Source organism: Triticum urartu, chromosome 1A (assembly GCF_056163025.1).
Source record: "Triticum urartu cultivar PI428250 chromosome 1A, HENAU_Tu73, whole genome shotgun sequence".
Classification (NCBI taxonomy): domain Eukaryota; kingdom Viridiplantae; phylum Streptophyta; class Magnoliopsida; order Poales; family Poaceae; genus Triticum; species Triticum urartu.
This window is the reverse complement of record NC_141873.1, coordinates 219251912-219540269: the sequence shown is the minus strand read 5'-3', so window position 1 is coordinate 219540269 and position 288358 is coordinate 219251912. Positions and strand designations below refer to the sequence as shown.

The 288358-nt window shown below is 44.3% G+C and overlaps 1 protein-coding gene and 1 pseudogene across 1 annotated transcript in view; both read right to left on the bottom strand.

Moving 5' to 3' along the window:
* LOC147990647 (uncharacterized) overlaps window positions 1-12123 on the bottom strand; it is a 15659-nt gene extending 3536 nt beyond the window's left edge. The window contains exons 1-4 of the mRNA XM_087538334.1: window positions 11851-12123; window positions 1452-2034; window positions 1197-1289; window positions 333-761 (exon numbers count right to left, since the gene is read on the bottom strand). Of these exons, the coding sequence (XP_087394460.1) occupies window positions 333-761; window positions 1197-1289; window positions 1452-2034; window positions 11851-12123 (1378 nt within the window). The remainder of the gene's footprint in view (window positions 1-332; window positions 762-1196; window positions 1290-1451; window positions 2035-11850) is intronic.
* Window positions 12124-53733: 41610 nt separating this feature from the next.
* Window positions 53734-231658, bottom strand: LOC147990646 (uncharacterized; annotated as a pseudogene).
* Between the last annotated feature and the right edge of the window lie 56700 nt (window positions 231659-288358).

The following is a 288358-nucleotide window of genomic DNA, read 5'->3' as shown; positions in this document are numbered from 1 at the left end:
ACATCTCCAAAAGTGGCTAAGAAATTTAGTATCACGATCTGAAACAATAGTATTTGGCACACCATGTAAGCGAATAATTTCACGAAAGAACAAATCAGCAACATTAACAGCATCATCACTTTTATGACATGGTATAAAGTGTGCCATTTTCGAGAACCTATCCACGACAACAAATATGCTATCCCTCCCCTTCTTTGTTCGAGGTAAACCTAAAACAAAGTCCATAGATATATCCTCCCAAGGAACACTAGGTACAGGCAAAGGCATATATAAACCATGAGGATTGAGTCGTGACTTAGCTCTTTGACAGGTAGTGCAGCGAGCAACAAAACGCTCAACATCCCGTCTCATCTTTGGCCAAAAGAAATGTGTAGCAAGTATATCCTCCGTCTTCTTGACGCCAAAGTGTCCCATTAATCCTCCTCCATGCGCCTCCTGCAATAACAAAAGACGAACGGAGCTAGCTGGAATGCATAGCTTGTTAGCACGAAACACAAATCCATCGTTAAGAACGAACTTGTTCCAAGTTCTCCCTTCCTTACAATTCTGCAATACATCTTTAAATTCAGCATCATTAACATATTGATCCTTGATGGTCTCCAAACCAAATATTTTAAAGTCAAGTTGTGAAAGCATAGTATAACGACGAGACAAGGCATCAGCAATAACATTTTCTTTACCCTTCTTGTGTTTAATGACATAAGGGAAAGTCTCAATGAATTCAACCCATTTAGCATGTCTACGGTTCAGTTTTGCTTGACTTTTAATGTGTTTCAAAGATTCATGATCAGAATGTATAACAAATTCCTTGGGCCATAAATAATGTTGCCATGTTTCTAAGGTCCGAACAAGAGCATATAATTCTTTATCATAAGTAGAATAGTTCAGACTAGGCCCACTCAATTTTTCAGAAAAGTATGCAACAGGTTTTCCATCTTGTAATAACACACCTCCTAATCCAATTCCACTAGCATCACATTCAAGCTCAAAAGTCTTATTGAAATTAGGAAGTTGGAGTAAAGGAGCATGTGTTAACTTATCTTTCAATACCGTGAAGGCTTCTTCCTGTGCGGTACCCCAAACAAAAGGTACATCCTTCTTTGTAAGCTCGTTGAGAGGTGCAGCAATGGTGCTGAAATCTCTCACAAAACGCCTATAGAAACCAGCGAGGCCAAGGAAACTCCTCACTTGTGTGACCGTTTTGGGCTGCGGCCAACTCTCAATAGCTTCAATCTTGGCTTTATCAACTTCAATTCCCTGTGGAGTAACAACATAGCCAAGAAAAGATACTCGGTCGGTGCAAAAGGTGCACTTTCCGAGGTTACCAAACAAACGTGCATCACGTAGAGCAATAAAAACAGCACGTAAATGTTCCAAATGGTCCTCCAAAGATTTGCTATAAATCAATATGTCATCAAAGTAAACTACCACAAATCGTCCAATGAAGGCACGTAAAACTTCGTTCATTAACCTCATGAAAGTACTAGGTGCATTAGTTAACCCAAAAGGCATGACTAACCACTCATATAATCCAAACTTAGTTTTAAATGCTGTTTTCCATTCATCTCCCAATTTCATACGAATTTGATGGTAACCACTACGCAAATCAACTTTGGAGAATATTGTAGAGCCACTCAATTCATCAAGCATATCATCTAGCCTAGGAATAGGATGACGATAACGAATAGTAATATTATTAATGCCTCTACAATCAACGCACATACGCGACGTACCATCCTTTTTCGGCACTAAAATGATAGGAACAGCACAAGGACTAAGGGATTCGCGTATATAACCTTTGTCGAGCAGTTCTTGTACTTGACGCATAATCTCCTTCGTCTCCTCTGGATTGGTACGGTATGGTGCACGGTTGGGTAATGATGCACCGGGAATTAAGTCAATTTGATGCTCAATCCCGCGAATAGGTGGTAATCCCGGTGGCACGTCTTGTGGAAAGACGTCGGCGAACTCCTGCAAAATGTTAGTGACAGCAGGAGGCAAAGAGGAAGGCGCGTCCTCGAATGAAAATAATGCCTCTTTGCACACAAAAGCATAGCAAACAGATTTGCTAAAATCTAGATCATCAATATCGGATTTGGTGGCAAGTAAACATGCACTTTTCAATTTAATTTCAGAAGCAACACTAGATTGTTTATTATTATTAGGCTGCATTTGTTGCTCAAACTCTTTTGCCACAATCTGATTTTCACTCTTAGTTTTCTCCTGTTTTGCTTTATTAGCTCTATTAATATCATCTTTCAAAATGGAATCAGGAGTCATAGGAAGCAAAGTAATATTTTTATCCTTATGAACAAGAGTATACTGATTGTTTCTACCATGGTGAATAGAATTTTTATCAAATTGCCATGGTCTACCAAGTAATAAGGAACATGCTTGCATAGGTACCACATCACAATCAACATAATCAGCATATGTAGAGATACTAAAATGCACACGAACAGTACGTGTTACCTTAACCTTGCCGCTGTTGTTGAACCATTGGATGTAGTAAGGATGTGGATGTGGTCTTGTGGTGAGAGATAGCTTCTCCACCATCTCGATGCTAGCCAAGTTGTTGCAACTCCCTCCATCTATGATCACACGAACAGAACGTTCCTTCACAACTCCCTTTGTATGGAACAAATTATGCCTCTGATTTTGCTCAGCTTGTGTAACCTGCACACTCAAAACACGTTGAGCAACTAAACATTCATACCTGTCAGCATCTTCAGGAGCCATGTATTGCGTCTCATGATCAGAATCGTCTCCACCGTGTTCGTCACGTGTAATAAGAGCCAAAGTCTCCTCATCATAGTCACTAGCGGACTCATACCCACCATCCTCAGTAACGATCATCACACGCTTAGATGGGCATTCTCTCGCATAATGACCTCCACCCTTGCAACGTCGACAAATAATATCATGTGTCTGCCCTGTTGATGCCATGGATGAAGAAGAGCTCTTTGCAGGCCCAGAAGGTGTGCTCTTGGCAGATAGTGGTGATTGTGCCTGCTTTATTGTATCACGGTTGGAGGTGGCAGCCGACGGAGGCGCCGGTGAAGCAGAACGTGTGGAAGTAGATGATGCACGTGGTGTCCATGAAGAAGGTCGACCTGCAGAAAAGTTAGTCCACGCCAATGCCTGTCGATCCTGCACTTCACGTTCAGCTTTACAAGCAAGATGGAATAAACGAGTGATATTAGTATACTCCTTATACTCTAGAATCGTCTGAATCTCTCTATTTAATCCACCCATAAAACGTGCAAGCATAGCTTCATTCTCCTCAACAATACCACATCTAATCATGCCAGTTTGTAATTCCTGATAATATTCTTCTACAGAATTTTTTCCCTGTCTTAAGCGCTGCAATTTTTGAAGTAATTCACGTTGATAATATGGTGGAACCCAACGAGTACGCATAGCAGTCTTCAAAGCAGCCCAAGTAGCAGGAATGGGATATAATCTACAATGCTCAGACCACCAAACACATGCAAAACTAGTGAATGCACAAACAGCAGCAGGAACACGTCTCTCCTCGGGATATTGTAAACATGTAAATCGTTGTTCAGTTTCTAACTCCCAAGTAAGATATATATCAGGAACATATCTACCCTCAAATGGTGGAATATTCAATTTTAGTTTAGGGAGATGGTCATGATCTCGTACCTGAGGGTGAGCCCTACCATTGCCATTATTTGCATGTGGACGACCTGATGGTTGCTGTGCTGGTGGTGGCACGTAGTTCTGATTTTGATCAACCTCATCCTCGTAATCGCCAGCAAAATCACCCTCCTCCGCATCAGCAGCAGGAGCCACAGAAGTAGCAACAGCAGCACCAACAGTTTGGCCAGGTGCAAGAGGGAGACGGCTCGCTCGGCGGAGGGCTGTTTCACGATGTGTAGGTAGTCGTCGTTGTTGTTGTTGTAGAGGTGCGTTAGGTGCAGCCGGTGGTGGTGGTGGAAGACGCGCGAGCAATTCATTAAACCTGTCATCGAGCTTTGTTTCGAACGTCTTCTCCATGTCATCTATCTTCTCCATGGCCTCTTCAAATCTGTTTAGCACATCCTGCACCTGTCCATTCATCATTTGCTGAAATTTATCATGCAACTCCTGATTCGTCATGTTCTCCCAGTCAGTCTCGTCGGCTTGTGATCCTGCCATGGTTAGCAACAATAGAAAACACACAAGAATATGATCCTACAGAATACTAACAAGAGGTGGTGGTGGCGGGTGTCACAAATCCGTCAAGCAAATCTCAAATTCTTACCAGTTCTTACCCAGCAGCAGGCGGTGATCGGCAACCGTTGTAGTCAAAACTCTCAAAAGCTTGGATAGAGCGATTGCCAGGGAGAGTCAAACGCACGACGTAGAGGTATGTGGAGCTGGGAAGGCTTATAGTATGGTAGCAAAAAGGGTCAGCAATAATCAATTCAGAGATGCAAAGTTGAATAAACGCTCAACGACGGTACTGTGCTGGTCCTAGGCTAGACCGTGCTAGAGACGCGAGCCTAGAACACTAACAAAATCACGGCGCTGCACGTAAATAAGGGAAAAGCACACTCTGGAACCTTTTTTTTTCGCTTTTTTTTTGCGCTCCTTTTTTTTTTGTGCTCCTCTTTTTTTTTTTTTTTTTTGGCGAAAAATTACTATAACGGCGAGTGTCTCAAAACTCTTCCCTCGTCAAACTGATAGTATGGGCACGAAAAAAAAATTTTCCACTTTTTTTTTTCGGAAATCAGGGCAGCGACGACGAAAAAGTGCGACAAAAAATCACTATGATGGCACGTGGCTCAAAAGACTCAGAAAAGCCTAAAAATAGGATAGGGAAAAAAAAATTTTGCCCGAGAAAATTTTGGCCTAAAAACTGCCCGGGGGTCTCCAGACTCTTTTTTTTTTTCCTAGACCTACGCAGGCAAGGAAACACGAATCGGAATTGAGATTGACCTCAAGAACAAACCTAATATGAGAAGAACTCGGATTGGTGGTGGATATATGGTTGTGGTATATGGCAGCGGTGGTGGTATATGGTAGCGGTGGTGGTATATGAATACGGATTGGTGGTGGTATATGGATATGGATTCAAAGCGGTGGCGGATAAGCAAAAGTGGTAGATGGGCGATGATGATGGTGCGGCGGCGGCGTGACAACTTATGACCAGAACTCGAAACTCTAAAAGACTAGACTCTAAGACCAGCAACTTGACACGACGATGCAACCGCAAATTCAACAAAGCAAAAACCCTAAAAAGATTATGCAAAGGCTCAGATTGGTTCGGATATGATGAACTAACCCTAATTTTTGTGTGGCTTTTTCGTGGACTGTAGGTATGAAGAAACAGACTCGATCTAATCTACGAAAAACTGTAAAATCTCACCGAGCAACCTGGAAATCTGATACCACTTGATAGAGGCAAAGGTGTCCCGATGTTTCGATGAGATGGTGGCTATCGTTTTCTGTGGGAGTCGACCTTGACGATCCGACTACGAACGTGCGAGACGTCGCGCCTTAGCAATCGCTAAACCAACTTCCGAGGGGTTATTGACCACGCCGGAGCACGATCAACCTGACCACGAGGGCCTGTTTCCTGCGAGCAAACGAAGAACAAGCAAGAAGCTGAGATTGCAATCTGGATATTGCGAATATAAGATGAAAGCTTTATTGATCAAGGTGGGGTTCTGTGACGTCTTGGTCTGGTCGTTGGACACAAACGAAGTACGCGAAGTTGCAGCTATGGCGAACTTTTAATCTAAACAAAACCCAAGTCTAAACGACGCCCTAAGGGCTGTATATATGGAGGAAGAGAGGGGAATTTCGTGGCCCTTGAGGGTGGGGTCCGAAACCAACCCTAACTCTTGTTTCCCCACACATACGGACTCTAAAAATAGCCTATACTTAAGTATTTCGAAATTACATGGGCCTGGCCCATTAATAAGGTGACGCAGCACCTAGAATAGCCTATGGACGAATATTATGAAGTGGCATCTTGTATATTTCGTCCAAGGCTTCATGCACTCCTTATGGCGGCTTCAAAGTCCTGAAATCATCACTTGTAACTCCGTTCTTGATCCCCTTGCGCATGCCATCAACTCCATTCGTGTTCTTGCTCCAATGTTCATCCTTCTCCAAGCTAGGACCTTCATTTGTAAGCAAAACAAATGTATCCAATTTAGGCAGCATCATAATCTCATGAACATTAGAATCATTACCAAGAAACGAAAGTACCTGGTAATTTAATTGGCGTGCGCGAGCTCTAGTAATTGGTCCAGTATATGTAACAGTAGGGGCTGTGGGTGTAACAATGGTATTGATGTCCTCATCACGAGCTCGACTAGCTCCTCCACAAGCTTGCCAAGAACATAAAGTTCATCAAGAGCATGAAGACAATGGAAATCCTCCACACCAAGAGCAACACGAGCTTGACAATCATCAACAACATGGACGTCATCATCCCTGACCCCAACACAATGAAGAGCAACGCTACGGCAAGCTCAAGTTCACCATGCCCAAGTTCAACGGAAGCAACGATCCCAAAGAGTAACTTTCATGGGCATTGAAGGTCGACAAAATCTCCCGTTTGCACAACTTTGAAGAAGAGAAGAAGATCGCAATGGCATCCCTTGAGTTCCAAGACTATGTCCTCATTTGCTGGGAACAAGTTATCAAGCGCCGAGAGGCAAGAGGTGAACCGCCCATCACTACTTGGGCACAAAATGAAGGATGTCATGAGAGCACGCTTTGTGCCTACCTACTACAACCGCGACCTCTTCAAGAAACTCCAACTACTCAAGTAAGGAACCAAGAGCGTTGAAGAGTACTATAAGGAGATGGAGATAGCCATGATAAGACCAACGTCACAAAAGATGATGAGCAAACTATGGCACGTTTCTTGAATGGACTCAACCATCCTATCAAGAAGATCGCTGACTTCCAAACATACTCGAACCTCATCGAGCTAGTGCATCAAGCTACCAAAGCGGAACGTCAAGTGCAAGACGATTACAAGTATGCCAAGTTCTCATCCAACTCATACGGCTTCTCCAACACCCAAGCTTCAACGACTCCAACACCGTCTACCAAGCCTTCTACAAGGAACGTCGACAAGTCGAGTTCCAAGAAAGCTTCGTCAACTCCAAGTCATCCTTCTACTACAAGCAACTTCAAGCCGAGAGCTTCATCATCATCTACCCCAACCGACAAGACTGTCAAGACGAGTTCATTCAAATGCTTCACATGCGGAGGCCGAGGCCACAAGACCTATGAGTGCACCAACAAGCGGACCATGATCCTCAACGACGATAGCACTTACGACTCAATGAGTGAAGGAGAAATGGACGCCATCGAGCAAGTCGCCATGCACCGGCAAGTGAATGATGAAGAGGAACAAGTCTTTTGCGATGAAGATTCAAGTCCCGCTCTTGTTGTCTCCAAGGTCTTGACTCTCCAACATCACCAAGAAGAAGACCAAAGATGCCACATATTCCACACCAAGGCCGGCATCAATGGACGCTCAGTCAAGGTCATCATTGATGCAGGGAGTTTTCATAACCTCGCAAGTGAAGAACTTTGCTCCAAGCTCCAATTGCCCAAGACGAAGCACCCACATCCATACAAAGTGCAATGACTTAGCGACTCCGGCACTATCCAAGTCGAACATCGAGTACAAGTCTCCTTCAAAATTGGCGCCTACGAAGACACCTTAGAGTGTGACATCGTTCTAATGACAGTTTGCCACCTTCTCCTTGGACGCCCATGGCAATTTGATAGAGGAGTCATCCACAACGGTCGAACGAACCAGTACATCTTCAAGATGAAGGGCAAGGAGTACGTACTTCGTCCCATGTCTCCAAGCCAAGTTGTCGCCGACTAGCAAGCCACCCATTGTGGAGATCATAGTGAGAGAGCGAGCCACCAAAAAGAGAGTGAGCGCCACAAGCCCAAATCGAGCACCTCCACGATGAGCGAAAAGAAGAACTTAGTCCTATTTGCCACCAAAAGTGAGATAAGAGGAGTGTGTGAGAACCCATCTAGTGTCCTACACTACGTACTTTTGTGCAAGGACAATGAACCACAAGCAACACTTCTCACACTCTTCCTCTAGTGTTGTCTTCTCTTTTGCAGGAATTTCATGATGTTTTCCCCGACGAGCTACCTCCAGGGCTACCTCCACTACGCGGCATCGAGCACCGCATCGACCTCATCCCCGGAGCACCGCTTACGAACAAAGCTCCCTACCATGTCAACCCCGAAGAAACCAAAGAAATACAAAGGCAAGTAAAGCATCTCATAGACCACGGACATGTGCATGAAAGTTTGAGCCCTTGTGCCGTCTCGGTCATTCTTGTGCCAAAACGAGACGGTAGCTTTCGCATGTGCTCCGATTGTAGACCTATCAATGCTATCACCGTTCGTTATAGGTATCCCATTCCACGCCTTGATGATATGCTTGATGAACTTAGCGGTGCCACTATCTTTTCAAAAATTGATTTTAGGAGTGGTTACTATCAAATCCGCATACAAGAGGGTGATGAATGGAAAACCACTTTTAAAACCAAGTTTGGCTTGTATGAGTGGTTAGTCATGCCTATGTGTCTATCGGAAGCAACGGGTACTTTTATGCGTCGTATGAATCATATTTTTCGCCCTTACATTGGTGTGTTTGTTGTGGTCTACTTCGATGATATCCTTGATTTTAGCAAGTCTCTCAAAGAGCATGTCACCCATGTCCGGACCGTTTTGTGAACTCTTCAAAAAGAGCATCTCTATGCTAATATGGAGAAATGCCTTTTTGGCATTGACAAGCTCGTTTTCTTGGGTTTTGTTGTTTCCTCTAAGGGTGTTCATGTTAATGAGTCCAAGATCAATGCTATCAAGACTTGGCCAAAACCAACCAACTTGCTTCAAGTGCGTAGTTTTCTTGGCCTTGCGGGTTTCTATCGTCGCTTTGTGAAAGATTTTAGCACCATTGCTTCGCATTTGCATGCTTTGAGCAAGAAGAATGCGCCTTTTGTTTGGGGACCATCCCAAGATACCGCTTTCAATGAGCTTAAGAATTTGCGTACTCATGCTCCCGTGCTTGCTTTACCCAACTTCGACAAACCCTTTGAGATTCATTGTGATGCTAGTGGTAATGGCATAGGAGGTGTGTTAACGTAAGAGAAGCGCCCCATAGCTTACTTTAGTGAGAAACTCTCCGGAGCGTAACTCAATTACCCCATATATGACAAAGAGCTATATGCTTTAGTCCGTGTTTTGCATGAATGGGAACACTATCTTCGCCCTCATGAGTTTATCATTCATACCGATCATGAAACGCTCAAGTATCTTAAGGGCCAAACCAAGTTGAACAAGCGTCATGCTATATGGAGTGAATTTATTGAGTCCTTTCCTTATGTCATCAAGTACATCAAAGGTAAGGAAAACATTGTGGCGGATGCCCTTTCCCGCATATGCATGCTTGTTACTCAACTTGAATTGGATGTCATTGGCTTTGAGCACATAAAAGACTTGTATGAGCATGATCCCACTTTTGCTACTATTTATGCCAAATGTTTGACGCATACATCTTGGGAACACTATTACAACAAAGATGGATATCTTATGAGAGCTAACAGCTTTGCATCCCCGAGTCTTCTCTTCGTTTGTTGCTTTTGCAGGAATCTCATGAAGGGGGCTTAATGGGACATTTTGGACGCGACAATACATTTGCCACACTCTCCAAGAACTATTTTTGGACCAAGATGTTTCGTGACGTCAACCGCTTCACCAACCGATGCTCTACATGTCGCAAAGCTAAGTCTAAAGCTCAATCCCATGGCCTTTACATGCCTCTACCAATTCCATACCAACCATGGGAGGATATTAGCATGGATTTTGTACTTGGATTGCCTAGGACTCGCAATGGAAAGGATTCCGTATTTATCGTTGTGGACCGTTTCTCCAAGATGGCACATTTCATTTCTTGCAACAAGATAGACGATGCTTCACATATTGCAAACCTCTTTTGTAGGGAAATATTACGTCTACACAGAGTGCCAAAGACGATCGTCTCGGACCGTGACGTCAAGTTCCTAAACTACTTTTGGAAGACCCTATGCGCCAAGCTCGGAATCAAGATACTCTTCTCCACGGCTTACCATCCTCAAACCGACGGCCAAACGGAGGTGACCAACCGCAAACTCTCCGCTCTACTTTGAGTACTCATCAAGAAGAACATCAAGGAGTGGGAGGAGTGTCTACCTTTGCCGAGTTCGCCTACAACCGTGCAAGACACTCAACAACCGGCAAGTCCCCCTTCGAGGTCGTCTACAGATTCAACCCTTTGTCCCCATTGGACATTCTCCCTCTACCACTCCAAGGGCGCATCAATTTGGGCGCAAGTGCACGTGTGACTCATCTCAAGAAGGTGCATGAAGATACAAGACATACTATCGAGCGCCAAGTACAACGACTTGCGACCAAGCTCAACATCAACAAGCACACCATGGTCTTCAACATTGGTGATCTCGTGTGGCTACACCTTCGCAAGGACCGCTTTCCCCAAGAACGCAAGTCCAAACTTCGACCACGAGCGGACGAACCCTTCAAGGTGCTTGCATGCTACAACGACAATTCTTACAAGATCGACCTCCCCCGCGACAAGTACAATGTGAGCGACATCTTCAACGTCAAAGATCTCTCGCCCTACCATGGTGATGAGGATTTAGATCCGAGGTCGGATCTTCCCCAAGGGAGGGGAGATGATGCGGAGTATCCCACGATCATCCCCATGGACGCACCTACACCTCGAACAACACCACTTGGACCAATGACAAGGGCCCGAGCCAAGGCTATCAAAGATAAGGTGAACTCACTCCTCTCCGAACTTCCACTTTCTAGGCATGAGACATGGCTACTACCTAAGTCCGAGACGTTGTGCATGATTAGGTATCAAAAGGATCCTCCCGAAGATGCACGTGAAGATGTACAAGCCCCCAAGTTCACGGATGAAGAAAACCAACGGAAGGAGTCAAGGACACCTCCCAGGTCCCGGACATCCGGCCATGACCCGGACGTCCGGCCCCTGGACCTTCACCCACCACAGCTGCTCAGCCGCCAGGACACTACAGGCCCCGGACATCCGGCCTCGCCAGCCCGGACATCGGGCCCTCCCCAAGCCCCTGGAAATCCGGTTGCCAGCCCGGATATCCGGACACCGCCAAACTCGAGAGCAACGTGGCCAGCTTCACCAGCCCGGACATCCGGCCTCCACAGCCCGGACATCCGGCCCGACGCCCGGACGTCCGGCCTCCCCTGTCTACGCACAGTGTAAGGGCCGAGGCCCGTGTAACCCTTCTCCCCCCTAGACTATATATACTCCACCTCGTCCTACTTTCTAGGGTTAGCAAAGGATTAGCTCATATTTTGTGTGAGAGATTTGCTCATCCACTTGGATACCTTCTCCTCGGAGATTCGAGCCTCCACCAAAGAAGATCCCCCAAGCGGATTCAACACCCCTTTTAGGGAAGAACTCAAGACCTCCTCACGGAGAAGACCGGCTACCCTCATATCATCCTTAATTGTCCATGGATCGTGTATCTTTCCTTATGTACTCGAGGATCTAGCACATGTGTGACTTATTCGTGTTGGTTTAGTGTTCCTCTTGTGTTTTCCCCCTCTTCCCCCTCGTGTTCCTCGTGTTCTTCGCGGGATCCACTCCTTTCGTGAAAGATCGGCCGATTAGGGTTCCACCCTGCATCATAGAGGGCTTCCGGAACAAATGAGTCCTCACGAATGCCAAGAGCCCCTACCTCAGCTGGTGCTGCCAACAGGGAGGCCAGTGCCTCACGATTGGTGGACTAGTGAGAAGCTCACCGACCTGCGGGCGGAGCAGGTGCTGGGGAGGATGGCAGCTGACCTGAAGCCGGACGACCCGAAGGTGGGGAAGCTAACGGGGGCCATGACCATCAAGGAGTTCCTGTCGCAGCGCCTGGCCCCGCTCCAGGCACGCTCGCGCCCCTTGTGGAGGCTCACAGAAGAAGGAGGGGTGACCTCCGCCTGCGCCCTGACGCCTTGTCCGACGAGGAGCTGGACAAGGTCCTCCACCTCCTGGTTGCGAAGGATCATGGGTATCTGCCTGACACCCATCTTCGACTGTACCGGCGCCCGGATGGGTCGAAGATCGTTGCCGCCATGCCCGTCATCAACGAGCGCGGGCTCGTGCCGCTGGTGTCTACTGGGCTCCGATAGTGGCGGCCTCGGTGATGGTGTCCTCTGGTGAATCCGTAGAGGAGGAGAGGGCTGACTCGGAGGCGACCCGGGAGGGAGCTGGGGAGACCTCTCCTCTCCATGTGGCGAACCTCCTCTGCATCCTTCCTGATGACGATGAGGCCAGCGAGCACCCGGTGATGGAGTCGCCGATCTCTGCTGGGGTCACCACAAGATCTAGCGGGACCCCCCCCCCCCGAAGAAGCTGATGACCGGGGTCCTAAAGAAGGGTAGATTAGCACTGATCCCCGAGGCGACGCTGCTGTTCTGTCGTCAGCCGGCGCTGATGTGGGTCCGGCTGCCGCGCCCTTGCCAGCCCCTGGGGCTCGCGCGCCTGTGCCCCAGGCCGCGAAACCTGCGGGCTTGGTGCTCCAGAAGAGGCCGAGGGCGTATGCCGCCTTAGATCAGTAAGCGCTTCATCCTAATCTTTCGTCCTTGTCCTTGCTGCAGTTTCTTGATGTCTTCCTTGCACTGACAAGCCAGCGTCGGCTACGAAGAAGAAGGCGGTGACCGCAACCCCTGAGGCCCCGTAGCCAGCTGCTACCGCGCCTGCTCTAGCGAAAGGGACGATGGTGGCTCCCGAGCCTCAGCATCCGGGTCGTTCTTGCAAGATTCAAAGGCCCGACCTCAAGATAAGACGACCTCCATGGCCAAGCCAGCACCGGAGGCGCTTGCTCCTAGCTTGCTTGCTGAGGCTCCAAAGGCTCAGCAGCCCCCTGCCTCCTCTGTTGCCACCGACCTGCATGCCCTGGGGCCGATGCTGCCTCCTCCTCTTCCTATCACGCTACTGGGCCGTGATCCTTCTGCCTCGCCTGATGCTCTGGAGGAGGCTTTTTCCGTGCTGACCCAATTTCGAGACGATCTTCAGGGCGCCGACCATCGCTTGGCGTTAGGGCGCCTGGAGCTGATCTCGGGGTGGTTGCGGTCTGACGTGTCCGTGAGGGCGGCGTGGGGCTAGGCCATGGTAGCTTTTGAGGAGGGCAAGCAAGCTGTCGACCTGCCCGCAGCCGCCCGCGAGGTGGCATTAAAGGATGCCGAGGACGCCAAGGAGCGCTGTCGGGCAGCGGAAGCCGAGCTGGAGACCCTCCGCAATGAACGTGCTGCCGAAGCTCGTCAGCATGAAGCACGGGAGGAGAGGCTGAAGGCTCGAGAAGACACGGTCGCCGGCCGTGACACAGAACTGGAGTAGCTGGCACGGGCACAGGCCGTGGAGCACCGCCGCCTGGAGGAGCTGGAGAAGAAGGTGGAGGCGGAGAAGGCCTAGTTGGAGGCCAAGGCGAAGGTTCATGTTGAAGATCATGTGGCCTTCAAATCTCTTGAGCTGAGGTCCCGCGAGGCTCTGCGGGAGCTCTACAAGAAGGGCATGGAGAAGCTGTTGGTGACTGATGATGATGGGCCCGCCCAGCTACTCCCTCAGCTCGTCATGGCACTCGAGGGCATCGTCAACGAGATCAGCCCCATGGTGGAGGGCGAAGCCCACGCGCACTCCTCATCAACCCTGACGCGCGTCTTCAGACACCTTCATCTTTGTGACCCCGGTGTCGACCTTGACGCCCTGCTCGAGCCCGTGGACAAGGAGCGATGCGAGGCTGCTGCCGAAGCCGTGAAGGATCGGGTGGGGGTCCTGTTGGAGAGATTCCTCGCCGTCGACCCCACGCCTCCAGCTGACAGTGCCGCCGACCTTGCGACCATGGCCAAAGTCACAGGCGACGGCGATGCTACGGACGGGGAGGCGCTCCCTGATGACAGCACCCAAGGCTGAAGAGGAGACTTGTCAGTGGACGGTGGTGCTCCTTCCCGTTTTTACTTTCCTGCAAACTTTCTTGGATGTGCAACATGCCTCATGGAGGCGTCAAAACTTGTGTTTGGTATTGGAAGAACAATATGTCTTGTAATAATTTGTTAGGATTCCGCAATCTCCTTCCCGTTTGCTTGATGTTCTACATCGGCAGGGCCCGGCCCTGATGCAGAGCATCCTATGGACATCACCATGTCAAGAGTTCATTCGGCAAGTGACACGTGTGACATCTACTTCACATACATAAAGGTGAATCCTCTCCTTTACACGTGCTCACTTGACCCCTTCGAGGATGGTATTCTACTTGACCCTCCATCGTGCATGCATAGGTATTGTCGGAGCTTCATGGATGACGAGGAGGAGTGCAATCGCCAAGTATCACCTACACCATCTGCGAGGGAAGCGTGGAAGAGAAGGAAGAAGAAGCCTGGACAAGCTTCGGAACTTCCGGCCACCGGAACCTCCGGCCATCCCGGAGCTTCCGGCCTTGCTGCACCAAAGCCGTCTGAGAGTGTGCCAACTCTCTAGATAGCCCGGACCCTGCCCGGACCTTCGCCCGGAACCTCCGGCACCCGGACCTTCCGGCCGTCCCCGGAACTTCCGGCCCTGCCTGCGCGCAGACACTCGGGCGAAGCCTGTGTACCCTTTCGTCCCTCACTTACCCCTTCGTTGACCTAGACTATATATACTCCTCCACCTCCTCCTTTCTAGGGTTAGCGTTGGTTTAGCTCATTTGAGAGATAGAGCTACACTCATCCATATCGGATCTCCTTCGTGCGAGAGACTGCAACCACTTCGGAGAAGATCCCTTGGGATTGAGGCCCCTTTCTTCTAACCTTGTATCGTCCTTAGTTGTCCGTGGATCGTGTATCTAGCGCATGTGTACTCGTGGATCTAGCGCATGTGTGATCATTCTTGTTGGTTTGAGTGTTCTCTTGTGTTCCCCTCGTGTTTTTCCCCTCGTTTCCCTCCTCGCGTTCTTCGCGTTCTTCGCGGGCTCTGCTCCTTTCATGAAAGATCGGGCGATTAGGGTTCTACCCTACATCATCCTGGTATCTAGAGCCACGTTGATCACGATTTCGGAGCCTCCCCTCTTCGTTTTCTAGCCTAATTTTGGTGTGTTCTTCCCCAATTTTGAAAATCCCCACCAAAAATAGCCCCAATTTTTTTTGTGATTTGTTGGTTTGACGATGTTTTGTTAATTTTGATCCATGGATTTGTTGTGTCTCAAGTGGATCTAGCATTCCCCATCTTTTCCCCCATTTCTATCCACAAAATCTTCCCAATTTTGACCTTGGAAATCGAGTTTTTCCGCCCCCATTCTCAGATCTGGAATTTAGGGTTCGTCCCAGAAGAAATTTCATGACCCCGGGAACTTCCGAACTCCCCCGGAACTTTCGTCCTTACCCCAGAACTTCCAGGCTAAACAGAGAGTTTACCCAAAATCCCCCGGCTTCCCCAAGACTTTTTCCGCGACCCCGGAACTTCCCGCCACCCCCCGGAACTTCCGGCCCTAGGCCCGGAACTTCTGGCCTAACCCGAAACATTACACAGAATTTTAGCATCAGCCTTCTTCACCGTTTTCATCACAACTTTTTGCTCTGAACTCCGATTTGAGTGTTCTTTGGCTCGTTTTGAAGCTATCGATGTGCCCGAGAACCTCACCTTGGGTTAACCACCTTTTGACACCATCAAATTTTGTGAATTTTGGCATCTTTGCCTAGGGCTTCCACCACATCATCCGCTACACCACCACCGACTTCCGCAACCTAACCAATTTTGTTCCCCATAGCATTAGCGGTTGTTTGAGTTGTGACTTGAGTCTCCTAAGGTGTTTCAGCTACTTAGGGACGGTTGCTTCCTCATCAACCACCACCACCACTTCCACATAGGCTTACCCACCATACAGTTCCGCCACCCCAAGTTAACCCAATTTTTTTTGTGTTGTGAGTTGTGTCTCCTAAGGTGTTTCGGCTACTTAGGGACCGTGCTTCCAACTCTGACACTGTGTAAAGTACACCACCTTAACCTCCATTTCCGCATTGCGTACTCCACAACCCATCATTGGCATTCCGCAATTCCATTGAGCTTCCACAAAAACACCACCATATCCCGCTACCACCATTTGACATTTGAGATTTTGAGTTCACGGTTTTTCCGTTTCCTAAGGTGTTTCGGCTACTTAGGGACGAGTATCCATCATCTTGGTATCTCCATCAATATCACCGCCATTCATCATCACCGCGGACGGTAACCTCCATATCAAATTGGTATCATGGTATCCCTCCATTGTATATTCCCTTGCCATTGCATTGATAACCCCTTGCCATTTTGCGTCACTTGCCTATCGAGACTAGCCATTTGAGTATTGCCGGCAACGTTACTTGTGCACATTAGTGATCATCGAGCTACACCTCCCATTGCATACATACCATACAATAGGTATCATCTTGTTATCATATCATCTCATGTGCCTCAAGTTTGTTCCCGCATATACACAATAGCTATCTTGGTTTGTGCATTGTGCAAAAGTGGCCATACAAAAAAAGAGAATAAAGCTTTTAAGGAAAGAAAAAGAGTGAACAAAGAGCTTGTAAGCAAGTGCCATAGCATCATACCACATTGTCATATAAGATCATCTTGGATCACCTTGTGAGAAACACCGGGAACCATACATGTATAGCATACTTGGGATAGAAAGTCGATACATTTTGCATATCCTAGGTTGTGCACAAGTGTCGTATTCGCCTATAGAGCAATCGTGCTAGCGTCTCTCTTGAGTTGTGCAACACGAGAGTTTTTCGTGGATTCCACATTTTGTGCTCGTGCTTGGTTGCATGACCCCATTTATCTATCCGTGTGTGTGCGTTTCCGTGTGCCATTCATTGCTATTGGTCTACTTCTTACACTTGCGAATTTGTGAATCTCTTTCAGCATTATTGACTCTTGCTAACATTTTGCATTAAATTTTTATGCCACTATCCTCACCGAGCTCCACCATAAGCCTTATTTGTGTAGGTGTGAGAAACCGACAAGAATTGGTACCAATTGTGCTATTTCCTTGTCCACATTGGAGTGATCATTGATCCACTTTCAAGTTCGGTCAAGGTACATTTGGTATTTGTTCTTCTCTTTCTACCACTCACATTTTTCTCTTGGGGTGATGGATAGGCAAGGCATTTCATCTTCGGTCTACAACAACAACGACGAGTTCGATGCCACGAACAACTCCACCGACGCCAAGATGCAAGCTCAAATGGAGGAGATCAAGGCGCTCAAATGGAGGAGATCAAGGCCATCATCAAGTCCTACAAGCGATCTTCCTCATCTTCGAGAAGACGCTCAAGAGCACATGTCTCCGAGCTACCATCTCCGGAAAAATCAAATCGGCATCGACACCATCACCAACATGGACGTGAAGGTCAAGTGCTCAACACCAACAACCGCTGAACGACTTCACCATCTCCGTTGGCATCTTTACCTACAGACATACGGCATCTTTGCCCACAAGCACCTCAAGAGAAGCTCCCCAAGCTCAAGTCCGCGACTTCCACGAGCTACTACGACCTCGACATCGACCACGCGATTCCTTTCTATGGGACTCAAGAACCCGAGGAGTATCTCGAGTGGGAGCGTTTGATGGACGACTAACTCAAGCTACATCAAATTCCTCCCGAAGATCAAGTGAAGTGCGCCACAAGGAACTTCCATGACTACGCGTCCACATGGTGGCTTCACGCACCTTCGGAGACCTACGACATGAGTTGCCCCAAGATGAAGAGAGCTTTGCGGCGAGAGTTTGTGCCTCCAACCTACACGGAACAACTTCTACGCCAATTGGAGAACACCACCCAAGGATCCAAGTCCATCGACACGTACTTCAAGGAGATGAAGATTGCCTTGCGACGAGCCGGCATGGACGACCCCATTTCGATGAAGTTCCACTTCATGATGGGATTGCACAACGACATCTCCAAGACGATCTTCCTCAAGAACTACAAGTCCCTCGACGGCAACTACATTGGTGCTCTCAAGGCGGAACAAGAACTCATGAAGGCCAAAGCTTCTCCACCCCAAGCTCACTTCGCGACGACCAAGCTCCATGAGAACGAGCATGAGGCTAGTACCATCATGATGTCCAAGCCTGACGAGCTCCAAGACGATGCTCCCAAGTTCAACTTCACCGCCATCCCTCTTTGCGGCATTGACGATGCCGAGTCTACTTCGACTCTTTTTCAAGATGGTGCGGCGACGACTACGACTACGGACACCATCAAGGACCAAGCTTTGGAGGCGAGCGACATGGTGACGAGCAAGGATGATGCTTCCATCTTAGGAGGCGAGAATGATGATGTGCCATCTTCGGCTTTCATCCACGGCGACAGCGATGAGATGGTTGAGCATGGGATTCTCCCTTCGACCACGGCGACGTATGATGACTTGAGTGACTTGTGCCACCATATTGAGAGTGAGAGCGACTTCACCACTAGCCCCATATATGATGTGTTCCCACAATTCCCATGTGAGGAGAGCCACAACCCCCACCACTTGAGTGAGATGAGTGACTCCACCATATGTGAGTTTAAGTGCACCTACTTTGAGGGAGTGAGTGAACCACCACATAGAGAGAGTGAGATAGTTGATAGGTCATGTGAGGCCACTTTCAACACTAACGACTTGACCTCTACCTCTATTGTGTCTTCTCATTTGGTGCTAGGTCCCATCTATGATGACACACCGATTCGCGATGACTTCGTCCTCCCTTTGGACAAGACGATGGCAATGGTGGAATATGATGCACCCCCCACATGGTTCCATCAAGATAAAGATGACCACCATTTGGTCTTTCCCACCTCACCTACACCACATGAGTTGAATGAACAAGGTAACATAGGTGAAGCTGATGCTCTAGTCCCACTAGTGGACATTCATGACATTAATTGCTTGCATGATGTTGATCCCCCTATTGACATGCTTCATGCTAGTATGATTTCCCCCTGCGATGATTTACCCATTTATGATGAGTATGATGATTGCCATGTGGAGTCTTTTAGTTGTGATGCCATGTTACATAGGATTTCTTGTGCTAATTCTCTCGGTCACATCATGTTTGCCAATCCGCTTCACTTGTCATATGCTATGCATGAGATCAATCATATGTCATATTTGCAATCACTTCATAGTGACTATGCATATGCTATTAAAATGAACCCAATTTGCACATATGGCATAGACGACAAGCCTATGGTTATTGGCATTTGTTTCTCTTGTGATGATATTGACATGCTACCTTTGCATCATTTATCTCATATGCCATGCCATAACCACCTAGCTTCGGATATGCATTGTTTTGGATATTGTCCATTTTCTCCATATGATGTTTCCATTATGGCTCATGAGGAGACCCCCATAGTTTCCTCATACATGTTTGGAGATTTTGATCACTCCCATCCATTGCATGATCCCAATACTTCTGTGCACAATATGCTTCCCATGAATAAACATGCTATTGATGTGCCATATACTTGTATGCTCAATTTGCATCCCCATCATGTTATACACAATAACTATTCTTTCATGATGGATGACATGTTCTTATACCATGCATCAAATTTCTTTGAGCGATACTTATCTTGTGCTAACTTCCACGTGCAAATACACATCATGATGGATGATGTGTACATTTACCACGCGCACCATTTCTTTGGTTTGTGTCTCTTTTGTGTAGGTACCCATGAATACTTGTCAACCTCGCAATCCCATGAGTTGACAAAACGAGCTCTAGAGAGCAATGATGACTTGGGATCCCATGGATTATCCTTCCCACCGCTTTCTTCGCGCAAAGACTTCGCGCATTTATTCTACATGTCCCTCACATGGTTATGGATTATTGTTCATTACATATTCTATGCCCATCTTGCCATGTTCACTTTGCATGATATACTCATTCCTATGCTTTTGCCATGCATTTGTGACCCATGCTTTGCATTAGACTTGACGATTGATTCTAATACTTCTATGTGTATTTGCAAGCTTGGTGGAAATATCACTTGTTATTGCCATATTTGCTTTGTGCCCCATGCCTATGATTATACTATGATCTTGCTTTGTGTTCGTGCTTGCGATATGTCATGTGCATTGCCTATGCCTATTATTTGCTCACATGACATGATTGCCATGATTTCCTCTAGTATGTTGCATCTTCGTACTACTAGCTTGCACGACTTGTTTCCTATGATTGCCTGCCTTGTTGCATCACCGATGACTCATACTTGCTCACTTCATGTGGTTGATGACAACCATCTACATGCTTATCACATGATTATTATTGCTTCTTGTCATATATCTCCATATATTGCCTCTCTCATGCTAGATGATTTGCCATGTACTGAGTGCAACTATGCCTTTAGTCTTGCTAATGAGATTCCCCCATAGCATTCTCGCATATATTTGGAGATTTGGACATATTTTTTGTGAAGCATGCTTGTCTTACCTCTGATAGAGGCAAAGGTGTCCCGATGTTTCGATGAGATGGTGGCTATCGTTTTCTGTGGGAGTCAACCTTGACGGTCCGACTACGAACGTGCGAGACGTCGCGCCTTAGCAATCGCTAAACCAACTTCCGAGGGGTTATTGACCACGCCGGAGCACGATCAACCTGACCACGAGGGCCTGTTTCCTGCGAGCAAACGAAGAACAAGCAAGAAACTGAGATTGCAATCTGGATATTGCGAATATAAGATGAAAGCTTTATTGATCAAGGTGGGGTTCTGTGACATCTTGGTCTGGTCGTTGGACACAAATGAAGTACGCAAAGTTGCAGCTATGGCGAACTTTTAATCTAAACAAAACCCAAAGTCTAAACGACGCCCTAAGGGCTGTATATATGGAGGAAGAGAGGGGAATTTCGTGGCCCTTGAGGGTGGGGTCCGAAACCAACCCTAACTCTTGTTTCCCCACACATACGGACTCTAAAAATAGCCTATACTTAAGTATTTCGAAATTACATGGGCCTGGCCCATTAATAAGGTGACGCAGCACCTAGAATAGCCTATGGACGAATATTATGAAGTGGCATCTTGTATATTTCGTCCATGGCTTCATGCACTCCTTATGGCGGCTTCAAAGTCCTGAAATCATCACTTGTAACTCCGTTCTTGATCCCCTTGCGCATGCCATCAACTTCATGCGTGTTCTTGCTCCAATGTTCATCCTTCTCCAAGCTAGGCCCTTCATTTGAAAGCAAAACAAATGTATCCAATTTAGGCAGCATCATAATCTCATGAACATTAGAATCATTACCAAGAAACGAAAGTACCTGGTAATTTAATTGGCGTGCGCGAGCTCTAGTAATTGGTCCAGTATATGTAACAGTAGGGGCTGTGGGTGTAACAATGGTATTGATGTCCTCATCATCGTCCCCTTCTTGAAATGAAGTCGTCCTCGACGGAAGCTCATCTTCCTCACCCAAATAAGGCTTCAAATCTGCAATATTAAAAGTGGGACTAACCCCAAAATCTGCAGGTAGCTCAAGTTTATATGCATTATCATTTATTTTCTCTAAAACCTTAAAAGGACCATCAGCACGTGGCATTAGCTTTGATTTGCGCAGATTAGGAAATCTATCTTTACGCAAATGTAGCAAACAAGATCTCCAGGTGCAAACACAACATGTTTTCTACCCTTATCTCCAGCAAGTTTATATTTAGCATTCATACGCTCAATGTTTTCCTTAGTTAACTCATGCATTTTTAAAATCAATTCAGAACGTTCTTTAGCATCAAAATTAACCTTCTCCGAAGATGGAAGAGGCAACAAATCAATAGGTGCACGAGGTAGGAAACCATACACAATTTCAAAAGGGCACATCTTAGTAGTAGAATGCAATGAACGATTATAAGCAAATTCAATATGAGGCAATTCTTCCCACATTTTCTTGTTATGCTTCAAAACAGCCCTAAGCATAGTAGACAATGTTCTATTGACTACTTCAGTTTGTCCATCAGTTTGGGGGTGACAAGTAGTACTAAAAAGCAGCTTAGTCCCCAACTTAGCCCATAAACATCTCCAAAAGTGGCTAAGAAATTTAGTATCACGATCTGAAACAATAGTATTTGGCACACCATGTAAGCGAATAATTTCACGAAAGAACAAATCAGCAACATTAACAGCATCATCGCTTTCATGACATGGTATAAAGTGTGCCATTTTCGAGAACCTATCCACGACAACAAATATGCTATCCCTCCCCTTCTTTGTTCTAGGTAAACCTAAAACAAAGTCCATAGATATATCCTCCCAAGGAACACTAGGTACAGGCAAAGGCATATATAAACCATGAGGATTGAGTCGTGACTTAGCTCTTTGACATGTAGTGCAGCGAGCAACAAAACGCTCAACATCCCGTCTCATCTTTGGCCAAAAGAAATGTGTAGCAAGTATATCCTCCGTCTTCTTGACGCCAAAGTGTCCCATTAATCCTCCTCCATGCGCCTCCTGCAACAACAAAAGACGAACGGAGCTAGCTGGAATGCATAGCTTGTTAGCACGACACACAAATCCATCGTTAAGAACGAACTTGTTCCAAGTTCTCCCTTCCTTATAATTATGCAACACATCTTTAAATTCAGCATCATTAACATATTGATCCTTGATGGTCTCCAACCCAAATATTTTAAAGTCAAGTTGTGAAAGCATAGTATAACGACGAGACAAGGCATCAGCAATAACATTTTCTTTACCCTTCTTGTGTTTAATCACATAAGGGAAAGTCTCAATGAATTCAACCCATTTAGCATGTCGACGGTTCAGTTTTGCTTGACTTTTAATGTGTTTCAAAGATTCATGATCAGAATGTATAACAAATTCCTTGGGCCATAAATAATGTTGCCATGTTTCTAAGGTCCGAACAAGAGCATATAATTCTTTATCATAAGTAGAATAGTTCAGACTAGGCCCACTCAATTTTTCAGAAAAGTATGCAACAGGTTTTCCATCTTGTAATAACACACCTCCTAATCCAATTCCACTAGCATCACATTCAAGCTCAAAAGTCTTATTGAAATTAGGAAGTTGGAGTAAAGGAGCATGTGTCAACTTATCTTTCAATACAGTGAAGGCTTCTTCCTGTGCGGTACCCCAAACAAAAGGTACATCCTTCTTTGTAAGCTCGTTGAGAGGTGCAGCAATGGTGCTGAAATCTCTCACAAAACGCCTATAGAAACCCGCGAGGCCAAGGAAACTCCTCACTTGTGTGACCGTTTTGGGCTGCGGCCAACTCTCAATAGCTTCAATCTTGGCTTTATCAACTTCAATTCCCTGTGGAGTAACAACATAGCCAAGAAAAGATACTCGGTCGGTGCAAAAGGTGCACTTTCCAAGGTTACCAAACAAACGTGCATCACGTAGAGCAATAAAAACAGCATGTAAATGTTCCAAATGTTCCTCCAAAGATTTGCTATAAATCAATATGTCATCAAAGTAAACTACCACAAATCGTCCAATGAAAGCACGTAAAACTTCGTTCATTAACCTTATGAAAGTACTAGGTGCATTAGTTAACCCAAAAGGCATGACTAACCACTCATATAATCCAAACTTTGTTTTAAATGGTGTTTTCCATTCATCTCCCAATTTCATACGAATTTGATGGTAACCACTACGCAAATCAACTTTGGAGAATATTGTAGAGCCACTCAATTCATCAAGCATATCATCTAGCCTAGGAATAGGATGACGATAACGAATAGTAATATTATTAATGCCTCTACAATCAACGCACATACGCGACGTACCATCCTTTTTCGGCACTAAAATGATAGGAACAGCACAAGGACTAAGGGATTCGCGTATATAACCTTTGTCGAGCAGTTCTTGTACTTGACGCATAATCTCCTTCGTCTCCTCTGGATTGGTACGGTATGGTGCCCGGTTGGGTAATGATGCACCGGGAATTAAGTCAATTTGATGCTCAATCCCGCGAATAGGTGGTAATCCCGGTGGCACATCTTGTGGAAAGACGTCGGCGAACTCCTGCAAAATGTTAGTGACAGCAGGAGGCAAAGAGGAAGGCACGTCCTCGAATGAAAATAATGCCTCTTTGCACACAAAAGCATAGCAAACAGATTTGCTAAAATCTAGATCATCAATATCAGATTTGGTGGCAAGTAAACATGCACTTTTCAATTTAATTTCAGAAGCAACACTAGATTGTTTATTATTATTAGGCTGCATTTGTTGCTCAAATTCTTTTGCCACAATCTGATTTTCACTCTTAGTTTTCTCCTGTTTTGCTTTATTAGCTCTATTAATATCATCTTTCAAAATGGAATCAGGAGTCATAGGAAGCAAAGTAATATTTTTATCCTTATGAACAAGAGTATACTGATTGTTTCTACCATGGTGAATAGAATTTTTATCAAATTGCCATGGTCTACCAAGTAATAAGGAACATGCTTGCATCGGTACCACATCACAATCAACATAATCAGCATATGTAGAGATACTAAAATGCACACGAACAGTACGTGTTACCTTAACCTTGCCGCTGTTGTTGAACCATTGGATGTAGTAAGGATGTGGATGTGGTCTTGTGGTGAGGGATAGCTTCTCCACCATCTCGATGCTAGCCAAGTTGTTGCAACTCCCTCCATCTATGATCACGCGAACAGAACGTTCCTTCACAACTCCCTTTGTATGGAACAAATTATGCCTCTGATTTTGCTCAGCTTGTGTAACCTGCACACTCAAAACACGTTGAGCAACTAAACATTCATACCTGTCAGCATCTTCAGGAGCCATGTATTGCGTCTCATGATCAGAATCGTCTCCACCGTGTTCGTCACGTGTAATAAGAGCCAAAGTCTCCTCATCATAGTCACTAGCGGACTCATACCCACCATCCTCAGTAACAATCATCACACGCTTAGATGGGCATTCTCTCGCATAATGACCTCATCCGCGCCAATGCCTGTCGATCCTGCACTTCACGTTCAGCTTTACAAGCAAGATGGAATAAACGAGTGATATTAGTATACTCCTTATACTCTAGAATCGTCTGAATCTCTCTATTTAATCCACCCATAAAACGTGCAAGCATAGCTTCATTCTCCTCAACAATACCACATCTAATCATGCCAGTTTGTAATTCCTGATAATATTCTTCTACAGAATTTTTTCCCTGTCTTAAGCGCTGCAATTTTTGAAGTAATTCACGTTGATAATATGGTGGAACCCAACGAGTACGCATAGCAGTCTTCAAAGCAGCCCAAGTAGCAGGAATGGGATATAATCTACAATGCTCAGACCACCAAACACATGCAAAACTAGTGAATGCACAAACAGCAGCAGGAACACGTCTCTCCTCGGGATATTGTAAACATGTAAATCGTTGTTCAGTTTCTAACTCCCAAGTAAGATATATATCAGGAACATATCTACCCTCAAATGGTGGAATATTCAATTTTAGTTTAGGGAGATGGTCATGATCTCGTACCTGAGGGTGAGCCCTACCATTGCCATTATTTGCATGTGGACGACCTGATGGTTGCTGTGCTGGTGGTGGCACGTAGTTCTGATTTTGATCAACCTCATCCTCGTAATCGCCAGCAAAATCACCCTCCTCCGCATCAGCAGCAGGAGCCACAGAAGTAGCAACAGCAGCACCAACAGTTTGGCCAGGTGCAAGAGGGAGACGGCTCGCTCGGCGGAGGGCTGTTTCACGATGTGTAGGTAGTCGTCGTTGTTGTTGTTGTAGAGGTGCGTTAGGTGCAGCCGGTGGTGGTGGTGGAAGACGCGCGAGCAATTCATTAAACCTGTCATCGAGCTTTGTTTCGAACGTCTTCTCCATGTCATCTATCTTCTCCATGGCCTCTTCAAATCTGTTTAGCACATCCTGCACCTGTCCATTCATCATTTGCTGAAATTTATCATGCAACTCCTGATTCGTCATGTTCTCCCAGTCAGTCTCGTCGGCTTGTGATCCTGCCATGGTTAGCAACAATAGAAAACACACAAGAATATGATCCTACAGAATACTAACAAGAGGTGGTGGTGGCGGGTGTCACAAATCCGTCAAGCAAATCTCAAATTCTTACCAGTTCTTACCCAGCAGCAGGCGGTGATCGGCAACCGTTGTAGTCAAAACTCTCAAAAGCTTGGATAGAGCGATTGCCAGGGAGAGTCAAACGCACGACGTAGAGGTATGTGGAGCTGGGAAGGCTTATAGTATGGTAGCAAAAAGGGTCAGCAATAATCAATTCAGAGATGCAAAGTTGAATAAACGCTCAACGACGGTACTGTGCTGGTCCTAGGCTAGACCGTGCTAGAGACGCGAGCCTAGAACACTAACAAAATCACGGCGCTGCACGTAAATAAGGGAAAAGCACACTCTGGAACTTTTTTTTCGCTTTTTTTTTGCGCTCCTCTTTTTTTTGCGAAAAATTACTATAATGGCGAGTGTCTCAAAACTCTTCCCTCGTCAAACTGATAGGATGGGCACGAAAAAAAAAATTCACTTTTTTTTTGGAAATCAGGGCAGCGACGACGAAGAAGTGCGACAAAAAATCACTATGATGGCACGTGGCTCAAAAGACTCAGAAAAGCCTAAAAATAGGATAGGGAAAAAATATTTTTGCCCGTGAAAATTTTGGCCTAAAAACTGCCCGGGGGTCTTCAGACTCTTTTTTCGAGACCTACGCAGGCAAGGAAACACGAATCGGAATTTAGATTGATCTCAAGAACAAACCTAATATGAGAAGAACTCGGATTGGTGGTGGATATATGGTTGTGGTATATGGCAGCGGTGGTGGTATATGGTAGCGGTGGTGGTATATGGATAGAGATTGATGGAGGTATATGGATACGGATTGGTAGTGGTATATGGATAAGGATTCAGAGCGGTGGCGGATAAGCAAAAGTGGTAGATGGGCGATGATGATGGTGCGGCAGCGGCGTGACAACTTATGACCAGAACTCGAAACTCTAAAAGACTAGACTCTGAGACCAGCAACTTGACACGACGATGCAACCGCAAATTCAACAAAGCAAAAACCCTAAAAAAGATTATGCAAAGGCTCAGATTGGTTCGGATATGATGAACTAACCCTAATTTTTTTTTTGTGGCTTTTTCGTGGACTGTAGGTATGAAGAACAGACTCGATCTAATCTACAAAAAACTGTAAAATCTCACCGAGCAACCTGGAAATCTGATACCACTTGATAGAGGCAAAGGTGTCCCGATGTTTCGATGAGATGGTGGCTATCGTTTTCTGTGGGAGTCGACCTTGACGATCCGACTACGAACGTGCGAGACGTCGCGCCTTAGCAATCGCTAAACCAACTTCCGAGGGGTTATTGACCACGCCGGAGCACGATCAACCTGACCACGAGGGCCTGTTTCCTGCGAGCAAACGAAGAACAAGCAAGAAACTGAGATTGCAATCTGGATATTGCGAATATAAGATGAAAGCTTTATTGATCAAGGTGGGGTTCTGTGACGTCTTGGTCTGGTCGTTGGACACAAACAAAGTACGCGAAGTTGCAGCTATGGCGAACTTTTAATCTAAACAAAACCCAAAGTCTAAACGACGCCCTAAGGGCTGTATATATGGAGGAAGAGAGGGGAATTTCGTGGCCCTTGAGGGTGGGGTCCGAAACCAACCCTAACTCTTGTTTCCCCACACATACGGACTCTAAAAATAGCCTATACTTAAGTATTTCGAAATTACATGGGCCTGGCCCATTAATAAGGTGACGCAGCACCTAGAATAGCCTATGGACGAATATTATGAAGTGGCATCTTGTATATTTCGTCCATGGCTTCATGCACTCCTTATGGCGGCTTCAAAGTCCTGAAATCATCACTTGTAACTCCGTTCTTGATCCCCTTGCGCATGCCATCAACTTCATGCGTGTTCTTGCTCCAATGTTCATCCTTCTCCAAGCTAGGCCCTTCATTTGAAAGCAAAACAAATGTATCCAATTTAGGCAGCATCATAATCTCATGAACATTAGAATCATTACCAAGAAACGAAAGTACCTGGTAATTTAATTGGCGTGCGCGAGCTCTAGTAATTGGTCCAGTATATGTAACAGTAGGGGCTGTGGGTGTAACAATGGTATTGATGTCCTCATCAACCTCTTTGCACCATATACCTAGTGCCATGAATATTGCCATTGTTGCATCATATTATTCACGCACTTGTGCTTCTAATGGTTATGTGCAAGAGAAGAGAACCATCATGATGGGTGATGTGTTTATCTACCATGTGCATACGTTCTTTGTTTTGTTATGTGCATGTGTGGGATACTTGGACCTTGTGTCAACTTCCACGTCACATGAGTTGACAGTCTGAGCTCTTGAGAGCGAACCACCTCCTACCATGACAATTCTACATCACACTTGCTTGTACTTCGGCATTGTGAAGGACGCACAAGGACATGCTTTCAAGGTGATATCCTTCTCTTTTGAGAACCCCCAAACCATGAGACTTGGACCACTTGATCGCACACTTGTTAGAGATCTTCCTTCGACTTGTCATTTTCACCATTCCATGCATCATGATATATATGCCTTGTGTGTTGCATCCAATTCTTGGATTACTTGCTCCTATCACATGTTTGGTTGCAACAATGCTGTTTCTTCACATATGTCATGTCCCAATGATAGCTACATGCTTGCCTTGATTGCCTCACACATGATGAACAATTGCTCTTTCCATTGTGTTGAGTGCCACACGATGTTCACTACACACCATGCACATTATGCTTGGATTGTCTTGCACTTGACCCATGTGTTTAGACACTTCATTTTATTTCGTGTTGTGAATGATTCATATGCCTACCATAGACCTTTCATTGAGCAATTTGTGAATGCTTGCTATGAACTTGAGGTAGATGCTTCTTCTCTTGTTACACATATTTGCATCACTACCTCACATTTAAATGCTTATTTCCATGATGTCCTTCTTTGTGCTCAATTTATGTGCTTACATGCCATGTCACAATCCTTTGTCACACCATAGGCTATGCTTGATGACAACACTTGTTGGGTGAATCACCTCTTGAATGCTTGGTTTTGCACTAACGCTAACCGCTTGTTTTTCCAAGTGTTTGTTCTCCTTGCTCCTTTTGAAGGAATCACGAGACGGTGCGACATTGGAGAGTGCCCATTTCAAGCTACAAGATGACGAGAACTTGGTGATCGACCACTACTACACGGCGACGCCATCTCTTTCCCATGGTGATTTGGATTTCGATCCGAGGTCGGGTCTTTCCCAAGGGGGAGGGGATGATGCGGAGCATCCTATGGACATCATCATGTGATGAGGACATCAATACCATTGTTACACCCACAGCCCCTACTGTTACATATACTGGACCAATTACTAGAGCTCGCGCACGCCAATTAAATTACCAGGTACTTTCGTTTCTTGGTAATGATTCTAATGTTCATGAGATTATGATGCTGCCTAAATTGGATACATTTGTTTTGCTTTCAAATGAAGGGCCTAGCTTGGAGAAGGATGAACATTCGAGCAAGAACACGCATGGAGTTGATGGCATGCGCAAGGGGATCAAGAACGGAGTTACAAGTGATGATTTCAGGACTTTGAAGCCGCCATAAGGAGTGCATGAAGCCTTGGACGAAATATACAAGATGCCACTTCATAATATTCGTCCATAGGCTATTCTAGGTGCTGCGTCACCTTATTAATGGGCCAGGCCCATGTAATTTCGAAATACTTAAGTATAGGCTATTTTTAGAGTCCGTATGTGTGGGGAAACAAGAGTTAGGGTTGGTTTCGGACCCCACCCTCAAGGGCCACGAAATTCCCCCCTCTTCCTCCATATATACAGCCCTTAGGGCATCGTTTAGACTTTGGGTTTTTTTTAGATTAAAAGTTCGCCATAGCTGCAACTTCGCGTACTTCGTTTGTGTCCAACGACCAGACCAAGACGTCACAGAACCCCACCTTGATCAATAAAGCTTTCATCTTATATTTGCAATATCCCGATTGCAATCTCAGTTCCTTGCTTGTTCTTCATTTGTTCGCAGGAAACAGGCCCTCGTGGTCAGGTTGATCGTGCTCCGGCGTGGTCAATAACCCTCGGAAGTTGGTTTAGCGATTGCTAAGGCGCGACGTCTCGCACGTTCGTAGTCGGATCATCAAGGTCGACTCCCACAGAAAACGATAGCCACCATCTCATCGAAACATCGGGACACCTTAGCCTCTATCAAGTGGTATCAGATTTCCAGGTTGCTCGGTGAGATTTTACAGTTTTTCGTAGATTAGATCGAGTCTGTTCTTCATACCTACAGTCCATGAAAAAGCCACAAAAAAAATTAGGGTTAGTTCATCATATCCGAACCAATCTGAGCCTTTGCATAATCTTTTTAGGGTTTTTGCGTTGTTGAATTTGCGGTTGCATCGTCGTGTCAAGTTGCTGGTCTTAGAGTCTAGTCTTTTAGAGTTTCGAGTTCTGGTCATAAGTTGTCACGCCGCCGCCGCACCATCATCGTCGCCCATCTAACACTTTTGCTTATCCGCCACCGCTCTGAATCCATATCCATATACCACCACCAATCCGTATCCATATACCACCACCAATCTCTATCCATATACCACCACAGCTACCATATACCACCACCGCTGCCATATACCACAACCATATATCCACCACCAATCCGAGTTCTTCTCATATTAGGTTTGTTCTTGAGATCAATCTAAATTCCGATTCGTGTTTCCTTGCCTGCGTAGGTCTCGGAAAAAAAAGAGTATGGAGACCCCCGGGCAGTTTTTAGGCCAAAATTTTCACGGGCAAATTTTTTTCCCTATCCTATTTTTAGGCTTTTCTGAGTCTTTTGAGCCACGTGCCATCATAGTGATTTTTCGTCGCACTTTTTCATCGTCGCTGCCCTAATTTCCGAAAAAGTGAAAAAAAAATTTCGTGCCCATCCTATCAGTTTGACGAGGGAAGAGTTTTGAGACACTCGCCATTATAGTGATTTTTTGCAAAAAAAAAGAGCACAAAAAAAGGAGCGCAAAAAAAGAGCGAAAAAAAGAGCGAAAAAAAAGAGAGTTCCAGAGTGTGCTTTTCCCTTATTTACGTGCAGCGCCGTGATTTTGTTAGTGTTCTAGGCTCACATCTCTAGCACGGTCTAGCCTAGGACCAGCACAGTACCGTCATTGAGTGTTTATTCAACTTTGCATCTCTGAATTGATTATTGCTGACCCTTTTTGCTACCATACTATAAGCCTTCCCAGCTCCACATACATCTACGCCGTGCGTTTGACTCTCCTGGCAATCGCTCTATCCAAGCTTTTGAGAGTTTTGACTACAACGGTTGCCGATCACCGCCTGCTGCTGGGTACGAACTGGTAAGAATTTGAGATTTGCTTGACGGATTTGTGACACCCGCCACCACCACCACTTGTTAGTAGTCTGTAGGATCATATTCTTGTGTGTTTCTATTGTTGCTAACCATGGCAGGATCACAAGCCGACGAGACTGACTGGGAGAACTTGACGAACAAGGAGCTTCATGATACGTTTCAGCAAACGATGAGTGGACAGGTGCGAGATGTGATAAACAGATTTGAAGAGGCCATGGAGAAGATAGATGGCATGGAGAAGACGTTTGAAACAAAGCTCGATAACAAGTTTGCTGAATTGCTTTCGCATTTTCCACCACCACCACCGGCTGCTCCTGCCGCACCTCTGCAACAACAGCAACAACACCGACTACCTCCACGTCGGGAAACAGCCCTCCGCCGAGCGAGCCGTGTCCCTCTTCAGTCGGGCCAAACTGCTGGTGATGCTGTTGATACTTCTGTGGCTCCTACTGCTGATGTGGAGGAGGATGATTATGTGGGTGATGAGGACATCAATACCATTGTTACACCCACAGCCCCTACTGTTACATATACCGGACCAATTACTAGAGCTCGCGCACGCCAATTAAATTACCAGGTACTTTCGTTTCTTGGTAATGATTCTAATGTTCATGAGATTATGATGCTGCCTAAATTGGATACATTTGTTTTGCTTTCAAATGAAGGGCCTAGCTTGGAGAAGGATGAACATTGGAGCAAGAACACGCATGAAGTTGATGGCATGCGCAAGGGGATCAAGAACGGAGTTACAAGTGATGATTTCAGGACTTTGAAGCCGCCATAAGGAGTGCATGAAGCCATGGACGAAATATACAAGATGCCACTTCATAATATTCGTCTATAGGCTATTCTAGGTGCTTCGTCACCTTATTAATGGGCCAGGCCCATGTAATTTCGAAATACTTAAGTATAGGCTATTTTTAGAGTCCGTATTTGTGGGGAAACCAGAGTTAGGGTTGGTTTCGGACCCCACCCTCAAGGGCCACGAAATTCCCCTCTCTTCCTCCATATATACAGCCCTTAGGGCGTCGTTTAGACTTTGGGGGTTTTGTTTAGATTAAAAGTTCGCCATAGCTGCAACTTCGCGTACTTCGTTTGTGTCCAACGACCAGACCAAGACGTCACAGAACCCCACCTTGATCAATAAAGCTTTCATCTTATATTTGCAATATCCAGATTGCAATCTCAGTTTCTTGCTTGTTCTTCGTTTGCTCGCAGGAAACAGGCCCTCGTGGTCAGGTTGATCGTGCTCCGGCGTGGTCAATAACCCCTCGGAAGTTGGTTTAGCGATTGCTAAGGCGCGACGTCTCGCACGTTCGTAGTCGGATCGTCAAGGTCGACTCCCACAGAAAACGATAGCCACCATCTCATCGAAACATCGGGACACCTTTGCCTCTATCAAGTGGTATCAGATTTCCAGGTTGCTCGGTGAGATTTTACAGTTTTTCGTAGATTAGATCGAGTCTGTTCTTCATACCTACAGTCCACGAAAAAGCCACACACAAAAAAAAATTAGGGTTAGTTCATCATATCCGAACCAATCTGAGCCTTTGCATAATCTTTTTAGGGTTTTTGCTTTGTTGAATTTGCGGTTGCATCGTCGTGTCAAGTTGCTGGTCTTAGAGTCTAGTCTTTTAGAGTTTCGAGTTCTGATCACAAGTTGTCACGCCGCCGCCGCACCATCATCATCGCCCATCTACCACTTTTGCTTATCCGCCACCGCTCTTAATCCTTATCCATATACCACCACCAATCCGTATCCATATACCACCATCAATCTCTATCCATATACCACCACCGCTACCATATACCACCACCGCTGCCATATACCACCACCATATATCCACCACCAATCCGAGTTCTTCTCATATTAGGTTTGTTTTTGAGATCAATCTCAATTCCGATTCGTGTTTCCTTGCCTGCGTAGATCTCGAAAAAAAAAAGAGTCTGGAGACCCCCGGGCAGTTTTTAGGCCAAAATTTTCACGGGCAAAATTTTTTTTTCCCTATCCTATTTTTAGGCTTTTCTGAGTCTTTTGAGCCACGTGCCATCATAGTGATTTTTTGTCGCACTTTTTCGTCGTCGCTGCCCTGATTTCCAAAAAAAAAAGTGAAAAAAAAAATTTCGTGCCCATCCTATTAGTTTGACGAGGGAAGAGTTTTGAGACACTCGCCATTATAGTAATTTTTCGCAAAAAAAAAGAGGAGCGCAAAAAAAAAGAGAAGCGCAAAAAAAAAAGAGGAGCGCAAAAAAAAAAAGAGGAGCGCAAAAAAAAAGAGGAGCGCAAAAAAAAAACAAAAAAGCGAAAAAAAAAGTTCCAGAGTGTGTTTTTCCCTTATTTACGTGCAGCGCCATGATTTTGTTAGTGTTCTAGGCTGGCGTCTCTAGCACGGTCTAGCCTAGGACCAGCACAGTACCGTCGTTGAGCGTTTATTCAACTTTGCATCTCTGAATTGATTATTGCTGACCCTTTTTGCTACCATACTATAAGCCTTCCCAGCTCCACATACCTCTACGTCGTGCGTTTGACTCTCCCTGGCAATCGCTCTATCCAAGCTTTTGAGAGTTTTGACTACAACGGTTGCCGATCACCGCCTACTGCTGGGTAAGAACTGGTAAGAATTTGAGATTTGCTTGACGGATTTGTGACACCCGCCACCACCACCTCTTGTTAGTATTCTGTAGGATCATATTCTTGTGTGTTTTCTATTGTTGCTAACCATGGCAGGATCACAAGCCGACGAGACTGACTGGGAGAACATGACGAATCAGGAGTTGCATGATAAATTTCAGCAAATGATGAATGGACAGGTGCAGGATGTGCTAAACAGATTTGAAGAGGCCATGGAGAAGATAGATGACATGGAGAAGACGTTCGAAACAAAGCTCGATGACAGGTTTAATGAATTGCTCGCGCGTCTTCCACCACCACCACCGGCTGCACCTAACGCACCTCTACAACAACAACAACGACGACTACCTACACATCGTGAAACAGCCCTCCGCCGAGCGAGCCGTCTCCCTCTTGCACCTGGCCAAACTGTTGGTGCTGCTGTTGCTACTTCTGTGGCTCCTGCTGCTGATGCGGAGGAGGATGATTTTGCTGGCGATTACGAGGATGAGGTTGATCAAAATCAGAACTACGTGCCACCACCAGCACAGCAACCATCAGGTCGTCCACATGCAAATATTGGCAATGCTAGGGCACACCCTCAGGTACGAGATCATGACCATCTCCCTAAACTAAAATTGAATATTCCACCATTTGAGGGTAGATATGTTCCTGATATATATCTTACTTGGGAGTTAGAAACTGAACAACGATTTACATGTTTACAATATCCCGAGGAGAGACGTGTTCCTGCTGCTGTTTGTGCATTCACTAGTTTTGCATGTGTTTGGTGGTCTGAGCATTGTAGATTATATCCCATTCCTGCTACTTGGGCTGCTTTGAAAACTGCTATGCGTACTCGTTGGGTTCCACCATATTATCAACGTGAATTACTTCAAAAATTGCAGCGCTTAAGACAGGGAAAAAATTCTGTAGAAGAATATTATCAGGAATTACAAACTGGCATGATTAGATGTGGTATTGTTGAGGAGAATGAAGCTATGCTTGCACGTTTTATGGGTGGATTAAATAGAGAGATTCAGACGATTCTAGAGTATAAGGAGTATACTAATATCACTCGTTTATTCCATCTTGCTTGTAAAGCTGAACGTGAAGTGCAGGATCGACAGGCATTGGCGCGGACTAATTTTTCTGCAGGTCGACCTTCTTCATGGACACCACGTGCATCATCTACTTCCACACGTTCTGCTTCACCGGCGCCTCCGTCGGCTGCCACCTCCAACCGTGATACAATAAAGCAGGCACAATCACCACTATCTGCCAAGAGCACACCTTCTGGGCCTGCAAAGAGCTCTTCTTCATCCATGGCATCAACAGGGCAAACACATGATATTATTTGTCGACGTTGCAAGGGTGGAGGTCATTATGCGAGAGAATGCCCATCTAAGCGTGTGATGATTGTTACTGAGGATGGTGGGTATGAGTCCGCTAGTGACTATGATGAGGAGACTTTGGCTCTTATTACACGTGACGAACACGGTGGAGACGATTCTGATCATGAGACGCAATACATGGCTCCTGAAGATGCTGACAGGTATGAATGTTTAGTTGCTCAACGTGTTTTGAGTGTGCAGGTTACACAAGCTGAGCAAAATCAGAGGCATAATTTGTTCCATACAAAGGGAGTTGTGAAGGAACGTTCTGTTCGCGTGATCATAGATGGAGGGAGTTGCAACAACTTGGCTAGCATCGAGATGGTGGACAAGCTATCTCTCACCACAAGACCACATCCACATCCTTACTACATCCAATGGTTCAACAACAGCGGCAAGGTTAAGGTAACACGTACTGTTCGTGTGCATTTTAGTATCTCTACATATGCTGATTATGTTGATTGTGATGTGGTACCGATGCAAGCATGTTCCTTATTACTTGGTAGACCATGGCAATTTGATAAAAATTCTATTCACCATGGTAGAAACAATCAGTATACTCTTGTTCATAAGGATAAAAATATTACTTTGCTTCCTATGACTCCTGATTCCATTTTGAAAGATGATATTAATAGAGCTAATAAAGCAAAACAGGAGAAAACTAAGAGTGAAAATCAGATTGTGGCAAAAGAATTTGAGCAACAAATGCAGCCTAATAATAAACAATCTAGTGTTGCTTCTGAAATTAAATTGAAAAGTGCATGTTTACTTGCCACCAAATCTGATATTGATGATCTAGATTTTAGCAAATCTGTTTGCTATGCTTTTGTGTGCAAAGAGGCATTATTTTCATTCGAGGACGTGCCTTCCTCTTTGCCTCCTGCTGTCACTAACATTTTGCAGGAGTTTGCCGACGTCTTTCCACAAGACGTGCCACCGGGATTACCACCTATTCGCGGGATTGAGCATCAAATTGACTTAATTCCCGGTGCATCATTACCCACCCGGGCACCATACCGTACCAATCCAGAGGAGACGAAGGAGATTATGCGTCAAGTACAAGAACTGCTCGACAAAGGTTATATACGCGAATCCCTTAGTCCTTGTGCTGTTCCTATCATTTTAGTGCCGAAAAAGGATGGTACGTCGCGTATGTGCGTTGATTGTAGAGGCATTAATAATATTACTATTCGTTATCGTCATCCTATTCCTAGGCTAGATGATATGCTTGATGAATTGAGTGGCTCTACAATATTCTCCAAAGTTGATTTGCGTAGTGGTTACCATCAAATTCGTATGAAATTGGGAGATGAATGGAAAACAGCATTTAAAACTAAGTTTGGATTATATGAGTGGTTAGTCATGCCTTTTGGGTTAACTAATGCACCTAGTACTTTCATGAGGTTAATGAACGAAGTTTTACGTGCTTTCATTGGACGATTTGTGGTAGTTTACTTTGATGACATATTGATTTATAGCAAATCTTTGGAGGAACATTTGGAACATTTACGTGCTGTTTTTATTGCTCTACGTGATGCATGTTTGTTTGGTAACCTTGGAAAGTGCACCTTTTGCACCGACCGAGTATCTTTTCTTGGCTATGTTGTTACTCCACAGGGAATTGAAGTTGATAAAGCCAAGATTGAAGCTATTGAGAGTTGGCCGCAGCCCAAAACGGTCACACAAGTGAGGAGTTTCCTTGGCCTCGCTGGTTTCTATAGGCGTTTTGTGAGAGATTTCAGCACCATTGCTGCACCTCTCAACGAGCTTACAAAGAAGGATGTACCTTTTGTTTGGGGTACCGCACAGGAAGAAGCCTTCACGGTATTGAAAGATAAGTTGACACATGCTCCTTTACTCCAACTTCCTAATTTCAATAAGACTTTTGAGCTTGAATGTGATGCTAGTGGAATTGGATTAGGAGGTGTGTTATTACAAGATGGAAAACCTGTTGCATACTTTTCTGAAAAATTGAGTGGGCCTAGTCTGAACTATTCTACTTATGATAAAGAATTATATGCTCTTGTTCGGACCTTAGAAACATGGCAACATTATTTATGGCCCAAGGAATTTGTTATACATTCTGATCATGAATCTTTGAAACACATTAAAAGTCAAGCAAAACTGAACCGTCGACATGCTAAATGGGTTGAATTCATTGAGACTTTCCCTTATGTGATTAAACACAAGAAGGGTAAAGAAAATGTTATTGCTGATGCCTTGTCTCGTCGTTATACTATGCTTTCACAACTTGACTTTAAAATATTTGGTTTGGAGACCATCAAGGATCAATATGTTAATGATGCTGAATTTAAAGATGTATTGCAGAATTGTAAGGAAGGGAGAACTTGGAACAAGTTCATTCTTAACGATGGATTTGTGTTTCGTGCTAACAAGCTATGCATTCCAGCTAGCTCCGTTCGTCTTTTGTTGTTGCAGGAGGCGCATGGAGGAGGATTAATGGGACACTTTGGCGTCAAGAAGACGGAGGATATACTTGCTACACATTTCTTTTGGCCAAAGATGAGACGGGATGTTGAGCGTTTCGTTGCTCGCTGCACTACATGTCAAAGAGCTAAGTCACGACTCAATCCTCATGGTTTATATATGCCTTTGCCTGTACCTAGTGTTCCTTGGGAGGATATATCTATGGACTTTGTTTTAGGTTTACCTCGAACAAAGAAGGGGAGGGATAGCATATTTGTTGTCGTGGATAGGTTCTCGAAAATGGCACACTTTATACCATGTCATAAAAGCGATGATGCTGTTAATGTTGCTGATTTGTTCTTTCGTGAAATTATTCGCTTACATGGTGTGCCAAATACTATTGTTTCAGATCGTGATACTAAATTTCTTAGCCACTTTTGGAGATGTTTATGGGCTAAGTTGGGGACTAAGCTGCTTTTTAGTACTACTTGTCACCCCCAAATTGATGGACAAACTGAAGTAGTCAATAGAACATTGTCTACTATGCTTAGGGCTGTTTTGAAGAATAACAAGAAAATGTGGGAAGAATGCTTGCCTCATATTGAATTTGCTTATAATCGTTCATTGCATTCTACTACTAAGATGTGCCCTTTTGAAATTGTGTATGGTTTCCTACCTCGTGCACCTATTGATTTGTTGCCTCTTCCATCTTCGGAGAAGGTTAATTTTGATGCTAAAGAACGTTCTGAATTGATTTTAAAAATGCATGAGTTAACTAAGGAAAACATTGAGCGTATGAATGCTAAATATAAACTTGCTGGAGATAAGGGTAGAAAACATGTTGTGTTTGCACCTGGAGATCTTGTTTAGTTACATTTGCGTAAAGATAGATTTCCTAATCTGCGCAAATCAAAGCTAATGCCACGTGCTGATGGTCCTTTTAAGGTTTTAGAGAAAATAAATGATAATGCATATAAACTTGAGCTACCTGCAGATTTTGGGGTTAGTCCCACTTTTAATATTGCAGATTTGAAGCCTTATTTGGGTGAGGAAGATGAGCTTCCGTCGAGGACGACTTCATTTCAAGAAGGGGAGGATGATGAGGACATCAATACCATTGTTACACCCACAGCCCCTACTGTTACATATACCGGACCAATTACTAGAGCTCACGCACGCCAATTAAATTACCAGGTACTTTCGTTTCTTGGTAATGATTCTAATGTTCATGAGATTATGATGCTGCCTAAATTGGATACATTTGTTTTTCTTTCAAATGAAGGGCCTAGCTTGGAGAAGGATGAACATTGGAGCAAGAACACGCATGAAGTTGATGGCATGCGCAAGGGGATCAAGAACGGAGTTACAAGTGATGATTTCAGGACTTTGAAGCCGCCATAAGGAGTGCATGAAGCCATGGACGAAATATACAAGATGCCACTTCATAATATTCGTCCATAGGCTATTCTAGGTGCTGCGTCACCTTATTAATGGGCCAGGCCCATGTAATTTCGAAATACTTAAGTATAGGCTATTTTTAGAGTCCGTATGTGTGGGGAAACCAGAGTTAGGGTTGGTTTCGGACCCCACCCTCAAGGGCCACGAAATTCCCCTCTCTTCCTCCATATATACAGCCCTTAGGGCGTCGTTTAGACTTTGGGGGTTTTGTTTAGATTAAAAGTTCGCCATAGCTGCAACTTCGCGTACTTCGTTTGTGTCCAACGACCAGACCAAGACGTCACAGAACCCCACCTTGATCAATAAAGCTTTCATCTTATATTCGCAATATCCAGATTGCAATCTCAGTTTCTTGCTTGTTCTTCGTTTGCTCGCAGGAAACAGGCCCTCGTGGTCAGGTTGATCGTGCTCCGGCGTGGTCAATAACCCCTCGGAAGTTGGTTTAGCGATTGCTAAGGCGCGACGTCTCGCACGTTCGTAGTCGGATCGTCAAGGTCGACTCCCACAGAAAACGATAGCCACCATCTCATCGAAACATCGGGACACCTTTGCCTCTATCAGTGGGAGATTATGAGGATGAGGTTGATCAAAATCAGAACTACGTGCCACCACCAGCACAGCAACCACCAGGTCGTCCGCATGCAAATAATGGCAATGGTAGGGCTCACCCTCAGGTACGAGATCATGACCATCTCCCTAAACTAAAATTGAATATTCCACCATTTGAGGGTAGATATGTTCCTGATATATATCTTACTTGGGAGTTAGAAACTGAACAACGATTTACATGTTTACAATATCCCGAGGAGAGACATGTTCCTGCTGCTGTTTGTGCTTTCACTAGTTTTGCATGTGTTTGGTGGTCTGAGCATTGTAGATTATATCCTCTTCCGGCTACTTGGGCTGCTTTGAAAACTGCTATGCGTACTCGTTGGGTTCCACCATATTATCAGCGTGAATTACTTCAAAAATTGCAGTGCTTAAGACAGGGAAAAAATTCTGTAGAAGAATATTATCAGGAATTACAAACTGGCATGATTAGTTGTGGTATTGTTGAGGAGAATGAAGCTATGCTTGCACGTTTTATGGGTGGATTAAATAGAGAGATTCAGACGATTCTAGAGTATAAGGAGTATACTAATATCACTCGTTTATTCCATCTTGCTTGTAAAGCTGAACGTGAAGTGCAGGATCGACAGGCATTGGCGCGGACTAACTTTTCTGCAGGTCGACCTTCATCATGGACACCACGTGCATCATCTACTTCCACACGTTCTGCTACACCAGCGCCTCGTCGGCTGCCACCTCCAACCGTGATACAATAAAGCAGGCACAGTCACCCCTATCTGCCAAGAGCACACCTTCTGGGCCTGCAAAGAGCTCTTCTTCATCCATGGCATCAACAGGGCAAACACATGATATTATTTGTCGACGTTGCAAGGGTGGAGGTCATTATGCGAGAGAATGCCCATCTAAGCGTGTGATGATTGTTACTGAGGATGGTGGGTATGAGTCCGCTAGTGACTATGATGAGGAGACTTTGGCTCTTATTACACGTGACGAACACGGTGGAGACGATTCTGATCATGAGACGCAATACATGGCTCCTGAAGATGTTGACAGGTATGAATGTTTAGTTTCTCAACGTGTTTTGAGTGTGCAGGTTACACAAGCTGAGCAAAATCAGAGGCATAATTTGTTCCATACAAAGGGAGTTGTGAAGGAACGTTCTGTTCGCGTGATCATAGATGGAGGAAGCTGCAATAACTTGGCTAGCATGGAGATGGTGGAGAAGCTATCTCTCACCACAAGACCACATCCACATCCTTACTACATCCAATGGTTCAACAACAGCGGCAAGATTAAGGTAACGCGTACTGTTCGTGTGCATTTTAGTATCTGTACATATGCTGATTATGTTGATTGTGATGTGGTACCTATGCAAGCATGTTCCTTATTACTTGGTAGACCATGGCAATTTGATAAAAATTCTGTACACCATGGTAGAAACAATCAGTATACTCTTGTTCATAACGATAAAAATATTACTTTGCTTCCTATGACTCCTGATTCCATTTTGAAAGATGATATTAATAGAGCTAATAAAGCAAAACAGGAGACAAATAAGAGTGAAAATCAGATTGTGGCAAAAGACTTTGAGCACCAAATGAAGCCTAATAATAAACCATCTACTGTTGTTTCTGAAATTAAACTGAAAAGTGCATGTTTACTTGCCACCAAATCTGATATTGATGGCCCTGAGCTCTTGACAATTGTTGGTGTTGTGGCTGTGCACGTTGTGGAAGGCGCAAAATGGGCGGCTGGCCTTGGATGACTCGGGATGGTCACAGCCGCGCTTCATCTCCGGCTCCGCCGTGAGCACAGCAGCCCCCTTGCGCTTCATGTCATTGGTCTTGGCCTTCTTGTCTTCTGGGTTGGCTGCTGGAAGCTCTAGGAGGGAGAGGCGTCCTTCCTCAGCCCTTGCGCACTAGGTCGCCATGTTGAACATCTCCAGAGTTGTGCACATGTCTTCATGATGCGGAGCATCTCACGTTCATCCCCATGTACACTCCAACTACTCTCCAAGCCCCAAGAGGGGAAATGACGAGACCTCGAACATACGCCATTGGACACAAGGTGAACTCGCTCCTCTCCGAACTTTCACTTTCTACATGTGAGACATGGCTACTACCTCCAACGTGTGTGCTATGTATGATTAGGTACTTAGAGGAAAGCCACGGAGCCACCACATCCAACGGACGAGCTAGCGAGGACGCCAAGTACAAGGACCAAGAGAAGAAGCTGCCAGAAATCTATAGCCATCGGACGACCGGTCTGGACCGGACATCCGATGCCTAGAGTCTTCACCAGCCAGCCCAAGTCCCAGCCAGCGAGACCTATAGCAGTCGGACGTCCGACATCCTCCAGCGCCCGGACGACCGGCCCCGTCCGGAAATCCGACGATGGCTTTCTCGATCCAAAACGCCGGACGTCCGACAAGTACCGGACGACCGGACCCTCGCGAGTCACCGGACGTCCAGTACCTGTCGGACGTCCGGCGCCTGTCTATTCACAGTGTATCGGGCCGAGCCCATGTATCCCTTCGCCCTCACTTACCCATTCGTGGCCCTAGACTATATATACTCCTCTACCTCCACCATTTGAGGGTTCGCATTGGTTTAGCTCATTTTAGAGATAGAGCATTGCTCATCCACATCGGATCTACTCCATGAGAGAGACCGCGGCCTCTACGGAGAAGATCCCTTTGGATTCAAGACCTCCTTTTGGAGAAGAACATCAAGACCTCCTCACGGAGATGACCGGCTACCTTTGTATCGTCCGTTGTTGACCTTGCATCGTGTATCTTCCTTTGTGTTCATGGATCTAGTGCATGTGTGATCATTCTTGTTGGTTTGAGTGTTCTCTTGTGTTCCCCTCGTGATTTTCCCCTCGTTTCCCTCCTCGTGTTCTTCGTGTTCATCGCGGGATCCGCTCCTTTCGTGAAAGGTCAACCCATAGGGTTCCTACCCTACATCATCTTGGTATCATGAGCAACGTTGATCATGATTTCGGAGCCTCCGCTTGTTGTTTTCTAGCTTAATTTTGTTGTGTTCTTCCCCAATTTCGAAAATCCCCACCAAAAATAGCCCCAATTTTTTTGTGATTTATTGGTTTCACGAAGTTTTAATGGATTTGATCCATAGATTTGCTTGGTTTCAAGTGGATCTAGCATCTCCCCAAGTTTCCCCATCTTTCATCCACGAAATCCCCTCTATTTTGACCCCAAAATCCCCAAATTCCGCCCAAAAACGCGTCCCGAAACTCGCATCTCGCGTTGACCCCGACCCCCGGATGACCGGCCCTTTACGGACGTCCGGAGCCCCTGGAACGACCGGACGACCAGAACCCCTAACCCGAGCCGAATTTATGGATTTCTGAGCCTGCCCGGACGTCCGGCTCCCGGACATCCGACCTTGTCCGGACGTCTGTAACCTGTAAAAACTGATTTCGCTCAAATTTTGTTTCGGCCATAACTAATTCATCCGAACTTCGATTTTGATGTTCTTTAGCCCGTTTTGAAGTCCTTGACATCCCCCTTCCCACAAAAATACCACCAACATCTTTTGACACCATCAAAGTTTGGAAACTTTGGCATCTTTTCCTAGGGCTTCCACCACATCATGCGCTACACCACCACCGACTTCCGCAACCTAACCAATTTTGTTCCCCTTCGCATTACTGGTTGTTTGAGTTGTGATTTGAGTCTTCTAAGGTGTTTTGTCTACTTAGGGACGGTTGCTTCCTCATCAACCACCACCACCACTTCCGCATAGGCTTACCCACCATATATTTCCACCACACCGACTTAACCCAATTTTTTTTATGTTGTGAGTTGTGTCTCCTAAGGTGTTTCGGCTACTTAAGGACCGTGCTTCCAACTCCGACACCGTGTATAGTCCACCATCTTACCCTCCATTTCTGCATTGCGTACTCCACAAGCCATCATTGCATTTCCGCAATCCCATTGAGCTTCCACCACCACCACCGCATTCCGCTACCACCACTTAACATTTGAGATTTTGAGTTTGTGGTTTTTCCATTTCCTAAGGTGTTTCGGCTACTTACGGACGAGTCTCCATCATCTTGGTATCTCCATCAAGATCACCGCCACTCATCATCGCCAAGGACGGTAACCTCCATATCATCTTGGTATTGTGGTATCCCTCCATTGTATATTCCCATGCCATTGCATTGTTAACCCCTAGCCCATTTTGCGTCACTTGCCTATCAAGACTAGCCATTTGAGTATTGCCGGCAATGTTACTTGTGCACATTAGTGATCATCGAGCTACACCTTCCATTGCATGCATACCATATCATATTTGTATCATATCATCTCGTGTGCCACAAGTTTGTTCCCGTATATACCCAATTGCTATCTTGGTTTGTGCATTTCACATTGTGGCCATATACAAAAAAAGAATAAAGTTGTTAATCAAAAGAGAGTGAACAAAGAGCTCGTAAGCAATAGCCATAGCATCATACCACATTGCATATAAGATCATCTTGGATCACCTTGTGAGAAACACCGGGAACCATACATACATAGCATACTTGGGATAGAAAGTTATCCATTTTGCATCTTATAGGTTGTGCACAAGTGTTGTATCCGCCTATTGAGCAATCGTGCTAGCGTCTCTCTTGAGTTGTGCAACACGAGCGTTTTCCGTGGATTCCACATTTTGTGCTCATCGTTGGTTGCACGACCCCATTTATCTATCCGTGTGTGTGTTTCTGTGTGCCACATATTGCTATTGGTCTACTTGTTTCACTTGCGAATTTGTGAATCTCTTTCAACATTATTGACTCTTGCTAACATTTTGCATCACATTTTTGTGCCACTATCCTCACCAAGCTCCACCATAAGTGATAGAGGCGAGGGTCCCGATCTTTCGATGAGATGATAACTATCGATTTGGTGGAGACGACTTTGACGATCCGACTACAAACGTGCACGACGTTGCGCCTTAGCAACCGCTAAACCAATCTCCTGAGGTTACTGACGATGCTGGAAGCACGGTCAGCCTGACCACGAAGGTCTATTCCTGCAAACAATCGAAGAACGAGCAAGAATATGATAAAGCAATCTGAATATAGCAAATATATATGAAGTATTGATAATGGTGGGGATCCGTAAGCGGTCTTGGTCTGGTCGTTGGACACAAACGAAGTACACGAAGTTGCAATGGCTAACTTTTAACTAAACAAATCCCAAGGAAAAAGCTACTAGATGGATCTACTTATATAGGAGCAAGGGGTGGCGGCCAAGGAGGTGGGAGGACGTCCCAAGGCAGCCTAAAACTAACCCTAGGTCGTACAAGGCTCATGGGCCCAAGTGGAGGTGATGCAACACCTTTGGGCTTGTAGTTTGACTCGGATTCTGCTGCAACGTCAGATTGTTTCTTCCGTAACTCAACGCTCCGGACGAATTTGAAGGTGAATCCAATTGGGTTGGAAAGAGCACGAAATCTAGTTTCCAACAAAAAAAGAATCACCCAATTCGGAGTCCGTATGAAAAAGTTGTTGGCGTTTTGAGTCAGGTATGTCTGTGCAGTCCGAATCTGAATCCAGAACGTGAAAGACTTGGACTCTATCTTCTCTTGGCCTAAAAGTGACGTGAGAGGACTTTTTGAACACAACATGAACTTCTCCTTTTCCCTTATCTTCATATGTGGATTATACAAATGTCCCATACACCTGCAATTAGACAAAACACAAAAGTGTGTGAAGTATTTTTGTTCCGGATAACATAAATAGATTATTGAATAGTTTGCATTAGAAATCACCTGACAAATATGCATGTATGCAATATTTTTGGTCGTATCCAAGGTACTCATGTCCTCATCAATAAGCCTTATTTGTGTAGGTGTGAGAAACCAACAAGAATTGGTACCAATTATGCTATTTCCTTGTCTACATTGGAGTGATCATTGATCCACTTTCAACTTCGGTCAAGGTACATTTGGTATTCGTTCTTCTCTTTCTACCACTCACATTTTTCTCTTGGAGTGATGGATAGGCAAGGCATTTCATCTCCGGTCTTCCACAACAACGACGGCGTGAACAACTACATCACCAAAGCGTCAGTCTTCGATCTTCAACGACAAATGCAAGGCGCACAATCAAGATTGCGCGAGCGCATCGAGAACCTCTCCATCGACATTCGTCACTCTAAAGCAAGGAAAAGGGACTACATCGACAACAAGCTTTCCGCGCACAAGGAGGAGCAAGATGCAAGGATAGAGGAGATTCAGACCTTGTTGATCAACCGTTCTTCCCCTTCATCATCCTCAAGGCGGTGACGTTCAAGTCACAAGTCTTTGGAGCGCAAAAATGATGCAAGCGCAAGTCGTCCACGTCCACATCTCCATGGCGACCACTGTCACGTTCGTGATCCACCTCGTCATGAAGGACAAGTCACCTCCAAGCAACATGTGCACGACGACGATGAACGACATCTACTATGAGCTCAAGTGCGACAACGACACCGTCATCATGAATATGCTCTCCAAGCGCAAATGCACAAGTCCCAACAAGCACTACTTCACGCCAAGCTTCAAGATCAAAAGAGAAGACCGCGAGAGAAGCACCACAAAGACGGCGCTACAGCTACTACCACCGCCACTTTGGAATCTTCGCCAAGTGCCATCAAGGCATCTTCGCCTTTGAACGTACGGCATCTTCGCCTACTTCCCATGAGTTCGCCTACATCGACATCATCAAGTACAAGGCGACCACCTACGAGCGAGGGCGACACTTCCATCTTCGGAAGCCCCTCAAGGAAGATGGCCGAGCATGGGAAATTCCCTTCAGTCAAGGAGACAAGCTATGTTGTGCCACATCATATGGGCCTCCAACAACAAGATGTTGACTAGAAGGTCGAGCAAGGGCCATCCCCTTCGACCACGGTGACGAGCAGGAACCCCTTCAACAACATGAAGACGGCGCCCATATTGGACTCACAATCTGAGTCAAGCTACGAGACCGCACATGAGACCTTATCTTTGGTCTTAGAGGAGAGTGATGATGTGCCATCTTCGGCCTTCATCCATGGCTACGACTATGACATCATTGAGCATGGAGACATTTGCACCTACATCTCTCCGACCACCATATATGACATTGAGTGCATTTCCTATGAGAGGATGAGTGTGACCACCACTAGCCCCATACATGAGAGCATGCCACACATCCTATGTGAGGTTGAGAGCCATTTGAGTGACTCCACCAACCATAGGAGTGAGAGCATCCAAGAGGGAGTGAGTGAGCCACAACACTTAGTGAGTGAGGTAGTTGACACGGCACGCGAGGCCACTATGATTTCTAACGATTTAACCTCTGCTCCGAGTGTGTTTTCTTCTTTGGTGCTAGGTCTCCTACATGACGACATGCCTACCCTCGACGAGTCCATACCTCCAATGGAGACAACAATGGCCATGGTGGAAGAAGACGCACCCCCCACATGGTTCCATCAAGACGAAGATGTCCACCCCTTGGTCTTCCACACCTCACCTACAACACATGAGCGATGCTCCAACGGTAACATAGGTGACGGTACTTCCCTTTTCCCACTAGTGGACTATCTCACCAATGATTGCTTGCATGATGTTGATCCACCTATTCCCATGCTTCATGCTAGTGCGACTTCTTCATGTCATGACTTACCTATTTGTGATGAATATGATGATGAGCATGTTGATTTGCCTAGTTGTGATGCTATGCTCCATAGGATATCATGTGAAAATTCTATTGGTCACATCATGTTTGATAATCCTTTAAACTTGTCATATGCTATGAGTGAGATCTCCCATATCGCATCATTTCAATCTCAACATAGTAGCTATGCATGCCCCATTCAAATAAATCTCATTTGCACTTATGGCATAGATGACGAGATGATGGTCATTGACTTTTGTTTTTCATGTGATGATATTGCCATGCTTCCTTTACATGATTTGCGCAATTCATCTACTATGCCATGCCATGATCACATAGAACCAAATATGCATTGTTTTGGATGTTGTCAATATTCTCCATGTGATGTTTCCACTAATGCTCATGAGGAGACCCCCATAGTTTCCTCATACATATTAGGAGATTTTGATGCATTCCGTACATTGCATGGTTCTCATAATTGCTTGCACCGTATGCATTCCATGAATAACAATGCTCTACATATTTCTTGTGATGCATTACACAATTTGAGTCTCCATTATGCTATACATAACAACAAACCTATCATGATGGATGACATGTTTCTATATCACGCATCTCATTTATTCGAGCATTGGATATTTTGTGCTAACCAACACTTGCACGTGCGCATCATGATGGATGATGTGTACATCTACCATGCACACACAATTTTCCCTTTGTCTTTGTTTTGTGTAGGTACTCACGTATACTCGCCAACCTCTCAATCCCACGAGTTGATGAAACGAGATCTTGAGAGCAAAGATGACTTGGGATCCCATGAACTATCCTTCCCACCGCTCTCTTCACGCAACGACTACGCGCATCTCTCTCACTTGGCTCTCACCCGGCTATGGGCTATATACCGCTTGTCACTTCATGCTCATTTTCCCGTGTTCACTTTGCATGCTATGCTGCCTTTGCCATGCAATTGTGACCCTTGCTTGCATCTACCCATTATTCACCATTATGCTACTCCTATGTGTATTTGCATGCTCGGTGGAGATCCTTGTTGCTTTTGCCATGTTTATCATGTGCCCCGTGCTATTGATGCTATTTTGCACATATCCTCCTTTCATGCTTGTGCTATGTCATGTGAATTATTCATGCACACTATTTGCACCCATGACATGCTTGCTATGTTTCCCTCTAGTATGTTGCATCTTCGCACTACTAGCTCACACCACTTGATTGCTATGATTGCTTGCTTTGTCGCATCACCCATATTCCATTATTACTTGCTTTCTTGGGCTGATGATGCATATGTTCATGCCTCTCACATGATATATTTTGTTCATTGTCGCTTGCCTCCAATTGTTGCATCTATGCTTATTGATCATGGAGACTTGGACACCTTACTTGTGATGCATGCTTGCTTGATTACGCCTATTATATTTGGTTGTTCTCGCATCATATACCTCCATACTATGAAATGCTCCCTTGTCCTTTCTTATGATGAGCATGATGCATACACTTGTTGGGTATTTTACCACACGAATGATAGGTTTTGCATCTCCGCTAACCTCATTTGTTTTTCCGAGTGTTTGTCATGTTCTTTCATTTTGAAGGATTCACATGGAGATACCGTCATGAGACAATTTGGTCATGTGAAGGCATACACGATGTGCAACACCAACATTTGCGAGAATCTCCTAAAGGTGAACTCCTTCCCTTTGGGCCATCCTCAATTACGCATATTGGATGGGTCACTCTTTCATTGTTGTTTCCTTCTTGTTGTCTACATGATACATCTCATGAATGGAGGAGCGACATGGGAGATTGGCTCTATGGACCTTCACATTGAGGAGCACTCAGACTTATTGGATGCACCTTCGAACCGCCACTCATGCCACGACATCGAGCATTGGTACACCAACACCTCCATATTTGTTGATTGTGCTGACACATGTCATGCTCGATGGACATCTCACACACATGACGAATTTGCATCTTATGCATGGATTGACTCATATTATGATTGCCTTGTTGCATCTTGTATTCCCATGTCATCCATGATATATGAGCTTGTGCATTTCCTTAGCAAATTTGTTGTGATCTTTCTTGATGGCATATTCATACATCATGATCTTATTGCCTACCATCAATTGCATGATCACATCACATTGAGCATCCATTACCATATTCATGCTATTGATAAACCGTCTCACTATGACATCATTTTGCACCGTGGTTGCATTGATCATATTCTTGCTTTTGCTCCCATGAATGTTGTGCATATATTTCCATATCTTTTGGATAAGCTTCATGCACCTTGTCATGATCAATATTGTCGCACGGACACATGTTTACTTGATGGACACTTTGTGTGCGCTAACCATTGTATTTCCAAGTGTACTTCGTGTTTGCTCATTTTGCATGTACCACATACCGGAGACAACTTGGAGTACTTGGATTGCGCCATGCCTTCAACTCCGTCCAACTACAAGTTCGTCCACGATAACCGTTTCCATGATGATGAGGATCACGATCTGAGGTCGTATCTTCCCCAGGGGGGAGATGATGCACAGCATCTCACGTTCATCCCCATGTACACTCCGACTACTCTCCAAGCCCCAAGAGGACATATGACGAGACCTCGAACATACGCCATTGGACACAGGTGAACTCGCTCCTCTCCGAACTTTCACTTTCTACATGTGAGACATGGCTACTACCTCCAACGTGTGTGCTATGCATGATCGGGTACTTAGAGGAAAGCCACGGAGCCACCACATCCAACGGACGAGCTAGCGAGGACGCCAAGTACAAGGACCAAGAGAAGAAGCTGCCAGAAATCTACAGCCACCGGACGACCGGTCTGGACCGGACGTCCGACGCCTGGAGTCTTCACCAGCCAGCCCAAGTCCCAGCAAGCGAGACCTACAGCAGTCGGACGACCGACACTGACCGGACGTCCGACATCCTCCAGCGCCCGGACGACCGGCCCCGTCCGGAAATCCGACGATGGCTTTCCCGAGCCAAAACGCCGGACGTCCGACAAGTACCGGACAACCGCACCCTTGCGAGCCACTGGACGTCCGGTACCCGTCGGACGTTCGATGCCTGTCTGTGCACAGTCTATCGGGTCGAGCCCATGTATCCCTTCGCCCTCACTTACCCATCCGTGGCCCTAGACTATATATACTCCTCCACCTCCACCATTTGAGGGTTCGCATTGGTTTAGCTCATTTTAGAGATAGAGCATTGCTCATCCACATCGGATCTACTCCACGAGAGAGACCGCGGCCTCTACGGAGAAGATCCTTTGGATTCAAGACCTCCTTTTGGAGAAGAACATCAAGACCTCCTCACGGAGGAGATCGGCTACCTTTGTATCGTCCGTTGTTGACCTTGGATCGTGTATCTTCCTTTGTGTTCATGGATCTAGCGCATGTGTGATCATTCTTGTTGGTTCGAGTGTTCTCTTGTGTTCCCCTCATGATTTTCCCCTCGTTTCCCTCCTCATGTTCTTCGTGTTCATCACGGGATCCGCTCCTTTCTTGAAAGATCGGCCCATAGGGTTCCTACCCTACATCACTTCGTGTATGGCGAGCTCATACCTCATCTTGACATCGTGGACGCCATTAGAGAACACCGAGATGATGGCCTCGTCCGTCACCTTGGGAATCTTGAGGCGAACGCTATTGAAACGTTGGATGTTCTTCTGTAGGGTCTGTTGGAAATATGCCCTAGAGGCAATAATAAAAGCATTATTATTATATTTCCTTGTTCATGATAATTGTCTTTATTCATGCTATAATTGTGTTATCCGGAAATCGTAATACATGTGTGAATAACAGACACCAACATGTCCCTAGTAAGCCTCTAGTTGACTAGCTCGTTGATCAACAGATAGTCATGGTTTCCTGACTATGGACATTGGATGTCATTGATAACGAGATCACATCATTAGGAGAATGATGTGATGGACAAGACCCAATCCTAAACATAGCATGAGATCGTATAGTTCGTTTGCTAGAGTTTTTCCAATGTCAAGTATTTTTTCCTTAGACCATGAGATCGTGTAACTCCCGGATACCGTAAGAATGCTTTGGGTATACCAAACGTCACAACGTAACTGGGTGACTATAAAGGTAGACTACGGGTATCTCTGAAAGTGTCTGTTGGGTTGACATGGATCAAGACTGGGATTTGTCACTCCGTATGACGGAGAGGTATCGCTGGGCCCACTCGGTAATGCATCATCATAATGAGCTCAAAGTGACCAAGTGGGTGGTCACGAGATCATGCATTACGGTACGAGTAAAGTGACTTGCCGGTAACGAGATTGAATGAGGTATTGGGATACCGACGATCGAATCTCGGGCAAGTAACATATCGATTGACAAAGGGAATTGCATACGGGGTTGATTGAATCCTCGACATCGTGGTTCATCCGATGAGATCATCGTGGAGCATGTGGGAGCCAACATGGGTATCCAGATCCCGCTGTTGGTTATTGACCGGAGAGTCGTCTCGGTCATGTCTGCTTGTCTCCCGAACCCGTAGGGTCTACACACTTAAGGTTCGGTGACGCTAGGGTTGTGAAGATATGTATATGCAGTAACCCGAATGTTGTTCGGAGTCCCGGATGAGATCCCGGACGTCACGAGGAGTTCCGGAATGGTCCGGAGGTAAAGAATTATATATAGGAAGTGCTGTTTCGGCCATCGGGACAAGTTTCGGGGTCGCCGGTATTGTACTGGGACCACCGGAAGGGTCCCGGGGGTCCACCGGGTGGGGCCACCTATCCCGGAGGGCCCCATGGGCTGAAGTGGGAGGGAACCCAGCCCATAGTGGGCTGGGGCGCCAACCCCCCTAGGGCCCATGCGGCTAGGGTTGAGGGGAAACCCTAAAGGGGGCGCCCCCTTGCTTGGGGGGCAAGCCCCCCACCCTAGGCCGCCGCCCCCCCTAGTAGATTCCATCTACTAGGGCCGGCGCCCCCCTAGCACCCCTATATATAGTGGGGGAGAGGAGGGACTTCACACCCAGCCCCTGGCGCCTCCCTCTCTCCCCGTTACGTCTCTCCCTCATAGTATAGGCGAAGCCCTGCTACTGTGACGCCCTGCATCCACCGCCACGCCGTCGTGCTGCTGGATCTTCGTCAACCTCTCCTTTCCCCTTGCTGGATCAAGAAGGAGGAGACTTCTCCCGTCTCGTACGTGTGTTGAACACGGAGGTGCCGTCCGTTCGGCGCTTGGTCATCAGTGATTTGGATCATGTCGTGTTCGACTACATCATCACCGTTCTTTGAACGCTTCCATGCGCGATCTACAAAGGTATGTAGATGCATCCGATGACTCGTTGCTAGATGAACTCCTAGATGGATCTTGGTGTAACGAGTAGGAAAATTTTTGTTTTCTGCAACGTTCCCCAATAGGGTCTCCCCTGGCTGCTGCTTGATGTGCTGCAGGTCACCAGCGGCAGGTGGGCGGTCGCTAGTGCCTTGGAAGTTGGCGACGAAGTGCTCGCGCATCTCGCCCTAGGAGTAGATCGATCCCGCAGGCTGGTTCAGGAGCCACGAGCGCGCGCCGTCCTGGAGAGTATGGGGAACCAGTTCTCCATGACCTTCTCGTCGCCATTGGCTTCCTTGATGCTCAGCTCGTAGAGCTGCAAGAACTCAGCAGGGGCGGGGGTGCCGTCGTAGCGCGGAGGCAGGTCGGGCTTGAACTTACCAGGCCAGACGATGCTGTGCAGCTCGGGGGTGAAGGTGCGGCAACCCGCCGTGGAGGCGGATCCCGGTCTTGGTACCCAAGCGTCACCGCCGCAGGCGGCGCGCGATCCTGACGTGGTGGTGCAGGGAGCGCAGGAGCGTCTTCTTGCGGCCGAGAGATCTCTTGGCAGCTTCTCTCTTTGTTCGCGAGCGCCCTGCGCAGTGGGGCACGCCATGGGGTCGCGTGTCTTGGGGCAAGGGCGGCGTCTTGATGTGGAGGTGGTGGAGGCGCTCCATGGGCTACATCGCCCGCGGCTGGAGGTGGGCAAGGCAGCGAGAGAGACGGTGCGGGAGGGCCCCTAGCGGCGCTGACGAGCTCAGCGATCCGGTCCAGCCAGTGTTCGTAGAGGTCATCGACCGGGCGGTAATGCAGGAGCTCGCGTGCCATGAGCAGCGCATCCGTGGGTGCGCAACAAGCGTGGGACGATGATCCGGCCGGAGTCAGCGATGGGGTGGCGGTGCATCCTCCCGCCGCACAGAGGGGTGCAGCGATGAAGCCTGCTTCTCGTTTCCCGCCAGGCCTGTGGCGGCGTTGGCAGCGGGTGATGGAGAACGGCATGGTGGTCCACCAACGAGCGCCGTCTGAGCGACGCGGGCGGCAAGGGCGGCCCGGCGCTTGGCACGGGCTCGGCGAGCATCGGCCATGGATGCGGCGGAGCAGTGGTTCGTCGATCGTCGGAAGAAAGGCTTCAGCGCACCCCTACCTGGCGCGCCAAATGTCAGATTGCTAGTTCCGGCTAACCCTTGAGGTTCGAACTCTAGGGTGCGCACGAAGAACACTCTCTCCCTAGCTCGCTCGCTCAACGATCTCATGGCCTAGCTCGACGAACCCTAGGAACAAGAGACACAAGGGTTTATACTGGTTCGGGCCACCTTGCGGTGTAGTACCCGACTCCAGTGTGGTGTTGGTGGACTGCCTCACGGGCTAAGGATGAACTAGTACAATGGGTGAACAGCCTCAAGAGAAGAGGTGTTCTTTAGCTTGGCTCGTTGGTGGATGTCAGAATGGAATGGATCCGATCCAAGATGAGTCGATCCCTCCCTACGGTGGTGGCTAGTCCTATTTATAGAGGCCCTAGTCCTCTTCCCAAATGTTAGGAGGGAAGGGATCCCACAATGGCCAAGTTTGAAGGGAGACAACTAGTACAAGCTGCCCTGACAAAAGGTGGTCTTCGCCTGCCAAAGGCTCTGGTGGTGACGCTGTTGTAGGCTCCGTGGTGACCTCCGTCCTGCCGTCCTGCTGGTCTTGGTCTTGTTGCACCGATATGGAAACCTTTGCCTGATGCCTCGGGACTCCTCGCCTGCGCCTGCCTCTTTAGCACGAAAGAGGAAACTGGTACACTGTGCCTGCTAGCGCCCGCTTGGCCTTGGTCGTCATGGCTCACGTCACATGAACCTCGCGAGGTGCCCCTTGCATAGAGATCTCCGCTCCTCGGGAACCAGCCTAGTGAGGCTGCTCCCGGGGAGGTCTTGGTGTCATCCGCCTCGCGAGGCTTGGCCCCTCACGAGGGTCTTGACTGGTTGTTGCTGAAGATGGGCCATACCAGGCCGTTGGTGGAGCAACGCACAGGCCCGCAGGCAGGCATGTCTGGGCAACCCCGGTCCCAGAACGCCGACACGAGCCCCGTCATCAACCAACATCTTTGTGACTTTGAGGTTGCGAATTGTTAGAGAGACCAACAATGGCAGACATCCTACCGCAGTGGTACGGTCAGGATGGTCCTCTTCACCAAAGATGATGGGCATGCATGACCACTGATACATCTCCAACATATCTATAATTTTTGATTGTTCCATGCTATTATATTATCTGTTTTGGATGTTAATGGGCTTTATTTTACACTTTTATATTATTTTTGGGACTAACCTATTAACCCAACGCCCAGTGCAAATTGATGTTTTTTGCCTATTTCAGTGTTTCGCAGAAAAGGAATATCAAACGGAGTCCAAACGGAATGAAACCTTCGGGAGCGTGATTTTTGGAACAAACGTGATCCATAGGACTTGGAGTGGACGTCAAGAAACATACGAGGAGTCCACGAGGCAGGGGGCGCGCCTACCCCCACTACAAAAAAATACACTTCCGTGATGATACATGTTTGTCATAGTAGGTCACGTTTTCTGTCATGCATGTACATCCATGACAAATTGATGACAGAATCAAGATAGTCATACCTGTGCTGTCATAGAAATGTTCCATGAGATTACCAAAATTATCATCACGGAAGTGTCCACTTCCATGACGATAAATCGCGCGTCACAGAAGTGCTTTCATCAAGGGTGACCGACACGTGGCATCCACCGTAACAGAACGCCGTTAAGCTATTGGGTCCAGTTTTGGATCCGATAACCCGTTAACAGCCCCGACCAATGGGGATTTTCCACGTGTAAAATCATCATTGGCTGGAGGAAACACGTGTCGGCTCACCGTTGGGACAGATGTCATCCACTCATTGGACCCAAAGCGCCTATAATACGTCAACACATGGCACAGCCCAATAGAGGCCCATTCCTATGAAAAGGTCGGCCCGTTTGACTTGGTCAAAAGGTGGCAGGCTGGCCCATGGCAAGCCTATTAACGGCTTGTTCGCGTATAGCCCATTTCCAGCCCACTAACCCGGGGCCCATTTACGACCTATCCGAATTAGGCCCAGTAGCGTCATCTGGGCCATCCAATATAATTCCAGCCCATTTTAACTTCCGGCCCATGACGTCTTTTGGCCCATATGAGGCCCTTAGTAACCCTCGGCCCATTAACGACCCGTGGTAAAACTGGCCCGTAATGAACAGTGTATCACTTTATACCCATTAACGGCCCATTATTCCGTTGGGCTATTTCCAGCCCATGTTATCTTTCGGCCTTCTCGGGCCCCATTTATTCTTGGGCTCATTTCCAGCATTCGTTTACTTTCGTCCCGTTACTATCATTTTCTGCTTGTGGGCCAAATACCACCGTGGTTACAGTCGGCCCGTTTGTGGCCCGTTAATATGTTGGGCCATTTTTCATAGTGTCATCAAATACGGCCTATTAACGACGGCCCGTTATGGTCGCCCCATGAACGGACGATTTCAACTCTAGCTCATTTACAACCATAATGTGGTCTGTTATCGGCCCATGTTTGGCCAACCGATCATACGGCCCGTAGAAGGCCCATTGTGTCTATGCTTCGTAGAAGGCCCATTGTTTCTACGGCCTGTAGGAGGCCCATGTTAACTATAGTAAATATGTAGCCCATTTTTAATGTGGCCTAGTTTTAAAAAATAGGTTATTGCGACCACTAGCAAACCGTGGAAAAAAATTGCACTGACTACAAGAAAACAAATAAACAAGACAATGGAAATAAATAAGCAAGCAACTTACGCTAGGCTATCATGGATATTACATATATTACATCCACTGGGCATCAAAGTTCGCCACAAGTGAAAATATAGGGAACAAAGCAGCATATAAATTCTGCAGCAAAACAAGTCCAGAACTGAAACCACTTCAGAAGAGCACAAGAAACAATATCCTGGGTACCCATAATGCTGGCAAGATGCTTAGCAAGCTTATTAACTTTCTCTTGTTTGGCGCTTAAATCTTCCAGCACTTGTTGTTCCACCAGAAAGTATGCATCTGAATTCTGCAGGGACTTTCTCAGTCCTTCGGCTTCCTGTCGCATAACATCTGATCGATGTCTTTCAATTTGAAGTTGAGACTCAAGAAGTCGAACTGATTCAGGCAGCGAGTTTGAAGAGCTGGTGCCAGCAGTAGTAGCCAGTAACTCGAACACTACATCAAGACAGGACTTTGGGGTTGTCTCAGTGTCTTCAATATAGTTTTTATCAGCTTTCTTGAAGAACAATAGGGATGTCTCACTATCTTGAACCTGATCTGCATTACTTCCTTTACCATTGCATAACAGGGTACTCTTCTCCAATATTTTATCCGCGTTCTAAAGGAGAAACAAACAAACACATCACAGGTTTACAATGTAGTATATGAAACTCATTTTGGTAAACCAGTTCAGTAGTAAGGTGGACAGGATAACAGCATGAAACAAACATATATCTATGTAGTATGGTCACTGTATGGTCTATATCATTGTAGTTTATGTTGCCAAATCAAGATAGATACAGTTCGAATCATATCTATTTAAGACAAAGCAATATAGACAGAATATAAGTGTGGGAAACTACACAGCAATAACAACACTTGTAATGTGCATGGCATGAGAACATAACTGTTTATTCAATTGAAACTGAAATCAACATAGAGCAAGCTACAACAACAAACACATTAAAGAAACAGGTTTAAAACATACCTGTTGCGCCATTGGAGTTTCAATTGCATCCTTCAAATTTAAAATTAGTTGGTATGAGTACATACAGTGATGCAAGAGCAAAGTAGTATGAACCATAGCTACGGAACCTGACCTGAGAACAATTCTTATTCTGCTTTAAGCATTGACTTGGGGTTCGGAGTGGTGGTCCTCGTGCTTTGGGCACTGCAGTTGCCTTACTAACTGCTCATGTTTGGGTGCTCTGTGGTGGAGACGGTGCTGTGTCAACAGGAACTGGGTTACTATCTGCTGGGGTTGGGGTTAGAAGCGGTGTAGCTGGTTCTCTGTCCAACTGGGTAGGGGTACAATCTGCGTGAGTCTAGGTTATGTGTGGTGGGGCTGGTTCTTGGGCAAGTACAACCGTGGTTCTATCTCCATCAACAGGTAGCACGATCTTTTCTGAAGATCGTGTTTTTACTCCCACAGATAGTGCCATCACCCCCTCCAATTGAAATGGCTGATAAACAAGAAAAGTAATTGAATGTACAGATATTGTAAGATAGACAGGTGCATTGGATAGTAGGGAAGAAAATAGGGCATGAAATAATTCACATTTATGTTGTCTAACCAAATAGAATAGCAGGACATAATTTCAAATATATGATGGCTAATTAAAAAGGATAGCATGACACAATTTCGCATCTATGATGGCTAACTAAACAGGATAGAATGACATACTTCAAAATATGATGATTATGTAAACATGATGACATGATATAACTATACGATGTGTCTATTAAAGTGGTTGGCATGCCATAAATCACAAACATGCCATCGATGGAAACATGATGGCATGATATAATTCACGGATAGAATGACATAATTCAAAATATGATGACTATGTGAACAGGATGAGATGATATAACTATATTATGTCTTTAGAAAATGGTTTGGCATGCCATAATTCAAATACATGCTGTCTATGTAAACATCATGGCATGATATAATTCAAATATATGATTTATATACTAAGGAAGTGAGCAGAGGGCAATCGCATATATGATGTGTCAACTAAGGAGATGGCATTCAATATCATGTATATGATGTAAAAACTAAGCATTGCAATACAACATATGCATGATATGAGTAATATAACCCTGCCAAGTTTGAGCATACACCTCAGGTGGATAATAGGACTGGTCATCTGCCTCTAAATCCTCCTCTAAAGAGCTATCTGTAACCAGCAACATATCTGCTTCACCAGGTAGCATTGTCTGCTCTGAAGACATTGTTTTCACTCCAGATTTCTCCATCACCAATTCAAATGGCTGATGCACAGGAAGAGCAGTTGAATATACAAACATTGTCGACAAAAGCAATGAGAAATACAAAAAAGGACGGCATGATATAACTCACATATATGACGCTTGGCTAAACAGCATGGCATTGCATGATTCACATATAAAATGCCTTGCAACAAGATAGCATTGCATAATTCACATATATAATGTCTTGCGAAAAGATGGCATTGCATAATTCACATATATGGTAATTAGACACTAAACAGGTGGCATTCACACAAATCATGTCTAAACTAAGCAAATGACATAGCAATGCAAGATACCATATGCACGATATGAGCAACATAACCCTGCCAAGTTAGAGCATGCACCTCAGGGGGGGTTAGGACTGGTCATCTGTCTCTGAATCCTCCTCTGAGGAGCTATCTATAACCAGCAAGACATGCGCTTCATCAGGTAGCATTGTCTGCTCTGAAGACCTTGTTTCCACTCCAGATTTTTCCATGACCGTGCCAAATGGCTGATGCACAGGAAGAGTAATTGAATGTACTAAAATTGTTGACAAATTTAACATGTAATAAAAAATGATGTCATGATATAATTCACATATAAGATGACTGGCTAACCAGGGTGGCATGGCAAAATTCACATATATGATGCCTGGCTAAACAAGATGGCATTGCATGATTCACATATACGACAAAGAAACTAAACAGATGGCATTGACACAAAGCATGTCTAAACTAAGCAGATGACATCTTTGATGTATACAGTAAGCAATGCAAGGCACCATATGCATGATATTACCAACATCAGCATGCCAAGTTAGAGCGAAGACCTCATGGGGTAAATAGGAGTGGTCTTCTCCTTCTGAATCCCTCTCAGAACAGTTATCTTCCTCTTGATTACGATCCGAAATGGGTGGAGGGGGGTTGCCTTTGCGCCCACCATGGAGCGACATCTGCATGAAATTTTATTGCCATGCAAGGCTCGTCTCTTTTGCTCTACATGTTCAGTTCCATTGTGTATAATAAATGACATGCATAGGAATAAAACATAGTGAGATTATGTAAGGAGTGCATGCACAAATCCAGAGTGAAGGTAGCAAACTGTGGATAGACCCAAAACCAATGATAGCAGACAGATAATAGCTTTAGTTAAAAAATACAGATAATGGCTCCTTTAATGTTTGTTTGCACCCAACATGAAACTCATAGTAGAGACCCGAGAATAACCAGATAATAGATAGATAGTACTGATTGCTGCCCCAATATGTACCCCACAACCATTTAAAAACTCAAGTTTCAGCATAAGTTTGGACCTGAGTCGGAGTCTAATAGGTGAACACGACGATAAAGTAGCATGTCATCATATTAAGCGATGCATAAAGTAAGCAGACACGGAAGAGTGCGACCTCTCTTGCGGACCTGTGTAGTCCTCAAGGTCATCTGCTCAATTGATGATGGTAATGCAGTTGTCGTGGCTGCCGGCGGCAGGGAAGAAGATCTGAGGCAGCGAAAGACAGTCTGGAGAGCGGATCCCTTCTGTGTTGAGCCGTTCCGTCGTTGGAGCAGCTGAGCTAGGGTGGAACACAACACCGCAGGAGCAGGAAAAACCACACAAGGTTTTCTTTGACACATATCTTTAATAGAAGTAACTGTGTAAGGGCTTGTTTGAATTTGAGGATTCTAACAATGCAGGGATAGGAAATAGACAGGAATAGGATAGGAATGCATGTGCAAAATAGAGAATTTAAAAACACAGGATTTCTGCCAATCTGGGTGTTTGGTTCACAAGAATTGGAAGATCACAGGATGCAAAGAAGCATGGTGAGATTAAGTCAAACCACAAGAAGTGTACAACCTTTTTGGTGAAGCCATGTCGATCTCAACGTGATTGGGTTGGCCGGTGAGGATGCTCCAACTGACTTGGCTGTCGGAGGAGGGGAAGAAGATCTTAGGCGTCTGGAGATGGAGCCCGAGGTACTGCTCCACTGTGATGGAGGGGTTCGTAATTGGAGCAGCTCCGGTGAGTTGTACGACGCCGAGGCTGAAGCAGGACAAGAGAGACAATGTTAACCTGAGTGGAATTCTAATAGCATCTCCAATAGATGACGTAAAATACATAACCACAAACTGCTAGATGTATACAACAGCCACTCATCTCTGATGATGAGGACATCAATACCATTGTTACACCCACAGCCCCTACTGTTACATATACTGGACCAATTACTAGAGCTCGCGCACGCCAATTAAATTACCAGGTACTTTCGTTTCTTGGTAATGATTCTAATATTCATGAGATTATGATGCTGCCTAAATTGGATACATTTGTTTTGCTTTCAAATGAAGGGCCTAGCTTGGAGAAGGATGAACATTGGAGCAAGAACACGCATGAAGTTGATGGCATGCGCAAGGGGATCAAGAACGGAGTTACAAGTGATGATTTCAGGACTTTGAAGCCGCCATAAGGAGTGCATGAAGCCATGGACGAAATATACAAGATGCCACTTCATAATATTCGTCCATAGGCTATTCTAGGTGCTGCGTCACCTTATTAATGGGCCAGGCCCATGTAATTTCGAAATACTTAAGTATAGGCTATTTTTAGAGTCCGTATGTGTGGGGAAACAAGAGTTAGGGTTGGTTTCGGACCCCACCCTCAAGGGCCACGAAATTCCCCTCTCTTCCTCCATATATACAGCCCTTAGGGCGTCGTTTAGACTTTGGGTTTTGTTTAGAATAAAAGTTCACCATAGCTGCAACTTCGCGTACTTCATTTGTGTCCAACGACCAGACCAAGACGTCACAGAACCCCACCTTGATCAATAAAGCTTTCATCTTATATTCGCAATATCCAGATTGCAATCTCAGTTTCTTGCTTGTTCTTCGTTTGCTCGCAGGAAACAGGCCCTCGTGGTCAGGTTGATCGTGCTCCGGCGTGGTCAATAACCCCTCGAAAGTTGGTTTAGCGATTGCTAAGGCGCGACGTCTCGCACGTTCGTAGTTGGATCGTCAAGGTCGACTCCCACAGAAAACGATAGCCACCATCTCATCGAAACATCGGGACACCTTTGCCTTTATCATCTGAACTTAACTGTTGAAACTGAATTTAACTGTCGAAACTGAACTTAACTGTCGAAACTGGATTTTGTTGTCGAAGCTGAATTTTACTGTTGAGACTGAACACACTTGAGGTGAGGCTACAAGTCAGTCGACTAACTTTTTCATCTCTGGTTAGTCGATTTCGCAGCCGTTGGATACGAAATCAAGGGCCTGCAGTTCAGCTTCAACCTCCACCCCCCTCAGCTGCCAGCCACCACCAGCCAAACAGCCGCCCCCCGCCGCCCGCCCGCCCGAAAAACACTCCCCACCGCCGGTCCACCGCCGCCCCGACCAGCCCTGTAGCCCCCCCCCCCCCCCCCCCGTGCAGAGCTTTTTCTCCGGCGATCCCCATGCCACCGCCCCACCACCATCGACGACCACCCCCACCCTGAACCCTAAGATAGATAGTGGGGTACCTCTCCGGCGAGCCCCCTCCCCGCTGCGGCTGGTTCTTCCTTAACTTCGGTGAGCCCCCCACCCCCTGAAAATTGACTAACCCAAAAGTCGATTCAATCGACTGAAGTGTAGCTAAATCGGAGCAGCATCGCAAGCAAGAGCAAGAGCGAGAGTAGCAACACGAGCAAGAGCAAGAGCAAGAGCAGACCAGGCAGGGGACCGAGAGCAAGAGCAGAGCAGCAACACGAGTTGTCGGAGCACAACGAGACAAAGATATATCTTAAATATTTCGGGCTAACAAGGCGTGGGTTGAAATTTCCGAACAAGCCTAACGTGTATTGTACCAAATCAATTCGCAGTATAAATGTCATTCAAAACTTTGAATTCATGTTATGTTCAATTAAATATTTCGCTACGTGTATAATGCATGCAACCTAGTACTCAAATGGACGTTTTAGTGCATTCCAAACGTATATACTACCGCTTCAATATGAACTAAATTTGAATTCGTTTCTCTATTTGAATAAGATCTACAATGATGATTGTTGTGAAGTCAAAGCATTTGAATTCGTTTCTCTGTTTTAATAAGATCTACAATCGTCATTATTGTCAAGTTAAACCATCGTTTGTGTATTATCTTCACAGCACACCACATGATTAGTCTCGAGTTACATATGAACTATGTGTACTATATGAACTCAAACTCGATTTTTTGAATCTACTTTATGTTGATTTCAAATCATAGTACATTTCAAGCTCTAGCTAGATCTTCACAAACATAACCATGTCTCATATGTATAATGTATTTATCACAGTATGTATGGTGCCCCGCCCCTACGCCTACAAGTATTTAGATGTGAGTTGCAAACACCACACATAACCACAAATTCAAATAAAATGTGAGAATGTTCGATATATAGTATTGTTTAGATTGTTCGATATTTAGTTGTAAGCTGCAAACGCCACACATTATCACAAATTCAAATAAAATGTGAGATTGTTCGATGTATAGTATGGTTTAGATTGTTCGACATTTAGCTGTGAGTTGCAAACGCCATGCATTATCACATTATGGTATAACATGTGCAAAACCACAACACGCGTATCACCGCTATATTCATGCATGCATATGTTTAAAACACTATGATCTCCTATTCAAATATATGAATCCACTTTCATATCAAATTATGATCTTTGTTAGTCTCTTACATCCACACAATCCTCTAACCTTTGTAGCTATCACTAACTTTCTCTCGTGCATGCACACACCCTCCTCGCCCTCCCCCTCCCTCAGCATTCTATCCATCACGCACATTCATTTTTTTTCTTTAGGTCATTCTCCCACAGTCTCCACAACTCCTTTCCGACACACACCGATCGATAAACCTCTCCAGCGATGTCTGCCTACAACATACACACGCACCTTCAATCTCCTCCTTTATGTGTCCTTGCCTCGTGTCTCTCATACGGTCCCACACACGTGTAAACTCTTACCCCTCTTTTCATCGATCTCACAACCGCACACTCCTCCCCCTATCTAGCTAGCAGATGGGCCTCTCGCACCACCTCCTAGCTCCATTCTCTCTGTCTATCCGTCTCGTCAGGCCTTATTTGCCTCTAACGAATGGATGTACACCGACCGATCTCCCGCTATACATATAGGTAGCCAGTTCCTTATAACTCGTTTTTCCCCATGCGTCGATCGATCTACCTCATTAGTTATGTCTCTCCCTTCCTCCGACAAACAACAATTGATATACCGATCTAGTTAGGTTTGCTTACCAAACACATGGTTCCCCTTTATCATCCATGGATGTGTCCCGACAGATCTATCACGCACAGGCACACAGAAACACATCCCCACTCTTACTAATAATATAGCAGTTTCACCCTCCCCACTCTCCCACCATCTTCGAGAAGTAACTCCATCACCCATCCAGCACTCTACCCCTCTCCCTCCCTCTCTCCCTCTCCTCTTTCTCTCTATCACATCCTATTTCCCGTCCTTCAGTTATGTATGGATGTCGACCGATCTCCCTCAAGACATAGCTGGGTCTCTCCTTCTCAACACATATACGAGTCGTTCTACCTCTGTAGTTAGGCATCTGCCTACCCCTCCCCCCACACATCCCCCCCCCCACACACACCGATACATCGAGCACTCTAGTCATGTCTCCCTGCCACACACAAACTTGACCTGTGCCATATGACGTTCCGGTAGCTAGGTTAGTAGCCCTATATCTTTGACTTGCACACACACACAATTTTGATGGCTCTCTTCATCGATCTCGCACCAACCCACTTGATCCTCTCTTCGACTCTATCGATATCTATGACCCCTCCCTCTCTTCTCGTGGATCGCCCGACCCTCTATATATGATATGGATAGGCCTCCATTTCACACACATTGCATGCAAAATTTTGTTTGAGATGTCATCGACACATATTCCCACAAATACATTCACGAAATCAACCTCCCCCCCCAAAAAAAACAAAAAACACTCACGAACGCACAAGTCATTTGTCTAGGTTTGTATCTCTCTCACACACCCACGTAGGTGGGGGACGTGCATGAAGAGAAGAGGTGCATGCACGGCGCACATACTCCCGTCTCTTTCCCAACCACACCCACGCGGGTACACGGTGGAGCTCATTTCTATACGAAAAGGCAGCCCAGGTGGTAATTTGACACGTGTACTGGTTGTCCACTAGATGGAGGGAGGATCGTCTACCACGGATGAACAAACAAATTGCGACTTGACACGTTATTTTAAAAAAGAGGCAAACCATGTGGGGCCTACCTTAGAGGCAAGGCTCTATACACTGGAGTACTTTTGATGTGTCCCGTCAACTCGCAGAACGAGGAGAAGCTTGCTTGTACGCCATCTCCCCCGCCCACAGGCGCGATGGCTCGAAGGATGAGGTGAAGCTTGCTTACTATGCCTTACGCCCGCTCCCTCGCCCACGCGCGTGGTGGCTCGCAGGACAAGGAGAAAATTTTACTAGTACTCCCTCCGTTTACTCCTCGTCCCTACCTTTGTTAGAGAGATTATCATATTGTTTGGTATATATGTCCTTTAGTAGATTTCAATATGAACTACTAGTACATACTCCAAACACTGATGTATATATACGTATTTTAGAGTGTAGACTCACTCATTTTGCTCCGTATGTAGTCCATATTGAAACGGACGTAATAGTACGCACTCTCCCTCGCCTCTCGACCCTCGCCACGTGGTGGACGTGCAACAATTCATTTGGTCTCATATAGCCAGAACGATATATACTGCAGTACCATTATTGCTCGACTTCCCGAAGAGGCGAAGAGCCAATCACAAGGTTAATAGTTTGGAGATGCCAAGCGCAAGGTTTATAGGAGAACGAGTAGTAGGTGCCACGTCATTTATAAATAAAGTTGTAGTGTGAGGTGGGCCATGTAATCACTGAGCCCGCGTGTTTTCACTGCTCTTGCACTCCTCCGCTGTAAGAATGGAGAAAATTGTAATCTAGTAGTACCTCCTTTCGCCGAAAGCGTGGGACATCCAGCAGTCCTACCACCTCAATAATAATGACCAGTGAGCCGCCAAATCACATAGACCCAGCAGTAAGTTGGACGGACGAAGCAACCATCACTCTTGAATCCGCTTCTCCCTTCAATGCAGGCGCCAGTGATAGGTCACGTCCGCTCTGCCCGGGCATGAATGCGGCACCGATTCTTTGGAGCGGCGCTGACCGTTTCGGGCAGGAAGCGCGCGCGGGCGATGGAGGGGCTTTGGGTGGGCCAGGCTGGCCATGTGCGGGCGTGGCAGTTGTCCACCTGTCCCTACCGGACGCCCAGAAACGAGAGGATGCACCGACTCTCGCGGCTAAAATCGTACACTATGCACCATCTCTCTGTAGGAGTAGGCCGATCTGTCGCTCTCTCTAACACACACACACATGTTGTTAAACACACACACGCACACGCGCGCACACACACACACACAGGTTCATAGAATAGGAAAATCATGCGAGTGTGAAGCCACAGGAACACTACTAGGAAAATGCTTATAGGTAGACATTTAGCAGTAGCGTTGGTTAGAGACCCCACGCTACTGCTATTTAGCAGTAGCGCTGGACAACACCAGCGCTACAAGCGCACGTTAGCACTAGCGCGGGATTTCCTTGCCAGCGCTGATGTTGATGGGCCACGCTCTCGGCCCCCTGTTGCAGCTTTTGCTATAGCGCCGAGCCTCCTCCCCCGCGCTGCCGCTAAGCCCACCTCTGCTTCCTCCCACACCGGCCCGCGCGCCCCTCTCCCCTCTAGCTCACACACTCACATGCTCACACTCACAGATCGAATCCCTCTATCGTCCCCCGATCCGGCCGCGCCCCCTGCGTCCTACTCCGGCTGCCCTCCCTCACGCGGGCCCCTCTTCCCCTGCCGGCTGCCCTTCCCCGCGCCGGCCCTCCTCCCCTGCCAGCCCCCCCCCCCGCACCGGCCATACTCCCCTGCCGGTCGCCCCCCCCCCCCCCTGCGCCGGCCCTCCTCCACCGAGAGGTACTCCTCCCTCCTTCCTCCTCCTCCCTCCCTCCCTAGTTATAGTTATTAGAGATTAGTTATTTTGAATCCTATATAGTTGAATATTTGTAGGTTCTTAGAATAATGAAGGTTATGATCGAACCCTAGCTAGGACAAATTAGGTATGAACCCTACTTAATTCATATGAACCCTAGGTTTTTAAATTTAGCTATGTTTTAAAGTTAGGACAGAAATTTAGCTAGGTTTTTGATGAGGACATCAATACCATTGTTACACCCACAGCCCCTGCTGCTATACATACTGGACCAATTACTAGAGCTCGCGCACGCCAATTGAATTATCAGGTACTTCCGTTTCTTGGTAACGATTCTAATGTTCATGAGAATATGATGCTGCCTAAATTGGATACATTTGTTTTGCTTACAAATGAAGGGCCTAGCTTGGACAAGAAAGATGAACCTTGGAGCAAGTTCAAGCATGGAGATGATGGCATGCGCAAGGGGATCAAGAACGGAGTTACAAGTGATGATTTCAGGACTTTGAAGCCACCATAAGGAGTGCATGAAGTCTTGGACGAAATATACAAGATGCCACTTCATAAATTTCGTCCACAGGCTATTTTAGGTGCTGCGTCACCTTATTATTGGGCCAGGCCCATGTATTTTCGAAATACTTAAGTATAGGATGTTTTTAGAGTCCATATGTGTGGGGAAACAAGAGTTAGGGTTGGTTTCAGACCCCTCCTCCAAGGGCCACGAAATCCCCCCCTCTTCCTCCATATATACAGCCCGTAGGGCGTCGTTTAGACTTTGGGTTTTGTTTAGATTAAAAGTTCGCCATAGCTGCAACTTTGCGTACTTCGTTTGTGTCCAGCGACTAGACCAAGACGTCACAGAACCCCACCTTGATCAATAAAGCTTTCATCTTATATTCGCAATATCCAGATTGCAATCTCAGTTTCTTACTTGTTCTTCGTTTGCTCGCAGGAAACAGGCCCTCGTGGTCAGGTTGGTCGTGCTCTGGCGTGGTCAATAACTCCTCGGAGTTGGTTTAGCGATTGCTAAGGCGCGACGTCCTCGCACGTTCGTAGTCGGTCGTCAAAGTCGACTTCCTCTAAAACGATAGCCACCATCTCATCGAAAGACGGGACACCTTTGCCTCTATCAAGTGGTATTAGATTTCCAGGTTGCTCGGTGAGATTTTTACAGTTTTTCGAAGTTTAGATCGAGTCTGTTCTTCATACCTACAGTCCATAAAAAATCCAAAAAAATTAGGGTTAGTTCATCATATCCGAACCAATTTGAGCCTTTGCATAGTCTTTTTTAGAGTTTTGCTTTGTTGAATTTGCGGTTGCATCGTCATGTCGAGTTGCTGGTCTTAGCGTCTAGTCCCTTAGAGTTTCGAGTTCTGTTCACAGGTTGTCACGCCGCCGCCGCACCATCGTCATCATCATTGCCTTATACCACCACCCCACCATATACACCGCCGCTGCCATATACAACCACCAATCCGAGTCCAGATATACCATCACCATATACAACCACCAGTCCGAGTTCCACCAGATTCATCGCCGCCACCAGTCCGAGTTCCACCAGATTCATCTCCGCCACCAGTCCAAGTCCAGTATTTTCTTACTCTATTTTGGCTTTCCAGATCACACGATACTCCGAGTCATGACAGAGTAGGACTCCCGAACTTTCGTGCTACCCACAGAAGAAAATAGTTCCAAACTCAAAAAAAAACTAAGTTTGGAAAATTCTGGCTAGGCAGTTTTTAGACCATTTGTAGACTTTTTCGAAAAAAATTGTTGCGGAGCAAAAAAGAGAGGAAAAAAGTGCAAAAAAGTGAAAAAAAAGAAAACTTCAGAGCGTGCTCCTCCCTTCTTTACGTGCAGCGCCGTGATTTTGTTAGTGTTCTAGGCTCGCGTCTCTAGCACGGTCTAGCCTAGGACCAGCACAGTACTGTCGTTGAGCATTTATTCAACTTTGTATCTCTGAATTGATTATTGCTGACCCTTTTTGCTACCATATTATAAGCCTTCCTAGCTCCACATACATCTACGTCATGCGTTTGACTCTCCCTGGTAATCGCTCTATCCAAGCTTTGAGAGTTTTGACTACGACGGTTGCCGATCACCACCTGCTGCTGGGTAAGAACTGGTAAGAATTTGAGATTCGCTTGCCGGATTTGTGATACACCACCACCACCACCACTTCCTAGTAGTCTGTAAGATCATATTCTTGTGTGTTTCTATTGCTGCTAACCATGGCAGGATCACAAGCCGATGAGACAGATTGGGAGAACATGACAAACAAAGAGCTACATGATAAATTTCAGCAAATTGATGAGGACATCAATACCATTGTTACACCCACAGCCCCTACTGTTACATATACTGGACCAATTACTAGAGCTCGCGCACGCCAATTAAATTACCAGGTACTTTCGTTTCTTGGTAATGATTCTAATGTCCATGAGATTATGATGCTGCCTAAATTGGATACATTTGTTTTGCTTACAAATGAAGGGCCTAGCTTGGAGAAGGATGAACATTGGAGCAAGAACACGCATGGAGTTGATGGCATGCGCAAGGGGATCAAGAACAGAGTTACAAGTGATGATTTCAGGACTTTGAAGCCGCCATAAGGAGTGCATGAAGCCTCGGACGAAATATACAAGATGCCACTTCGTAATATTTGTCCATAGGCTATTCTAGGTGCTGCGTCACCTTATTAATGGGCCAGGCCCATGTAATTTCGAAATACTTAAGTATAGGCTATTTTTAGAGTCCGTATGTGTGGGGAAACAAGAGTTAGGGTTGGTTTCGGACCCCACCCTCAAGGGCCACGAAATTCCCCCCTCTTCCTCCATATATACAGCCCTTAGGGCGTCGTTTAGACTTTGGGTTTTGTTTAGATTAAAAGTTCGCCATAGCTGCAACTTCGCGTACTTCGTTTGTGTCCAACGACCAGACCAAGACGTCACAGAACCCCACCTTGATCAATAAAGCTTTCATCTTATATTCGCAATATCCCGATTGCAATCTCAGTTTCTTGCTTGTTCTTTGTTTGCTCGCAGGAAACAGACCCTCGTGGTCAGGTTGATCGTGCTCCGGCGTGGTCAATAACCCTTGGAAGTTGGTTTAGCGATTGCTAAGGCGCGACGTCTCGCACGTTTGTAGTCGGATCGTCAAGGTCGACTCCCACAGAAAACGATAGCCACCATCTCATCGAAACATCGGGACACCCTCGCCTCTATCAAGTGGTATCAGATTTCCAGGTTGCTCGGTGAGATTTTTACAGTTTTTCGTAGATTAGATCGAGTCTGTTCTTCATACCTACAGTCCACGAAAAAAAGCCACACAAAAAAATTAGGGTTAGTTCATCATATCCGAACCAATCTGAGCCTTTGCATAATCTTTTTAGGGTTTTTGCTTTGTTGAATTTGCGGTTGCATCGTCGTGTCAAGTTGCTGGTCTTAGAGTCTAGTCTTTTAGAGTTTCGAGTTCTGGTCATAAGTTGTCACGCCGCCGCCGCACCATCATCATCGCCCATCTACCACTTTTGCTTATCCGCCACCGCTGTGAATCCATATCCATATACCACTACCAATCCGTATCCATATACCACCACCAATCTCTATCCGTATACCACCACCGCTACCATATACCACCACCGCTGCCATATACCACAACCATATATCCACCACCAATCCGAGTTCTTCTCATATTAGGTTTGTTCTTGAGATCAATCTAAATTCCGATTCGTGTTTCCTTGCCTGAGTAGGTCTCGGAAAAAAAGAGTCTGGAGACCCCCGGGCAGTTTTTAGGCCAAAATTTTCACGGGCAAATTTTTTTTCCCTATCCTATTTTTAGGCTTTTCTGAGTCTTTTGAGCCACATGCCATCATAGTGATTTTTTGTCGCACTTTTCGTCGCTGCCCTGATTTCCGAAAAAAAGTGAATTTTTTTTTCGTGCCCATCCTATCAGTTTGACGAGGGAAGAGTTTTGAGACACTCGCCATTATAGTGATTTTTCGCAAAAAAAAAGAGGAGCGCAAAAAAAAGGAGCACAAAAAAAAAGAGCGAAAAAAAAGTTCCAGAGTGTGCTTTTCCCTTATTTACGTGCAGCGCCGTGATTTTGTTAGTGTTCTAGGCTCGTGTCTCTAGTACGGTCTAGCCTAGGACCAGCACAGTACCGTCGTTGAGCGTTTATTCAACTTTGCATCTCTGAATTGATTATTGCTGACCCTTTTTGCTACCATACTATAAGCCTTCCCAGCTCCACACACATCTACATCGTGCGTTTGACTCTCCCTGGCAATCGCTCTATCCAAGCTTTTGAGAGTTTTTGACTACAACGGTTGCCGATCACCGCCTGCTGCTGGGTAAGAACTGGTAAGAATTTGAGATTTGCTTGACGGATTTGTGACACCCGCCACCACCAGCACTTGTTAGTAGTCTGTAGGATCATATTCTTGTGTGTTTCTATTGCTGCTAACCATGCCAGGATCACAAGCTGACGAGACTGACTGGGAGAACTTGACGGACAAGGAGCTTCATGATACTTTTCAGCAAATGATGAATGGACAGGTGCAAGATGTGATAAACAGATTTGAAGAGGCCATGGAGAAGATAGATGGCATGGAGAAGACGTTTGAAACAAAGCTCGATAACAAGTTTGCTGAATTGCTTTCGCGTTTTCCACCACCACCACCGGCTGCTCCTGCCGCACCTCTGCAACAACAGCAACAACACCGACTACCTCCACGTCGGGAAACAGCCCTCCGCCGAGCGAGCCGTGTCCCTCTTCAGTCGGGCCAAACTGCTGGTGCTGCTGTTGATACTTCTGTGGCTCCTACTGCTGATGTGGAGGAGGATGCTTATGTGGGAGATTATGAGGATGAGGTTGATCAAAATCAGAACTACGTGCCACCAACAGCACAACAACCACCAGGTCGTCCACATGCAAATAATGGCAATGGTAGGGCGCACCCTCAGGTACGAGATCATGACCATCTCCCTAAACTAAAATTGAATATTCCACCATTTGAGGGTAGATATGTTCCTGATATATATCTTACTTGGGAGTTAGAAACTGAACAACGATTTACATGTTTACAATATCCCGGGGAGAGACGTGTTCCTGCTGCTGTTTGTGCATTCACTAGTTTTGCATGTGTTTGGTGGTCTGAGCATTGTAGATTATATCCTATTCCGGCTACTTGGGCTGCTTTGAAAACTGCTATGCGTACTCGTTGGGTTCCACCATATTATCAACGTGAATTACTTCAAAAATTGCAGCGCTTAAGACAGGGAAAAAATTCTGTAGAAGAATATTATCAGGAATTACAAACTGGCATGATTAGATGTGGTATTGTTGAGGAGAATGAAGCTATGCTTCCACGTTTTATGGGTGGATTAAATAGAGAGATTCAGACGATTCTAGAGTATAAGGAGTATACTAATATCACTCGTTTATTCCATCTTGCTTGTAAAGCTGAACGTGAAGTGCAGGATCGACAGGCATTGGCGCGGACTAACTTTTCTGCAGGTCGACCTTCATCATGGACACCACGTGCATCATCTACTTCCACACGTTCTGCTACACCGGCGCCTCCGTTGGCTACCACCTCCAACCGTGATACAATAAAGCAGGCACAATCACCACTATCTGCCAAGAGCACACCTTCTGGGCCTGCAAAGAGCTCTTCTTCATCCATGGCATCAACAGGGCAAACACATGATATTATTTGTCGACGTTGCAAGGGTGGAGGTCATTATGCGAGAGAATGCCCATCTAAGCGTGTGATGATTGTTACTGAGGATTGTGGGTATGAGTCCGCTAGTGACTATGATGAGGAGACTTTGGCTCTTATTACACGTGACGAACACGGTGGAGACGATTCTGATCATGAGACGCAATACATGGCTCCTGAAGATGCTGACAGGTATGAAAGTTTAGTTGCTCAACGTGTTTTGAGTGTGCAGGTTACACAAGCTGAGCAAAATCAGAGGCATAATTTGTTCCATACAAAGGGAGTTGTGAAGGAACGTTCTGTTCGCGTGATCATAGATGGAGGGAGCTGCAATAACTTGGCTAGCATGGAGATGGTGGAGAAGCTATCTTTCACCACAAGACCACATCCACATCCTTACTACATCCAATGGTTCAACAACAGCGGCAAGGTTAAGGTAACACGTACTGTTCGTGTGCATTTTAGTATCTCTACATATACTGATTATGTTGATTGTGATGTGGTACCTATGCAAGCATGTTCCTTATTACTTGGTAGACCATGGCAATTTGATAAAAATTCTGTACACCATGGTAGAAACAATCAGTATACTCTTGTTCATAACGATAAAAATATTACTTTGCTTCCTATGACTCCTGATTCCATTTTGAAAGATGATATTAATAGAGCTAATAAAGCAAAACAGGAGACAAATAAGAGTGAAAATCAGATTGTGGCAAAAGAATTTGAGCACCAAATGAAGCCTAATAATAAATCATCTACTGTTGTTTCTGAAATTAAATTGAAAAGTGCATGTTTACTTGCCACCAAATCTGATATTGATGAGCTAGATTTCAGCAAATCTGTTTGCTATGCTTTTGTGTGCAAAGAGGCATTATTTTCATTCGAGGACGTGCCTTCCTCTTTGCCCCCTGCTGTCACTAACATTTTGCAGGAGTTCGCTGACGTCTTTCCACAAGACGTGCCACCGGGATTACCACCTATTCGAGGGATTGAGCATCAAATTGACTTAATTCCCGGTGCTTCGCTACCCAACCGTGCACCATACCGTACCAATCCAGAGGAGACGAAGGAGATTATGCGTCAGGTACAAGAACTGCTCGACAAAGGTTATATACGCGAATCCCTTAGTCCTTGTGCTGTTCCTATCATTTTAGTGCCGAAAAAGGATGGTACGTCGCGTATGTGCATTGATTGTAGAGGCATTAATAATATTACTATTCGTTATCGTCATCCTATTCCTAGGCTAGATGATATGCTTGATGAATTGAGTGGCTCTACAATATTCTCCAAAGTTGATTTGCGTAGTGGATACCATCAAATTCGTATGAAATTGGGTGATGAATGGAAAACAGCATTTAAAACTAAGTTTGGATTATATGAGTGGTTAGTCATGCCTTTTGGGTTAACTAATGCACCTAGTACTTTCATGAGGTTAATGAACGAAGTTTTACGTGCTTTCATTGGACGATTTGTGGTAGTTTACTTTGATGACATATTGATTTATAGCAAATCTTTGGAGGAACATTTGGAACATTTACGTGCTATTTTTATTGCTCTACGTGATGCACGTTTGTTTGGAAACCTTGGAAAGTGCACCTTTTGCACCGATCGAGTATCTTTTCTTGGCTATGTTGTTACTCCACAGGGAATTGAAGTTGATAAAGCCAAGATTGAACCGATTGAGAGTTGGCCGCAGCCCAAAACGGTCACACAAGTGAGGAGTTTCCTTGGCCTCGCTGATTTCTATAGGCGTTTTGTGAGAGATTTCAGCACCATTGCTGCACCTCTCAACGAGCTTACAAAGAAGGATGTGCCTTTTGTTTGGGGTACCGCACAGGAAGAAGCCTTCACGGTATTGAAAGATAAGTTGACACATGCTCCTTTACTCCAACTTCCTAATTTCAATAAGACTTTTGAGCTTGAATGTGATGCTAGTGGAATTGGATTAGGAGGTGTGTTATTACAAGATGGAAAACCTGTTGCATACTTTTCTGAAAAATTGAGTGGGCCTAGTCTGAACTATTCTAATTATGATAAAGAATTACATGCTCTTGTTCGGACCTTAGAAACATGGCAACATTATTTATGGCCCAAGGAATTTGTTATACATTCTGATCATGAATCTTTGAAACACATTAAAAGTCAAGCAAAACTGAACCGTAGACATGCTAAATGGGTTGAATTCATTGAGACTTTCCCTTATGTCATTAAACACAAGAAGGGTAAAGAAAATGTTATTGCTGATGCCTTGTCTCGTCGTTATACTATGCTTTCACAACTTGACTTTAAAATATTTGGTTTGGAGACCATGAAAGATCAATATGTTCATGATGCTGAATTTAAAGATGTATTGCAGAATTGTAAGGAAGGGAGAACTTGGAACAAGTTCGTTCTTAACGATGGATTTGTGTTTCTTGCTAACAAGCTATGTATTCCAGCTAGCTCCGTTCGTCTTTTGTTGTTGCAGGAGGCGCATGGAGGAGGATTAATGGGACACTTTGGCGTCAAGAAGACGGAGGATATACTTGCTACACATTTCTTTTGGCCAAAGATGAGACGGGATGTTGAGCGTTTTGTTGCTCGCTGCACTACATGTCAAAGAGCTAAGTCACGACTCAATCCTCATGGTTTATATATGCCTTTGCCAGTACCTAGTGTTCCTTAGGAGGATATATCTATGGACTTTGTTTTAGGTTTACCTCGAACAAAGAAGGGGAGGGATAGCATATTTGTTGTCGTGGATAGGTTCTCGAAAATGGCACACTTTATACCATGTCATAAAAGCGATGATGCTGTTAATGTTGCTGATTTGTTCTTTCGTGAAATTATTCGCTTACATGGTGTGCCAAATACTATTGTTTCAGATCGTGATACTAAATTTCTTAGCCACTTTTGGAGATGTTTATGGGCTAAGTTGGGGACTAAGCTGCTTTTTAGTACTACTTGTTACCCCCAAACTGATGGACAAACTGAAGCAGTCAATAGAACATTGTCTACTATGCTTAGGGCTGTTTTGAAGAATAACAAGAAAATGTGGGAAGAATGCTTGCCTCATATTGAATTTGCTTAGAATCGCTCTGATGAGGACATGACTACCTTGGATACGACCAAAAATATTGCATACATGCATATTTGTCAGGTGATTTCTAATGCAAACTATTCAATAATCTATTTATGTTATCCGGAACAAAAATACTTCACACACTTTTGTGTTTTGTCTAATTGCAGGTGTATGGGACATTTGTATAATCCACATATGAAGATAAGGGAAAAGGAGAAGTTTATGTTGTGTTCAAAAAGTCCTCTCACGTCACTTTTGGGCCAAGAGAAGATAGAGTCCAAGTCTTCCACGTTCTGGATTCAGATTCGGACTGCACAGACATACCTGACTCAAAACGCCAACAACTTTTTCATACGGACTCCGAATTGGGTGATTCTTTTTTTGTTGGAAACTAGATTTCGTGCTCTTTCCAACCCAATTGGATTCACCTTCAAATTCGTCCGGAGCGTTGACTTACGGACGAAACAATCTGACGTTGCAGCAGAATCCGAGTCAAAATACAAGCCCAAAGGTGTTGCATCACCTCCACTTGGGCCCATGAGCCTTGTACGACCTAGGGTTAGTTTTAGGCTGCCTTGGGACGTCCTCCCACCTCCTTGGCCGCCACCCCTTGCTCCTATATAAGTCGATCCATCTAGTAGCTTTTTCCTTGGGATTTGTTTAGTTAAAAGTTAGCCATTGCAACTTCGTGTACTTCGTTTGTGTCCAACGACCAGACCAAGACCGCTTACGGATCCCCACCATTATCAATACTTCATATATATTTGCGATATTCAGATTGCTTTATCATATTCTTGCTCGTTCTTCGATTGCTTGCAGGAATAGACCTTCGTGGTCAGGCTGACCGTGCTTCCAGCATCGTCAGTAACCTCAGCAGATTGGTTTAGCGGTTGCTAAGGCGCAACGTCGTGCACGTTTGTAGTCGGATCGTCAAAGTCGTCTCCACCAAATCGATAGTTATCATCTCATCGAAAGATCGGGACCCTCGCCTCTATCACGCTCATTGCATTCTACATCTAAGATGTGCCCTTTTGAAATTGTGTATGGTTTCCTACCTCGTGCAGCTATTGATTTGTTGCCTCTTCCATCTTCAGAGAAAGTTAATTTTGATGCTAAAGAACGTTCTGAATTGATTTTAAAAATGCATGAGTTAACTAAGGAAAACATTGAGCGTATGAATGCTAAATATAAACTTGCTGGAGATAAGGGTAGAAAACATGTTGTGTTTGCGCCTGGAGATCTTGTTTGGTTACATTTGCGTAAAGATAGATTTCCTAATCTGCGCAAATCAAAACTAATGCCACGTGCTGATGGTCCTTTTAAGGTGTTAGAGAAAATAAATGATAATGCATATAAACTTGAGCTACCTGTAGATTTTGGGGTTAGTCCCACTTTTAAAATTGCAGATTTGAAGCCTTATTTGGGTGAGGAAGACGCACTTCCGTCGAGGACGACTTCATTTCAAGAAGGGGAGGATGATGAGGACATCAATACCATTGTTACACCCACAGCCCCTACTGTTACATATACTGGACCAATTACTAGAGCTCGCGCACGCCAATTAAATTACCAGGTACTTTCGTTTCTTGGTAATGATTCTAATGTTCACGAGATTATGATGCTGTCTAAATTGGATACATTTGTTTTGCTTACAAATGAAGGGCCTAGCTTGGAGAAGGATGAACATTGGAGCAAGAACACGCATGGAGTTGATGGCATGCGCAAGGGGATCAAGAACGGAGTTACAAGTGATGATTTCAGGACTTTGAAGCCGCCATAAGGAGTGCATGAAGCCTTGGACGAAATATACAAGATGCCACTTCATAATATTCGTCCATAGGCTATTCTAGGTGCTGCGTCACCTTATTAATGGGCCAGGCCCATGTAATTTCGAAATACTTAAGTATAGGCTATTTTTAGAGTCCGTATGTATGGGGAAACAAGAGTTAGGGTTGGTTTCGGACCCCACCCTCAAGGGCCACGAAATTCCCCCCTCTTCCTCCATATATACAGCCCTTAGGGCGTCGTTTAGACTTTGGGTTTTGTTTAGATTAAAAGTTCGCCATAGCTGCAACTTCGCGTACTTCGTTTGTGTCCAACGACCAGACCAAGACGTCACAGAACCCCACCTTGATCAATAAAGCTTTCATCTTATATTCGCAATATCCCGATTGCAATCTCAGTTTCTTGCTTGTTCTTCGTTTGCTTGCAAGAAACAGACCCTCGTGGTCAGGTTGATCGTGCTCCGGCGTGGTCAATAACCCTCGGAAGTTGGTTTAGCGATTGCTAAGGCGCGACGTCTCGCACGTTCGTAGTCGGATCGTCAAGGTCGACTCCCACAGAAAACGATAGCCACCATCTCATCGAAACATCGGGACACCCTCGCCTCTATCACAAATGATGAGTGGACAGGTGCAAGATGTGCTAAACAGATTTGAAGAGGCCATGGAGAAGATAGATGGCATGGAGAAGACGTTCGAAACAAAGCTCGATAACAAGTTTAATGAATTGGTCGCGCGTCTTCCACCACCACATACATCGTGATTTTGTTAGTGTGCTCCTCCCTTGTTTTAGAGCGTGCTCCTCCCTTGTTTACGTGCAGCGTCGTGATTTTGTTAGTGTTCTAGGCTCGCGTCTCTAGCACGGTCTAGCCTAGGAACAGCACAATACCAGCGTTGAGCGTTTATTCAACTTTGCATCTCTGAATTGATTATTGCTGACCCTTTTTGCTACCATATTATAAGCCTTCCCGGCTCCACATACATCTACATCATGCGTTTGACTCTCCCTGGTAATCGCTCTATCCAAGCTTTGAGAGTTTTGACTACGACGGTTGCCAGTCACTGCCTGCTGCTGGGTAAGAACTGGTAAGAATTTGAGATTTGCTCGATGGATTTGTGACACCACCACCACCTCTTGTTAGTAGTCTATAGGATCATATTCTTGTGTGTTTCTATTGTTGCTAACCATGGCAGGATCACAAGCCGACGAGACTGACTGGGAGAACATGACGAATAAGGAGTTGCATGATAAATTTCAGCAAATGATGAGTGGACAGGTGCAAGATGTGCTAAACAGATTTGAAGAGGCCATGGAGAAGATAGATGGCATGGAGAAGACGTTCGAAACAAAGCTCGATAACAGGTTTAATGAATTGCTCGCGCGTCTTCCACCACCACCGGATGCACCTAACGCACCTCTACAACAACAACGACTACCTCCACATCGCGAAACAGCCCTCCGCCGAGCGAGCCGTCTCCCTCTTGCACCTGGCCAAACTGTTGGTGATGCTGTTGATACTTCTGTGGCTCCTGCTGCTGATGCGGAGGAGGATGATTTTGCGGGAGATTACGAGGATGAGGTTGATCAAAATCAGAACTACGTGCAACCACCAACACCGCAACCACCAGGTCGTCCACATGCAAATAATGGCAATGGTAGGGCTCACCCTCAGGTACGAGATCATGACCATCTCCCTAAACTGAAATTGAACATTCCACCATTTTAGGGTAGATATGTTCCTGATATATATCTTACTTGGGAGTTAGAAACTGAACAACGATTTACATGTTTACAATATCCTGAGGAGAGACATGTTCCTGCTGCTGTTTGTGCTTTCACTAGCTTTGCATGTGTTTGGTGGTCTGAACGTTGTAGATCATATCCTATTCCAGCTACTTGGGCTGCTTTCAAAACTGCTATGCGTACTCATTGGGTTCCACCATATTATCAACGTGCATTACTTCAAAAATTGTAGCGTTTAAGACAAGGAAATTTTTTTGTAGAAGAATATTATCAGGAATTACAAACTGCCATGATTAGATGTGGTATTGTTGAGGAGAATGAAGCTATGCTTGCATGTTTTATGGGTGGATTAAATAGAGAGATTCAGACCATTCTAGAGTATAAGGAGTATACTAATATCACTCGTTTATTCCATCTTGCTTGTAAAGCTGAACGTGAAGTGCAGGATCGACAGGCCTTGGCGCGAACTAACTTTTCTGCAGGTCGATCTTCATCATGGACACCACGTGCATCCTCTATTTCCACTACACCAACACCTCCATCAGGTACCACCTCCAGCCGTGATACAAGAAAGTAGGCACAACCACCACTATCTGCCAAGAGCACACCTCCCGGGCCTGCGCAGAGTTCTTCTTCTTCCATGGCATCAACAGGGCACACAAGTGATATAATTTGTCGTCGTTGTAAGGGAAGAGGACATTTTGCGAGAGAATGCAAATCTCAGCGTGTGATGATTGCTACTGAGGATGGTGGGTATGAGTCCGCTAGTTACTATGATGAGGAGACTTTGGCTCTTATTACACGTGAAGAACACAGTGGAGATGATTCTGATCATGAGACGCAATACATCGCTCCTGAAGATGCTGACAGGTATGAATGTTTAGTTGCTCAACGTGTTCTGAGTGTGCAGGTCACACAAGCTGAGCAAAATCAGAGGCATAATTTGTTCCATACAAAGGGAGTTGTGAAGGAATTTTCTGTTCGCATCATCATAGATGGAGGGAGCTGCAACAACTTGGCTAGCATGGAGATGGTGGAGAATCTATCTCTCACCACAAGACCACATCCACATCCTTACTACATCCAATGGTTCAACAACAGCGGCAAGGTTAAGGTAACACGTACTGGTCGTGTGCATTTTAGTATCTCTACATATGTTGATTCTGTTGATTGTGATGTGGTACCTATGCAAGCATGTTCCTTATTACTTGGTAGACCATGGCAATTTGATAAAAATTCTGTACACCATGGTAGAAACAATCAGTATACTCTTGTTCATAAGGATAAAAATATTACTTTGCTTCCAATGACTCCTGATTCCATTTTGAAAGATGATATTAATAGAGCTAATAAATCGAAACAGGAGAAACATAAGGGTGAAAATCAGATTGTGGCAAAAGAATTTGAGCAACAAATAAAGCCTAATGATAAACCATCTAGTGTTGCTTCTGAAATTAAATTGAAAAGTGCATGTTTACTTGCCACCAAATCTGGTATTGATGATCTAGATTTTAGCAAATCTGTTTGCTATGCTTTTGTGTGCAAAGAGGCATTATTTTCATTCGAGGACGTGCCTTCCTCTTTGCCTCCTGCTGTCACTAACATTTTGCAGGAGTTCACTGACGTCTTTCCACAAGATGTGCCACCGCGATTTCCACCTATTCGAGGGATTGAGCATCAAATTGACTTAATTCCGGTGCATCATTACCCAACCGTGCGCCATACCGTACCAATCCAGAGGAGACGAAGGAGATTATGCGTCAAGTATAGGAGCTGCTCGACAAAGGTTATATACGTGAATCCGTTAGTCCTTGTGGTGTTCCTATCATTTTAGTGCCGAAAAAGGATGGTACGTCGCGTATGTGTGTTGATTGTAGAGGCATTAATAATATTACTATTCGTTATTGTCATCCTATTCCTAGGCTAGATGACATGCTTGATGAATTGAGTGGCTCTACAATATTCTCCAAAGTTGATTTGCGTAGTGGATACCATCAAATTCGTATGAAACTGGGAGATGAATGGAAAACAGCATTTAAAACTAAGTTTGGATTATATGAGTGGTTAGTCATGCCTTTTGGGTTAACTACTGCACCTAGTACTTTCATGAGGTTAATGAATGAAGTTTTATGTGCTTTCATTGGACGATTTGTGGTAGTCTGTTTTGATGATATACTGATTTATAGTAAATCTTTGGAGGAACAATTGGAACATTTACGTGATGTTTTTATTGCTCTACGTGATGCATGTTTGTTTGGTAACCTTGGAAAGTGCACCTTTTGCACCTACCGAGTATCTTTTCTTGGCTATGTTGTTACTCCATAGGGAATTGAAGTTGATAAAGCCAAGATTGAAGCTATTGAGAGTTGGTCGTAGCCCAAAACGGTCACACAAGTGAGGAGTTTCCTTGGCCTCGCTGGTTTCTATAGGCGTTTTGTGAGAGATTTCAGCACCATTGCTGCACCTCCCAACGAGCTTACAAAGAAGGATGTGCCTTTTGTTTGGGGTGCCGCACAGGAAGAAGCCTTCACGGTATTGAAAGATAAGCTGACACATGCTCCTTTACTCCAACTTCCTGATTTTTTTAAGACTTTTGAGCTTGAATGTGATGCTAGTGGAATTGGATTAGGAGGTGTGTTATTAGAAGATGGCAAACCTGTTGCATACTTTTCTAAAAAATTAAGTGGGCCTAGTCTGAACTATTCTACTTATGATAAAAAATTATATGCTCTTGTTCGGACCTTAGAAACATGGCAACATTATTTATGGCACAAGTAATTTGTTATACATTCTGATCATGAATCTTTGAAACACATTAAAAGTCAAGCAAAACTGAATTGTAGACATGCTAAATGGGTTGAATTCATTGAGACTTTCCCTTATGTCATTAAACACAAGAAGGGTAAAGAAAATGTTATTGCTGATGCATTGTCTCGTCATTATACTATGCTTTCACAACTTGACTTTAAAATATTTGGTTTGGAGACCATCAAAGATCAATATGTGCATGATGCTGAATTTAAAGATGTATTGCAGAATTGTAAGGAAGGGAGAACTTGGAACAAGTTCGTTCTTGACGACGCATTTGTGTTTCGTGCTAACAAGCTATGCATTCCAGGTAGCTCCGTTCGTCTTTTGTTGTTGCAGGAGACGCATGGAGGAGGATTAATGGGACACTTTGGCGTCAAGAAGACGGAGGATATACTTGCTACAAATTTCTTTTGGCCAAAGATGAGACGGGATGTTGAGCATTTTGTTGCTCGCTGCACTACATGTCAAAAAGCTAAGTCACGACTCAATCCTCATGGTTTATATATGCATTTGCCTGTACCTAGTGTTCCTTGGGAGGATATATCTATGGACTTTGTTTTAGGTTTACCTCGGACAAAGAAGGGGAGGGATAGCATTTTTGTTGTCGTAGATAGGTTCTCGAAAATGGCACACTTTATACCATGTCATAAAAGCGATGATGTTGTTAATGTTGCTGATTTGTTCTTTCGTGAAATTATTCGCTTGCATGGTGTGCCAAATACTGTTGTTTCAGATCGTGATACTAAATTTCTTAGCCACTTTTGGAGATGTTTATGGGCTAAGTTGGGGACTAAACTGCTTTTTAGTACTACTTGTCACCCCCAAACTGATGGACAAACTGAAGTAGTCAATAGAACATTGTCTACTCTGCTTAGGGCTGTTTTGAAGAATAATAAGAAAATGTGGGAAGAATGCTTGCCTCATATTGAATTTGCTTATAATCGTTCATTGCATTCTACTACTAAGATGTGCCCTTTTGAAATTGTGTATGGTTTCCTACCTCATGCACCTATTGATTTGTTGCCTCTTCCATCTTCGGAGAAGGTTAATTTTGATGCTAAAGAACATGCTGAATTGATTATAAAAATGCATGAGTTAACTAAGGAAAACATTGAGCGTATGAATGCTAAATACAAACTTGCTGGAGTTAAGGGTAGAAAACATGTTGTGTTTGCACCTAGAGATCTTGTTTGGTTATATTTGTGTAAGGATAGATTTCCTAATTTGCGCAAATCAAAGCTAATGCCACGTGCTGATGGTCCTTTTAAGGTGTTAGAGAAAATAAATGATAATGCATATAAACTTGAGCTGCCTGCAGATTTTGTGGTTAGTCCCACTTTTAACATTGCAGATTTGAAGCCTTATTTGGGTGAGGACGATGAACTTTCGTCGAGGACGACTTCATTTCAAGAAGGGGAGAATGATGAGGACATCAATACCATTGTTACACCCACAACCCCTGCTGCTATACATACTGGACCAATTACTAGAGCTCGCGCACGCCAATTGAATTATCAGGTGCTTTCGTTTCTTGGTAACGATTCTAATGTTCATGAGAATATGATGCTGCCTAAATTGGATACGTTTGTTTTGCTTACAAATGAAGGGCCTAGCTTGGACAGGAAAGATGAACCTTGGAGCAAGTTCAAGCATGGAGATGATGGCTTGCGCAAGGGGATCAAGAACGGAGTTACAAGTGATGATTTCAGGACTTTGAAGCCACCATAAGGAGTGCATGAAGCCTTGGACGAAATATACAAGATGCCACTTCATAAATTTCGTCCAGAGGCTATTTTAGGTGCTGCGTCACCTTATTATTGGGCCAGGCCCATGTATTTTCGAAATACTTAAGTATAGGCTGTTTTTAGAGTTCGTATGTGTGGGCAAACAAGAGTTAAGGTTGGTTTCGGACCCCTCCTCCAAGGGCCACGAAATCCCCCCTCTTCCTCCATATATACAGCCCTTAGGGCGTCGTTTAGACTTCGGGTTTTGTTTAGATTAAAAGTTCGCCATAGCTGCAACTTCGCATACTTCGTTTGTGTCTAGCGACCAGACCAAGACGTCACAGAACCCCACCTTGATCAATAAAGCTTTCATCTTATATTCGCAATATCCAGATTGCAATCTCAGTTTCTTGCTTGTTCTTCGTTTCCTCACAGGAAACAGGCCCTCGTGGTCAGGTTGATCCTGCTCCGGTGTGGTCAATAACCCCTCAGAGTTGGTTTAGCGATTGCTAAGGTGCGACGTCCTCGCACGTTCGTAGTAGGATCGTCAAAGTCGACTTCCTCTAAAACGATAGCCACCATCTCATCGAAAGACGGGACACCTTTGCCTCTATCAGTTTTTAATTAGGTGTAGTTAATAGAATTTAGGTGTTTTAAGTGTATTTAAAAGAGTTTTAGGTGTAGTTAACAAAATTTTAGGTGTTTTAGTTGTTTTAGGTGTAGTTAACAGAATTCTAGGTATTTTTTTAGTTAAAGCAATTGTTGTTTTTTTTTAGTTAAAGCAATTTTTCCTGTTATATGCAAATTTGCAGTGGACATGTCATGTTTTGAACATGTCACATTTTGGACATGTCATATTTTTCCGAGTGGCCTATGTTTTGCCAGAAATGTCGATTCGTTTACATTCTGGCAAATTTCAGGCGCTCGATATGTCCTGCTTTCAGAGAAGGTCATGCCGAATTTTGCTAAGTGTTTATTAATTTTGTTTTCGTAATTAAGCATTTTGTTCTCAACATCGACAATGCCTATCCCGCATCCTCATCGTCGACTCGGCGGAGGACTCCCGCTTGAGCCGAGGGGCCATGTCCGGGACTGGGCTCCGCCGGGCTGGTACTAGGTTGTGCTACCTTCTGGTGAGCACGGCTTAGTGAGGAGCCAGCCCGTCGTTGACCCGGAGTTTCTTTGGTGGCAGTCACGTGGGCCTGCATTGGTGCAGAGGCATGAGTCCCCCGCACAGGTGGTACAACACCGTGTCACGGAGGAGAACGCGCACGTCCAACGCTACATGGTTGCGTTGGCGAACGGCAGGTTCTCCAATACCTGGCAGATTCTTTGGGGATCTCACCGGAGCTATGATCTTGTGATGGTTCCTTCTCTTTGGGTGTCCACCGTGGCCCACTAAACCTAGAGGAGCTATTATTCGAGATGTATTAGTGATATTATATGATGATCTTTGCTACAAACTACTATATATGTATTTGATGATGGCTTATTAATTACCTATTAGTTATTTGCTTATTGAATGCAAAAGATAAGCGTGGTTTGTGCTACAAACTACTATATATGTATTCGATGATGGATTATATGATGATCTTTGCTACAAACTAGGTTCGATGATGATCTTTGCTACAAACTACTACAAACTACAAATTTTAGGTGTTCTAGTTGTTATATGATGATCTTTGCTACAAACTACTATATATGTATTCGATGATGGATTATTAATTACCTATTAGGAAATGTTTGACGACGAAAGGGAATTCGCTATGTGTGAGTACTGCAAAGATGAGCGCGGTCTGTGCGACAGGCCTCACCTGGTAGAAGGTCGGCGCTTTAGCATCAAGCTCCAAGAGACCTTCGATGTTGAAACGGTACACAACGATGACAAGTGTTTTTTGTTATTTTTGCACGACTTCTCTGCTTCTTCAACGTGTAATTTCCGTCTTTTACAATTCGACTAGCTTATCCCATGCCATGCAAGACGTTATGTGATAGAGGCAAAGGTGTCCCGATGTTTCGATGAGATGGTGGCTATCGTTTTCTGTGGGAGTCGACCTTGACGATCCGACTACGAACGTGCGAGACGTCGCGCCTTAGCAATCGCTAAACCAACTTCCGAGGGGTTATTGACCACGCCGGAGCACGATCAACCTGACCACGAGGGCCTGTTTCCTGCGAGCAAACGAAGAACAAGCAAGAAGCTGAGATTGCAATCTGGATATTGCGAATATAAGATGAAAGCTTTATTGATCAAGGTGGGGTTCTGTGACGTCTTGGTCTGGTCGTTGGACACAAACGAAGTACGCGAAGTTGCAGCTATGGCGAACTTTTAATCTAAACAAAACCCAAGTCTAAACGACGCCCTAAGGGCTGTATATATGGAGGAAGAGAGGGGAATTTCGTGGCCCTTGAGGGTGGGGTCCGAAACCAACCCTAACTCTTGTTTCCCCACACATACGGACTCTAAAAATAGCCTATACTTAAGTATTTCGAAATTACATGGGCCTGGCCCATTAATAAGGTGACGCAGCACCTAGAATATCCTATGGACGAATATTATGAAGTGGCATCTTGTATATTTCGTCCAAGGCTTCATGCACTCCTTATGGCGGCTTCAAAGTCCTGAAATCATCACTTGTAACTCCGTTCTTGATCCCCTTGCGCATGCCATCAACTCCATTCGTGTTCTTGCTCCAATGTTCATCCTTCTCCAAGCTAGGACCTTCATTTGTAAGCAAAACAAATGTATCCAATTTAGGCAGCATCATAATCTCATGAACATTAGAATCATTACCAAGAAACGAAAGTACCTGGTAATTTAATTGGCGTGCGCGAGCTCTAGTAATTGGTCCAGTATATGTAACAGTAGGGGCTGTGGGTGTAACAATGGTATTGATGTCCTCATCATCCTCCCCTTCTTGAAATGAAGTCGTCCTCGACGGAAGCTCATCTTCCTCACCCAAATAAGGCTTCAAATCTGCAATGTTAAAAGTGGGACTAACCCCAAAATCTGCAGGTAGCTCAAGTTTATATGCATTATCATTTATTTTCTCTAAAACCTTAAAAGGACCATCAGCACGTGGCATTAACTTTGATTTGCGCAGATTAGGAAATCTATCTTTACGCAAATGTAACCAAACAAGATCTCCAGGTGCAAACACAACATGTTTTCTACCCTTATCTCCAGCAAGTTTATATTTAGCATTCATACGCTCAATGTTTTCCTTAGTTAACTCATGCATTTTTAAAATCAATTCAGAACGTTCTTTAGCATCAAAATTAACCTTCTCCGAAGATGGAAGAGGTAACAAATCAATAGGTGCACGAGGTAGGAAACCATACACAATTTCAAAAGGGCACATCTTAGTAGTAGAATGCAATGAACGATTATAAGCAAATTCAATATGAGGCAAGCATTCTTCCCACATTTTCTTGTTATTCTTCAAAACAGCCCTAAGCATAGTAGACAATGTTCTATTGACTACTTCAGTTTGTCCATCAGTTTGGGGGTGACAAGTAGTACTAAAAAGCAGCTTAGTCCCCAACTTAGCCCATAAACATCTCCAAAAGTGGCTAAGAAATTTAGTATCACGATCTGAAACAATAGTATTTGGCACACCATGTAAGCGAATAATTTCACGAAAGAACAAATCAGCAACATTAACAGCATCATCACTTTTATGACATGGTATAAAGTGTGCCATTTTCGAGAACCTATCCACGACAACAAATATGCTATCCCTCCCCTTCTTTGTTCGAGGTAAACCTAAAACAAAGTCCATAGATATATCCTCCCAAGGAACACTAGGTACAGGCAAAGGCATATATAAACCATGAGGATTGAGTCGTGACTTAGCTCTTTGACAGGTAGTGCAGCGAGCAACAAAACGCTCAACATCCCGTCTCATCTTTGGCCAAAAGAAATGTGTAGCAAGTATATCCTCCGTCTTCTTGACGCCAAAGTGTCCCATTAATCCTCCTCCGTGCGCCTCCTGCAATAACAAAAGACGAACGGAGCTAGCTGGAATGCATAGCTTGTTAGCACGAAACACAAATCCATCGTTAAGAACGAACTTGTTCCAAGTTCTCCCTTCCTTACAATTCTGCAATACATCTTTAAATTCAGCATCATTAACATATTGATCCTTGATGGTCTCCAAACCAAATATTTTAAAGTCAAGTTGTGAAAGCATAGTATAACGACGAGACAAGGCATCAGCAATAACATTTTCTTTACCCTTCTTGTGTTTAATGACATAAGGGAAAGTCTCAATGAATTCAACCCATTTAGCATGTCTACGGTTCAGTTTTGCTTGACTTTTAATGTGTTTCAAAGATTCATGATCAGAATGTATAACAAATTCCTTGGGCCATAAATAATGTTGCCATGTTTCTAAGGTCCGAACAAGAGCATATAATTCTTTATCATAAGTAGAATAGTTCAGACTAGGCCCACTCAATTTTTCAGAAAAGTATGCAACAGGTTTTCCATCTTGTAATAACACACCTCCTAATCCAATTCCACTAGCATCACATTCAAGCTCAAAAGTCTTATTGAAATTAGGAAGTTGGAGTAAAGGAGCATGTGTTAACTTATCTTTCAATACCGTGAAGGCTTCTTCCTGTGCGGTACCCCAAACAAAAGGTACATCCTTCTTTGTAAGCTCGTTGAGAGGTGCAGCAATGGTGCTGAAATCTCTCACAAAACGCCTATAGAAACCAGCGAGGCCAAGGAAACTCCTCACTTGTGTGACCGTTTTGGGCTGCGGCCAACTCTCAATAGCTTCAATCTTGGCTTTATCAACTTCAATTCCCTGTGGAGTAACAACATAGCCAAGAAAAGATACTCGGTCGGTGCAAAAGGTGCACTTTCCAAGGTTACCAAACAAACGTGCATCACGTAGAGCAATAAAAACAGCACGTAAATGTTCCAAATGGTCCTCCAAAGATTTGCTATAAATCAATATGTCATCAAAGTAAACTACCACAAATCGTCCAATGAAGGCACGTAAAACTTCGTTCATTAACCTCATGAAAGTACTAGGTGCATTAGTTAACCCAAAAGGCATGACTAACCACTCATATAATCCAAACTTAGTTTTAAATGCTGTTTTCCATTCATCTCCCAATTTCATACGAATTTGATGGTAACCACTACGCAAATCAACTTTGGAGAATATTGTAGAGCCACTCAATTCATCAAGCATATCATCTAGCCTAGGAATAGGATGACGATAACGAATAGTAATATTATTAATGCCTCTACAATCAACGCACATACGCGACGTACCATCCTTTTTCGGCACTAAAATGATAGGAACAGCACAAGGACTAAGGGATTCGCGTATATAACCTTTGTCGAGCAGTTCTTGTACTTGACGCATAATCTCCTTCGTCTCCTCTGGATTGGTACGGTATGGTGCACGGTTGGGTAATGATGCACCGGGAATTAAGTCAATTTGATGCTCAATCCCGCGAATAGGTGGTAATCCCGGTGGCACGTCTTGTGGAAAGACGTCGGCGAACTCCTGCAAAATGTTAGTGACAGCAGGAGGCAAAGAGGAAGGCGCGTCCTCGAATGAAAATAATGCCTCTTTGCACACAAAAGCATAGCAAACAGATTTGCTAAAATCTAGATCATCAATATCAGATTTGGTGGCAAGTAAACATGCACTTTTCAATTTAATTTCAGAAGCAACACTTGATTGTTTATTATTATTAGGCTGCATTTGTTGCTCAAATTCTTTTGCCACAATCTGATTTTCACTCTTAGTTTTCTCCTGTTTTGCTTTATTAGCTCTATTAATATCATCTTTCAAAATGGAATCAGGAGTCATAGGAAGCAAAGTAATATTTTTATCCTTATGAACAAGAGTATACTGATTGTTTCTACCATGGTGAATAGAATTTTTATCAAATTGCCATGGTCTACCAAGTAATAAGGAACATGCTTGCATAGGTACCACATCACAATCAACATAATCAGCATATGTAGAGATACTAAAATGCACACGAACAGTACGTGTTACCTTAACCTTGCCGCTGTTGTTGAACCATTGGATGTAGTAAGGATGTGGATGTGGTCTTGTGGTGAGAGATAGCTTCTCCACCATCTCGATGCTAGCCAAGTTGTTGCAACTCCCTCCATCTATGATCACGCGAACAGAACGTTCCTTCACAACTCCCTTTGTATGGAACAAATTATGCCTCTGATTTTGCTCAGCTTGTGTAACCTGCACACTCAAAACACGTTGAGCAACTAAACATTCATACCTGTCAGCATCTTCAGGAGCCATGTATTGCGTCTCATGATCAGAATCGTCTCCACCGTGTTCGTCACGTGTAATAAGAGCCAAAGTCTCCTCATCATAGTCACTAGCGGACTCATACCCACCATCCTCAGTAACAATCATCACATGCTTAGATGGGCATTCTCTCGCATAATGACCTCCACCCTTGCAACGTCGACAAATAATATCATGTGTCTGCCCTGTTGATGCCATGGATGAAGAAGAGCTCTTTGCAGGCCCAGAAGGTGTGCTCTTGGCAGATAGTGGTGATTGTGCCTGCTTTATTGTATCACGGTTGGAGGTGGCAGCCGACGGAGGCGCCGGTGAAGCAGAACGTGTGGAAGTAGATGATGCACGTGGTGTCCATGAAGAAGGTCGACCTGCAGAAAAGTTAGTCCGCGCCAATGCCTGTCGATCCTGCACTTCACGTTCAGCTTTACAAGCAAGATGGAATAAACGAGTGATATTAGTATACTCCTTATACTCTAGAATCGTCTGAATCTCTCTATTTAATCCACCCATAAAACGTGCAAGCATAGCTTCATTCTCCTCAACAATACCACATCTAATCATGCCAGTTTGTAATTCCTGATAATATTCTTCTACAGAATTTTTTCCCTGTCTTAAGCGCTGCAATTTTTGAAGTAATTCACGTTGATAATATGGTGGAACCCAACGAGTACGCATAGCAGTTTTCAAAGCAGCCCAAGTAGCAGGAATGGGATATAATCTACAATGCTCAGACCACCAAACACATGCAAAACTAGTGAATGCACAAACAGCAGCAGGAACACGTCTCTCCTCGGGATATTGTAAACATGTAAATCGTTGTTCAGTTTCTAACTCCCAAGTAAGATATATATCAGGAACATATCTACCCTCAAATGGTGGAATATTCAATTTTAGTTTAGGGAGATGGTCATGATCTCGTACCTGAGCGTGAGCCCTACCATTGCCATTATTTGCATGTGGACGACCTGATGGTTGCTGTGCTGGTGGTGGCACGTAGTTCTGATTTTGATCAACCTCATCCTCGTAATCGCCAGCAAAATCACCCTCCTCCGCATCAGCAGCAGGAGCCACAGAAGTAGCAACAGCAGCACCAACAGTTTGGCCAGGTGCAAGAGGGAGACGGCTCGCTCGGCGGAGGGCTGTTTCACGATGTGTAGGTAGTCGTCGTTGTTGTTGTTGTAGAGGTGCGTTAGGTGCAGCCGGTGGTGGTGGTGGAAGACGCGCGAGCAATTCATTAAACCTGTCATCGAGCTTTGTTTCGAACGTCTTCTCCATGTCATCTATCTTCTCCATGGCCTCTTCAAATCTATTTAGCACATCCTGCACCTGTCCATTCATCATTTGCTGAAATTTATCATGCAACTCCTGATTCGTCATGTTCTCCCAGTCAGTCTCGTCGGCTTGTGATCCTGCCATGGTTAGCAACAATAGAAAACACACAAGAATATGATCCTACAGAATACTAACAAGAGGTGGTGGTGGCGGGTGTCACAAATCCGTCAAGCAAATCTCAAATTCTTACCAGTTCTTACCCAGCAGCAGGCGGTGATCGGCAACCGTTGTAGTCAAAACTCTCAAAAGCTTGGATAGAGCGATTGCCAGGGAGAGTCAAACGCACGACGTAGAGGTATGTGGAGCTGGGAAGGCTTATAGTATGGTAGCAAAAAGGGTCAGCAATAATCAATTCAGAGATGCAAAGTTGAATAAACGCTCAACGACGGTACTGTGCTGGTCCTAGGCTAGACCGTGCTAGAGACGCGAGCCTAGAACACTAACAAAATCACGGCGCTGCACGTAAATAAGGGAAAAGCACACTCTGGAACTTTTTTTTTTCGCTTTTTTTTTTTTGCGCTCCTCTTTTTTTTTTTTTTTTTTTTGCGCTCCTCTTTTTTTTTTTTTGCGAAAATTACTATAATGGCGAGTGTCTCAAAACTCTTCCCTCGTCAAACTGATAGGATGGGCACGAAATTTTTTTTTCACTTTTTTTTTTTCAGAAATCAGGGCAGCGACGACGAAAAAGTGCGACAAAAAATCACTATGATGGCACGTGGCTCAAAAGACTCAGAAAAGCCTAAAAATAGGATAGGGAAAAAATATTTTTGCCCGTGAAAATTTTGGCCTAAAAACTGCCCGGGGGTCTCCAGACTCTTTTTTTTTTTTTTTTTTCGACACCTACGCAGGCAAGGAAACACGAATCGGAATTGAGATTGATCTCAAAAACAAACCTAATATGAGAAGAACTCGGATTGGTGGTGGATATATGGTGGTGGTATATGGCAGCGGTGGTGGTATATGGTAGCGGTGGTGGTATATGGATAGAGATTGATGGTGGTATATGGATACGGATTGGTGGTGGTATATGGATATGGATTCAGAGGGGTGGCGGATAAGCAAAAGTGGTAGATGGGCGATGATGATGGTGCGGCGGCGGCGTGACAACTTGTGACCAGAACTCGAAACTCTAAAAGACTAGACTCTAAGACCAGCAACTTGACACGACGATGCAACCGCAAATTCAACAAAGCAAAAACCCTAAAAAGATTATGCAAAGGCTCAGATTGGTTCGGATATGATGAACTAACCCTAATTTTTTTTTCTGGCTTTTTCGTGGACTGTAGGTATGAAGAACAGACTCAATCTAATCTACGAAAAACTGTAAAATCTCACCGAGCAACCTGGAAATCTGATACCACTTGATAGAGGCAAAGGTGTCCCGATGTTTCGATGAGATGGTGGCTATCGTTTTCTGTGGGAGTCGACCTTGACGATCCGACTACGAACGTGCGAGACGTCGCGCCTTAGCAATCGCTAAACCAACTTCCGAGGGGTTATTGACCACGCCGGAGCACGATCAACCTGACCACGAGGGCCTGTTTCCTGCGAGCAAACGAAGAACAAGCAAGAAGCTGAGATTGCAATCTGGATATTGCGAATATAAGATGAAAGCTTTATTGATCAAGGTGGGGTTCTGTGACGTCTTGGTCTGGTCGTTGGACACAAACGAAGTACGCGAAGTTGCAGCTATGGCGAACTTTTAATCTAAACAAAACCCAAGTCTAAACGACGCCCTAAGGGCTGTATATATGGAGGAAGAGAGGGGAATTTCGTGGCCCTTGAGGGTGGGGTCCGAAACCAACCCTAACTCTTGTTTCCCCACACATACGGACTCTAAAAATAGCCTATACTTAAGTATTTCGAAATTACATGGGCCTGGCCCATTAATAAGGTGACGCAGCACCTAGAATATCCTATGGACGAATATTATGAAGTGGCATCTTGTATATTTCGTCCAAGGCTTCATGCACTCCTTATGGCGGCTTCAAAGTCCTGAAATCATCACTTGTAACTCCGTTCTTGATCCCCTTGCGCATGCCATCAACTCCATTCGTGTTCTTGCTCCAATGTTCATCCTTCTCCAAGCTAGGACCTTCATTTGTAAGCAAAACAAATGTATCCAATTTAGGCAGCATCATAATCTCATGAACATTAGAATCATTACCAAGAAACGAAAGTACCTGGTAATTTAATTGGCGTGCGCGAGCTCTAGTAATTGGTCCAGTATATGTAACAGTAGGGGCTGTGGGTGTAACAATGGTATTGATGTCCTCATCATTATGTCTTGGAGAAGATGGGTTTTGAAGATCATGAAAGCATGGAGACAAAGATAATTCAACTAAGGACCCATCATGGTTATGATTTTGCTGTAAATCTATACAATTCTGTGAACTCATCCAATTTTGGTTGCCTGAATTGGGAAGCCCTTTGCAAGGCATATGATTTTCATGAGGGTATGCTTCTCACCTTCGATCTTGGTGATCCTGACATCGACGAAAAGAATATGACCATTTGGGTCCTTGTTGACACGCTTTCAGTTCTACCGCTGTGTGAGTTTCTCAAACATATTTATTAAGTAATTTATATTGTTTATTTCAAAATATTTGACAGCTTATTTCCATTGACAGCTTATTTTCATTCTTCAAAAAATGTACGGAAAATGGTAGACAGAACCTACTACTACAATGATGAAGCACAATTAACTAATAAGGAGAAAGATGGTCTTATCGCATTTTTGACTGATCTTGAGAATTACAATAGCTATTATCAAACTCCTCCACATTATGGTCAATACGCGCCACTAGTGCATGTATTGAACTACGGTAACATCAATGGAGATAGCATGGTAAGATTTTCTACTATTACGACATCTGTGCATCTTTTGCATAGATTCTTCTAAAACTAAACTACATTGCTAACTACAAAGTTATTACTATGTTTTTGAACAGAAAATCCTGATGGATTGTGTGCCTCATCTGATGTTGCTGAGAGGTCGCGTTGATGTTATGAGCTTACGGCCACCACGGCCAGGTCAGCCGCAGTATCCACATCACTCCTGTCCATACCGGATTTCTAAAAGCGAGGAAGCCATGATAATAAATGATTTCAAAAAATGTTTCGACCATCATAGAGAGCTACTTGGAAGCAACATTGTGCGTAGGCCAAGACTTGGAGACAGGATGATCTCCATTCTTTATTATGGAGAGTCAATTTTCCTTAATGGAGAGTCAATGCCTATCTTGTTTTATGGTATTTTACCTAAGAGAGGGTAGAGTACGTCCTATGAGAAGAGTAGGTCATAGCTAGAATGTGTTATTATGTGCTACAATGTGTTAGAGTTGATGATGAGGAGGAGGAGTTGTGATTATGACTAGTGAGCAACTTGTTATATGATGTCTCATTGACGAACATTGTTTGGTGGTGATGACAAGTGGTAATGAATATGCTACTTAAACAGACTAGTTCATGATGAGTTGTTACTGTATAAAAGATATATCTGTTTAAACATGTACAGCGCCAAAATGCAAAAAAAAACATAAATTTTAGCAATGGCGCGGGCCAAAATATTACCAGCAGCGCTCATTTACCAGTAGCGCTTTCCAGTGCCGCGCTACTAGTATCTGAACTTACCAGTAGCGCTGGCCTAAACAAGCGCTACTGCTAAAAAATAGTTGTAGCGCCGTAGCAGTAGCGCTGGTGACCGCGCTACTGGTAGCTGAAAAACCAGCGCTACTGGTAAGGTTTTCCCTAGTAGTGGAAGTGAGATACAAATGGAGTACGTACCAGAAGAGAAGAGGTGACGAATATTCCATCAAACCTGGACTGAGGAGTAGTACTCCCTCCGTCTAGGTGTTAAGTCATCCTACGAAAATCAGATATTCCCAAAATGTTTAGGCGTCGTCCATTAACTTCGCATCTCAATCCCCTCCTGGCCTCGTTGCTAGCGAGCGTTGTTACTTAGGGAGCGTTTGGATCCTTAGCAAGAACAACTTATAGCATAGCCGGGCAAGGTTAGGCGTTTGGAACTATTAAAATATGTTAGCTTTTGTGGGCCAGCTAGCTTGGGTGGGCTAGAAAAACCTTGCTAGCTCAGGAGAGCCAGATCGGCTCGCTTCCGACGGCAAACTTCGCGTAGTAGTAACATAGACTAGTAACATATGCATGTTGTACTAGTCCAAGTTACTCACCACTATGACCAGCCTAAGCAATGTAACCAAACACTCCTTACTCTGCCTTGTTATCTCCCCCGGAAACCCAATGCATGGAGCGCAACTACTTGTTGATAAGTCAAGAAATCAAAGTCGGCTTGCATGCGAGTTAATACGTGGCCCTGCATGGTAGCTAAAACGGCATCTCTTAGTTGTTTGGATTAATTCTTGCGTTTAGAGACAGAAATCAGGGCTTTGATTGGAGGAATGACCGGTCAAGTTTCTCCTTCTCCAATCTACTTGCACCTTGGTCCCGCTACACCTTCTAACGTGACTTATTACACCTAGACAGAGGGAGTCGTACGAGATACGGTGGCACACTGACTTAGGTCAAATAGAAGTGCCCAAAATTGTGTGCATGTTATAATAAGGATTCACTTAAAATAGTACGTGAGCGAACAGAGGGGTCAATTGGACAGTGTTCCCGAGCAGTAGCGAGATGTGTGAGGTAAGATACACCGCTGGCGCTTTTAATTTTTCTTATTAATTTGTTTGTTTCACCCTCTGACTAGTGGGACCCAACGTTATGTGGAGAGAGGTAAGGTGACTAAGGCTGCATTATTTCTGCACCACTGTGTATAGTCTTACCACCAAAGCCACATGACACGATTATGATTTAAATCCCAATGACTCCCACACACAAAAAAACACGGCATGCTTGTCACACGAATGCAGGAATGTATAAAAGGTTATTTTCCTCTCGTTGAACATAACGGGAGGGTTGTGTAGCTGGTTAGCTTGTTCGCTCATCAAACTTGAGGTCTCGGGTTCGATAACTACACTTGAGCATAATTTGTGCCAGGAGGATTCTTTGACTGGTCAAAATGGATGGATACGGAGCTATACGATCTCGTAGTGACCGTATAATCACCTCATCACATATAAGCTGCAGCCTCGGTGCTTGTTTTCTAGGGTTTGCACTCTTCACTCTCTCTCCAGTATATATATACACGCTGGAGCCTCAGCGCTTGTATTTGCTCTCTTCACACTCTCTCACCCTCTCCAGATCTAAACAAGACTTCGGTGGCCTCTCTCTCTCTCCCCTCACTACTGGTCTGCTTGTAGTTGCTCTCTTCACACTCTCTCACCCTCTCCAGATCTAAACAAGACTTCGTTGGCCTCTCTCTCTCCCCTCACTGCTGGTCAAAGAGCCGATAGGATCCGTCCGCCGGGAAGGGAAGGAGGCTTAACGCTATCACCACCGGCAAGGGAGGGAATCCACTACCGGCACAGCTGTTCACTTTCACCCAACAGCGGCGTGGGAGGGCCTCCGACCCCTTCTTCTTTGCCACCGTACATAATGTGGGTCGAACGGCCTCCGGTCACCCACTGAACCACACCCCAAGAACCTTAAGGTATAATTTACTTATTCCACATGCATTGCTCTAGCTGCATGTGGGCTTTTTTCGCTTCTGCACTCTAATCTAGGTGTTGGATCAATCAGGAAAGTAGTGGGGAAAGTTGTATACCATGAATCTAGGACGTGGTTCAAAGAGGAAAGGAATGGGGGAAAGTAGTGGGAAAAGTTGTATAGCATGAATCTAGGACGTGGTTCAAAAAGGAAAGGAAGGGGGAAAGTAGTGGGGAAAGTTGTATCGCATGAATCTAAGACATGGTTCAAAGAGGACAGGAATGGGGGAAAGTAGTGGGAAAAGTTGTATAGCATAAATCTAGGACGTGGTTCACAGAGGAAAGGAAGTGGGGAAAGTACTAGTACAGACTGGCTATCCAGCACCTATGTTGGTCGAAAAGGGAAAACAATGACAAACGCAGTACGCACATCTGTAACAAACTGATCTTTTGTTTTGGGGGACAAGGCTGTAGAATTTGAGCAGGAATAGATTTGCTGCGCTCACATAGGGAAAGGTGTCTAAAGATAAAAAAACTGGGACCAACACAAATATGCTCCTTGGTTGTTTGTTCTATGTTGCAACAGACTGTGCATCACCCCAGTACATCGGTAGATGCACATGGTGCAGGTGCGTCCACTGTCCCATGCAACTCTTTAGCTGTTGTTAATCTAAGGCCCTGTTTGGTTAAAAACTCCCTAGTCCCTACCTGCTTGGTTCTAGGGACTAAACATGGACTAGAGGTTATTAAATGACATGCTAAAAGACCATGTTACCTCTAGTAATGAACTAACAGAGACAAGGTGTGATGCGTGGCAGGGGCAACTGTTGGAAAAAGTCCCAAAAAGACTCTCCCTCGGGGTCTTCTTTCTTTAGTCCCAAATGCCCACTTTTAGTCCCTAAAAGTCCCTCCTGTTTGGTTTAGATGGGACTGACACGGAGTTTTTTTAGTCCCTCCACCAAAATGTCCCTGTAAACAAGCACCCTCTAATAATGCCGCTGGAAAATTGATGCAATGCCACTATTAAAAGCAAATTACATGTTTAACGAATTTTATTATTAATATAATCTCTCTGTTAATATTAGTCAATGCCACCGTTTGAGAAATGCTACTGTCTTGCTTTCTTTCCCATTTAAATAAGGTAGATGCTTCTTTTTGTTGGCTTCTGTGTCATCCACCGTTATTGACCACTAGTTGTTTCCTTTGCACCTCTGTGTAAACAGGGTTATCTACTTCACCTCGTTGCCATTGTGACCTTTTGTTGCACTACACAAAATACTCTTGTTTTAAGAGTGTTTTGTGCAGTTCAACCAAAGTGTCACACCGACAACGTTGCTTGATTGCTTGATCTTAGTGGAACTACACAACAGGAGATCTTACTTCCTATCCGTGTTGGCAAATTAGGTTCAGATCTTCTTGTGAGTTGTTTGAATTTCGCATCATGAGAGGTCAGTACTAGACTTCTTTCACATGATTCTGCAGTGTGCTTTCATATGTTGTGCTACTTGTTCGGTAATGTTGCTTGATTTTAGGGAACTACACAAATGGAGACAAGACTTCCAATCTGTATGTGCACCGCAATATCCCATTGAGGTAAGATAAGGATATTTCACAACTGTTGGCTTGTATTTTGCCACTTTCCTCAGAAAATTAATGTCATTGTTTAGTGCTATACTTGTGCAACCTAATTGACATGCCAAATCTTACATTGAAGGCGAAGCTTGTCTGTTATTGAACAAAGTGATGAAGGGGAAGAACAAGCAGAAGAAAAACAAAAATCAACTCCTGGTGCTGTAATGAAGCACTGGAACTGTGATGACACAAGTAATGATATAGTTTTGCATCTTAATTTATTGCTATGGCTGGAACGAGCAATTGTTTTGCCACTAATTTGATGCCACTCTTAGTGTAATACGTAATTATCTCTACTTGTGCAAACAGGGATCTTCTTTGAAGATACCATATATTTTAGTGGAACTGCACAAGATGTTGGAAACATTAATCTAATTGAGTAGTATATAGTAAGCATGGCCACCACAGTAGATAGCAACAGATGGTTCCGGAGAAGTGCTTCATATGTATGCTCTACACAATAAGCCTCCTGACAAAGGTTGGTATTCGCCCATTGATTTCATCCATATGATTGAGCTTTGTCATCTTTATTGGTGTTATGCTACTGTTTAGATATTGTCATCAAAAAGTGGTATTGTCCTTGAGAAGTGCTTCATCTGTGATGTTTTAAATATTTCCTTTCCTTTTTTTCGAGAAAACAGGGATGCTAGCATTTAGTTATCCTCTTGTCTTTGCACAACAGGATCATCCTCCTCTGAAGAAGAATATGGAGTATGTGAAGTGACTAGTTCTGATTATGCCAGGATGAAGAAGCCCTATCTATCTTCTCATCAGAAGGAGCAGTGGAAGGATGGTTACATTACCCCCCACAAGACCAAACTAACTTCAACTCATAAGGACTGACAAATCTCCATTTTCTTGTTGTGATGCACGAGTACAATGTTGTTCTAGGATTGTTTCCGGTGAGTTCCATTTTTCTAAAAGTCTGCTCTACATGGACCATGTAGGTGCCTGTTTAAACTGTCAACTCATAGTACAGTTTGCTTTATACTAATCACTTTTTTATATTTGTGCAAACAGGGGTGCTCAGCTTGATTTCAATGGGAACTGCACAAAATGTTCATGAATACATCGAATCATTCATTTCCACCACAAGAAAGGAGGTGTTGATAAGTTCAAGGCGTTGCAACATATAAGGGCAAAATCATACAAGCTATGCGCGAATTTGGATGATTTTGGTGGAACTGCACAAAAAGAACAACTGGTTTATTTAGCACGAGGTGCCATGTCAATGTCCGAACTGATGGCAAACCCTGCCCATTCCACAATCGTAGGCATTTGATATTTCGGAATGGGAAAACCTTGTCAAATTTTGCTCATTGATTTTAGCAAGAAGACACGCGTTTGATATTTTCGAATGGGAAGCCCTTTGCTATCAGCAGCGTCGATCCATTTTTTCTTTATTCTTTAGTTGTGAAGTAAATATTGGCTCTAACATGTGAATCGCTGAGATGCATAATCATAGATTGTTTTGAATGTCCTCTATGAATTGCCAGGCCTGTGTGTTTGACTGCAATGTACATGAACGCTAAAAAGCTGCTCAAACTCTTTGTACTCCTTCTATTCCTTTTTACTTCGCAAATTGTGAAAGTGCATACTTTTTTCTATAAGATTGGTCAAAGTAGAGATACTTTGACTGCAGACAGAACTTGTATACAGACTGGAAAGGACCGGAGGGAGTACATGTGAAACTGCTGCAAACGAGGTGATCACCCTGGGAATAATGCTAGTACGTATTGTTTTGCATGTTCATCCAATGTCAGTGATACAAGAATTCAAACTAATCGAAATAAATTCATTCATACATGGTCGGATTACATATAAACATGCCGGATTTCATTACATTTCATACATTCTTCAACTAAAAAGGGGTGCGCTGGAGGTATAATTAATTAACCGAAGCTACCCACCTGTGTCCGGCTGAGCCGAACAGAAGCTTCAATGACTTAACTGCAGGTGCAGTTGCGTAACTAACATGTGGCCCAGATGCCTATTGGGCCCACGTGTTAGTCAGCCAACTGCACGAGCATTTAAGTAGAAGCAGCATGCTTCTCCAACATAGCTCTCTGACTCCATGTCGCCGCCAAGAAGCTAACCGGCCGTCAGTGGTCAACCCGCCTAGCTTGTCATAGCGATTAGGGCAACTAAGAGCCCAATGATCAGGATCCCCACATGACAAACACCTTTCTTATTGTCATTCTTCTTCTTGAAGTTCATGTGTTGCACAACCTTGTTCTTCCCATCAAACTTTGCTTTACGTTCTTGAACTTGTGGGGCTGGTGATAGAGGCAAAGGTGTCCCGATGTTTCGATGAGATGGTGGCTATCATTTTCTGTGGGAGTCGACCTTGACGATCCGACTACGAACGTGCGAGACGTCGCGCCTTAGCAATCGCTAAACCAACTTCCGAGGGGTTATTGACCATGCCGGAGCACGATCAACCTGACCACGAGGGCCTGTTTCCTGCGAGCAAACGAAGAACTAGCAAGAAACTGAGATTGCAATCTGGATATTGCGAATATAAGATGAAAGCTTTATTGATCAAGGTGGGGTTCTGTGACGTCTTGGTCTGGTCGTTGGACACAAACGAAGTACGCGAAGTTGCAGCTATGGCGAACTTTTAATCTAAACAAAACCCAAAGTCTAAACGACGCCCTAAGGGCTGTATATATGGAGGAAGAGAGGGGAATTTCGTGGCCCTTGAGGGTGGGGTCCGAAACCAACCCTAACTCTTGTTTCCCCACACATACGGACTCTAAAAATAGCCTATACTTAAGTATTTCGGAATTACATGGGCCTGGCCCATTAATAAGGTGACGCAGCACCTATAATAGCCTATGGACGAATATTATGAAGTGGCATCTTGTATATTTCGTCCATGGCTTCATGCACTCCTTATGGCGGCTTCAAAGTCCTGAAATCATCACTTGTAACTCCGTTCTTGATCCCCTTGCGCATGCCATCAACTTCATGCGTGTTCTTGCTCCAATGTTCATCCTTCTCCAAGCTAGGCCCTTCATTTGAAAGCAAAACAAATGTATCCAATTTAGGCAGCATCATAATCTCATGAACATTAGAATCATTACCAAGAAACGAAAGTACCTGGTAATTTAATTGGCGTGCGCGAGCTCTAGTAATTGGTCCAGTATATGTAACAGTAGGGGTTGTGGGTGTAACAATGGTATTGATGTCCTCATCATCCTCCCCTTCTTGAAATGAAGTCGTCCTCGACGGAAGCTCATCTTCCTCAACCAAATAAGGCTTCAAATCTGCAATATTAAAAGTGGGACTAACCCCAAAATCTGCAGGTAGCTCAAGTTTATATGCATTATCATTTATTTTCTCTAAAACCTTAAAAGGACCATCAGCACGTGGCATTAGCTTTGATTTGCGCAGATTAGGAAATCTATGTTTACGCAAATGTAACCAAACAAGATCTCCAGGTGCAAACACAACATGTTTTCTACCCTTATCTCCAGCAAGTTTATATTTAGCATTCATACGCTCAATGTTTTCCTTAGTTAACTCATGCATTTTTAAAATCAATTCAGAACGTTCTTTAGCATCAAAATTAACCTTCTCCGAAGATGGAAGAGGCAACAAATCAATAGGTGCACGAGGTAGGAAACCATACACAATTTCAAAAGGGCACATCTTAGTAGTAGAATGCAATGAACGATTATAAGCAAATTCAATATGAGGCAAGCATTCTTCCCACATTTTCTTGTTATTCTTCAAAACAGCCCTAAGCATAGTAGACAATGTTCTATTGACTACTTCAGTTTGTCCATCAGTTTGGGGGTGACAAGTAGTACTAAAAAGCAGCTTAGTCCCCAACTTAGCCCATAAACATCTCCAAAAGTGGCTAAGAAATTTAGTATCACGATCTGAAACAATAGTATTTGGCACACCATGTAAGCGAATAATTTCACGAAAGAACAAATCAGCAACATTAACAGCATCATCGCTTTTATGACATGGTATAAAGTGTGCCATTTTCGAGAACCTATCCACGACAACAAATATGCTATCCCTCCCCTTCTTTGTTCTAGGTAAACCTAAAACAAAGTCCATAGATATATCCTCCCAAGGAACACTAGGTACAGGCAAAGGCATATATAAACCATGAGGATTGAGTCGTGACTTAGCTCTTTGACATGTAGTGCAGCGAGCAACAAAACGCTCAACATCCCGTCTCATCTTTGGCCAAAAGAAATGTGTAGCAAGTATATCCTCCGTCTTCTTGACGCCAAAGTGTCCCATTAATCCTCCTCCATGCGCCTCCTGCAACAACAAAAGACGAACGGAGCTAGCTGGAATGCATAGCTTGTTAGCACGAAACACAAATCCATCGTTAAGAACGAACTTGTTCCAAGTTCTCCCTTCCTTACAATTCTGCAATACATCTTTAAATTCAGCATCATTAACATATTGATCCTTGATGGTCTCCAAACCAAATATTTTAAAGTCAAGTTGTGAAAGCATAGTATAACGACGAGACAAGGCATCAGCAAGAACATTTTCTTTACCCTTCTTGTGTTTAATCACATAAGGGAAAGTCTCAATGAATTCAACCCATTTAGCATGTCGACGGTTCAGTTTTGCTTGACTTTTAATGTGTTTCAAAGATTCATGATCAGAATGTATAACAAATTCCTTGGGCCATAAATAATGTTGCCATGTTTCTAAGGTCCGAACAAGAGCATATAATTCTTTATCATAAGTAGAATAGTTCAGACTAGGCCCACTCAATTTTTCAGAAAAGTATGCAACAGGTTTTCCATCTTGTAATAACACACCTCCTAATCCAATTCCACTAGCATCACATTCAAGCTCAAAAGTCTTATTGAAATTAGGAAGTTGGAGTAAAGGAGCATGTGTCAACTTATCTTTCAATACCGTGAAGGCTTCTTCCTGTGCGGTACCCCAAACAAAAGGTACATCCTTCTTTGTAAGCTCGTTGAGAGGTGCAGCAATGGTGCTGAAATCTCTCACAAAACGCCTATAGAAACCAGCGAGGCCAAGGAAACTCCTCACTTGTGTGACCGTTTTGGGCTGCAGCCAACTCTCAATAGCTTCAATCTTGGCTTTATCAACTTCAATTCCCTGTGGAGTAACAACATAGCCAAGAAAAGATACTCGGTCGGTGCAAAAGGTGCACTTTCCAAGGTTACCAAACAAACGTGCATCACGTAGAGCAATAAAAACAGCACGTAAATGTTCCAAATGTTCCTCCAAAGATTTGCTATAAATCAATATGTCATCAAAGTAAACTACCACAAATCGTCCAATGAAAGCACGTAAAACTTCGTTCATTAACCTCATGAAAGTACTAGGTGCATTAGTTAACCCAAAAGGCATGACTAACCACTCATATATTCCAAACTTAGTTTTAAATGCTGTTTTCCATTCATCTCCCAATTTCATACGAATTTGATGGTAACCACTACGCAAATCAACTTTGGAGAATATTGTAGAGCCACTCAATTCATCAAGCATATCATCTAGCCTAGGAATAGGATGAAGATAACGAATAGTAATATTATTAATGCCTCTACAATCAACGCACATACGCGACGTACCATCCTTTTTCGGCACTAAAATGATAGGAACAGCACAAGGACTAAGGGATTCGCGTATATAACCTTTGTCGAGCAGTTCTTGTACTTGACGCATAATCTCCTTCGTCTCCTCTGGATTGGTACGGTATGGTGCCCGGTTGGGTAATGATGCACCGGGAATTAAGTCAATTTGATGCTCAATCCCGCGAATAGGTGGTAATCCCGGTGGCACATCTTGTGGAAAGACGTCGGCGAACTCCTACAAAATGTTAGTGACAGCAGGAGGCAAAGAGGAAGGCACGTCCTCGAATGAAAATAATGCCTCTTTGCACACAAAAGCATAGCAAACAGATTTGCTAAAATCTAGATCATCAATATCAGATTTGGTGGCAAGTAAACATGCACTTTTCAATTTAATTTCAGAAGCAACACTAGATTGTTTATTATTATTAGGCTGCATTTGTTGCTCAAATTCTTTTGCCACAATCTGATTTTCACTCTTAGTTTTCTCCTGTTTTGCTTTATTAGCTCTATTAATATCATCTTTCAAATTGGAATCAGGAGTCATAGGAAGCAAAGTAATATTTTTATCCTTATGAACAAGAGTATACTGATTGTTTCTACCATGGTGAATAGAATTTTTATCAAATTGCCATGGTCTACCAAGTAATAATGATAGAGGCAAAGGTGTCCCGATGTTTCGATGAGATGGTGGCTATCGTTTTCTGTGGGAGTCGACCTTGACGATCCGACTACGAACGTGCGAGACGTCGCGCCTTAGCAATCGCTAAACCAACTTCCGAGGGGTTATTGACCACGCCGGAGCACGATCAACCTGACCACGAGGGCCTGTTTCCTGCGAGCAAACGAAAAACAAGCAAGAAGCTGAGATTGCAATCTGGATATTGCGAATATAAGATGAAAGCTTTATTGATCAAGGTGGGGTTCTGTGACGTCTTGGTCTGGTCGTTGGACACAAACGAAGTACGCGAAGTTGCAGCTATGGCGAACTTTTAATCTAAACAAAACCCAAGTCTAGACGACGCCCTAAGGGCTGTATATATGGAGGAAGAGAGGGGAATTTCGTGGCCCTTGAGGGTGGGGTCCGAAACCAACCCTAACTCTTGTTTCCCCACACATACGGACTCTAAAAATAGCCTATACTTAAGTATTTCGAAATTACATGGGCCTGGCCCATTAATAAGGTGACGCAGCACCTAGAATAGCCTATGGACGAATATTATGAAGTGGCATCTTGTATATTTCGTCCATGGCTTCATGCACTCCTTATGGCGGCTTCAAAGTCCTGAAATCATCACTTGTAACTCCGTTCTTGATCCCCTTGCGCATGCCATCAACTCCATTCGTGTTCTTGCTCCAATGTTCATCCTTCTCCAAGCTAGGACCTTCATTTGTAAGCAAAACAAATGTATCCAATTTAGGCAGCATCATAATCTCATGAACATTAGAATCATTACCAAGAAACGAAAGTACCTGGTAATTTAATTGGCGTGCGCGAGCTCTAGTAATTGGTCCAGTATATGTAACAGTAGGGGCTGTGGGTGTAACAATGGTATTGATGTCCTCATCATCCTCCCCTTCTTGAAATGAAGTCGTCCTCGACGGAAGCTCATCTTCCTCACCCAAATAAGGCTTCAAATCTGCAATGTTAAAAGTGGGACTAACCCCAAAATCTGCAGGTAGCTCAAGTTTATATGCATTATCATTTATTTTCTCTAAAACCTTAAAAGGACCATCAGCACGTGGCATTAGCTTTGATTTGCGCAGATTAGGAAATCTATCTTTACGCAAATGTAACCAAACAAGATCTCCAGGTGCAAACACAACATGTTTTCTACCCTTATCTCTAGCAAGTTTATATTTAGCATTCATACGCTCAATGTTTTCCTTAGTTAACTCATGCATTTTTAAAATCAATTCAGAACGTTCTTTAGCATCAAAATTAACCTTCTCCGAAGATGGAAGAGGCAACAAATCAATAGGTGCACGAGGTAGGAAACCATACACAATTTCAAAAGGGCACATCTTAGTAGTAGAATGCAATGAACGATTATAAGCAAATTCAATATGAGGCAAGCATTCTTCCCACATTTTCTTGTTATTCTTCAAAACAGCCCTAAGCATAGTAGACAATGTTCTATTGACTACTTCAGTTTGTCCATCAGTTTGGGGGTGACAAGTAGTACTAAAAAGCAGCTTAGTCCCCAACTTAGCCCATAAACATCTCCAAAAGTGGCTAAGAAATTTAGTATCACGATCTGAAACAATAGTATTTGGCACACCATGTAAGCGAATAATTTCACGAAAGAACAAATCAGCAACATTAACAGCATCATCGCTTTTATGACATGGTATAAAGTGTGCCATTTTCGAGAACCTATCCACGACAACAAATATGCTATCCCTCCCCTTCTTTGTTCGAGGTAAACCTAAAACAAAGTCCATAGATATATCCTCCCAAGGAACACTAGGTACAGGCAAAGGCATATATAAACCATGAGGATTGAGTCGTGACTTAGCTCTTTGACATGTAGTGCAGCGAGCAACAAAACGCTCAACATCCCGTCTCATCTTTGGCCAAAAGAAATGTGTAGCAAGTATATCCTCCGTCTTCTTGACGCCAAAGTGTCCCATTAATCCTCCTCCATGCGCCTCCTGCACTAACAAAAGACGATCGGAGCTAGCTGGAATGCATAGCTTGTTAGCACGAAACACAAATCCATCGTTAAGAACGAACTTGTTCCAAGTTCTCCCTTCCTTACAATTCTGCAATACATCTTTAAATTCAGCATCATTAACATATTGATCCTTGATGGTCTCCAAACCAAATATTTTAAAGTCAAGTTGTGAAAGCATAGTATAACGACGAGACAAGGCATCAGCAATAACATTTTCTTTACCCTTCTTGTGTTTAATGACATAAGGGAAAGTCTCAATGAATTCAACCCATTTAGCATGTCTACGGTTCAGGTTTGCTTGACTTTTAATGTGTTTCAAAGATTCATGATCAGAATGTATAACAAATTCCTTGGTCCATAAATAATGTTGCCATGTTTCTAAGGTCCGAACAAGAGCATATAATTCTTTATCATAAGTAGAATAGTTCAGACTAGGCCCACTCAATTTTTCAGAAAAGTATGCAACAGGTTTTCCATCTTGTAATAACACACCTCCTAATCCAATTCCACTAGCATCACATTCAAGCTCAAAAGTCTTATTGAAATTAGGAAGTTGGAGTAAAGGAGCATGTGCTAACTTATCTTTCAATACCGTGAAGGCTTCTTCCTGTGCGGTACCCCAAACAAAAGGTACATCCTTCTTTGTAAGCTCGTTGAGAGGTGCAGCAATGGTGCTGAAATCTCTCACAAAACGCCTATAGAAACCAGCGAGGCCAAGGAAACTCCTCACTTGTGTGACCGTATTGGGCTGCGGCCAACTCTCAATAGCTTCAATCTTGGCTTTATCAACTTCAATTCCCTGTGGAGTAACAACATAGCCAAGAAAAGATACTCGGTCGGTGCAAAAGGTGCACTTTCCAAGGTTACCAAACAAACGTGCATCACGTAGAGCAATAAAAACAGCACGTAAATGTCCCAAATGGTCCTCCAAAGATTTGCTATAAATCAATATGTCATCAAAGTAAACTACCACAAATCGTCCAATGAAGGCACGTAAAACTTCGTTCATTAACCTCATGAAAGTACTAGGTGCATTAGTTAACCCAAAAGGCATGATAACCACTCATATAATCCAAACTTAGTTTTAAATGCTGTTTTCCATTCATCTCCCAATTTCATACGAATTTGATGGTAACCACTACGCAAATCAACTTTGGAGAATATTGTAGAGCCACTCAATTCATCAAGCATATCATCTAGCCTAGGAATAGGATGACGATAACGAATAGTAATATTATTAATGCCTCTACAATCAACGCACATACGCGACGTACCATCCTTTTTCGGCACTAAAATGATAGGAACAGCACAAGGACTAAGGGATTCGCGTATATAACCTTTGTCGAGCAGTTCTTGTACTTGACGCATAATCTCCTTCGTCTCCTCTGGATTGGTACGGTATGGTGCACGGTTGGGTAATGATGCACCGGGAATTAAGTCAATTTGATGCTCAATCCCGCGAATAGGTGGTAATCCCGGTGGCACGTCTTGTGGAAAGACGTCGGCGAACTCCTGCAAAATGTTAGTGACAGCAGGAGGCAAAGAGGAAGGCGCGTCCTCGAATGAAAATAATGCCTCTTTGCACACAAAAGCATAGCAAACAGATTTGCTAAAATCTAGATCATCAATATCAGATTTGGTGGCAAGTAAACATGCACTTTTCAATTTAATTTCAGAAGCAACACTAGATTGTTTATTATTATTAGGCTGCATTTGTTGCTCAAATTCTTTTGCCACAATCTGATTTTCACTCTTAGTTTTCTCCTGTTTTGCTTTATTAGCTCTATTAATATCATCTTTCAAAATGGAATCAGGAGTCATAGGAAGCAAAGTAATATTTTTATCCTTATGAACAAGAGTATACTGATTGTTTCTACCATGGTGAATAGAATTTTTATCAAATTGCCATGGTCTACCAAGTAATAAGGAACATGCTTGCATAGGTACCACATCACAATCAACATAATCAGCATATGTAGAGATACTAAAATGCACACGAACAGTACGTGTTACCTTAACCTTGCCGCTATTGTTGAACCATTGGATGTAGTAAGGATGTGGATGTGGTCTTGTGGTGAGAGATAGCTTCTCCACCATCTCCATGCTAGCCAAGTTGTTGCAACTCCCTCCATCTATGATCACGCGAACAGAACGTTCCTTCACAACTCCCTTTGTATGGAACAAATTATGCCTCTGATTTTGCTCAGCTTGTGTAACCTGCACACTCAAAACACGTTGAGCAACTAAACATTCATACCTGTCAGCATCTTCAGGAGCCATGTATTGCGTCTCATGATCAGAATCGTCTCCACCGTGTTCGTCACGTGTAATAAGAGCCAAAGTCTCCTCATCATAGTCACTAGCGGACTCATACCCACCATCCTCAGTAACAATCATCACATGCTTAGATGGGCATTCTCTCGCATAATGACCTCCATCCTTGCGACGTCGACAAATAATATCATGTGTCTGCCCTGTTGATGCCATGGATGAAGAAGAGCTTTTTGCAGGCCCAGAAGGTGTGCTCTTGGCAGATAGTGGTGATTGTGCCTGCTTTATTGTATCACGGTTGGAGGTGGCAGCCGACGGAGGCGCCGGTGAAGCAGAACGTGTGGAAGTAGATGATGCACGTGGTGTCCATGAAGAAGGTCGACCTGCAGAAAAGTTAGTCCGCGCCAATGCCTGTCGATCCTGCACTTCACGTTCAGCTTTACAAGCAAGATGGAATAAACGAGTGATATTAGTATACTCCTTATACTCTAGAATCGTCTGAATCTCTCTATTTAATCCACCCATAAAACGTGCAAGCATAGCTTCATTCTCCTCAACAATACCACATCTAATCATGCCAGTTTGTAATTCCTGATAATATTCTTCTACAGAATTTTTTCCCTGTCTTAAGCGCTGCAATTTTTGAAGTAATTCACGTTGATAATATGGTGGAACCCAACGAGTACGCATAGCAGTTTTCAAAGCAGCCCAAGTAGCAGGAATGGGATATAATCTACAATGCTCAGACCACCAAACACATGCAAAACTAGTGAATGCACAAACAGCAGCAGGAACACGTCTCTCCTCGGGATATTGTAAACATGTAAATCGTTGTTCAGTTTCTAACTCCCAAGTAAGATATATATCAGGAACATATCTACCCTCAAATGGTGGAATATTCAATTTTAGTTTAGGGAGATGGTCATGATCTCGTACCTGAGGGTGAGCCCTACCATTGCCATTATTTGCATGTGGACGACCTGATGGTTGCTGTGCTGGTGGTGGCACGTAGTTCTGATTTTGATCAACCTCATCCTCGTAATCGCCAGCAAAATCATCCTCCTCCGCATCAGCAGCAGGAGCCACAGAAGTAGCAACAGCAGCACCAACAGTTTGGCCAGGTGCAAGAGGGAGACGGCTCGCTCGGCGGAGGGCTGTTTCACGATGTGTAGGTAGTCGTCGTTGTTGTTGTTGTAGAGGTGCGTTAGGTGCAGCCGGTGGTGGTGGTGGAAGACGCGCGAGCAATTCATTAAACCTGTCATCGAGCTTTGTTTCGAACGTCTTCTCCATGTCATCTATCTTCTCCATGGCCTCTTCAAATCTGTTTAGCACATCCTGCACCTGCCCATTCATCATTTGCTGAAATTTATCATGCAACTCCTGATTCGTCATGTTCTCCCAGTCAGTCTCGTCGGCTTGTGATCCTGCCATGGTTAGCACCAATAGAAAACACACAAGAATATGATCCTACAGAATACTAACAAGAGGTGGTGGTGGCGGGTGTCACAAATCCGTCAAGCAAATCTCAAATTCTTACCAGTTCTTACCCAGCAGCAGGCGGTGATCGGCAACCGTTGTAGTCAAAACTCTCAAAAGCTTGGATAGAGCGATTGCCAGGGAGAGTCAAACGCACGACGTAGAGGTATGTGGAGCTGGGAAGGCTTATAGTATGGTAGCAAAAAGGGTCAGCAATAATCAATTCAGAGATGCAAAGTTGAATAAACGCTCAACGACGGTACTGTGCTGGTCCTAGGCTAGACCGTGCTAGAGACGCGAGCCTAGAACACTAACAAAATCACGGCGCTGCACGTAGATAAGGGAAAAGCACACTCTGGAACTTTTTTTTTCGCTTTTTTTTTGCGCTCCTCTTTTTTTTTGCGCTCCTCTTTTTTTTTTTGCGAAAAATTACTATAATGGCGAGTGTCTCAAAACTCTTCCCTCGTCAAACTGATAGTATGGGCACGAAATTTTTTTTTCCACTTTTTTTTTTCGGAAATCAGGGCAGCGACGACGAAAAAGTGCGACAAAAAATCACTATGATGGCACGTGGCTCAAAAGACTCAGAAAAGCCTAAAAATAGGATAGGGAAAAAAAAATTTTGCCCGAGAAAATTTTGGCCTAAAAACTGCCCGGGGGTCTCCAGACTCTTTTTTTTTTTCGAGACCTACGCAGGCAAGGAAACACGAATCGGAATTGAGATTAATCTCAAGAACAATCCTAATATGAGAAGAACTCGGATTGGTGGTGGATATATGGTTGTGGTATATGGCAGCGGTGGTGGTATATGGTAGCGGTGGTGGTATGTGGTATATGGATAAGGATTCAGAGCGGTGGCGTGATGATGGTGCGGCGGCGGCGTGACAACTTATGACCAGAACTCGAAACTCTAAAAGACTAGACTCTAAGACCAGCAACTTGACACGACGATGCAACCGCAAATTCAACAAAGCAAAAACCCTAAAAAGATTATGCAAAGGCTCAGATTGGTTCGGATATGATGAACTAACCCTAAATTTTTTTTTGTGGCTTTTTCGTGGACTGTAGGTATGAAGAACAGACTCGATCTAATCTACGAAAAACTGTAAAATCTCACCGAGCAACCTGGAAATCTGATACCACTTGATAGAGGCAAAGGTGTCCCGATGTTTCGATGAGATGGTGGCTATCGTTTTCTGTGGGAGTCGACCTTGACGATCCGACTACGAACGTGCGAGACGTCGCGCCTTAGCAATCGCTAAACCAACTTCCGAGGGGTTATTGACCACGCCGGAGCACGATCAACCTGACCACGAGGGCCTGTTTCCTGCGAGCAAACGAAAAACAAGCAAGAAGCTGAGAGTGCAATCTGGATATTGCGAATATAAGATGAAAGCTTTATTGATCAAGGTGGGGTTCTGTGACGTCTTGGTCTGGTCGTTGGACACAAACGAAGTACGCGAAGTTGCAGCTATGGCGAACTTTTAATCTAAACAAAACCCAAGTCTAGACGACGCCCTAAGGGCTGTATATATGGAGGAAGAGAGGGGAATTTCGTGGCCCTTGAGGGTGGGGTCCGAAACCAACCCTAACTCTTGTTTCCCCACACATACGGACTCTAAAAATAGCCTATACTTAAGTATTTCGAAATTACATGGGCCTGGCCCATTAATAAGGTGACGCAGCACCTAGAATAGCCTATGGACGAATATTATGAAGTGGCATCTTGTATATTTCGTCCATGGCTTCATGCACTCCTTATGGCGGCTTCAAAGTCCTGAAATCATCACTTGTAACTCCGTTCTTGATCCCCTTGCGCATGCCATCAACTCCATTCGTGTTCTTGCTCCAATGTTCATCCTTCTCCAAGCTAGGACCTTCATTTGTAAGCAAAACAAATGTATCCAATTTAGGCAGCATCATAATCTCATGAACATTAGAATCATTACCAAGAAACGAAAGTACCTGGTAATTTAATTGGCGTGCGCGAGCTCTAGTAATTGGTCCAGTATATGTAACAGTAGGGGCTGTGGGTGTAACAATGGTATTGATGTCCTCATCAGCTGGAAGTTCTTCTTCTGTACCAGATTGGCACTAGATCCTCCCTCAATTCCTCGAGCACGTGTGTCCTTTGCTCTCGCCTTTTCTTCCATATCAAGAGTGCCAATGAGATCCACGAAGGAGGAAGCTTAGTGATGATACCTTTGGCAACAAACTTGTCCGATAGCATACAACTGAAGTGCTCAAGTTCTCTAGCAAATGACTGTATCTCATGAGCTTGCTCAACCACGGAGCGCTCTTCAATCATCCTGTAATCATAGAATTTCTCCATGATGTACAACTCAGTGCCAGCAACCGGAGGGTAGCAGCGGTGGACTTACTTGGACCCAAGCGGCGGCGACCTACCCTGTTCTACTCTTCCTCATTTTATGTGTGGCGCGTCCTCGTTGGCAGCGGGGTAGGGCCTCGGCGGAGCCGACGATGTCCTCTGTCTCGTTGCCGGCGGGCGGCGCCTCGGCGGAGCGGGGGAAATCCTCCCCCTCGTTGCCGGCAGGGTGGGGCCTCGATGGAGCCGGCGGTGTCCTATGCCTCGTTGTTGGCACCGCGGGGCCTCGGTGGAGCAGGGCCTCATCGACGCCAGCAGAGCGGGGACTCGCTGGCGCCGGCATTGTCCTCTGCCTCATCCTCAGTCTCGCCAAACAGCGCCTCGCCTGCTTCATCGCCCTCTTTATAGGCGGTCACAGCCTCCGCCACCCGCATGCGGTACCGCCAGCGCTCGAGGCAGCCCTCGCGGGCGGAGCGATACGAGTCGAGCAGCGCCTCCTGCTCCGCTCACTCCGCGGCGATCTGCTCCTCCGCATGCAGGTGCTTCTGGACGAGATGGTAGTTGTAGGCGGCATCGGACTGCGCCTCCCGGAACTGCTCCTCACTCTTCTGCCTCACCGTGTCCATATATTGGGCACGGGCCTCACCGATGGTCATGGTGCAATGCACCAGCGAGGATGGCGCGGAGGAGGGGGTTGGCGCCGGATCATCGACTACCATGTTCTCCATTGGGACGTCGTCGTCCTCCGACTGCCTGCCAGCCAGCCAGTTGGCAGCAATGGCTGCCATCTCCTTGTGGTCCGTCGTCTGCCCGTCCCGAAGAGCGCTGGAGCGCGAGGAAGCCATGGTGGGCAGTAGTGGTGTGGACAGGAGAATAGGAACGGATGTGGATGACTCAGCTATGGCCGGCACAGCAGTTTATATAGCAATGGTGGGCGACGGAGGGACGGACATGGGGCACCGGAGTAGCCGCCTTGACAACCGCGTATCATTAATGTGGGCGGTAGAAGGACAGACGGACGACACTTGTGTCATTTGAAGGCGGAGCAATCGCATGCACCGGGAAGCGGGGCGGGCGGCGCTGACCGTTTCGGGCGGAAAGCGCGCGCGGGTAAGGGAGGCGGTCTGGGTGGGCCAGGGCAGTCAGACTCATGCTTGGCAGCGGGTCGGTCCAGCAGCCGGACATGCTGGCTCGCCAGCTACCTCACCGAGCAGAGCGACGACAATCAGACGATGGACGTAGCTTCCGACCAGGAGTCGGCGCCATTGTCCAAGCCGGTTCATGCCGTGTTCACCATAGAGCTGGTGATAGAGGCTAAGGTGTCCCGATGTTTCGATGAGATGGTGGCTATCGTTTTCTGTGGGAGTCGACCTTGACGATCCGACTACGAACGTGCGAGACGTCGCGCCTTAGCAATCGCTAAACCAACTTCCGAGGGTTATTGACCACGCCGGAGCACGATCAACCTGACCATGAGGGTCTGTTTTCTGCGAGCAAACGAAGAACAAGCAAGAAACTGAGATTGCAATCGGGATATTGCGAATATAAGATGAAAGCTTTATTGATCAAGGTGGGGTTCTGTGACGTCTTGGTCTGGTCGTTGAACACAAACGAAGTACGCGAAGTTGCAGCTATGGCGAACTTTTAATCTAAACAAAACCCAAAGTCTAAACGACGCCCTAAGGGCTGTATATATGGAGGAAGAGGGGGGAATTTCGTGGCCCTTGAGGGTGGGGTCCGAAACCAACCCTAACTCTTGTTTCCCCACACATACGGACTCTAAAAATAGCCTATACTTAAGTATTTCGAAATTACATGGGCCTGGCCCATTAATAAGGTGGCGCAGCACCTAGAATAGCCTATGGACGAATATTATGAAGTGGCATCTGGTATATTTCGTCCAAGGCTTCATGCACTCCTTATGGCGGCTTCAAAGTCCTGAAATAATCACTTGTAACTCCGTTCTTGATCCCCTTGCGCATGCCATCAACTCCATGCGTGTTCTTGCTCCAGTGTTCATCCTTCTCCAAGCTAGGCCCTTCATTTGTAAGCAAAACAAATGTATCCAATTTAGGCAGCATCACAATCTCATGAACATTAGAATCATTACCAAGAAACGAAAGTACCTGGTAATTTAATTGGCGTGCGCGAGCTCTAGTAATTGGTCCAGTATATGTAACAGTAGGGGCTGTGGGTGTAACAATGGTATTGATGTCCTCATCATCCTCCCCTTCTTGAAATGAAGTCGTCCTCGACGGAAGCGCATCTTCCTCACCCAAATAAGGCTTCAAATCTGCAATGTTAAAAGTGGGACTAACCCCAAAATCTACAGGTAGCTCAAGTTTATATGCATTATCATTTATTTTCTCTAACACCTTAAAAGGACCATCAGCACGTGGCATTAGCTTTGATTTGCGCAGATTAGGAAATCTATCTTTACGCAAATGTAACCAAACAAGATCTCCAGGCGCAAACACAACATGTTTTCTACCCTTATCTCCAGCAAGTTTATATTTAGCATTCATACGCTCAATGTTTTCCTTAGTTAACTCATGCATTTTTAAAATTAATTCAGAACGTTCTTTAGCATCAAAATTAACCTTCTCTGAAGATGGAAGATGCAACAAATCAATAGGTGCACGAGGTAGGAAACCATACACAATTTCAAAAGGGCACATCTTAGTAGTAGAATGCAATGAACGATTATAAGCAAATTCAATATGAGGCAAGCATTCTTCCCACATTTTCTTGTTATTCTTCAAAACAGCCCTAAGCATAGTAGACAATGTTCTATTGACTACTTCAGTTTGTCCATCAGTTTGGGGGTGACAAGTAGTACTAAAAAGCAGCTTAGTCCCCAACTTAGCCCATAAACATCTCCAAAAGTGGCTAAGAAATTTAGTATCACGATCTGAAACAATAGTATTTGGCACACCATGTAAGCGAATAATTTCACGAAAGAACAAATCAGCAACATTAACAGCATCATCGCTTTTATGACATGGTATAAAGTGTGCCATTTTTGAGAACCTATCCATGACAACAAATATGCTATCCCTCCCCTTCTTTGTTCGAGGTAAAACCCTAAACTTGACACGACGATGCAACCACAAATTCAACAAAGCAAAAACCCTAAAAAGATTATGCAAAGGCCCAGATTGGTTCGGATATGATGAACTAACCCTAATTTTTTTTTCTGGCTTTTTCGTGGACTGTAGGTATGAAGAACAGACTCGATCTAATCTACGAAAAACTGTAAAATCTCACCGAGCAACCTGGAAATCTGATACCACTTGATAGAGGCTAAGGTGTCCCGATGTTTCGATGAGATGGTGGCTATCGTTTCCTTTGGGAGTCGACCTTGACGATCCGACTACGAACGTGCGAGACGTCGCGCCTTAGCAATCGCTAAACCAACTTCCGAGGGTTATTGACCACGCCGGAGCACGATCAACCTGACCACGAGGGTCTATTTCCTGCGAGCAAACGAAGAACAAGTAAGAAACTGAGATTGCAATCGGGATATTGCGAATATAAGATGAAAGCTTTATTGATCAAGGTGGGGTTCTGTGACGTCTTGATCTGGTCGTTGGACACAAACGAAGTACGTGAAGTTGCAGCTATGGCGAACTTTTAATCTAAACAAAACCCAAAGTCTAAACGACGCCCTAAGGGCTGTATATATGGAGGAAGAGGGGGGAATTTCATGGCCCTTGAGGGTGGGGTCCGAAACCAACCCTAACTCTTGTTTCCCCACACATACGGACTCTAAAAATAGCCTATACTTAAGTATTTCGAAATTATATGGGCCTGGCCCATTAATAAGGTGACGCAGCACCTAGAGTAGCCTATGGACAAATATTATGAAGTGGCATCTGGTATATTTCGTCCAAGGCTTCATGCACTCCTTATGGCGGCTTCAAAGTCCTGAAATCATCACTTGTAACTCCGTTCTTGATCCCCTTGCGCATGCCATCAACTCCATGCGTGTTCTTGCTCCAATGTTCATCCTTCTCCAAGCTAGGCCCTTCATTTGTAAGCAAAACAAATGTATCCAATTTAGGCAGCATCATAATCTCATGAACATTAGAATCATTACCAAGAAGCGAAAGTACCTGGTAATTTAATTGGCGTGCGCGAGCTCTAGTAATTGGTCCAGTATATGTAACCGTAGGGGCTGTGGATGTAACAATGGTATTGATGTCCTCATCAGCTGGTGCGGCCGCACGTCGACGCCCTAATGGCGGAAGAACTACTAGTGCAGGAGGACATGTGCTGCAACCTCCGTCTCCTCAACGAGCACCGGTGAACAAGCGAACGACAATGTCGTTGCGGACATGTGGCCCTATGATCCTGGCTTCCCGAATGAGCAGCGGGCGCTGTGTCAGACCATCTGTAGGGCCCATGAGGCCCTCTCCGTCGTCCTTCGAGTTGTTGCGCTCGCCGTGGCACCGCCGTCTTGCGTTGTCAACATGGTCAATGGACATGAGGATGAGGAGATGACTTTACTTGGGGAGGATGATAGTGGGGACCCACCAGGGCCATAGCCGCATGTACGGAAGTGCCTCCTTATTAGTATATAAAACTATAAAAAAATTGCTTCCTCCTGGTTTACTGACATCATGGTCCCACAGCATTGTCAACCTACGTAGTCAATAAACGAGATAATTTCACAAGAAGCGACCGACAGCTGGGACCAAGCAGCTCGAGCAGTATTTGTGTTTGTGAGGTGTGAGCACTGCAGAATTTTTCTTGAGCGATGTTTAGCCCAGATATTAATTTTTCTTCTCTGAATAACAACGAAAACATCGTTGCAGCTATTAACTGGGCGGGCTGTGGCCCGTCTAGCCCAGGCCAGATATCCAGCCTAGATCTTAATTTTTTTTCAAGCAGAAAATGGCTAGCCCAGCTATACTTTTTTTAGGAATACCCAGGCAAGGTCAAGTTGTTATTCTCCGCCCCGCTGGGCTGCAAATCTTTCCAAGGAGGGGTGCATTAGGCTTAACAAGAAAATGGGCTTTAAGAAATAATAAATGGGATGTAATTATAAAAACTGGGCAGTAACTACAAAAAATGCACCAACCACGTAATTACTTTATAAAATATTATTTTTGGATATTGAAAATTTTAATTTCATTAATTGTTGCGAGCGCAATGTTTCGTTGGATTTTTATGTAATATAAATTTATATTGAAATTGTATTTAATCTGACTAGAAATTTCAGGATAAAAATATTTCGGATCGCATCAAAATGTGGGAAATTTTATTGAATTCTGTTTTGAACGGTTGGTTGAAATGGGTTGTACTTTTAACAAACTGTAAATGGGTTGTAGTAAATTCCATTAGAATTCTGCACATTCTTACAAATCTCAAATGGGCTATAAGTTCTCTGCCACACACTTGTGGCCTTACTAAGTTGACGCGTCCCCTCAAAAAAAGAGTTGACGCTTATGCAAGGCTTTGTCAACTTATAGTGAACACACGGTTCTAGCAGCAGTGGTCGTTGGATGTCCATCCAACGGATGCTGTGCTTCTTCTTCAATCTCGGATATTCTAGCTTCACCCACCCAAAAAATGATTCCTCCCCCTAGCATTTGGGGCGCACCATTTCGGAAGCTGACCTGTGGGCCTACTAAGTTCATGCGTACAAAGGGCTGTGTCAACTTAGTCAATATAAATGATTCTAGCTGTAGTGACCGTACGATGTCCATCCAACGGTCATCGTGCTTCTTCAACCTCTGGTCTTCTTGCTCCAGCCGCCCAAAGCAGCGCCGGTCGTGCCGCCTGCTCCTGCCTCCCGTGGCCGGCTGTGCTGCCGCACAGGCCTCACCGCCCCCTACTACTCCCACCGCTGTCTAGGGCATCCCTCCACTCACCCACACCCCCTGTTATTCTGCGGCGATGGCAGCCTCACACCGTAGCCGAACCAGTGAACACTCGTACTCCTCTCCTTGTGGGCATCCACCGCCGCGTCTTCCCTGGCTCCACGTCGTCTCCTTCCTAGGCCTCGCCGTCATCCACCGCCCTGGTGCTCTCGGCGCGGCGTGGTCAACATGGTCAAGGAACGACTTCCATCGGAAGAGTACTGTACGTGGAGAGGCTGACAGCTGGGTCCACGGCAGCCGCAAGGAAGTGCCTTCTTATTACGCGGAAAATAATTATTCCTCCACCTGACAGCAGGGACCCACCAGACGAGCCATCGTATTTGGCGAAAAAACGCTTCCCCCTGACTGCTGGGACCCACCGGACGGGCCACCGTATTTCGCAAAAAAAAAAACGTTCCGCCCGCTGTCAGCTCGGACCCACCGGAGGTGCCTCCTTATTACGCACAAAAAAATGAATACTCCCCCTGCTAGTTGGGACCCACCTTGGTGGGAGGCTGACTTGTGGGCCTACTAAGTTGACGGGGATGGAGTGCTTTGCAAACTTAGTCAATATGAACAATTCTAGCTCCAGTGACCATACGATGTCCATCAAACGGCCGTAGTGCTTCTTCAACCTCTGGTCTTCTTGCTCCAGCCGCCCAAAGAAGTGCCGGTCGTGCCGCATGCAACGTATCATGAAGCTCCTTGTTCGTCAAGTTCTCCCAGTCAGTCTCGTCGGCTTGTGATCCTGGCATGGTTAGCGGCAATAGAAACACACAAGAATATGATCCTACAGACAACTAACAAGTGGTGGTGGTGGCGGGTGTCACAAATCCGTCAAGCAAATCTCAAATTCTTACCAGTTCTTACCCAGCAGCAGGCGGTGATCGGCAACCGTTGTAGTCAAAACTCTCAAAAGCTTGGATAGAGCGATTGCCAGGGAGAGTCAAACGCACGACGTAGATGTATGTGGAGCTGGGAAGGCTTATAGTATGGTAGCAAAAAGGGTCAGCAATAATCAATTCAGAGATGCAAAGTTGAATAAACGCTCAACGACGGTACTGTGCTGGTCCTAGGCTAGACCGTGCTAGAGACGCGAGCCTAGAACACTAACAAAATCACGGCGCTGCACGTAAATAAGGGAAAAGCACACTCTAGAACTCTCTTTTTTTCGCTCTTTTTTTTGCGCTCCTTTTTTTTGCGAAAAATCACTATAATGGCGAGTGTCTCAAAACTCTTCCCTCGTCAAACTGATAGGATGGGCACGAAAAAAAAATTCACTTTTTTTTCGGAAATCAGGGCAGCGACGACGAAAAAGTGCGACAAAAAATCACTATGACGGCACGTGGCTCAAAAGACTCAGAAAAGCCTAAAAATAGGATAGGGAAAAAAAATTTGCCCGTGAAAATTTTGGCCTAAAATCTGCCCGGGGGTCTCCAGACTCTTTTTTTTTCCGAGACCTACGCAGGCAAGGAAACACGACTCAGAATTTAGATTGATCTCAAGAACAAACCTAATATGAGAAGAACTCGGATTGGTGGTGGATATATGGTTGTGGTATATGGCAGCGGTGGTGGTATATGGTAGCGGTGGTGGTATATGGATAGAGATTAGTGGTGGTATATGGATACGGATTGGTGGTGGTATATGGATATGGATTCAGAGCGGTGGCGGATAAGCAAAAGTGGTAGATGGGCGATGATGATGGTGCGGCGGCGGCGTGACAACTTATGACCAGAACTCGAAACTCTAAAAGACTAGACTCTAAGACTAGCAACTTGACACGACGATGCAACCGCAAATTCAACAAAGCAAAAACCCTAAAAAGATTATGCAAAGGGTCAGATTAGTTCGGATATGATGAACTAACCCTAATTTTTTTGTGTGGCTTTTTCGTGGACTGTAGGTATGAAGAACAGACTCGATCTAATCTATGAAAAACTGTAAAATATCACCGAGCAACCTGGAAATCTGATATCACTTGATAGAGGCTAAGGTGTCCCGATGTTTCGATGAGATGGTGGCTATCCTTTTCTGTGGGAGTCGACCTTGACGATCCGACTACGAACGTGCGAGACGTCGTGCCTTAGCAATCGCTAAACCAACTTTCGAGGGTTATTGACCACGCCGGAGCACGATCAACCTGACCACGAGGGTCTGTTTCCTGCGAACAAACGAAGAACAAGCAAGAAACTGAGATTGCAATCGGGATATTGCGAATATAAGATGAAAGCTTTATTGATCAAGGTGGGGTTCTGTGACGTCTTGGTCTGGTCGTTGGACACAAACGAAGTACGCGAAGTTGCAGCTATGGCGAACTTTTAATCTAAACAAAACCCAAAGTCTAAACGATGCCCTAAGGGATGTATACATGGAGGAAGAGGGGGGAATTTCATGGCCCTTGAGGGTGGGGTCCGAAACCAACCCTAACTCTTGTTTCCCCACACATACGGACTCTAAAAATAGCCTATACTTAAGTATTTCGAAATTACATGGGCCTGGCCCATTAATAAGGTGACGCAGCACCTAGAATAGCCTATGGACGAATATTATGAAGTGGCATCTTGTATATTTCGTCCAAGGCTTCATGCACTCCTTATGGCGGCTTCAAAGTCCTGAAATCATCACTTGTAACTCCGTTCTTCATCCCCTTGCGCATGCCATTAACTCCATGCGTGTTCTTGCTCCAATGTTCATCCTTCTCCAAGCTAGGCCCTTCATGTGTAAGCAAAATAAATATATCCAATTTAGGAAGCATCATAATCTCATGAACATTAGAATCATTACCAAGAAACGTAAGTACCTGGTAATTTAATTGGCGTGCGCGAGCTCTAGTAATTGGTCCAGTATATGTAACAGTAGGGGCTGTGTGATGAGGACATGACTACCTTGGATACGACCAAAAATATTGCATACATGCATATTTGTCAGGTGATTTCTAATGCAAACTATTCAATAATCTATTTATGTTATCCAGAACAAAAATACTTCACACACTTTTATGTTTTGTCTAATTGCAGGTGTATGGGACATTTGTACAATCCACATATGAAGATAAGGGAAAAGGAGAAGTTTATGTTGTGTTCAAAAAGTCCTCTCACGTCTGATGAGGACATCAATACCATTGTTACGCCCACAGCCCCTACTGTTACATATACTGGACCAATTACTAGAGCTCGCGCACGCCAATTAAATTACCAGGTACTTTCGTTTCTTGGTAATGATTCTAATGTTCATGAGATTATGATGCTGCCTAAATTGGATACATTTGTTTTGCTTACAAATGAAGGTCCTAGCTTGGAGAAGGATGAACATTGGAGCAAGAACACGAATGGAGTTGATGGCATGCGCAAGGGGATCAAGAGCGGAGTTACAAGTGATGATTTCAGGACTTTGAAGCCGCCATAAGGAGTGCATGAAGCCTTGGACGAAATATACAAGATGCCACTTCATAATATTCGTCCATAGGCTATTCTAGGTGCTGCGTCACCTTATTAATGGGCCAGGCCCATGTAATTTCGAAATACTTAAGTATAGGCTATTTTTAGAGTCCGTATGTGTGGGGAAACAAGAGTTAGGGTTGGTTTCGGACCCCACCCTCAAGGGCCACGAAATTCCCCTCTCTTCCTCCATATATACAGCCCTTAGGGCGTCGTTTAGACTTGGGTTTTGTTTAGATTAAAAGTTCGCCATAGCTGCAACTTCGCGTACTTCGTTTGTGTCCAACGACCAGACCAAGACGTCACAGAACCCCACCTTGATCAATAAAGCTTTCATCTTATATTCGCAATATCCAGATTGCAATATCAGTTTCTTGCTTGTTCTTCGTTTGCTCGCAGGAAACAGGCCCTCGTGGTCAGGTTGATCGTGCTCCGGCGTGGTCAATAACCCCTCGGAAGTTGGTTTAGCGATTGCTAAGGCGCGACGTCTCGCACGTTCGTAGTCGGATCGTCAAGGTCGACTCCCACAGAAAAGGATAGCCACCATCTCATCGAAACATCGGGACACCTTTGCCTCTATCAACGTCACTTTTGGGCCAAGAGAAGATAGAGTCCAAGTCTTTCACGTTCTGGATTCAGATTCGGACTGCACAGACATACCTGACTCAAAACGCCAACAACTTTTTCATACGGACTCCGAATTGGGTGATTCTTTTTTTGTTGGAAACTAGATTTCGTGCTATTTCCAGCCCAATTGGATTCACCTTCAAATTAGTCTGGAGCGCTGAGTTACGGACGAAACAATCTGACGTTGCAGCAGAATCCGAGTCAAACTACAAGCCCAAAGGTGTTGCATCACCTCCACTTGGGCCCATGAGCCTTGTACGACCTAGGGTTAGTTTTAGACTGCCTTGGGACGTCCTCCCACCTCCTTGGCCGCCACCCCTTGCTCCTATATAAGTAGATCCATCTAGTAGCTTTTTCCTTGGGATTTGTTTAGGTAAAAGTTAGCCATTGCAACTTCGTGTACTTCGTTTGTGTCCAACGACCAGACCAAGACCGCTTACGGATCCCACCATTATCAATACCTCATATATATTTGCAATATTCAGATTGCTTTATCATATTCTTGCTCGTTCTTCGATTGCTTGCAGGAATAGACCTTCGTGGCCAGGCTGACCGTGCTTCCGGCATCGTCAGTAACCTCAGGAGATAGGTTTAGCGATTGCTAAGGCGCAACGTCGTGCACGTTTGTAGTCGGATCGTCAAAGTCGTCTCCACCAAATCGATAGTTATCATCTCATCGAAATATCGGGACCCTCGCCTCTATCAAGTGGTATCAGTTTTCAGGTTGCTCAGTGAGAATTTCCAGTTTTCCTAGATTAGATTTATTTTCTTACCTATTGTCCAAGAAAAAGCCACAAAAAAGAGTTAGATCTATTCATCCTTGGTCCAAGCCAGTCTGAGCCTTTGCAATTTTCTTTTCATTGCTTGCATAGTTGAATTATCGGTTGCATCGTCGTGTCGAGTTGCTGGTCTTAGTGTCTAGTTCGTTTAGAGTTTCGTGTTCTGTTCACATTAGTCACGCCACCGCTGCATCATTATCTCTTCCGCTGTCCACCACCCATCCATCAATTTCCACCACGTGCTACCCACCATTCATTGTCATAATAATAGTTGAGATCGTTCACATCTTTGCTTGATCCAATCTGCGTCTTATCTAGTTTGTTTTGGAAAGAGGGAGAAAAAAAGAGAGAAAAAAAAACGAGAAAAAAAGTCAGAGAAAAAAAAGGAAAAAAAAATCAAAAAAATCGGCACAATCTTTTTCAGAGGAAAGTTGGAGACAAAGTTGTTGATATATCCTGCTTGGCTGTTGTTTCACATCATTATCTTTACTGCCGTTGTGATCTTCACTTATATCTTGCTGTCCAGAGCTACTTAGTATCCTTCATTGATGCTAGTTGTGCTACGACGTGACCTCATTAGTGTTCTAGGCTCGCGTCTCTAGTTTGGTCTAGCCTAGGACCAGCACAGTACCGTCGGTTAGCGTTTATTCAACATTGCATCTCTGAATTGATTATTGCTAATCTTTTGCTACCATATATAGCCAACCCAGCTCCACATATTTCTACACCGTGTATACGTACGTTCCCCTGGCAATCGCTTTACACAATCTTCAGAGTTATTTGACACCGCTGGTTGCCTGTCACCATCTGCTGCTTGGTAAGAACTTGTAAGATATTGATATTTGCTTTACTGTGAGCGCTTTACCACCACACCCTGGTAGTTTATAGGAACATTATTCTTGTATTTTGTTTCTTGTTTCTACTAATCATGACAGGTTCCGAAGATAGAAGTTCTTGGACGACGGACACATCTTCACCATCACGAGAGTTGGGACAACACACACAAGCACATGGTCAGGTTATCTTTTTACCGTCATTTGAGGGTAGATTTAATCCTACTACATATCTAGCTTGGGAGCTTGAAGTAGAACAAGTTTTTAGTCACCATGACTTTTCTGAACTTGAGCGAGTGCGAGCAGCCACTAGAGCATTTACTGATTTTGCTTCTGTTTGGTGGAGTGTACATTGTAAGAAAAACATTGATAACCAACCCACAACTTGGAAAGTTTTGAAAGTTGTAATGAGACAACAATTTTTCCCTCCTTATTATCGTCGTGAATTGCTTCGCAAATTTGAACAATTTAAACAAGGCAACAACACTGTTCATGCTTACTACCACGAGTTCAAATCTTATATGCATCATTGTGACATAGAAGAATCTGAGAATGATACAATGAATAGATTTTTTGGTGGTTTGAACCATAATATTCAGGCAAGATTTCAGTATATTCCTCGTTGCATTACTGGTATGTATGTCCGTGCCTGTACCTTTGAGAGACAGATACAGGAGGATGCATTAGGTGACTACGACAACTACTATTCCAGTTCATGCTCACCACCGCCAGTGGGTTCCTCCATCACTGCACCTCGGATTATGAGCGCGGCATCATCTCAAGGGTATGGTACATTGTCAACGTCCGTACCTACATCAGCTACATCTTTGCCACAAGGTAACAGTAAAGGTATTGATGATATAACTTCACATGAGAATGATGCATGCCTAGTTAACTTGAATGCGTCATGTACTGAGTTACCTGTTGATTTGAGCACACCACCTATTTTAGAGAATCCTGTTACTGTCATGAATGCGTCATGTGATCAAACAACTGAAATATCAACAATTTCGAGTGCACCCATTGAATTAACTGTTGATGCAAAAGAACTAATGTTTAATCATTTTGATATGGCCTCCAATCTTGGTGATGATTCTGTGTCCAATGACTTATTGATGAGGACATCAATACCATTGTTACACCCACAGCCCCTACTGTTACATATACTGGACCAATTACTAGAGCTCGCGCACGCCAATTAAATTACCAGGTACTTTCGTTTCTTGGTAATGATTCTAATGTTCATGAGATTATGATGCTGCCTAAATTGGATACATTTGTTTTGCTTTCAAATGAAGGGCCTAGCTTGGAGAAGGATGAACATTGGAGCAAGAACACGGATGAAGTTGATGGCATGCGCAAGGGGATCAAGAACGGAGTTACAAGTGATAATTTCAGGACTTTGAAGCCGCCATAAGGAGTGCATGAAGCCATGGACGAAATATACAAGATGCCACTTCATAATATTCGTCCATAGGCTATTCTAGGTGCTGCGTCACCTTATTAATGGGCCAGGCCCATGTAATTTCGAAATACTTAAGTATAGGCTATTTTTAGAGTCCGTATGTGTGGGGAAACAAGAGTTAGGGTTGGTTTCGGACCCCACCCTCAAGGGCCACGAAATTCCCCTCTCTTCCTCCATATATACAGCCCTTAGGGCGTCGTTTAGACTTTGGGTTTTGTTTAGATTAAAAGTTCGCCATAGCTGCAACTTCGCGTACTTCGTTTGTGTCCAACGACCAGACCAAGACGTCACAGAACCCCACCTTGATCAATAAAGCTTTCATCTTATATTCGCAATATCCAGATTGCAATCTCAGTTTCTTGCTTGTTCTTCGTTTGCTCGCAGGGAACAGGCCCTCGTGGTCAGGTTGATCGTGCTCCGGCATGGTCAATAACCCCTCGGAAGTTGGTTTAGCGATTGCTAAGGCGCGACGTCTCGCACGTTCGTAGTCGGATCGTCAAGGTCGACTCCCACAGAAAATGATAGCCACCATCTCATCGAAACATCGGGACACCTTTGCCTCTATCAAGTGGTATCAGATTTCCAGGTTGCTCGGTGAGATTTTATAGTTTTTCGTAGATTAGATCGAGTCTGTTCTTCATACCTACAGTCCACGAAAAAGCCACACAAAAAAAATTAGGGTTAGTTCATCATATCCGAACCAACCTAAGCCTTTGCATAATCTTTTTAGGGTTTTTGCTTTGTTGAATTTGCGGTTGCATCGTCGTGTCAAGTTGCTGGTCTTAGAGTCTAGTCTTTTAGAGTTTCGAGTTCTGGTCATAAGTTGTCACGCCGCCGCCGCACCATCATCATCGCCCATCTACCACTTTTGCTTATCCGCCACCGCTCTGAATCTCTATCCATATACCACCACCGCTACCATATACCACCACCGCTGTCATATACCACAACCATATATCCACCACCAATCCGAGTTCTTCTCATATTAAGTTTGTTCTTGAGATCAATCTCAAATTCCGATTCGTGTTTCCTTGCCTGCGTAGGTCTCGGAAAAAAAAGAGTCTGGAGACCCCCGGGCAGTTTTTAGGCCAAAATTTTCACGGGCAAAAATATTTTTTCCCTATCCTATTTTTAGGCTTTTCTGAGTCTTTTGAGCCACGTGCCATCATAGTGATTTTTTGTCGCACTTTTTCGTCGTCGCTGCCCTGATTTCCGAAAAAAAAAGTGAAAAAAAAAAATTTCGTGCCCATCCTATCAGTTTGACGAGGGAAGAGTTTTGAGACACTCGCCATTATAGTAATTTTTCGCAAAAAAAAGGAGCGCAAAAAAAAAGAGGAGCGCAAAAAAAAAGCGAAAAAAAAATTCCAGAGTGTGCTTTTCCCTTATTTACGTGCAGCGCCGTGATTTTGTTAGTGTTCTAGGCTCGCGTCTCTAGCACGGTCTAGCCTAGGACCAGCACAGTACCGTCGTGGAGCGTTTATTCAACTTTGCATCTCTGAATTGATTATTGCTGACCCTTTTTGCTACCATACTATAAGCCTTCCCAACTCCACATACCTCTACGTCGTGCGTTTGACTCTCCCTGGCAATCGCTCTATCCAAGCTTTTGAGAGTTTTGACTACAACGGTTGCCGATCACCGCCTGCTGCTGGGTAAGAACTGGTAAGAATTTGAGATTTGCTTGACGGATTTGTGACACCCGCCACCACCACCTCTTGTTAGTATTCTGTAGGATCATATTCTTGTGTGTTTTCTATTGTTGCTAACCATGGCAGGATCACAAGCCGACGAGACTGACTGGGAGAACATGACGAATCAGGAGTTGCATGATAAATTTCAGCAAATGATGAATGGACAGGTCCAGGATGTGCTAAACAGATTTGAAGAGGCCATGGAGAAGATAGATGACGTGGAGAAGACGTTCGAAACAAAGCTCGATAACAGGTTTAATGAATTGCTCGCGCGTCTTCCACCACCACCACCGGCTGCACCTAACGCACCTCTACAACAACAACAACAACGACTACCTACACATCGTGAAACAGCCCTCCGCCGAGCGAGCCGTCTCCCTCTTGCACCTGGCCAAACTGTTGCTGCTGCTGTTGCTACTTCTGTGGCTCCTGCTGCTGATGCGGAGGAGGATGATTTTGCTGGCGATTACGAGGATGAGGTTGATCAAAATCAGAACTACGTGCCACCACCAGCACAGCAACCATCAGGTCGTCCACATGCAAATAATGGCAATGGTAGGGCTCACCCTCAGGTACGAGATCATGACCATCTCCCTAAACTAAAATTGAATATTCCACCATTTGAGGGTAGATATGTTCCTGATATATATCTTACTTGGGAGTTAGAAACCGAACAACGATTTACATGTTTACAATATCCCGAGGAGAGACGTGTTCCTGCTGCTGTTTGTGCATTCACTAGTTTTGCATGTGTTTGGTGGTCTGAGCATTGTAGATTATATCCCATTCCTGCTACTTGGGCTGCTTTGAAAACTGCTATGCGTACTCGTTGGGTTCCACCATATTATCAACGTGAATTACTTCAAAAATTGCAGCGCTTAAGACAGGGAAAAAATTCTGTAGAAGAATATTATCAGGAACTACAAACTGGCATGATTAGATGTGGTATTGTTGAGGAGAATGAAGCTATGCTTGCACGTTTTATGGGTGGATTAAATAGAGAGATTCAGACAATTCTAGAGTATAAGGAGTATACTAATATCACTCGTTTATTCCATCTTGCTTGTAAAGCTGAACGTGAAGTGCAGGATCGACAGGCATTGGCGCGGACTAACTTTTCTGCAGGTCGACCTTCTTCATGGACACCACGTGCATCATCTACTTCCACACGTTCTGCTTCACCGGCGCCTCCGTCGGCTACCACCTCCAACCGTGATACAATAAAGCAGGCACAATCACCACTATCTGCCAAGAGCACACCTTCTGGGCCTGCAAAGAGCTCTTCTTCATCCATGGCATCAACAGGGCAAACACATGATATTATTTGTCGACGTTGCAAGGGTGGAGGTCATTTTGCGAGAGAATGCCCATCTAAGCGTGTGATGATTGTTACTGAGGATGGTGGGTATGAGTCCGCTAGTGACTATGATGAGGAGACTTTGGCTCTTATTACACGTGACGAACACGGTGGAGACGATTCTGATCATGAGACGCAATACATGGCTCCTGAAGATGCTGACAGGTATGAATGTTTAGTTGCTCAACGTGTTTTGAGTGTGCAGGTTACACAAGCTGAGCAAAATCAGAGGCATAATTTGTTCCATACAAAGGGAGTTGTGAAGGAACGTTCTGTTCGCGTGATCATAGATGGAGGGAGTTGCAACAACTTGGCTAGCATCGAGATGGTGGAGAAGCTATCTCTCACCACAAGACCACATCCACATCCTTACTACATCCAATGGTTCAACAACAGCGGCAAGGTTAAGGTAACACATACTGTTCGTGTGCATTTTAGTATCTCTACATATGCTGATTATGTTGATTGTGATGTGGTACCTATGCAAGCATGTTCCTTATTACTTGGTAGACCATGGCAATTTGATAAAAATTCTATTCACCATGGTAGAAACAATCAGTATACTCTTGTTCATAAGGATAAAAATATTACTTTGCTTCCTATGACTCCTGATTCCATTTTGAAAGATGATATTAATAGAGCTAATAAAGCAAAACAGGAGAAAACTAAGAGTGAAAATCAGATTGTGGCAAAAGAATTTGAGCAACAAATGTAGCCTAATAATAATAAACAATCTAGTGTTGCTTCTGAAATTAAATTGAAAAGTGCATGTTTACTTGCCACCAAATCTGATATTGATGATCTAGATTTTAGCTAATCTGTTTGCTATGCTTTTGTGTGCAAAGAGGCATTATTTTCATTCGAGGACGCGCCTTCCTCTTTGCCTCCTGCTGTCACTAACATTTTGCAGGAGTTCGCCGACGTCTTTCCACAAGACGTGCCACCGGGATTACCACCTATTCGCGGGATTGAGCATCAAATTGACTTAATTCCCGGTGCATCATTACCCAACCGTGCACCATACCGTACCAATCCAGAGGAGATGAAGGAGATTATGCGTCAAGTACAAGAACTGCTCGACAAAGGTTATATACGCGAATCCCTTAGTCCTTGTGCTGTTCCTATCATTTTAGTGCCGAAAAAGGATGGTACGTCGCGTATGTGCGTTGATTGTAGAGGCATTAATAATATTACTATTCGTTATCGTCATCCTATTCCTAGGCTAGATGATATGCTTGATGAATTGAGTGGCTCTACAATATTCTCCAAAGTTGATTTGCGTAGTGGTTACCATCAAATTCGTATGAAATTGGGAGATGAATGGAAAACAGCATTTAAAACTAAGTTTGGATTATATGAGTGGTTAGTCATGCCTTTTGGGTTAACTAATGCACCTAGTACTTTCATGAGGTTAATGAACGAAGTTTTACGTGCCTTCATTGGACGATTTGTGGTAGTTTACTTTGATGACATATTGATTTATAGCAAATCTTTGGAGGACCATTTGGAACATTTACGTGCTGTTTTTATTGCTCTACGTGATGCACGTTTGTTTGGTAACCTTGGAAGTGCACCTTTTGCACCGACCGAGTATCTTTTCTTGGCTATGTTGTTACTCCACAGGGAATTGAAGTTGATAAAGCCAAGATTGAAGCTATTGAGAGTTGGCCGCAGCCCAAAACGGTCACACAAGTGAGGAGTTTCCTTGGCCTCGCTGGTTTCTATAGGCGTTTTGTGAGAGATTTCAGCACCATTGCTGCACCTCTCAACGAGCTTACAAAGAAGGATGTACCTTTTGTTTGGGGTACCGCACAGGAAGAAGCCTTCACGGTATTGAAAGATAAGTTAACACATGCTCCTTTACTCCAACTTCCTAATTTCAATAAGACTTTTGAGCTTGAATGTGATGCTAGTGGAATTGGATTAGGAGGTGTGTTATTACAAGATGGAAAACCTGTTGCATACTTTTCTAAAAAATTGAGTGGGCCTAGTCTGAACTATTCTACTTATGATAAAGAATTATATGCTCTTGTTCGGACCTTAGAAACATGGCAACATTATTTATGGCCCAAGGAATTTGTTATACATTGTGATCATGAATCTTTGAAACACATTAAAAGTCAAGCAAAACTGAACCGTAGACATGCTAAATGGGTTGAATTCATTGAGACTTTCCCTTATGTCATTAAACACAAGAAGGGTAAAGAAAATGTTATTGCTGATGCCTTGTCTCGTCGTTATACTATGCTTTCACAACTTGACTTTAAAATATTTGGTTTGGAGACCATCAAAGATCAATATGTTCATGATGCTGAATTTAAAGATGTATTGCAGAATTGTAAGGAAGGGAGAACTTGGAACAAGTTCGTTCTTAACGATGGATTTGTGTTTCGTGCTAACAAGCTATGCATTCCAGCTAGCTCCGTTCATCTTTTGTTATTGCAGGAGGCGCATGGAGGAGGATTAATGGGACACTTTGGCGTCAAGAAGACGGAGGATATACTTGCTACACATTTCTTTTGGCCAAAGATGAGACGGGATGTTGAGCGTTTTGTTGCTCGCTGCACTACATGTCAAAGAGCTAAGTCACGACTCAATCCTCATGGTTTATATATGCCTTTGCCTGTACCTAGTGTTCCTTGGGAGGATATATCTATGGACTTTGTTTTAGGTTTACCTCGAACAAAGAAGGGGAGGGATAGCATATTTGTTGTCGTGGATAGGTTCTCGAAAATGGCACACTTTATACCATGTCATAAAAGCGATGATGCTATTAATGTTGCTGATTTGTTCTTTCGTGAAATTATTCGCTTACATGGTGTGCCAAATACTATTGTTTCAGATCGTGATACTAAATTTCTTAGCCACTTTTGGAGATGTTTATGGGCTAAGTTGGGGACTAAGCTGCTTTTTAGTACTACTTGTCACCCCCAAACTGATGGACAAACTGAAGTAGTGAATAGAACATTGTCTACTATGCTTAGGGCTGTTTTGAAGAATAACAAGAAAATGTGGGAAGAATGCTTGCCTCATATTGAATTTGCTTATAATCGTTCATTGCATTCTACTACTAAGATGTGCCCTTTTGAAATTGTGTATGGTTTCCTACCTCGTGCACCTATTGATTTGTTGCCTCTTCCATCTTCGGAGAAGGTTAATTTTGATGCTAAAGAACGTTCTGAATTGATTTTAAAAATGCATGAGTTAACTAAGGAAAACATTGAGCGTATGAATGCTAAATATAAACTTGCTGGAGATAAGGGTAGAAAACATGTTGTGTTTGCGCCTGGAGATCTTGTTTGGTTACATTTGCGTAAAGATAGATTTCCTAATCTGCGCAAATCAAAGCTAATGCCACGTGCTGATGGTCCTTTTAAGGTTTTAGAGAAAATAAATGATAATGCATATAAACTTGAGCTACCTGCAGATTTTGGGGTTAGTCCCACTCTTAACATTGCAGATTTGAAGCCTTATTTGGGTGAGGAAGATGAGCTTCCGTCGAGGACGACTTCATTTCAAGAAGGGGAGGATGATGAGGACATCAATACCATTGTTACACCCACAGCCCCTACTGTTACATATACTGGACCAATTACTAGAGCTCGCGCACGCCAATTAAATTACCAGGTACTTTCGTTTCTTGGTAATGATTCTAATGTTCATGAGATTATGATGCTGCCTAAATTGGATACATTTGTTTTGCTTACAAATGAAGGTCCTAGCTTGGAGAAGGATGAACATTGGAGCAAGAACACGAATGGAGTTGATGGCATGCGCAAGGGGATCAAGAACGGAGTTACAAGTGATGATTTCAGGACTTTGAAGCCGCCATAAGGAGTGCATGAAGCCTTGGACGAAATATACAAGATGCCACTTCATAATATTCGTCCATAGGCTATTCTAGGTGCTGCGTCACCTTATTAATGGGCCAGGCCCATGTAATTTCGAAATACTTAAGTATAGGCTATTTTTAGAGTCCGTATGTGTGGGGAAACAAGAGTTAGGGTTGGTTTCGGACCCCACCCTCAAGGGCCACGAAATTCCCCTCTCTTCCTCCATATATACAGCCCTTAGGGCGTCGTTTAGACTTGGGTTTTGTTTAGATTAAAAGTTCGCCATAGCTGCAACTTCGCATACTTCGTTTGTGTCCAACGACCAGACCAAGACGTCACAGAACCCCACCTTGATCAATAAAGCTTTCATCTTATATTCGCAATATCCAGATTGCAATCTCAGCTTCTTGCTTGTTCTTCGTTTGCTCGCAGGAAACAGGCCCTCGTGGTCAGGTTGATCGTGCTCCGGCGTGGTCAATAACCCCTCGGAAGTTGGTTTAGCGATTGCTAAGGCGCGACGTCTCGCACGTTCGTAGTCGGATCGTCAAGGTCGACTCCCACAGAAAACGATAGCCACCATCTCATCGAAACATCGGGACACCTTTGCCTCTATCAAGATTTGAAGAGGCCATGGAGAAGATAGATGGCATGGAGAAGACGTTTGAAACCACGATAGAGGCTAAGGTGTCCCGATGTTTCGATGAGATGGTGGCTATCGTTTTCTGTGGGAGTCAACCTTGATCATGGACACCACGTGCATCATCTACTTCCACACGTTCTGCTACACCGGCGCCTCCATCGGCTACCACCTCCAACCGTGATACAATAAAGCAGGCACAATCACCACTATCTGCCAAGAGCACACCTTCTGGGCCTGCAAAGAGCTCTTCTTCATCCATGGCATCAACAGGGCAAACACATGATGTTATTTGTCGACGTTGCAAGGGTGGAGGTCATTATGCGAGAGAATGCCCATCTAAGCGTGTGATGATTGTTACTGAGGATGGTGGGTATGAGTCCGCTAGTGACTATGATGAGGAGACTTTGGCTCTTATTACACGTGACGAACACGGTGGAGACGATTCTGATCATGAGACGCAATACATGGCTCCTGAAGATGCTGACAGGTATGAATGTTTAGTTGCTCAACGTGTTTTGAGTGTGCAGGTTACACAAGCTGAGCAAAATCAGAGGCATAATTTGTTCCATACAAAGGGAGTTGTGAAGGAACGTTCTGTTCGCGTGATCATAGATGGAGGAAGCTGCAATAACTTGGCTAGCATGGAGATGGTGGAGAAGCTATCTCTCACCACAAGACCACATCCACATCCTTACTACATCCAATGATTCAACAACAGCGGCAAGGTTAAGGTAACACGTACTGTTCGTGTGCATTTTAGTATCTCTACATATGCTGATTATGTTGATTGTGATGTGGTACCTATGCAAGCATGTTCCTTATTACTTGGTAGACCATGGCAATTTGATAAAAATTCTGTACACCATGGTAGAAACAATCAGTATACTCTTGTTCATAACGATAAAAATATTACTTTGCTTCCTATGACTCCTGATTCCATTTTGAAAGATGATATTAATAGAGCTAATAAAGCAAAACAGGAGACAAATAAGAGTGAAAATCAGATTGTGGCAAAAGAATTTGAGCACCAAATGAAGCCTAATAATAAACCATCTACTGTTGTTTCTGAAATTAAATTGAAAAGTGCATGTTTACTTGCCACCAAATCTGATATTGATGAGCTAGATTTTAGCAAATCTGTTTGCTATGCTTTTGTGTGCAAAGAGGCATTATTTTCATTCGAGGACGTGCCTTCCTCTTTGCCCCCTGCTGTCACTCACATTTTGCAGGAGTTCGCTGACGTCTTTCCACAAGACGTGCCACCGGGATTACCACCTATTAGAGGGATTGAGCATCAAATTGACTTAATTCCCAGTGCTTCGCTACCCAACCGTGCACCATACCGTACCAATCCAGAGGAGACGAAGGAGATTCTGCGTCAAGTACAAGAACTGCTCGACAAAGGTTATATACGCGAATCCCTTAGTCCTTGTGCTGTTCCTATCATTTTAGTGCCGAAAAAGGATGGTACGTCGCGTATGTGCGTTGATTGTAGAGGCATTAATAATATTACTATTCGTTATCGTCATCCTATTCCTAGGCTAGATGATATGCTTGATGAATTGAGTGGCTCTACAATATTCTCCAAAGTTGATTTGCGTAGTGGATACCATCAAATTCGTATGAAATTGGGTGATGAATGGAAAACAGCATTTAAAACTAAGTTTGGATTATATGAGTGGTTAGTCATGCCTTTTGGGTTAACTAATGCACCTAGTACTTTCATGAGGTTAATGAACGAAGTTTTACGTGCTTTCATTGGACGATTTGTGGTAGTTTACTTTGATGACATACTGATTTATAGCAAATCTTTGGAGGAACATTTGGAACATTTACGTGCTGTTTTTATTGCTCTACGTGATGCATGTTTGTTTGGAAACCTTGGAAAGTGCACCTTTTGCACCGACCGAGTATCTTTTCTTGGCTATGTTGTTACTCCACAGGGAATTGAAGTTGATAAAGCCAAGATTGAAGCTATTGAGAGTTGGCCGCAGCCCAAAACGGTCACACAAGTGAGGAGTTTCCTTGGCCTCGCTGGTCTCTATAGGCGTTTTGTGAGAGATTTCAGCACCATTGCTGCACCTCTCAACGAGCTTAGAAGGATGTGCCTTTTGTTTGGGGTACCGCACAGGAAGAAGCCTTCACGGTATTGAAAGATAAGTTGACACATGCTCCTTTACTCCAACTTCCTAATTTCAATAAGACTTTTGAGCTTGAATGTGATGCTAGTGGAATTAGATTAGGAGGTGTGTTATTACAAGATGGAAAACCTGTTGCATACTTTTCTGAAAAATTGAGTGGGCCTAGTCTGAACTATTCTACTTATGATAAAGAATTATATGCTCTTGTTCGGACCTTAGAAACATGGCAACATTATTTATGGCCCAAGGAATTTGTTATACATTCTGACCATGAATCTTTGAAACACATTAAAAGTCAAGCAAAACTGAACCGTAGACATGCTAAATGGGTTGAATTCATTGAGACTTTCCCTTATGTCATTAAACACAAGAAGGGTAAAGAAAATGTTATTGCTGATGCCTTGTCTCGTCGTTATACTATGCTTTCACAACTTGACTTTAAAATATTTGGTTTGGAGACCATCAAAGATCAATATGTTCATGATGCTGAATTTAAAGATGTATTGCAGAATTGTAAGGAAGGGAGAACTTGGAACAAGTTCGTTCTTAACGATGGATTTGTGTTTCGTGCTAACAAGCTATGCATTCCAGCTAGCTCCGTTCGTCTTTTGTTGTTGCAGGAGGCGCATGGAGGAGGATTAATGGGACACTTTGGCGTCAAGAAGACGGAGGATATACTTGCTACACATTTCTTTTGGCCAAAGATGAGACGGGATGTTGAGCGTTTTGTTGCTCGCTGCACTACATGTCAAAGAGCTAAGTCACGACTCAATCCTCATGGTTTATATATGCCTTTGCCTGTACCTAGTGTTCCTTGGGAGGATATATCTATGGACTTTGTTTTAGGTTTACCTCGAACAAAGAAGGGGAGGGATAGCATATTTGTTGTCGTGGATAGGTTCTCAAAAATGGCACACTTTATACCATGTCATAAAAGCGATGATGCTGTTAATGTTTCTGATTTGTTCTTTCGTGAAATTATTCGCTTACATGGTGTGCCAAATACTATTGTTTCAGATCGTGATACTAAATTTCTTAGCCACTTTTGGAGATGTTTATGGGCTAAGTTGGGGACTAAGCTGCTTTTTAGTACTACTTGTCACCCCCAAACTGATGGACAAACTGAAGTAGTGAATAGAACATTGTCTACTATGCTTAGGGCTGTTTTGAAGAATAACAAGAAAATGTGGGAAGAATGCTTGCCTCATATTGAATTTGCTTATAATCGCTCATTGCATTCTACTACTAAGATGTGCCCTTTTGAAATTGTGTATGGTTTCCTACCTCGTGCACCTATTGATTTGTTGCCTCTTCCATCTTCAGAGAAGGTTAATTTTGATGCTAAAGAACGTTCTGAATTGATTTTAAAAATGCATGAGTTAACTAAGGAAAACATTGAGCATATGAATGCTAAATATAAACTTGCTGGAGATAAGGGTAGAAAACATGTTGTGTTTGCGCCTGGAGATCTTGTTTGGTTACATTTGCGTAAAGATAGATTTCCTAATCTGCGCAAATCAAAGCTAATGCCACGTGCTGATGGTCCTTTTAAGGTGTTAGAGAAAATAAATGATAATGCATATAAACTTGAGCTACCTGTAGATTTTGGGGTTAGTCCCACTTTTAACATTGCAGATTTGAAGCCTTATTTGGGTGAGGAAGATGCGCTTCCGTCGAGGACGACTTCATTTCAAGAAGGGGAGGATGATGAGGACATCAATACCATTGTTACACCCACAGCCCCTACTGTTACATATACTGGACCAATTACTAGAGCTCGTGCACGCCAATTAAATTACCAGGTACTTTCGTTTCTTGGTAATGATTCTAATGTTCATGAGATTATGATGCTGCCTAAATTGGATACATTTGTTTTGCTTACAAATGAAGGGCCTAGCTTGGAGAAGGATGAACATTGGAGCAAGAACACGCATGGAGTTGATGGCATGCGCAAGGGGATCAAGAACGGAGTTACAAGTGATGATTTCAGGACTTTGAAGCCGCCATAAGGAGTGCATGAAGCCTTGGACGAAATATACAAGATGCCACTTCATAATATTCGTCCATAGGCTATTCTAGGTGCTGCGTCACCTTATTAATGGGCCAGGCCCATGTAATTTCGAAATACTTAAGTATAGGCTATTTTTAGAGTCCGTATGTGTGGGGAAACAAGAGTTAGGGTTGTTTTCGGACCCCACCCTCAAGGGCCACGAAATTCCCCCCTCTTCCTCCATATATACAGCCCTTAGGGCGTCGTTTAGACTTTGGGTTTTGTTTAGATTAAAAGTTCGCCATAGCTGCAACTTTGCGTACTTCGTTTGTGTCCAACGACCAGACCAAGACGTCACAGAACCCCACCTTGATCAATAAAGCTTTCATCTTATATTCGCAATATCCCGATTGCCATCTAAGTTTCTTGCTTGTTCTTCGTTTGCTCGCAGGAAACAGACCCTCGTGGTCAGGTTGATCGTGCCCCGGCGTGGTCAATAACCCTCGGAAGTTGGTTTAGCGATTGCTAAGGCGCGACGTCTCGCACGTTCGTAGTCGGATCGTCAAGGTCGACTCCCACAGAAAACGATAGCCACCATCTCATCGAAACATCGGGACACCTTAGCCTCTATCAGTGGCTTTAGTTGATCCTCCGTGTGGTCAAAAGGGAAAGGGGTATATTCTAACTATTTGAGGTAAGAGAGGATATATGATAAAATCAGAAAAGATGAGAAGTAATGGATTCTTTTGAAAATAGAGTTTTAGAGATTTCCTGTCCTAGGGGCTTTCCGATTTCTAGGGTCACGTCCTACAGTCAACATGTGCTCTGATACCATATATGTAGCGACCCGACCTCAGACGGTCAAGTCTCTGTGTATCTGTGCCATCTCTGGATCGGTATGCTGGCACACACAGTACATCAATGTATATATCAAAGTGCAATCACATGTATAAATAAAGTAAAACTGATATATACCTCATAAGTCTCAGTGGAAACAAATAATCAGGTGTGGAGTCCATCAATGCCATCAGTAGGTTGAGTGTAGACCGTAACCCTATGACGTAACTCTTACTCGTCGGAAGAAACATATCTGCAACATGAGACGTTGCAGCCGTGTAGGTTAGTACATTGAATGTACCGGCAAGATCACAATAAGAGAAAACAAATGATAAACTATACTATATGCAATATGGCTTTGTGGCTCTGTATCTGAGTTTTGTTTGCATAAAAGCTGGTTTTATTTTCCCAACAACAAAGGAATATCAGGAGTCTGTACTATGGAGTTTTCTGCCATGACATGGTTCCGCCAACCGATGTCTCATACCCAAATCATCATAAGTTGCCCACAATTAAATTATCATTCCGGTGCTGAGAGTTCCGAGATAGATCCAAGTCCAGAGGCTCAAATTGTCCGTAACCAGGGACACGGCTAATCGATTAGGTTTTAACCCTCTGCAGAGGTTTGTACACTTTACCCGCAAGATTCGATCCCTCTCTTTACATTCTCGCACTTCAGGGTGTTTGAGAACAAGATGACCGAAACATGGTCTTCCGAAGAGTTCCTCTGACCACTGTCCAGTGCTCATCCAATCCTACCGTAGTTCTACATCTGCTAGCACCGTCCCAGCCAGAGTCACAACTAAGGTCAACCAAGTCAGAGCCCATAGTGACTTGCGGTTGCACAGGTAAGCTTCCGGGCATGAAGTATTCTTCCGTCTCTTTGAGTCTGGGTGAAGCTTTCCGCAAGATGTCATGGCGCTTCTCCATGCATCCCGGCCAACCACTGGCTTCTCCAGGGTGCCCGTCAACCGTCCTTCACCCAGTAGTGTGTATTGAATTCTTGTCTCGAGTCTCGAAATCTCGAGGAGTCCTAAAGATGCAATCCTTGCAGATGCCATCATGAAGTTGTCGTCTTTGACGTAAAGTCTCACACCACTCCCGAGCACTCATACCAAACCCCATCTACTACAGCGTAGCATTAAAACTATATACGTCCCGGGCTTGGTAACAGGGAGGTGGATTCCTACCTCATGCATTCTACTCAACTACAAGAATTCAATATCACTACTGGAGGGATTGAAATAATGGTGCCACTAAACGCAATAAAAATATTGGTATGAAAATATGGTCAAAGTGAACTTGCCTGGCCAGTTGGTGAAGATATTATCGCTCTTAAAAACTTGATAAGCTAGTCGTCACTCTCCGATGAAATCTATACAAGCAAGCATAGTATTGATAGAGGCAAAGGTGTCCCGATGTTTCGATGAGATGGTGGCTATCGTTTTCTGTGGGAGTCGACCTTGACGATCCGACTACGAACGTGCGAGACGTCGCGCCTTAGCAATCGCTAAACCAACTTCCGAGGGGTTATTGACCACGCCGGAGCACGATCAACCTGACCACGAGGGCCTGTTTTCCTGCGAGCAAACGAAGAACAAGCAAGAAGCTGAGATTGCAATCTGGATATTGCGAATATAAGATGAAAGCTTTATTGATCAAGGTGGGGTTCTGTGACGTCTTGGTCTGGTCGTTGGACACAAACGAAGTACGCGAAGTTGCAGCTATGGCGAACTTTTAATCTAAACAAAACCCAAGTCTAAACGACGCCCTAAGGGCTGTATATATGGAGGAAGAGAGGGGAATTTCGTGGCCCTTGAGGGTGGGGTCCGAAACCAACCCTAACTCTTGTTTCCCCACACATACGGACTCCAAAAATAGCCTATACTTAAGTATTTCGAAATTACATGGGCCTGGCCCATTAATAAGGTGACGCAGCACCTAGAATAGCCTATGGACGAATATTATGAAGTGGCATCTTGTATATTTCGTCCAAGGCTTCATGCACTCCTTATGGCGGCTTCAAAGTCCTGAAATCATCACTTGTAACTCCGCTCTTGATCCCCTTGCGCATGCCATCAACTCCATTCGTGTTCTTGCTCCAATGTTCATCCTTCTCCAAGCTAGGACCTTCATTTGTAAGCAAAACAAATGTATCCAATTTAGGCAGCATCATAATCTCATGAACATTAGAATCATTACCAAGAAACGAAAGTACCTGGTAATTTAATTGGCGTGCGCGAGCTCTAGTAATTGGTCCAGTATATGTAACAGTAGGGGCTGTGGGTGTAACAATGGTATTGATGTCCTCATCATCCTCCCCTTCTTGAAATGAAGTCGTCCTCGACGGAAGCTCATCTTCCTCACCCAAATAAGGCTTCAAATCTGCAATGTTAAAAGTGAGACTAACCCCAAAATCTGCAGGTAGCTCAAGTTTATATGCATTATCATTTATTTTCTCTAAAACCTTAAAAGGACCATCAGCACGTGGCATTAGCTTTGATTTGCGCAGATTAGGAAATCTATCTTTACGCAAATGTAACCAAACAAGATCTCCAGGTGCAAACACAACATGTTTTCTACCCTTATCTCCAGCAAGTTTATATTTAGCATTCATACGCTCAATGTTTTCCTTAGTTAACTCATGCATTTTTAAAATCAATTCAGAACGTTCTTTAGCATCAAAATTAACCTTCTCCGAAGATGGAAGAGGCAACAAATCAATAGGTGCACGAGGTAGGAAACCATACACAATTTCAAAAGGGCACATCTTAGTAGTAGAATGCAATGAACGATTATAAGCAAATTCAATATGAGGCAAGCATTCTTCCCACATTTTCTTGTTATTCTTCAAAACAGCCCTAAGCATAGTAGACAATGTTCTATTCACTACTTCAGTTTGTCCATCAGTTTGGGGGTGACAAGTAGTACTAAAAAGCAGCTTAGTCCCCAACTTAGCCCATAAACATCTCCAAAAGTGGCTAAGAAATTTAGTATCACGATCTGAAACAATAGTATTTGGCACACCATGTAAGCGAATAATTTCACGAAAGAACAAATCAGCAACATTAACAGCATCATCGCTTTTATGACATGGTATAAAGTGTGCCATTTTCGAGAACCTATCCACGACAACAAATATGCTATCCCTCCCCTTCTTTGTTCGAGGTAAACCTAAAACAAAGTCCATAGATATATCCTCCCAAGGAACACTAGGTACAGGCAAAGGCATATATAAACCATGAGGATTGAGTCGTGACTTAGCTCTTTGACAGGTAGTGCAGCGAGCAACAAAACGCTCAACATCCCGTCTCATCTTTGGCCAAAAGAAATGTGTAGCAAGTATATCCTCCGTCTTCTTGACGCCAAAATGTCCCATTAATCCTCCTCCATGCGCCTCCTGCAATAACAAAAGACGAACGGAGCTAGCTGGAATGCATAGCTTGTTAGCACGAAACACAAATCCATCGTTAAGAACGAACTTGTTCCAAGTTCTCCCTTCCTTACAATTCTGCAATACATCTTTAAATTCAGCATCATTAACATATTGATCCTTGATGGTCTCCAAACCAAATATTTTAAAGTCAAGTTGTGAAAGCATAGTATAACGACGAGACAAGGCATCAGCAATAACATTTTCTTTACCCTTCTTGTGTTTAATGACATAAGGGAAAGTCTCAATGAATTCAACCCATTTAGCATGTCTACGGTTCAGTTTTGCTTGACTTTTAATGTGTTTCAAAGATTCATGATCAGAATGTATAACAAATTCCTTGGGCCATAAATAATGTTGCCATGTTTCTAAGGTCCGAACAAGAGCATATAATTCTTTATCATAAGTAGAATAGTTCAGACTAGGCCCACTCAATTTTTCAGAAAAGTATGCAACAGGTTTTCCATCTTGTAATAACACACCTCCTAATCCAATTCCACTAGCATCACATTCAAGCTCAAAAGTCTTATTGAAATTAGGAAGTTGGAGTAAAGGAGCATGTGTTAACTTATCTTTCAATACCGTGAAGGCTTCTTCCTGTGCGGTACCCCAAACAAAAGGGACATCCTTCTTTGTAAGCTCGTTGAGAGGTGCAGCAATGGTGCTGAAATCTCTCACAAAACGCCTATAGAAACCAGCGAGGCCAAGGAAACTCCTCACTTGTGTGACCGTTTTGGGCTGCGGCCAACTCTCAATAGCTTCAATCTTGGCTTTATCAACTTCAATTCCCTGTGGAGTAACAACATAGCCAAGAAAAGATACTCGGTCGGTGCAAAAGGTGCACTTTCCAAGGTTACCAAACAAACGTGCATCACGTAGAGCAATAAAAACAGCACGTAAATGTTCCAAATGGTCCTCCAAAGATTTGCTATATATCAATATGTCATCAAAGTAAACTACCACAAAACGTCCAATGAAGGCACGTAAAACTTCGTTCATTAACCTCATGAAAGTACTAGGTGCATTAGTTAACCCAAAAGGCATGACTAACCACTCATATAATCCAAACTTAGTTTTAAATGCTGTTTTCCATTCATCTCCCAATTTCATACGAATTTGATGGTAACCACTACGCAAATCAACTTTGGAGAATATTGTAGAGCCACTCAATTCATCAAGCATATCATCTAGCCTAGGAATAGGATGACGATAACGAATAGTAATATTATTAATGCCTCTACAATCAACGCACATACGCGACGTACCATCCTTTTTCGGCACTAAAATGATAGGAACAGCACAAGGACTAAGGGATTCGCGTATATAACCTTTGTCGAGCAGTTCTTGTACTTGACGCATAATCTCCTTCGTCTCCTCTGGATTGGTACGGTATGGTGCACGGTTGGGTAATGATGCACCGGGAATTAAGTCAATTTGATGCTCAATCCCGCGAATAGGTGGTAATCCTGGTGGCACGTCTTGTGGAAAGACGTCGGCGAACTCCTGCAAAATGTTAGTGACAGCAGGAGGCAAAGAGGAAGGCGCGTCCTCGAATGAAAATAATGCCTCTTTGCACACAAAAGCATAGCAAACAGATTTGTTTCGAACGTCTTCTCCATGTCATCTATCTTCTCCATGGCCTCTTCAAATCTGTTTAGCACATCCTGCACCTGTCCATTCATCATTTGCTGAAATTTATCATGCAACTCCTGATTCGTCATGTTCTCCCAGTCAGTCTCGTCGGCTTGTGATCCTGCCATGGTTAGCAACAATAGAAAACACACAAGAATATGATCCTACAGAATACTAACAAGAGGTGGTGGTGGCGGGTGTCACAAATCCGTCAAGCAAATCTCAAATTCTTACCAGTTCTTACCCAGCAGCAGGCGGTGATCGGCAACCGTTGTAGTCAAAACTCTCAAAAGCTTGGATAGAGCGATTGCCAGGGAGAGTCAAACGCACGACGTAGAGGTATGTGGAGCTGGGAAGGCTTATAGTATGGTAGCAAAAAGGGTCAGCAATAATCTATTCAGAGATGCAAAGTTGAATAAACGCTCAACGACGGTACTGTGCTGGTCCTAGGCTAGACCGTGCTAGAGACGCGAGCCTAGAACACTAACAAAATCACGGCGCTGCACGTAAAGAAGGGAAAAGCACACTCTGGAACTTTTTTTTTTTCGCTTTTTTTTTTTGCGCTCCTTTTTTTTTTTGCGCTCCTCTTTTTTTTTTTGCGCTCCTCTTTTTTTTTTTTGCGCTCCTCTTTTTTTTTTTTTTTTTGCGAAAAATTACTATAACGGCGAGTGTCTCAAAACTCTTCCCTCGTCAAACTGATAGTATGGGCACGAAAAAATTTTTTCCACTTTTTTTTTCGGAAATCAGGGCAGCGACGACGAAAAAGTGCGACAAAAAATCACTATGATGGCACGTGGCTCAAAAGACTCAGAAAAGCCTAAAAATAGGATAGGGAAAAAAAATTTTTGCCCGAGAAAATTTTGGCCTAAAAACTGCCCGGGGGTCTCCAGACTTTTTTTTTTTTCCGAGACCTACGCAGGCAAGGAAACACGAATCGGAATTGAGATTGACCTCAAGAACAAATCTAATATGAGAAGAACTCGGATTGGTGGTGGATATATGGTTGTGGTATATGGCAGCGGTGGTGGTATATGGTAGCGGTGGTGGTATATGAATACAGATTGGTGGTAGTATATGGATACGGATTGGTGGTGGTATATGGATATGGATTCAAAGCGGTGGCGGATAAGCAAAAGTGGTAGATGGGCGATGATGATGGCGGCGTGACAACTTATGACCAGAACTCGAAACTCTAAAAGACTAGACTCTAAGACCAGCAACTTGACACGACGATGCAACCGCAAATTCAACAAAGCAAAAACCCTAAAAAGATTATGCAAAGGCTCAGATTGGTTCGGATATGATGAACTAACCCTAATTTTTTTTTTTTTGTGGCTTTTTCGTGGACTGTAGGTATGAAGAACAGACTCAATCTAATCTACGAAAAATTGTAAAATCTCACCGAGCAACCTGGAAATCTGATACCACTTGATAGAGGCAAAGGTGTCCCGATGTTTCGATGAGATGGTGGCTATCGTTTTCTGTGGGAGTCGACCTTGACGATCCGACTACGAACGTGCGAGACGTCGCGCCTTAGCAATCGCTAAACCAACTTCCGAGGGGTTATTGACCACGCCGGAGCACGATCAACCTGACCACGAGGGCCTGTTTTCCTGCGAGCAAACGAAGAACAAGCAAGAAGCTGAGATTGCAATCTGGATATTGCGAATATAAGATGAAAGCTTTATTGATCAAGGTGGGGTTCTGTGACGTCTTGGTCTGGTCGTTGGACACAAACGAAGTACGCGAAGTTGCAGCTATGGCGAACTTTTAATCTAAACAAAACCCAAGTCTAAACGACGCCCTAAGGGCTGTATATATGGAGGAAGAGAGGGGAATTTCGTGGCCCTTGAGGGTGGGGTCCGAAACCAACCCTAACTCTTGTTTCCCCACACATACGGACTCCAAAAATAGCCTATACTTAAGTATTTCGAAATTACATGGGCCTGGCCCATTAATAAGGTGACGCAGCACCCAGAATAGCCTATGGACGAATATTATGAAGTGGCATCTTGTATATTTCGTCCAAGGCTTCATGCACTCCTTATGGCGGCTTCAAAGTCCTGAAATCATCACTTGTAACTCCGCTCTTGATCCCCTTGCGCATGCCATCAACTCCATTCGTGTTCTTGCTCCAATGTTCATCCTTCTCCAAGCTAGGACCTTCATTTGTAAGCAAAACAAATGTATCCAATTTAGGCAGCATCATAATCTCATGAACATTAGAATCATTACCAAGAAACGGAAGTACCTGGTGATTTAATTGGCGTGCGCGAGCTCTAGTAATTGGTCCAGTATATGTAACAGTAGGGGCTGTGGGTGTAACAATGGTATTGATGTCCTCATCATCAGACTCAATCTAATCTACGAAAAACTGTAAAATCTCACCGAGCAACCTGGAAATCTGATACCACTTGATAGAGGCAAAGGTGTCCCGATGTTTCGATGAGATGGTGGCTATCGTTTTCTGTGGGAGTCGACCTTGACGATCCGACTACGAACGTGCGAGACGTCGCGCCTTAGCAATCGCTAAACCAACTTCCGAGGGGTTATTGACCACGCCGGAGCACGATCAACCTGACCACGAGGGCCTGTTTTCCTGCGAGCAAACGAAGAACAAGCAAGAAGCTGAGATTGCAATCTGGATATTGCGAATATAAGATGAAAGCTTTATTGATCAAGGTGGGGTTCTGTGACGTCTTGGTCTGGTCGTTGGACACAAACGAAGTACGCGAAGTTGCAGCTATGGCGAACTTTTAATCTAAACAAAACCCAAGTCTAAACGACGCCCTAAGGGCTGTATATATGGAGGAAGAGAGGGGAATTTCGTGGCCCTTGAGGGTGGGGTCCGAAACCAACCCTAACTCTTGTTTCCCCACACATACGGACTCCAAAAATAGCCTATACTTAAGTATTTCGAAATTACATGGGCCTGGCCCATTAATAAGGTGACGCAGCACCTAGAATAGCCTATGGACGAATATTATGAAGTGGCATCTTGTATATTTCGTCCAAGGCTTCATGCACTCCTTATGGCGGCTTCAAAGTCCTGAAATCATCACTTGTAACTCCGCTCTTGATCCCCTTGCGCATGCCATCAACTCCATTCGTGTTCTTGCTCCAATGTTCATCCTTCTCCAAGCTAGGACCTTCATTTGTAAGCAAAACAAATGTATCCAATTTAGGCAGCATCATAATCTCATGAACATTAGAATCATTACCAAGAAACGAAAGTACCTGGTAATTTAATTGGCGTGCGCGAGCTCTAGTAATTGGTCCAGTATATGTAACAGTAGGGGCTGTGGGTGTAACAATGGTATTGATGTCCTCATCAAGTATTCACATAAGCAATCATTCTAGCACTCAATCATAACAATCAAAATAACAACGAAATCGAAATAGGATCGAAGGTAAAAACCAAAGAAAACTCCAAATCACTCAAATAAACTTATAGGGCTAATCTACACCACAACAACTCCACCTAACAACAAGTAAAAATCCTAAAACAAAAAATACTTAACACACGGTAAAAATAATTATCCGCTATGTAACATAAAGTATTTTTCCTATAATAAAATTCTAACAGTACCTAGAACCTCTAACACTATTCCTATTGCTAGCAACTAGTCATACAACAAACAACACCTAGAACCTCAAGAATACTAAGTCTAATAAATCCTAGAAATCACCTACTGTTAACCAATAGAATATATGACACACTGGCGAAAACTAGCAAAAGAAACTAATTAAAACTAATTTATAATAATTAAACTACAAACAGTACTAAAAACAGAGTAATCAGTACTGTTTACAATAAAAAGCTAATCTAACTAACTCACTAGCATGCAAACTAAACACTACTGCGTAGCTAGTCTAATAAGTAACCAGGAGCAAAAAGAATCGGTCAAAAATAATATTCCTAACTCAAAATAGCTCAAATCTAGTGATTTGAGAAAATTCATACAAACACAAATTTAAACTGCTCAAATGTGAAATAAAATTGAACTAACAGAAACTTCATAAAATTTGTGATCCAAGGCAGTTGGAATCACTCAAAAATACCTCGTAGATAATTAACTATGGATTTTACAAGATTGAAACTATTCTGTTTTAAAAACAGAACGAAAAAAACAGTAGGTCGGGATTTACTGTAGCAGTTCCGGTGATGGGGTCCTGGTGGAGCTCCGGCGACGTCCTCCGGTGGCCCTCTGGCGCCGGGGAAGGGACGGTCGGGGGCGGTAGAGCGGGGCGGAGCGATTGGTGGGGTCCGTGGGTGGCGGGGATGGCCGGAGGTGGTGGGGCGGGGCGGCAATGGTGGCGGTGGTCCGGCGAACTCCGGCGAGGTGGCGCGGTAGTGTGGGGCGAGGAGAGGCGGCTCTAGGGGCGGGAATGGGTGCGGGAGGTGGCCTTTTTATAGGGGGGAGGTCGGTTTGGAGGAGGGGGCAAGGGATTTCGCGAAACCCGCGATCTCCGGCGATGGCCAACGCGGCTGTACTCGGGAACGAAATCCCGTTCATGAGGAAGGAGATGATCTGGCACTATTGGGCCGGATTTGGCCCAAAACAAAAAATACCTTTCCTTTTTAAAAAGATTCCGCGAATAAAAATCATTAAATAAAATAAAATATAGGAGTATTATATATCAAAATGATCAGAAAATTAAGCACAATTTAATGGGATAATTTCCAGGGGCAAATAAAATACTTTTTGAAAAATCATTTTTTTAAATTCAAACAAAAATCCAAATGACTTTCAAAACTCTATGAAAAAAATATTCCAACATTTTGGGGTGTCATGTTACTCCCTCTCAACACTTTTGTTCAAGTGTTCTTTGTCAGAAAAGTTTTTGAATAAAACTCAAATGCCACTTTGAGTTAAAATAAATAAATTAAATGACAACTTTAAAATGAAATTTTTCTTTACTTCCCACTCTCTTTCATTGAAGAAATCATGAGGATCATTGAGTGGCATGAAGTTTGAAATATTTCCAAATTCAAATATTTTCAAACAGAAACTTTTTTTTGGAAAGTCCTTTTTATTCCCTTTCAACAAAACTTCAAAAGTTTAAAATTCTAATAAATTTCACTCAATCAATCACTCAACAATCAATCAACAATCATATATTTTAATTATTATAACATTCCAAAATTTATAATTTTGGGATGTTACAAACTACTTCTCTATGGTTTATAAACTCTATGGATTGGGCTGCTTTAAGGTTATCTCGAATGACTTTGCACATTTCCTCTGCCTCTGTGATTAAGTCATTACCCAAAAGCTGACATTCACCGGTTTCAGACCAGTTGAGAGGGGTACGCCACTTCCTGCCATACAGAATTTCAAATGGGGCCTTGCCCGAACTTGCTTGAAAACTGTTGTTGTAGGAGAATTCAGCATATGGAAGATAATCCTCCCACTTCATGCCGAAGGAGATCACACAAGCCCTGAGCATATCTTCAAGAATCTGGTTGACACGCTCGACTTGACCGCTAGTTTGAGGATGGAAAGCTGTGCTAAAGCGGATGTTGGTGCCCATGGCCTTCTGAAAAGAATCCCAAAACTTGGATGTAAAGATGCTGCCACGGTCTGAAGAGATCACTTGTGGAATACCGTGCAGAGAGACAATACGAGAGGTATAGAGTTCCGCCAATTGAGCTGCAGTGATCGACTCTTTGATAGGCAGAAAATGAGCCACTTTGGTGAGTTTGTCGATGACAACGAATATAGCATCATTGCCACGCTTGGACTTTGGAAACCCAGTCACGAAGTCCATTTCAATGTGGTCAAACTTCCATTCTGGAATGGCAAGAGGTTGGAGGAGACCAGCTGGCCTTTGGTGTTCTGCCTTCACTCTTCTGCAGACATCACATTCATTCACAAATTGAGGAATCTCGCGCTTCATTCGAGTCCACCAATAAGCCTGCTTGAGGTCCTGATACATCTTCGTGCTCCCAGGGTGGATGGAGAAGAGAGAATTGTGAGCCTCGTTCATGATCACTTTACGGAGGTCACCTTTGGGTACAACAATACGATCCTCGAAGAAGAGAGTGTCCTTGTCATCAAGGCGGTAGCACTTGTACTTGGGTTGACTCTTGGCAATCCCAATCTTCACCTTTTTCACCATAGCATCAAGAAGCTGGGCTTGGCGAATCTGGTCTTCCAAGGTAGGAGAGACTTGAAGGTTGGCGAGGAAACCTTGAGGAACAACTTGCAGATTAAGTTTGCGGAAAGCTTCACAAAGCTCGGGTTGATAAGGCTTGAGAATCAGACTATTGCAATAAGTTTTTCTGCTCAATGCGTCAGCAATCACATTGTCCTTGCCTGGAGTATACTCGATACTCGGATTATACTCTTGAATCATTTCGACCCATCGAGTTTGCTTGAGATTGAGATTAGGCTGAGTGAAGATGTACTTGAGACTCTTGTGATCAGTGAAAATGTCCACTTTTCTTCTCAATAAGAGATGTCTCCAAGTCAAAAGAGCATGCACAACTGCCGCCAACTCAAGATCATGAGTGGGGTAGTTCTTCTCATTAGGCTTCAACTGGCGAGAGGTATAAGCAACAACTTGCTTCTCTTGCATCAATACTGCGCCAAGACCTTGGAGAGAGGCATCACAAAAGACCTCGTACGGCTTGGATTCATCAGGCGGAGTCAGAACTGGAGCAGTGATCAATTTCTCTTTCAAAGTGTTGAAAGCAATGTCACACTCCGGAGACCAAACGTACCTGACGTGCTTCTGGAGAAGATTTGAGAGAGGCTTCGCGATCTTAGAAAAGTTTTCAACGAATCTTCGGCAATAGCTTGCGAGACCGAGAAAGCTACGGAGTTGCTTCACGTTCTGAGGAGGTTCCCAATTCACAATTGCAGGCACCTTCTCAGGATTCACGGTAATACCCTTGGCAGAGATGATATGACCAACATAAAGAACCTCATCGAGCCAAAATTCACACTTGGAGAACTTGGCATAGAACTGATGTTCTCTGAGCTTATCGAGTACCAAACGCAAGTGCTTGGCATGATCATCCTTGTTCTTCGAGAAAACCAGAATGTCGTCAAGATAGACCGAAACGAAGTCATTGGTGTAGGCGTTGAAGATGAAGTTCATCATGCGAGAGACCGTCGGAGGAGCGTTGACGAGGCCAAAAGACATGACAGTGTATTCATATGAACCATTGCTTGTCCTAAAAGCCGTCTTGGGAATATCTTGCTCACGGATTCGAATCTGATGATAACCCATTCGGAGATCAAGCTTGGAGAATAATTGAGCACATTTGAGTAGTTCGAACAGCTCGTTGATGTTGGGAAGTGGATATTTGTTCTTGATGGTATTCTTGTTCAATGGACGGTAATCAACACAAAGTTGGTCCGTTCCATCCTTCTTCTTCACAAAAAGAACACCACAACCCCACAGAGAAGAACTAGGCCGGATGAGACCCATTTTCTCTTGAATATCGAGTTGCTTCTTCAGCTCCTTCAACTCTTCAGGTCCGAGCTTGTAAGGACGTTTGCACACAAGTTCCGTGCCGGGCTCAAGATCAATAATGAATTCAACTGGCCGGTGCGGAGGCATTCCTGGAAGCTCTTCTGGAAAGACGTCTTGATATTCGCAAACGACTGGAATTTGCGAGATAGCATCGAGTTCACCCTTCTCATTGAGAGAAAACAGACGGATGGTATCGTCATTTGCGGCAAAGACAATTACATCCTTAGACGAATGAGTCAATTGAATCTGCCTGGCTGCACAATCAAGCTGAGCCTTGTGCTTAGAAAGCCAATCCATTCCGAGAATAAGATCAATATCCGAGTTACCAAGAACCATTGGAGAAGCCAGAAACTTGAAATCACCCAACATGATAGAAACATCCAGGACTATTGAAGTAGCCCTCATAGACTTAGCCGGAGAAACCACTCCCATAGGTTTAGCCAACATTTTGCGAAACGAAGTCATGCTTGGAAACAAATGATCTTGACATGAAACAATGCGATGCACCAGTGTCAAAAAGAACTTTTGCGGGAAAAGAGTTAACTGGAAAGTTACCCATGATGACATCTGACGAATCCTCTGCCTGAGCTGCATTCAGCAAGTTGACCTTAGCATGCTTGGGGTTATGCTTGACCACAGCTGTAGTTGCTGATCTGACAGGAGGAGGAGGAGGAAGACGCCTCTGGTTGAAACACTTGTTGGCATAGTGACCCTTTTGTTGGCACTTGTTGCACGTGACCTCTGAAAGCGGACGGTGATACGGAGCACTCGATCTTGGAGCTTGAGACGAAGTCTTGTTCTGAAAGCCAGGGTTGGGTGGGTGGGAAGATCCACTGCCACCTTTGCTCTTCTACTGATACGGCTGACGGAACGGAGGAGGAGGAAGCCAAAACTTCTGCTGCTTGGCCACTTGAGTAGAGGAAGAAGGAGTAACATCTCTGACTCACTTCTTGGAAGCATCACACCTCAACTGAGCGGCCTCTTGCTTTAATGCCATGTTGTAGAACTCATCGTATCTCAAGGGCTCAAAGAGAACAAGAGCGAGCTGAATTTCTTCTCTGAGACCACCCCTGAACTGGTATATCATGCTCTTCTCATCAGGGACGTCCTGCTTAGCAAAGCGGGCGAGCTTCTGAAACAACTTGTTGTAGTCATAGACAGACAAAGAGCCTTTCTTCAGGTTGCGGAATTCCTCACGCTTGCTTTCAACCACGCTCTGAGGAATATGATGAGCTCGGAAATCTCGACGCAATTCATCCCAGGTAATAACACGTCCACCCCTGGAATCCTTGTACTGCTGGAACCATTCTACAGCTTGATCTTTGAGTTGGAAGGAAGCGAACTTGACGAAATCCTCAGGCCTGACGTTACTGCACTTGAAATGCTTGCACAGATCCACAAGCCAATCGTCAGCATCGGTTGCCTCAACACAATTGCTGAAAGTCTTTGGCCCGTTAGCAAGGAACTGGTTGAGTGTAGCAAAGTGATTCTGATTGTTGCCTTGGTTCCCTTGGTTGCCTTGATTGTGCTCTTGGAGAATTTGCATGATCAATTGTGTGTTTGCATTAGTTGCGGCCATCACAGCTTGCCATGCCTCCGGAGGAGGTGGAGGTGGTGGCGGATCAGGATTCGGAGTCGTGCGCGTTGGAGGAGCCATCCTGAAGAGGTTGACATCCATTAGCACATTGATAGACAAATATTGAAGCTGAATCCAACGGAATGAAAATTGCAACATATAGTCTTGACATCCGAACAAAATGAACGAATGCATTCCTCTTGAAATGGTCACATATCCATAAATTGAGAAGCCACTTAGAATTTAGGTAGAGAAATAAATGAACAAGGTATGGATCAAGAACGAATAATCGGTAAGAAATCCCAATCTCAAACCAATATCCATGGAAGAAAAAAAACTAGAGCTACGAGAATTCCCACCTATGAAACTCCCGAACCTTTATGGTTATGCAATCAGGTGTTGGGGATACAGGGGAAGCATAATATCTCACCCAAACTAGCAAATCCTACATCCAGCTGTATCCATCCTTCAACACATAACCAAGAAACCTTCGGAAACCATCTACCTCAACCTTTGAAAAGCATCCGTTATACAAGTTATGGCGATACTCCCGAACTCCCGCCCCAGTACTGGGTGGCGTCGAGGTTATCTCACCAACGAACTGCATAAAAGAGATTTTTGATGTCGGCGTACTAAACTCAGGTATTCCAGAACTGCAACGATAAAATTATGACGACAACACCTCAGAGCTCAACTCCCCGGGACACTTCCACTAAACCCCTGACAGGAGGCACCAAGACAATGTTCTCATCATAAAACCATCGGAACGATTCCAAGATACCCGCGTGATCCTAAAATTTTTTTAGTGAAATTTGGGAAGAGAAGAGTCAAAACTCTACGTTAGGATGCCTTACCAGAGCGATGAGGACACTGGGAAGTAAAAAGAATTCCTAAACTCTCCGATATATAATTCCTAAATGACTCAAAACATTTTTCTAGACACAACTCGGCCGCAAATAACGATCAAGCAATGGGGCTCCTAAGGTCGGGGAAGGCTCTGATTACCAAGTTATAACACCCTCGATGCGACTATATCTCCCACGTGTCGAGGCATGACTTAGAGGCATAATCGCATTGAAGGCATATGTCGGAAGTTAGGCAATCTTCACAACATCCCATGTAAAATATGATAATAAAAGGGGAGATAACATAGTTGGCTTACACTCGCCACGTCGATCAAGTACATAAATAACATTACATCATCCAAACACTCATGGCCCGACTACGGCGCCAAAATAAAAGATAACCCAACATGCGACACAGTCCCGATCACCCCCAACTGGGCACCACTACTGATCATCAGGAAAGGAAACATAGTATCGTTGAGAGTCTTCGTCGAACTCCCACTTGAGCTCAAACACGTCTCCTGGAGCGGAATCATCAGGCCCTGCATCTGGTGTAATAGTAATCTATGAGCCACAGGGACTCAGCAATCTCGCACCCTCACGATCAAGACTATTTAAGCTTATAGGTAAGGCGAGGTAAATATGTGGAGCTGCAGCAAGCGACTAGCAAGTATGGTGGCTATCCTGTTCGCAAAAGAGAGAGAGAAGAGGAGGCAAAGCGAAACTAGAGAACAACCTGCGCAAGCATTACTCCAACACTGTGTCCACTTCCCGGACTCCGCCGAGAAGAGGCCATCACGGTAACACACTCAGTTGATTCTTTTTAATTAAGTTAAGGTTTAAGTTATCTACAACCGGACATTAACAAATTCCCATTTGCCCATAACCACGGGAACGGCTTTCGAAAGTTCAAATCCCTGCAGGGGAGTCCCAACTTAGCCCATGACAAGCTCTCACGGTCAATGAAGGAATAGACCTCCTCCCAAGACGTTCCGATCAGACTCGGTATCTTGGTTCTTCAAGACAACTCCGACAATGGTAAAACAAGTCCAGCAACACCACCCGCTGTGCCGACAAATCCCGATAGGAGCTGCACATATCTCGTTCTCAGGGAACACCAGATAGGCTAAGCGTACGGGAGCCAACGTAACCCAAGTTGCCAAGGGACGGCCCCGCACGGTGCTCTAGGTTGGACCAACACTCAGAGGAGCATTGGCCCAGGGGGGTTTAAAATAAGATGACCTTTGAGTCCGCGAAACCCAAGGGAAAAGGCTAGGTGGCAAATGGTAAAACCAAGGTTGGGCATTGCTGGAGGAGTTTTATTCAAGGCGGACTGTCAAGGGGTTCCCATTATAACCCAACCGCGTAAGGAACGCAAAATCCGGGAACATAACACCGATATGACGAAAACTAGGGCGGCAAGAGTGGAACAAAACACTAGGCGAGAGGCCGAGCCTTCCACCCTTTACCAAGTATATAGATGCATTAAGATACCAAGATAGCATAATGGTATCCCAACAAGTAAAAAAAATGTTCCAACAAGGAACGGCCTCCGATCTTCACCTGCAACTAGCAACGCTATAAGAGGGGCTGAGCAAAGCGGTAACATAGCCAATCAACGGTTTGCTAGGACATGGTGGGTTAGAGGTTTGACATGGAAATTTGGGAGGCTTGAAAGCAAATGGTAGGCATCGTAGCATTGGCATAGCAAAAGAGCGAGCAAACTAGCATAGCAAAGATAGCAGTGATTTCGAGGGTATGATCATCTTGCATGCACAGTTGTCAGAGTTGACTGGATCCTCGAAAGCAAACTCAACGGGCTCCTCGTTAGCGAACCCTTCTCCCGGCTCTACCCAAACAAGACAAACACGCAACAAGGACACAATCAACCGCGTGCAAGGAACAAACAATATGATGCAAGGATGATATGCTATGCGGGATGCGATGCGGGATGCATATGCAAGATATGACAGGAAATGCAAGAACCTGGCCTCAACTTAGAAATCCAAGTGTGCCACAGGAAAGATGAGATGAAATCGCTTGAAAACGATATAAAGAACACCGGAATCGGAGTTACGGTTTGGAAATGGCAAGCGATTCAAATATGACACCGGTCTGCGATTTATAGCAAGTAGCCATCTAAATGCAACGAAATGAACATGCTACAGCACCCAAACATGACAACAAAATACATGGCAGGGATGCAATCAAGATGCTTAACAAAAGTCTAGCACTGAGCTACGCCCAATTTATCCATTAACAGGTTCAAACAAGCATGGCAAAAATGCAAATGGCAAACAGATCTCAGAGTTAGTGAAATTAACACTTGTCTGGAATTTCAGATCAGGTAGCACTCTTTGGAGCAACAAAACTATATGCTACAGGAACTGAACATGGCAAAGTAAAGCATGGCATGGAGCTACTCAAAGAGCTTAACAAAAGTCCCTTAGTGACCTTGAGCCAAAAGGGATCAGAAAATACAATTGCAAGCATGTGAACATAGCAAAAACATAATCAGTTCTCAGACTTAGTGAAAACTGGCACATGCTGAAACATAACTCAAGTAGGCATGTTTACGAGCTCGATGCACTCACTACGGAGCAAGTCATGACAAGCTAAGCATACATCCATCAAGAACACACGAAATGCAAGCTAGACATGGCAAGAACAATAGCATAGCATGCACGGATCAACTGTAACATCATCGGCAAAATTGCAAACAAGTTGACAATCTGCCCAGATTCATAAAGTAGCAAAAGTAGAGCTCGATTGACTCAAGCTAGGGTGCTCCAAAATTGCAAACAAAGACATGGATGGATAGAGCAATACAAGATTAACAAAATATCCTCACTGATCATCCTCAAAAGAGGCACGGATCACCAGGAAACAACATAAACATATGGCAATATGAGATAAACAGCTCAACGACTTGGTAGAAGTGCTAAGTCCCTGAAAACAGAATTACCAAGTGCCTCACTTGGCAAGCTTGTGCTAGTCACCACACACATCACAAAAATACATGGGTTGCACCTCTGGAAATATGACAAAACCCTTAACAAAACATATGTAGAACTCATGGGCATATCATGCACACAATAATCATGGCAAAAATGACAAAAAGCTAAATGGAGTAGCAGATCTCACAATTATTTCAAGTAGCCCTCTTCCAACAGCATTTCGGGCATCAAGATGAACTCAAATTAAAATGATGCAATGGAATGAAATGATGTACTCTCTGAGATGAACATTTTGATATGCTATATGCATCAATCGGAGCTACGGACGCAAAGTTACGAGACTATGAACATGAGCACATGAAACAGAGAATCTCTGGGACTTAGAAGAATTTTCGACCTCCGGATCTAGGGTTTGACGACGGCACGCGAACCGAGGCGGCGGCGCACGCACTCCGGCGAGTCGGTGGTGGCCGGGGCCGGCGAGGAGAAGGCCGGGGAGGTCGGGCGGCGGCAGATCCGGTCGCTCCTCGACCGGATCTGGCCGGAGGAGGGAGGAGAGGCCGAGGCCGAGGCGGCGGCGTGATCGGCGAGGCGCGGCCGGGCGGCGGAGGTCAGCGATGGCGGCGACGGCGCTGTGGCGGCGGCGGCCGGCGACCGGGCGTCGCGGGGAAGAGAACGGCGGCGCGGGCGAGCTCCTCTGGCCCGTGCGCGGGCGCGGGCGGGCCGGCCACGGGCCGCGGCGGGCCCGCGCGGTGCGGCGAAGTGGGCACGGGCGGCGGCCAATGGGCGGAGGACACGTGGCGGTGGACGGGCGTGGCGGACGTGTCCGTCGGCGGGGAGTTTGTCCGGCGGGCGCGATGAGGAGTGGATCTAGGGTTTTCGGGAGGAAGGAGAAGGAGATTTTCGGGGGATCTTTAAATAGGCATAGGAGGAGCTAGGAGAGTCCAAATGAGGTGCGGTTTTCGGCCAGGCGATCGTGATCGAACGCTCTAGATGATGGAGCAGGTTTAGGTGGGTTTTGGGCCAAATTGGAGGGGTGTTGGGCTGCAACACACACGAGGCCTTTTCGGTCCCTCGGTTAATCGTTGGAGTATCAAACGAAGTCCAAATGATACGAAACTTGACAGGCGGTCTACCGGTAGTAAACCAGGGCCGCTTGGCAAGTCTTGGTCCAATCCGGAAATGTTTAATCCCCACACACGAAAGAAAGCTACAAATGACCACCGGAGGAGAACGGAGCGCCGGAATGCAAAACGAACAACGGGGAAAAAGCTCGAATGCATGAGAGGATCACGTATGCAAATGCAATGCACATGATGACATGATATGAGATGCATGACAACGATAACAACTCACGGAGACAAAAACCCGAACCCGAGAAAATAAATTAACTTAACAACGGAAACGGCAAGAGTTGGAGTACAAATTGGGAAAGTTACATCCGGGGTGTTACAACACTCCACCACTACGAAAGGATCTCGTCTCGAGATCTAGGACTGAAAGAACGCCGGGTACTCAGAACGGAGGTGATCCTCGCGTTCCCAGGTAGCTTCACGGTCGGAATGGTGTGACCACTTGACTTTGAGAAATTTAATTGACTTGTTGCGAGTCTTGCGTTCAGTCTCTTCAAGAATAGCAACTGGGTGCTCACGATAAGAGAGATCTTCTTGGAGCTCAATGTCCTCAAAGTTGACGGTGCGGTCAGGAGTCTTGAAGCACTTTCGGAGCTGAGAGACATGGAACACGTCATGAACATTTGCAAAGTTTGAAGGACGCTCGAGTTGATAGGCGAGGTCGCTCTCTTGCTGATAATCTTGAAAGGTCCCACGTATCTGGGGGCAAGCTTCCCTTTGATACCGAAGCGACGAGTACCTTTCATAGGAGAGACGCGGAGGTAAACATGATCTCCGATCTCGAAAGCCAAGTCACGGTGCTTACTATCATAGTAGCTCTTCTGACGGGATTGGGCTGCTTTAAGGTTATCTCGAATGACTTTGCACACTTCCTCTGCCTCTGTGATTAAGTCATTACCCAAAAGCTGACGTTCACCGGTTTCAGACCAGTTGAGAGGGGTACGGCACTTCCTGCCATACAGAATTTCAAATGGGGCCTTGCCCGAACTTGCTTGAAAACTGTTGTTGTAGGAGAATTCAGCATATGGAAGACAATCCTCCCACTTCATGCCGAAGGAGATCACACAAGCCCTGAGCATATCTTCAAGAATCTGGTTGACACGCTCGACTTGACCGCTAGTTTGAGGATGGAAAGCTGTGCTGAAGCGGATGTTGGTGCCCATGGCCTTCTGAAAAGAATCCCAAAACTTGGATGTAAAGATGCTGCCACGGTTTGAAGAGATCACTTGTGGAATACCGTGTAGAGAGATAATACGAGAGGTATAGAGGTCCGCCAATTGAGCTGCAGTGATCGACTCTTTGATAGGCAGAAAATGAGCCACTTTGGTGAGTTTGTCGATGACAACGAATATAGCATCATTGCCACGCTTGGACTTTGGAAACCCAGTCACGAAGTCCATTTCAATGTGGTCAAACTTCCATTCTGGAATGGCAAGAGGTTGGAGGAGACCAGCTGGCCTTTGGTGTTCTGCCTTCACTCTTCTGCAGACATCACATTCATTCATGAATTAAGCAATCTCGCGCTTCATTCGAGTCCACCAATAAGCCTGCTTGAGGTCCTGATACATCTTCGTGCTCCCAGGGTGAATGGAGAGGAGAGAATTGTGAGCCTCGTTCATGATCACTTTACGGAGGTCACCTTTGGGTACAACAATACGATCCTCGAAGAAGAGAGTGTCCTTGTCATCAAGGCGGTAGCACTTATATTTGGGTTGACTCTTGGCAATCCCAATCTTCACCTTTTTCACCATAGCATCAAGAAGCTGGGCTTGGCGAATCTGGTCTTCCAAGGTAGGAGAGACTTGAAGGTTGGCGAGGAAACCTTGAGGAACAACTTGCATATTAAGTTTGCGGAAAGCTTCACAAAGCTCGGGTTGATAAGGCTTGAGAATCAGACTGTTGCAACAAGCATTTCTGCTCAATGCGTCAGCAATCACATTGGCCTTGCCTGGAGTATACTCGATACTCGGATTATACTCTTGAATCATTTCGACCCATCGAGTTTGCCTGAGATTGAGATTAGGCTGAGTGAAGATGTACTTGAGACTCTTGTGATCAGTGAAAATGTCCACTTTTCTTCCCAATAAGAGATGTCTCCAAGTCAAAAGAGCATGCACAACTGCCGCCAACTCGAGATCATGAGTGGGGTAGTTCTTCTCATTAGGCTTCAACTGGCGAGAGGTATAAGCAACAACTTGCTTCTCTTGCATCAATACTGCGCCAAGACCTTGGAGAGAGGCATCACAAAAGACCTCGTACGGCTTGGATTCATCAGGCGGAGTCAGAACTGGAGCAGTGATCAATTTCTCTTTCAAAGTGTTGAAAGCAATGTCACACTCCGGAGACCAAACGTACTTGACGTTCTTCTGGAGAAGATTTGAGAGAGGCTTCGCGATCTTAGAAAAGTTTTCAACGAATCTTCGGCAATAGCTTGCGAAACCGAGAAAGCTACGGAGTTGCTTCACGTTCTGAGGAGGTTCCCAATTCACAATTGCAGACACCTTCTCAGGATTCACGGCAATACCCTTGGCAGAGATGATATGACCAAGATAAAGAACCTCATCGAGCCAAAATTCACACTTGGAGAACTTGGCGAAGAACTGATGTTCTCTGAGCTTATCGAGTACCAAACGCAAGTGCTTGGCATGATCTTCCTTGTTCTTCGAGAAAACCAAAATGTCGTCGAGATAGACCAAAACGAAGTCATTGGTGTAGGCGTTGAAGATGAAGTTCATCATGCGAGAGAACGTCGGAGGAGCGTTGACGAGGCCAAAAGACATGACAGTGTATTCATATGAACCATAGCTTGTCCTGAAAGCCGTCTTGGGAATATCTTGCTCACGGATTCGAATCTGATGATAACCCATTCGGAGATCAAGCTTGGGGAATACTTGAGCACATTTGAGTAGTTCGAACAGCTCGTTGATGTTGGGAAGTGGATATTTGTTCTTGATGGTCTTCTTGTTCAATGGACGGTAATCAACACAAAGTTGGTCCGTTCCATCCTTCTTCTTCACAAAAAGAACACCACAACCCCACAGAGAAGAACTAGGCCGGATGAGACCCATTTTCTCTTGAATATCGAGTTGCTTCTTCAGCTCCTTCAACTCTTCAGGTCCGAGCTTGTAAGGACGTTTGCACACAGGTTCCGTGCCGGGCTCAAGATCAATAATGAATTCAACTGGCCGGTGCGGAGGCATTCCTGGAAGCTCTTCTGGAAAGACGTCCTGGTATTCGCAAACGACTGGAATTTACGAGATAGCATCGAGTTCACCCTTCTCATTGAGAGAAAACAGACGGATGGTATCGTCATTTGCGGCAAAGACAATTACATCCTCAGACGAATGAGTCAATTGAATCTGCCTGGCTGCACAATCAAGCTGAGCCTTGTGCTTAGAAATCCAATCCATTCCGAGAATAAGATCAATATCCGAGTTACCAAGAACCATTGGAGAAGCCAGAAACTTGAAATCACCCAACATGATAGAAACATCCGGGACTATTGAAGTAGCCCTCATAGACTTAGCCGGAGAAACCACTCCCATAGGTTTACCCAACATTTGCGAAACAAAGTCATGCTTGGAAACAAATGATCTTGACATGAAACAATGCGATGCACCAGTGTCAAAAAGAACTTTTGCGGGAAAAGAGTTAACTAGAAACTTACCCATGATGACATCTGACGAATCCTCTGCCTGAGCTGCATTCAGCAAGTTGACCTTAGCATGCTTGGGGTTATGCTTGACCACAGCTGTACTTGCTGATCTGACAGGAGGAGGAGGAGGAAGACGCCTCTGGTTGAAACACTTGTTGGCATAGTGACCCTTCTGTTGGCACTTGTTGCACGTGACCTCTAAAAGTGGATGGTGATACGGAGCACTCGATCTTGGAGCTTGAGACGAAGTCTTGTTCTGAAAGCCAGGGTTGGGTTGGTGGGAAGATCCACTGCCACCTTTGCTCTTCTACTGATACGGCTGACGGAACAGAGGAGGAGGAAGCCAAAACTTCTGCTGCTTGGCCACTTGAGTAGAGGAAGAAGGAGTAACATCTCTGACTCGCTTCTTGGAAGCATCACACCTCAACTGAGCGGCCTCTTGCTTCAATGCCATGTTGTAGAACTCATCGTATCTCAAGGGCTCAAAGAGAACAAGAGTGAGCTGAATTTCTTCTCTGAGACCACCCCTGAACTGGTATATCATGCTCTTCTCATCAGGGACGTCCTGCTTAGCAAAGCGGGCGAGCTTCTGAAACAACTTGTTGTAGTCATAGACAGACAAAGAGCCTTTCTTCAGGTTGCGGAATTCCTCACGCTTGCTTTCAACCACGCTCTGAGGAATATGATGAGCTCGGAAATCTCAACGGAATTCATCCCAGGTAATAACACGTCCACCCCTGGAATCCTTGTACTGCTGGAACCATTCTGCAGCTTGATCTTTGAGTTGGAAGGAAGCGAACTTGACGAAATCCTCAGGCATGACGTTACTGCACTCGAAATGCTTGCACAGATCCACAAGCCAATCGTCAGCATCGGTTGCCTCAACACAATTGCTGAAAGTCTTTGGCCCGTTAGCAAGGAACTGGTTGAGTGTAGCAAAGTGATTCTGATTGTTGCCTTGGTTCCCTTGGTTGCCTTGATTGAGCTCTTGGAGAATTTGCATGATCAACTGTGTGTTTGCATTAGTTGCGGCCATCACAGCTTGCCATGCCTCTGGAGGAGGTGGAGGTGGTGGCGGATCAGGATTCGGAGTCGTGCGCGTTGGAGGAGCCATCCTGAAGAGGTTGACATCCATTAGCACATTGATAGACAAATATTGAAGCTGAATCCAACGTAATGAAAATTGCAACATATAGTCTTGACATCCGAACAAAATGAACGAATGCATTCCTCTTGAAACAGTCACATATCCATAAATTGAGAAGCCACTTAGAATTTAGGTAGAGAAATAAATCAACAAGGTACGGATCAAGAACGAATAATCGGTAAGAAATCCCAATCTCAAACCAATATCCGTGGAAGAAAAAAAACTAGAGCTACGAGAATTCCCACCTATGAAACTCCCGAACCTTTCCGGTTATGCAATCTGGTGTTGGGGATACAGGGGAAGCATAATATCTCACCCAAACTAGCAAATCCTACATCCAGCTGTATCCATCCTTCAACACATAACCAAGAAACCTTCGGAAACCATCTACCTCAACCTTCGAACAACATCCGTTATACAAGTTATGGCGATACTCCCGAACTCCCGCCCCAGTACTGGGTGGCGTCGAGGTTATCTCACCAACGAATTGCATAAAAGAGATTTTTGATGTCGGCATACTAAACTCAGGTATTCCAGAACTGCAACGATAAAATTATGACGACAACACCTCAGAGCTCAACTCCCCAGGACACTTCCACTAAACCCCTGACAGGAGGCACCAAGACAATGTTCTCATCATAAAACCGTCGGAACGAGTCCAAGATACCCGCGTGATCCTAAAAAAAAATTTAGTGAAATTTGAGAAGAGAAGAGTCAAAACTCTACGTCAGGATTCCTTACCAGAGCGATGAGGAGACTGGGAAGTAAAAAAAATTCCTAAACTCTCCGATATATAATTCCTAAATGACTCAAAACATTTTTCTAGACACAACTCGGCCGCTAATAACGATCAAGCAATGGGGCTCCTAAGGTCGGGGAAGGCTCTGATTACCAAGTTATAACACCCTCGATGCGACTATATCTCCCACGTGTCGAGGCATGGCTTAGAGGCATAATCGCATTGAAGGCATATGTTGCAAGTTAGGCAATCTTCACAACATCCCATGTAAAATATGATAATAAAAGGGGAGATAACATAGTTGGCTTACACTCGCCACGTCAATCAAGTACATAAATAACATTACATCATCCAAACACTCATGGCCCGACTACGGCGCCAAAATAAAAGATAACTCAACATGTGACACGGTCCCGATCACCCCCAACTGGGCACCACTACTGATCATCAGGAAAGGAAACATAGTATCGTTGAGAGTCTTCGTCGAACTCCCACTTGAGCTCAAACGCGTCTCCTGGAGCGGAATCATCAGGCCCTGCATCTGGTGTAATAGTAATCTGTGAGCCAGAAGGACTCAGCAATCTCGCCACTCGCGATCAAGACTATTTAAGCTTATAGGTAAGGCAAGGTAAATATGTGGAGCTGCAGCAAGCGACTAGCAAGTATGGTGGCTATCCTGTTCGCAAAAGAGAGCGAGAAGAGGAGGCAAAGCGCGAGCGAGAAACTAGAGAACAACCTGCGCAAGCATTACTCCAACACCGTGTCCACTTCCCGGACTCCACCGAGAAGAGGCCATCACGGTAACACACTCAGTTGGTTCTTTTTAATTAAGTTAAGGTTTAAGTTATCTACAACCGGACATTAACAAATTCCCATCTGCCCATAACCACGGGCACGGCTTTCGAAAGTTCAAATCCCTGCAGGGGAGTCCCAACTTAGCCCATGACAAGCTCTCACGGTCAACGAAGGAATAGACCTCCTCCCAAGACGTTCCGATCAGACTCGGTATCTCGGTTCTTCAAGACAACTCCGACAATGGTAAAACAAGTCCAGCAACACCACCCGTTGTGCCGACAAATCCCGATAGGAGCTGCGCATATCTCGTTCTCAGGGCACACCAGATAAGCTAAGCGTACGGGAGCCAACGTAACCCAAGTTGCCAAGGGACGGCCCCGCACGGTGCTCTAGGTTGGACCAACACTCAGAGGAGCACTGGCCCAGGGGGTTTAAAATAAGATGACCCTTGAGTCCGCGAAACCCAAGGGAAAAGGCTAGGTGGCAAATGGTAAAACCAAGGTTGGGTATTGCTGGAGGAGTTTTATTCAAGGCGGACTGTCAAGGGGTTCCCATTATAACCCAACCGCATAAGGAACGCAAAATCCGGGAACATAACACCGATATGACGGAAACTAGGGCGGCAAGAGTGGAACAAAACACTAGGCGAGAGGCCAAGCCTTCCACCCTTTACCAAGTATATAGATGCATTAAGATAACAAGATAGCATAATGGTATCCCAACAAGTAAAATAAATGTTCCAACAAGGAACGGCCTCCGATCTTCACCTGCAACTAGCAACGCTATAAGAGGGGCTGAGCAAAGCGGTAACATAGCCAATCAACGGTTTGCTAGGACATGGTGGGTTAGAGGTTTGACATGGCAATTTGGGAGGCTTGAAAGCAAATGGTAGACATCGTAGCATTGGCATAGCAAAAGAGCGAGCAAACTAGCATAGCAAAGATAGTAGTGATTTCGAGGGTATGATCATCTTGCATGCACAGTTGTCAGAGTTGACTGGATCCTCGAAAGCAAACTCAACGGGCTCCTCGTTAGCAAACTCGTCTCCCGGCTCTACCCAAACAAGACAAACAAACAACAAGGACACAATCAACCGCGTGCAAGGAACAAACAATATGATGCAAGGATGATATGCTATGCGGGATGCATATGCAAGATATGACAGGAAATGCAAGAACCTGGCCTCAACTTAGAAATCCAAGTGTGCCACTGGAAAGATGAGATGAAATCACTTGAAAACGATATAAAGAACGCCGGAATAGGAGTTACGATTTGGAAATGGCTAACGATTCAAATATGACACCGGTCTGCGATTTACAGCAAGTAGCCATCTAAATGCAACGAAATGAACATGCTACATCACCCAAACATGACAACAAAATACATGCCTGGATGCAATCAAGATGCTTAACAAAAGTCTAGCACTGAGCTACGCCCAATTTATCCATTAACAGGTTCAAACAAGCATGGCAAAAATGCAAATGGCAAACAGATCTCAGACTTAGTGAAATTAACACTTGTCTGGAATTTCAGATCAGGTAGCACTCTTCGGAGCAACAAAACTATATGCTACAGGAACTGAACATGGCAAAGTAAACCATGGCATGGAGCTACTCAAAGATCTTACCAAAAGTCCCTTAGTGACCTTGAGCCAAAAGGGATCAGAAAATACAATTGCAAGCATGTGAACATAGCAAAAACATAATCAGTTCTCAGACTTAGTGAAAACTGGCACATGCTGAAACATAACTCAAGTAGGCATGTTTACGAGCTCGATGCACTCACTACGAAGCAAGTCATGACAAGCTAAGCATACATCCATCAAGAACACACGAAAATGCAAGCTAGACATGGCAAGAACAATAGCATAGCATGCACGGATCAACTGCAACATCATCGGCAAAATTGCAAACAAGTTGACAATCTGCCCAGATTCACAAAGTAGCAAAAGTAGAGCTCGATTGACTCAAGCTAGGGTGCTCCAAAATTGCAAACAAAGACATGGATGGATAGAGAACTACAAGATTAACAAAACATTCTTACTAATCATCCTCAAAAGAGGCATGGATCACTAGGAAACAACATGAACATATGGCAATATGAGATAAACAGCTCAAGGACTTAGTAGAATTGCTAAGTCCCTGAAAACAGAATTACCAAGTGCCTCACTTGGCAAGCTTGTGCTAGTCACCACACACATCACAAAAATACATGGGTCGCACCTCTGGAAAGATGACAAAACCCTTAACAAAACATATGTAGAACTCATGGGCATATCATGCACACAATAATCATGGCAAAAATGACAAAAAGCTAAATGGAGTAGCAGATCTGACAATTATCTCAAGTAGCCCTCTTCCAACAGCATTTCCGGCATCAAGGTGAACTCAAATGAAAATGATGCAATGGAATGAAATGATGTACTCTCTGAGATGAACATTCTGATATGCTATATGCATGAATCGGAGCTACGGACACAAAGTGACGAGGCTATGAACATGAGCACATGAAACAGAGAATCTCCGGGACTTAGAAGAATTTTCGACCTCCGGATCTAGGGTTTGACGATGGCACGCGAACCGAGGCGGTGGCGCACGCACTCCGGCGAGTCGGTGGTGGCCGGGGCCAGCGAGGAGAAGGCCGGGGAGGTCGGGCGGCGGCGGATCCGGTCGCTCCTCGACCGGATCTGGCCGGAGGTGGGAGGCGAGGCCGAGGCCGAGGCGGCGGCGTGATCGGCGAGGCGCGGCCGGGCGGCGGAGGTCGGCGATGGCGGCGACGGCGCCGTGGCGGCGGCGGCTGGCGACCGGGCGTCGCGGGGAAGAGGACAGCGGCGCGGGCGAGCTCCTCTGGCCCGTGCGCGGGCGCGGGCGGGCCGGCCACGGGCCGCGGCGGGCCCGCGCGGTGCGGCGAAGTGGGCACAGGCGGCGGCCAATGGGCGGGGGACACGTGGCGGACGTGTCCGTCGGCGGGGAGTTTGTCCGGCGGGCGCGATGAGGAGTGGATCTAGGGTTTTCGGGGGGAAGGAGAAGGAGATTTTCGGGGGATCTTTAAATAGGCATAGGAGGAGCTAGGAGAGTCCAAATGAGGTGCGGTTTTCGGCCACGCGATCGTGATGATGGAGCAAGTTTAGGTGGGTTTTGGGCCAAATTGGAGGGGTGTTGGGCTGCAACACACACGAGGCCTTTTCGGTCCCTCGGTTAACCGTTGGAGTATCAAACGAAGTCCAAATGATACGAAACTTGACAGGCGGTCTACCGGTAGTAAACCAGGGCCGCTTGGCAAGTCTCGTCCAATCCGGAAATGTTTAATCCCCACACACGAAAGAAAGCTAGAATTGACCACCGGAATGCAAAACAGACAACGGGGAAAAAGCTTGAATGCATGAGACGAACACGTATGCAAATGCAATGCACATGATGACATGATATGAGATGCATGACAACGATAACAACACACGGAGACAAAACCCGAACCCAAGAAAATAAATTAACTTAACACCGGAAACGGCAAGAGTTGGAGTACAAATTGGGAAAGTTACATCCGGGGTGTTACACAAAGGTGTCCCGATGTTTCGATGAGATGATAACTATCGATTTGGTGGTGATGACTTTGACGATCCGACTACGAACGTGCATGACATGGCGCCTTAGAAATCACCAAACCAATCTCCTGAGGTTACTAATGATCCCGGAAGCACGGTCAGCCTAACCATGAAGGTCTATTCCTGCAAGCAATCGAAGAACGAGCAAGAATATGATAAAGGAATCTGAATATTGCGAATATATATGAAGTATTGATAATGGTGGAGATCCGTAAGCGGTCTTGGTCTGGTCGTTGGAGACAAACGAAGTACACGAAGTTGCAATGGCTAACTTTTAACTAAACAAATCCCAAGGAAAAAGCTACTAGATGGATCTACTTATATAGGAGCAAGGGGTGGCGGCCAAGGAGGTGGAAGGATGTCCCAAGGCAGCCTAAAACTAACCCTAGGGCGTACATGATGAGGACATTAATACCATTGTTACACCCACAGCCCCTGCTGCTATACATACTAGACCAATTACTAGAGCTCGCGCACGCCAATTGAATTATCAGGTACCTTCGTTTCTTGGTAACGATTCTAATGTTCATGAGAATATGATGCTGCCTAAATTGGATACATTTGTTTTGCTTACAAATGAAGGGCCTAGCTTGGACAAGAAAGATGAACCTTGGAGCAAGTTCAAGCATGGAGATGATGGCATGCGTAAGGGGAACAAGAACGGAGTTACAAGTGATGATTCCAGGACTCTAAAGCCACCATAATGATTGCATGAAGCATGGGACGAAATATACAAGATGCCACTTCATAAATTTCGTCCAGAGGCTATTCTAGGTGTTGCGTCACCTTATTATTGGGCCAGGCCCATGTATTTTCGAAGTACTTAAGTATAGGCTATTTTTAGAGTCCGTATGTGTGGGGAAACAAGAGTTAGGGTTGGTTTCGGACCCCTCCACCAAGGGTCACGAAATTCCCCCTCTCTCCTCCATATATACAGCCCTTAGGGCATCGTTTAGACTTTGGGTTTTGTTTAGATTAAAAGTTCGCCATAGCTGCAACTTCGCGTACTTCGTTTGTGTCCAACGACCAGACCAAGCCGTCACAGAACCCCACCTTGATCAATAAAGCTTTCATCTTATATTCGCAATATCCAGATTGCAATCTCAGTTTCTTGCTTGTTCTTATTTGCTCGCAGGAAACAGACCCTCGTGGTCAGGTTGATCATGCTCCGGCGTGGTCAATAACCCCTCGGAAGTTGGTTTAGCGATTGCTAAGGCGCGACGTCTCGCACGTTCATAGTCGGATCGTCATGGTCGACTCCCACAGAAACGATAGCCACCATCTCGTCAAAACATCGGGACACCTTCGCCTCTATCAAGTGGTATCAGATTTCCAGGTTGCTCGGTGAGATTTTACAGTTTTTCGTAGTTTAGATCGAGTATTTTCTTCCTACCTATAGTCCACGAAAAAGCCAAAAAAAATTAGAGTTAGTTCATCCTATCCGAACCAATCTGAGCCTTTGCATAATCTTTTCTGTATTTGCTTTGTTGAATTTGCGGTTGCATCATCGTGTCAAGTTGCTGATCTTAGCGTCTAGTCCTTTAGAGTTTCGAGTTCTGTTCACAGGTTGTCACGTTGCCACTGCCATATATCACCACCGCATCATCATCGTTGCTGCCATATACCACCACCACACCAACTTCATCGTCGCTGCCATATTCACCACCACATATTCACCACCAATCCGAGTCCATATACGCCACCACATATCCGCCGCCATCACGCCAATCCGAGTCCACCTGCAACATATATCCGCCACCAGTCCGATTTCCACCAGATTCATCGCCGCCACCAGTCCGAGATTCCACCAGATTCATCTCCGCCACTAGTCCTAGTCCGAGTCCAGTAATTGTTGCTTTGTTTTCGATTTCCAGATTACGCGATACTTCGAGTCGTGACAGAGTAGGACTCCTGAGATTCCGCGCTACCCGCAGAAGAAAAATAGTTCCAAACTAAAAAAAACTAAGTCTGGAAAATTCTAGCTAGGCAGTTTTTAGACCATTCGTAGATTTTTTTGAAAAAAATTTGTTGCGGAGCAAAAAAAAGAGCAAAAAAAGTGCAAAAAAAGAAAAAAAATTCCGAGCTTGCTCCTCCCTTGTTTACGTGCAGCGCCGTGATTTTGTTAGTGTTCTAGGCTCGCGTCTCTAGTACGGTCTAGCCTAGGACCAGCACAGTACCGTCGTTGAGCGTTTATTCAACTTTGCATCTCTGAATTGATTATTGCTGACCCTTTTTGCTACCATATTATAAGCCTTCCCAGCTCCACATACATCTACGTCGTGCGTTTGACTCTCCCTGGTAATCGCTCTATCCAAGCTTTGAGAATTTTGACTACGACGGTTGCCGATCACCGCCTGCTGCTGGGTAAGAACTGGTAAGAATTTGAGATTTGCTTGGCGGATTTGTGACACTCCACCATCGCCATTTTCTAGCAGTCTGTAGGATCATATTCTTGTGTGTTTCTATTGCTGCTAACCATGGCAGGATCACAACCCGACGCGATTGACTGGGATAACATGACGAACAAAGAGTTACATGATAAGTTTCAGCAAATGATGAGTGGACAGGTGGAAGATGTGCTAAACAGATTTGAAGAGGTCATGGAGAAGATAGATGGCATTGAGAAGGCGTTCGAAACAAAGCTCGATAACAAGTTTAATGAATTGCTCGCGTGTCTTCCACCGCCCGCTGCACCTGTCGCACCTCTACAACAACAACATCATCTTCCAAATCAAGTAGGACGAGCACAACGCGTTCCCATTGAGCTTGGTCAAACTTCTGGTGCTGCTGTACCTACTGTTGGTGCTTCTGTCGCTCCTGCTGCTACTGCAGAGGTGGAGGACCATTACGAGGATGAGGTTGATCAAAATTAGAACTACGTGCAACCACCAGCACCACCACCTGATGAGGACATCAATACCATTGTTACACCCACAGCCCCTACTGTTACATATACTGGACCAATTACTAGAGCTCGCGCACGCCAATTAAATTACCAGGTACTTTCGTTTCTTGGTAATGATTCTAATGTTCATGAGATTATGATGCTGCCTAAATTGGATACATTTGTTTTGCTTTCAAATGAAGGGCCTAGCTTGGAGAAGGATGAACATTGGAGCAAGAACACGCATGAAGTTGATGGCATGCGCAAGGGGATCAAGAACGGAGTTACAAGTGATGATTTCAGGACTTTGAAGCCGCCATAAGGAGTGCATGAAGCCATGGACGAAATATATAAGATGCCACTTCATAATATTCGTCCATAGGCTATTCTAGGTGCTGCGTCACCTTATTAATGGGCCAGGCCCATGTAATTTCGAAATACTTAAGTATAGGCTATTTTTACAGTCCGTATGTGTGGGGAAACAAGAGTTAGGGTTGGTTTCGGACCCCACCCTCAAGGGCCACGAAATTCCCCTCTCTTCCTCCATATATACAGCCCTTAGGGCGTCGTTTAGACTTTGGGTTTTGTTTAGATTAAAAGTTCGCCATAGCTGCAACTTCGCGTACTTCGTTTGTGTCCAACGACCAGACCAAGACGTCACAGAACCCCACCTTGATCAATAAAGCTTTCATCTTATATTCGCAATATCCAGATTGCAATCTCAGTTTCTTGCTTGTTCTTCGTTTGCTCGCAGGAAACAGGCCCTCGTGGTTAGGTTGATCGTGCTTCGGCGTGGTCAATAACCCCTCGGAAGTTGGTTTAGCGATTGCTAAGGTGCGACGTCTCGCACGTTCGTAGTCGGATCGTCAAGGTCGACTCCCACAGAACGATAGCCACCATCTCATCGAAACATCGGGACACCTTTGCCTCTATCAAGTGGTATCAGATTTCCAGGTTGCTCGGTGAGATTTTACAGTTTTTCGTAGATTAGATCGAGTCTATTCTTCATACCTACAGTCCACGAAAAAGCCACACAAAAAAATTAGGGTTAGTTCATCATATCCGAACCAATCTGAGCCTTTGCATAATCTTTTTAGGGTTTTTGCTTTGTTGAATTTGCGGTTGCATCATCGTGTCAAGTTGCTGGTCTTAGAGTCTAGTCTTTTAGAGTTTCGAGTTCTGGTCATAAGTTGTCACGCCGCCGCCGCACCATCATCATCGCCCATCTATCACTTTTACTTATCCGCCACCGCTCTGAATCCTTATCCATATACCACTACCAATCCGTATCCATATACCACCATCAATCTCTATCCATATACCAGCACCGCTACCATATACCACCACCGCTGCCATATACCACAACCATATATCCACCACCAATCCGAGTTCTTCTCATATTAGGTTTGTTCTTGAGATCAATCTCAATTCCGATTCGTGTTTCCTTGCCTGCGTAGGTCTCGGAAAAAAAAAAGTCTGGAGACCCCCGGGCAGTTTTTAGGCCAAAATTTTCACGGGCAAAAATATTTTTTCCCTATCCTATTTTTAGGCTTTTCTGAGTCTTTTGAGCCATGTGCCATCATAGTGATTTTTTGTCGCACTTTTTCGTCGTCGCTGCCCTGATTTCTGAAAAAAAAAGTGAATTTTTTTTTTCGTGCCCATCCTATCAGTTTGACGAGGGAAGAGTTTTGAGACACTCGCCATTATAGTAATTTTTCGCAAAAAAAAGAGGCGCAAAAAAAAAGGAGCGCAAAAAAAAAAGCGAAAAAAAAAGTTCCAGAGTGTGCTTTTCCCTTATTTACGTACAGCGCCGTGATTTTGTTAGTGTTCTAGGCTCGCGTCTCTAGCACGGTCTAGCCTAGGACCAGCACAGTACCGTCGTTGAGCGTTTATTCAACTTTGCATCTCTGAATTGATTATTGCTGACCCTTTTTGCTACCATACTATAAGCCTTCCCAGCTCCACATACCTCTACGTCGTGCGTTTGACTCTCCCTGGCAATCGCTCTATCCAAGCTTTTGAGAGTTTTGACTACAACGGTTGCCGATCACCGCCTGCTGCTGGGTAAGAACTGGTAAGAATTTGAGATTTGCTTGACGGATTTGTGACACCCGCCACCACCACCTCTTGTTAGTATTCTGTAGGATCATATTCTTGTGTGTTTTCTATTGTTGCTAACCATGGCAGGATCACAAGCCGACGAGACTGACTGGGAGAACATGACGAATCAGGAGTTGCATGATAAATTTCAGCAAATGATGAATGGACAGGTGCAGGATGTGCTAAACAGATTTGAAGAGGCCATGGAGAAGATAGATGACATGGAGAAGACTTCGAAACAAAGCTCGATGACAGGTTTAATGAATTGCTCGCGCGTCTTCCACCACCACCACCACCACCACCGGCTGCACCTAACGCACCTCTACAACAACAACAACGACGACTACCTACACATCGTGAAACAGCCCTCCGCCGAGCGAGCCGTCTCCCTCTTGCACCTGGCCAAACTGTTGGTGCTGCTGTTGCTACTTCTGTGGCTCCTGCTGCTGATGCGGAGGAGGATGATTTTGCTGGCGATTACGAGGATGAGGTTGATCAAAATCAGAACTACGTGCCACCACCAGCACAGCAACCATCAGGTCGTCCACATGCAAATAATGGCAATGGTAGGGCTCACCCTCAGGTACGAGATCATGACCATCTCCCTAAACTAAAATTGAATATTCCACCATTTGAGGGTAGATATGTTCCTGATATATATCTTACTTGGGAGTTAGAAACTGAACAACGATTTACATGTTTACAATATCCCGAGGAGAGACGTGTTCCTGCTGCTGTTTGTGCATTCACTAGTTTTGCATGTGTTTGGTGGTCTGAGCATTGTAGATTATATCCCATTCCTGCTACTTGGGCTGCTTTGAAAACTGCTATGCGTACTCGTTGGGTTCCACCATATTATCAACGTGAATTACTTCAAAAATTGCAGCGCTTAAGACAGGGAAAAAATTCTGTAGAAGAATATTATCAGGAATTACAAACTGGCATGATTAGATGTGGTATTGTTGAGGAGAATGAAGCTATGCTTGCACGTTTTATGGGTGGATTAAATAGAGAGATTCAGACGATTCTAGAGTATAAGGAGTATACTAATATCACTCGTTTGTTCCATCTTGCTTGTAAAGCTGAACGTGAAGTGCAGGATCGACAGGCATTGGCGCGGACTAACTTTTCTGCAGGTCGACCTTCTTCATGGACACCACGTGCATCATCTACTTCCACACGTTCTGCTTCACCGGCGCCTCCGTCGGCTGCCACCTCCAACCGTGATACAATAAAGCAGGCACAATCACCACTATCTGCCAAGAGCACACCTTCTGGGCCTGCAAAGAGCTCTTCTTCATCCATGGCATCAACAGGGCAAACACATGATATTATTTTTCGACGTTGCAAGGGTGGAGGTCATTATGCGAGAGAATGCCCATCTAAGCGTGTGATGATTGTTACTGAGGATGGTGGGTATGAGTCCGCTAGTGACTATGATGAGGAGACTTTGGCTCTTATTACACGTGACGAACACGGTGGAGACGATTCTGATCATGAGACGCAATACATGGCTCCTGAAGATGCTGACAGGTATGAATGTTTAGTTGCTCAACGTGTTTTGAGTGTGCAGGTTACACAAGCTGAGCAAAATCAGAGGCATAATTTGTTCCATACAAAGGGAGTTGTGAAGGAACGTTCTGTTCACGTGATCATAGATGGAGGGAGTTGCAACAACTTGGCTAGCATCGAGATGGTGGAGAAGCTATCTCTCACCACAAGACCACATCCACATCCTTACTACATCTAATGGTTCAACAACAGCGGCAAGGTTAAGGTAACACGTACTGTTCGTGTGCATTTTAGTATCTCTACATATGCTGATTATGTTGATTGTGATGTGGTACCGATGCAAGCATGTTCCTTATTACTTGGTAGACCATGGCAATTTGATAAAAATTCTATTCACCATGGTAGAAACAATCAGTATACTCTTGTTCATAAGGATAAAAATATTACTTTGCTTCCTATGACTCCTGATTCCATTTTGAAAGATGATATTAATAGAGCTAATAAAGCAAAACAGGAGAAAACTAAGAGTGAAAATCAGATTGTGGCAAAAGAATTTGAGCAACAAATGCAGCCTAATAATAATAAACAATCTAGTGTTGCTTCTGAAATTAAATTGAAAAGTGCATGTTTACTTGCCACCAAATCTGATATTGATGATCTAGATTTTAGCAAATCTGTTTGCTATGCTTTTGTGTGCAAAGAGGCATTATTTTCATTCGAGGACGTGCCTTCCTCTTTGCCTCCTGCTATCACTAACATTTTGCAGGAGTTCGCCGACGTCTTTCCACAAGACGTTCCACCGGGATTACCACCTATTCGCGGGATTGAGCATCAAATTGACTTAATTCCCGGTGCATCATTACCCAACCGGGCACCATACCGTACCAATCCAGAGGAGACGAAGGAGATTATGCGTCAAGTACAAGAACTGCTCGACAAAGGTTATATACGCGAATCCCTTAGTCCTTGTGCTGTTCCTATCATTTTAGTGCCGAAAAAGGATGGTACGTCGCGTATGTGCGTTGATTGTAGAGGCATTAATAATATTACTATTTGTTATCGTCATCCTATTCCTAGGCTAGATGATATGCTTGATGAATTGAGTGGCTCTACAATATTCTCCAAAGTTGATTTGCGTAGTGGTTACCATCAAATTCGTATGAAATTGGGAGATGAATGGAAAACAGCATTTAAAACTAAGTTTGGATTATATGAGTGGTTAGTCATGCCTTTTGGGTTAACTAATGCACCTAGTACTTTCATGAGGTTAATGAACGAAGTTTTACGTGCTTTCATTGGACGATTTGTGGTAGTTTACTTTGATGACATATTGATTTATAGCAAATCTTTGGAGGAACATTTGGAACATTTACGTGCTGTTTTTATTGCTCTACGTGATGCACGTTTGTTTGGTAACCTTGGGAAGTGCACCTTTTGCACCGACCGAGTATCTTTTCTTGGCTATGTTGTTACTCCACAGGGAATTGAAGTTGATAAAGCCAAGATTGAAGCTATTGAGAGTTGGCCGCAGCCCAAAACGGTCACACCAGTGAGGAGTTTCCTTGGCCTCGCTGGTTTTTATAGGCGTTTTGTGAGAGATTTCAGCACCATTGCTGCACCTCTCAACGAGCTTACAAAGAAGGATGTACCTTTTGTTTGGGGTACCGCACAGGAAGAAGCCTTCACGGTATTGAAAGATAAGTTGACACATGCTCCTTTACTCCAACTTCCTAATTTCAATAAGACTTTTGAGCTTGAATGTGATGCTAGTGGAATTGGATTAGGAGGTGTGTTATTACAAGATGGAAAACCTGTTGCATACTTTTCTGAAAAATTGAGTGGGCCTAGTCTGAACTATTCTACTTATGATAAAGAATTATATGCTCTTGTTCGGACCTTAGAAACATGGCAACATTATTTATGGCCCAAGGAATTTGTTATACATTCTGATCATGAATCTTTGAAACACATTAAAAGTCAAGCAAAACTGAACCGTCGACATGCTAAATGGGTTGAATTCATTGAGACTTTCCCTTATGTGATTAAACACAAGAAGGGTAAAGAAAATGTTATTGCTGATGCCTTGTCTCGTCGTTATACTATGCTTTCACAACTTGACTTTAAAATATTTGGTTTGGAGACCATCAAGGATCAATATGTTAATGATGCTGAATTTAAAGATGTATTGCAGAATTGTAAGGAAGGAGAACTTGGAACAAGTTCGTTCTTAACGATGGATTTGTGTTTCGTGCTAACAAGCTCTGCATTCCAGCTAGCTCCGTTCGTCTTTTGTTGTTGCAGGAGGCGCATGGAGGAGGATTAATGGGACACTTTGGCGTCAAGAAGACGGAGGATATAGTTGCTACACATTTCTTTTGGCCAAAGATGAGACGGGATGTTGAGCGTTTTGTTGCTCGCTGCACTACATGTCAAAGAGCTAAGTCACGACTCAATCCTCATGGTTTATATATGCCGTTGCCTGTACCTAGTGTTCCTTGGGAGGATATATCTATGGACTTTGTTTTAGGTTTACCTAGAACAAAGAAGGGGAGGGATAGCATATTTGTTGTCGTGGATAGGTTCTCGAAAATGGCACACTTTATACCATGTCATAAAAGCGATGATGCTGTTAATGTTGCTGATTTGTTCTTTCGTGAAATTATTCGCTTACATGGTGTGCCAAATACTATTGTTTCAGATCGTGATACTAAATTTCTTAGCCACTTTTGGAGATGTTTATGGGCTAAGTTGGGGACTAAGCTGCTTTTTAGTAATACTTGTCACCCTCAAACTGATGGACAAACTGAAGTAGTCAATAGAACATTGTCTACTATGCTTAGGGCTGTTTTGAAGAATAACAAGAAAATGTGGGAAGAATGCTTGCCTCATATTGAATTTGCTTATAATCGTTCATTGCATTCTACTACTAAGATGTGCCCTTTTGAAATTGTGTATGGTTTCCTACCTCGTGCACCTATTGATTTGTTGCCTCTTCCATCTTCGGAGAAGGTTAATTTTGATGCTAAAGAACGTTCTGAATTGATTTTAAAAATGCATGAGTTAACTAAGGAAAACATTGAGTGTATGAATGCTAAATATAAACTTGCTGGAGATAAGGGTAGGAAACATGTTGTGTTTGCACCTGGAGATCTTGTTTGGTTACATTTGCGTAAAGATAGATTTCCTAATCTGCGCAAATCAAAGCTAATGCCACGTGTTGATGGTCCTTTTAAGGTTTTAGAGAAAATAAATGATAATGCATATAAACTTGAGCTACCTGCAGATTTTGGGGTTAGTCCCACTTTTAATATTGCAGATTTGAAGCCTTATTTGGGTGAGGAAGATGAGCTTCCGTCGAGGACGACTTCATTTCAAGAAGGGGAGGATGATGAGGACATCAATACCATTGTTACACCCACAGCCCCTACTGTTACATATACTGGACCAATTACTAGAGCTCGCGCACGCCAATTAAATTACCAGGTACTTTCGTTTCTTGGTAATGATTCTAATGTTCATGAGATTATGATGCTGCCTAAATTGGATACATTTGTTTTTCTTTCAAATGAAGGGCCTAGCTTGGAGAAGGATGAACATTGGAGCAAGAACACGCATGAAGTTGATGGCATGCGCAAGGGGATCAAGAACGGAGTTACAAGTGATGATTTCAGGACTTTGAAGCCGCCATAAGGAGTGCATGAAGCCATGGATGAAATATACAAGATGCCACTTCATAATATTCGTCCATAGGCTATTCTATGTGCTGCGTCACCTTATTAATGGGCCAGGCCCATGTAATTTCGAAATACTTAAGTATAGGCTATTTTTAGAGTCTGTATGTGTGGGGAAACAAGAGTTAGGGTTGGTTTCGGACCCCACCCTCAAGGGCCACGAAATTCCCCTCTCTTCCTCCATATATACAGCCCTTAGGGCGTCGTTTAGACTTTGGGTTTTGTTTAGATTAAAAGTTCGCCATAGCTGCAACTTCGCGTACTTCGTTTGTGTCCAACGACCAGACCAAGACGTCACAGAACCCCACCTTGATCAATAAAGCTTTCATCTTATATTCGCAATATCCAGATTGCAATCTCAGTTTCTTGCTTGTTCTTCGTTTGCTCGCAGGAAACAGGCCCTCGTGGTCAGGTTGATCGTGCTCCGGCGTGGTCAATAACCCCTCGGAAGTTGGTTTAGCGATTGCTAAGGCGCGACGTCTCGCACGTTCGTAGTCGGATCGTCAAGGTCGACTCCCACAGAAAACGATAGCCACCATCTCATCGAAACATCGGGACACCTTTGCCTCTATCACCACCAACAGGTCGTCCTCATGCATATCATCGCAACGGGAGGACTGCAGCACCACCTGAGGTACATGACCATCTTCCTAAACTAAAATTGAATAGTCCACCATTCGAGGGTAGATATGTTCCTGATATATATCTTACTTGGGAGTTAGAAACTGAACAACGATTTACATGTTTACAATATCCTGAGGAGAGACGTGTTCCTGCTGCTGTTTGTGCTTTCACTAGCTTTGCATGTGTTTGGTGGTCTGAACATTGTAGATTATATCCTATTCCAGCTACTTGGGCTGCTTTGAAAACTGCTATGCGTACTCGTTGGGTTCCACCATATTATCAACGTGAATTACTTCAAAAATTGCAGCGCTTAAGACAAGGAAAAAATTATGTAGAAGAATATTATCAAGAATTACAAACTGGCATGATTAGATGTGGTATTGTTGAGGAGAATGAAGCTATACTTGCACGTTTTATGGGTGGATTAAATAGAGAGATTCAGACCATTCTAGAGTATAAGGAGTATACTAATATCACTCGTTTATTCCATCTTGCTTGTAAAGATGAACGTGAAGTGTAGGATCGACAGGCATTGGCGCGAACTAACATTTCTGTAGGTCGATCTTCATCATGGACACCACGTGCATCCTCTACTTCCACTCCACCAACACCTCCATCAGGTGCCACCTCTAGCCGTGATACAAGAAAGCACGCACAACCACCACTACCTGCCAAGAGCACACCTGCCGGACCTGCGCAGAGCTCTTCTTCTTCCATGGCATCAACAGGGCACACAAGTGATATTATTTGTCGTCGTTGTAAGGGAAGAGGACATTCTGCGAGAGAATGCCAATCTCAGCGTGTGATGATTTCTACTGAGGATGGTGGGTATGAGTCCGCTAGTGACTATGATGAGGAGACTTTGGCTCTTATTACACATGAAGAACACGTGGAGAGGATTCTGATCATGAGACGCAATACATGGCTGCTGAAGATGCTGACAGGTATGAATGTTTAGTTGCTCAACGTGTTTTGAGTGTGCAGGTTACACAAGCTGAGCAAAATCAGAGGCATAATTTCTTCCATACAAAGGGAGTTGTGAAGGAACGTTCTGTTCGCGTCATCATAGATGGAGGGAGCTGCAATAACTTGGCTACCATGGAGATGGTGGAGAAGCTATCTCTCACCACAAGACCACATCCACATCCTTACTACATCCAATGGTTCAACAACAGCGATAAGGTTAAGGTAACACGTACTGTTCGTGTACATTTTAGTATCTCTACATATGCTGATTATGTTGATTGTGATGTGGTACCTATGCAAGCATGTTCCTTATTACTTGGTAGACCATGGCAATTTGATAAAAATTCTGTACACCATGGTAGAAACAATCAGTATACTCTTGTTCATAAGGATAAAAATATTACTTTGCTTCCTATGACTCCTGATTCGATTTTGAAAGGTGATATTAATAGAGCTAATAAAGCAAAACAGGAGAAAAATAAAAGTGAAAATCAGATTGTGGCAAAAGAATTTGAGCAACAAATGCAGCCTAATAATAAACCATCTAGTGTTGCTTCTGAAATTAAATTGAAAAGTGCATGTTTACTTGCCACCAAATCTGATATTGATGATTTAGATTTTAGCAAATTTGTTTGCTATGCTTTTGTGTGCAAAGAGGCATTATTTTCATTCGAGGACGTGCCTTCCTCTTTGCCTCCTGCTGTCACTAACATTTTGCAGGAGTTCGCTGACGTCTTTCCACAAGACGTGCCACCGGGATTACCACCTATTCGAGGGATTGAGCATCAAATTGACTTAATTCCCGGTGCATCATTACCCAACCGTGCACCATACCGTACCAATCCAGAGGAGACGAAGGAGATTATGCGTCAAGTACAAGAACAGCTCGACAAATGTTATATACGCGAATCCCTTAGTCCTTGTGCTGTTCCTATCATTTTAGTGCCGAAAAAGGATGGTACATCACGTATGTGCGTTGATTGTAGAGGCATTAATAATATTACTATTCGTTATCGTCATCCTATTCCTAGGCTAGATGATATGCTTGATGAATTGAGTGGCTCTACAATATTCTCCAAAGTTGATTTGCGTAGTGGATACCATGAAATTCGTATGAAATTGGGAGATGAATGGAAAACAGAATTTAAAACTAAGTTTGGATTATATGAGTGGTTAGTCATGCCTTTTGGGTTAACTAATGCACCTAGTACTTTCATGAGGTTAATGAACGGAGTTTTACGTGCTTTCATTGGACGATTTGTGGTAGTTTACTTTGATGACATATTGATTTATAGCAACTCTTTGGAGGAACATTTGGAACATTTACGTGATGTTTTTATTGCTCTACGTGATGCACGTTTGTTTGGTAACCTTGGAAAGTGCACCTTTTGCACCGACCGAGTATCTTTTCTTGGCTATGTTGTTACTCCACAGGGAATTGAAGTTGATAAAGCCAAGATTGAAGCTATTGAGAGTTGGCCGCAGCCCAAAACGGTCACACAAGTGAGGATTTTCCTTGGCCTCGCTGGTTTCTATAGGCGTTTTGTGAGAGATTTCAGCACCATTGCTGCACCTCTCAACAAGCTTACAAAGAAGGATGTGCCTTTTGTTTGGGCTACCGCACAGGAAGAAGCCTTCATGGTATTGAAAGATAAGTTGACACATGCTCCTTTACTCCAACTTCCTGATTTTAAAAGAAACTTTTGAGCTTGAATGTGATGCTAGTGGAATTGGATTAGGAGGTGTGTTATTACAAGATGGAAAACATGTTGCATACTTTTCTGAACTATTCTACTTATGATAAAGAATTATATGCTCTTGTTCGGACCTTAGAAACATGGCAACATTATTTATGCACAAAGGAATTTGTTATACATTCTGATCATGAATCTTTGAAACACATTAAAAGTCATGCAAAACTGAACCGTAGACATGCTAAATGGGTTGAATTCATTGAGACTTTCCCTTATTTCATTAAACACAAGAAGGGTAAAGAAAATGTTATTGCTGATGCATTGTCTCGTCGTTATACTATGCTTTCACAACTTGACTTTAAAATATTTGGTTTGGAGACCATCAAAGATCAATATGTGCATGATGCTGAATTTAAAGATGTATTGCAGAATTGTAAGGAAGGGAGAACTTGGAACAAGTTCATTCTTAACGATGCATTTGTGTTTCGTGCTAACAAGCTATGCATTCCAGCTAGCTCCGTTCGTCTTTTGTTGTTGCAGGAGGCGCATGGAGGAGGATTAATGGGACACTTTGGCGTCAAGAAGACGGAGGATATACTTGCTACACATTTCTTTTGGCCAAAGATGAGACGGGATGTTGAGCGTTTTGTTGCTCGCTGCACTACATGTCAAAAAGCTAAGTCACGACTCAATCCTCATGGTTTATATATGCCTTTGCCTGTACCTAGTGTTCCTTGGGAGGATATATCTATGGACTTTCTTTTAGGTTTACCTCTAAAAAAGAAGGGGAGGGATAGCATATTTGTTGTCATGGATAGGTTCTCAAAAATGGCACACTTTATACCATGTCATAAAAGCGATGATGCTGTTAATGTTGCTGATTTGTTCTTTCGTGAAATTATTCGCTTGCATGGTGTGCCAAACACTATTGTTTCAGCTCGTGATACTAAATTTCTTAGCCACTTTTGGAGATGTTTATGGGCTACGTTGGGGACTAAACTGCTTTTTAGTACTACTTGTCACCCCCAAACTGATGGACAAACTGAAGTAGTCAATAGAACATTGTCTACTATGCTTAGGGCTGTTTTGAAGAATAACAAGAAAATGTGGGAAGAATGTTTGCCTCATATTGAATTTGCTTATAATCGTTCATTGCATTCTACTACTAAGATGTGCCCTTTTGAAATTGTGTATGGTTTCCTACCTCGTGCACCTATTGTTTTGTGGCCTCTTCCATCTTCGGAGAAGGTTAATTTTGATGCTAAAGAACGTGTTGAATTGATTTTAAAAATGCATGAGTTAACTAAGGAAAACATTGAGCGTATAAATGCTAAATATAAACTTGCTGGAGATAAGGGTAGAAAACATGTTGTGTTTGCACCTACAGATCTTGTTTGGTTACATTTGTGTAAGGATAGATTTCCTAATTTGCACAAATCAAACTAATGCCACGTGCTGATGGTCCTTTTAAGGTGTTAGAGAAAATAGATGATAATGCATATATACTTGAGCTGCCTGCGGATTTTGGGGTTAGTCCCACTTTTAACATTGCAGATTTGAAGCCTTACTTGGGTGAGGACGATGAACTTTCGTCGAGGACGACTTCATTTCAAGAAGGGGAGGATGATGAGGACATCAATACCATTGTTACACCCACAGCCCCTACTGCTATACATACTGGACCAATTACTAGAGCTCGCTCACACCAATTGAATTATCAGGTACTTTCATTTCTTGGTAACGATTCTAATGTTCATGAGAATATGATGCTGCCTAAATTGGATACATTTGTTTTGCTTACAAATGAAGGGCCTAGCTTGGACAAGAAAGATTAACCTTGGAGCAAGTTCAAGCATGGAGATGATGGCATGCGCAAGGGGAACAAGAACGGAGTTACAAGTGATGATTCCAGGACTCTGAAGCCACCATAATGAGTGCATGAAGCATGGGACGAAATATACAAGATGCCACTTCATAAATGTCGTCCAGAGGCTATTCTAGGTGCCGCGTCACCTTATTATTGGGCCAGGACCATGTATTTTCGAAGTACTTAAGTATAGGCTGTTTTTAGAGTTTGTATGTGTGGGGAAACAACTGTTAGGGTTGGTTTCGGACCCCTCCACCAAGGGCCACGAAATTCTCCCTCTCTCCTCCATATATACAGCCCTTAGGGCATCGTTTAGACTTTGGGTTTTGTTTAGATTAGAAGTTTGCCATAGCTGCAACTTCGCGTACTTCGTTTGTGTCCAACGACCAGACCAAGACGTCACAGAACCCCACCTTGATCAATAAAGCTTTCATCTTATATTCGCAATATCCAGATTGCAATCTCAGTTTCTTGCTTGTTCTTCGTTTGCTCGCAGGAAACAGACCCTCGTGGTCAGGTTGATCGTGCTCCGGCGTGGTCAATAACCCCTCGGAAGTTGGTTTAGCGATTGCTAAGGCACGACGTCTCGCATGTTCGTAGTCAGATCGTCAAGGTCGACTCCCACAGAAACGATAGCCACCATCTCATCGAAACATCAGGACACCTTCGCCTCTATCAGTACAAGGCTCATGGGCCCAAGTGGAGGTGGTGCAACACCTTTGGACTTGTTATTTGACTTGGATTCTGCTGCAGCGTCATATTGTTTCGTCGTTATCTCAAAGCTCCGGACGAATTTGAAGGTGATTCCAATTGGGTTGGAATGAGCATGAAATCTACTTTCCAACAAAAAGAATCACCCAATTCGGAGTCTGTGTGAAAAAGTTGTTGACATTTTGAGTCAGGTATGTCTGTGCAGTCCGAATCTGAATCCAGAATGTGAGAGACTTGGACTCTATCTTCTCTTGGCCCAAAAGTGACGTGAGAGGACTTTTTGAACAGAACCTAAACTTCTCCTTTTCCCTTATCTTCATATGTGTATTGTACAAATGTGCCATACACCTGCAATTAGACAAAACACAAAAGTGTGTGAAGTATTTTTGTTCTGCATAACATAAATAGATTATTGAATAGTTTGCACTAGAAATCACCTGACAAATATGCATGTATGCAATATTTTTGGTCGTATCCAAGGTAGTCATGTCCTCATCAATAATTAACCATAATATTATCTAGGAGTTTAGTAGCTTCTCCTAAAGTGATTTCCATAAAAGTGCCTCCTGCGGCCGAATCTAAACGATTTATAGAAGCAAAATTCAATCCGGCATAAAAATTTTGTATAATCATCCAAAGATTCAAACCATGTGCAGGGAAATTACGTATCATTAATTTCATCTGTAAGTGCATCTAGTGCTACCCCTAGTTGGTTTTGGAGTATTGACGACAAACCTAGTTGAGGGACTAATGTGTTTGTGAGAATTGCAGGATAACAAAGGTAGAAGTCCCTCATTGATTCGGTTTTAGTACCAAAGATGACCCCTAAAACTTTATGAAGACATTGAAGTCAAAGGTGGTATATGAAGATATTCACATTGAAGACAATGACAAGAGAAGACACGATATGAAGCCTATGGAGCTCGAAGACTTAGATCTTTCGTAGTTCTTTTTCTTTTGTGTTGAGTCATAGGAACCACCGTACTGCTAAGTGGGGTCCAAGAGAACCAGTCAGAATGACTGAAGTGATGCCTAAACCAAAAACCTATGTCTTCGAGTGAAGACTATGAGAGCGAATCTTGTCCAGAGTCGGACAAGTCAGCTTTGCTTGTAGCCCAAGTAAAGTTGCCGTGTGAGTTTGAAATCTGACCGTTGGGACACGTGTCAGTTCCTTAGTGACCCAGGGTCATTTCGGACAAATCAGGTTGGGTTGCCAAGTGGCTATAAATAGCCCACCCCCTACAACCATAAACGGTTGGCTGCTCAGATTGAAAGTACGGCTTTCGTCGTTTGAGAGCAACCCACCTCAAAGCCTTTGAGAGAGAATTCCTTGCGAGGATAAAAGCCCTAACCACCAGAGCCAGAGAGAATTGGGCATCACTTAAGTCTTCTTGTCTGTGTGATCTGAAGACTTATTACACTTGAGGACTGTGCATCCTCCGGCCGGTTAGGCGGCGCGTTCTGAGCATCCAAGAGATATTGTGGATTGTCGGTGAACGAAGTCTGTGAAGGTTTGAGAGTCTACCTTGAAGACTTACCAGAGTGATTGGGTGAGGTCTATGTGACCTTAGCTCAAGGAGAATACGGTGAGGACTGGGTGTCCTGAGCTGCGTGTTCAGGACTGGGTGTCCGGGACTGTGTGTCCTAAGGTTTAAATACCTAGCCGCTCCAACCAGACGTACAGTTGTCACAGCAACTGGAACTGGTTCAACAAACCATTGTCTTCTACGAGTCACTGGTTTCATCTTCACTCCACTTTACTTACTGTTACTCCTTGTGAAGTCATTGTATGTTTGCTCTATCATTTGTCTTCACTGAGTGACTGCGTGTTCTGTTTGGCTTCACAATATCTTCCTACCTGATCCTTACTACCTAGCTGCTATTAGTCTTTGTGCTTTCACTTCATTGAATACTTGACTATGGTTTGCCTAGTGTAGCCTACCTTCCGCTGCATGGTAATAGGTTTAATTTTATCGTTTGTCTTCAAAACTCCCATGTTCTGAAGACTTTCATAAAAATCGCCTATTCACCCCCCCCTCTAGTCGATATAACGCACTTTCAATTGGTATCAGAGCAAGGTGCGCCCTTGTTCTGTGTGATTCGGTTTAACCACCTGGAGTTTTAGCTATGTCGACTGCAGGGATAATTAAAGTCTCCGCTGCGTGCCCCGTCTTCGATGGAACTGAATATCCCTACTGGAAGAATAAGATGCGTATGCATCTTGAAGCCATTGACGTCGACCTATGGTATGTCGTCGAGAACGGCGTTCCCAAGGCTGGAGAAGGTGTCACTGCTGCTGATGTCAAGAAATTCGTTCAACTGGACTCTACTGCCAAGAATATCATCTGTGGTCATCTGACCAAAGGACAATATGGCCGTGTGAGTGCTTTGAAGACATCCAAGCTGGTATGGGACTGGCTTTCCAAGGTCAATGAAGGCATCTCAATCCAGAGAGATCAGAGAATCAGTGTCCTTCGCAACCTCTTCAACCGCTTCAAGCGAAATGACAATGAGAATGTCCAGCACACATTTGACTGACTCACTGACATCACAAATGAGCTTCAAGCCCTCGGCGCCACTGAGATTACCAAACACGAAGTCGTCAAGACGCTGCTGAGATCACTTGATAGTTCGTTTGACATTCTGGCCCTGATGATTCAAGAATGTCCTGATTTCAAGACACTCGATCCGTCTGACATAATTGAGAGGCTCAACACACATGAGTTTCAGCTTTCAGAGAAAAGAGAGATCTACGGTCCAAACTATGGGTGAACTCGTGCCTTGAAGGCAAAAGCTGTCTCCTCATCTGAAGAAGAATCTGACAGCAGTTTTGATGACCCTGAAGACATTGGAAGGGAACTTGCTATGCTTGTCAAGAAGTTCCAAAAATTCACCAACAAGAAAGGCTTCAGAAAGTCTTCTCGATCAAGTTCAAGGAATGATGAAGCTCCTGCTCATGACTACAAGAAAAAAACATGTCACAAGTGCAAGAAACTTGGCCACTTCATCTCTGAGTTTCCACAGTGGGACAATGAGAACAAAAAGAAGAAGAAGAGCAAGGAATATGACTCTGACGACAAGAAGAAGAAGAAGAAATACTCAAAGTCTTCTTCCAAGTCTTCCTCAAAGTCTTCATCACACAAGAAGAGCTCATCTGGCAAGGCACGTGCGTTTGTTGGCAAGGAAATGGATTCAGAGGAGGAGTCTGCTTCTGAGGAGGCGGAGGTGGAGTCTGAGGAGGAATCCGACTCAGGCGTCGCAAGTCTGGCTACAGCATACGTTGCCAAGTCCATCTTCAACACTGAAGACAATGACTTCATCACCGACATCGATGCAAATGACAAGGACTACTCCGCTTCTACCTACTGCTTCATGGCACGCGGTGCCAAGGTAAACACACGCACTACTCACTATCAAACATCTAGTGACGATGACTCTGATCGTGGTTCAAAACCTAGGTACAAAACACTTGCTAAAATTGCAACTGAACAACAGAAAGCTATGGAACATATTCAAAAACTGTTAGACAGAAGCGATGATCTGTTGGGTGCTGAAATGACTCGATCTGAATCCTTAATTGAAGACATAAAAAATCTTCATGTTAAGTATCAGGAACTTGAAAGTCGTCATGAAACTCTCTCAACAACTCATGAAAAAGCTTTCCTATGATTATCTTCAAAGGAAGCAAGATCTTGAGAAATTGAGAGCGGTTCATGAAGATCTTCAAACGGAAAATGAGTCACTTCGCGCCAAACAGATTAGTCCCGCTCAGGAAGGATTTGAACCACCATGTTTAAATGCATTGAGCATGATAATGCTACTTCTGTTGCTGAATGTTCTACTGCTACTGCTGTTGCAATATCTTCAACTGTTGATGCGGTAACTAACCCCTCTGCTGAGGATACCACCGCTATTGCTGATGAGAATGCTAGGTTGAAGACATTGCTTGAAACAGGAATGTACAAAAGTCTTAAAGGGCATCAGACGCTATGTGATGTCCTGAAAAAGCAGATTCTGAACCGAAACCCTAGGAAAGAGGGTGTAGGGTTCGTAAGGAAAATGAATGCAGATGGCTCTTACTGGAAACCTGAGCAGTACCACAAAACCATGTGGGTTGCTGCAAAGGAACCTTCAGCAGATCCATCCAATCTATCTGGCTTCACTTGTGCTAACCCCATTATCATTGATGAATCCCTTGATGCAAACTATATACTGTTTAAGAATCAGAATGGTGAAGTGTTTGCCAGGTACATTGGTACTAACTGCAGGAATGGACCGCCTATGAAGAAGATCTGGGTTCCGAAAAGGTGTCTGGAGAGTCTTCCTGTGAATGTCATCATGACACCTCACGTGAAGAAGACAAACCTCAGACCAAAGGCTTCATACGGTCCAAAGGCTTCATACAGACAGAGGACTCACCTGAGTCGCACTAACGCAAATGTTTTGCAGGAAAATCATACTCAGGCATATGAATATGAGAGCGGTTCATCAAACCGCCATGTTCATAAGACCAAGAACTATTCTGCTTATTCTTATGAGTACTATTGTCCGCCTGCAAGACTGTTTGCTAAGGCTTCAAAGCCAAAATTCTCAGATGCTGCACTTAGACTTATTGCTTCTAAGCCACCCTTGAAGATGTGGGTGGTTAAGAAGGCTTAACTCTCTTTTGCAGGGAAAGGTCTCCAGCAGAAAACCAAAATTGTCTGACGCTATTGCTGGGGACCTTAAACATCTTGTAGGGCGCAAGATCAAATGCCCAAATGGTCTTACTATGTACTTCGTACCTGAATCGCTTGCTACTCTCCCTTTAGTCCTAACCTGGATCTAAGCTTTCATAACCCACTGGTTCGTCAAATGTTTTTGCTTCACAATGCTCTTGGTGAAGCCTATCCCCCTAACTGCACTGTAGGGTACGACACCAGCGTCTTCAGAATGGATTATTGATAGTGGGTGTACAAATCACATGACTGGCAAAAGAAGTCTTCTTATGGACTCAACCTTACGTCCATCCGACAAGAGCCAGATCACATTTGCTGACGCTGGTAAAAGTAAGGTATTGGGTCTAGGTAGAGTTGCAATCTCAAGGGATCAACACATGGATAAAGTCATGCTTGTTGAATCCCTTGGCTTCAACTTAATGTCTGTCTCAATGCTTTGCGATTTGAACATGATCGTAATGTTTGGAAAATATCGTTGCCTTGTACTAATGGAATCTGACAAGTCTCTAGTGTTTGAAGGGTATCGAAAAGATGATTTGTACGTGGTAGATTTCTCAGCAGGACCACAGCTTGCAGTATGTCTTCTAGCAAAGGCTTCAGAATGCTGGCTCTGGCATCGGAGGCTTGGACATGCTGGCATGAGGAACCTCCACACCCTTGCGAAGAAGAAGCATGTCATAGGCATCGAGGGCGTCAAGTTCAAGAAAGACCACTTATGCGGTGCCTGTGAAGCAGGGAAGATGACGAGGGCCAAACATCCCTCGAAGACAATCATGACTACTACTCAACCCTTCGAACTGCTTCACATGGATCTTTTCGGTCCCACTCATTACTCAACTCTAACTACTACTGCTTGCCTCTATGGCTTTGTTATTGTTGATGATTATTCTAGATATACTTGGGTGCACATAATCCTTTACAAGACTGAAGTGCAGGATGTCTTCAGACACTTCGCCACTCGAGCTATGAACAATTTTGGCGCCAAGATAAAGCACATCAGAAGTGACAATGGCACTGAATTCAAGAACACTGGCCTTGATACATATCTTGATACCTTGGGCATCACACATGAATTCTCAGCCCCATACACGCCACAGCAGAATGGCATCGTCGAACGCAAGAACAGAACACTAATTGAGATGGCCAGAACGATGCTAGATGAATACAAGACCCCAAGAAAATTCTGGCCCGAAGCCATTGATACTGCATGCCATACAATCAATCGTGTTTATCTTCACAAGCTACTGAACAAGACATCTTATGAGCTCCTTACTGGCAAAAAGCCAAATGTCAGTTACTTCAGAGTATTTGGCGCAAGGTGCTGGATCAAGAACCCACATCACACCTCAAAATTTGCACCAAAAGCACATGAGGGTTTTATGCTTGGATATGGAAAGGATTCGCACTCCTACAGAGTCTTCAATCTCTTCCATTACAAAGTGGTTGAAACAGTGGATGTGCGGTTCGATGAGACCAACGGTTCACAAAGAGAGCAGATGCCAAGTGTTGATGAGGACATCAATACCATTGTTACACCCACAGCCCCTACTGTTACATATACTGGACCAATTACTAGAGCTCGCGCATGCCAATTAAATTACCAGGTACTTTCGTTTCTTGGTAATGATTCTAATGTTCATGAGATTATGATGCTGCCTAAATTGGATACATTTGTTTTGCTTTCAAATGAAGGGCCTAGCTTGGAGAAGGATGAACATTGGAGCAAGAACACGCATGAAGTTGATGGCATGCGCAAGGGGATCAAGAACGGAGTTACAAGTGATGATTTCAGGACTTTGAAGCCGCCATAAGGAGTGCATGAAGCCATGGACGAAATATACAAGATGCCACTTCATAATATTCGTCCATAGGCTATTCTAGGTGCTGCGTCACCTTATTAATGGGCCAGGCCCATGTAATTTCGAAATACTTAAGTATAGGCTATTTTTAGAGTCCGTATGTGTGGGGAAACAAGAGTTAGGGTTGGTTTCGGACCCCACCCTCAAGGGCCACGAAATTCCCCTCTCTTCCTCCATATATACAGCCCTTAGGGCGTCGTTTAGACTTTGGGTTTTGTTTAGATTAAAAGTTCGCCATAGCTGCAACTTCGCGTACTTCGTTTGTGTCCAACGACCAGACCAAGACGTCACAGAACCCCACCTTGATCAATAAAGCTTTCATCTTATATTCGCAATATCAAGATTGCAATCTCAGTTTCTTGCTTGTTCTTCGTTTGCTCGCAGGAAACAGGCCCTCGTGGTCAGGTTGATCGTGCTCCGGCGTGGTCAATAACCCCTCGGAAGTTGGTTTAGCGATTGCTAAGGCGCGACGTCTCGCACGTTCGTAGTCGGATCGTCAAGGTCGACTCCCACAGAAAACGATAGCCACCATCTCATCGAAACATCGGGACACCTTTGCCTCTATCAAGTGTGCTAGATGAAGTTCCATCTAGTGAATCAATCAAGCTAATGGGAACTGGAGAAATTATACCTTCTGAAGCTCATCCTGAAGAAGAACTTATCATTTCAGCACCTGATCAACATGAAGACAATGCTCAGCCTGAAGACATTCCTTCCAACAACGACAATGAACAGCAAGAGCAAAGTCTTCGCCCTGTACATCCTCGCGTTGCCAATGAAGTGCAGATTGAAAGAATAATTGATAGCATCAATGCACCTGGTCCACTCACTCGTTCAAGGGCAACTTAGCTAGCAAATTTCTGTGGGCACTTTGCATTCGTCTCAATATCAGAACCCAAGAAAGTTGAAGACGCCTTCATGGAACCTGAATGGATCCAAGCTATGCATGAAGAGCTTCAACAGTTTGAGCTGAATAATGTATGGGAACTAGTTAAGCGTCCTGATCCACGGAAGCACAATATAATAGGCACCAAATGGATATACCGCAACAAGCAAGATGAGCATGGTCAAGTTGTCAGAAACAAAGCTCGTCTCGTTGCTCAAGGATATACTCAAGTGGAAGGCATTGACTTCGATGAAACATTTGCTCCTGTGGCTAGACTTGAAGCCATACGCATACTGCTGGCCTATGCAAATCATCATAACATACTTCTATATCAAATGGATGTGAAGAGTACCTTTCTCAATGGCAAGATTGAAGAAGAAGTGTATGTTGCACAACCTCCTGGCTTTGAAAATCCAAAACATCCTGACATGGTATACAAGCTCAACAAGGCATTGTATGGCCTCAAACAAGCCCCTAGGGCCTGGTATGACACACTCAAATACTTCCTGAAGAGCAAAGGCTTCATACCTGGTTCCCTAGATCCCACTCTTTTCACAAAGACATATGATGGTGAACTGTTTGTGTGCCAAATATATGTGGATGACATTATCTTCGGCTGCACCAATCAGATGTACAGTGAAGAGTTTGGATATATGATGCAAGAGCAATATCAGATGTCCATGATGGGGGATCTAAAGTTCTTCCTTGGTCTTCAAATACGACAACAACGCAATGGCATCTTCATATCTCAAGAGAAGTATCTCAAAGATTGCCTGAAGAAGTTCGGTATGCAAGACTGCAATGGCTTCACAACACCAATGCCAGCCAAACATCATCTGGGCCCTGACGACAATGGTAAAGAGTTCGATCAAAAGGTATACCGCTCCATGATTGGTTCTTTACTTTATCTATGTGCATCTAGGCCAGATATTATGCTTAGTGTTTGCATGTGTGCTCGATTTCAAGCGGCACCAAAGGAGTCGCATCACTTAGCTGTGAAGCGAATTCTTCAATATTTGGCTCACACCCCAACTCTAGGATTATGGTATCCAAAGGGCTCAGAGTTTGATCTGGTTGGATTCTCGGATGCTGATTATGCTGGTGACAAAGTTGATCACAAGTCTACATCAGGCACATGTCACTTTCTGGGACGATCACTTGTATGTTGGTCTTCAAAGAAGCAGAACTGTGTATCTCTCTCCACTGCTGAATCTGAATACATTGCTGCTGGATCTTGCTGCGCTCAGCTTCTGTGGATGAAGCAAACACTCAAGGACTATGGCATTCATCTGAAGCAAGTGCCACTTTACCGCAACAACGAAAGCGCCATCAAGATTGCTAACAACCCAGTTCAGCACTCGAAGACAAAGCACATTGAAATTCGTCATCACTTTCTCAGAGATCATGTTGTGAAGGAAGACATTGATATCATACACGTCAACACTGAAGAGCAATTGGCAGATATCTTCACCAAGCCCTTGGATGAGAAGAGGTTTTGCAAGTTACGGTGTGAGCTAAATATCCTGGAATCCTCAAATGTCCTGTGATCAGGCACACATCCTAACCCATATGCATATTGATGACTTAGATGTGCAACACACGAAGTGAAGTATATCTTCAATCAATGAAGACATACATTCTAAGTGTGAATACATTAATGTGGAATTTGACTTCGGAGCGCCACGATAATTGTGCGCCGTGTCTGGGTCTAATACTTCCTATACGGTGGGTAACGCCACCACCAAACGTTCTATTTTTGAAGTGTTTCACTCATGGCATTACCTTGCAATGTCTTCACATTTGTCTTGGCTTCGAACTCAACATATTTTCATGATTATCTTCACTATGTTAATTATAGATATATATATATATATACATATATATGCTAGTGTTATGTCCTCTACAGCATTCACTTATAGCTATGTCTTCGTGTTGAATCTTTTGAACTAAGTGAATGTGATCGGACCCCAACTTCTCTATGCTTTCTATCTCAAATTCTATCTCTCCAAGTCATATGCATTCTATTGAAACTGTCAAATGTCTTCTCTGCGTCCTTGTCAGCAGAAGATACAGAGACAACCATTAAGTCCATTTTCAATGCTCATTCCTCCACATGAAATCCGGAGAAGTAGGAACGACCACCCGACAATCCAGGCGTGCGTGGGACGTGGAACAAACCCCAAAATTCCACATACTAGCCACGTGTTCCTCAGATGCGAATCGCCAGGGGCACCTGTGTAATAGCACAGTGCCGCCCCTGTGCCTATAAATACACACTCACAGCGGTCATTATCTCTTCTTCCACCCTCGCACGAACCCTAGCGCCACCGCTAGCTCTCGACGATGCCGGCAACGAAGCGCTTCGCTGCCGCAACCTCTCTGACGCCGTCTTCACGCCGACCGCGGACATCGTCCTCTCCGCCGTCGCTGTAGGTGTCCTCCGTCGCCAAGTTAGGGCACGGAAGAGTGAACTGCTCGGCCTCATCTCCCACTCCGTCTAGCAGTTCTCAGTGTGGTAAATAAAACTCCCTCTTTACAGCACCGTTGATCCTATTGATTTGTCACTTTCTACCACAAGCAGTTTCTGTTCACACAAGCTAGATCTCTCTCATACTGCATCTCATAACATGCCTAGTATATTCACTTGTGCTTCACAAAGTAGTTAGATTCCTCACTTGTACTAATATGTGGATTCGTACAAATCTGGAACCAACTTCTTATCTATGAGTGAATGTCTTCGCACGATGAGGTCAATGTCTTCTAAACTGATTTATCTTCAAAATCTTCTGAGAATGCATATGACCTCTTCCCCTTCCCTCGCACCTTAATGCTGTCACAGGTACATGTCCGTGGGAGAATCCTTTGGTTCTCATAGTCTGCATTCATTTGCAGAATTCTTACAGCATCACATAAATTCTCCCGAAGCCAGTTCCTGTTGGTCCAGCAAGAGAAAGCCTTTGAAGCCGTTGAACGTCTTGAAGCCTTTCAAGTTAAAGTTTATGGCTTCAGAGAAAGCAGCAAGGAAGGGGGGCAGACAACATCGTGGCGGAACATCCAGAGATCTGCCTGATGAACTCGTAGAAATGTATAAGGCAGATCCTGAAGAGGATTATGGTCAGCGCAAGACCCGAATCCAATGGATTCGACGCTATTGGGCAGAATAATGGTTCAAATACCGCTTCACAACCCAAGAGTATGCTGAGAAAAGTGCCATCAAAAGACCGTGGGGAGACATCTTATACAAGAATCTTCTACCCAGGTCTGGAGATGAAGCTATTGCCCAAAGCTTCTATCCATGCATGGTTCGTGGGCCATAGCCTGATGATGCACATCCGTCGTCACTACTCCGGTGTCGTGACGACAATCTGTTCAAGCGCAACTTCCAGTTTGCCCAAAACTCAGCGAAGCAGAACAAGAAGAAATTTGGGTTAGACTTCAACCCTGGTCCCTCAGCACCAAGGGCAGATGGCACACGAGAAGCAGAACCTAATGTCATCGGTCCTTATGCCAACCTTGAAGGCGTCATCACCCGCATCTTAGTTCAAGGGACCGCAGTGAATGAGCCTCCAGCTGACTCTGAATCAGAAGAAGCTCCTGCAGTGCTGAAGCCAAAGAAGATGAAGAAGCCTAAAGCTTCAAAGCCTGCCTCTTCACCGAAAATCTCAAGGGCGAAGCCACTTGCAACTGCACCTCCTGAAGACAGTGTGCAGTCTGAAGATTTATCACACGTCTCCAAGCCCCAGAAGGCCAAGATGCCTCTGTCTCACACTGGCAAAGAGCTAACAGCTGCTGCCATCCTGCGCAATGACGACATTGATCTATCAAGTGATGAAGATCTTGCAGATGACGCTCTTGAGCAACTCATCAAGAGCAAAGAAGAAGCAGAAATCTTCAATGATCTGCCTCTCTTTGATGTCACCATCATCCACAACTTCATTGACGAGTGGTTTGACACGCCAAACATCAGCTTTGAAGATCTGCAGCTACCTATTGGCCTCAGTGTCGCCTTCCAAGGCGCCATTGCTTCAGAACTTGCTATTGCCCAGCGCATTGTTGAACTGAAGCAGAAGATTGACTATGAAAAGGCTCAGTTCAAGAAGCATATGGCCAAGCTTAGCGTGCAAGAAGTGAAGAACTTCAAGACAATGATGCACGAGCTCAAGGAAGCCTTTGTGAAGAAGCGTGCAGAAGCTCAGGGTTCGCGTGAGCGCATGAAGACTCTGGCTGACAGATGTGTGCAAGCCTATAATGAGGCTGAGAAGCGCAAAGCACTTGGGCGTCCTGGCATCGATCCCAGGATGGCTGCAAAGAAGAAGAAGAAGCCTGCTACGGCTGAATCTGATGCACCAAGGCAAGAAGCAGTTCCGATTGTCTTCCCAACAAGAATGACTGGCTCGAAGCCAAAGAGCCGGTCAACAGCTTCAGAGCTCAAGAAGACAAGAACTGCTGAGGCTGAAGCCAGGAAGAGGAAACACTCTGAAGCCTCTCCTACTGCCCCCACCAAGAAGAAGAGAAAGACCAAGAAGGCTCGGGCTGCTCCCACAGAGCCCTTGATAGTTGAACCCATTTCTATGGTTCATCCTGACGCAGAACGTCAACTGACAGTTCATGAGCCTGCTTCCACAGAGGCTCCTGAAGCTGAAGACATTCCAGCAGCTGATCCCATCGCTGCTGAAGACATTGGTCATCATGACAATGTAGAAGATGATGCAGTCCTTCCTCAGTTTGAAAACAGCGAACTCATCAGCAATGGTCATCCGCTCACGCCAATTGCACAGGATGCTTCATGGGCGGATCGCCCACAAGAGGAAGAAGACTATGAGGCCCAGCCCACTCCAACTCCAAAGGCGTCGTCTGCGTTCCGCAGGCTTCGCAAAGGTCCAAGGCCTCAAGTCTCTGCTGAAGACATTCCGGCTGCATCAGCCGCAGAAGAAGAAGTACCACAAGATCTCACTCCCTTGTTCCACCAAGAAGCAGTTCTCCAAGAGAACGTGCCTGTGACCGACCCTCTAGCTAGTCAAGTGGAGGATGACAATCTTGAGGCTGCGACAACCACCTATGAAGCTAATGTGGAGCCCTCCCCAGCAAAAGCTTCAGAAGACAGTGAAGCCACTGATCCCGCCACTTTTGTTCCTGAGTCTGCTGCCGGTCCCCAATTCAACTATCATGTTGAGCACAGGCCTCAGGTCCAGAAGCCAATCCCAAGACTGCCAAGGTTTCCAGGTCCTGCATCAGCACCTGGCTCCTTCAACATCAATGGCTTCAGGGCAGACAACACGTTCTTCGATAGCTCCAAGAACCCCTACTCAAGGGAAAGGATATCATCTGATCGGTTCTGGAGCTATCCTCAGCGAAGCTATTACTCTTGCATTCTTTACAACCAAGGTCGCATCTTCCCACACAAGCGCCTTGATGTTGAAGCTATAGCTGGTCTGCCTTGTCTAGAAGAAGCGTTGGATTGCTTCAAGCAAGTGGGTCTGCTGCAGTTTGTTACTGATGAAGAGCATTGGAATGAAGAGCTGCTGCTACAATTCTATGCCACACTTCACATCAAAGGATACAGCAGAGATCCGAAGACTTGGGTCCTGGAGTGGATGACTGGCAATGTTCATCACGAAGCCAATGCATTTGACATCATTGAGCTCACTGGCTTGCCCACTCCTGGCGATCTCTTCGAGCAAGGCAATATGAATCAAATGCTCAGCATGATGAAGCCATTGCCCCAAGATGCTGCGTATCCCACAGAGTTCTTCGTTGAAGACCTTGAGTACCTACCCAGAACCATCTATCACATCATCAGGCGAACTCTCTGGCCTATCAAAGGGCACTCTCCAAATGCCAAGCTTCATGGTGCAATGAAGACTTTGGTCTTCTATATACTTCATGGCAAATGCTTCAATGCACAGGACTTCTTCATACGCCAACTTGCTGCATCAGGCATTGATCTGTTTGGTTTGAAGTTCTATGCCCCTTGGGTCATGCGGCTGATCAAGCTACATTCCGCCATCTCTTATCAGCCCTTAGCCCGCAACCATCGGATCTTCTTGCCTGACGTGGACATGTCTACTGAAGCCATATATTCTGAGCCTGCCAAGCAACCTCAAAGTCTTCAGAATGTAGAACATCAGAGTTTTACACAGAACGTTGAAGGCGTTGAAGCAGTTTCTCGGGTGTATCCTTTGGCTGGCACTACACGTGCACCACACCCTGCTTCCACTGAAGCCACTGACAGTGCCACTGCTTCAAGACCCAAGAAGCGCACTCGTGTTCTCAAGGACCGAGAGCTTCTTGTGGCCCTACATCAGAAACAAGATAGGCATCATGACTGGCTGAAGCGTCAGATGAAAAGCCTCTTGGTGGATGTTAATCGCACTCGAAATCTTGCCACCAAGAATGCTTTCGTTGCCCATGAAACCTGTCGCCGCACATGGAAAGGGCTAACGAAGATACTTTCTGAAGCTGATCTTCAAGAAGATGGCTTCACTGAGAGATTCAGGTTTGACTCCACACCTCCTCGAAGGGCTGTGCTGCTAGGAACTCCCTCCCTTGAAGACTCTGAGTTCTCTACCTCTGCTGCCACAGTGACTGCCAGAATTATTGAGGAAGAAGACGATGCTACTTCACCGCCATATCCTTCAGCACCTCCAAGCTCTTCTGCACCGCCAAACAATACCAACAATCCTGCTACTTCACCTACTCCGCATGGGAACGAGTAGGGGCTCTATGTCTTCAAACCTTTTTGGTCATTACTAACAAAAGGGGGAGAAGCATATGAGATTGGTAGTCTTCAAGCGGGTTCATATGGGCGGGTGCCTTATATTTTGCTTCGTGCTTACAACTCTCGTTTTTTTTGCTACATTTGGTTCTTATGAGTTGTAACACTTAAACTAGATGGTCGTCTGCTACTTATTTGCCACCTTGTTTTGCGAAGATAAATTCCGCATGTGCGACGATAAATTCCGCACTTAGCTCATTCTGCAGACGTCCATTTTCCATTATGCATGTCATTATCTTCATATATTTTCACATGCATAGTGGATTGTCATCATAAGCTGAAGTGGATCTCCACAAGTACAACCTGCCATGTGCATTTGCATTACAAAAGCAAATTAACTTATATGCACATCTTCAGGGGGAGCCCTTGCAACTTATGAAGACAATTCCTTATCCTTTACAATTTCACAGATTATATTCCCCGTTGAAAACTTCAACTAGTTTGTCATCAATCACCAAAAAGGGGGAGATTGTAAGTGCATCTAGTGCCACCCCTAGTTGGTTTTGGAGTATTGACGACAAACCTAGTTGAGGGACTAATGTGTTTGTGAGAATTGCAGGATAACACAGGTAGAAGTCCCTCATTGATTCGGTTTTACTACCAGAGATGACCCCTAAAACTTTATGAAGACATTGAAGTCAAAGGTGGTATATGAAGATATTCACATTGAAGACTATGACAAGAGAAGACACGATATGAAGCCTATGGAGCTCGAAGACTTAGATCTTTCGTAGTTCTTTTTCTTTTATGTTGAGTCATAGGAACCACCGTACTGCTAAGTGGGGTCCAAGAGAACCAGTTAGAATGACTGAAGTGATGCCTAAACCAAAAACCTATGTCTTCGAGTGAAGACTATGAGAGCGAATCTTGTCCAGAGTTGGACAAGTCAGCTTTGCTTGTAGCCCAAGTAAAGTTGTCGTGTGAGTTTGAAATCTGACCGTTGGGACACGTGTCAGTTCCTTAGTGACCCAGGGTCATTTCGGACAAATCAGGTCGGGTTGCCAAGTGGCTATAAATAGCCCACCCCCTACAACCATAAACGGTTGGTTGCTCAGATTGAAAGTACGACTTTCGTCGTTTGAGAGCAACCCACCTCGAAGCCTTTGAGAGAGAATTCCTTGCGAGGATAAAAGCCCTAACCACCAGAGCCAGAGAGAATTGGGCATCACTTAAGTCTTCTTGTCTGTGTGATCTGAAGACTTATTACACTTGAGGACTGTGCATCCTCCAGCCAGTTAGGCGTCGCGTTCTGAGCATCCAAGAGATATTGTGGATTGCCGGTGAACGAAGTCTGTGAAGGTTTGGGAGTCTACCTTGAAGACTTACCAGAGTGATTGGGCGAGGTCTATGTGACCTTAGCTCAAGGAGAATACGGTGAGGACTGGGTGTCCTGAGCTGCGTGTTCAGGACTGGGTGTCCGGGACTGTGTGTCCTAAGGTTTAAATACCTAGCCGCTCCAACCAGACGTACAGTTGTCACAGCAACTGGAACTGGTTCAACAAACCATTGTCTTCTACGAGTCACTGGTTTCATCTTCACTCCACTTTACTTACTGTTACTCCTTGTGAAGTCATTGTATGTTTGCTCTATCATTTGTCTTCAGTGAGTGACTACGTGTTCTGTTTGGCTTCACAATATCTTCCTACCTGATCCTTACTACCTAGCTGCTATTAGTCTTTGTGCTTTCACTTCATTGAATACTTGACTATGGTCTGCCTAGTGTAGCCTACCTTCCGCTGCATGGTAATAGGTTTAATTTTATCGTTTGTCTTCAAAACTCCCATGTTCTGAAGACTTCCATAAAAATCGCCTATTCACCCCCCCCCTCTAGTCGATATAACGCACTTTCATCATCCTCTCCCAAGCTTGTGCAACATGTTCATGATCAAGTTGCTTAAAATTCATAATATCGTTTCTAAGAGAGATGATTTTAGCGGGAGGAAAATACTTAGAGATAAAAGCATCTTTGCACTTATTCGTATGAAATTGGGTGATGAATGGAAAACAACATTTAAAACTAAGTTTGGATTATATGAGTGGTTAGTCATGCCTTTTGGGTTAACTAATGCACCTAGTACTTTCATGAGGTTAATGAACGAAGTTTTACGTGCTTTCATTGGACGATTTGTGGTAGTTTACTTTGATGACATATTGATTTATAGCAAATCTTTGGAGGAACATTTGGAACATTTACGTGCTGTTTTTATTGCTCTACGTGATGCACGTTTGTTTGGAAACCTTGGAAAGTGCACCTTTTGCACCGACCGAGTATCTTTTCTTGGCTATGTTGTTACTCCACAGGGAATTGAAGTTGATAAAGCCAAGATTGAAGCTATTGAGAGTTGGCCGCAGCCCAAAACGGTCACACAAGTGAGGAGTTTCCTTGGCCTCGCTGGTTTCTATAGGCGTTTTGTGAGAGATTTCAGCACCATTGTTGCACCTCTCAACGAGCTTACAAAGAAGGATGTGCCTTTTGTTTGGGGTACCGCACAGGAAGAAGCCTTCACGGTATTGAAAGATAAGTTGACACATGCTCCTTTACTCCAACTTCCTAATTTCAGTAAGACTTTTGAGCTTGAATGTGATGCTAGTGGAATTGGATTAGGAGGTGTGTTATTACAAGATGGAAAACCTGTTGCATACTTTTCTGAAAAATTGAGTGGGCCTAGTCTGAACTATTCTACTTATGATAAAGAATTATATGCTCTTGTTCGGACCTTAGAAACATGGCAACATTATTTATGGCCCAAGGAATTTGTTATACATTCTGATCATGAATCTTTGAAACACATTAAAAGTCAAGCAAAACTGAACCGTAGACATGCTAAATGGGTTGAATTCATTGAGACTTTCCCTTATGTCATTAAACACAAGAAGGGTAAAGAAAATGTTATTGCTGATGCCTTGTCTCGTCGTTATACTATGCTTTCACAACTTGACTTTAAAATATTTGGTTTGGAGACCATCAAAGATCAATATGTTCACGATGCTGAATTTAAAGATGTATTGCAGAATTGTAAGGAAGGGAGAACTTGGAACAAGTTCGTTCTTAACGATGGATTTGTGTTTCGTGCTAACAAGCTATGCATTCCAGCTAGCTCCGTTCGTCTTTTGTTGTTGCAGGAGGCGCATGGAGGAGGATTAATGGGACACTTTGGCGTCAAGAAGACGGAGGATATACTTGCTACACATTTCTTTTGGCCAAAGATGAGACGGGATGTTGAGCGTTTTGTTGCTCGCTGCACTACATGTCAAAGAGCTAAGTCACGACTCAATCCTCATAGTTTATATATGCCATTGCCAGTACCTAGTGTTCCTTGGGAGGATATATCTATGGACTTTGTTTTAGGTTTACCTCGAACAAAGAAGGGGAGGGATAGCATATTTGTTGTCGTGGATAGGTTCTCGAAAATGGCACACTTTATACCATGTCATAAAAGCGATGATGCTGTTAATGTTGCTGATTTGTTCTTTCGTGAAATTATTCGCTTGCATGGTGTGCCAAACACTATTGTTCCAGATCGTGATACTAAATTTCTTAGCCACTTTTGGAGATGTTTATGGGCTAAGTTGGGGACTAAGCTGCTTTTTAGTACTACATGTCACCCCCAAACTGATGGACAAACTGAAGTAGTCAATAGAACATTGTCTACTATGCTTAGGGCTGTTTTGAAGAATAACAAGAAAATGTGGGAAGAATGCTTGCCTCATATTGAATTTGCTTATAATCGTTCATTGCATTCTACTACTAAGATGTGCCCTTTTGAAATTGTGTATGGTTTCCTACCTCGTGCACCTATTGATTTGTTGCCTCTTCCATCTTCGGAGAAGGTTAATTTTGATGCTAAAGAACGTTCTGAATTGACTTTAAAAATGCATGAGTTAACTAAGGAAAACATTGAGCGTATGAATGCTAAATATAAACTTGCTGGAGATAAGGGTAGAAAACATGTTGTGTTTGCGCCTGGAGATCTTGTTTGGTTACATTTGCGTAAAGATAGATTTCCTAATCTGTGCAAATCAAAGCTAATGCCACGTGTTGATGGTCCTTTTAAGGTGTTAGAGAAAATAAATGATAATGCATATGAACTTGAGCTACCTGTAGATTTTGGGGTTAGTCCCACTTTTAACATTGCAGATTTGAAGCCTTATTTGGGTGAGGAAGATGCGCTTCCGTCGAGGACGACTTCATTTCAAGAAGGGGAAGATGATGAGGACATCAATACCATTGTTACACCCACAGCCCCTACTGTCACATATACTGGACCAATTACTAGAGCTCGCGCACGCCAATTAAATTACCAGGTACTTTCGTTTCTTGGTAATGATTCTAATGTTCATGAGATTATGATGCTGCCTAAATTGGATACATTTGTTTTGCTTACAAATGAAGGGCCTAGCTTGGAGAAGGATGAACATTGGAGCAAGAACACGCATGGAGTTGATGGCATGCGCAAGGGGATCAAGAACGGAGTTACAAGTGATGATTTCAGGACTTTGAAGCCGCCATAAGGAGTGCATGAAGCCTTGGACGAAATATACAAGATGCCACTTCATAATATTCGTCCATAGGTTATTCTAGGTGCTTCGTCACCTTATTAATGGGCCAGGCCCATGTAATTTCGAAATACTTAAGTATAGGCTATTTTTAGAGTCCGTATGTGTGGGGAAACAAGAGTTAGGGTTGGTTTCGGACCCCACCCTCAAGGGACACGAAATTCCCCCCTCTTCCTCCATATATACAGCCCTTAGGGTGTCGTTTAGACTTTGGGTTTTGTTTAGATTAAAAGTTCGCCATAGCTGCAACTTCGCGTACTTCGTTTGTGTCCAACGACCAGACCAAGACGTCACAGAACCCCACCTTGATCAATAAAGCTTTCATCTTATATTCGCAATATCCAGATTGCAATCTCAGTTTCTTACTTGTTCTTCGTTTGCTCGCAGGAAACAGACCCTCGTGGTCAGGTTGATCGTGCTCCGGCGTGGTCAATAACCCTCGGAAGTTGGTTTAGCGATTGCTAAGGCGCGACGTCTCGCACGTTCGTAGTCGGATCGTCAAGGTCAACTCCCACAGAAAACGATAGCCACCATCTCATCAAAACATCGGGACACCTTAGCCTCTATCAGGCGCATGGAGGAGGATTGATGGGACACTTTGGCGTCAAGAAGACAGAAGATATACTTGCTACACATTTCTTTTGGCCAAAGATGAGACGGGATGTTGAGCGTTTTGTTTCTCGTTGCACTACATGTCAAAGAGCTAAGTCACGACTCAATCCTCATGGTTTATATATGCCTTTGCCAGTACCTAGTGTTCCTTGGGAGGATATATCTATGGACTTTGTTTTAGGTTTACCTCGAACAAAGAAGGGGAGGGATAGCATATTTGTTGTCGTGGATAGGTTCTCGAAAATGGCACACTTTATACCATGTCATAAAAGCGATGATGCTGTTAATGTTGCTGATTTGTTCTTTCGTGAAATTATTCGCTTACATGGTGTGCCAAATACTATTGTTTCAGATCATGATACTAAATTTCTTAGCCACTTTTGCAGATGTTTATGGGCTAAGTTGGGGACTAAGCTGCTTTTTAGTACTACTTGTCACCCCCAAACTGATGGACAAACTGAATTAGTCCATAGAACATTGTCTACTATGCTTAGGGCTGTTTTGAAGAATAACAAGAAAATGTGGGAAGAATGCTTGCCTCATATTGAATTTGCTTATAATTGCTCGTTGCATTCTACTACTAAGATGTGCCCTTTTGAAATTGTGTATGGTTTCCTACCTCGTGCACCTATTGATTTGTTGCCTCTTCCATCTTCGGAGAAGGTTAATTTTGATGCTAAAGAACGTTCTGAATTGATTTTTAAAATGCATGAGTTAACTAAGGAAAACATTGAGCATATGAATGCTAAATATAAACTTGCTGGAGATAAGGGTAGAAAACATGTTGTGTTTGCGCCTGGAGATCTTGTTTGGTTACATTTGCGTAAAGATAGATTTCCTAATCTGCGCAAATCAAAGCTAATGCCACGTGCTGATGGTCCTTTTAAGGTGTTAGAGAAAATAAATGATAATGCATATAAACTTGAGCTACCTGTAGATTTTGGGGTTAGTCCCACTTTTAACATTGCAGATTTGAAGCCTTATTTGGGTGAGGAAGATGCGCTTCCGTCGAGGACGACTTCATTTCAAGAAGGGGAGGATGATGAGGACATCAATACCATTGTTACACCCACAGCCCCTACTGTTACATATACTGGACCAATTACTAGAGCTCGCGCACGCCAATTAAATTACCAGGTACTTCCGTTTCTTGGTAACGATTCTAATGTTCATGAGATTATGATGCTGCCTAAATTGGATACATTTGTTTTGCTTACAAATGAAGGGCCTAGCTTGGAGAAGGATGAACATTGGAGCAAGAACACGCATGGAGTTGATGGCATGCGCAAGGGGATCAAGAACGGAGTTACAAGTGATGATTTCAGGACTTTGAAGCCGCCATAAGGAGTGCATGAAGCCTTGGACGAAATATACAAGATGCCACTTCATAATATTCGTCCATAGGCTATTCTAGGTGCTGCGTCACCTTATTAATGGGCCAGGCCCATGTAGTTTCGAAATACTTAAGTACAGGCTATTTTTAGAGTCCGTATGTGTGGGGAAACAAGAGTTGGGGTTGGTTTCGGACCCCACCCTCAAGGGCCACGAAATTTCCCCCTCTTCCTCCATATATACAGCCCTTAGGGCATCGTTTAGACTTTGGGTTTTGTTTAGATTAAAAGTTCGCCATAGCTGTAACTTCGCGTACTTCGTTTGTGTCCAACGACCAGACCAAGACGTCACAGAACCCCACCTTGATCAATAAAGCTTTCATCTTATATTCGCAATATCCCGATTGCAATCTCAGTTTCTTGCTTGTTCTTCGTTTGCTCGCAGGAAACAGACCCTCGTGGTCAGGTTGATCGTGCTCCGGCGTGGTCAATAACCCTCGGAAGTTGGTTTAGCGATTGTTAAGGCGCGACGTCTCGCACGTTCGTAGTCGGATCGTCAAGGTCGACTCCCACAGAAAACGATAGCCACCATCTCATCGAAACATCGGGACACCTTAGCCTCTATCAGGCGATCTCGCCTATCAACTCGAGCTTCCTTCAAACTTTGCAAATGTGCACGACGTGTTCCATGTCTCTCAGCTCCGCAAGTGCTTCAAGACTCCTGATCGCACCGTCAACTTCGAAGACATTGATCTCCAAGAAGATCTCTCTTATAGTGAGCACCCCGTTGCTATTCTTGAAGAGACTGAACGCAAGACTCGCAATAAGTCAATCAAATTCCTCAAAGTCAAGTGGTCACACCATTCCAACCGTGAAGCCACCTGGGAACGCGAGGATCACCTCCGTTCTGAGTACCCGGCGTTCTTCCAGTCCTAGATCTCGGGACGAGATCCTTTCGTAGTGGTGGAGTGTTGTAACACCCGGATGTAATTTACCTTATATGTACTCCAACTCTTGCCGTTTCCGGCGCTAAGTTATTTTATTTCCTCGGGTTTGGGTTTTGTCTCCGTGTGTTGTTGTTGTTGTCATGCATCTCATATCATGTCATCATGTGCATTGCATTTGCATACGTGTTCGTCTCATACATCCGAGCATTTTCCCCGTTGTCTGTTTTGCATTCCGGCGCTCCTATCTCCTCCGGTGGTCCTTTCTACCTTCTTTTCGTGTGTGGGGGTTAAACATTTCCGGATTGGACCGAGACTTTCCAAGCGGCCTTGGTTTACTACCGGTAGACCGCCTGTCAAGTTTCATACCGTTTGGACTTCGTTTGATATTCCAACGGTTAACCGAGGCACCAAGAAGGCCTCGTGTGTGTTGCAGCCCAACACCCTTCCATTTTGGCCCAAAACCCACCAAAACCCTCTCCATCATCTAGAGCGTTCGATCACGATCGCGTGGCCGCAAACCGCACCTCATTTGGACTCTCCTAGCTCCCTCTATGCCTATTTAAAGAACCCCTTCCGAAAATCTCGGGTCTCCTCTTCCCCCTAACCCTAAATCTGCTCGCACCACGCCGGACACGTCCGATTCCGGCCGGACACATCGCCGCCGCCCTCTCCCATCGCTCCGCGTGGCAGGCGCCGCTGCCCCCGCGCCACCGGCCTGGCGAGCCCGCGGGAGGCCCTCCCGGCCCGGCACCCGCGCGCCGCCGCCCGCGCGCGCCTCCTCCTTCCTCGCCCGAACCGGCCGCCGCTCTCCGCCATCAGCTCCGGCGCCGGGGAGCTCCCGGCCGACGCGCCCCGCCACCGCCGCTTGCCGGCACGCCGCGCCGCCCCGCCGCCATGCCGCTCCCCGCCGTCGTCGGCGACTCCTCCGGCCAGATCCGGGCAGGAGCCGGCCGGATCCGGCGAACCGACCCCTCTCCGGCCACCTCCCTCGACTCCGGCGGCCCCATTGACATTTCCGACGATCCTCCGTTCACGTGATGCTACAGTGATCTCAGATCTGAGATCTGATTCGGTTGACTTTCCTCCCGAAACCCTAGATATTTTGCATTTTTCATCGTGCTATAACTCCGCATCCGTAGCTCCATTTTGGGCGTGTAGCATATCAAAATGTTCGACTCAGAGAGTACATCATTTCATCTCATTGCATAATTTTCATTTGACCTCATCTTGATGCCCGAAATGCTGTTGGAAGAGAGCTATTTGAGTTAATTGTCAGATCTGCTGCACCAAATAACTATTTGTCATTTTTGCCATGATTATTGTGTGCATGATATGCTCCTGAGCTCTACATGAGTTTTGTTATATGCTTTGCCATCTTTGCATAGGTGCTTACCATGTATTTTTGTCATATGTGTGGTGACTAGCACAAGCTTGCAAAATGGTGCATTCGTTAATGCTGATTTCAGGGACTTAGAATTTCACTAAGTCCTCGATCTGTTTTTATCAATATGCCATATGTTCATGTTGTTTCCTAATGATCCGTGCCTCTTTTGATGATGATCAGTAAGGATGATTTGTTAACCTTGTGGTGGTCGATCCATCCATGTCTTTTTTTGCAATTATGGAGCAACCTAGCTTGAGTCAATCGAGCTCTACTTTTGCTATTTCGTGAATCCTGGCAGATTGTCTACTTGTTAGCGATTTTGTCGAGGATGTTGTTGTTGATCCGTGCATGCTATGTTGTTGTTCTTGCCATGTCTAGCTTATATGATATGTATTCTGGAAGGGAGTATGCTTAGTTTCTCATGCCATGCTCTGTAGTGAGTGCATCGAGCTCGTAAACATTCCTACTCGTTAACATATTTGCATGCTCCAGTTTTTCTCTAAGTCTGTAATCTGATTATGTTTTTGCCATGTTCACATGCTTGCAATTGTATTTTATGATCCCTTTTGGCTCAAGGTCACTAAGGGACTTTTGTTAAGCTCTTTGAGTAGCTCCATGCCACGCCTTGCTTTTCCATGTTAACTTCCTGTAGCATATAGTTTTCGTGCTCCAAAGTGAGCTACCTGATCTGAAATTCCAGACTTGTGTCAATTTCACCAAGTCTGAAATCTGTTTATTGTTTGCATTTTTGACATGCTTGTTTGAACCTGTTAGTGGATGAATTGGTCGTAGCTCAGTGTTCATCTTTTGTCAAGAATTATGATTGGATCCTGATGAGGACATCAATACCATTGTTACACCCACAGCCCCTACTGTTACATATACTGGGCCAATTACTAGAGCTCGCGCACGCCAATTAAATTACCAGGTACTTTCGTTTCTTGGTAATGATTCTAATGTTCATGAGATTATGATGCTGCCTAAATTGGATACATTTGTTTTGCTTTCAAATGAAGGGCCTAGCTTGGGGAAGGATGAACATTGGAGCAAGAACACGCATGAAGTTGATGGCATGCGCAAGGGGATCAAGAACGGAGTTACAAGTGATGATTTCAGGACTTTGAAGCCGCCATAAGGAGTGCATGAAGCCATGGACGAAATATACAAGATGCCACTTCATAATATTTGTCCATAGGCTATTCTAGGTGCTGCGTCACCTTATTAATGGGCCAGGCCCATGTAATTTCGAAATACTTAAGTATAGGCTATTTTTAGAGTCCGTATGTGCGGGGAAACAAGAGTTAAGGTTGGTTTCGGACCCCACCCTCAAGGGCCACGAAATTCCCCTCTCTTCCTCCATATATACAGGCCTTAGGGCGTCGTTTAGACTTTGGATTTTGTTTAGATTAAAAGTTCGCCATAGCTGCAACTTCGCGTACTTCGTTTGTGTCCAACGACCAGACCAAGACGTCACAGAGCCCCACCTTGATCAATAAAGCTTTCATCTTATATTCGCAATATCCAGATTGCAATCTCAGTTTCTTGCTTGTTCTTCGTTTGCTCGCAGGAAACAGGCCCTCGTGGTCAGGTTGATCGTGCTCCGGCGTGGTCAATAACCCCTCGGAAGTTGGTTTAGCGATTGCTAAGGCGCGACGTCTCGCACGTTCGTAGTCGGATCGTCAAGGTCGACTCCCACAGAAAACGATAGCCACCATCTCATCGAAACATCGGGACACCTTTGTCTCTATCAGATCCCTGCCATTTATTTTGTTGCCATGTTTGAGTGTTGTAGCATAATTATCTTGATGCATTTAGATGGCTACTTGCTGTTTATCGCAGACCGGTGCCATATTTGTTTTGCTTGCCATTTCCAAACCGTGCATCCGATTCCGGTGTTCTTTATATCGATTTCAACCGAAATCAACCCACCTTTCCAGTGGAACTCTTAGATTTCCAAGTTGAGGCCAGGTTCAATCATTCCTTGTCAAATCTTACATATGCATCACATATCGCATCCCGCATGGCATACCATGTTTGCATCATATTTGTTTGAGCTTTACACGTGGTTGATTGTGTTCCTTTTGCTTGTTTGTCTTGTTTGGGTAGAGTCGGGAGACGAGTTCGCTAATGAGGAGCCCGTTGAGTTTGCTTTCGAGGATCCAGTCAACTCTGACAACTTTGCAGGCAAGATGATCATACCCTTGAAATCACTTCTATCTTTGCTTTGCTAGATGCTCGCTCTTTTGCGATGCCTATGCTACGATGCCTACCACTTGCTTATCATGCCTCCCAAATTGCCATGTCAAACCTCTAACCCACCATGTCCTAGCAAACCGTTGATTGGCTATGTTACCGCTTTGCTCAGCCCCTCTTGTAGTGTTGCTAGTTGCAGGTGAAGATTGGAGATCGTTCCTTGTTGGAACATTGTTTATTTGTTGGGATATCATTATATTATCTTGTTATCTTAATGCATCTATATACTTGGTAAAGGGTGGAAGGCTTGGCCTCTTGCCTAGTGTTTTGTTCCACTCTTGCTGCGCTAGTTTCCGTCATATCGGTGTTATGTTCCCGGATTTTGCGTTCCTTACGTGGTTGGGTGATCATGTGAACACCTTGACAGTTCGCCTTGAATAAAACTCTTCCAGCAATGACCAACCTTGGTTTTACCATTTGCCACCTAGCCTCTTTTTCACTTGGGTTTCCGGAGCCCGAGGGTCATCTTATTTTAAACCCCCCCGGGCCAGTGCTCCTTTGAGTGTTGGTCCACCTCGTCAGCCGCCGGTGGCCACCAGGGGCAACTCTGGGCTGGCCTACCGGAAGTTTGGACAATCTGAGTGTGCCCTGAGAACGAATATGTGCAGCTCCTATCGGGATTTGTCGGCACATTCGGGTGGTGTTGTTGGACTTGTTTTATCTTTGTCGAAGTTGTCTTGTAGAACCGGGATGCCGAGTTTGATCGGAATGTCTCGGGAGAAGGTTTATCCTTCATTGACCATGAGAGCTTGTGATGGGTTAAGTTGGGACTCCCCTGCAGGGATTTGAACTTTCAAAAGCCGTGCCCGCGGTTATGGGCAGATGGGAATTTGTTAATGTCCGGTTGTAGATAACTTGAACCTTAACTTAATTAAAATGAATCAACTGTGTGTGTAACCGTGATGGTCTCTTCTCGGCGGAGTCCGGGAAGTGAACACGGTGTTGGAGTAATGTTTGCCGCAGGATGTTCTATAGTTCTTCATTTGTGCTTTGCCTTCTCTTCTCGCTCTCATTTGCGAATAGGTTAGCCACCATATATTCTAGTCGCTTGCTGCAGCTCCACATATTACCTTGCCTTACCTATAAGCTTAAATAGTCTTGATCGCGAGGGTGCGAGACTGCTGAGTCCCCGTGGCTCACAGATTACTTCCAAACCAGATGCAGGGACCGATGACTCTGTTCCCGATGATGCGCTTGAGCTCAAGTGGGAGTTCGACGACGACTCACGCCGTTACTATGTGTCTTTCCCTGATGATCAGTAGTGGTGCCCAGTTGGGGCAATCGGGACCGTGTCGCATGTTGGGGTTGATCTTTTATTTTGGTACCGTAGTCGCACCATGATTGTATTGGTTGATGTAATGCTATTTATGTACTTTGTGTGACGTGGCGAGTGTAAGCCAACTATGTACCTTTCCCCTTATTATCTATTTACATGGGTTGTTGTGAAGATTACCTTACTTGCGACATTGCTTTCAATGCGGTTATGCCTCTAAGTCGTGCTTCGACACGTAGGAGATATAGCCGCATCGAGGGCGTTACAGATAGAAAGGGAAACGACATGTATTGTATTGTTGCCATCGAGGATAAAAAGATGGGGTTTATATCATATTGCTTGAGTTTATCCCTCTACATCATGTCATCTTACCTAATACGTTACTCTGTTCTTATGAACTTAATACTCTAGATGCATGCTAGATAGCGGTCGATGTGTGTAGTAATAGTAGTAGATGCAGGCATGAGTCGGTCTACTTATCACGGACATGATGCTTATATACATGATCATGCCTAGATATTCTCATAATTATTCGCTTTTCTATCAATTGCTCGACAGTAAGTTGTTCACCCACCGTAATACTTATGCTATCTTGAGAGAAGCCACTAGTGAAACCTATGGCCCCCGGGTCTATCTTCCATCATATAAGTTTCCAATCTATTTTTACTTTGCAATATTACTTTCAATCTATATCATAAAAATACCAAAAATATTTATCTTATCATTATTATATCTATCAGATCTCACTCTCGCAAGTGACCGTGAAGGGATTGACAATCCCTTTATCGCATTTGTTGCGAGGTTCTTATTTGTTTGTGTAGGTACGAGGGACTTGCGTGTGGCCTCCTACTGGATTGATACCTTGGTTCTCAAAAACTGAGGGAAATACTTACGCTACTTTGCTGCATCACCCTTTCCTCTTCAATGGAAAACCAACGCAGTGCTCAAGAGGTAGCAAGAAGGATTTTTGGCGCCGTTGTCGGGGAGTCTACGCACAAGTCAAGACATACCAAGTACCCATCGCAATCTCTTATCCCTCGCATTACATTATTTGCCATTTGCCTCTCGTTTTCCTCTCCCCCACTTCACCCTTGCCATTTTATTCGCCCTCTTTTTCCGTTCCCCTTCTCTTTTCCAGTCTGCCTCTTTTTGCATGTTTCTTGTTTGCTTGTGTGTTGGATTGCTTGCTCGTCACGATGGCTCAAGTTAATACTAAATTGTGTGACTTTTCCCATACCAACAATAATGATTTTATTAGCACTCCGATTGCTCCTCTTACCGATGCTGAATCTTGTGCAATTAGTTGCCTTGCTGAATCATGTCATGAAAGATCCGTTTTCCGGTCTTCCTAGTGAAGATGCCGCTACCCATCTAAACAACTTTGTTGATTTGTGTGATATGCAAAAGAAGAAAGATGTGGATAATGATATTGTTAAACTGAAGCTGATGAGGACATCAATACCATTGTTACACCCACAGCCCCTACTGTTACATATACTGGACCAATTACTAGAGCTCGCGCACGCCAATTAAATTACCAGGTACTTCCGCTTCTTGGTAATGGTTCTAATGTTCATGAGATTATGATGCTGCCTAAATTGGATACATTTGTTTTGCTTACAAATGAAGGGCCTAGCTTGGAGAAGGATGAACATTGGAGCAAGAACACGCATGGAGTTGATGGCATGCGCAAGGGGATCAAGAACGGAGTTACAAGTGATGATTTCAGGACTTTGAAGCCGCCATAAGGAGTGCATGAAGCCTTGGACGAAATATGCAAGATGCCACTTCATAATATTCGTCCATAGGCTATTCTAGGTGATGCGTCACCTTATTAATGGGCCAGGCCCATGTAATTTCGAAATACTGAAGTATAGGCTATTTTTAGAGTCCGTATGTGTGGGGAAACAAGAGTTAGGGTTGGTTTCGGACCCCACCCTCAAGGGCCACGAAATTCCCCCCTCTTCCTCCATATATACAGCCCTTAGGGCATCGTTTAGACTTTGGGTTTTGTTTAGATTAAAAGTTCGCCATAGCTGCAACTTCGCGTACTTCGTTTGTGTCCAACAACCAGACCAAGACGTCACAGAACCCCACCTTGATCAATAAAGCTTTCATCTTATATTCGCAATATCCCGATTGCAATCTCAGTTTCTTGCTTGTTCTTCGTTTGCTCGCAGGAAACAGACCCTCGTGGTCAGGTTGATCGTGCTCCGGCGTGGTCAATAACCCTCGGAAGTTGGTTTAGTGATTGCTAAGGCGCGATGTCTCGCACGTTCGTAGTCGGATCGTCAAGGTCGACTCCCACAGAAAACGATAGTCACCATCTCATCAAAACATCGGGACACCTTAGCCCCTATCAGAAGCTATTCCCGTTTTCTCTTAGAGATCGTGCTAAAACTTGGTTTTCGTCTTTGCCTAAAAATAGTATCGATTCATGGAATAAGTGGAAAGATGCTTTTATCTCTAAGTATTTTCCTCCTGCTAAGATCATCACTCTTAGAAACGATATTATGAATTTTAAGCAACTTCATCATGAACATGTTGCACAAGCTTGGAGAGGATGAAATTAATGATACGTAATTGCCCTACACATGGTTTGAATCTTTGGATGATTATACAAAAAATTTATGCCGGATTGAACTTTGCTTCTTGAAATCTTTTAGATTCGGCCGCGGGAGGCACTTTTATGGAAATCACTTTAGGAGAAGCTACTAAACTCCTAGATAATATTATGGTTAATTATTCTCAATGGCATACTGAAAGATCTACTAATAAAAAGGTGCATGATGTAGAAGGAATCAATGTTTTGAGTGGAAAGATGGATGAACTTATGAAATTGTTTGCTAGTGAAAGTGTTTCTTATGATCCTAATGGTATGCCTTTGTCTACTTTGATTGAGAATAATAATGAATCTATGGATGTGAATTTTGTTGGTAGGAACAATTTTGGTAATAATGCTTATAGAGGTAATCCTAGGCTGTTTCCTAGTAACCCCTCTAATAATTATGGTAATTCCTACAACAATTCTTATGGAAATTATAATAAGATGCCCTCTGATTTTGAATCTAATATTAAAGAATTTATCAGTTCGCAAAAGAATTTCAATGCTTTGATTGAAGAAAAATTGTCTAAGGTTGATGAGTTGGCTAGGAACGTGGATAGAATTTCTCTTGATGCTGATTCTTTGAAACTTAGATCTATTCCGCCTAAGCATGATATCAATGAGTCTCTCAAAGCCATGAGAATTTACATTGATGAGTGCAAATAAAGAACCGCTAGGATGCGTGCTAAACAAGATTGATTTGTGAAAGTGTGTTCTTCTAGTTTCCATGATAATAAAGATGAAGATCTAAAAGTTATTGATGTGTCCCCTATTAAATCTTTGTTTTGCAATATGAATCTTGATAATGATGGGACTGGAGATGAGTCAACTTTAGTTAGAAGACGTCCCAATGATTCGGAGTTTTCAGATCTTGATGCAAAAATTGATAAAAGTGGGATTGGAGAGGTCAAAACTTTAAATAGCAATGAACCCACTATCTTGGATTTCAAGGAATTTAATTATGATAATTGTTCTTTAATAGATTGTATTTCCTTGTTGCAATCTGTGCTAAATTCTCCATGTGCTTAATTATAGTCAAAATAAAGCTTTTACTAAACATATCGTTGATACTTTAATGCAATCTTATGAAGAAAAGCTTGAATTGGAAGTTTCTATTCCTAGAAAACTTCATGATGAGTGGGAACCTACTATTAAAATTAAGATTAAAGATCATGAATGCTTTGCTTTTTGTGATTTGGGTGCTAGTGTTTCCATGATTCCTAAAACTTTGTGTGATTTGCTAGGTTTCCGTGAATTTGATGATTGTTCCGTAAACTTGCATCTTGCTGATTCCACCATTAAGAAACCTATGGGAAGAATTAATGATGTTCTTATTGTTGCAAATAGGAATTATGTTCCCATAGATTTCATTGTCCTTGATATAGATTGCAATCCTACATGCCCTATTATTCTTGGTAGGCCTTTCCTTAGAACGATTGGTGCAATTATTGATATGAAGGAAGGGAATATTAGATTCCAATTTCCATTAAGGAAGGGAATGGAACACTTCCCTAGAAATAAAATTAAATTACCTTATGAATCTATTATTAGAGCCACTTATGGATTGGATACCAAAGATGATAATACCTAGATCTATCCTTGCTTGTATGCCTAGCTAGGGGCGTTAAACGATAGCGCTTGTTGAGAGGAAACCCAATTTTATTTTTGTTTCTTGCTTTTTGATTCTGTTTAGTAATAAATAATTCATCTATCCTCTGTTTAGATGTATTTTTATGCTTTTAATTAGTGTTTGTGCCAAGTAGAACCTTTGGGAAGACTTGGGGAAAGTTTTTGCGATCTTGCTGTAAAAAAACAAAAACTTTAGCGCTCACGAGATTTGCTGCCATTTTTTTACTGCAGAGTTCTATTTAGTTAATTCTTTTTGCAGATGATTACTAGATAAATTCCTCACGTCCAGAAATTTATTTCAGAATTTATGGGGTTCCATAAGTATCTGAAACTTATCGATTACTATAGACTGTTCTGTTTTTGACAGATTCTGTTTTTCGTGTGTTGTTTGCTTATTTTGATGAATCTATGGCTAGTAATAGAGTTTATGAACCATAGAAAAGTTGGAATACAGTAGGTTTAACACCAATATAAATAAAGAATGAGTTCATTACAGTACCTTGAAGTGGTGGTTTGTTCTCTTTTACTAACAGAGCTCACGAGATTTTCTTTTAAATTTTGTGTTGTGAAGTTTTCAAGTTTTGGGTAAAGATTGATGGATTATGGAACAAGGAGTGGCAAGAGCCTAAGCTTGGGGATGCCCAAGTCACCCCAAGGTAAAGTCCAAGGACAACCAAAAGCCTAAGCTTGGGGATGCCCCGGAAGGCATCCCCTCTTTCGTCTTCGTCCATCGGTAACTTTACTTGGAGCTATATTTTTATTCGCCACATGATATGTGTTTTGCTTGGAGTGTCTTGTATGATTTGAGTCTTTGCTTTTTAGTTTACCACAATCATCCTTGTTGTACACACCTTTTGGGAGAGACACACATGAATTGGAATTTATTAGAATACTCTATGTGCTTCACTTATATCTTTTGAGTTGGATAATTTTTGCTCTAGTGCCTCGCTTATATCTTTTAGAGCACGACGGTGGTTCTATTTTATAGAAATAATTGATCTCTCATGCTTCACTTATATCATTTTGAGAGTCCTTTAGAACAACATGTTAATTCACTTTGGTTATAAATTTTAAATGCTAAGAGAAGTTGGATGCTTGATAGTTGTTTTGAGATATAAAGATGGTAATATTAGAGGTGTGCTAGTTGAGTAATTGTGAAATTGATGAATACTTGTGTTGAAGTTGGCAAGTCCCGTAGCATGCACGTATGGTAAACGTTGTGTGACAAATTTGAAGCATGGGGTGTTCTTTGATTGCTTTCCTTATGAGTGGCGGTCAGGGACGAGCGATGGTCTTTTTCTACCAATCTATCCCCCTAGGAGCATGCGCGTAGTGCTTGGTTTTGATGACTTGTAGATTTTTGCAATAAGTATGTGAGTTCTTTATGACTAATGTTGAGTCCATGGATTATACGCACTCTCACCCTTCCATCATTTCTAGCCTCTTCGGTACCGTGCATTGCCCTTTCTCACCTGAGAGTTGGTGCAAACTTCACCGGTGCATCCAAACCCCGTGATATGATACGCCGGTACACCGCTGGAGGCATTCACATAGAGTCATATTTTGTTCTAAGTATCGAGTTGTAATTCTTGAGTTGTAAGTAAATAAAAGTGTGATGATCATCATTAGAGCATTGTCCCATGTGAGGAAAGGATGATGGAGACTATGATTCCCCCACAAGTCGGGATGAGACTCCGGACGAAAAATAAATAAATAAAAAAAGAGGCCATAAAAAAAGAGAAGAAGGCCCAAACAAAAAAAATGAGAGAAAAAGAGAGAAGGGACAATGTTACTATCCTCACACTTGTGCTTCAAAGTAGCACCATGATCTTCATGATAGAGAGTCTCTTATTTTGTCACTTTCATATACTAGTGGGAATTTTTCATTATAGAACTTGACTTGTATATTCCAATGATGGGCTTCCTCTGATGAGGACATCAATACCATTGTTACACCCACAGCCCCTACTGTTACATATACTGGACCAATTACTAGAGCTCGCGCACGCCAATTAAATTACCAGGTACTTTCGTTTCTTGGTAATGATTCTAATGTTAATGAGATTATGATGCTGCCTAAATTGGATACATTTGTTTTGCTTACAAATGAAGGGCCCAGCTTGGAGAAGGATGAACATTGGAGCAAGAACACGCATGGAGTTGATGGCATGCGCAAGGGGATCAAGAACGGAGTTACAAGTGATGATTTCAGGACTTTGAAGCCGCCATAAGGAGTGCATGAAGCCTTGGACGAAATATACAAGATGCCACTTCATAATATTCGTCCATAGGCTATTCTAGGTGCTGCGTCACCTTATTAATGGGCCAGGCCCATGTAATTTCGAAATACTTAAGTATAGGCTATTTTTAGAGTCCGTATGTGTGGGGAAACAAGAGTTAGGGTTGGTTTCAGACCCCACCCTCAAGGGCCACGAAATTCCCCCCTCTTCCTCCATATATACAGCCCTTAGGGCATCGTTTAGACTTTGGGTTTTGTTTAGATTAAAAGTTCGCCATAGCTGCAACTTCGCGTACTTCGTTTGTGTCCAACGACCAGACCAAGACGTCACAAAACCCCACCTTGATCAATAAAGCTTTCATCTTATATTCGCAATATCCCGATTGCAATCTCAGTTTCTTGCTTGTTCTTCGTTTGCTCGCAGGAAACAGACCCTCGTGGTCAGGTTGATCGTGCTCCGGCGTGGTCAATAACCGTCGGAAGTTGGTTTAGCGATTGCTAAGGCGCGACGTCTCGCACGTTCGTAGTCGGATCGTCAAGGTCAACTCCCAAAGAAAACGATACCCACCATCTCATCGAAACATCGGGACACCTTAGCCTCTATCAAGTGGTATCAGATTTCCAGGTTGCTCGGTGAGATTTTACAGTTTTTCGTAGATTAGATCGAGTCTGTTCTTCATACCTACAGTCCACGAAAAAGCCAGAAAAAAAATTAGGGTTAGTTCATCATATCCGAACCAATCTGAGCCTGTGCATAATCTTTTTAGGGTTTTTGCTTTGTTGAATTTGCGGTTGCATCGTCGTGTCAAGTTGCTGGTCTTAGAGTCTAGTCTTTTAGAGTTTCGAGTTCTGGTCATAAGTTGTCATGCCGCCGCCGCACCATCATCATCGCCCATCTACCACTTTTGCTTATCCGCCACCGCTCTGAATCCGTATCCATATACCACCACCGCTACCATATACCACCACCGCTGCCATATACCACAACCATATATCCACCACCAATCCGAGTTCTTCTCATATTAGGTTTGTTCTTGAGATCAATCTAAATTCCGATTCGTGTTTCCTTGCCTGCGTAGGTCTCGGAAAAAAAAAGAGTCTGGAGACCCCGGGCAGTTTTTAGGCCAAAATTTTCACGGGCAATTTTTTTTCCCTATCCTATTTTTAGACTTTTCTGAGTCTTTTGAGCCACGTGCCATCACAGTGATTTTTTGTCGCACTTTTTTGTCGTCGCTCCCCTGATTTCCGAAAAAAAAGGTGAATTTTTTTTTTCGCGGCCATCCTATCAGTTTGACGAGGGAAGAGTTTTGAGACACTTGCCATTATAGTGATTTTTCGCAAAAAAAAAGAGGAGCGCAAAAAAAAGAGGAGCGCAAAAAAAGGAGCGCAAAAAAAAGAGAGCGAAAAAAAAGAGAGAGTTCCAGAGTGTGCTTTTCCCTTATTTACGTGCAGCGCCGTGATTTTGTTAGTGTTCTAGGCTCGCGTCTCTAGCACGGTCTAGCCTAGGACCAGCACAGTACCGTCGTTGAGCGTTTATTCAACTTTGCATCTCTGAATTGATTATTGCTGACCCTTTTTGCTACCATACTATAAGCCTTCCCAGCTCCACATACATCTACGTCGTGCGTTTGACTCTCCCTGGCAATCGCTCTATCCAAGCTTTTGAGAGTTTTTGACTACAACGGTTGCCAATCACCGCCTGCTGCTGGGTAAGAACTGGTAAGAATTTGAGATTTGCTTGACGGATTTGTGACAGCCGCCACCACCACCACTTGTTAGTAGTCTGTAGGATCATATTCTTGTGTGTTTCTATTGCTGCTAACCATGCCAGGATCACAAGCCGACGAGACTGACTGGGAGAACTTGACGAACAAGGAGCTTCATGATACGTTTCAGCAAATGATGAATGGACAGGTGCAAGATGTGATAAACAGATTTGAAGAGGCCATGGAGAAGATAGATGGCATGGAGAAGACATTTGAAACAAAGCTCGATAACAAGTTTGCTGAATTGCTGTCGCGTTTTCCACCACCACCACCGGGTGCTCCTGCCGCACCTCTGCAACAACAGCAACAACACCGACTACCTCCACGTCGGGAAACAGCCCTCCGCTGAGCGAGCCGTGTCCCTCTTCAGTCGGGCCAAACTGCTGGTGCTGCTGTTGATACTTCTGTGGCTCCTACTGCTGATGCGGAGGAGGATGCTTATGTGGGAGATTATGAGGATGAGGTTGATCAAAATCAGAACTACGTGCCACCAATAGCACAGCAACCACCAGGTCGTCCACATGCAAATAATGGCAATGGTAGGGCTCACCCTCAGGTACGAGATCATGACCATCTCCCTAAACTAAAATTGAATATTCCACCATTTGAGGGTAGATATGTTCCTGATATATATCTTACTTGGGAGTTAGAAACTGAACAACGATTTACATGTTTACAATATCCCGAGGAGAGATGTGTTCCTGCTGCTGTTTGTGCTTTTACTAGTTTTGCATGTGTTTGGTGGTCTGAGCATTGTAGATTATATCCTATTCCGGCTACTTGGGCTGCTTTGAAAACTGCTATGCGTACTCGTTGGGTTCCACCATATTATCAACGTGAATTACTTCAAAAATTGCAGCGCTTAAGACAGGGAAAAAATTCTATAGAAGAATATTATCAGGAATTACAAACTGGCATGATTAGATGTGGTATTGTTGAGGAGAATGAAGCTATGCTTGCACGTTTTATGGGTGGATTAAATAGAGAGATTCAAACGATTCTAGAGTATAAGGAGTATACTAATATCACTCATTTATTCCATCTTGCTTGTAAAGCTGAACGTGAAGTGCAGGATCGACAGGCATTGGCGCGGACTAACTTTTCTGCAGGTCGACCTTCTTCATGGACACCACGTGCATCATCTACTTCCACGCGTTCTGCTTCACCGGCGCCTCCGTCGGCTGCCACCTCCAACCGTGATACAATAAAGCAGGCACAATCACCACTATCTGCCAAGAGCACACCGTCTGGGCCTGCAAAGAGCTCTTCTTCATCCATGGCATCAACAGGGCAAACACATGATATTATTTGTCGACGTTGCAAGGGTGGACGTCATTATGCGAGAGAATGCCCATCTAAGCGTGTGATGATTGTTACTGAGGATGGTGGGTATGAGTCCGCTAGTGACTATGATGAGGAGACTTTGGCTCTTATTACACGTGACGAACACGGTGGAGACGATTCTGATCATGAGACGCAATACATGGCTCCTGAAGATGCTGACAGGTATGAATGTTTAGTTGCTCAACGTGTTTTGAGTGTGCAGGTTACACAAGCTGAGCAAAATCAGAGGCATAATTTGTTCCATACAAAGGGAGTTGTGAAGGAACGTTCTGTTCGCGTGATCATAGATGGAGGGAGGTGCAACAACTTGGCTAGCATCGAGATGGTGGAGAAGCTATCTCTCACCACAAGACCACATCCACATCCTTACTACATCCAATGGTTCAACAACAGCGGCAAGGTTAAGGTAACACGTACTGTTCGTGTGCATTTTAGTATCTCTACATATGCTGATTATGTTTATTGTGATGTGGTACCGATGCAAGCATGTTCCTTATTACTTGGTAGACCATGGCAATTTGATAAAAATTCTATTCACCATGGTAGAAACAATCAGTATACTCTTGTTCATAACGATAAAAATATTACTTTGCTTCCTATGACTCCTGATTCCATTTTGAAAGATGATATTAATAGAGCTAATAAAGCAAAACAGGAGAAAACTAAGAGTGAAAATCAGATTGTGGCAAAAGAATTTGAGCAACAAATGCAGCCTAATAATAATAAACAATCTAGTGTTGCTTCTGAAATTAAATTGAAAAGTGCATGTTTACTTGCCACCAAATCTGATATTGATGATCTAGATTTTAGCAAATCTGTTTGCTATGCTTTTGTGTGCAAAGAGGCATTATTTTCATTCGAGGACGTGCCTTCCTCTTTGCCTCCTGCTGTCACTAACATTTTGCAGGAGTTCGCCGACGTCTTTCCACAAGACGTGCCACCGGGATTACCACCTATTCGAGGGATTGAGCATCAAATTGACTTAATTCCCGATGCTTCGCTACCCAACCGTGCACCATACCGTACCAATCCAGAGGAGACGAAGGAGATTATGTGTACAAGAACTGCTCGACAAAGGTTATATACGCGAATCCCTTAGTCCTTGTGTTGTTCCTATCATTTTAGTGCCGAAAAAGGATGGTACATCGCGTATGTGCGTTGATTGTAGAGGCATTAATAATATTACTATTCGTTATCGTCATCCTATTCCTAGGTTAGATGATATGCTTGATGAATTGAGTGGCTCTACAATATTCTCCAAAGTTTATTTGCGTAGTGGATACCATCAAATTCGTATGAAATTGGGAGATGAATGGAAAACAGCATTTAAAACTAAGTTTGGATTATATGAGTGGTTAGTCATGCCTTTTGGGTTAACTAATGCACCTAGTACTTTCATGAGGTTAATGAACGAAGTTTTACGTGCTTTCATTGGACGATTTGTGGTAGTTTACTTTGATGACATATTGATTTATAGCAAATCTTTGGAGGAACATTTGGAACATTTACGTGCTGTTTTTATTGCTCTACGTGATGCACGTTTGTTTGGAAACCTTGGAAAGTGCACCTTTTGCACCGACCGAGTATCTTTTCTTGGCTATGTTGTTACTCCACAGGGAATTGAAGTTGATAAAGCCAAGATTGAAGCTATTGAGAGCTGGCCGCAGCCCAAAACAGTCACACAAGTGAGGAGTTTCCTTGGCCTCGCTGGTTTCTATAGGCGTTTTATGAGAGATTTCAGCACCATTGCTGCACCTCTCAACGAGCTTACAAAGAAGGATGTGCCTTTTGTTTGGGGTACCGCATAGGAAGAAGCCTTCACGGTATTGGAAGATAAGTTGACACATGCTCCTTTACTCCAACTTCCTAATTTCAATAAGACTTTTGAGCTTGAATGTGATGCTAGTGGAATTGGATTAGGAGGTGTTTTATTACAAGATGGAAAACCTGTTGCATACTTTTCTGAAAAATTGAGTGGGCCTAGTCTGAACTATTCTACTTATGATAAAGAATTATATGCTCTTGTTCGGACCTTAGAAACATGGCAACATTATTTATGGCCCAAGGAATTTGTTATACATTCTGATCATGAATCTTTGAAACACATTAAAAGTCAAGCAAAACTGAACCGTAGACATGCTAAATGGGTTGAATTCATTGAGACTTTCCCTTATGTCATTAAACACAAGAAGGGTAAACAAAATGTTATTGCTGATGCCTTATCTCCAGCAAGATCAGCAATAACATTTTCTTTACCCTTCTTGTGTTTAATCACATAAGGGAAAGTCTCAATGAATTCAACCCATTTAGCATGTCGACGGTTCAGTTTTGCTTGACTTTTAATGTGTTTCAAAGATTCATGATCAGAATGTATAACAAATTCCTTGGGCCATAAATAATGTTGCCATGTTTCTAAGGTCCGAGCAAGAGCATATAATTCTTTATCATAAGTAGAATAGTTCAGACTAGGCCCACTCAATTTTTCAGAAAAGTATGCAACAGGTTTTCCATCTTGTAATAACACACCTCCTAATCCAATTCCACTAGCATCACATTCAAGCTCAAAAGTCTTATTGAAATTAGGAAGTTGGAGTAAAGGAGCATGTGTCAACTTATCTTTCAATACCGTGAAGTCTTCTTCCTGTGCGGTACCCCAAACAAAAGGTACATCCTTCTTTGTAAGCTCGTTGAGAGGTGCAGCAATGGTGCTGAAATCTCTCACAAAACGCCTATAAAAACCAGCGAGGCCAAGGAAACTCCTCACTTTTGTGACCGTTTTGGGCTGCGGCCACCTCAATAGCTTCAATCTTGGCTTTATCAACTTCAATTCCCTGTGGAGTAACAACATAGCCAAGAAAAGATACTCGGTCGGTGCAAAAGGTGCACTTTCCAAGGTTACCAAACAAACGTGCATCACGTAGAGCAATAAAAACAGCACGTAAATGTTCCAAATGTTCCTCCAAAGATTTGCTATAAATCAATATGTCATCAAAGTAAACTACCACAAATCGTCCAATGAAAGCACGTAAAACTTCGTTCATTAACCTCATGAAAGTACTAGGTGCATTAGTTAACCCAAAAGGCATGACTAACCACTCATATAATCCAAACTTAGTTTTAAATGCTGTTTTCCACTCATCTCCCAATTTCATACGAATTTGATGGTAACCACTACGCAAATCAACTTTGGAGAATATTGTAGAGCCACTCAATTCATCAAGCATATCATCTAGCCTAGGAATAGGATGACGATAACGAATAGTAATATTATTAATGCCTCTACAATCAACGCACATACGTGACGTACCATCCTTTTTCGGCACTAAAATGATAGGAACAGCACAAGGACTAAGGGATTCGCGTATATAACCTTTGTCGAGCAGTTCTTGTACTTGACGCATAATCTCCTTCGTCTCCTCTGGATTGGTACGGTATGGTGCCCGGTTGGGTAATGATGCACCGGGAATTAAGTCAATTTGATGCTCAATCCCGCGAATAGGTGGTAATCCCGGTGGCACGTCTTGTGGAAAGACGTCGGCGAACTCCTGCAAAATGTTAGTGACAGGAGGAGGCAAAGAGGAAGGCACGTCCTCGAATGAAAATAATGCCTCTTTGCACACAAAAGCATAGCAAACAGATTTGCTAAAATCTAGATCATCAATATCAGATTTGGTGGCAAGTAAACATGCACTTTTCAATTTAATTTCAGAAGCAACACTAGATTGTTTATTATTATTAGGCTGCATTTGTTGCTCAAATTCTTTTGCCACAATCTGATTTTCACTCTTAGTTTTCTCCTGTTTTGCTTTATTAGCTCTATTAATATCATCTTTCAAAATGGAATCAGGAGTCATAGGAAGCAAAGTAATATTTTTATCCTTATGAACAAGAGTATACTGATTGTTTCTACCATGGTGAATAGAATTTTTATCAAATTGCCATGGTCTACCAAGTAATAAGGAACATGCTTGCATCGGTACCACATCACAATCAACATAATCAGCATATGTAGAGATACTAAAATGCACACGAACAGTACGTGTTACCTTAACCTTGCCGCTGTTGTTGAACCATTGGATGTAGTAAGGATGTGGATGTGGTCTTGTGGTGAGAGATAGCTTCTCCACCATCTCGATGCTAGCCAAGTTGTTGCACCTCCCTCCATCTATGATCACGCGAACAGAACGTTCCTTCACAACTCCCTTTGTATGGAACAAATTATGCCTCTGATTTTGCTCAGCTTGTGTAACCTGCACACTCAAAACACGTTGAGCAACTAAACATTCATACCTGTCAGCATCTTCAGGAGTCATGTATTGCGTCTCATGATCAGAATCGTCTCCACCGTGTTCGTCACGTGTAATAAGAGCCAAAGTCTCCTCATCATAGTCACTAGCGGACTCATACCCACCATCCTCAGTAACAATCATCACACGCTTAGATGGGCATTCTCTCGCATAATGACGTCCACCCTTGCAACGTCGACAAATAATATCATGTGTTTGCCCTGTTGATGCCATGGATGAAGAAGAGCTCTTTGCAGGCCCAGAAGGTGTGCTCTTGGCAGATAGTGGTGATTGTGCCTGCTTTATTGTATCACGGTTGGAGGTGGCAGCCGACGGAGGCGCCGGTGAAGCAGAACGCGTGGAAGTAGATGATGCACGTGGTGTCCATGAAGAAGGTCGACCTGCAGAAAAGTTAGTCCGCGCCAATGCCTGTCGATCCTGCACTTCACGTTCAGCTTTACAAGCAAGATGGAATAAACGAGTGATATTAGTATACTCCTTATACTCTAGAATCGTCTGAATCTCTCTATTTAATCCACCCATAAAACGTGCAAGCATAGCTTCATTCTCCTCAACAATACCACATCTAATCATGCCAGTTTGTAATTCCTGATAATATTCTTCTACAGAATTTTTTCCCTGTCTTAAGCGCTGCAATTTTTGAAGTAATTCACGTTGATAATATGGTGGAACCCAACGAGTACGCATAGCAGTTTTCAAAGCAGCCCAAGTAGCCGGAATAGGATATAATCTACAATGCTCAGACCACCAAACACATGCAAAACTAGTGAATGCACAAACAGCAGCAGGAACACGTCTCTCCTCGGGATATTGTAAACATGTAAATCGTTGTTCAGTTTCTAACTCCCAAGTAAGATATATATCAGGAACATATCTACCCTCAAATGGTGGAATATTCAATTTTAGTTTAGGGAGATGGTCATTATCTCGTACCTGAGGGTGAGCCCTACCATTGCCATTATTTGCATGTGGACGACCTGATGGTTGCTGTGCTGGTGGGGGCACGTAGTTCTGATTTTTATCAACCTCATCCTCGTAATCGCCAGCAAAATCATCCTCCTCCACATCAGCAGCAGGAGCCACAGAAGTAGCAACAGCAGCACCAACAGTTTGGCCAGGTGCAAGAGGGAGACGGCTCGCTCGGCGGAGGGCTGTTTCACGATGTGTAGGTAGTCGTCGTTGTTGTTGTTGTAGAGGTGCATTAGGTGCAGCCGGTGGTGGTGGTGGAAGACGCGCGAGCAATTCATTAAACCTGTCATCGAGCTTTGTTTCGAACGTCTTCTCCATGTCATCTATCTTCTCCATGGCCTCTTCAAATCTGTTTAGCACATCCTGCACCTGTCCATTCATCATTTGCTGAAATTTATCATGCAACTCCTGATTCGTCATGTTCTCCCAGTCAGTCTCGTCGGCTTGTGATCCTGCCATGGTTAGCAACAATAGAAAACACACAAGAATATGATCCTACAGAATACTAACAAGAGGTGGTGGTGGCGGGTGTCACAAATCCGTCAAGCAAATCTCAATTTCTTACCAGTTCTTACCCAGCAGCAGGCGGTGATCGGCAACCGTTGTAGTCAAAACTCTCAAAAGCTTGGATAGAGCGATTGCCAGGGAGAGTCAAACGCACGACGTAGAGGTATGTGGAGCTGGGAAGGCTTATAGTATGGTAGCAAAAAGGGTCAGCAATAATCAATTCAGAGATGCAAAGTTGAATAAACGCTCAACGACGGTACTGTGCTGGTCCTAGGCTAGACCGTGCTAGAGACGCGAGCCTAGAACACTAATAAAATCATGGCGCTGCACGTAAATAAGGGAAAAGCACACTCTGGAACTTTTTTTTCGCTTTTTTTTTGCGCTCCTCTTTTTTTTTTGCGCTCCTCTCTTTTTTTTTGCGCTCCTCTTTTTTTTTTGTGAAAAATTACTATAATGGCGAGTGTCTCAAAACTCTTCCCTCGTCAAACTGATAAGATGGGCACGAAATTTTTTTTTCACTTTTTTTTTCGGAAATCAGGGCAGCGACGACGAAAAAGTGCGACAAAAAATCACTATGATGGCACGTGGCTCAAAAGACTCAGAAAAGCCTAAAAATAGGATAGGGAAAAAATATTTTTGCCCGTGAAAATTTTGGCCTAAAAACTGCCCGGGGGTCTCCAGACTTTTTTTTTCCGAGACCTACGCAGGCAAGGAAACACGAATCGGAATTGAGATTGATCTCAAGAACAAACCTAATATGAGAAGAACTCGGATTGGTGGTGGATATATGGTTGTGGTATATGGCAGCGGTGGTGGTATATGGTAGCGGTGGTGATATATGGATAGAGATTGATGGTGATATATGGATACGGATTGGTAGTGGTATATGGATAAGGATTCAGAGCGGTGGCGGATAAGCAAAAGCGATAGATGGGCGATGATGATGGTGCGGCGGCGGCGTGACAACTTATGACCAGAACTCGAAACTCTACAAGACTAGACTCTAAGACCAGCAACTTGACAAGACGATGCAACCGCAAATTCAACAAAGCAAAAACCGTAAAAAGATTATGCAAAGGCTCAGATTGGTTCGGATAGGAAGAACTAACCCTAATTTTTTTTGTGTGGCTTTTTCGTGGACTGTAGGTATGAAGAACAGACTCGATCTAATCTACGAAAAACTGTAAAATCTCACCAAGCAACCTGGAAATCTGATACCACTTGATAGAGGCAAAGGTGTCCCGATGTTTCGATGAGATGGTGGCTATCGTTTTCTGTGGGAGTCGACCTTGACGATCCGACTACGAACGTGCGAGACGTCGCGCCTTAGCAATCGCTAAACCAACTTCCGAGGGGTTATTGACCACGCCGGAGCACGATCAACCTGACCACGAGGGCCTGTTTCCTGCGAGCAAACGAAGAACAAGCAAGATACTGAGATTGCAATCTGGATATTGCGAATATAAGATGAAAGCTTTATTGATCAAGGTGGGGTTCTGTGACGTCTTGGTCTGGTCGTTGGACACAAACGAAGTACGCGAAGTTGCAGCTATGGCGAACTTTTAATCTAAACAAAACCCAAAGTCTAAACGACGCCCTAAGGGCCGTATATATGGAGGAAGAGAGGGGATTTTCGTGGCCCTTGAGGGTGGGGTCCGAAACCAACCCTAACTCTTGTTTCCCCACACATACGGACTCTAAAAATAGCCTATACTTAAGTATTTCGAAATTACATGGGCCTGGCCCATTAATAAGGTGACGCAGCACCTAGAATAGCCTATGGACGAATATTATGAAGTGGCATCTTGTATATTTCGTCCATGGCTTCATGCACTCCTTATGGCGGCTTCAAAGTCCTGAAATCATCACTTGTAACTCCGTTCTTGATCCCCTTGCGCATGCCATCAACTTCATGCGTGTTCTTGCTCCAATGTTCATCCTTCTCCAAGCTAGGCCCTTCATTTGAAAGCAAAACAAATGTATCCAATTTAGGCAGCATCATAATCTCATGAACATTAGAATCATTACCAAGAAACGAAAGTACCTGGTAATTTAATTGGCGTGCGCGAGCTCTAGTAATTGGTCCAGTATATGTAACAGTAGGGGCTGTGGGTGTAACAATGGTATTGATGTCCTCATCACTAAGTATGAAACAATTGCTTGGCTTGTCATCGGGGTTGTGCATGATGGGAGCATTTTGTGTGACGAAAATGAAGCATGGCCAAACTACATGATTTTGTAGGGATAAGTTTTCTTTGGCTATGGTATTTTGATAAGACATAATTGCTTGATTAGCATACTTGGAGTATTACTATTTTAATGCAACAATAAACTTTTATCTTGAATCATTCGGATCTGAACATTCATGCCACAATAGAGAAAAATACATTGAAGAACATGCTAGAAAGCATTCCACCTCAAAAATTCTGTTTTTATCATTTACCTACTCGAGGACGAGCAGGAATTAAGCTTGGGGATGCTTGATACGTCTCCAACGTATCTATAATTTTTTATTGTTCCATGCTATTATATTATCTGTTTTGGATGTTAATGGGCTTTATTTTACACTTTTATATTATTTTTGGGACTAACCTATTAACCCAAGGCCCAGTGCAAATTACTGTTTTTTGCCTATTTCAGTGTTTCACGGAAAAGGAATGTCAAACAGAGTCCAAACGGAATGAAACCTTCGGGAGCATGATTTTTGGAACAAACGTGATCTAGAGGACTTGGAGTGGACGTCAAGAAACATACGAGGTGTCCATGAGGAAGGGGGCGCGCCTACCCCCTAGGCACGCCCTCCCCCTCGTGGGCCCCTCATGGGTCAACCGACCTACTTCTTCCTCCTATATATGTTCACATACCACGAAAACATCCAGGAGCACCACGAAACCCTATTTCCACCGTCGCAACCTTCTGTACGCAAGAGATCCCATCTTGGGGCCTGTTCCGGAGCTCCGCCGGAGGGGGCATCGATCACGGAGGGCCTCTACATCAATTCCATGGCCCCTCCGATGATGTGTGAGTAGTTTACTTCAGACCTTCGGGTCCATAGTTATTAGCTAGATGGCTTCTTCTCTCTCTTTGGATCTCAATACAAAGTCTCCTCGATCTTCTTGGAGATCTATTCGATGTAACTCTTTTTGCGGTGTGTTTGTCGAGATCCGATGAATTGTGGGTTTATGATCAAGTCTATCTATGAACAATATTTGATTCTTCTCTAAAATATTTTATGCATGATTGGTTATCTTTGCAAGTCTCTTCGAATTATCAGTTTGGTTTGGCCTACTAGATTGATCTTTCTTGCAATGGAAGAGGTGCTTAGCTTTGGGTTCAATCTTGTGGTGCTCGATCCCAATGACAGAAAGGGAAACGACACATATTATATTGTTGCCATCGAGGATAAAAAGATGGCGTTTATATCATATTGCTTGACTTTATCCCTCTACATCATGTCATCTTACCTAATGTGTTACTCTGTTCTTATGAACTTAATACTCTAGATGCATGTTGGATAGCGGTCGATGTGTGGAGTAATAGTAGTAGATGCAGGCAGGAGTCGGTCTACTTGTCACAGACGTGATGCCTATATACATGATCATGCCTAGATATTCTCATAATTATTCGCTTTCTATCAATTGCCCGACAGTAATTCGTTGACCCACCGTAATACTTATGCTATCTTGAGAGAAGCCACTAGTGAAACCTATGGCCCCCGGGTCTATCTTCCATCATATAAGTTTCCAATCTATTTTTACTTTGCAATCTTTACTTTCAATCTATATCATAAAAATACCAAAAATATTTATCTTATCATTATTATCTCTATCAGATCTCACTCTCGTTGCGATGTTCTTGTTTGTTTATGTAGGTACGAGGGACTTGCGTGTGGCCTCCTACTGGATTGATACCTTGGTTCTCAAAAACTAAGGTAAATACTTACGCTACTTTGTTGCATCACCCTTTCCTCTTCAAGGGAAAACCAACGCAGTGCTCAAGAGGTAGCAACCACTTGAGTGGCTTCCAAGCCTCTGCCGCCGGCTCCACGACATTGACCTTATGTGTCCATCGTTTGAGTTGTCGGTGAGAGGAGTGCAGGGATGCACCCCCGTCAATGCACAGGGCGTCAGTGGCCTTCTAGAACTCCTTCTCACTGGTTTCCTCTTCATCCCCTCCATCACTCTCATGGTTGCAAGTTTCCTTGTCTCGACCCCTGGCAGGTTTTCCTTGGTTCCAGAAGGGTTTTCGGGGCAATTTGCTTCACCGCCTCGGCCCTTCCCGCCAATGGCATTCTGACCTTTTTCCTTATCATGCTTCTCATACTCTGCTCTCTGCCTCTTGACAAGCTGCTCAACCTTATGGCACTCTTGAAGATCATGTCCCTTGGTCCGATGAATCTTATAGTATGACACATCACCTTTCCTTGCCTTCTCGGTAGCCACAGCCTCCCGGCAGTCAGCGCACACGGTAGCTTCCTTGCCGGGGGCTTCGGCTCTGGTCTTCTTACCGGTACTGAGCGTGCCCGATCCTTCGACAGTCAGCACCACCTTATCCTTGCGCCTATTGCTGCGCTTCTTGCTCTTCTTCTGACTGGTGGATTCGTCGTCATCTTCTTAGTCGACATTGATGCAATCCTCTTCTCCGGAGAGTTTCCTTCCCTCCTTCATCCGAGCACACTTGTCCACCAACATGTAAATCTCCTCCACGGTCTTGGGCAACCGCACATTCATCTTGGAATGAATCTTGTGGTTGCGCACATTGGACTGGAAGGCAGCTATTACAGCTGCTGGATAGATATTTGGGATGTTCCTTTGGACTCTGCTGAATCTCTGCAAGTACTTCCGGAGAGTCTCTCCTTCTTTCTACTGAAGGAGTTGCAAGTCGCTGGGCCGCCCAGGTTCTTGAGGGCCGCCAGTGAAGGCGCCAATGAACTCATGGCACAGGTCAGCCCATGACAAAATGGAGTTCTCCGGCAGGTGCATCAGCCAAGACCTCACATTGGACTTGAGTGCCAAAGGGAAGTAGTTGGCGAATACCTTCTCATCTCTTCCCCCGGTAGCTTGAACAACAATGTTGTAGATGTTCAGAAACACTGCCGAGTTCAGCCTCCCATCATACTTCTTAGGTATCCCTCGCTTGAACGTGCGGATGGACAGCAAATGAACTCACCGTAGCTCGCGAGTAAAGGCAGGGCACCCAACCTCGAAAGGTACTCACCCGCCAACCTCGAGCGCAGGCTCGTCAACGTCAGGTCCATCGCACCGATTGGCCCGACGAGGGTTGTTGCGGCGTTGCTCGATGATGACACACGCGTCTCCCCTCTGCCTGTCCTCCGGGGCTCGCTGTTGGCCTAGGCGTGTTCGAGGATTAAAGGAGGCCATCGAGACGTCGTCAGGTTCTTAGTTTTGCCGCACTCACGCTGGTTGCCGTGGTGGGCACTGTACCGTGGGGGTGGCCCCTTTCGTACGGCCAGTAGCATGAGCCGTCATCGTTGCTTGGGGAGGCCGTGGCGGGCCAGCTCGCTACGAGCCCCCAGCCTCGGCGAAACCGAGCAGACTCTGGATGGTGGCTCACCATTCGTCCATCTGCTCGGCCGCTGGCAGAAACCTTAGTAGCAGCTGAGCCTGTGCCATGGATTCGGTGGCAGTGCTTGGCATAGGTGATAATGATGTGTACCGCACCATTGCTCGGCTCCTGACGGTGCCAGCGGCGACAACACCATGTCCTTGCTGTTGTGAAGAGGCCACCTGAATGGCATGGTGACGTGGTGAAGGCGCTTGAGGGCCATCAGCTCCATTGGGTGCAGCGACCTGGTCGACTCACCCCGGGGGAGGTGCACGTGCTGCGGTCGCTCCCGTGGTGGGGGCGGCCGGAGGGCGGCGATTTGCCCTGGACTGGGTGCCATCGCTGTGGTTGTGCCTGTCGGCGAGAGGAAGGGGCGCAGATGAAATAACCCCTTCGCCCGTACCTCGTGGAGCCTGGCCATCCGGATGCCGCTGATGCTGCTCTCCTCCGGTGTCTCCTGCCCGGCCGCGGGGGAGGTGGTGACGGCGTCGCCTACTCCGATCACATCCCCAACAGCGTCCACATCCTCATGCACCTCCGCATTGCCCGTAGCATTGGTGGCTATGAGCGGCGGAGCCTTCAAGGTGGACGGGTGAGCTGAAGCACCGGATTTCTTCTTGGACGCCATGGTCGATGGCACCGCCGAACATGAAGATGGTGATGATGATGACGCGCTGCTCACGCTTTCAGGTTCGCGCAAGTGATCCCCCTACCTGGCGCACAAAAGATGTCGCGGGAAACCACGGCAACCTATGGGACCAAAGGTCCCTTGCTGGTTTGGCGGTGGGATGGCACATTGCACAAAGAGCAAAGGAGCGTGGCGCAGCACGGCAGAGATCACACGAGCAATTTTACCCAAGTTCAGCCGCTGTGAGGCATAAAACCCTACTCCTACTTTGGTGGATTGATGGTGGAAAAGCGGTGGTAGTCGTATCCAGCTTGCCCGGTAGGGTTGCCCCGGGGATAAATGGCTACGTGCATTTGAAATATGCGGGGGTGGATTTGCTAATCCAGTGTCCAACCCTTTCTAAGGTTGCCTCGGGCCTCCTTTTATAGGTTAAGGGGTCACTACAGTCGCAAGTCAGTCATTATGCACTGATAAGATAGCAAACATCGCTATCATACCTAACTCTATAGGCTGACAGAGCGCATTAAATGCGCTGCTCGACGTCACATCGTCGCTTGCCCGGCAAGCCTTGCTGGGCAGTTTTGCCAGCTTCACGCATGCTCGCTTGACACATCGTAGGACGGATGTCCTCTGTGGATATTCCCTATAGAAAGAGGCCACCATGTGGCAGATGGCTGCCACTTAGTCATCTTGCGGCTTGACACCACACTAATCGACGACGTGTGTCGTGGTGAAGTGGTCTTAATGAGGTGGATGTGTCTCCGTGAGCCCGGCAGGCCCTGCTGGGGCGTCTTGGAGGTCTTCTTCCAGGGGTAACCCCATCCTTGCCGGGCTCGCGAGCCCGGCAAAGGAGGCTTTTCTCCTGGTCGTTTCTTACTCCTTTGGCTTGGTCTTGGTCCTCTTTATTTGCATGTTGGCCTTTTGAGAATCTTGATTTCTTGTACTTCTGCCTGTCCTTGGTGCTGTAAACTTGCTCCCATGCCTGTGCACAGTCCGGGCAACGGACCCAGGGTTTGTTGCACCAATGATACGTCTCCAACTTATCTATAATTTTTTATTGTTCCATGCTATTATATTATCAACCTTGGATGTTTATGGGCTTTATTATGCACTTTTATATTATTTTGTGACTAACCTATTAACCCAGAGCCCAGTGCCAGTTTCTGTTCTTTCCCTTGTTCCAGTGTTTCAGAGAAAAGGAATATCAAACGGAGTCCAAATGGAATGAAACCTTCGGGAGCGTGATTTTCTGAACGGACGTGATCCAGGAGACTTGGAGTTGAAGTCAAGGAAGCTTCGAGGTGGCCACGAGGCAGGGAGGTGCGCCTGCCCCCCTGGGCGCGCCCCCACCCTCGTGGGCCCCTTGTGGCTCCCCTGACCGACTTCTTTCGCCTATATATATCCATATACCCTAAAAACATCGGGGAGCATAATAGATCGGGAGTTCCGCCACCAGAAGCCTCTGTAGCCACCGAAAACCAATCTAGACCCATTCTGGCACCCTGCGGATGGGGAAATCCCTCTCTGGTGGTCATCTTCATCATCCTGGTGCCCTCCATGACAAGGAGGGAGTAGTTCTCCCTCGGGGCTGAGGGTATGTACCAGTAGCTATGTGTTTTATCTCTCTCTCTCGTGTTCTTGAGGTGATACGATCTTGATGTATCGCGAGCTTTGCTATTATAGTTGGATCTTATGATGTTTCTCCCCCTCTACTCTCTTGTAATGGATTGAGTTTTCCCTTTGAAGTTGTCTTATCGTATTGAGTCTTTAAGGATTTGAGAACACTTGATGTATGTCTTGCGTGTGCTTATCTGTGGTGACAATGGGATATCATGTGATCCACTTGATGTATGTTTTGGTGATCAACTTGCGAAGGAGGAGGAGGAGGAAGACGCCTCTGATTGAAGCATTTGTTTGCATAGTGACCCTTCTACTGACACTTGTTGCACGTGACCTCTGAATGCGGACGGTGATACGGAGCACTTGATCTTGGAGCATGAGATGAAGTCTTGCTCTGAAAGCCTGGGTTGGGTGGGTGGGAAGATCCATTGCCACCTTTGCTCTTCTGCTGAAAAGGTTGACGGAACTTTTGCTGCTTAGTTGTCACTTGAGTTGAGGAAGAAGGAGTTGCATCCCTAACTCGTTTCTTGGAAGCATCACACTTGAGCTGAGCAGCCTCTTGCTTCAGTGCCATGTTGTAGAACTCATCGTACTTCTTCGGCTCAAAAAGCACAAGAGCTAGTTGGAGATCTTCTCTGAGGCCACCTCTGAACTGATAAATCATGCTCTTCTCGTCAGGGACGTCTTGCTTAGCGAAACGAGCGAGCTTTTGGAACATGATGTTATACTGGTAAACAGACAGGCTGCCTTGCTTCAGATTGCGGAACTCCTCACGCTTGCTCTCAACAACACTCTGAGGAATGTGGTGAGCTTTGAAGTCTTGGCGAAATTCATCCCAGGTAATCACACGACCTCCTTTAGAATCTTTGTATTGTTGATACCATTCTGCAGCTTGGTCTTTGAGTTGGAACGAGGCAAACTTGACAAAGCCCTCAGGCCTGACGTTGCTGCACTCGAAATGCTTGCAGATATCCATGAGCCAATCATCAGCGTCTGTTGCCTCGACATAGTTACTGAAGGTCTTTGGCTGGTTTGCGAGGAACTGGTTGAGTGTAGCAGACTGGTTCTGATTGTGGCCATGGCCTTGATTTCCTTGGTTGCGCTCTTGCAAGAGTTGCATAAGCATCTGCGTGTTGGCATTGGTAGCGGCCATCACAGCTTGCCATGCCTCCGGAGGTGGTGGTGGTGGCGGCTGTTTAGGATTCTGACGCGTTGGAGGAGCCATCCTGAAGAGGGTGACATCCGTTAGCATCTTGACAGACATATATTCAAGCTGAATCAAATGGATCGAAATTGCAACATATAGTCTTAACATTCGAACAAAATGAACGAATGAAATCCACATTAAATGGTCACACTTCCATAAATTGAGAAGCCACTTAGATAGAAGTAGAAGAATAAAACAACAAGGTACGGACATGAACAAATACTTGGTAAGGATTACCCAATCACAAACCAAATATCCGCGGAAGAAATACTAGAGCTACATGAATTCCCACCTATGAAATTCCCAAACCTATCCGGTTATGCAATCAGGTGTTGGAGATACAGGGGAAGCATAATATCTCACCCAAAACTAGCAAATCCTACATCCAGCTGTATCCATCCTTCAACACATAACCAATAAACCTTCAGAAATCATTTACCTCAACCTTCGAAAAGCATCCGTTATATGAGTTATGGCAGTACTCCCGAACTCCCGCCCCAGTACTAGGTGGCGTCGAGGTTATCTCACCAACAACTGCATAAAAGAGATTTTCAATGTCGGCGAAACTCAGGTATTTCAGAACTGCAACAATAAAATTGTGACGACAACACCTCGGAGCTCAACTCCCTGGGACACTGCCACAACCCCTAAATGTCAGGAGGCACCAAGAACAATGTTCTTGTCACAAAACCATCGGAACGATTCCAGGATACCCGCATGATCCTAAAAGAAAGTTTAGTGAAATTTGAGAAGAGAAGAGTCAAAACTCTACATCAGGATGCCTCACCAGAGAGACGAAGGGACTGAGGAGTAAAAAGAATTGTACTCTCCGATATATATAATCCTAAAAGACTCAAAACATTTTTCTAGACTGAACAACGCCAACGATTCGATCAATCAGGGGGCTCCTAAGTCGGGGAAGGCTCTGATACCAACTTGTAACACCCACGATGCGGCTATATCTCCCAAGTGTCGGAGCACGACTTAGAGGCATAACTGCATTGTAGGCAATGTCGCAAGAGGGTAATCTTTACACATCCCACGTACTGAATAAGAAAAGAGGTACATAGTTGGCTTATAATCGCCACTTCACACAATAGCATAAATATATCATTACAATCATCCAGATACAATCATGGTCCGACTACGGAACCAAAATAAAGACAACCCCAAATGCATAATGTCCTCGATCGCCCCAACTGGGCTCCACTACTGATCGTCTGGAAAGGAAACGTAGTATCATCCTGAGTCTTCACCGAACTCCCACTTGAGCTCAGTCGCATCTCCTGGAACGGTATCATCGGTCCCTGCATCTGGTTTTGAAGTAATCTATGAGTCACGGGGACTCAGCAATCTCACACCCTCGCGATCAAGACTATTTAAGCTTATAGGTAGGGAAAAAGGTATGAGGTGGAGCTGCAGCAAGCACTAGCATATATGGTGGCTAACATATGCAAATGAGAGCGAGAAGAGAAGGCAAGGCACGGTCGAGAAACTATGATCAAGAAGTGATCCTAGAACAACCTACGATTCAAGCATAACACGAGACCGTGTTCTCTTCCCAGACTCCGCTGAAAAGAGACCATCACAGCTACACACACGGTTGATCCATTTTAATAAGATTAAGTTTCAGGTTTTCTACAACTGGACATTAACAAATTCCCATCTGCCCATAACCGCGGGCACGGCTTTCGAAAGTTCAAATCCCTGCAGGGGTGTCCCAACTTAGCCCATCACAAGCTCTCACGGTCAATGAAGGATATTCCTTCTCCCAAGACAACCCGATCAGACTCGGAATCCTGGTTACAAGACATCTCGACAAAGGTAAAACTAAACCAGCAAAGCCGCCCGATGTGCCGACAAATCCCGATAGGAGTCGCACGTATCTCGTTCTCAGGGCACACCGGATAGGTCAAGCTACGAGTAAAACCAACCCTCGAGTTACCCCGAGGTGGCCCCGCAGGCTGCCCATTTCAGACCAACACTCAGAGGAGCACTGGCCCGGGGGGGTTTAAAATAAAGATGACCCTTGAGTCCGCGGAACCGAAGGGAAAAAGAGGCTAGGTGGCGAATGGTAAAACCAAGGTTGGGCCTTGCTGGAGGAGTTTTATTCAAGGCGAACTGTTAAGGGGTTCCCATTATAACCCAACCGTGTAAGGAATGCAAAATCAAGGAACATAACATCGGTATGATGGAAACTAGGGCGGCAAGAGTGGAACAAAACACTAGGCATAAGGCCGAGCCTTCCACCCTTTACCAAGTATATAGATGCATTAAAGTAGACAAGATATAATAGTGATATCCCAACAATAAACATGTTCCAACAAGGAACAAACTCCAATCTTCACCTGCAACTAGCAACGCTATAAGAGGGGCTGAGCAAAGAGGTAACATAGCCAACAATGGTTTGCTAGGACAAAGTGGGTTAGAGGTTTGACATGGAAATATGGGAGGCATGGTAAAGCATGGTGGTAGGTATCGTAGCATAGGCATAGCAAAAGAGCGAGCATCTAGCAAGCAAAGATAGAAGTGATTTCGAGGGTATGGTCATCTTGCCTACAAAGTTCTCCGAGTTGACGTAAGCTTGATCCTCGTAAACGTTCTCAACGGGTTCCTCGATCACGTACTCGTCTCCCGGCTCTACCCAAGGCAAGGACACAAGCAAAGGGAGACACAATCAACCACGGTGCAATGTGCAAACAACATGATGCAAAACATGGCATGATATGCGGGATGTGATATGCGATGCATATGCGTGCTCTGGAAAGGAAAGATGGAACCTGGCCTCAACTTGGAAAACCAAGAGTGCCGCTGGAAAGATGGGTTGATTTCGGTCGAAATCGATATAAAGATTACCGGAATCAGATGCACGGTTTGCAAATGGCAAGCAAAACAATAATGGCACAAAGCTGCGATTAACAGCACGAGGCCATCTAAATGCATCAAGAACAACAAGCTACTGCAGTCTAACATAACACCAAAGCGCATGGCAGTGATCCACTCAAGATGCTTGATAAAAGATGAACACTGAGCTATGGCTAATTCACACAATAGCAGGTTCAAACAAGCATGGCAAAAGTGCAAAAGATATCAGGTTACAGACTGAGTGAAAATAACAACATGCCAGGAATTTAACATCAGGAAGCAATGTTTAGAGCAAGATATCAACATGCTACAGGAACATATCATGGCAAAGCAAGGCATGGAATGAAGCTACTCAAAGCATAAAACAAAAGTACCCTACTGACCATAAGCCAAAAGGGATCAGAAAATACAATGGCAACCATGTGAACATAGCAGTATCGTCAACAGATTCAGACTTAGCAGAAAAACTGGAACATGGCAAAACAGATTCACGTAGGCATGTTTGCAAGCTCGATGCACTCACCACAAGGCATTGCATGTCAAACTAAGCATACACCCAGCAAGTAGACATGATAAATAAGCTAACCATGGCAAGAACACTCTCATAGCATGCATGGATCAACTACAACAACCTCGGCAAAATTGCTTAACACGTAAACAATCTGCCAGGAACATTTTATAGCAAAAGTAGAGCAAGATTGAGTCATGCTAGAGCACTCCATAATTGCAAGCAAAGACATGGATGGATAGAGCACAACAATATCTCAAAATCATCCTTACTGAACATGCTTAAAAGAGGCATGGATCACTCTGTAGCAACAAGAATACATGGCATAAAAATATTATCAGGGCATACACCACGAGAGCTACTTTGCATGCTTGTGCTAGTCACCACAAAGATCACAAAAATACATGGCATACACCCCTGTAAAGATGACATGGCATACTTCAAAACACATGTAGGGCTCAAGCTCATAGGAGGCACACATTAATCATAGCACTCTTGCAACAGCATTTAGGGCATCAAGATGAGGTCAAATGAACATGGTGCAATGGAATGAAATGAAGTACACGTCGAGGCGAACAATTTGATATGCTACACGTCCAAAATGGAGCCACGGGTGCAAAGTTATGATGCGATGAAGTATGCTAAAAATTATTGGGACTTAGTAGGAAAACGACCTTTGGGATCTAGGGTTCGTCCGGGGCACGCGAACCGAGGTTGGATCTCGAGCTCGCTGGAGTTAGAGGTCGCCGAAGGAGGGACGGGGGAGGCTGGACCTGGTCGGATCCGGTCGCCCGAGGTGCGCTGGCGACGAGGGGGGCGCGGCTCCCGCGGCGGATCTGGCCGGCGGAGGCGGCGGGGCGACGCACGGGGCGGGGAGCGGCGATGGTGGCCGCGGTGGCCGGACTTGGCGGCCGGCGAGGAGGAGGAAACGGCGGCGTGGTGGAGCTCGGGCGTGGGCAGGCGGAGTCGGGCGGCGGGGACGAACCTGGTCGGGAGGGCCTCCCGCGGGCCCGGGCGGGCCGGCGGCGATGTGGGCGCCGACGGGACACGTGGCGGCATGGGAGTGGCGGCGGCGACGTTGTCCGGCGCGGACCGGACGTGTCCGGCGCGCGGAGAGGAGCGGGGCTAGGGTTAGGGTGGAAATGATCCAGGATTTTTGGTGGAGATGCCTTTTTATACATAGGAGCTAGGAGGCTCCAAATTGAGCATGGTTTTCGGCCACGCGATCGTGATCGAACGACTGAGAGGATGGAGGGGGTTTAGGTGGGTTTTGGGCCACTTTGGAGGGGTGTTGGGATGCAACACACACGAGGCCTTTACGGTTCCTCGGTTAACCGTTGGAGTATCAAACGAAGTCCAAATGGCACGAAACTTGACAGGCGGTCTACCGGTAGTAAACCAAGGCTGCTTGGCAAGTCTCGGTCCAATCCGAGAACGTTTAACACCCGCACACGAAAAGAAGGTAAAAGGGGACATCGGAGGACATAGGAGCGCCGGAATGCAAAACGGACAACGGGGAAATTGCTCGGATGCATGAGACGAACACGTATGCAAATGCGATGCACATGATGACATGATATGAGATGCATGACAAAGACAAAAGCAACACGGAGACAAAACCCAACAACGAGGAAATATCATAACTTAGTGCCGGAAATGGCAAGAGTTGGAATACAAATATGGCAGGTTACATATGGGGCGTTACATTTGTGCTGGAAATTTAAACTTTCTTAGCCGTACTTGTGGACTTTGCAATGAACATGATCATTTCAGTACCCAATGCAAATTGTTTCACGATCGTATCGTGTCCAAAAATTGTGATGACTTGATTTCCCTTGCACATCATAATGAACTTAGTTTGCTCTTGGGTTATGAAGAAATGAAACGTATATCTAAGGTTATACCAGAATTTGCCCTTGATAGAGTTCTTAATTTTGATCTAGTGGAAATTTATATGTATTGTGCGGTGAATTGCATTGAAAATCCTTATATTGCCAAGTATATAAAGAAAATAAAACAAATACAGGATGAAGAGAATAGTAATGAAAGGGAAGAGGCCTCCCAATATCCTCCTATTATTTCTTATGATGAATCAGGTAATGAAGAGGAGCCTTCTATTCAACCAATCTCATTAACAAGGAGCTCAAAAAATAGGGTTAAACCCACACATGATGTGAAGAAGAAAAAGAAAAGACGGAGAAGCAAAGGTAGAAATGTATCTCTCCCAAATGATGTTGCTCCTACTACTCATGTGATGATGATAATTGCTATACTATCGGTGCTATCCATACTATTAATGATGAAAGTGATTATGCTTATAATATGAAAAGGCCCAAGCTTGGGGATGCTACATTTGATGAAGATGATACTTTTAGCCTCCCAAGTTTTGATATGCAAATTTGTTATGATGATAGCATGCCTCCTACTTATGATGATTATATTGATGAAAGTGGGTTTGGAAGAGTGTCGACTTTAGGAAGTAGTAGTCCCACTATTTTGGAGGATGTTGAATCTTATTGTGATAATTATGAAAGTGGATTTGGAGAGGTCATGACTTTATTTAGTAATGATTCCACTATCTTGGAAGAGGTTTCAATCGATTATGATGAGAACAAAGTTGCTACCTATGATGATTATTATGATGATACTTATGCTATAAAAAGTAGTGATGATTATATTTATAAAACTTGTCATGATTACCCCTTTTCTGAACATTACTCTTTTAATATGGAAACAATTTATAGTATTCAAGTTTCTTATGATACTCCCACTATTCCGAATTAGAAGAATTTTGCTTATGTGGAGAGTAATAAAATTTCTATGCTTGTAGATCATGAAAACAATGCTTTATGTGATGGTTATATTGTTGAATTCATTCATGATGCTACTAAAAATTATTATGCGGGAGGAATATATGCTCGTAGGAATTGCAATAATATCCTCTCTATGTGCTTAAAATCTTGAAGTTATGCTTGTTTTGCTTTCCTATGCAAGTTGATTGTGGTTTCCACAAGTTGTTTGCTCACAAAATCCCTATGCATAGGAAGTGGGTTAGACTTAAATGTGCTAGTCATATTCTTCATGATGCTCTCTTTATGTTACAATTCTTATCTTTTATGTGAGCATCGTTGAAATCATCATGCCTAGCTAGGGGCGTTGAACGGTAGCGCTTGTTGGGAGGCAACCCAATTTTATTTTTGCTCCTTGCTTTTTGTTCCTGTTTAGTAATAAATTAATCATCTATCCTCTGTTATGATTGTGTTTTTTATGTTTTAATTAGTGTTTGGGCCAAGTAAAGCCTTTAGGATCTTCTTGGATGATTGTTATTTGATCTTGCTGTAAAAAAACAGAAAGTATGCGCTCACGAGAATAATTTTCATTTTTTACCAGAGAGCGATAAAATACCAATTCCACTTGCAGTAGATTAATAAACAAATTTCCTAGGACTTACTGATTTCTCATGATTTTTGGAGTTACATAAGTATTCAAAACCTATAGATTACTACAGACTGTTCTGTTTTTGACAGATTCTGTTCTCTATGTGTTGTTTGCTTGTTTTGATGAATCTATGAGTAGTATCAGAGGGTATGAACCATAGAGAAGTTGGAATATAGTAGATATTACACCAATATGAATTTAGAATGAGTTCACAACAGTACTTAAGTGGTGATTTATTTTCTTATACTAACGGAGCTTACCAGTTTTCTGTTAAGTTTTGTGTTGTGAAGTTTTCAAGTTTTGGGTGAAGATTTGATGGACTAAGGAATAAGGAGTGGCAAGAGCTTAAGCTTGGGGATGCCCAAGGCACCCCAAGGTAAAATCCAAGGACACCAAAAAGCCTAAGCTTGGGTATGCCCCGGAAGGCATCCCCTCTTTCGTCTTTGTTCATCGATAACTTTACTTGGAGCTATATTTTTATTCACCACATGATATGTGTTTTGCTTGGAGCGTCATTTTTTTTGTTTTGCTTGCTGTTTGAATAAAATACCAAGATCTGAAATTCTTAAATGTTAGAGAGTCTTCATATAGTTGCATAATTATTCAACTACTCATTGATCTTCACTTATATCTTTCGGAGTAGTTTGTTGTTGCTCTAGTGCTTCACTTATATCTTTTTAGAGCATGGTGGTGGTTTTATTTTATAGAAGTAGATGAACTCTCATGTGTCACTTATATTATTTTGAGAGTCCTAAACAGCATGGTAATTTGCTTTGGTTATGAATTTAGTCCTAATATGATGGGCATCCAAGAGGGATATAATAAAAACTTTCATATAAAGTGCATTGAATACTATGAGAAGTTTGATACTTGATGATTGTTTTGAGATATGAGGATGGTAATATTAGAGTCATGCTAGTGAGTAGTTGTGAATTTGAGAAATTCTTGTGTTAAAGTTTGTAATTCCGGTAGCATGCACGTATGGTGAGCCGTTATGTGATGAAGTCGGAGCATGATTTATTATTTATTGTTTTCCTTATGAGTGGCGGTCGGGGACAAGCGATGATCTTTTCCTACTAATCTATCCCCCTAGGAGCATGCACGTAGTACTTTGTTTCGATAACTAATAGATGTTTGCAATAAGTATGTGAGTTCTTTATGACTAATGTTGAGTCCATGGATTATACGCACTCTCACCCTTCCACCATAGCTAGCCTCTCTAGTACCGCGCAACTTTCGCCGGTACCATAAACTCACCATATACCTTCCTCAAAACAGCCACCATACCTACCTATTATGGCATTTCCATAGCCATTCCGAGATATATTTCCATGCAACTTTTCACCGTTCCATTATTATGACACGCTTCATCATTGTCATATTGCTATGCATGATCATGTAGTTGACATTGTATTTGTGGCAAAGCCACCGTTCATAATTCTTTCATACATGTCACTCATGAGTCATTGCACATCCTGGAACACCGCCGAAGGCATTCATATAGAGTCATATCTTGTTCTAAGTATTGAGTTGTAATTCTTGAGTTGTAAGTAAATAAAAGTGTGATGGTCATCATTATTAGAGCATTGTCCCAGTGAGGAAAGGATGATGGAGACTATGATTCCCCCACAAGTCAGGATGAGACTCCAGACAAAAAAAGGAGAAAAAAGAGGCCAAAAAAACAAAAAAATGAGAGAAAAAGAGAGAAGGGGCAATGCTACTATCCTTTTACCACACTTGTGCTTCAAAGTAGCACCATGATCTTCATGATAGAGAGTCTCCTATGTTGTCAGTTTCATATACTAGTGGGAATTTTACATTATAGAACTTCGCTTGTATATTCCAATGATGGGCTTCCTCAAAATTTCCCTAGGTCTTCATGAGCAAGCAAGTTGGCTGCACACCCACTTAGTTCTTTTGTTGAGCTTTCATACACTTCTCTAGTGCATCTGTTGCATGGCAATCCCTACTCACTCACATTGATATCTATTGATGGGCATCTCCATAGCCCGTTGATACACCTAGTTGATGTGAGACTATCTTCTCCTTTTTGGTCTTGTCCACAACCACCCTTCTATTCCACATATAGTGCTATATCCATGGCTCACGCTCATATATTGCGTGAAGATTGAAAAAGTTTGAGAACATCAAAAGTATCAAACAATTGCTTGGCTTGTCATCGGGGTTGTTGATGCGGAGCATCCCAAGATCATCCCCATGGACGCTCCCACACCTCCAACGACGCCACTTGGACCAATGACACGAGCCCGAGCCAAAGCTATCAAAGATAAGGTGAACTCACTCCTCTCCGAACTTCCACTTTCTATGCATGAGAAATGGCTACTACCTAAGTCCGAGGTGTTGTGCATGATTAGGTACCAAGAAGGTCCTCCCGAAGATGTGCATGAAGATGTACAAGTCCCCAAGACCACGGAAGAGGAGAACCAACGGAAGGAGCCAAGAGCATCTCCCAGGCCCCGCACATCCGGCCAAGGCCCCGGACGTCCGGCCCCTGGAGCGTCTTCCACTACAATAGCCCAGCCGCAGAAGGCTACAGGCCCCGGACATCTGGCCCCGACAGCCTGGACATCCGGCCCCTCCCGAGCCCCCGGACATCCGGCCACCGGCCTGGAAATTCGGCCCCTCCGAACTCGAGAGCAACAAATGACACCGCTCCAGCCCGGACATCCGGCCCCCCAGCCCGGACATCCGGCGTCGCCTGAAAGCCTGGACATCCGGCCCGACCAGCCGGGACATCCGGCCTCCCCTGCCTGCGCACAGTGAAGGGTCGAGGCCCGTGTATCCCTTCTCCCCCCTAGACTATATATACTCTATCCCGTACAACTTTCAAGGGTTAGCAAAGGATTAGCTCATATTTTGTGTGAGAGCTTTGCTCATCCACTTGGTTACCTTCTCCTCGGAGATTCGAGCCTCCACCGGAGAAGATCCCCCAAGCGGATTCAAGACCCCTCTTTAGGGAAGAACTTCAAGACCTCCTCATGGAGAAGACCGGTTACCGTGTATCATCCCTAGTTGTCTGTGGATCTTGTATCTTCTCTTATGTATTCGAGAATCTAGCACATGTGTGACTTGTTCTTGTTAGTTTGAATGTTCCTCTTGTGTTTCCCCTGGTGATTTCCCTCGTTTCCCTCTTTGTGTTCCTCGTGTTCTTCGCGAGATCCGCTCCTTTCGTGAAAGATTGGGCGATTACGGTTCTACCCTACATCATCTTGGTATCTAGAGCCATGTTTATCACGATTTCGGAGCCTCCCCGTTGTGTTTCTAGCCTTGTTTTGTTGTTTTTCGTCCTAATTCAAAAATTCCCCACAAAAAATAGCCCCAAATTTTTTTTGTGATTTGTTGGTGTGTTGAGATTTTGTTGGTTTGGATCCGTGGATTTGCTTTGTTTTGAGTGGATCTAGCTTCCCATCCTTTTTCCCCCAATTTCCATCCACAATTTTCTCCGAATTTTGCCCGGATTTAACCTCTCCACGCGGTGTTCATCCCGTTTCGTCCCCGGATCCAGAGCCCGGACATCCGGCCTTCCACCCGGACATCCGACCCCTGACAGCAACATCTCCATCCACCGCACCGTTTTCCGCCCAATTTCCACCAAATTTTGTTCCGGTGCCCACCATATACCATATATACTTCCGCATACCTCCACCACTTCCGCATAACCCAACCATTTTTGGACCATTTCGCTCTCTGACACAATTGCTACTTCGAGGTTTGAGAATTTGAGTTGCGGTACCGTATCCTTTTGTGTTTCGGCTATCTAGGTACGGTTCGACATCGACATCACCGCCACTCATCTTCACCAGGGACATGTCCTACATCATCACCGCCGTCCTACATCGTCATCAACAATGACCACCTCGACTACATCTTGGTATTCGTGCCACCATTTTGACACCATACCGGAAGCAAGACCGGTAACCTCATCGTGGTATTGGACATATCACTCTTGCCATTACATTGATAGCCAGCATAGCCTTACTCATTTGCGTCGCTTACCCATCGAGACTAGCCATTGAGTATTGCCGGCAACGAGACTTGTGCACATTAGTGAACATACTTCCTATAGCATACATACATCATTGTTGCATATATTGGTATCATCTCTTGTGTCAAAAAGTTGTCATCGCATACTCATTTTCTATCTTGGTTCGTCAAGCATTGCATGAGAAAAGAGCTCAAACATCAAAGAGCCAAACAAGCTTTTAAGCAAAGAGAAAAGATAAGCAAAGAGCTTTTAAGCAAGAACCATAGCATCTTACAACATTAAGATTGTCATACTCGATCATCTTGGATCATATCATAGCAACACCTTGCATAGAACATATTTGGGATAGAAGTCGTTGCATTTTTGCTAAGTAGGTTGTGCACAAGTTCTTGTATCCGCCTATTGTGCAATCGTGCTAGCGTCTCTCTAGTGTTGTGCAACAAGAGCATTTTTGTGGATTCCTGTAGGATCGAAAGTATGTCTAGAGGGGGGTGATTAGACTACTTGACAAAATAAAAATCTATCCTTTTCCCAATTTTAGTCTTTAGCAGATTTTAGCTAACTTAGCACAAGTCAAGCAATCTTAACACAATTCAAGCAAGCATGCAAAGAGTCTATGAGCAGCGGAAAGTAAAGCATGCAACTTGCAAGAATGTAAAGGGAAGGGTTTGGAGAATTCAAACGCAATTGGAGACACGGATGTTTTTGTCGTGGTTCCGATAGGTGGTGCTATCGTACATCCACGTTGATGGAGACTTCAACCCACGGAGGGTAACGGTTGCGCGAGTCTACGGAGGGCTCGACCCACGAAGGGTCCATGAAGAAGCAACCTTGTTTATCCCATCATGGCCATCACCCACGATGGACTTGCCTCAGTAGTGGTAGATCTTCATGAAGTAGGCGATTTCCTTGCCCTTACAAACTCCTTGGTTCAACTCCACAATCTTTGTCGGAGGTTCCCAAGTGACACCTAGCCAATCTAGGAGACACCACTCTCCAAGAAGTAACAAATGGTGTGTTGATGATGAACTCCTTGCTCTTGTGCTTCAAATGATAGTCTCCCCAATACTCAACTCTCTCTCTCACAGGATATGGATTTGGTAGAAAGATGATTTGAGTGGAAAGCAACTTGGGGAAGGCTAGAGATCAAGATTCATATGGTAGGAATGGAATATCTTGGTCTCAACACAAGTGTAGGTGGTTCTCTCTTAGAAAATATAGGTTGGAAGTGTAGGTATGTTCTGATGGCTCTCTCTTCAAATGAAGAGTGGGTGGAGGGGTATATATAGCCTCCACACAGAAACTAACCGTTACACATAATTTACCAATCTCGGTGAGACCGAATGGAGAAACTCGGTCAGACCGATTCAGCAAACCTAGTGACCGTTAGGATTTTCGGTGGGACTAAGTGAAAGTGCATTATATCGACTAGAGGGGGGTGAATAGGCGATTTTTATGAAAGTCTTCAAAACGTGGAAGTTTCGAAGACAAACGATAGAAATAAACCTATTACCATGCAGTGGAAGGTAGACTACACTAGGCAAGCCATAGTCAAGTATTCAAGTGAGAGCACAATGACTAATAGCAGCAATGCAGTAAGGATCAGGTAGGAAGATATTATGAAGCCAAATAGAACACGCAGTCACTTAGTGAAGACAAAAGATAGTGCAATCATACAATGACTTCACCAGGAGTAACAGTAAGTAGAGGGACAGGAAGGATGAAACCAGTGACTCGTTGAAGACAATGATTTGTTGGACCAGTTCCAGTTGCTGTGACAACTGTACGTCTGGTTAGGGCGGCTAGGTATTTAAACCAGAGGACACACAGTCCCGGACACCCAGTCCTGAACACGCAGCTCAGGACACCCAGTCCTCACCGTATTCCCCTTGAGCTAAGGTCACATAGACCTCGCCCAATCACTCTAGTAAGTCTTCAAGGTAGACTCCCAAACCTTCACAGACTTCGTTCACCGGCGATCCACAATGTCTCTTGGATGCTCAGAATGCGACGCCTAACCGGCTGGAGGATGCACAGTCCTCAAGTGTAATAAGTCTTCAGATCACACAGACACGAAGACTTAAGTGATGCCTAATTCTCTTTGGCTCTGGGTGGTTAGGGCTTTATCCTCGCAAGGAATTCTCTCTCAAAGGCTTCGAGGTGGGTTGCTCTCAAACGACAAAAGCCGTACACTAACTCTGAGCAGCCAACCGTTTATGGTTGTAGGGGGTGGGCTATTTATAGCCACTAGGCAACCCGACCTGAATTGTCTGAAATGACCCTGGGTCACTAAGGAACTAACACGTGTTCCAACGGTCAGATTTCAAACTCACACGGCAACTTTACTTGGGCTACAAGCAAAGCTGACTTGTCCGACTCTGGACAAGATTCGCTCTCATAGTCTTCACTCGAAGACATAGGTTTTGTTTAAGCATCACTTCAGTCATTCTGAATGGTTCTCTTGGACCCCACTTAACAGTACGGTGGTTCCTATGACTCAACAAGGAAGAGGGAAAAAGAGCTATGAAAGATCTAAGTCTTCGAGCTCCATAGGCTTCATGCGATGTCTTCTCTTGTCATAGTCTTCAATGTGAATATCTTCATATACCACCTTTGACATCAATGTCTTCATACATTTTTAGGGGTCATCTCTGGTAAGAAAACCGAATCAATGAGGGACTTCTACCTGTGTTATCCTGCAATTCTCACAAACACATTAGTCCCTCAACTAGGTTTGTCGTCAATACTCCAAAACCAACTAGGGGTGGCACTAGATGCACTTACAATCTCCCCCTTTTTGGTGATTGATGACAAACTAGTTGAAGTTTTCAACGGGGAATATAATATGTGAAATTGTAAAGGATAAGGAATTGTCTTCATAAGTTCCAAGGGCTCCCCCTAAAGATGTGCATATAAGTAATTTGCTTTTGGAATGCAAATGCACATGGCAGGTTGTGCTTGTGGAGATCCTCTTCAACTTATGATGACAATCCACTATGCATGTGAAGATATGTGAAGATAATGACATGCATAATGGAAAATGGACGTCTGCAAAATGATCTAAGTGCGGAATTTATCGTCGCACATGCGGAATTTATCATCGCATCACAAAATGGCAAATAGGTAGCAGACGACCATCGAGTTTAAGTGTTACAACTCAAAGAACCAAATGTATCAAAATAAGTTGTAAACACGAAGCAAAATATAAAGCACCCGCCCATATAGACCCGCTTGAAGACTATCAAACTCATATGCTTCTCCCCCTTTTGTCAGTAAGGACCAAAAAGGTTTGAAGACATAGAGCATCTACTCGTTCCCATGAAGAGTAGGTGAAGCAGCAGGGTCGTTGGTGGTGTTTGGCGGTGCAGAAGAGCTTGGAGCAGAGTCGAAGCGTGCTGAAGGAGGTGGCGGTGAAGTAGCATCGTATTCATCCTTGATCACTCTGGCATTCACAGTTGCAGCAGAGGAAGAGAACTCAGAGTCTTCAAGAGATGGAGTTCGTCGCAGCACTGCCCTTCGAGGAGGTGTGGAGTCAAACTTGAAGCGCTCAGAGAAGCCATCCTCTTGAAGATCATCTTCAGAACACATCAGCGTCAGGACGAACCATGGAAATGGGTTCAACAATCAAAGGCTCTGTGGGAGCAGCCCGTTCTTTCTTGGTCTTCCTCTTCTTCTTGGAGGGGGCAGTAGGAGAGGCTTCAGGATGTTTCCTCTTCCTGGCTTCAGCCTCAGCAGTCCTGGTCTTCTTCAGCTCTGAAGCGGTTGACCGGGCTTTTGGCTTCGAGCCAGTCATGCTGGTTGGGAAGACAATGGGATCTGCTTCTTGCCTTGGTGCGTCGGGTGCAGCCGTAGCGGGCTTATTCTTCTTCTTTGCAGCCATCCTGGGGTCGATGCCAGGACGCCCAAGGGCCTTGCGCTTCTCAGCCTCATTGTAGGCTTGTACACACCTGTCAGCCAGAACCTTCATGCGCTCACGAGAACCCTGAGCTTCTGCACGTTTCGTGAGAAAGGCTTCCTTGAGCTCGTGCAGCATAATCTTGAAGTTCTTCACTTCTTGCACGCTGAGCTTGGCCATATGCTTCTTGAACTGAGATTTCTCAAAGTCAATCTTCTGCTTCAATTCAACAACGCGCTGGGCGATAGCTAACTCTGAAGCAATGGCGCCATGGAAGGCGACACTGAGGCCAATGGGAAGTTGCAGATCGTCGAAGCTGATGTTGGGCGTGTCAAACCATTCATCAATGAAGTTGTGGATGATGGCCACATCAAAGAGAGGCAGATTATTGAAGATTTCTGCTTCTTCTTTGCTCTTGATGAGTTGCTCAAGAGCGTCATCTGCAAGATCTTCATCACTTGACAGATCAATGGCATCATTGCGCAGAATGGCCGCAGCTGTTAGCTCTTGGCCGGTGTGTGGCAGAGACATCTTGACCTTCTAGGGCTTGGAGATGCGTGACAAATCTTCAGACTGCACACTGTCTTCAGGAGGTGCAGTTGCCAGTGGCTTCGCCCGTGAGATTTTTGGTGCAGAGGCAGGCTTTGAAGCTTTTGGCTGCTTCAGCTTCTTTGGCTTCGGCACTGCAGGCGCTTCATCTGATTCAGCGTCATCTACAGGATCATTCACGGCTATCCCTTGAACCAAGATATGAGTGATGAGACCTTCAAGGTTGTAGAAAGGACCAACGACATTGGGTTCTACATCACGTGTGCCGTCAGCCCTTGGAGCAGAAGGACCAGGGTTGAAGTCTAGTCTCAATGTCTTCTTGTTCTGCTTTGCTGAGTTCTGGGCAAACTGGAAGTTGGGCTTGAACAGAATGTCGTCACGACACCATAGCAGTGACGATGGGTCAGCATCCGCAGGCTGTGGTCCACGGACCATGCAGGGATAGAAGCCTTGTTCAATGGCTTCATCTCTGGTCCTGGGTTGAAGATTTTTGTAGAGGATGTCTCCCCATGGTCGCTTGATGGCATTCTTTTCAGCATATTCCTTGGTCACAAATCTGTACTTGAACCACTATTCTGCCCAATAGCATCGAATCCATTGGATTCGTGTCTTGCGCTGATTGTAATCCTCTTCAGGGTCTGTCTTGTACAACTCTGAGAGGTCATCGGGCAGATCTCTTGATGTTTCTCCTCGACGCTTTCTGCCACCCTTCCTTGCAGATTTCTCTGAAGCCATGAATTTTAAACTGAAAGGCTTCAATACGTTCAAAGGCTTCAAAGGTTTTCGCTTGCTAGACAAATAGGAACTGGCTTCGGGAGAATTTATATGATGCTGTAAGAATTCTGCAAATGAATGCAGACTATGAGAACCAAGGGATTCTCCCACGGACATGTACCTGTGACAGCATTAAGGTGCGAGGGAAGGGGAAGAGGTCATATGCATTCTCCTAAGATTTTGAAGATAAATTAGTTTAGAAGACATTGACCTCATCGTGCGAAGACATTCACTCATAGATAAGGAGTTGGTTCCAGATTTGTACGAATCCAGAGATCAGTACAAGTGAGGAATCTAACTACTTTGTGAAGCATAAGTGAATATACCAGGCATGTTATCAGATGCAGTATGAAAGAGATCCAACTTGTGTGAATAGAAACTGCTTGTGGTAGAAAGTGACAAAGCTATAGGATCAACGGGGCCGTAAAAAGGAAGTTTTATTTACCACACGAAGAACTGCTAGACGGAGTGGAAGAGGAGGCCGAGCAGTTCGATCTTCCGTGCCCTAACTTGGCGACGGAGGACACCTACGGCGACGGCGGAGAGGACGATGTCCGCAGTCGACGTGAAACGGCGTCGGAGAGGTTGCGGTAGTGAAGCGCTTCGTCGCCGGCGTCGTCGAGGGCTAGCGGTGGCACTAGGGTTCGTGCGAGAGTGGAAGAAGAGATAATGACTATGGTGAGGCGTGTATTTATAGGTACAGGGGCGGCACTGCGTTATTACACAGGTGCCCCTGGTGATTCACATCTGATGGGCACGTGGCCTTCATGCAGCATATCAGGGGTTGTTCCACGTCCCACGCACGCCTGGATTGTCGGGTGGTCGTTCCCACTTCTCCGGGTTTCAGGTGAAGGAATGAGCATCGAAAACGGACTTAATGTTTGTCTCTGTATCTTCTGCTGACAAGGACGCAGAGAAGACATTCGACAGTTTCAATAGAATGCATATGATTTGGAGAGATAGAGTTTGAGATAGAAAGCATAGAGAGGTTAGGGTCCGATCACATTCACTTAGTTCAAAAGATTCAACAAGAAGACATAGCTATAAGTGAATGCTATAGAGGATAGAACACTAGTATATATATATATAATCAACATAGTGAAGATAATCATGAAGACATGTTGAGATTGAAGCCAAACCAAATGTGAAGACATAGCTAATGTAACACCATGAGTGAAGCACTTCAAACAGAAAGTTTGGTGGTGGCGTTACCCATCGTATAGGAAGTGTTAGACCCAGACACGGCGCACAATTATCGTGGCGCTCTGAAGTCAAATTCCACATTAATGTATTCACACTTAGAATGTATGTCTTCATTGATTGAAGATATACTTTTCTTCGTGTGTTGCACATCTAAGTCATCAATATGCATAATTGTTAGGATGTGTGCCTAATCACAGGACATTTGAGGATTCCAAGATATTTAGCTCACACCGTAACTTGCAAAATCTCTTCTCATCCAAGGGCTTGGTGAAGATATCTGCCAATTGCTCTTCAGTGTTGACGTGTATGATATCAATATCTTCCTTCACAACATGATCTCTGAGAAAGTGATGATGAATTTCAATGTGCTTTGTCTTCGAGTGCTAAACTGGGTTGTTGGCAATCTTGATGGCGCTTTCATTGTTGCAGTAGAGTGGCACTTGCTTCAGATGAATGCCATAGTCCTTGAGTGTTTGCTTCATCCACAGAAGCTGAGCGCAGCAAGATCCAGCAGCAATGTATTCAGATTCAGCAGTAGAGAGAGATACACAGTTCTGCTTCTTTGAAGACCAACATACAAGTGATCGTCCCAGAAAATGACATGTGCCTGATGTAGACTTGCGATCCACCTTGTCACCAGCATAATCAGCATCCGAGAATCCAACCAGATCAAACTCTGAGCCCTTTGGATACCATAATCCTAGAGTTGGGGTGTGAGCCAAATATCGAAGAATTCGCTTCACAGCTAAGTGATGCGACTCCTTTGGTGCCGCTTGAAATCGAGCACACATGCAAACACTAAGCATAATATCTGGCCTAGATGCACATAGATAAAGCAAAGAACCAATCATGGAGCGGTATACCTTTTGATCGAACTCTTTACCATTGTCGTCAGGGCCCAGATGATGCTTGGCTGGCATTGGCGTCGTGAAGCCTTTGCAGTCTTGCATACCAAACTTCTTCAGGCAATCTTTGAGATACTTTTCTTGAGATATGAAGATGCCGTTGCGTTGCTGTCGTATTTGAAGACCGAGGAAGAACTTCAGCTCTCCCATCATGGACATCTGATATTGCTCTTGCATCATATATCCAAACTCTTCACTGTACTTCTGATTGGTGCAGCCGAAGATAATGTCATCCACATATATTTGGCACACAAACAGTTCACCATCATATGTCTTCGTGAAGAGAGTGGGGTCTAGGGAACCAGGTATGAAGCCTTTGCTCTTCAGGAAGTATTTGAGTGTGTCATACCAGGCCCGAGGGGCTTGTTTGAGGCCATACAGTGCCTTGTTGAGCTTGTATACCATGTCAGGATGTTTTGGATCTTCAAAGCCAGGCGGTTGTGCAACATACACCTCTTCTTCAATTTTGCCATTGAGAAAGGCGCTCTTCACATCCATTTGATATAGAAGTATGTTATGATGATTTGCATAGGCCAGCAGTATGCGTCTGGCTTCAAGTCTAGCCACAGGAGCAAATGTTTCATCGAAGTCAATGCCTTCCACTTGAGTATATCCTTGAGCAACGAGACGAGCTTTGTTTCTGACAACTTGACCATGCTCATCTTGCTTGTTGCGGTATATCCATTTGGTGCTTATTATGTTGTACTTCCGAGGATCAGGACGCTTAACCAGTTCCCATACATTGTTCAGCTCAAACTGTTGAAGCTCTTCTTGCATAGCTTGAATCCATTCAGGTTCCATGAAGGCTTCTTCAACTTTCTTGGGTTCTGTTATTGAGACCAATGCGAAGTGACCACAAAAATTTGCTAGCTGAGTTGCCCTTGATCGAGTGAGTGGACCTGGTGCATTGATGCTATCCATTATTCTCTCAATCTGCACTTCACTGGCAACGCGAGGATGTACAGGACGAAGATTTTGCTCTTGCTGATCATTGTCGTTGTTAGAGGGATTGTCTTCAGGCTGAGCATTGTCTTCAGGTTGATCAAGTGCGGAGATGATGAGTTCCTCTTCAGGTTGAGCTTCAGAGGGCATGATTTCTCCAGTTCCCATCAGCTTGATTGATTCGCTGGATGGAACTTCATCTAGCACATTTGGCAGGTGTTCTCTTTGTGAACCGTTAGTCTCATCAAATCGCACATCCACTATTTCAACCACTTTATAATGAAAGAGATTGAAGACTCTGTAGGAGTGCAAATCCTTTCCATATCCAAGCATAAAACCATCATGTGCTTTTGGTGCAAATTTTGAAGTGTGATGTGGATCCTTGATCAAGCACCTGTCGCCAAATACTCTGAAGTAGCTGATAGAGGCAAAGGTGTCCCGATGTTTCGATGAGATGGTGGCTATCGTTTTCTGTGGGAGTCGACCTTGACGATCCGACTACGAACGTGCGAGACGTCGCGCCTTAGCAATCGCTAAACCAACTTCCGAGGGTTATTGACCACGCCGGAGCACGATCAACCTGACCACGAGGGTCTGTTTCCTGCGAGCAAACGAAGAACAAGCAAGAAACTGAGATTGCAATCGGGATATTGCGAATATAAGATGAAAGCTTTATTGATCAAGGTGGGGTTCTGTGACGTCTTGGTCTGGTCGTTGGACACAAACGAAGTACGCGAAGTTGCAGCTATGGCGAACTTTTAATCTAAACAAAACCCAAAGTCTAAACGACGCCCTAAGGGCTGTATATATGGAGGAAGAGGGGGGAATTTCGTGGCCCTTGAGGGTGGGGTCCGAAACCAACCCTAACTCTTGTTTCCCCACACATACGGACTCTAAAAATAGCCTATACTTAAGTATTTCGAAATTACATGGGCCTGGCCCATTATTAAGGTGACGCAGCACCTAGAATAGCCTATGGACGAATATTATGAAGTGGCATCTTGTATATTTCGTCCAAGGCTTCATGCACTCCTTATGGCGGCTTCAAAGTCCTGAAATCATCACTTGTAACTCCGTTCTTGATCCCCTTGTGCATGCCATCAACTCCATGCGTGTTCTTGCTCCAATGTTCATCCTTCTCCAAGCTAGGCCCTTCATTTGTAAGCAAAACAAATGTATCCAATTTAGGCAGCATCATAATCTCATGAACATTAGAATCATTACCAAGAAACGAAAGTACCTGGTAATTTAATTGGCGTGCGCGAGCTCTAGTAATTGGTCCAGTATATGTAACAGTAGGGGCTGTGGGTGTAACAATGGTATTGATGTCCTCATCATCCTCCCCTTCTTGAAATGAAGTCGTCCTCGACGGAAGCGCATCTTCCTCACCCAAATAAGGCTTCAAATCTGCAATGTTAAAAGTGGGACTAACCCCAAAATCTACAGGTGATAGAGGCAAAGGTGTCCCGATGTTTCGATGAGATGGTGGCTATCGTTTTCTGTGGGAGTCGACCTTGACGATCCGACTACGAACGTGCGAGACGTCGCGCCTTAGCAATCGCTAAACCAACTTCCGAGGGGTTATTGACCACGCCGGAGCACGATCAACCTGACCACGAGGGCCTATTTCCTGCGAGCAAACGAAGAACAAGCAAGAAACTGAGATTGCAATCTGGATATTGCGAATATAAGATGAAAGCTTTATTGATCAAGGTGGGGTTCTGTGACGTCTTGGTCTGGTCGTTGGACACAAACGAAGTACGCGAAGTTGCAGCTATGGCGAACTTTTAATCTAAACAAAACCCAAAGTCTAAACGACGCCCTAAGGGCTGTATATATGGAGGAAGAGAGGGGAATTTCGTGGACCTTGAGGGTGGGGTCCGAAACCAACCCTAACTCTTGTTTCCCCACACATACGGACTCTAAAAATAGCCTATACTTAAGTATTTCGAAATTACATGGGCCTGGCCCATTAATAAGGTGACGCAGCACCTAGAATAGCCTATGGACGAATATTATGAAGTGGCATCTTGTATATTTCGTCCATGGCTTCATGCACTCCTTATGGCGGCTTCAAAGTCCTGAAATCATCACTTGTAACTCCGTTCTTGATCCCCTTGCGCATGCCATCAACTTCATGCGTGTTCTTGCTCCAATGTTCATCCTTCTCCAAGCTAGGCCCTTCATTTGAAAGCAAAACAAATGTATCCAATTTAGGCAGCATCATAATCTCATGAACATTAGAATCATTACCAAGAAACGAAAGTACCTGGTAATTTAATTGGCGTGCGCGAGCTCTAGTAATTGGTCCAGTATATGTAACAGTAGGGGCTGTGGGTGTAACAATGGTATTGATGTCCTCATCATCCTCCCCTTCTTGAAATGAAGTCGTCCTCGACGGAAGCTCATCTTCCTCACCCAAATAAGGCTTCAAATCTGCAATATTAAAAGTGGGACTAACCCCAAAATCTGCAGGTAGCTCAAGTTTATATGCATTATCATTTATTTTCTCTAAAACCTTAAAAGGACCATCAGCACGTGGCATTAGCTTTGATTTGCGCAGATTAGGAAATCTATCTTTACGCAAATGTAACCAAACAAGATCTCCAGGAGCAAACACAACATGTTTTCTACCCTTATCTCCAGCAAGTTTATATTTAGCATTCATACGCTCAATGTTTTCCTTAGTTAACTCATGCATTTTTAAAATCAATTCAGAACGTTCTTTAGCATCAAAATTAACCTTCTCCGAAGATGGAAGAGGCAACAAATCAATAGGTGCACGAGGTAGAAAACCATACACAATTTCAAAAGGGCACATCTTAGTAGTAGAATGCAATGAACGATTATAAGCAAATTCAATATGAGGCAAGCATTCTTCCCACATTTTCTTGTTATTCTTCAAAACAGCCCTAAGCATAGTAGACAATGTTCTATTGACTACTTCAGTTTGTCCATCAGTTTGGGGGTGACAAGTAGTACTAAAAAGCAGCTTAGTCCCCAACTTAGCCCATAAACATCTCCAAAAGTGGCTAAGAAATTTAGTATCACGATCTGAAACAATAGTATTTGGCACACCATGTAAGCGAATAATTTCACGAAAGAACAAATCAGCAACATTAACAGCATCATCGCTTTTATGACATGGTATAAAGTGTGCCATTTTCGAGAACCTATCCACGACAACAAATATGCTATCCCTCCCCTTCTTTGTTCTAGGTAAACCTAAAATAAAATCCATAGATATATCCTCCCAAGGAACACTAGGTACAGGCAAAGGCATATATAAACCATGAGGATTGAGTCGTGACTTAGCTCTTTGACATGTAGTGCAGCGAGCAACAAAACGCTCAACATCCCGTCTCATCTTTGGCCAAAAGAAATGTGTAGCAAGTATATCCTCCGTCTTCTTGACGCCAAAGTGTCCCATTAATACTCCTCCATGCGCCTCCTGCAACAACAAAAGACGTACGGAGCTAGCTGGAATGCATAGCTTGTTAGCACGAAACACAAATCCATCGTTAAGAACGAACTTGTTCCAAGTTCTCCCTTCCTTACAATTCTGCAATACATCTTTAAATTCAGCATCATGAACATATTGATCTTTGATGGTCTCTAAACCAAATATTTTAAAGTCAAGTTGTGAAAGCATAGTATAACGACGAGACAAGGCATCAGCAATAACATTTTCTTTACCCTTCTTGTGTTTAATGACATAAGGGAAAGTCTCAATGAATTCAACCCATTTAGCATGTCTACGGTTCAGTTTTGCTTGACTTTTAATGTGTTTCAAAGATTCATGATCAGAATGTATAACAAATTCCTTGGGCCATAAATAATGTTGCCATGTTTCTAAGGTCCGAACAAGAGCATATAATTCTTTATCATAAGTAGAATAGTTCAGACTAGGCCCACTCAATTTTTCAGAAAAGTATGCAACAGGTTTTCCATCTTGTAATAACACACCTCCTAATCCAATTCCACTAGCATCACATTCAAGCTCAAAAGTCTTATTGAAATTAGGAAGTTGGAGTAAAGGAGCATGTGTCAACTTATCTTTCAATACCGTGAAGGCTTCTTCCTGTGCGGTACCCCAAACAAAAGGTACATCCTTCTTTGTAAGCTCGTTGAGAGGTGCAGCAATGGTGCTGAAATCTCTCACAAAACGCCTATAGAAACCAGCGAGGCCAAGGAAACTCCTCACTTGTGTGACCGTTTTGGGCTGCGGCCAACTCTCAATAGCTTCAATCTTGGCTTTATCAACTTCAATTCCCTGTGGAGTAACAACATAGCCAAGAAAAGATACTCGGTCGGTGCAAAAGGTGCACTTTCCAAGGTTACCAAACAAACGTGCATCACGTAGAGCAATAAAAACAGCACGTAAATGTTCCAAATGTTCCTCCAAAGATTTGCTATAAATCAATATGTCATCAAAGTAAACTACCACAAATCGTCCAATGAAAGCACGTAAAACTTCGTTCATTAACCTCATGAAAGTACTAGGTGCATTAGTTAACCCAAAAGGCATGACTAACCACTCATATAATCCAAACTTAGTTTTAAATGCTGTTTTCCATTCATCTCCCAATTTCATACGAATTTGATGGTAACCACTACGCAAATCAACTTTGGAGAATATTGTAGAGCCACTCAATTCATCAAGCATATCATCTAGCCTAGGAATAGGATGACGATAACGAATAGTAATATTATTAATGCCTCTACAATCAACGCACATACGCGACGTACCATCCTTTTTCGGCACTAAAATGATAGGAACAGCACAAGGACTAAGGGATTCGCGTATATAACCTTTGTCGAGCAGTTCTTGTACTTGACGCATAATCTCCTTTGTCTCCTCTGGATTGGTACGGTATGGTGCCCGGTTGGGTAATGATGCACCGGGAATTAAGTCAATTTGATGCTCAATCCCACGAATAGGTGGTAATCCCGGTGGCACGTCTTGTGGAAAGACGTCGGTGAACTCCTGCAAAATGTTAGTGACAGCAGGAGGCAAAGAGGAAGGCACGTCCTCGAATGAAAATAATGCCTCTTTGCACACAAAAGCATAGCAAACAGATTTGCTAAAATCTAGATCATCAATATCAGATTTGGTGGCAAGTAAACATGCACTTTTCAATTTAATTTCAGAAGCAACACTAGATTGTTTATTATTATTAGGCTGCATTTGTTGCTCAAATTCTTTTGCCACAATCTGATTTTCACTCTTAGTTTTCTCCTGTTTTGCTTTATTAGCTCTATTAATATCATCTTTCAAAATGGAATCAGGAGTCATAGGAAGCAAAGTAATATTTTTATCCTTATGAAGAAGAGTATATTGATTGTTTCTACCATGGTGAATAGAATTTTTATCAAATTGCCATGGTCTACCAAGTAATAAGGAACATGCTTGCATCGGTACCACATCACAATCAACATAATCAGCATATGTAGAGATACTAAAATGCACACGAACAGTACGTGTTACCTTAACCTTGCCGCTGTTGTTGAACCATTGGATGTAGTAAGGATGTGGATGTGGTCTTGTGGTGAGAGATAGCTTCTCCACCATGTCGATGCTAGCCAAGTTGTTGCAACTCCCTCCATCTATGATCACGCGAACAGAACGTTCCTTCACAACTCCCTTTGTATGGAACAAATTATGCCTCTGATTTTGCTCAGCTTGTGTAACCTGCACACTCAAAACACGTTGAGCAACTAAACATTCATACCTGTCAGCATCTTCAGGAGCCATGTATTGCGTCTCATGATCAGAATCGTCTCCACCGTGTTCGTCACGTGTAATAAGAGCCAAAGTCTCCTCATCATAGTCACTAGCGGACTCATACCCACCATCCTCAGTAACAATCATCACACGCTTAGATGGGCATTCTCTCGCATAATGACCTCCACCCTTGCAACGTCGACAAATAATATCATGTGTCTGCCCTGTTGATGCCATGGATGAAGAAGAGCTCTTTGCAGGCCCAGAAGGTGTGCTCTTGGCAGATAGTGGTGATTGTGCCTGCTTTATTGTATCACGGTTGGAGGTGGCAGCCGACGGAGGCGCCGGTGAAGCAGAACGTGTGGAAGTAGATGATGCACGTGGTGTCCATGAAGAAGGTCGACCTGCAGAAAAGTTAGTCCGCGCCAATGCCTGTCGATCCTGCACTTCACGTTCAGCTTTACAAGCAAGATGGAATAAACGAGTGAGATTAGTATACTCCTTATACTCTAGAATCGTCTGAATCTCTCTATTTAATCCACCCATAAAACGTGCAAGCATAGCTTCATTCTCCTCAACAATACCACATCTAATCATGCCAGTTTGTAATTCCTGATAATATTCTTCTACAGAATTTTTTCCCTGTCTTAAGCGCTGCAATTTTTGAAGTAATTCACGTTGATAATATGGTGGAACCCAACGAGTACGCATAGCAGTCTTCAAAGCAGCCCAAGTAGCAGGAATGGGATATAATCTACAATGCTCAGACCACCAAACACATGCAAAACTAGTGAATGCACAAACAGCAGCAGGAACACGTCTCTCCTCGGGATATTGTAAACATGTAAATCGTTGTTCAGTTTCTAACTCCCAAGTAAGATATATATCAGGAACATATCTACCCTCAAATGGTGGAATATTCAATTTTAGTTTAGGGAGATGGTCATGATCTCGTACCTGAGGGTGAGCCCTACCATTGCCATTATTTGCATGTGGACGACCTGATGGTTGCTGTGCTGGTGGTGGCACGTAGTTCTGATTTTGATCAACCTCATCCTCGTAATCGCCAGCAAAATCACCCTCCTCCGCATCAGCAGCAGGAGCCACAGAAGTAGCAACAGCAGCACCAACAGTTTGGCCAGGTGCAAGAGGGAGACGGCTCGCTCGGCGGAGGGCTGTTTCACGATGTGTAGGTAGTCGTCGTTGTTGTTGTTGTAGAGGTGCGTTAGGTGCAGCCGGTGGTGGTGGTGGAAGACGCGCGAGCAATTCATTAAACCTGTCATCGAGCTTTGTTTCGAACGTCTTCTCCATGTCATCTATCTTCTCCATGGCCTCTTCAAATCTGTTTAGCACATCCTGCACCTGTCCATTCATCATTTGCTGAAATTTATCATGCAACTCCTGATTCGTCATGTTCTCCCAGTCAGTCTCGTCGGCTTGTGATCCTGCCATGGTTAGCAACAATAGAAAACACACAAGAATATGATCCTACAGAATACTAACAAGAGGTGGTGGTGGCGGGTGTCACAAATCCGTCAAGCAAATCTCAAATTCTTACCAGTTCTTACCCAGCAGCAGGCGGTGATCGGCAACCGTTGTAGTCAAAACTCTCAAAAGCTTGGATAGAGCGATTGCCAGGGAGAGTCAAACGCACGACGTAGAGGTATGTGGAGCTGGGAAGGCTTATAGTATGGTAGCAAAAAGGGTCAGCAATAATCAATTCAGAGATGCAAAGTTGAATAAACGCTCAACGACGGTACTGTGCTGGTCCTAGGCTAGACCGTGCTAGAGACGCGAGCCTAGAACACTAACAAAATCACGGCGCTGCACGTAAATAAGGGAAAAGCACACTCTGGAACTTTTTTTTTTCGCTTTTTTTTTGCGCTCCTTTTTTTTTTGCGCTCCTCTTTTTTTTTTTTGCGCTCCACTTTTTTTTTTTTTTTTGCGAAAAATTACTATAACGGCGAGTGTCTCAAAACTCTTCCCTCGTCAAACTGATAGTATGGGCACGAAAAAAAAATTTCCACTTTTTTTTCGGAAATCAGGGCAGCGACGACGAAAAAGTGCGACAAAAAATCACTATGATGGCACGTGGCTCAAAAGACTCAGAAAAGCCTAAAAATAGGATAGGGAAAAAAAATTTTGCCCGAGAAAATTTTGGCCTAAAAACTGCCCGGGGGTCTCCAGACTCTTTTTTTTTTTTTTCGAGACCTACGCAGGCAAGGAAACACGAATCGGAATTGAGATTGACCTCAAGAACAAACCTAATATGAGAAGAACTCGGATTGGTGGTGGATATATGGTTGTGGTATATGGCAGCGGTGGTGGTATATGGTAGCGGTGGTGGTATATGAATACAGATTGGTGGTGGTATATGGATACGGATTGGTGGTGGTATATGGATATGGATTCAAAGCGGTGGCGGATAAGCAAAAGTGGTAGATGGGCGATGATGATGGTGCGGCGGCGGCGTGACAACTTATGACCAGAACTCGAAACTCTAAAAGACTAGACTCTAAGACCAGCAACTTGACACGACGATGCAACCGCAAATTCAACAAAGCAAAAACCCTAAAAAGATTATGCAAAGGCTCAGATTGGTTCGGATATGATGAACTAACCCTAATTTTTTTTGTGGCTTTTTCGTGGACTGTAGGTATGAAGAACAGACTCAATCTAATCTACGAAAAACTGTAAAATCTCACCGAGCAACCTGGAAATCTGATACCACTTGATAGAGGCAAAGGTGTCCCGATGTTTCGATGAGATGGTGGCTATCGTTTTCTGTGGGAGTCGACCTTGACGATCCGACTACGAACGTGCGAGACGTCGCGCCTTAGCAATCGCTAAACCAACTTCCGAGGGGTTATTGACCACGCCGGAGCACGATCAACCTGACCACGAGGGCCTGTTTCCTGCGAGCAAACGAAGAACAAGCAAGAAGCTGAGATTGCAATCTGGATATTGCGAATATAAGATGAAAGCTTTATTGATCAAGGTGGGGTTCTGTGACGTCTTGGTCTGGTCGTTGGACACAAACGAAGTACGTGAAGTTGCAGCTATGGCGAACTTTTAATCTAAACAAAACCCAAGTCTAAACGACGCCCTAAGGGCTGTATGTATGGAGGAAGAGAGGGGAATTTCGTGGCCCTTGAGGGTGGGGTCCGAAACCAACCCTAACTCTTGTTTCCCCACACATACGGACTCTAAAAATAGCCTATACTTAAGTATTTCGAAATTACATGGGCCTGGCCCATTAATAAGGTGACGCAGCACCTAGAATAGCCTATGGACGAATATTATGAAGTGGCATCTTGTATATTTCGTCCAAGGCTTCATGCACTCCTTATGGCGGCTTCAAAGTCCTGAAATCATCACTTGTAACTCCGTTCTTGATCCCCTTGCGCATGCCATCAACTCCATTCGTGTTCTTGCTCCAATGTTCATCCTTCTCCAAGCTAGGACCTTCATTTGTAAGCAAAACAAATGTATCCAATTTAGGCAGCATCATAATCTCATGAACATTAGAATCATTACCAAGAAACGAAAGTACCTGGTAATTTAATTGGCGTGCGCGAGCTCTAGTAATTGGTCCAGTATATGTAACAGTAGGGGCTGTGGGTGTAACAATGGTATTGATGTCCTCATCATTAGCTCTATTAATATCATCTTTCAAAATGGAATCAGGAGTCATAGGAAGCAAAGTAATATTTTTATCGTTATGAACAAGAGTATACTGATTGTTTCTACCATGGTGTACAGAATTTTAATCAAATTGCCATGGTCTACCAAGTAATAAGGAACATGCTTGCATAGGTACCACATCACAATCAACATAGTCAGCATATGTAGAGATACTAAAATGCACACGAACAGTACGTGTTACCTTAACCTTGCCGCTGTTGTTGAACCATTGGATGTAGTAAGGATGTGGATGTGGTCTTGTGGTGAGAGATAGCTTCTCCACCATCTCCATGCTAGCCAAGTTATTGCAGCTCCCTCCATCTATGATCACGCGAACAGAACGTTCCTTCACAACTCCCTTTGTATGGAACAAATTATGCCTCTGATTTTGCTCAGCTTGTGTAACCTGCACACTCAAAACACATTGAGCAACTAAACTTTCATACCTGTCAGCATCTTCAGGAGCCATGTATTGCGTCTCATGATCAGAATTGTCTCCATCGTGTTCGTCACGTGTAATAAGAGCCAAAGTCTCCTCATCATAGTCACTTGCGGACTCATACCCACCATCCTCAGTAACAATCATCACACGCTTAGATGGGCATTCTCTCGCATAATGACCTCCACCCTTGCAACGTCGACAAATAATATCATGTGTTTGCCCTGTTGAGGCCATGGATGAAGAAGAGCTCTTTGCAGGCCCAGAAGGTGTGCTCTTGGCAGATAGTGGTGATTGTGCCTGCTTTATTGTATCACGGTTGGAGGTGGTAGCCGACGGAGGCGCCGGTGTAGCAGAACGTGTGGAAGTAGATGATGCACGTGGTGTCCATGATGAAGGTCGACCTGCAGAAAAGTTAGTCCACGCCAATGCCTGTCGATCCTGCACTTCACGTTCAGCTTTACAAGCAAGATGGAATAAACGAGTGATATTAGTATACTCCTTATACTCTAGAATCGTCTGAATCTCTCTATTTAATCCACCCATAAAACGTGCAAGCATAGCTTCATTCTCCTCAACAATACCACATCTAATCATGCCAGTTTGTAATTCCTGATAATATTCTTCTACAGAATTTTTTCCCTGTCTTAAGCGCTGCAATTTTGAAGTAATTCACGTTGATAATATGGTGGAACCCAACGAGTACGCATAGCAGTTTTCAAAGCAGCCCAAGTAGCCGGAATAGGATATAATCTACAATGCTCAGACCACCAAACACATGCAAAACTAGTGAAAGCACAAACAGCAGCAGGAACACGTCTCTCCTCGGGATATTGTAAACATGTAAATCGTTGTTCAGTTTCTAACTCCCAAGTAAGATATATATCAGGAACATATCTACCCTCAAATGGTGGAATATTCAATTTTAGTTTAGGGAGATGGTCATGATCTCGTACCTGAGGGTGAGCCCTACCATTGCCATTATTTGCATGTGGACGACCTGGTGGTTGCTGTGCTGTTGGTGGCACGTAGTTTTGATTTTGATCAACCTCATCCTCATAATCTCCCACATAAGCATCCTCCTCCACATCAGCAGTAGGAGCCACAGAAGTATCAACAGCAGCACCAGCAGTTTGGCCCGACTGAAGAGGGACACGGCTCGCTCGGCGGAGGGCTATTTCCCGACGTGGAGGTAGTCGGTGTTGTTGCTGTTGTTGCAGAGGTGCGGCAGGAGCAGCCGGTGGTGGTGCTGGAAAACGCGAAAGCAATTCAGCAAACTTGTTATCGAGCTTTGTTTCAAACGTCTTCTCCATGCCATCTATCTTCTCCATGGCCTCTTCAAATCTGTTTATCACATCTTGCACCTGTCCATTCATCATTTGCTGAAACGTATCATGAAGCTCCTTGTTCGTCAAGTTCTCCCAGTCAGTCTCGTCGGCTTGTGATCCTGGCATGGTTAGCAGCAATAGAAACACACAAGAATATGATCCTACAGACTACTAACAAGTGGTGGTGGTGGCGGGTGTCACAAATCCGTCAAGCAAATCTCAAATTCTTACCAGTTCTTACACAGCAGCAGGCGGTGATCGGCAACCGTTGTAGTCAAAAACCCTCAAAAGCTTGGATAGAGCGATTGCCAGGGAGAGTCAAACGCACGACGTAGATGTATGTGGAGCTGGGAAGGCTTATACTATGGTAGCAAAAAGGGTCAGCAATAATCAATTCAGAGATGCAAAGTTGAATAAACGCTCAACGACGGTACTGTGCTGGTCCTAGGCTAGACCGTGCTAGAGACGCGAGCCTAGAACACTAACAAAATCACGGCGCTGCACGCAAATAAGGGAAAAGCACACTTTGGAACTTTTTTTTTCGCTCTTTTTTTTGCGCTCCTTTTTTTGCGCTCCTCTTTTTTTTGCGAAAAATCACTATAATGGCGAGTGTCTCAAAACTCTTCCCTCGTCAAACTGATAGGATGGGCACGAAAAAAAAATTCACTTTTTTTTCCGGAAATCAGGGCAGCGACGACGAAAAAGTGCGACAAAAAATCACTATGATGGCACGTGGCTCAAAAGACTCAGAAAAGACTAAAAATAGGATAGGGAAAAAAATTTGCCCGTGAAAATTTTGGCCTAAAAACTGCCCGGGATACACGAATCGGAATTTAGATTGATCTCAAGAACAAACCTAATATGAGAAGAACTCGGATAGGTGGTGGATATATGGTTGTGGTATATGGCAGCGGTGGTGGTATATGGTAGCGGTGGTGGTATATGGATAGAGATTGGTGGTGGTATATGGATACGGATTGGTGGTGGTATATGGATACGGATTCAGAGCGGTGGCGGACAAGCAAAAGTGGTAGATGGGCGATGATGATGGTGCGGCGGCGGCGTGACAACTTATGACCAGAACTCGAAACTCTAAAAGACTAGACTCTAAGACCAGCAACTTGACACGACGATGCAACCGCAAATTCAACAAAGCAAAAACCCTAAAAAGATTATGCAAAGGCTTAGATTGGTTCGGATATGATGAACTAACCTTAATTTTTTTTGTGTGGCTTTTTTTTCGTGGACTGTAGGTATGAAGAACAGACTCGATCTAATCTACGAAAAACTGTAAAAATCTCACCGAGCAACCTGGAAATCTGATACCACTTGATAGAGGCTAAGGTTTCCCGATGTTTCGATGAGATGGTGGCTATCGTTTTCTGTGGGAGTCGACCTTGACGATCCGACTACGAACGTGCGAGACGTCGCGCCTTAGCAATCGCTAAACCAACTTCCGAGGGTTATTGACCACGCTGGAGCACGATCAACCTGACCACGAGGGTCTGTTTCCTGCGAGCAAACGTAGAACAAGCAAGAAACTAAGATTGCAATCGGGATATTGCGAATATAAGATGAAAGCTTTATTGATCAAGGCGGGGTTCTATGACGTCTTGGTCTGGTCGTTGGACACAAACGAAGTACGCGAAGTTGCAGCTATGGCGAACTTTTAATCTAAACAAAACCCAAAGTCTAAACGACGCCCTAAGGGCTGTATATATGGAGGAACAGGGGGGAATTTCGTGGCCCTTGAGGGTGGCGTCCGAAACCAACCCTAACTCTTGTTTCCCCACACATACGGACTCTAAAAATAGCCTATACTTAAGTATTTCGAAATTACATGGGCCTGGCCCATTATTAAGGTGACGTAGCACCTAGAATAGCCTATGGACGAATATTATGAAGTGGCATCTTGTATATTTCGTCCAAGGCTTCATGCACTCCTTATGGCGGCTTCAAAGTCCTGAAATCATCACTTGTAACTCCGTTCTTGATCCCCTTGTGCATGCCATCTTAATAGAGGCGAGGGTCCCGATCTTTCGATGAGATGATAACTATCAATTTGGTGGAGACGACTTTGACGATCCGACTACAAACGTGCACGACGTTGCGCCTTAGCAACCGCTAAACCAATCTCCTGAGGTTACTAACGATGCTGGAAGCACGGTCAGCCTGACCACGAAGGTCTATTCCTGCAATCAATCGAAGAACGAGCAAGAATATGATAAAGCAATCTGAATATCGCAAATATATATGAAGTATTGATAATGGTGGGGATCCGTAAGCAGTCTTGGTCTGGTCGTTGGACACAAACGAAGTACACGAAGTTGCAATGGCTAACTTTTAACTAAACAAATCCCCAGGAAAAAGCTACTAGATGGATCTACTTATATAGGAGCAAGGGGTGGCGGCCAAGGAGGTGGGAGGACGTCCCAAGGTAGCCTAAAACTAACCCTAGGTCGTACAAGGCTCATGGGCCCAAGTGGAGGTGATGCAACACCTTTGGGCTTGTAGTTTGACTCGGATTCTGCTGCAGCGTAAGATTGTTTCGTCCGTAACTCAACGCTCCGGATGAATTTGAAGGTGAATCCAATTGGGTTGGAAAGATAACGAAATCTAGTTTCCAACAAAAAAAGAATCACCCAATTCGGAGTCCGTATGAAAAAGTTGTTGGCGTTTTGAGTCAGGTATGTCTGTGCAGTCCGAATCTGAATCCAGAACGTGAGAGACTTGGACTCTATCTTCTCTTGGCCCAAAAGTGACGTGAGAGGACTTTTTGAACACAACCTAAACTTCTCCTTTTCCCTTGTCTTCATATGTGGATTGTACAAATGTCCCATACACCTGCAATTAGACAAAACACAAAAGTGTGTGAAGTATTTTTGTTCTGGATAACATAAATAGATTATTGAATAGTTTGCATTGGAAATCACCTGACAAATATGCATGTATGCAATATTTTTGGTCGTATCCAAGGTAGTCATGTCCTCATCACATCAACTCCATGCGTGTTCTTGCTCCAATGTTCATCCTTCTCCAAGCTAGGCCCTTCATTTGTAAGCAAAACAAATGTATCCAATTTAGGCAGCATCATAATCTCATGAACATTAGAATCATTACCAAGAAACGAAAGTACCTGGTAATTTAATCGGCGTGTGCGAGCTCTAGTAATTGGTCCAGTATATGTAACAGTAGGGGCTGTGGGTGTAACAATGGTATTGATGTCCTCATCAGTAGCTGACATTTGGCTTCTTGCCAGTAAGGAGCTCATAAGATGTATTGTTCAGAAGCTTGTGAAGATAAACACGATTGATTGTATGGCATCCAGTATCAATGGCTTCAGGCCAGAATTTTCTTGGGGTCTTGTATTCATCTAGCATCGTTCTGGCCATCTCAATGAGTGTTCTGTTCTTGCGTTCGACGACGCCATTCTGCTGTGGCGTGTACGGGGCTGAGAATTCATGTGTGATTCCCAAGGTATCAAGATATGTATCAAGGCCAATGTTCTTGAATTCAGTGCCATTGTCACTTCTGATGTGCTTTATCTTGGCGCCATAATTGTTCATTGCTCGATTGGCGAAGCGTCTGAAGACATCCTGCACTTCAGTCTTGTAGAGGATTATGTGCACCCAAGTATATCTAGAATAATCATCAACAATAACAAAGCCATAGAGGCAAGCAGTAGTAGTAAGAGTTGAGTAATGAGTGGGACCGAAAAGATCCATGTGGAGCAGTTCGAAGGGTCGAGTGGTTGTCATGATTGTCTTCGAGGGATGTTTGGCCCTCGTCATCTTCCCTGCTTCACAGGCACCGCATAAGTGATCTTTCTTGAACTTGACGCCCTCGATGCCTATGACATGCTTCTTCTTTGCAAGGGTGTGGAGGTTCCTCATGCCGGCATGCCCTTGCCTCCGATGCCAGAGCCAACATTCTGAAGCCTTTGCTAGAAGACATACGGCAAGTTGTGGTCCTGCTGAGAAATCTACCACGTACAAGTCATCTTTCCGATACCCTTCAAACACTAGAGACTTGTCAGATTCCATTAGAACAAGGCAGCGATATTTTCCAAATATTACGATCATGTTCAAATCGTAAAGCATTGAGACAGACATTAAGTTGAAGCCAAGGGATTCAACAAGCATGACTTTATCCATCTGTTGATCCTTTGAGATTGCAACTCTACCTAGACCCAATACCTTACTTTTACAAGTGTCAGCAAATGTGATGTGACTCTTGTCGGATGGACGTAAGGTTGAGTCCATAAGAAGGCTTCTTTTGCTAGTCATGTGATTGGTACACCCACTATCAATAATCCATTCTGAAGACGCTGGTGTCGTACCCTACAGTGCAGTTAGGGGGATAGGCTTCACGAAGAGAATTGTGAAGCAAAAACATTTGACGAACCAGTGGGTTATGAAAGCTTAGATCCAGATTAGGACTGATAGGGAGAGTAGCAAGCGATTCAGGAATGAAGTACATAATAAGACCATTCGGGCATTTGATCTTTCGCCCTACAAGATGTTTAAGGTCCCCAACAATAGCGTCAGACGATTTTGGTTTTCTGCTGGAGACCTTTCCCTGCAAAAGAGAGTTAAGCTTTCTTAGCCACCCACATCTTCAAGGGTGGCTTAGAAGCAATAAGTCTAAGTGCAGCGTTTGAGAATTTTGGCTTTAGTGCCCTAGCAAAAAGTCTTGCAAGCGGACAATAGTACTCATAAGAATACGCAGAATAGTTCTTGGTCTTATGAACATGGCGATTTGATGAACCGCGCTCATATTCATAGGCCTGAGTATGGTTTCCCTGCAAAACATTTGCGTTAGTGCGACTCAAGTGAGTCCTCTGTCTGTATGAAGCCTTTGGACCACATGAAGCCTGTGGTCTGAGGTTTGTCTTCTTCACCTGTGGTGTCATGTTGACATTCACACGAAGATTCTCCAGACACTTTTTCGGAACCCAGATCTTCTTCATAGGCGGTCCATTCCTGCAGTTAGTACCAATGTACCTGGCAAACACTTCACCTTTCTGACTCTTAAACAGTTTATAGTTTGCATCAAAGGATTCATCAATGACAACGGGGTTAGCACAAGTGAATCCAGATAGATTGAATGGATTTGCTGAAGGTTCCTTTGTAGCAACCCATGTGGTTTTGGGGTACTGCTCAGGTTTCCAGTAAGAGCCATCAGCATTCATTTTCCTTACGAACCCAACACCCTCTTTCCTAGGGTTTCGGTTTAGGATCTGTCTTTTGAGGACATCACATAGTGTCTGATGCCCTTTGAGACTTTTGTACATCCCTGTTTCAAGCAATGTCTTCAACCTAGCATTCTCATCAGCAATAGCAGTGGTATCCTCAGTAGAGGGGTTAGGTCCCACATCAACAGTTGAAGATATTGCAACAGTAGCAGCAGTAGAACATTCAGCAACAGAAGTAGCATTTTCACGCTCAATGCATTTAAGACATGGTGGTTCAAATCCTTCCTGAGCGGAACTGGTCTGTTTGGCACGAAGTGACTCATTTTCTTTTTGAAGATCTTCATGAGCCGCTCTCAATTTCTCAAGATCTTGCTTCCTTTGAAGATAATCATAGGAAAGCTTTTCATGAGTTGTTGAGAGCGTTTCATGACGACTTTCAAGTTCCTCATACTTAACATGAAGATTTTTTATGTCTTCAATTAAGGACTCAGATCGAGTCATTTTAGCGCCTAACAGATCATCGCTTTTGTCTAACAGTTTTTGAATATGTTCCATGGCTTTCTGTTGTTTAGTTGCAATTTTAGCAAGTGTTTTGTAGCTGGGTTTTGAACCACAATCAGAGTCATCGTCACTTGATGTTTGATAGTGAGTAGTGCGTGAGTTTACCTTGGCACCGCGTGCCATGAAGCAGTAGGTAGGAGCAGAGTTGTCCTTGTCATTTGCATCGGTGTCCGTGGTGAAGTCATTATCTTCAGTGTTGAAGATGGACTTGGCAACGTATGCTGTAGCCAGACTTGCAACGCCAGAATCGGACTCCTCCTCAGACTCCACCTCCTCCTCCTCAGAAGCGGACTCCTCCTCTGAATCCATTTCCTTGCCAACAAACGCACGTGCCTTGCCAGATGAGCTCTTCTTGTGTGACGAAGACTTTGAGGAAGACTTGGAAGAAGACTTTGAGTATTTCTTCTTCTTCTTGTCGTCAGAGTCATATTCCTTGCTCTTCTTCTTCTTTCTGTTCTCATTGTCCCACTGCGGACACTCAGAGATGAAGTGGCCAGTTTTCTTGCACTTGTGGCATGTTTTCTTCTTGTAGTCATGAGGAGAAGCTTCATCATTCCTTGAGCTTGATCGTGAAGACTTTCTGAAGCCTTTCTTCTTGGTGAATTTTTGGAACTTCTTCACAAGCATAGCAAGTTCCTTTCCAATGTCTTCAGGATCATCAGAACTGCTGTCAGATTCTTCTTCAGATGAGGAGACAGCTTTTGCCTTCAAGGCACGAGTTCACCCATAGTTTGGACCGTAGATATCTCTTTTCTCAGAAAGCTGAAACTCATGTGTGTTGAGCCTCTCAAGTATGTCGGACGGATCGAGTGTCTTGAAATCAGGTCGTTCTTGAATCAACAGGGCTAGGGTGTCAAACGAACTGTCAAGTGATCTCAGTAGTGTCTTGACGACTTCATGCTTGGTGATCTCAGTAGCGCTGAGGGCTTGAAGCCCATTTGTGATGTCAGTGAGTCGATCAAACGTGAGCTGGACATTCTCATTGTCATTTCGCTTGAAGCGGTTGAAGAGGTTGCGAAGGACACTAATTCTCTGATCTCTCTGCGTTGAGACGCCTTCGTTGACCTTGGAGAGCCAGTCCCAGACTAGCTTAGATGTTTCCAAAGCACTCACATGGCCATACTGTCCTTTGGTCAGATGACCACAGATGATATTCTTGGCGGTAGAGTCCAGTTGAATGAACTTCTTGACATCAGCAGCAGTGACACCTTCTCCAGCCTTGGGAATACCATAGGTCGACGTCAATGGCTTCAAGATGCATGCGCATCTTATTCTTCCAGTAGGGATATTCAGTTCCATCAAAGACAGGGCACGCAGCGGAGACTTTGATTATCTCTGCAGTTGACATAGCTAAAACTCCAGGTGGTTAAACCGAATCACACAGAACAAGGGAGTACCTTGCTCTGATACCAATTAGAAGTGCGTTATATCGACTAGAGGGGGGGTGAATAGGCGATTTTTATGAAAGTCTTCAAAACGTGGAAGTTTTGAAGACAAACGATAGAAATAAACCTATTACCATGCAGCGGAAGGTAGACTACACTAGGCAATCCATAGTCAAGTATTCAAGTGAGAGCACAATGACTAATAGCGGCAATGCAGCAAGGATCAGGTAGGAAGATATTATGAAGCCAAACAGAACACGCAGTCACTTAGTGAAGACAAAAGATAGTGCAATCATACAATGACTTCACAAGGAGTAACAGTAAGTAGAGGGACGGGAAGGATGAAACCAGTGACTCGTTGAAGACAATGATTTGTTGGACCAGTTCCAGTTGCTGTGACAACTGTACGTCTGGTTAGGGCGGCTAGGTATTTAAACCTGAGGACACACAGTCCCGGATACCCAGTCCTGAACACGCAGCTCAGGACACCCAGTCCTCACCGTATTCCCCTTGAGCTAAGGTCACACAGACCTCGCCCAATCACTCTGGTAAGTCTTCAAGGTAGACTCCCAAACCTTCACAGACTTCGTTCACCGGCAATCCACAATGTCTCTTGGATGCTCAGAACGCGACGCCTAACCGGCTGGAGGATGCACAGTCCTCAAGTGTAATAAGTCTTCAGATCACACAGACACGAAGACTTAAGTGATGCCTAATTCTCTTTGGCTCTGGGTGGTTAGGGATTTATCCTTGCAAGGAATTCTCTCTCAAAGGCTTCGAGGTGGGTTGCTCTCAAACGACAAAAGCCGTACACTAACTCTGAGCAGCCAACCGTTTATGGTTGTAGGGGGTGGGCTATTTATAGCCACTAGGCAACCCGACCTGATTTGTCCGAAATGACCCTGGGTCACTAAGGGACTGACACGTGTTCCAACGGTCAGATTTCAAACTCACACGGCAACTTTACTTGGGCTACAAGCAAAGCTGACTTGTCCGACTCTGGACAAGATTCGCTCTCATAGTCTTCACTCGAAGACATAGGTTTTGTTTAAGCATCACTTCAGTCATTCTGAATGGTTCTCTTGGACCCCACTTAACAGTACGGTGGTTCCTATGACTCAACAAGGAAGAGGAAAAAAGAGCTACGAAAGATCTAAGTCTTCGAGCTCCATAGGCTTCATGCGATGTCTTCTCTTGTCATAGTCTTCAATGTGAATATCTTCATACACCACCTTTGACATCAATGTCTTCATACATTTTTAGGGGTCATCTCTGGTAAGAAAACCGAATCAATGAGGGACTTCTACCTGTGTTATCCTGCAATTCTCACAAACACATTAGTCCCTCAACTAGGTTTGTCGTCAATACTCCAAAACCAACTAGGGGTGGCACTAGATGCACTTACACTGAGATGCAACTCGGTAGGACCGATATGGTTAGGGTTAGGGCATAATGTAATCTCGGTGTGACCGATTACACAAACTCGGTGGGACCGATTTTGGTAATAAGCTAACCAGAGAGTTGGTCAGGTAAACTCGGTGGGACCGATCGCTCATTTTGGTGGGACCAAAATGTTACGAAAGAGAAACAGAGAGTTTACATTGCAATCTCAGTGGGATCGATCGCTCATCTCGGTAGGACCGAAACGTTACCAAGGAAAACAGAGAGATTACAACCCCATCTCGGTGTGACTGAAATCCCTATCGGTGAGACCGATTTTCCTAGGGTTTATGGCAGTGGCTATGACATTTGAAACTCGGTGGCGCCAGATAGAAAGAATCGGTAGGGCCGAGTTTGACTTTTGGATTAGGTCATATGTGGATGTGGGAAGGTAGTTGAGGGTTTTGGAGCATATCACTAAGCACTATGAAGCAAGAACCTCATTAAACAACACCTCATCCCTCCTTGATAGTATTGGCTTTTCCTATAGACTCAATGTGATCTTGGATCACTAAAATATAAAATGTAGAGTCTTGAGCTTTGAGCTTGAGCCAATCTTTTTATCCTTAATATTTTGAGGGGTCCACATTCCTCATCCATGCCATGCCATTCATTGAGCTTTTCCTGAAATATTAATCTTGGAATAGCATTAGCTAAATGAGCTATATGTTGTTAGGAATTACCAAAACCACCTAGGGATAGTTGCACTTTCAATCTCCCCCTTTTTGGTAATTGATGACAACATATAGATCAAAGCTTTGACAAATGATAATAAGAGTGAAAAACATTGTCGCTTTGAGAAGTATGTGAAAAGCAAGAGCTCCCCCTAAATTTGTGCATAGTTTATGATTTGCTTTGTACTGCAAATGCACAGAGAATTAGGCTCATGGGTTACTCTTCCATGTCGCATACATCTTGGTGGAGCGCTCAAAATGATAATAATTAAATACATGCACTCATTACCAAGCAAAGTGAATGATCATATAGGGATAAAATGATAATATCATCCAACAAGCATTAAGGTAGCATATGATCAAACACATGATCATCCAAGTATCACACAGACAAAAAGTATCTCAAACAGACAAAGCAAATAAAGTTCAACCACCAAAGCAAGAGAGAATAAAAAGCAACGCTCTCTCTCGAAGCCTATGATCTATACATTTTTCTCCCCCATTGGCAACAACTTACCAAAAAGTTCCTAGAAAATGCATAGCACTAAATCATCTCTCAGGCTTGGTCTTCAGGTGGTGGTGTCCGGATAACTCCAAGAATGAAGGCTTCAGTCGAAGTAGATGGAGCTGATGGAGTAGGTGCTGGAGCTGGTGGCATAGAAGCTGTAGCTGGTGCAGATGACGTGGCTCTGGTGTTTGGAACAGACACTGTAGTAGACCTCTGAGCTCTAGGCACTCTGGCAAATGCATCAGTGGTTGTCTTTCCCTTCCTCTCTTGCATATCATCTTGAAGTTGCTCCACAACAGACTGAATCTCAGTTACCTTCACATCCAAGTCATAGAATTTTTGCTCCACGATTCTTTCCAGGCTCTCCTGGTTTTGAGTCAGGGTGGCCAGTCCCTTCTCAATCCTCATAGTGGATGCAATCAGGTAGCCAAGCTGATCTTGCTTGCTCTTCAGGAGATATTGAGATGCTTCTTCAGTAGTTGGCATCCTTGCAGCCTTTTCAGCTTTTGCCTTCTCCTTCTTGGCTTGTGCGTGCACAGAAGATGGTTCATCCTCATTCATAACCACAGTGTTGTCCTTGAAGTCTGGATAGATAGGCATGTGCTCCTTGTCCAGCAGATATGTACCAGTGCCCATCTTGGAGCTGATCAGCTCCTAGATCTGTGGGGCATACCCACAACTCCTCTTCTGATCTGCAGCTGTCCTCTTAATAGTTTCAACTATTAGGCTCATGACTTTGAACTTCTGTGGGACATCAAAGATGTGAAGCAAGTTAATTTCATGGCCTCTGATCATCTTGTGATCACCTGACTTTGGCAAGAGAGTGTGCCTGAGGATCCAGTTGATGGTTGGCAAGCCTGACAGAAGGTAATGTATAGATCCAAACATATGTGTCTCAAGAGCAGCATCTGGGATCTCCTTGTACATGTGTGACATTGTGTTGTGATCCTTCTTCTTGTTGGCATAGACATCCAAGTCATCTTCACTCTCTTTTGGGGCATTGATCAACTTCGCTCATTCAGCAACTGTGGACTGGTACCTCGTACCTTCAGATATCCAGACAATCCTTCCATCTGGGTAGAAATGAGCTGTGGAGTAGAACTGCATGATGAGCTCATCATTTCATTTTGTGAGATTCTAAGCCACAAACTCATCGACTCCACAAGCCTTGAAACTGTCATGTACACCTGGATAGTGATCCTCATTCTCCTTGATGTAGTCCCAGTCGACCCATCTCATGTCACACACTATGGGCTTCTTGTCAAGCAAGATGGTCTCATAGAAGTCCTGTTGTTCCTTTGTATGGAACCTGTAGTCCACAGCAGTCCTCCTCCTGGTGGCATATGGATCAGACTCTCCCCATAGCCTCAGACCTGAGTCCTTCCTGATCTTCATGTTCTCAGCAACTGGATGAGCATCATTGTGATCTGGGATTTTTGGCTTCAGCTTCCTCAAGACATGTGACTCATCATCTTCTTCTTCCATTTCAGCTTCAGGCACTGGGGCCTTGTTCTTTTCCTCGGCAGGGATGTTCCTGGTGCTCCTCTTCGGTTTTGGCTTTGGAGCTGGAGCAACAGCCTTTGGAGCAGTCTTAGGCTTAGATGGAACAGCCCCTGCCCTGATGGCATCACCCATAAGCTTCTGAGCTTTGGGTGTTGGTGCAGCATCTTGTTCCTCTTCCTCTTCAGAATCTCTCATGATTGAGGATCTCCCAAGCACTCTAGCAGTGGTCTTTTTGACCCTCTCCTTCCTCTTCTTCCCTTCTGCAGCAGCCTCTTTGGGTTCAGATTCCAAAGGGACTTGAGTAGATGCCCTGGCCTTAGACATTGGAATTCTCTTTGCAGGAAACTTTTGCTTCATGCCTGGCTTGGTGGCAGCAGCAGTGCTATATTCCTTCTTAACCACTTTCTTCTTGGAAGTGGCCTCATCCTCAACTGCCACATAGTCTTCATCCTCAGATTCAGAGGTCTTCTTCTTTCTGGCCCTGGTGGCAGCTTTGGGTAAGTTGCTTGGGGTGCTCCTGCTACCATCATCTGAACTGCTAGAGGGACTAGTGCCCTCACTCAGGTGAACCTGCTCCTCTGACATGTTCTGGCTATCACTCTGATCAGACATATTGCAAACACTGACAGCAGACCCTATGAATAGATATAGATGAGATAGAGTGGATGAGCATCACAAAATGCAGAGGTTTTTGCAAAAGAATGAGTCAAAAACTTAGTTTTAGTTTTCCACAGAAAGCATTTTGGATCAACCGATTTGTAAACTCGGTGATACCGAAGCAGCTATTGGAACCTAAACTAGTGAACTCGGTCAGACCGAGTCACAGTTCGGTGGCACCGAGACTGCTAGGGTTTCACAAAGTCCTGAACTCGGTCACACCGATTTGCAATTTTTGGTTAGACCAAGAACCACATGTGCAATGGCCTAAGCTGAATCGGTGGTACCAAGTTCCACAACTCGGTGGGTCCGAGATTGATGAGGACATCAATACCATTGTTACACCCACAGCCCCTACTGTTACATATACTGGACCAATTACTAGAGCTCGCGCACGCCAATTAAATTACCAGGTACTTTCGTTTCTTGGTAATGATTCTAATGTTCATGAGATTATGATGCTGCCTAAATTGGATACATTTGTTTTGCTTTCAAATGAAGGGCCTAGCTTGGAGAAGGATGAACATTGGAGCAAGAACACGCATGAAGTTGATGGCATGCGCAAGGGGATCAAGAACGGAGTTACAAGTGATGATTTCAGGACTTTGAAGCCGCCATAAGGAGTGCATGAAGCCATGGACGAAATATACAAGATGCCACTTCATAATATTCGTCCATAGGCTATTCTAGGTGCTGCGTCACCTTATTAATGGGCCAGGCCCATGTAATTTCGAAATACTTAAGTATAGGCTATTTTTAGAGTCCGTATGTGTGGGGAAACAAGAGTTAGGGTTGGTTTCGGACCCCACCCTCAAGGGCCACGAAATTCCCCTCTCTTCCTCCATATATACAGCCCTTAGGGCGTCGTTTAGACTTTGGGTTTTGTTTAGATTAAAAGTTCGCCATAGCTGCAACTTCGCGTACTTCGTTTGTGTCCAACGACCAGACCAAGACGTCACAGAACCCCACCTTGATCAATAAAGCTTTCATCTTATATTCGCAATATCCAGATTGCAATCTCAGTTTCTTGCTTGTTCTTCGTTTGCTCGCAGGAAACAGGCCCTCGTGGTCAGGTTGATCGTGCTCCGGCGTGCTCAATAACCCCTCGGAAGTTGGTTTAGCGATTGCTAAGGCGCGACGTCTCGCACGTTCGTAGTCGGATCGTCAAGGTCGACTCGCACAGAAAACGATAGCCACCATCTCATCGAAACATCGAGACACCTTTGCCTCTATCCGAGATGGTTTCGGCGGAAACCTAACCCTAAATTCTTAATTCATGACTAAACTACGGAGTGTTTTGACTGGATAAGAGTGATCTCAATCGTGGCAAGATACATGGCGAACACAATGTGCTAGGAATCAGATAGGGATAGCACAGTGATCGAGTTCATACCCTAGTTCGGCAGAGAACTCGCTACGGCGGCAACGGTGGGGTTGATTCCCGTTGAAGATGGCGGAGGCCAGCGGCAGGAGGTGGCTGGCGACGAGGAAGACGATCCGGAGACCCTGGAGGCAGAGCGGGCTAAGCGCGGGTCGAGGAGGTTCGAAAAGTTTTCCAAAATTTGACCCGTGGGTATATATAGCCCGACCCTGTCGGTGCGACCGAGTGGAACAACTCGGTGGCACCGAGATTCATAACTGCAAGCAGTTACTGAAACTCGGTGTGACCGAAAGGTTCGAATCGGTTGCACTGAGGTAGAAAATCTAGATCGACTTAGTGATCTCGGTATGACCGAAATGGGTGAATCGGTCAGACCGAAACGCACAAAGAAGTTTGGGAGGTTTAAGTCTATGACGAATCGGGGACTCCGAGTGCTCCTCACATGGAGTGGTTCGAATCTGACTTGATCAAATTTTGTGATGCAGCATGAATAGAGTTTGAGACGAGAAAAACATAGATAGCTTGAGAAGGTTCTTAGGAATTCTTGTCCATCCACTTGGCCAAAAGAAAAGGAAACCAATCAATCAAAACAACAAGTGGATGTCCTCGACTGAGTAAATTATGCAACCAACATGCTCACACAATAAAATGGCAAATGAAATAGGTGGCAAAGCATGCACAAACAATTCTAGCATCTATTAAGCAATTGGCGATGACTAGGTCATCTATATATGAGTATATTGACTTAGGAGTCAAATGAGAACAGTTGATCATAGGTCATACTCATCGTTAAACACAAGTGGGGTTACCACTTTTACATAAAGCGTTGTTGTGTTCACACCATTAGAGTTGCTTTAACTCAATTGTTAGAGTAAAGCTCCCCCTAGATGTGAGATCCCCCCTAAGAGGGATGAACTAACCTTGGGTTTTGTCCATGATGACTTCATGTAGGTGTTGAAGATGTGGATGCTCTATGTTGATGTAGATCATTTGAAGCTATCCTTTGGAGTGAGTTGCACTGTCAATACCTACACGGGTTAGTCCCACAAGGAACAAACAAGCATATCCATAGACATAGAGTGATGCACACACAAGATGATGTCTATGAAATCTTTAGATTACCTTGTCCCTTGTCTTACCAACAAGAGGGTTTGTGACTCCTTGAACTAGTGCAAGATGTGGAAGTTGATTGCACTTGTTCTAGCCAAAATGATAAGAGTGAAGTATATTGGCGGAGTCACCCTCAAGGACTCTCTAGTTTTTATTCTTCGGGATCCACACCATCTTGATGGGAATCCTTGGAGTTGTAGTTGTACTTGATGAAGTGGAACTTGATGTAGTCTTGGGACCCACTTGACCAAGGCCTTAGGAGCTTCTTCAAATGCATCAATTTCCTCTTGAAGCTTGTCCTTGCCTTTTTGCTTGTGGTCTTGTGGTGGAAGATCATCTTGAGCTTGTGTCCCTTTGGATGAAGTAGGATCATACTTCTCTTGTTGAGGAATAAACTTCGTCTTGGGGTATTGATCTTCTTCCCACTCAACTCCATTGGCATTGAACTTCCGTTCAAAACCAATACCTTGATTCTTCCGGTGCCTTCCTTGCTTGCGTACAATTTCCTCGAATTGCTTACTCCAGGCAAGGCTCTTGTAAACACCTTTCTCTATAATTCCCTTCAATAAGCTATTTTCTTGCTCAAGTGTAACTTGGCTAAGAGAATCATTAGTGGAATCAAGAGAACTACTAGAAGCAACAACATTGGATTTAGCATGATTATCGTTACTACTAGAAGAAGAATCTTTCTTGTTCTTGTTACTAGACTTGACTTGAGGCATGTAAGTGGATAAGAGTAAACGCTTGGCAATGTAAGAAGAACTTTTCTTGCGAAGATCATCATTGATTGCCTTTAAGAACTCATGCTCTTGCTCAAGGTTGAGCTTTTCAAAACGTAATTTCTCATGAGTCCTTAAAATTTCTCGATGATCTCCTAAGATAGTTTCATGAGCTAACTTAAGAGTGTTTAGTTCTTTAGTTAGAGACTCAATCTTCTCCTTATCATTGTCATTTGTTTCATTATAGTATTCATCACTATAGTTGTCAACAAGTAACTCATCATCACCTAACAAGTCGTCTTCATCACTATTGAAATCAACATACTCGGGGTGTGATACCTTTGGACCTTTGGCCATGAAGCATCTTCCAATTCCTTCATTTGGTGAATCAAATATGTCGTGGGAGTTGGTTGACACAACTGCTAGTCCGGCAACACCTTCATCTTGAGTATATTCGGAGTCGGAGTGATAGCTTCTCTCGGAGTCATTGTCAGAGTCGGAGCCGGATACCCATTCACCAACATGAGCTTGATGTCTTCGCTTTGTGTAGCTCCTTGATGACTTGTCCTTCCTTTCTGAATCCTTGCTTCTCCGAGGGTGTCTTCGTTCATGTCGATCATCCCTACTCCTTCTCTCCCTTGATGGTGATTCTTCTCTTCTACTTCTTCTTTTGGGATAATCTTCTCTTCTCTTGTGGGGAGCCGTACACTCATTGGAGTAGTGTCCGGGTCTTCCACAATTGTATCAGTTTCGCTCTCGACTAGAAGATCTTTTGTCATTGTAGGACCTTGACTTGGAACTTCTTTCCTTGCTTCTACTCTTGTAGAACTTGTTGAAGTTCTTCACCATTAGGCTCAATTATTCATTGAAGGTTTGTTTCTCACTTGATGATGTGGGAGCTTCACATGAGGCTTTGTAAGAACCACTTGACTTGTTATCGAGCTCCTCCTTATCCTTGAGTGACATCTCATGAGCAACAATTCTTCCAATGACTTCCGTTGGCTTGAGATCTTTGTAATTTGGCATCATTTGGATCAATGTGCATACGGTATCGTTTTTTCCATCTAAGGCACTTAGGATTTTCTTGATGATGAATTTGTCGGTCATCTCTTCACTTCCTAAGCCGGCAATCTCATTTGTGATAAGAGAAAGCCTAGAGTACATTTCAGCGACACCTTCACCATCCTTCATTTTGAACTTGTCAAGATGACTTTGAAGCACATCCAACTTGGATTCCTTGACGGAGTCGGTACCTTCATGCATATCAATCAAAGTATCCCAAATTTCCTTTGCATTCTCAAGACGGCTGATTTTGTTGAATTCTTCGGGGCACAATCCATTGAAGAGGATATCACAAGCTTGAGCATTGTATTGTAGCATCTTCAACTCATCCACGGTAGCTTCACGATTCGGTTCTCTCCCATCAAACAATTCACCTTTCAAGCCAACACACACAATAGCCCAAACGGTGGGGTTATGTCCAAGAATATGCATATTCATCTTATGCTTCCAACTAGCAAAATTAGTACCATCAAAGTAAGGACCTCTACGGTGATAATTTCCCTCGCTAGACGCCATACTCTCCTAGGTTGTGAAACCAAGGCTATGACCACCAAAAGCTATGGAAATCAAAGCAAATGGAGACCAAAGCTCTGATACCACTTGTAGGATCGAAAGTATGTCTAGAGGGGGGGTGATTAGACTACTTGACAAAATAAAAATCTATCCTTTTCCCAATTTTAGTCTTTAGCAGATTTTAGCTAACTTAGCACAAGTCAAGAAATTTTAACACAATTCAAGCAAGCATGCAAAGAGTCTATGAGCAGCGGAAAGTAAAGCATGCAACTTGTAAGAATGTAACGGGAAGGGTTTGGAGAATTCAAACGCAATTGGAGACACGGATGTTTTTGTCGTGGTTCCAATAGGTGGTGCTATCGTACATCCACGTTGATGGAGACTTCAACCCACGGAGGGTAACGGTTGCGCGAGTCCACGGAGGGCTCCACCCACGAAGGGTCCACGAAGAAGCAACCTTGTCTATCCTATCATGGCCATCGCCCACGAAGGACTTGCCTCACTAGCGGTAGATCTTCACGAAGTAGGCGATTTCCTTGCCTTTACAAACTCCTTGGTTCAACTCCACAATCTTTGTCGAAGGTTCCCAAGTGACACCTAGCCAATCTAGGAGACACCACTCTCCAAGAAGTAACAAATGGTGTGTTGATGATGAACTCCTTGCTCTTGTGCTTCAAATGATAGTCTCCCCAATACTCAACTCTCTCTCTCACAGGATATGGATTTGGTAGAAAGATGATTTGAGTGGAAAGCAACTTGGGGAAGGCTAGAGATCAAGATTCATATGGTAGGAATGGAATATCTTGGTCTCAACACAAGTGTAGGTGGTTCTCTCTTAGAAAATATAGGTTGGAAGTGTAGGTATGTTCTGATGGCTCTCTCTTCAAATGAAGAGTAGGTGGAGGGGTATATATAGCCTCCACACAAAAACTAACCGTTACACATAATTTACCAATCTCGGTGAGACCGAATGGAGAAACTCGGTCAAACCGATTCAGCAAACCTAGTGACCGTTAGGATTTTCGGTGGGACTGAGATGCAACTCGGTAGGACCGATATGGTTAGGGTTAGGGCATAACGTAATCTCGGTGTGACCGATTACACAAACTCGGTGGGACCGATTTTGGTAATAAGCTAACCAGAGAGTTGGTCAGGTAAACTCGGTGGGACCGATCGCTCATTTTGGTGGGACCGAAATGTTACAAAAGAGAAACAGAGAGTTTACATTGCAATCTCGGTGGGACCGATCGCTCATCTCGGTAGGACCGAAACGTTACGAAGGGAAACAGAGAGATTACAACCCCATCTCGGTGTGACTGAAATCCCTATCGGTGAGACCGATTTGCCTAGGGTTTGTGGCAGTGGCTGTGACATTTGAAACTCGGTGGCGCCGGATAGAAAGAATCGGTAGGGCCGAGTTTGACTTTTGGTTTAGGTCATATGTGGATGTGGGAAGGTAGTTGAGGGTTTTGGAGCATATCACTAAGCACTATGAAGCAAGAACCTCATTAAACAACACCTCATCCCTCCTTGATAGTATTCGCTTTTCCTATAGACTCAATGTGATCTTGGATCACTAAAATATAAAATGTAGAGTCTTGAGCTTTGAGCTTGAGCCAATCTTTTTATCCTTAATATTTTGAGGGGTCCACATTCCTCATCCATGCCATGCCATTCATTGAGCTTTTCCTGAAATATTAATCTTGGAATAGCATTAGCTCAATGAGCTATATGTTGTTAGGAATTACCAAAACCACCTAGGGATAGTTGCACTTTCAATTCCACATCTTGGCTCACCCTTGGTTGCACAACCCCACTTATCTTTTTGCATGTGTGTTTCCGTGTACCTTATATGCTTGGTCTACTTGTTACATTGCATCTTGTGAATCTTTTCCAACATTATTGAAGCTCACTTACAATTGCATCAAATTTTATGCCACCATCCTAACCAAGCTCCACCAAAAGCTTTTACTTGTGTAGGTGTGAGAAACCGACAAGAGCTAGTACCAATTGTGCTATTTCCTTGTCCTACATTGGAGTGATCCTCGATCCACTTTCAACTTCGGTCAAGGTACATTTGGTACTCGTTCTTCTCTTTCTACCACTCACATTTGTCTTGGAATGATGGATAGGCCAAGTACTTCTACCAACCCACTCTTCATGGAGCAAGACGACGACATGAACTCCTTCATCACCAAGAGTCACCTCTTTGGTGCACAACGTGCTTTGCATCAAGAGCAACCAGCTATGAGTGAACGCATCGACAACCTTGCCATCGACTTGCGACTTTCCAAGCAGCATACAAGGGACTACTTCGACCACAAGCTTGACGATCACAAGCAAGAGAATGACGCAAGGATGGACGAAATTCATGCTTTGTTGCTCGACCGCTCGTCTTCCACTTCAAGAAGGAGCCGTTCAAGCCGCCACTCCGACTTCACCCTCTCCGGCTCAAGTACACCGACATCGAGCACTCTTCGCCGAGCCGCGTGCACCGACCATCAAGCAAGCCTCAATCCCCTACGCGACACCGACCCTCAAGAGCGCCGACAACGTCAAACTCAAGAGGCCTTTGCGCTAGCCCGAGAACGGCAACGACAACGCCAACATGAAGAGGAAGAGCGAGCGCGTCTACACCAAAATGCTCAAGATGCCGAGGCACAACGTCAAGAACAACAACTCCGTGACGCTCAAGCACTTGCGGCGCAACAAGCTCTACGCGATTCGAGTCGAGCCATTGCCGACCGAAGCCCACAAGCCCGTGAACAAGAGGAAGCACTTCGCGAAGAAATTCAAGAACGAAGATTTCAAGCTCGCGTGCATCGTCAAGTTCCTCCTCGAGCTCGACAAGCTCCTCCACAAGCTCGCCAAGAACAACAAGTCAATCAAGAGCATGGAGACAATGGAGATCCTCCACAACAAGAACAACATGACGATAACTACCCCCCGCGCCAAGAGCAGCACGAGTTGCACAATCATCAACAACATGGGCGTCATCATCCCCGACCCCAACACAGTGAAGAGCAACGTTATGGCAAACTCAAGTTCACCATGCCCAAGTTCAACGGAAGCAACGATCCCGAAGAGTACCTTTCATGGGCATTGAAGGTTGACAAGATCTTCCGTTTGCACAATTTTGAAGAAGAGAAGAAAATCGCGATGGCATCCCTTGAGTTCCAAGACTATGTCCTCATTTGGTGGGAACAAATCATAGAGCGCCGAGAGGCAGGAGGTGAACCACCCATCACTACTTGGGCGGAAATGAAGGATGTCATGAGATCACGCTTCGTACCTACCTACTACAACCGCAACCTCTTCAAGAAACTCCAACAACTCAAGCAAGGAACAAAGAGCGTTGAAGAATACTACAAGGAGATGGAGATTGCAATGATAAGAGCCAATGTCACGAAAGATGATGAGAAAACAATGGCATGTTTCTTGAATGGACTCAATCATCCCATCAAGAAGATCGCCGACTTCCAACCATACTCAAATCTTATCGAGCTAGTGCACCAAGCTACCAAAGCGGAACGCCAAGTGCAAGATGATTTCAAGTATGCCAAGTTCTCATCCAAGTCCTACGGCTTCTCCAACAACCAAGCTTCAACGACTACAACACCGACTACAAAGCCTTCTACTTCCAACATCGACAAGTCGACTTCCAAGAGAGCTTCGTCAACTACAAGCCATCCTCCTATGAGCAACTTCAAGCCGAGAGCTTCATCATCATCGACCCCAACCGATGAGACCGTCAAGACAAGTTCTTTCAAGTGTTTCACTTGCGGAGGCCGAGGCCACAAGTCCTACGAGTGCACCAACAAGCGAACCATGGTCTTCAACGACGATGGCACTTATGACTCCATGAGTGAAGGCGAAATGGAAGCCCTCGAGCAAGTCGCCATGCACTGCCAAGTGAACAATGAAGAAGAACAAGTCTTTTGTGATGAAGACTCAAGTAATGCACTTGTTGTCTCCAAAGTCTTGACTCTCCAACATCACCAAGAAGAAGACCAACAATGCCACATATTCCACACCAAGGCCGGCATCAATGGACGACCCGTCAAGGTCATCATTGATGGAGGGAGTTGTCATAATCTCGCAAGTGAAGAACTTTGCTCCAAGCTCCAATTGCCCAAGACGAAGCATCCACATCCATACAAAATGCAATGGCTTAGTGACTCCGGCACCATCCAAGTCGAGCACCGAGTACAAGTCTCCTTCGAAATCGGTGCCTACGAAGACACCTTGGAGTGCGACGTCATTCCTATGACCATTTGTCATCTTCTCCTTGGACGGCCATGGCAATTCGATAGAGGAGTCGTCGACAACGGCCGAACGAACCACTACATCTTCAAGATGAAGGGCAAGGAGTACGTCCTCCGTCCAATGTCACCAAGTCAAGTGATCGCCAACAAGCAAGCCACCCATCGTGGAGATCATAGTGAGAGAGCGAGCCACCAAAAAGAGAGTGAGCGCCACAAGCCAAAATCGAGTGCCTCCATGATGAGCGAAAACAGAAACCTAGTTCTATTTGCCACCAAACGTGAGATAAGAGAAGTGTGTGAGAACCCATCTAGTGTCCTACACTGCGTCCTCATGTGCAAGGACAATGCACCACAAACTAACACTTCTCACACTCTTCCTCTAGTGTCGTCTTCTCTTTTGCCGGAATTTCAAGATGTTTTCCCCGATGAGCTACCTCCGGGTCTACCTCATCTACGAGGCATTGAACACTGAATCGACCTCATCCCCGGAGCACCTCTTCCGAACAAAGCTCCATACCGTGTCAACCCCGACGAAACAAAAGAAATACAAAGGCAAGTAAAGCATCTCATAGACCATGGACATGTGCGTGAAAGTTTGAGCCCTTGTGCCGTTCCGGTCATTCTTGTGCCAAAATGTGATGGTAGTTTTTGCATGTGCTCCGATTGTAGACCTATCAATGCTATCACCATTCGCTATAGGTACACCATTCCACGCCTAGATGATATGCTTGATGAGCTTAGCGGTGCCACTATATTTTCAAAAATTGATCTTAAGAGTGGTTACTATCAAATCCGCATACAAGAGGGTGATGAATGGAAAACCGCCTTCAAAACCAAGTTTGGTTTGTATGAGTGGTTAGTCATGCCTATGGGTCTTTCGGAAGCACCGGGCACTTTTATGCGCCTTATGAATCATGTCTTTCACCCTTACATTGGTATATTTGTTGTGGTCTACTTTGATGACATTCTTGTGTTTAGCAAATCTATCAAAGAGCATGATACCCATGTCCGCACCGTTTTGCAAACTCTTAGAAAAGAGCGCCTCTATGCTAATATGGAGAAATGCCTTTTTGGCATTGATAAGCTTGTTTTCTTAGGTTTTGTTGTTTCTTCTAAGGGTGTTCATGTTGATGAGTCCAAGATCAATGCTATTAAGACTTGGCTGCAACCAACCAACTTGTATCAAGTGCGTAGTTTTCTTGGCCTTGCGGGTTTCTATCGTCGCTTTGTGAAGGATTTTAGCACCATTGCTTCGCCTTTGCATGCTTTGAGCAAGAAGAATGCGCCTTTTGTTTGGGGACCATCCCAAGATACCGCATTCAATGAGCTTAAGAATTTGCTTACTCATGCTGCCGTGCTTGCTTTACCCAACTTCGACAAACCTTTTGAACTTCATTGCGATGCTAGTGGTAATGGCATAGGAGGTGTGTTAACGCAAGAGAAGTGCCCCATAGCTTACTTTAGTGAGAAACTTTCTGGAGCGCAACTCAATTATCCCATCTATGACAAAGAGCTATATGTTTTAGTCCGTGTTTTGCATGAATGGGAACATTACCTTCGTCCCCATGAGTTTATCATTCATACCGATCATGAGACTCTCAAGTATCTTAAGGGACAAACCAAGTTGAACAAGCATCATGCTAAATGGAGTGAATTTATTGAGTCTTTTCCTTATGTCATCAAGGGTAAAGAAAACATAGTAGCGGATGCTCTTTCTCGCATATGCATGCTTGTCACACAACTTGAGTTAGTTGTCATTGGCTTTGAGCATATCGAAGACTTGTATGAGCAGGATGCAACTTTTGCTACTTGTCGATGTCAAAACCGGTGGATCTCGGGTAGGGGGTCCCGAACTGTGCGTCTAAGGCGGATGGTAACAGGAGGCAGGGGACATGATGTTTTACCCAGGTTCGGGCCCTCTTGATGGAGGTAAAACCCTACGTCCTGCTTGATTTATTCTTGATGATATGCGTATTAAAAGAGTTGAACTACCACGAGATCAGAGAGGCTAAACCCTAGAAGCTAGCCTATGGTATGATTGTATGTTGTCCTACGGACTAAAACCCTCCAGTTTATATAGACACCGGAGGGGGCTAGGGTTACACAAGGTCGGTTACAAAGGAGGAGATATCCATATCCGTACTGCCTAGCTTGCCTTCCACGCCAAGTAGAGTTCCATCTGGACACAAGACGAAGTCTTCAATCTTGTATCTTCATAGTCGAACAGTCCGGCCAAAGGATATAATCCGGCTGTTCGGATACCCCCTAATCCAGGACTCCCTCAGTAGCCCCCGAACCAGGCTTCAATGACGACGAGTCCGACACGCAGTGTTGTCTTCGGCATTGCAAGGCGGGTTCTTCTCCATATTTTGACGTTTGTAAAGCAGTGTCCGGTCCCATAAATGTTTGGACCTCTTGGCTTCTGTGCCCAATAAGGGCTATCTCCCATGCGTCGAATGAATATGAGGCGCCGGGGCGTTTTTACATTCGCCCCCTAGCTAGATAAATAAATTGTCTATTAAAGGGATGGGGATTCTTAGATCCGATCCATACCATCCTCCCCCAGCGAGAATCCATCAGAGCGCGTTTCGGAAAGATCCATTCCAGCATGTCTGACCTCCGCAGCTCCTCCTCCCGCCC